This window comes from Cupressus sempervirens, chromosome 10 (genome assembly GCF_028749045.1).
Source record: "Cupressus sempervirens isolate cs-2001-9-10 chromosome 10, ASM2874904v1, whole genome shotgun sequence".
NCBI lineage: Eukaryota > Viridiplantae > Streptophyta > Pinopsida > Cupressales > Cupressaceae > Cupressus > Cupressus sempervirens.
This window is the reverse complement of record NC_143127.1, coordinates 819,897,936-820,186,293: the sequence shown is the minus strand read 5'-3', so window position 1 is coordinate 820,186,293 and position 288,358 is coordinate 819,897,936. Positions and strand designations below refer to the sequence as shown.

The window sequence follows — 288,358 nt, the reverse complement described above, 5'->3', positions numbered from 1 at the left end:
TGATGACATGAGAATGGAAGAAGGTGAAAATATTACTCAATATGTTGCTAGAATAAAAGAAGTTGTTAGTGCAATCAAAGGTGCAACTGGTAAAATAGATGATGATTTTGTGCTAAGTAAAGTCTTGAGAACACTATTGCCTATGTATGTCATTAGAGTGTCTATAATTCAAGAGTTAAGATGTATGCCAAGAAATGATCTAACCCTTGAATGTCTAGTAGGAAGATTCACTACTTTTGATTTATCTAATTTTGACAACTACATACCACAGAGTATTGAATCAGCCTTCAAAGAAAATTTGTTACTGAAGGATTCTGAGGAGGTAAAGCCCAAGGAAAAGAAAAGAAAGATGAAGTATGCATCTAGTGACAGTTGTATAGATGAGGAAGACATTGAACAATTGGAAGGATTATTGGCCAGAAGATTTCACAAAGGGAAAGGTAAATTCAAAGGTAAGTTGCCTATCTTTTGTTTTAATTGCAATGAAGTTGGTCATATTGTAGCAAGATGTACATAGAAGAAGAACTTTAGAGAAGGGAATGAGCACAAAAACATAAGAGGAGATGATGGAAGAGAATACAAAGATAAAAGAAAGAAGTCTTGCTACATTGCTGATGAGAATAACTCTAATGAAAATGATGATGAAGTGGTATATGTTGCAATAAAGGATGAATCAGATGAGGATGAGGCTATTACACTTATGACTTGTGTGAACAAGAATGACAAATGGATCATTGATAGTGGATGCTCACATCACATGATTGGAGATAAAAGTAAGTTCATTACTTTAACTTGTTATGATGGAAATAGTGTAAGATTTGGTAATGATGCACCATGCTTGATAAAAGGCAAAGGGTCTATCAAGCTCACTGACAAGATTTCAGGTGATAATGCTTATTATGTTGAAGGATTGAATTATAACTTGTTAAGTGTGTCACAATTAAATAATTTGGGGTGAAAAGTTGAGTTTGAAAACAAATCATCCAAGATATATGATACAAATGGAATCTTGATTGGAAAAGGTGATCAAACTAGGAGTAATCTGTTCTATTTGGATATAGAAGATGCTACTTGTCTTATTGCAAAATTTGATGATGTATGGCTTTGGCACAAGAGATTATGTCATCTTAACTTTGATAATCTGATTAGTATTAGCAGCATGAAAAGAGTTAGAGGTTTGCCTAAGTTGAAGAAACTAGAAAATATAATGTGCAAACAATGTCAACTAGGAAAGATCCCAAAGCTTATACCTCTAAAGAAAATCTTGAAATTGTTTATATTGACTTGTATGGACCTATTGAAGTGCAAAGCTATAAAGGAGACAAGTATAATGTTTCTTGTTGATGATTACTCTAGGATGATGATAGTCATATTTCTAAAACAAAAATTAGATGCTTTTCAAATGTTCAAATGGTACTTGGCAAGAGTTGAAAAAGAAACAGGTAAGAGCTTGAAATTCTTGAGATCAAATAAAGGAGGTGAATTCACTTCACATGAGTTTGAGATGTTCTACAATGACAAAAGAATCAAAACATAGACATCAACACCTAGGACCCTTCCACAAAATGGAATTGCTAAAACAAGAAACAAATCTATAATGGATTGTGCCATAACACTCATGATGGAGAAAAATGTTTCTTTGAAATACTGGAGAGAAGTTGTAAGTATTGTTGTATATACCTTGAACTGTGTGCAAGTAAAGAAAGGCACTCACTCAACACCTTTTGAACTATGGTATGGTCATCCACCTAATGTGAAATATTTTAAGATATTTGGAATAAAATGCTATATTCTTAATGATGTTAGGAGTGGAAAGTTTCATGCAAAAAGTGAAGGCATATTCCTTGGTTACTTCACAAGAAGTAAAGCTTATAAGTGTTTAATTACTAACACTAACAAAATTGTGGAAAGTGCAAATGTGAATTTTGATGAGTTTATAGAAGCACATGAAGCTAAACCTACAAAAGAAATAGAAGATTACAAGATATTTGTATACTATTATGAAGGAATGCCTACCGAGGAATATGCTACAAATCATGGAGCAAATCAGCTGCAAGTTTCAACAATTGTCGAGTCACATCTTGTGAATGCCAGGTTGCATTTAGATGTTGAGTTGAAGAATGAGGAGAATGCACAATCTAACTTTGAGATTAGTACACATGAAAGAATGTTGAAATACTTGACAGAGATGCACATAGTGATACTGAAGCTAAGAGACAAAATGTAGCCACAAGAACTGAGCCTAGACTATCCAAATATGTCAAAAGTCACCATCTTGCAAATCAAATCATTAGAGACAAAGATGCAAGGCCAATGACAAGAAATAATTTGAGAAGTGAATCATGTTTGTTAAGTATGAAGGGACCAAAGATGATGAGAGATGCATTGGAAGATGATTTTGGTACAAGGCTATGAATGAGGAAATTCAACAGATAGAAAAGAAAAAGACTTGAAACCTAGTTCCTAGACTAGAAGACAAGAATGTGATTGGCACAAAATGGGCATTTAGGAACAAGCTAGATGAGAATGGTGAAGTGACAAGAAATAAAGCAAGACTAGTTTACAAAGGGTATGCACAAGAAGAAGGAATTGACTATGGTGAAATATTTGCCCCTATTGCAAGAATGGAAGGAGTAAAAATTATGCTTGCTTATGCCGCATATAAAGGTTTCAAAGCTTATTAGAAGGATTTTAAGTCTACATTTTTGAATTAAATATTAGAAGAGGAGGTCTAAATAGAACAACCAGAAGGGTTTGTGGATAAAAATAATAACATGGTATATAGAATGCACAAATCCCTATATGGATTGTAACAAGCACCAAGAGCATGGTATGAGAGACTTCATACTTATCTTGTTAATATTGGATTTGAAAGGACAAATGATGACAACAATTTGTACATGAAGACAGATAAAGAAACTGGTATACTATTATCTAAAGATTTTGTTGATGACATAATATTTGGAGGACAAGATGCTCTGTGTAACAATTTTGCAAATCAGATGAAGCAAGAGTTTGAAATGTCAATGTTTGGTGAAATCAAATTCTTTGTGGGATTACAAGTCTATCAAATAAAGTATGTTGTATATATCACTCAGTCAAAATATGTCAAGGAGATATTGAAGATATTTGGACTTGAGGATTCAAAACCAGTAAGTACACCTATGGTAGCAACACTCAAGCTATCAAAAAATGATGATTTAGCTAAGGTCAGTCAAACATTATACAGATCCATGATTGGAAAATTTTAATATGTAGTACATAGTAGACTTGATATTGCATTAGCTTTGGGGATAGTTGCTAGATTCTCTACTAACCCTAGAGAGAATCACTTGATGGCAGTGAAAAGAATAATGAGATACTTGAAAGGAACAAAAGAGTATGGTTTATACTATAAGAAGAATGAAAATTTTGAACTCAAAGTCTGCATTGATGTTGACTAGGCTAGAAATATTGATGATAGAAAAAGCACTAGTGCAGGAGCATTTTTCTTAGGCAAAAGACTTGTTACATGGACAAGCAAGAAGCAGAGTTGTACTTCCCAATCCATTGCTAAAGCAGAGTATGTTGATGGTGCTATTAATTGCACAAACATTGTATGGATCAAATAGTTGCTAAAGGGAATGAAGGAAGAAATCATTGAACCAGTGACACCTTATTGTGATAATACAAGTATTATAAATATATCAAAGAATCATATCATACATACAAAGACAAAGCACATTGCAATAATCATTATGTAAGGGAATTGGTTGAAGACAAAGAGGTGAAGATGGAATATATCAACACAAAGGAGCAAATTGTTGATATCTTTACCAAAGCATTACCTAAGGATGTTTATGAGTATCTAAGAAGTAAATTAGGGGTGATACCCCTATCAAAGGCTATGCAAAAGATAGAGGGAGTACCCTATATCAAACAAATTGATATTCATTTCATACACATTGATGCAATGGATCTTACTTTAGGAAATTGCCTAAAGTAATCATAGAACTGAAAACTTGAAATCAGTCTCAAGTAAGGTGACAAAGGGAGAAAATTGAAGAGCCTATAAAAGCTTATATCTGCATATACAAAAGATGCCAAGTGTTGAGTATATGTTTTTGGCATTATTGTCAAAGAGGGAGAATGTATAGTAAACTAATCAAGTGCATACTAATCAAGAGGGAGATGATCAAAGTAGATAATCAAGGAAGAAAGAAGAGTTCATCATTAGAAGATCAAAAGACTAAAAGCAATAAAGAGGGAAAAAACAAAAGAAAGAGGGAGATATTCAGATATTCTACTGAATCCATGATAGAAGAGTATCAAATAAGGAGTTGCTAATAGAGGGAGAAGTATTATTCACAAGATTTCTTCTTAGCATTGCCTTATTGTTTTAACTTAGTTAGTTTATTATTTGTCTAATTGGTTGATCAATTTGGTTTGCCATCAATGCCAAAGAGGGAGATTGTTGATAAATGATTGAAAAGATCATTTGAATGAAATTTTATTGAAGATGTTCTTTCAATCATTTTTTTGTCACTGATGTCAAATCTGCTACATGTTGGTAAGACAATTTCTTATATGTTTCAAGTGCTATCACTTATTTGATTAATGGAGAGGATTTGATCAACAAGATGTAACAAAAGTACCTAGAGAAAAGGTTCAGTTATGATTAAATATTAAAGTGCAAGAATCAATTAAGAAAATGATAACATAATGTATTGATGATCTACTTGAGGTTACAAAATGATTGGCTACAATTAGAAAATTCAAGAGAATAAGGTTGGAAAAGTTCATTTTCTAAGCTTGACCAAGTTGATAGAAGGTGCCAAGCAAAGTTAGTGCAAGCTGAGTAAAAGTTAGTTGGAGCCGAGTGAAAGCAATTTCTAGTGGATGCTGAGTAAACTAGTGGATGTTGAGTAAGCTGGTAGCTATTGAGAAAGATAGTTGAAGTTGAGTGATCTTCAATTGATGTCGAGCACTAGTAAAAATCTAGTTGATGCTGAGTAATATAGTATTTGTTGAGCATCAGTAAATTGATAATGTCGAGCTACTGCATTATGAAAAAGATCAAAGATTTGCTAATTAAAAGCTGATAAGATTATTTTCTTGGAACTTTTGAATCAGAAGGAAGATAAGATTGATGAGCTAGAGGTGCAGAATCTTATGTAAACCATTTTGGAGGTGAATTCAAATGGATTCTAGGAGAAGTTTCTAGAGAAGACAAGATATGGGGTAGATACATTGTATCCTACCTATTCCATCAAAAACCCTAATTTTTGAGATGGATAATGAGCAAAAAAAAGAGTTCTAATTCCCTATATGTAGGCATGTGTGGTCATGAAGCAATGTTGGTTGGAGGTCAGAGAGTTTTTGGATGTGAAATTCTAACAAGGTGAAGGAAGAGGGTTTGCTTCATCAAGTGACCCAAGTGAAGAAGTATATAATGGTGAGCTAAGCAAGAAGGCTAGAGGAGGAAGAATGCTTGAAGGGTGAACAAGTTGTCAAAACTACAAATATTGGAAGCCAAGCAGAGGTGAGCACTAAATAGTGATCTATAATTTGCAAGTAAGGTTGTAAGTTGTATCAGATCAAAGCTCTACTATTACTTTCTAACAATTGTATCAAATTAGGGTAAATCCTTTGGAGAAAGGTTGACTTAATAGTCATTGAAAATCCTTTAACAAGGTGGCATTCCAAGTGAATGGCCTAAAGTCCTCTAACAAGGCTCACTTTTAATAGGGTGATTGAAATCCATTAACTGGGTCACATTTAATGGTGTGTGTTGTAACCTTTAACAGGGTTGGCCTTTAATAGGGCATCACTTTAGAAGAGTGAAAAGGGAGTAGCATGTTATTGGTGGTTTTTCCCAAATTGGGTTTCCACGTTAAATCATTGTGTCAAGTGTACTGATGGATGTGTTGTGTTTTATGCTTTATACTTCTGCAAGTTAATGTTACAGTAACATATCAATTTTGGTTAACACACAATGAATGCATGCATGGTTAAAATGTTTTATGGGTTCACTGAATTATGAAAAGTTTTATTTGTACATCTGGACCTTGAATAATTGATTCACCCCCCCTCTCAATTATTCTAAAAGTATTCCAACAATGCAAACCTTGATGCAAATGCTAAATTATTAGAGTGGTATGAAAAGTAATTTAAAAGCAAAGTGAATGAGAAAATATTAAGTGATATAACACTCACACAAGGTATGAATTGGAAACTATGGTAGAAAGTGTGAAGAAGGTACTTGAGAACATTTTCTCATTGTACACCAAATTGTGCAACCCCACACTCTTCACACAAGAAAAAAGGAGTCACCTTTTGAGCTTGAAAAGTCAAGTTAATTCATTAGGTGCAAAATTGCCTATGAATCTAGCTCAAAGTGAGAAACATTTTAGAACTTTATTACAAGCACAGAGTCAGTTAGCAGCATTATCTACATATGAAGCCAATATAAGGGCCAAATTGATTAGCATCCAAACCACTTTGACTCCTCACATGGAGATTTTACACAAGAAGTTAGGCTATGCAAAAACTCTTATGAAGAAAGACCCCAGTCTTTCTACATTAGATAGCCTAGTCCACCTTGTTGTCAAGCTGGCTATCCAAATTATGTCTTTGGATGTCACATGTGAAAATTGGGATGCAGCTCTTAAGATTATACTAAAAGTCCATAAATATTTCTTGGAAAAACACACTATCAGTGTATAGCCCATTGACATAAGTGTCAAAAAGGAGAAGAAAAGTGAGTTTATGAAGTAAGAGGAGAAAGTAAAAGAAAAGGGGGAGAAAGAGCAATTAAAGGAGCTAATCAAAGGAGGAGGAAGTTAAAAATAGAGTAAGAGAAAGCAAAGAACAACACAGACAGCATGAAATGAAAGAGTATTAGTTGAAGCATATCTACTCAATAGGAGTATAGAATTTTGAATACAAAATAAACATATCAACTTAGGGGGAGATATCAAATTTTGAGTTATCAAATTGTTGTTGCAAATTTTTGATATTTTAAATTTTGTATGCTTGTAAGAATAAGGCTATCAATGAATGACCAAGTGTTTTTGACACTCATGTTAAAGGGGGAGATTGTTGATCTTAGATTGGTTTTGACAAGTGTCTACACAATTAAGTCATTTACTTAGTTCATGCCAAACAAGTAGTACATGTCGAGCACAACATGTATAAGATAGAGCATGCCAAGTTCACAATGAGTGCCAAGCCACTCATCTGTCGAGTCACTCAAGTGCCAAGCAGATAGTGTATGCCAAGTGATACAAGATTCGATCAAGTAATACATGTTGAGTCATTTAGATGTCAAGTTATAGTATAGAAATTAGTATATGTCGAGCATCAGAGACTTTAGATGTTGAGTGACACAATTTTGACATAGGTGTTTGTAATGGCACAAACTACTATGTAAATCATTTTTGAGATGACTTAAAGATTGAATTATGATATTTTGGAGATAAGGACGAATCTTAATGCATTACATGCAGCCAATCAAATAAAGGAAAGGTTTAAGCAGAAAAATGGATGAATCACAGCCATTGATTCATACCTAACCCTAAGTCACCTAAGTCTTATTAAGGATGACAAACCCTAAACTTCATAGGTATGTGGAAGAAGTGAAGAGAGAAGTTTGCATGTGCAAATAGAGCATTCATGCTGGCTAAGGAATTGTGAAGTGAAATTGTATTATAGAATCAGTTAAAGGAGAACAAAGGAAAGATAATAGCACACAACAAAGAGACATTTTATCAATAAGGATCAAGAATACATCAGTTTAGATGTGATGTATCATCAAGCAACCAAGTGCTAACCATAGGATCAATGTTGATTCATTCTAGCAGGTGAATCATTTAAATCTCTTAATAGAGTAATCCTAACAGGTTGTATTGAAATCCTTTAACAAGATGCTTACTTAATTGTGAGTTAAAGTTCTTTAACAAGGCACACTTCTAATAGGGTGTTGAAATCCTTTAATAGGGTAAGACCTAACATTCTTTGTAAGCCTTTAACAGGAAAGACTTTTCACAGGATAGATCATGTTTCATGATCAAACATTGTAACCATCATTGGATACACTTTATTAAAAAAGTAGTGAAGATTTGTGGGTGTCATCCCGCCCCAGTTTTACCTTCTCATTGGAGGGTTTTTGGGTAATCATATCTGGTGCCATATATATATATATATGTGTGTGTGTGTGTGTGTGTGTGTGTGTGTGTGTGTGTGTGTGTGTGTGTGTGTGTGTGTGTGTGTGTGTGTGTGTGTGTGTGAATTCTTACTTGTTTACATGATTTAGATGTACATGCTTTACATGTTGTTTTAGTTTACTCATTGAATGTATGAGATAGATGTGTGGTGAATGTTTTATGGGTCAAAGTTTAAACTACTGATTCACCCCCACCCCCCCCCCCCCCTCCACCCCCCCAAAGAATTTTACCTTTCCTATTGTAATCCTAACACATTTTACCATGTACTTTTCCAAATGTTTTGGGCCTTTCACAAAGCTCTAATGTGAGCATGCATCAGAGATGAGTGTGGCCAAATTATAGTTTGAGGGGTTGTGTTTTGAGATTACTAAAGAAGCCTAGATATTGACCAATTTGCATAAATGTTGCTCAATTATTTGCATGATTTTATATATGAATCATGGAAGTACTATGTTGCAAGAAGGGAGTTTCTAAGTGGAAATTAGAGATTGGATGTCATTGTTTGTAAGCTAACAAAGATCAAAGATGAATGTGATGGATCTTATCACCAAGTCAATGGTGAAATTAGGTGAGAAGCAACAATTTTTTGTGTATGAACACCATAGGCATGAATGTTGCTTGCCAATAGGGTCATTTCTGGCCATCCACAAGATATCTTCATTCTTAAAACTTGTAGTGTCATTGCATGGGTATAGTGGTGAAGTTCCAACTAGACAAAAGGATGATTGTGCCCATTTCTAATGATGGAAGAATGTGGAGATCCCTATTTGGGAGCACATAGATAGGGTCGAGTGAGCCAAGTATGCAAAATGAGGGATTCTTTTAATCAAGCACGTACATTGTGGGTCTAAATATATTCAAACTAATTATCCCACATTCCCCATGCATTCATATTTTAAACTCTTTTTACACCAAATTATTCAAAAACCAAGTGTCAAAGTCACAAAGGCTTTTGACAATAATGAAGGCATGCTTGGTGGAACCTGTGCGTTGGCTAGTTTGGTGGATGTTAATGTTAATTTTGAATAGACATATGTGTGACAGGAAGATGACAAAGATGGTGACATGGAACCCAGTGACAAATAAGAAGGTGCCACATGGCATACAAAATGAGGTAGGATGAGCATGCAAACTTGATGCTTAGCAAAATGTCACTCTGTTGCCAGTGATGTGGAAAGTAGTGAGGTGGCTTATGAAAAAGTGACATGATGACATGTGGTGAGGTAGACCTGGTGACTAGATGCAAGTATATTTTGGCACATGGCAGCAAATCAACAGTCGTCGCTAAGTTGCACAAGGGAGGTGCTTGATCATGATCATTAATGAATGCAATAAAGTGACCCAATCTAGATCTAACATGTGTATTTGGGCCTTGTGTTGAGGTGGAATATCATCCAATGAATCAAAGAGCACCATGTGGCACTGAGGTGGTAGTCATCCAATTGGAGCAATGATATAACTGGTGATGAGGATAGAACGAGCCAATTAGGGAGTGCTACATGGTACTACTAGATAAGTCAACCAGGTTTGACCCCAAATTAGAGGAAAAGGTGAATTAAATAGTTTCAAAATTATTATTAAAATAATTCCCTAATGTTAAATGTATAAGGAAATGAAAAAAGTATAAGAATTACCAAAATGTGGCAGGGCCCACATGTGAAACAAATAAACCAATCAGGTTAAAAGAAGATTATTAAATTAAAAAAAGATTTTCAATGCACAATTTTGGAAATTTTAATTGAAAAGGGTCCCTATTATAAAGTTTAGACATTTTCATAAAATAAAATATTTTCAATTGCTAAAGGGTCTATTAGGCATCTAAGGTTTGCAACTTAAGAGAGACATATCTGGCATGGTTTTTATGCAAATATGGTACTATCATATATCATTGGAAAGCTCTCAAAGAATATATTTCCATTTTTTCATTAAATCAATTGTAGGTATCAATGGGTGAAAGTGATTCTTGGATTTCTCTTATAGGCTCTCTTTCCCAACTGTATTTTTTGTTTGGAAATTTAGATGCAGTTTGCAACCAAATGGTGAAATGGGTTGTCACCAAACTTGGAGAGGATGTTGTTACTGATATTATTTTTCTTCTCCAACTTTGGGTGGACCTTTTAGGTAGGTTTTTTATCATCAAATCTCATTATTTTCCAAAGAGAGGCTTTCATCATTTTGAAGAGATATTTTCAAAGTTTGTTGCAATAATGATGAAGATTTGATTCAGTTTTCAGTTGAGGAGAGATGAGAGAAGGTTTATTTCAATAGATGATAAAGAATCAAGAAAAAAAGTGGCAGCTTTAGATCAAATCCAACCCTTCTTGCTTCTGCTATATCTTTTTTTTTTCTCTTTCATTGTACCAGGGGGTTCCAACAACTTTAGCAAGTTCTCAACCTAGTTTTCCACCTATAGTCATATTTGTAGTCTATTTTGTGTTTCAATATTTTCATGCATCTTGAATGTAATTTGTTTCAAAGAAATGAATACAAGACATCGATGGAAATAGTTTCATTTTGATTCTTGTCTCCTATCTCTACATTTTGCAATCTTTTGTGATATGTGAACAAAGATCATGAGACTCAGTTGTAACTTGTTGCGGTTTTAGGTCCTTGTAAAACCTTTTTTTTGTGTTTTTTGATATATTACGGGTTTCCGGTCCTTGTAAAACCTGGTAGTACTTAATATTGACCTTTTTCTTTTGTTAAAGGATTTTAGGTCCCTTGAAAACCTATTTTTACCTTAATATAAAACTTGTTTAGGGTTGTATGCCATAATATGTTTTGATGTTGATTCAAAGAATCAAGTAAACACTTGATGTATTTTCATAAGGTTGTAGATTGCATGGAAGGATTATGATAAGTAGAAGGTTCATTATGAAGGTTGATGTCTCATCTACAAAGTGAATGGAAAGATCACAAATATCTTAATGTATGTTTTAGTTTGTGAAACACCCAATGGATAAGGCATTGATCTCAGGTTGGAGATTGTACACTTTTTTGTTTCATATTTGGGTTCTTGTTGAATTTAATCAAATTTCAAAATCTATTTCCTTCTCTATTTAGGAGCTAAAAGGATGACCCTCCCTTAGCTTGTCAATGCATAGGTTTTGTAATTATATAATGCATACCTTTGTTATTGCATGAGTAAAGATGAATTTGGGTTTTTAATCTACTTTGTCTAGATTCAAATATATATATATATATTAGCAATAGTCATATAGATGAATCTAATGTATACCCACCTAGGTCTTGCAGAGCCTGAAGTGTAGAAGGAGTATAACCTTATAGTTGGACCATGTTTTATTAAAAGTGCAGCCATAATAGGAGTTATCTTTTCTTGGATGTATTTTGTTTCAGCTTCCTGGTAGTTAAAATCATTGTCAAATTAGGAGCCAACAAAATGGCGACTCTACTAGGGAATATAATGGAATCTCTTAGTAGACAAACCTTGAGAATCCAAAAGGAGATTCAATATAGAAGAAAAAAGGGTATGAAGAAATAACTTAAAATAATAAGGTTATGATGTATTTTCCATTTCCTTGCTAAGAAATTATGTCCCCCAGTATTGCTTTATTCATTTACAGCAATAGCTTTGAGAGTTGGATTTAAATTGTATTGTTAAAACTAAATTTGTCATCAATCAATTCAGCTATGTGCAAACTGTTGTAAAATTCGGAGCCAATAATGATTAAATGTTTTTTCTCTTTTCCAAGTGTGTAAATCTTCAAAGGTGGTTGATTTTTGCAAGTCTCCCACATGTTGAAAGTTTGGTTCAAATTTGTCAAGTAGTAAATTGTGTTGTAAATCTTTTCTCACAAGTGTAAGTGGCAACTCTATATATCTACACTAGTTGCAAATTATTTTATGTTAAAGACTTCAAATACTTTTAGAATTTTTTTGGGAAAATTTGAAGCTTTTGTGAGTAGTTCTTGGCAAGAAAATAAAAGTTATAAAACCTAGATTGATAAGTTAAAGTTTTGTACGCATCTATTGTTTTTTTTTAAAGTTAAAATGTTATAAAGAAAATCACAATAGTGATTTCATTGTCATTTTCAAGGAGAAGTGGTTTTACAAATTTTTCATGTATGGTATGAAGGAGTTTCATGTCTACAATAGTGCCCAATTAGTAGATTAAGTTTTAGCATTAGCATTTAAGGTACTTTAATTTTCATGTGTTATCTTTTCATGGAAATTAAGTGGTAGAAAAGGTTGCCTCTATTTAGTGATTTCAGCACTAGGGGAAAGAGGCATAATTTTTTTAATGGATTCAGGTTTTAGATCTAAAAATGGTTTACCAAGTCATGAAAGTGTGTTTGAAGAATTTTATATGTTGAAAAGTGAACTCTGTGATTAGATCATTTCTTTTATAAGGTTGAGAGTTAGAAGTATTTAAAATAACAAACATTCATTTGTATGTGAATTTTAAGTTGGCTCTCTTTGAACTTCCCATTTGTTTGAGGCACAAGGAATCCTTATGACCTATTTTTTTTTAAAAACTTTTGTGCATGATTTCGTTAATTGGTTAATGTGTTTAATGTTAGAAAGGCACTCTTTGTGATGAGTATGAATCTGACAAGATTTCAAATCTAATCTCAAGTGAGGAAGAGGAACCAAGTCATGTTCATAGCTCTAAAGGAAAATGGGATATCATTGAGGATGATTCAATGTGTTTGACATCAACATACATGGTTTTAAATAAGAATAAAAGGGTGAACATAAATGCAAGTTGTGATGTAGAGGAGAATTTACATCAACATAAGGTCACTTGGAAAATTGGGAAAGGAGATCAAATAAGATTCTAGACTGACTCTTGGGGTGGCTATCCAAATATTAGTAAACTTATTGCCATTCATTCTACTAGATCTATCCTAGAATGTAGATTAGGGCCTTTCCTATACAACTACATAGATGAGAACAATGATTCCTCACTTGGATGGAAGTGGAAATCATTCTCTATCTTTCATATCCCCCTAGAAGAAGAATTAATTCTGATGAATATTTTAAAAGATAGAAATGTTACCTTTACAAGATTAAAATATATGCTTATTTGGGATGATTCCAAAAATGGGAAATACAACACCAAGGATGGTTACAACTATTTAACCAATCTAAAACACCACCCTAAGCTAGAACTTCCATACTCCTTGTGTTGGGGCCCCTTATGTTTACCAAAAGTCGGGGCCTTCTCATGGCTAGCCCTTCAAATAAGAATCTTGACTGGAGATAGAATTAGAAGGATTGGTTTTGAGGGTCCTCAGAGTTGTCTTCTATGAAATTCCTTTGATGAAGATGTGGAAAGTGTCCCAATTTCCTCTACTCATCTAAATTCTGGTAGTGACTCTATGGTAAATTAAACTTTAAGCAGGCTTTTCCTAATTTGATTATGGTCCTCATGCTTTCTTGGCCAAAATTACATTTGGAAAGCATCTTCCATTGTTTGTGGACTATTTCTCCTTCCATAATTCTCTAGGAATTATTCAAGGAATATAATAGAAGAGTCTTTAAAAATTATAGTAAGTCTTGGGAGCATCTTACCCTAAAAATAGAGGCTCTTATCATATAAACCCTCAACAATAAACTATTAAACCTTAATGGCACATCAAAATCCATGTTACTTTGGGATGACAAAATGAGAAATAAATGGCTAGGTCTAAAAACTACCTACTTTCTATGATAAATGTGGTGGGGAAAGTAAAATTAGGAGATCTTTTTTGTAGGTGGAATCAACCAACTAAATATTGGGTTAAATTGAACTTAGGTGGGGCCTCAAGAGGCAACCCAGGAATAGTTGGAATAGGATATTGTATTTGTAATCATGAAGGTGAACTTTTGGCCCAATGTATGAAACCTATAGGTAAGGCCACCAATAATGAATTTGAATTTAAGGCCCTCATTAAAGGGTTAGAGTTGTGCATTAAACTAAATTCAAATTTGTTAAAATTGAAGGGGATTCTACAATTCTAGTCAATGCATTTAGAAGTCAGTCTTTGTTGAATTGGAGATTAAATTTCCTTTTAACTAAGGCTTTAGATTTATCCAAAAATATCCAAAACTTAACCATTAATCACATCTATCGAGAGGGAAATGGAATGGCTAATAAACTTTCCAAATGAGGGAGTTGATGGAAAGGAGGAAACTATCCTTTAGTCGCATCCTTTCTCATCTTGAGCTAAGGCCCCAATTATTTTATTTTATTTTATTCTAACTTTTATTTGGATCATTTAGGAAGATGGCAGGTAATCCCTCTTCCTCCTAGACTTTTTTAATTCTAGTTGTTTTGGCATTCTTTTTCTTTTGGTGGTGTGCTTTTGTTATTACTTCCCCTAATGTATACCAATTTTATTATTTCTAGTCTTGTCTTATTTTGGTGATGTCACTTCCTAGATTTTAGACATGTGATTTGCTTTTAATTCTTGGAGTGAAATGTACTTTTCACTCAATTTTGGTCTGCTACCCAAAACATGAACCTTTAATGCATTAATGGTGACAAGATGGTATTCTTTACCATCCTTATTTATTTTGGGTGGTTGCTATTTTTTCATACATATCACCATGGACACTTTGATTAAGTTTTCATTCCCTTCTCAACTTATGGCTTTTGATAGGCCTATCAAAATTGAGAGAATTATGTAGATCATCAAAGTTAAGAATAACATTATATAGAGAGTCATCTTGCATTGTCTTGGGACTCAATACATAATCTGCCCTAATAGATTTTGGTCCAACCCAAACATTGTTTCCCTATTTATCATAGTGGCGTGTCACTTCTATGTTGATCATGACCTTATTACCAATCTTTTTTAGGAGTTATTCTATGATGTTCTACTGGGGAACCTAGATCCTATTCTTCAAAATATAAGAGATGAACTTACAACCCCATTGGTAGAGAACTATGATATGTTGTATGCAAGAAAGGAACCCATCATCACATACCCAATCATCTTCATAGAGAACCCAACTAGATTTGGGGCAGAGAGTGATATTTTCAAGAGAAATTTGTACTTTCTTATTCATTTTTTCTCTATCTTAAACTCTCTGGAAGAAGATTGGCTAGAATGATATTTTGGTGAAGAAGACATCTTGCAAGATAGGTCCCTTAGGACTTTTGTTGAAGATCTTCAAGAGGCCTTTAGGGTCAACTAGTGGCACTCTCTCTATTTCTTTCTTTGATCATCTTTATCTTGGGTATTTTTTTGATGGGTGTTTTATGGCCTCTAAGACTTTTACTATCATTTTTGTGTCCATCTCCCTTATGAACTTTTATAGTTTATAATTGTAACAGTCCTTCAATATTATCTCTTATCTTTTATAGCTAAGACTAGCTTTAGTCTCATTCTGCAAATTATTGCTTATATCATAGATTATAGTTGATGATGAATGTCTTCTCACTCTAGTTGGCTTGTGATTGCAATATTATTATTATTCTAGTTTAGTTCATTCTCAAATTATTTTCTCTTGTAGGAACTTTATCTTGCAATTCTTGGAATTTGTCTTGCATCTAACAAATTCTAGGTTATTAAGTTAATTGCATCTATTTCCAAGTTATGGTTTCTTAGTAATCGATTTCCCATAATGAGAAATTTTTTTTTAGATTCCATTTTCTTAGACAATAGGCTCAACTCTGATATCTTTAGTGGGGGTTTTCAGCCTATGGAAGTAAGTTTGATGGAATTTTTCAGCATATTTGATTTAGCCTCCATGTCATTTGTGAATTCAATGTGTGTTTTATTAAGGCTAGTATTCTAAGTTTAAATGAGCAAGATCTTACATTCTAATTGATTTCACCTATTATTACAAGTTTGTCTTATTCTAATTCCTCACTCAAAGGTGGGATGTCTTAATTAAAATTTTCATAAAAATGGGCTTGAAGGCCACCAAGACAATAAACAAGGGTGGTTGGAACTATATTTTTATGTGTTATTTCTCCTCTAATGAGATAGTTCTTTAAGTTAACACCAACATACTGTCAGAGATCTTTGATTCTTATTTTATCAAGAGGTACTATCTTATAATATTATAATTTTTTGCCAAGATAAGGCTATTGTGGTTTCCTTTCAATTTTGCATAGGATCTTTTGTAAGAAACTCCTTCTATTGCCCAGGCTCTATCTTCAGATCTTCTTCATGGCAGAAATTGGAGCTATCTATCTTAATGTAAATTGACTCATTAAGTGAACTCTGGGATTCTATTTTTCATTTTTGTAATATATTCCCTGAACTTTTGTAATTGAGGGAATGCCCTCTTAAAATAATGTAAAATAGATAATTCCCTCTTCAAGTCCCTCTTAGGGAATTTGTACTTTTTTGGGACTTCAATCTTGGGCTATACTGAGGGTTTTCTTAACCTAGTTCTTTTTCCCCCAGTGCCTACATTTGAATAGGGTTGTAAATATCTTTGATACTAATAAAAATGGGCACTTGCATCTTATATATATATATATATATATATATATATATATATATATATATATATATATATATATATATATATATATATATATATATCAAAGCATCATAATTAAACCATCTATTAGGTGAATCTTAAGAAAAATCACATAAAAAAAACATAAGCTAAAACTAACAAGAAACCAAAATCAAATAATGAAAGGAAGTGGTGCATCATGTAGATCCCAACTAGCAGGTGACTACAACTCCCTTCTTTAATCATATAAAACATATCAAACAAAAATACAAAATAGACATGGATGGCATACACATGCAAGTATGAGGTAACTTCCATAATTAATCACAAGTACAAATAACCTTAGATTCCAACATAAATAACTTATAACCCCGAGTATATAATAATCATCATTTAAAGATACATCATAAGACAACATCATCAAATCAATTGTATTTAAAGCATCATTAGATAATGCAATAAATGAATCAATTATAAAAAATCAATCTAGATATCTAATCAAGTCATTAAATAATGTCATATAAATGTAGATGAAATATCTTTGAAACTAACACATGCATGAAAATAGGCCTAAAAGAGTTTGCCAATCGGAAAAGAAAAGCAAACGGTAAGTGGACAGTACACGTTCAATGTGACTATGTGTTTGTGTGGTCTTAAGTTATTTATATATTGAGCATTTTCACTTGGTTTTTTCTTGTTTTTTGAATAGATACCAAGTACATTCACCCTGATTATAGGATCTAAGTGTGTACTCATATCCATAGAAGTGGGCACTAGGTAATAGTGATTTTGACCTCTCATACAGAGATAATGTCATCCCTATATGGACAATATATATAATTATTATATTATTAACTCTCTAATAAATTTTGGTACATCCATATGCATAATACATTATGTGATTGGACTAGTAAGTGTGTTTATGAATTTAGGGTTCTGCAGTGGTTGTGAAAATTATCAAAATTAAAATGTTGATTTAATTGTGTGTTGGGGCATTTTTAATTGTTTCTTTAATTCATTTAATTTAACATATAATTTTTCATAGTTGAATTCCAAATGCTTGACATTCTTTTATTTAACTAGAAAAATACCAATTAGTTTATTAAGTAGATAATATTCTAATTGTGGTTTATGAATCTTGCATGCTTATAAGCTTAATTTAACAAAACAATTATTGGTTTATATTTTGTCCTTTCTTCTAAATATTCTTGGGTATGGATTTACACATTTTATATCATGTTCCCAAATTTGCAGCCATATTCGATAACTCTATTATCATTGATGACCAAAATTGCTTGATTATATCCTAAATTCTTGGTTTGGACTTAGGCATTTTTCATGTTCAATCCTTAATAAAATTGATTATCAATCCAAGTAACCATGCTAATTAAATATTTTTTCATCAATGACAACACTTGAACACTCATACAAAACTTACTTTCCAACATATCATATGTTTCATGTACTTTGTTTAGCTTCCATATTATTCATTTATATTTACTAAAGAAATTGTAGTTACAATATGTGATCACGATCCTTAGTAATCATGTTTTTGTTGATACTTGTTGTCAAATATAAAGAATGGTAATAAATAATATGAATTTTGATCACACACCAAATTATATTTTATATAAGAAAGTCCTTTCAAAGTCTCACACTGAAATAAATTAGATTAGCACAACCCAAAATGGATGAAAGGATGCTAATACAAGATCTAAGTGAGAATTGGAAATTGGGGTTTACTTTCCCTTCAATGATAAATAATGTATGATATGATATGTGTAGTGCCCCACCTGGAGATCCTTGGAACAAGGATAAATATAAGTCAAGATTTAAAAAATAAAAATAAACAAGTATGAATACACATGACAACATCATATAGGTATCACAATGATCACAATGGAAGACTAAACAAACATCCAAACACCAACGGATCTCCAAACACCACTGCTGACCAAAATGATACCTCATAGAAGAACACAAATGATTTTGAATCCAAAACATTATGAAATCAAAATCCAATTCCAAGGGATTCAAGAACATCTTAGAAAGTAGTCAAAACACTTCTCAAAAAATTCCAGACAAACTAAGCAGTATCTGTTATCAGCCCAAACAGGTTTTCCCAAAGACCTAGGTGACACTTTAATGTAGCAGTCTGTAATACTTTCTAGTATCATACAACCTTCCTCAAGAGGTCATGTGATACTTTCAAGGTCTTAGCAACACTTCTCCAAAGGTCGTGCGATACTTTGCCAATATCATCCAATGGTCTCTCAAAGGGAGTGTGATACTTTCAAGTATCGTGCAATACTTTTCCTATGGATGTGCAATATTTTTCAATATCGCATGATTCTTCTTCTTTGGGCATGCAATACTTTACAAGCATCACCCAATACTGACACATTATCACTGAGGATAATCAAGAAACACTCCAAGGAAAAATAGAGGGATAAAAGAGAAGTTAAAACCTCCACACTGGGGACTACCAGATCTACAATTAAGGCATAAACACTCGAAACATAACAGCTGAAAGATGGAAACTGAATCTAACCATCTAGACATAGTAGTGAAGGAAAAGTATTGAAACAACATTGCCATGAGGTGAGACAACAAACTAAGTGCATGGTTCCTCCTAAACATAATAGCATCATGAGACCTCGAAGGTCCTAGCCATCCCCTACATGTAACATCCTAACTACCAACTAGATAGCTAGAGTTTTCTTATGAGGACGTCACTACTAAAGCGTAATAACATCATAAGAACAAGAAAATCTAACATACTAACCAATAAGCAATAAATACTCCAACTAAAAAAATAACATCATCTAATCATATGCTAAACATCACAATAAGGGAATGTGTCAAATAAACTAATATCATCTAAACATGCTATCGAAGCATTCCAATGAAAGCATAAATTGCCAGAAAGCATACTTTGGAACCCGAAGTATCAAGTGAAAACATCTAGCAATGGTCACACTAGAACAATCGACTGTCTTTGTACACTAGTCCTCAGCAATGGTGAAGGTAGCTACACCTCCCAACCACATGAAACTCGTAGGTCCATTCCCACTATGTTGATGGAGATAATGATCCAACCACAACACACATAAAATAGATGCTCATGGCTAACACTCATGCTAGATAGCAATGATGACTAAAACCAAATCATGAGACAATGCAAGTACAATAGATCTAGGTGAGACACTCAACGAGTTACTATGGAGGGATTGACATCACAGAGAGTCACTTGACATCAGAAAGCCTAAGCTTGGATGGTGTGGCTCAACTCCCCAATGGAAGGCTCTCACACTAAACATTTTATTATCTTAAGTTCTATTACCATCCAATATTTTATTTAGTTATCACTTGATTAAAACATCCTCTGCCAACCCTCCAGGCAATGGTCACCAAGCTGTGAGATAGAAGCCCCCTCTATATGCTACCCTACATGTGCTTGTATGTAGCGCACCACCATCATGAAGATCACATCACAAGGACTAAATGAGAACACAAGAAAAATATCACTCAACCGAAAACAAGCTCAAGAGAACAGATGTAGCATACATCCCAATGCAACATAAAAGTGCAACAATGATCTAGTTGCCATCCCAATAGATGATCCAGGTCCACAACCAATATCATGCCAACAAAACCCAAGAAAATTGGATGGCATGCAAATCAAGGTAAAATTTCCAAAATTGGAAAACTTTGAAAATAAAACCCATTTGGTCTTTGGGCACAAAAGCCACAAAAATCCAATAAAATTTTGGTTTGGAGTCTGTATGCAAAAACAAACAGCATATCGGTGCAAAACCCCAAACCCTCATCCTATAAACTGGGAAAACATTCATACCTAACCAAATGGGCAGAACCAACAAACATAAACAAAGGGGAACACTAGTTCTCAAACTCCTAATAAACAACTACCAGAAACATAACTAGAAACAGATTTGAAACATGAAAATGGAAGAGCCCTACCTAACAACAAAAGGGGCTAAAATAGGAAACAACATAATAAAATAAATAACCCATAGAAGCTACCAAAAATCACAACAAAGAAAGGTCTCCCCGAGCTAGATCCAATGAGACTGACCTTGTGAAGATCTGACACCCACGGCTCTCACAATGAAAAAAAACATAATCCTCCAAAAGAGGATTTTGGAAAGCTCTCAATTTCTCAATTTCCAAAAGTGAGAAACAAGGAATCAATTTCCTCTTTTAATACTTATTCACTTTTTGAGTGAATAATCGATTAGGGTAAATAACCAGTCAGTTAAACCTCAAATCAACCCAAACAAAAATAGGCTATTCCAAGTAATTGGAATTCATCTATGGAAAAGTTGCCAACAACTTTAAAAGCAATTAAATAAAGCTCGAAAGCCTTGAAACCAAAATCATAAAAGGCCTTAACAACTTCATGATAATACGAAACTCTATAATACATAGACATGTTCACTGGTCTAATCACATAATGTAAATGAGTTCAAATTTATCAAATCATTAGAAGATTTAATTTCATCATTTAAATAAGATACGTCAACCATACAAGGGTAACATTGGTAAACATGAAGAGTTGAATCACTAACTCCATGTGCCACTGCCAAGGACATAAATCCTACACACTAAAATACATGATCAAGTGTAATTGCATATAATAACATAGTCGAAGCAATAAATACATTAAATACCTAATTTAACCATTTATTCAATTATACTAAAATAATTTATTTACATCACATCAAGCACAATGAAGTAAATAACCAGAGCACTAAATCCAACCTATAAACAAATCAGAGATATGTCCAAATACCAGATAACCAGATATCATAATAAAACATATTGTCATCTCAAAATGGCATCAACATGAAAATATGATCAACTGCATAGCATAGTAGTATAGCATCTATGATACTGAAATCAAAGTATTCTGACCCTCAAGTCATCTCAAATGAAAAAATAAAAACATGAGTGACAAGTATCTCTCGAATCAAAATATAACAAGGTACAAACTACAAACACGAGAGGCACTACAATATGTAAATGTGTGAAAATAATTGATGCAAATGATAACTAACAAGTATTTTATTAGATAAAATCTATAAAATTAAGTTTAATGGGAAAATAGAAATGATGAAATTACTTTGATGAAAGAAGGGGCAAATGAATATTTAAATGTAGTTTTGACTGTGCCAAAGAACTCAAAGTCAAGCAAACTTTGGATCTAGGATTCTAATTTTGTAATTTATTTCTAAGAAAATATTAGTCCCAAAGGATGATGAAACCCTAGATGGCGTCTTCCCAAATATATGGATCTAAAATCCTATAACTTTTTCTTTTACATAGATAAGAAGGGGGGATGATTATGGAAATGGGTTTGTCATGGTCAAACCCTGACGAAGGCCCACACCACCCTTACACATTCATAACCAAAAACACAACAACATGGAGACAAAGAGAAGATAAAATGCTTCAAAAAGCATTTGTCAATTCTTGAAATTCATTACAATATTCTCCAAATGAGAGAACTTCAACTTCTTTTAATATAAGAGAGCTTGCACACTAAGAGCTTCCAACTAGCTTGCACACCAAGAGCTTCTACAAGAAGAGATCACACCTTGAGAGCTTCACTACAAGAGCTTACACTTGAAGAGCTTGATTATAAATGGTCATAAACCTTACTTGAATAGGCACTTACCATCAAAGGTATTACAAACACAACCAATGCGGGATGAAAGGTAAATACAACTACCTTAAAACAAATATTAAATTCTCACCCAAATACAATTAAGCACCACCATGTGGCCCAATTAGAAAATTACATTTCCTTTGTGGATCACAATAAATATTAAATGCATGATTTAAGGAACTTTCCACAAACTTCTAAGATGCCACCTACACACCTCAATAAATGGAATGATAACTATGTTTTTGTTTTTCTATTTATGCCACCTATGCACCTTGAAAATAGAAATTCCTCTTTTCTCTTTTTTTTCTATTTTTATTTTTTAAATATTTTTCCTCTAATTTTTGTCACTTTCTCTCTCCATTTTTTTATTATAAATTTTGATCACACCCCCTTTTTGACTTGCTGAAGGGTACTCCCCTTAATACCATAAACTCATAATAGAAACAAAGAAACAACAACAAATGAGAGAACAAAATATGGACTTCTTATTTGTGATGCAAATGCGGTATTATAAAATTCACAAGTATAATATGCTAACCCACATGGGTGCTTTCATTACAATAATCTGCAAGACAAGCTGCGAATTGTCAGCCAGAGTTGTCCTAGACAATGTTTGGGCTTTTCTTAAATAGAAAATTTTATGCCGCTCGAGAAGGTTCTAGAAAATGAAACTTAATACCTAGTCCCACAAACCAACAATACATATAGAGTCAGTCAAATACATCTTTGATAATTTTTTTAGATATTTCGGGTAGCCCAACTTTGAAATGTCATACCTCACAAACCATTGCTCTGATTGGCTATTATAACCACTTTTTAGAAATGCCAACTCTTAATCTATAGGTTCGTAACTGCGCTAGCACCCTTTTGTCAAGTTTTTGGACCCCATCCAAGCACACTAAGGCCTCCAATGATGAGCCTAAAGATTTTTCTACCTCTTCCTCTCTGATCTCTATTGTTCTAATCATGGAAACGATTGGAATTTTTTCTGCTATGGTTCTGACTACTACTTCTAGCCTTATCCTTGCTCTTTTGATCACCATTACGGCCACCATAAGATCATTCACTAGATCTTCCATCGTGGCCTCTTCCACTATTCGTGTTTTCAAGCTTCTTGTTCAATTTCTCCTCAACTCTTAGGACAAATTGGTATGCATCCTCAATACTATTCATTAAACCAGACTCAATTCATCCTAAACACTTGGCCTTAACCCATTAAGATAACGGGCAACTTTCTCCTTATCAACTTCTACATGGCAAGTTCTAATGAGAACTCAATAGAATTCTTTGATATACTCTTGAACATATTTTCTCGCTTGCTTCAACCCTTACATCTTCTTCAATAGATAAAGCTCATAATCCATGGGAATGAATTGTTGCTTTAGTTTAGATATCATCTAATCCCATCTAGTGATTTTGTCCTTTCCCTTTCTATTTTGCTCCAATTGAACCTCCTACCACCGAATCTTCACATGTCCCTTCAACTGTGCCTTCCCAAACTTGACCCTATCAGGATCAGCAATATCTTCATACTCAAAGTACTCCTCTAGTTCATTAATCAAATCGATCAGCTCCTCTGGGTTAAGATTTTATGAAAATGTGAGAACCTCAAACTTAGGTCTTTTTACAATCTTGGAGATGGCCCTAAAAAACCTCTCTTCCTTTGGGTTAAAAACTACCTTTGCTTCAGCATTTTATTCTACTTCGTCCTCATCCTCATTTTCATCTCTTATAGGAAGATTCATTCCTCTATGCATTTATCTTTGGAGGGCTCTAAAACCCTCAGTTGTAACACCTACAGCTCTTCTGCCATGCAATGCAGTATTATAGAATTCACAAGCACAATATGCTAACCCACATGGGTGCCTTCATTACAATAATTTGCAAGACAAGCTACGAACTATCACCCAAAGCTATCCTAGACAATGTTTGGGCCTTTCTTAAATAGGAAATTTTATGCCGCCCGGAAAGGTTCTAGACAATGAAACTTAATACCTAGGGTTGATAGACCTTAACAATACATATAGAGTCAACTAAATGCATCTTTGACAATTATTTTAGATATTTCATGTAGCCCAACTTTGAAAGGCCATAACTCATGAACCCTTTCTCTGATTGGCTATTATAACCACTTTTTGGAAATGCTAGCTCCTGATCTATAGGCTCAAAATGGCACTAGTGCCCTTTAATCAAGTTTTCAAACCTCATCCAGGCACTCTAAGGCTTCCAATGGTGAGCCTAAAGATCTTTCTGCAAATTTTTCTAATGAAAATTAGTAATAACTTCTTTGATACTTATGCTTGAGAAATGAGATTTTTATGGTAGGCTTACAACTCTAAAATGAACCTTCCTATAGAAAATGAGAACATTTCAAGCTCATATGAAAAACTTACTAAAAATATCATATTCCCATAAATAGTAACCAACCTGTCCACTAGTCATTATTAAAATAGAAAAGACTGAAATAAAAATATTTTTGGGTGATACAAGATTTCCCTTACACCTAGGATGATCCTACTTTAGATACACCTAAGGTAATTTAAGTATTCACCCCTGTTGACATATCGATCAAGTTTGTTATTAGTGGCACACACTTATTTAGATTATATATAGCTACGGAGCTCATTGTATAGTTTACAGTGTTTGCCATGTATTTTAGTTGTCATTAAATTCTACAGTTGCTACTAAGTCCTTTGGACAAATCTTAGTGGTTATCAAGTAGTCACAGTTACAGTGAAGATCAGTGGTGTAAACTGTGCATGTCAGTGTATGCTAAGTTTACCAGTGCAAGCCAAGCTATGTAGTGTTCACCGAGTTCAAAATGTATGTGATGCGAGTCCAATGTTAATCGAGCTTCTTAGTGTTAACCAAGTGACTCAGTTTATACCAAGCTTGAGGTGATAGTTTTTACTAAGTCTTGCCATGGTAAACAAGTGATTAAGTTTATATGACGAGTTTCATAATATGTACCGAGTCACCAATGCAGACCGAGTTCAAGACTACTTGGAATTGATCAGTATGGACTGAGCTTCTATGTCTACGTAGTGCATGATGATGTTGAGCATTGACAGTAGATGCCAAGTACCAAAACCTCACCAAGTCAGTCTTCAAAACTTGAATGTCTTCATGTGGGTTGACTTTGTAATATTTGTGTTAACTTGTATTGCGGTCGATTTTGTAATTTGTATAATTGGATTGATATATATGTAATGTATTGTATCATATCCAAAGTGTGTGTGTATGGTAAATATTTGAATGTGAATAAATTCAAAGAAAAGTAGAAGGAATAAATTACAAAGGCTACAACAATATAAGGAGCAGAAAAGACATATCTATCATAGCAAGGTGATTAATACATAAAGGAATCTCATTCAGCAAACCAAGTTGCAAATCATATATCATCTACTATTTCATCCTAATAGGTGGATTAGTCAAATCCTTTAACAAGGTAGACCTAACAGTCTTGCATAAATCTCTTTATTGAGTGCATACTTCATTGTAAGTTTGTAAATCCTTTCACAAGGTGGACCTAGCAGTCCTTATTGCTCCTAATAGGGCAGATCATTAGAAGTGATCAATATAAGCTTTAACAGGCTAACTTTATACTGTAGTACTAAAGTTTATAGGTATCATTCCCACCCCAATTTTACTTTCTATTTGGAAGTTTTTTGGGTCACCAAATCTTTGTATCACAGTGTTATGAATACTTTCATATTTTTAGTTTCTTATGTGCACAATTAGATCGGATTATATGTGATGGATTATATGCTAATTGGATTGTTGGATTAAGAGTTGAAATTGTTGAAGTTTTAAAAGTTACTGATTCACCCCTCCTCTCTCGGTAACTTAGCTTAGTCTTGAATATTTCCAACAATTGGTATCAAAGCTTTGTGGTTCTTAGAAGAAATTTTAAGAGCTTGAGCAAAGATCAAGGGTATGGAGATATTCAGACTTGACAAAGCTATTGATAATGAGAAGCCAGATTTGGAAATGGCCATTGCCCAACTCAAGAAAGCAAAGGAGTAGCTCTCTCAAACCCTAAAAAGAAGAAAAGAATTTGCAATTCAAATGAATGATCATCTCTACATTGAAGAAAGAATTGAAACCTTCATTCAAACAATTTAGATCAAGCCAATGAAGCAATCAAAGAACTCCTAGAAAAGAATGGATCCCTATAAGAAGAAGTAAGAAAACTAAGAAGAGAATAAGAAATTCAATTAGTAAGGTTATGTGAAGTCATGGAACAGAAAAACAAGATAAAAGAAGAGATAGATGGAAGGAACGATGAAATTCAAAACCAATCCCTTTAGCAAGTAGACCTTATTGATCAGCTCTCCAATGCAAATGAGGAAATCATGAGCCTAAGATTTGAAAATGAAAGAATGAGAAATGATCTAAATTCTAAAAGGTAAATCAATTAAAGAATTAGAAATGATTTAAAAATTGAAAGATAAATTAATGAAAGATTACATAATGATCTAAACTTTGAGAAGCAAATCAATGAAAGAATGATGAAATCTCAAGTAGACATGAATCAATTGAATGGGAAAAACCTCTATAGGAAAAAAGGAAAAGTAGGAATTGAATATATAGAAGAAGGAGAATCATCCAAGCAAGGAGCTCAAAAGAATCAAAGACCTACTTGCAATCATTGTGGTAAGATAGGTCATACATTAGACAAATACTGGAGTAGTGGAAAAGCAAAATTCAATGGAAAATGCTACAATTGCAATTAGCATGGTCATAAGGCTAATGAATGCAAAGAGAAACCAAGATTTGAAGGCAAATGTCACAAATGTAAGAAACATGGACACAAGTCATCAAAATGAAAAACCAAGGTATTGAATCCAGCAGAGCAAATTGTGAAAACATTATTTGGTTGGGACTACAACACCTGGTGCAGATGTCATTATTATGGAGAATTTTGACACATTGGAATAAATTGTGTAAAGCATCATTTGAGGAAAAGAGACACTACTAAAAGATGTTTCATTTGTATAGAACTTGGTCATCTTGCTAAGAACTACATGAATTCTCGTAGAATTAAAGATGAGAAAAAGGAAAAAGCTGATAACATCTAAAAATAGATGAGACAGCAATGGGTTCCTATGTCTACCAAAGATAAAAGTCCAAGTAATGATGATCAAGTCACTCAATAATTAGGTGACTCTATCATTTCTACTTGAATTCTCAAAGGAGAAACTAGAACTATGCTATCAAAGAAGACATCCAAAATAGTTCCAGATTGAAAGACCAAAATGATCCAAATTAGTATTTAGGATACAAAGGGATCACCAAGTACAAGTGTCTACTGAGTTATCTTCTTTACCAAGTGAGGTTGGGTCATAGACTCTACCAAGCAAAGTCGAGAGTAGAAAAGATGTTTATGGTTATCGAGTCATGAAGACTTTGTTGAGTGTTCAATGCAAGCGTAGTGGATGATAGTCTATCAACATGATGTCAGTCAATCTACCTTTTGTACTGAGCATTATGGTAAAAATTTAACAAAAATCATGAAATCAAAATCATTTCTTACCATGAAATTTTGAGTGCTATTGCAAAAGTGCGATCTTTAGAGCTTCCAAGTGATTTGAGAAAATTTCTAATGAAAATTTTTGAATTCCCTTAAACCCTATTGGGTGAAGATGACATCCAACATCAATGAGGTTGAGCAAGGATCCAACATGTTCATTCATGGAGTGGAATGGAAATCACCTACTTTCAAGCTTACTCTTGCAATCGCTGAAACCCTAGATTTGAGTAGAGTTCAATCTCAAATCCCTCCAAAGGTACTTCTAATCAATGATATTTGCACTCATTTCAAATGTGTTATTCAAGAAATTGGTACGTTGGAAATGGATGATGCCCTAGGCCAACTATGTGTAAATGGAGTTTTGAAACCCGAGCACCAACACCTAGAAACTGAAGGGTTAAGTCATATCCCTCATGTACCCAGAAAATTCCAAGTTAAATGGATTAGGTTTATCCTTAGCCAGGTGCATAATGGTCAGTTGTGGTTAGAACAACCAGTGTTGATCAAAAAGAAGATGATTCATCGAATCACTAGCCTCTCAATGCTAGCTAAGGCCAAAATGACAAAAACCCTAGGTCAAGAAGAGTTGGAAAAGAAAACCCTAGCAGAATGGGATGGCAAAGGAATGAAAATTAGTAGTGTTTCTAATATGGAATTGAAGTTTGGTATTTACATCATTGAACATAAGATATATAGCTCTAGTAGGTTGAACAGTGTGTCATGTGAAGCTATGGACTTGGCAGACAAGGTGGTAAAGAACAATTTGTCATTTGACCTTGTCGAGCTATTACTGAGATAGTCCAAAAAAAACATGGAAATCATAAGAACTTCAAAGAATAACCCATGTAATTTTGGTTCCCTATTAACTTGTCTATTCTTTTATGTTCAAAAATTCTTCCCTTCAAAAGGCACTATTATGTGGAGAAAAGATGTGCATGTGTTATATCAGATAAATGAGTTTATTGCTGAAATGGGTGAAAATTATAATAGTATTATGAATAATTATTTTGATGCATTCAAAGAGAAAATGAACAATAGGTTCCAAATCCCCAAGAAACTAATTGAAGATTACAAGGATGATGTATGTTTCATGGTGGATTGTGACAAAGTTTACATTCAGGCAGTTAAGCCTAGAATTGCATGGGTAAAACCTCTTGGTTATGAGGTCAATATTGATGAAACTAATGACATCATTGAAGCTCTTCTCAATGATCCAGTCGATCCCAGGGCTACATATTTTAGAACATATGATGAAGGAAAAGCTAGGGTTGAACTTGAAACAAAGTCCCTTGGGTGGTGAACAAAGGAAAGAAGAGGATTGCTAAATTGAAAACCAGATCTACCCTTTTGTTAACCAAGGAAAAAGGTGAAGATGAGGAAGCAAAAGATATGGAAGTAGACGATGGGGCAAAATCTGAGGAAGAAGAGCCATTAAGGAAGAAAGGCAAAGTGATTATCACCAAGCCCAAAAAGCCATCCACTATAGTTTTCACTAGGAGATCTTCAAGGAATAAATTTGACAAGGAAGGAGGAGACATTGTATTCAGAAAACCTTCACCCACCTTCCAAGATAGAGTAAAAGATCTAGAAGCAAGAGCTGTAATAACAATTTTTAAATCATTAAAATATGAAATCAAGATAGTAGAGGAGCAGAAGTAGATTGAAGACCTAGTGATGGATAAGATGGGAAAATGAAAATACTCACCAGAACAGCTTCCTTCTCAAATTCCTAATGATTTGTTGGAAAAGATAAATCCAAGATGGGATTTTTCCATGCGAATTGTTAAAGACATATATGGGAAAACCTTGAGGTAGCTATTACCAAGCATATCAAATGCTAAGGTAAAAGAGTCATTGAAGAAAAATGAAGAAAATTTGACTCTAAAGTTTAATACTTTTCTAGTTTTCATTAAGGACATTGAGCATGTTGTAAGGAATGCAATAATCACTTGGAAGAATATTTATCTATTACATAAATCAATTGATTTTCTAGTTGATGTTAAAGATGATGATGATGAAGAAGATAAGGAGAAAGATGAAGAAGAGAATATTGAAGAAGTAACTCATTTTTTTAATGAAGAAGATGAAGAGGATCAAGGACAAGAGCCTACCATGGAAGCTAAGCAAGATGATGAGGAGATTGATCCAGTTAAGATAGCTACAACCCTTCCTCACTCTCCAAGCAAACCGGTGAGAATATCAAGCATGGAGACAACCCCAACAAGTTTGATTATGACCACCAGTACCAATCCAATTGTGTAATCACTCTTTGCTCCTACTTAGCTTAGCACATCACTGATAGAAGTGACCTCCACTTCATCTACCAAGCTATAGACTCTTCCTTCATCAAGTGAGTTGACTGCTTTAATTTTGACTACTCCAATTTTGACTACTCCAATTTTGAGCACACCAATTTTGGATTCTTCAGGTATTTTTGTAAATATTCCTTCAATAAGCATAGTATCAGTTTTTATAGCTAGTCCTAGCATGTATAGTGATAGCTCCTTTTTCACTAATAGAAAACTCTACATTTTGTGTTGAAAATTTTGAATTATTTTGCTAAGGGTTATGATTATATTTTTTCCATTTATAATTAACCCTAACGAATTGCATAATTTCCATATTTTCCCTAACCCTAGGCCATATAAATGAGCAGGTTTTCATTTTCCTAAAAGTACATTGTTTCCTACGATGTTACGATGGAGGGTTAGAAAAATATCATAGGCAAGTGTGAAGGCCTTTTGCTATCTCAAGATTAACATTGTATCGTGTTATCGTATGTAGGGTTTTGATCTTTCTCGATCTTATGATGTCCTTTGTGTCATAAGATTGTATGGCATTATATTTTGTTCATTAGATTATTTTTCCAATGTTATGATAAAGGGTTCATCATGGCATCAGGAGCAAAGAGTAAGGGTGGTTACGATCCTATGATCAAGTGTTTATCGTCAGATCGTAAAGAAAAGAATGGAGATCTACAATTCTATAGTGCTTGTCGCATGATCAGAGGGTTCAATTTTAAGAGTTAAGATGCTACAAGGGTTGTCGTGTGATCATATAAAGGATCAAGGCATTGTTGTGATGGCATGACATTTTATTATCATAGGATCATAAGGGTTATAAAGGCAAACAGGTCATGAGTTATCACGATAGATGTCAATTTTCTAATTGGGCGGAGCTAGTGTACGTATGCCAAGTATGTTTCTTTTCAACATTTGTAGGACCAAAAGGTTTTAAGTTGGATAGTGGCTTGCAATCTTCGATCTTACAATAGGTCTTTCATCATGAGATCTCAGGGCTTTGAAAAAGGTTTTTTGATGTTACGACTAGGTTTTTTCGTAAGATCGCATAGAACGAATGATAAACCGTCGATGTTACGATGTAAAGGTTTCAAGATGACCATAACATCACAGAAGCCAACATGTTCTATTGTGATGTTATGAAGGGGGAAGCTTAACTACGACTGTATGATGGTAGGGCAAGAGAAAGTGACTTATGATGCTCCAAAACTATTTATCATGAGATCATAGAATAGGATGGGATCAACTGCCAATGTTGCGACCAAAAAGGGTGTCGTAAGATCACAAAGGGTCTTGCCACCTTTTTCGATGGGCTGATATGAACTTAAAGGGATGTCATAAGATCAGAGAACATTAATACATTATTGCGATGTTACAAAAGGTCTTTTCAGTCACCTTATTGTAATATCATAGAATCTAATCTTGACAAGAAACATAATGATGAGAAATAAATATGGGCTTCTCAACTAATCATATTTGAGTGTAGTACAAAAAGTGCATAGTTGGAAATTAATGGTGACACTCCATGAAGTTGACAGAGAGGATTGAGATCATTTTTCAAGCATGTTGAAATCAATGCAACATAGACGTTAATCTAAGCATATCAACTTATAAGATCTTCTTTTCTCATTATCACATTTCATCATTTACAAAGAGAAAATTTGAGTTTATCCTATGTTTTCTGTGCAGTCTGAATTGTTGTTTCCAAAGCTTGCAAGAGACTGAATATTTTCAATTTTGAGTAATTTAGTTGCAAATGTTAGAATCTGAAAAGATTGATAACCTAGAAAACTAGTGCAAAGAATAAATATCTAAACTATGAATGCAAATGATACAAAATCAAAATAACAACACAGAGTTAGTCTCCAAGAGAGTAATGCAAATGCTAGAAGCAAAATAGCATTAAGAGGATGCAAAAACAAGAGATGCAAATACAAGCCAGGTAGCATGCTTATATAGGCTAGGAAGAGGGAGGAGTAGCAACACCAACCAATGAGGAGCAACCATCTATTGGACTAAAGATAGAAAAGTATCTTCCCAAGATAGCTAATGGATGCTCACATGTAGGAAGGTGACACCTCACAACCATTCACCTAATAAGACATGCTTTATTAACCTAAGCGAGATTATTAAAAGTGTAGGAAAAACCTAGCAAAATAGGAAAAATAAAAAACTACACTAACACCCCCCCATAAGCGAAGCTTAGGTGGATGTAGAAATGGGTCCCGGCAAGTCAAGCCTGATGAGGTACCATGTACATAAGATTTCCCAAAAGAGAGAGAAAAGAGACCCCCAAAAAAAAAATCAGGACCCTAAGTGAGAGGAAGAGGCCCCTCCAAAAGATGAAGCATCCTACACCCCCAGCAAAGCTCACAAATGAAGGAATTTGCTCTCAGTGAAGGGTTCGGTGAAAATATCAGCAACTTGCTCAGAAGTCGAACAATAGCGAAGGTCAATGACATGACCATGGATGAGCTCTCGGATGTAGTGCATGTGGACCTCTATGTGTTTGGTTCGCTAATGATGAACCGAATTCTGTGAGATCTGAATGGTACTCTGGTTGTCACAAAATATGACTGATGGCCGTCTAATCTGGATACCAAACTTAGTGACAAGATGTTGAAGCCAAATGGCCTCAGTGGTGGCATTTACAGCCCCCTGATACTTAGCCTCAGTAGAAGATAGAGCAATAGTAGACTGCTTTTTGCTCAACCAACAAACAGGACCTGACCCAAGTGAGAAGCTATACCCTAAAGTAGACTTGCGATCCTTAGAATCACCTGCCTAATTTGAATCTACAAAATCGAAGTCCGTATGAGAAAGAACAAGACATTTGAAAACTGCGTTCAAATTTGCGACTATCAACAGAGAGGGGTACGGTTGTAGCTTTCCACACTCAATCTTGCAAAATATATAGATTGCATGCAAAATCTAAAAGATACCCAGATGGCTTTTCAAGGCTACAAACAAAACCCAAAAAGCATTTTTCTTGGTGATGTACAAAAGATGTTGCTATAGTGTAAGTAAGATGCCTTTAATAGTAAAAAATGGCTCAAAAAATCAAGAAATGACCCCAGCAACAAAAATATGACATGCAAATGTTGGATCAGCTTCCTAAGTCCATCAATGGCCTGCTGGAACCTACAATACTGATTGAAAACTTCAAATATGCAAGTTGGTTGTCAGATTTGAGATTGAAACCCCAAAGAAAAATATTTTTTGTCAAAACTTTTCTAATTCTCAAGATCATCCAAAGATGCAAGAGAAGAGCATACTTCATTTTTCAAAAAACTACAATAAAATTTATTAGCCCCCCCCCCCCCCCCCCCCCCTTGAATCTCTCAAATAAGGAAACTAAAATCTACTCTTGCACATAGAAAAGCTCTGATACCATGTTAGAATCTGAAAAGATTGAAAACCAAAAAAACTAGTGCAAAGAATAAATATCTAAACTATGAATGCAAATGATACAAAATCAAAATAGCAACACAAAGTTAGTCTCCAAGAGAGTAATGCAAATGCTAGAATCAAAATAGCATTAAGAGGATGCAAAAACAAGAGATGCAAATACAAGCTAGGTAGCATGCTTATATAGGCTATGAAGAGGGAGGAGGTGGCAACACCAACCAATGAGGAGCAACCATCTATCGGACTAAAGATAGCAAAGTATCTTCCCAAGATAGCTAATGGATGCTCACATGTAAAAAGGTGACACCTCACAACCATTCACCTAATAAGACATGCTTTATTAATCTAAGTGAGATTATTAAAAGTGTAGGAAAAACCTAGCAAAATAGGAAAAATAAAAAACTACACTATCAGCATATTCACTAAATGTTAGACCAAGAAGTGGAAGAAATCCAAGCCTCTGAAATGGCAGTCTTAGAGACCTCAACCTTGAGGGGAGTTAAAACCAAATAGAAGAAACCTATTAGATTTCTAGAAGAACAAATAAAGTTGTTCTTAGGATCTACTAATGCAAATTCAACAGATGATCATGCTTTCTTCGACTCATACACTAAGTGCAAGGATGCCAAGTGCCCCGATGTCACTGGTTCTGAGCTTTTCTATTTTTTCTATTGCAATAGGGAGAAAAAAGTCCTTGTTTGTAATCCATGGAAGAAGAACCTTGCCAAGATGATTTTCCTAGAGGTTTTTGTAGACGTGGACTTGATGAAGGCCCTATTCTAGTGTTACAACCCTGCCACCAAGTCTTTTCATAGAAAGGATGGGACTATTCTATGTACCCTAGACCAAGAATCTTTCATTGAAGCTTTTGGGTTAACTGGAGCAATGGGTCAGCCTATAGGTTTGAAGGACTTGCAGAGGATATTCAAGGAAAATCCTATTACTTTCATAGGAGCCTCATTACTGCAATATATTCTTGGTGATTTGAAAAAGGTGGGTGATTACCCAAAGAAGATGCCCCTGGAGAAATTCAAAAGTTATTTTTTCAAGACCATATATGGTGTCCACAAGGTTGTAGGAAAGGATGGGTTTGATGAGGTCTAGGGAGCAGAGTACATAATTGCTAGGGATGTACAAGATGCCTACCATGCCTATGAATATGACTATGTTAGTCATATATTAGATATAATGAGGGAGAACATTGCCAGAGCAAGGATTGGAGATATGAGAGAATTCACTTTCCCTTACTACTCTCTGCTAATGCATTTGATCCTCTACAAGAACGTCTCTGATTTTATTGATCAAACTTCTTATTTAAATGGAGATTTACTAGTGTAGTTGTGAACACAGGTATGGGATAGAACTTATCATTTTTCTAATTTAATGTCCTTTTTCAATAATTTTAGCGTTGTTATAATGAAAATGTTAGACCCAGGGTACTTTAGGGCCCCTAAAATTTTGAAATGTCTTTTGAGACCAACCCTACTGCCTAAAGGAAAAAGATTAGATCATAATTGGGGGGGCATTTTCTTGTTTCCTACCTTTTCTTTGATGAGAGTCTATGGTTGTCCCCAGCCACCCCATATTTTACCAAAGTTTATTCCTCTTAGATTAGGAATAATTGAATTTATTTGGCAATTTTTCATAGTTAATAGAGAGTATCTAGGCTCTAAGGTGCATAGGGGAACATTTTTGTGTAGATATTTTAAAATTGGTGATTTTACCATTGGCAAAGAGGCCCTAGATTCTATTCATTCTTTTCTACACCACTATAATTTATGCATAGGCCCATATAGAATGTATGACTCTGAGGGATGGATGAGGGCAACATTGAAAGAAATGAGAAACTGTGTATTGCCCAATTCCAAGGAACTACCCCATGAAGACATCATCCCAAACATAGTAGCAGAAGGGGAGGCAGCTAACAAGCTTGCAAAGCTTGATGATGTTCTGAGGGTAGAAAAGAAATTGAAGAGAATTGATCCCTAATTCCCAAGTTTTTACATGGATATCCCTTACCCCCAGAGAATTAGAAAGATGGTCATGGACCATGCAGAGATAATGGCCAAGATGCTAGAAGGTCTAATGGGGGATGAAGAAAGAGTGTGCCCTAATAGCTTGAAACCTGATGTAGCCCTTGAGGTGGAGGAGGAGGATGCACCCCAGGCATCTTGGATGGAAAAAAAGCACAAAAAGTAGAAAATTGTGTTGATCCCTCCCCAAGTTAGGCAAAGAAATTTGCAAATTTTGCCGAGGAGTAGTCAGTATTTTGCTAACATGAGACAAAATTACCTCCAAACCAGGGCCGATGTAGTAGAGAACACTTTGACAGACCTAGAGTTGGCAAGAGCAAGACTAGATGATGGGATCATCCAAGCTCAGCAATTCTTGGAGGATGATGAATTCATCAAATCCAATGAATTCAAGAGTTTTTTATATAAAACTAAACAGAGTGAGCTTGTCCTCAAGATGAAACCTAATGAATCAGATGAACAGAGGATGGAGTTAATTAAAAAATTGCAGGTCTATGATCTCTAAAGTGAAGTAATGACTTTAGAGGAGGTCAGGGATCTAGTCCAAAGAAGTGGTATGTTGCTAATGCCTAGTTGGGACTTGGAGCAAGCTTTCATGCTTGATCAAATCAAAAGAGAGGAAAATGACATCTCCTATGAGGCAATTAGTGCTGAGGGATTGAAGAGAGTGATTGGTTTCAACATTGATACCAAGTCCTTGGCAGTCTAGAGCATGGCCCCTACTTCTGAAAAACCTAAATTGATGGATGTGCAGAGCACAGAGCAGGGCAACATGATAATATGGACTCTACAGGGCACCTCTGGTACAGAGATCTCCAAGGCATTAAAACATTTTTCATTTATGAATGAAGCCAAGGTAGAGGAAATGGAGACAAGGTTGGCCCAATCCATACATTACTACATTGATGTCAGGAAGCTCTATGAAAATAAGCTCAGAAGTAGTCATGTATTCAAGGAAAGAATTGTTGAGCTTGAAGCTAAGGTTCAAGCACTTGAGGATGAAATTACATCCCTCAGAGAGTAGCTAGTACAGGTAGAAGAAAGAATGGCTCCAATTCAGGGAGAAGAAGGAAAAGGGACTTCAGTGCCAGTCAGGGATATTGCTTAGGCTTTGGTTCAAACTAAAGATACAGAGGAGAATGAGTCCTCACAGCCAAGGAGAATGAGCACTGACACTCAATCAGTTTAGCAGGGAGGAGATGTAAGGATATAGATCCTTAGAGGTGTGATGAGCCATAGGGTTGATGTCTTGAAGAACCTATCACAACAGGCTCATAATTCTTTTGTTGCTTTACAAAGTGTTGAGTAGTTTTGCAATGAGGCACTCTCATGGTTAACACCCACTTTTGGTCTATGGGGGCCCTACATTCAATTTTTGGATAGATTAATTGTGTTGATGGCTAAAAAGCCAAACTTGCCAAAACAAAATTTTCATTGTAAAGGAGAGCCTAAAGACAGTAAAAGAATTCAGTGGCTTCTTTACTGGTAAGTTGCAAGTTATACAGGGAAAATTGAAAGTTTTATCTGATGGAATAGAACCTCGTATACCATCTATACTCAGTGTTACTAATGTAGTAAGGGACTGGCAGGAGTGGTCAACTTCTTTTGATAAGATCTTGACCTGAGAGACTACAGTAGTAGTTTTTGAGGATACCTCTAATTCCCCTTTCCATACTTTGACTGATTCCCTTTTTAAAGTAGAGATAAATTTGAATAAATTTATTGTTCAATCCAAAGCAATTATGGATGCTAGGTGGACCAAGGCCATTCAAGATTTACAAGAGGTAAAGAATACTGACTGGCCCACCAAAAGAGAGATTTATGTCTGGGAAGCAATAGGTGAAATAAAGGCTTTAGGAGCAAGAGGTAGCTGAGATTTTTGCATACAAGGCAGATAAAGTACAAGGAGAAGAAAAGATCAAAGATTCAACATTAATTTTTTTCTACTTCCTCAACTACTTATCTTTTTTATCGATATTGGGGAGAATGATCTATGTATTTATTATGTACATCTTCCAAGAGTTTTTGTTTTCCATAAAAATTTTGACATGTGTCCTCTCATCTGTAGCTTGTTACAATCCTATTTATGGATTCCCAAGATGAGAAGTGGAGGTTTGTTGTCTATAGAATTTTCATATATGTCATATTATTATTTTGTAGTTCATCCAAAGTGTTGTGTAGTTACTTGAATGAGTTTTTTTATATGCATATTTGAATACAAAAGGAAAACATTCTAGAAAAATGGTTTTATCTGTGTGTTATATTCTGAGTTTTATCAGCAATATCAAAATTAAATAGAAGGATTTATCCTTAATTATCATTATCTTTGAAGTTTTGTCTCTTTTTCACATATCTTTAGCTTTGAGACTGAATAGATAAGTTTGTCTCTTCAGTTTAATGCAATTTAAATGGTTGTATATCTCTTATTGATTGCTACTGATTTAAAGAATCAAGTAATTGCTTTCTATAATTGATAAGGTTTAGGGTTTATGAAAAGGATGAGAATCAGAATGAAACTAAAAGTTTAATGTTGAGTCTCTTAATCACAAGTTGATTAAAAAGGTCTAAATTGCTAATCATTGACTCTATAGCCCAATGGATAAGGCACTGGCCCATCCCAAAGTTTGAAGGCATACTAGAACATTCATATAACTACAAGACATTTCCACAACAAACAATATAAATTTCCCTTTTTTATGTATTGAAGAACTCGAAGTGTAGGTCATGGCTTATTTGCTATTACTTTCTTTGGTTGAAATTAGCTAATACAATCAAGACGTTTTTCAGAAAATTATAGAAGAATATTGACCATTTTTGCTATAGGGGATAGTCTTGCATAGAAGAATATCTAGTTAATATGATAAATCCCTTAGGTTTGCCTGCCTTGGCTTAGCAAAGCCTAAAGTGAAGTGAGTCCTTATGACTCTGTTAATTGGCCCAAAACCATGATTTAGCCTTGTTGAATATAGGATTTGGCTCATCCTTAGGCTTGTCCCTACCTTTGTTTCCTAGTATCAGGTTCAAATCCACCTGATATGTTCTCTACAAGAAAGAACTCCAACATATACTATTATTTATATTCCAAGTACAAAAGCAATAAGTGTAAGGATAGTTGAGCCCAAGGTTCAACCGAGCACAAAATTTTTGAGTAAAGGAAAAGAGCTAGAGGAAGAAATTGATTTAGATGAGGAAATTGTAATCCCAAATTGGGACATTTCTAAGCTTACTTTAGACTAAATGTAGTTATTTGGTCAACTCTTCCAGAAGAAGGCTAAACAATAGAAACTAAGAGAGGAGAGAGATAAGGAATTTAAAATAATTAAAGATGCAAAGAACATTTTGGCAAAGGCCATAGGTATTGAGGTTGACTCTTCTCAGCCAATTTTGTATTAGCTAGCAAAGTAAGTATAGAAATTTAATGAAGACACTGAGGGATAAGATAAGTTAGTGCAAAAAAGTAGAAAAGAAGTTTGATAATAAAGTGCTAGAGCACATTGCTTAGCAGATAGCCATTTATCAAGTAGAACTTTCTACAATTTTGGGCAATTTAGAAGCATCTTGTACAAATGTGTCATCACTTTTTGGAAGGCTTTGTGATGTTTTTGAGTTTAGTAAAGAAATAAAGGACAATTTGTCCAAAATAGATGAAGATTTGAAAGCTAGTGCTCAGCAACTACAACTTGACCCTAGTTCAAGTTCTGCACATTTTCAATGGATAAGATTTTTCTCAGATATGCAAGCAGAACTACTTAGAGAACAAGCAAGGATTAGATCCACACACACACACACACACACACACACATATATATATAATATGATTCTTCTCATCATGGATGCACTATAGAAATGTATTGTACATTCAAAAACTCTCATCCATGACAATAACTTCTCCATTCTGGATCATATGATAGAATTATCAGCAGAAGTCCAAATTGCACTTCACACATGCAAGATCTTGCAAGACAATAGGGATAACACCTTGGCAATCATTCTCAAGGTACATTAAAATTTTTTATCTCATTTTGGTGTTACTATGTAAATAAATAGAATACATATTTGGCATTAATGTCAAAAAGGGGGAGAAAGATACATGTATGAGTTGATAAATCAATGAGGGAGTAAGATATGTATAGAAAGATATGTTGTATATAGCAAGAAGATATATAGTATACTGTATGAAAGAACCTTACCACGCATAGATATATCCCTTACAAAATCAATTTTGAAAAATCTCAAAAACAATATACTATATCGAGCTAGTATTACAAGGTGATGGATAAAAGTTATTCAAGAAACTTTTTGAATTTAGTTTTGGCTGATAAGTGTTTTTGTCACTAATGCCAAAGGGGAAGATTGTTGACATATCAGTCAATTTTGTTATTAATAACACACACTTATTCAGATTGTATATAGCTATTGAGCTCATTGTACAGTTTACAGTGTTTTCCATGTATTTCAGTTGTCACCGAGTTTTATAGTTGCTACCAAGTGCTTTGGAAAAATCTTAGTGGTTACCGAGTAGTCACAATTATAGTGAAGATCAGTAGTGTAAACTATGCATCTCAATGTACACTGAGTTTACCAGTGCAAGCTGATCTATGTAGTGTTCACCAAGTTTGCAGTGTATGTAATGTGAGTCCAGTATTAACTAAGCTTCTCAATGTTAACGAAGTGACTCGGTTTATACCGAGCTTGAGGTGATATTTTTTACCAAGTCTTGCAATGGTAAACAAGTGATTCAATTTATATAATGAGTTTTACAATATCTATCGAGTCACTAGTGCAGAGTGAGTTCAAGACTACTTGGAAGTGATTAGTATGGATCGAGCTTCTACATCTACCTAGTTCATGATAATGTTAAGCATTGACAGTGGATGTCAAGTATTAGAACCTCACTGAATCAATCTTCAGAACGCGAATGTCTTCATGTGGGCCGACTTTGTAATATTTGTGTTAACTTGTATTGTGGTCAACTTTGTAATTTGTATAATTGGATTGGTATATATGTAATGTATTGTATCATATCCAAAGTGTGTGTGTATGGTGAAGATGTGAATGTGAACAAAACCAGAAAAAAGTAGGAGCGAATTATAAAGGCTATAGTAGTATAAGGAGCAACAAAGACATATCTATCATAGCAAGGTGATAAATACATAAAGGAATCTCATTCAGCAAACCAAGTTGAAAATCAAAAATCATCTATTATTTCATTCTAATTGGTGGATTAGTTAAATCCTTTAACAAGGTAGACCAAAAAGTATTGTGTAAATCTCTTTACTAAGTGCATACTTCATTGTATGTTTGTAAATCCTTTCACAAGGTGGACCTAGCAGTCCTTATTGCTCCTAACAAGGCAGATCATCAAAAGTGATCAATGTAAGCTTTAACAGGCTAACTTTATACTGCAGTACTAAAAAAGTGGGTATCATCCCCACCCCAATTTTATTTTCTATTTGGAAGGATTCTGGGTAATCAAATATTTGTTTCACAATGTTGTGAATGCTTTCATATTTTTAGTTTCTTATGCATGCAATTAGATTAGATTATATGCTAATTGGATTGTTGGATTAAGAGTTGAAATTGTTGAAGTTTTAGAAGTTCTTGATTCACCCCTCCCCTCTCAGTAACTTAGCTTAGTCTTGAATATTTCCAACAACCCCATCATGTCTTAGGTGTTCAAAGGAAAACCAAGATGATTAACCTCCTTTGTTGCTAGCCATGATGAATCCTCAACTAGTCTTGCTTTCCATTTGACCAGATATTCCCCATAAGTTCTATTCCTAGTGCTTTTTCCAACACGACTGTCCAGTATCACCTCAATCTCCTTTGTAGTCAAACTAGCTACTGGAATACTCCACTATGCTTCTACAACTTCATCGTCATCACCTCCTTCAAAATACTCTATAAAATCTTAAATGTTAAATACTAGTAAAATATTCAATTCAGTAGGCAACTCCACTTCATACGCATTTCCAGAATCATGCCTTGTCACTATCTTGCATGGTCAAAATTTCTTCATCTTCAGCTTACTATATGTACCCACTGGAAATCACTCCTTTCTCAAATGAACCATGACTTCATCTCTAATCTAAAATTTTGTGTACCTTCTTTTCACATCTACCTTAGCCTTATACTATGTATTCATCTTTATGATGTGCTTCCTCACCTCCTCATGAATGTTCTTCAAATGTTCAACGAAATCTTAAGCTTTAGCACTACTTATCTTGCCTTTATCCAACTGCCTAAATTCAGAAGCATTTTTTGGAACTACTCCCATATACAATCTGGAATGGTGATTTACCAGTACTTCTATTGATATAATTATTATATGAAAAATCTTCCTATGGTAAAATCATATCCTATCCTTTTGGTTTATCTCCAACCAAGCATCTCAGCAAGTTTCCCAAACTGTGATCCACAACTTCTTTCTATCAATCAGCTTGCAGATGATGTGATGAACTAAACTTCAAATTTTTCTTTAACTTCTTCCATAATGTACACTAGAAATACCCAAAAAAATTGTATCTTTATCTGAAACTATAGTCTTTGGTAGATCATGCAGTCTCACCACTTCTCTAAAAAATAACTCTGCCACATGAACAACATCACTAGTCTTCTTGCAAGGAATAAAATGTGCCATCTTTGAAAACCTATCAACCACCACAAAAATAGAATCATGACCGCACTGTGTCATTGATAATCCAAAAAAAAATCCATGCTAACATTCTCTCATGGATTCTCTGGTATAGGTAATGGCTGATACAATCCTATATTCTACTTCACTCCTTTCGCCATCTGACATACTCTACAATTTTGTACAAACTTCTTCACATCTTGTTGCAACTATGGATAGTAATAATTCTTAGCAACCAAAGCTATGGTGTTATCTTTGTCAAAATGTCTAGCCAAGCCTCCACTGTGCTTCTCATTAATGAGATTCTCTCGCATTGAATTTTTGGGAATGGACAATTGGCTTCCTTTGAACAACATATTATCCTAGATGATAAAGTTCAACCACTTTGTCCTATCAAGTGTAACGAGTTTTGTACAAGCCTTCCATGCTTCACCAAAATCAAGATCATCTAGATACAAAGTATTGAGTTCCTTGAACCCAACCACCTCTATCTGCATTTCTATTAGTAAAAGTTGACTTCTACCAAGAGCATCTGCAACTCTGTTAGAATTCCCAATCTTTTGTTTCAAAACAAATGTATAACTCTACAAAAACTCAACCCACTTCAAATGCCTTTGGTTCAATTTTCCTTGACTATTCAAATATTGCAAAGCTTGATGATCAGTATACAAAACAAACTCCTATATATAAGTCAAACTTTAAATGAAATAGAGATCAAATAGGGAGAGTATTGTGAACAAGATAAATGTAAGCATTTTCCTTTCATGATAAACCTTCATGGATGGATTTTAGGGTCTAATAAACCCATCAAGATGTCGATATATTTAGATCTTGAAATAAATAAAGGATCAAGTATGCCTTAACAAATACATAGATCTATGATCACCAAACCTAGATGTACAATATTGATATGCTTGATAGTCTCAATGGAGGAGAGGAAAGAAGAGTTCATGTGTGCATCTTCTAAATTGATCAAGAATTCCTCAATTTGTCCATCATGGAAGATAAAATTGCATCAATGAGAGAATATTTTATTTTCTTGAATAGATATTAAAGAAGTGGATAGTTGGAGATCTTGAATTGTATGCTTGCCTTCAAATCTTGAATCCATGTCATAAATTACACAAATTGAGTGCTTACACTTGCTCTTAAAATAAAAAAATAGAATATACTTCAACATGAAATATCTTATGTCTTCTTGATATATTATTGATGTAGTACCAAGTGCCTGCTCATAGCATTACATTTGACAAAAAAAAACATAAAGAAAAAAATATAAAAGCAATGCATAAATTTTGAAATTCACATATTTTCCATTCACCATCCTCCTTTCTACATCATTCTATAGCATCTTAAATAACTAGAAACACCCTCAATTTGAAAAAATAGAAAACTACTATTTTGGCAGATTTTTACAAATCCTAAAATTTGTCATGTTTATAACCTTCAAAATTAACTCCTAGAAAGGTGAAAATAGAACTAGAATTTACTTAAACTACAACAACTAGACCTTCCAACTAATATTTGAATCTAAAAATGCTCATTTGACGTTATTACAAAACATAAATTCGAAAGAAGGCACAAAGATTACAAAAATAGAGTTTTGGGGGTCTAAATAGATTTTTTGGGACCCAAAAAATAATTTTTTATGGACACAGTGGAGCTAAGATGAATTTTCAAACCATAAAACTCCTCCTATCAAAATCATTGTAATAATTTGAGAGAAAACCCAGGTATGAGTCAAAAGTTATGACCCTCGGAAGTTGATGCATCAATTATGGATTTTATATGTGTGTTTAAATGAAATTCTTTGATTTCTTTTTATTCTCATTTTTTATTTTAATAATATAGGGGTTACCATAGTTAAAAATATAGGAGAAACACCCCTACATAGGCCATGAAGATCACCAAAGCATAGAGCTCTAGGAAAAGGCTAACTTTGATGACCTTGTCTAGGGAATTTTTTTTCAAAGCTTTATCAGGTTTAGGGGAGTATGATGATCTATGGAGGAATACAATTAAAGTTGTGGGAATAAGAAATAAAAGACATTTAGAACTCAAAAACACAAAAAATGGGGTCTAATAGGTCCTAGAGCCTCTAATCATGCGTACTAACTTTTTCATGACGGTAAAATTATCCTCCATTTTAACGGATCATGACATGGACTCATTGTCATGGTAAATTTGATCTATTTTATATGATAATCATACCAAGGTAAAGGATACAAATAGACATCAAGACCCCCTGTGATTTAATTCCTAATCAAATCCAAAACCAAGATAAGTGAGGAATTACTCAAAAGAGAGAGGAGGGATAGATACCCTAATAAGAGAATGTCTCATCATGAACCATGTAAGTGAGAAGCACTAAAAAATATGGTATTTAATAGTCTAACAAGCTATATCATGCTAGTTTACTCCATCAACAATGAACAATCCTTAAAGGAAAGTATATCCAATAAAGGACCTGGAAAAGGAATGATTAATCCTAAGGGAGGGTAAACTTCCTTGGGAATCAAAGAAGGACTAAGGTGTTAGAAATTAAATTCCACCAAGATAACTAAAAGGGGGAGGAAAGGAAAAATTAGTTATCAAATCAATATAAATTTTATCAACCTTATTACACCTTAAACATATGATCAATATAAATAGCAATCATAAGAAGATACACATATACAATAATATCATATATGTTAACTAGGGAAACCCTTGATCAGAGGGAAAACCCTGGTGGGGATGGTACCCACTAAATGATGTACTAATATATAAGTTCCTTGTAAGACTATTTAGGAACCAATGAAATGCATTTAGTGCATATCATCCCATGTTAGGAGACTTTTAATCCTTGTTAGAATATTCCAACCCTAAAAGGAGTTGTGGAAGGTAGATGGACCCACTGTCCAAACAATGTCAGGGACAAGACCACCGAACTCACGATCCAACTGGCCTCTATATTATTCCTTTCATAATAATGGAAATGCAACTGATCTTAGTAACTTAAACTCTTTCTCTATCCTCTTACTATGAAAATACTACACCAAATACTTCTCGAATCTCAATACTAGATCTCTAACTTTGCATCATAATGATACCTTTGATCACTTACTCATATTTACCATTATTCTTCTCTTAATGCATACACAATCACATACCAATTTTTCATCACAAGTGAACTAAATTTCCTTTATACCATGTTTTCAAAATAATGAGGCTTTCCCAATTAATTACAATAGGACCCCATTAAGATAATATAATTCATTACATCTTTTCACAATTACAAAATAATGTTAGCTCACAATATATACAACTTATGACACATGTGACCTCAAACTTCATGCATTCATTAACATCATCATTAATATTTCTTCTTTTAGTTTCTAATTGCACTCATCAAGATTCTATCCTTGTTAGGAGATATAATCCAAACACCAAAAACCACTTCTTGGGTACTTTGTCAACACACTGTCTTCCATAAATCATAAATAACTTTCATATGTCTTTGAATTCTTGCACACACACTTGTCAACATCATTAGGATGCATTGTAGAACATATGCTCAAGTTTTCTTGACATCAATGACAAACATAGTCATGAATGCAACACACAGCCATGCTAACTGTCTCTCCACTACTTAAAAAATACTAGAATAATCCTTCATAGGAATATCATTAGCACTTGTGCTAAGAATATCCCCCTTTAGCATTGATGGAAACATAGATGAAAAACCTCTAAGTTCTGAGAACACCAAATCTAACTCTATTGCTGTTGCTACTCTTATCTTTTCAAATCCTCTCATTAATCAAATCTAAAACTCTGAGGAACAAATTTTTCTTCCCTATCGATAAACTTTTCCTCTCCTATTGACATCAAATCTATCTTTTCTTCATAACTCTCCCCTAAACACAAGATATTCTCTCAAATGCATTCTCCCCCATTCACAATAGATATTTTTCATGCATTCTCTCTCCCATTGATATTAATGACAAAGTCATCATTATGTTAATCAGCTACTCCAAGTCTTCAACTAGCTCAAGTGTCCAAAGACATTATTCAATATCAACTACCAAGAGTCCTTCGTGACTCTACTCAATCATAGATACTCCCCCATAAAGGAAGCATCAACATTTAGTCTAGATAAACAATAGTTCTATGCATGAATGGACTAATGAAATCTTTGAATCATCTACTCTAAAGTAGGTAGGGGAATAACCCAAAGAATACCTCTCAAATACTCAAACATATCATTAGGAGAAGGCTTCATAAAAATATTTGTAATCTACTCATTTGTATTAGCATACTCTAATATGATTTCTTTCTCTCTTAGAACATGATACTTAATCGATATATACTTTGTATTAGAATGTAACACATGATTCCTAGACATACTTACTGTACTTGTGTTACCACAATATATGATAATAGGTTCTGAAAACTCTATCGCAATATCCTTTGACATCATTTTTATCAACATGATTTAACTATAGTTGTTTTTTTCTGCTACATACTCTACTTCTATTTTACTTTGTAAAATCCAAACTTGTTTCTTTCTTAGCCAAGAAACCAATCTTACTCCAAGGAAAAATGCTCCACCACTTGTACTCTTTATGTCATCCATACTACTTGTCCAGTCCACATCTGTATATGTACATAGAGTAAATCCATTTGATCTATCATACCACAACCCAAAATCAGGTGTAGCCTTCAAATATTTGAATATCTTTTGACTACTCCATAGTGTAATTCCTTAGGGTCTACTTAATATCTTGCTATAATACCAATTATATTTTTTATATATGGTCTTGTGTGAGTCAGATCTTGTAAATCTCTAATCATGGATCTATACTTCTTCTGCTCAACTGAAGGTGTCTCATCTTTGCTAGATAACTTGTGACCAGTTATTAGAGGTGTACCAATAGGCTTATAAATTTTCAAGCCAAATATATTCATCAAATCTTCAAATACTTAGTTTGTGATAATAAAATTCCATCATTGTTCTACACAATCTATAAACCCAAAAAATATTTCATCTCACCAATCATGTTCATCTCAAATCCATTCTTCATTTCATCAATGAATTTATCACTTTCTTCATCATTACCTCCAAATATTATATCATCCAAAAATATCAAAATAATCAACAAACCATTCTCAATTTATTTTAAATTTAAGTTACTATCTGTAGTACCTTTAGCAAATCCTAATTTTTCCAAACACCTATCCAACCTTGCATACCAAGTTCTAGGTGCATTTTTTAGTCCATACAATGTTTTCTTTGGTTTGCATACCATATCTCCTTCTTTTATCAAAGGAAATTGTTCAGGTTGCTAATGTAGACTTCTTATTCAATATCTCCATTCAAGAATGTTGACTTTGTTAGGATCTAATTGAAAAGATCATTATTGAAGAAGAGAGATTGTTTGCAAAGAGGGAGATTGTTGATAAAGAATGTTTTCAATCATTGTTTTTTCATTGATGTCAAACCTACTATTTTCTAGAATGACAATTGCTTATAAGATCCAAGTACTATCACTTAGTTGATTAATCAAGAGGATTTAATCAATAAGATGCAACAAAAGCACCTAAGGGAAAGGTTGAGTTATGGTTTTGTAATGAAGTACAAGGATCAGTTAAGACAATGATAAAATGATGTATTGATAATATACTTGAAGACACAAAGGTTGGCTACACTTAGAAACTCTGGAAGAATAAGTTGTAACAAAGCTGTCTACAAAGATTGACTAAGCTCATTAGTGGATGTCGAGAAAGCTAGTTCATGCCAAGAAAATTATCAGTAAGTGTCAAGAAAATGCATAATCTAGTGTGTACCAAGTGAAACTGAAGGAGCCGAGCAAATTCAAGTGTCGAGCAATTAATAGGTGTTGAGCATTAACAAAAACTTAGTTGTTGCCAAGTGAATCCATAGTAGGTGTCGAGCATTAGTAAAACATAGTAGGTGTCGAGTAACACAGTATGCATTGAGTATCAAAATTTTAATAGTGTTGAGCTGCTACATTATTTGAAAAGTCAAAGATTCGCCAAATCTAAGCTGACAAGTTTGTTACCTTGAATTTTGTGAACCTAATGGAGGATAAGGATGATGAGCTGATGGCACAGAATTTTAGATAAACCATTTTTGGGTGAATTTAGGAGGATTCTTCATGATGTTTCTAGAAGGAAAAAGATTATGGGTAGATTCATTGAATCTTACCTAATCCATTCGAACTGAAATTAAAAATGGAAAGATTAAGAGCGGCAAAAGTATTCTAGACTTCTATTTAAGGAGTTATAGGTCAAGAAGCAAGAGTTGTTGAGTTGCCAAGTTGAAGAGGTTGGTAAGATGTCAAGGTGAAGGCATCGAGAGAGAGGAAGAACAAAGTATAGAGACTCTACTTCAATAGGTGACCACAGAGGAGATTGCACTGATACATCAAACATGGAGACTCAAGGAGATGAAGCTTGAAAGGAGGACAAGCTGTTAGAGCTGCAAAAATTGAAAGCTAGGCAAAATTGTGAAGCTGAATTGAGATATGAAATCTACAAGTTATGTTGTGAGTTGTATCAAATTGAAAGCCCTTATTGTTACTCTCTAACAATTGTATCAACTAGGGTAAAATCCTATGGACATAGGTTGGTTTAGTAGCCATTTGTAAATCCTTTGATCGGGTGGTATTCCAAGTGAATGTTCTAAAGTCCTCCAACCAGACCCACTTCTAACAGGGAAGTTAAATCCTTTAACCAGGTCACATTTAACAATCTTTTGTAGCCTTTAACAAGGTAGGCCTTTCACAGGGCATCACTTCAGAAGAGTGGGAATTGAGTAGCATGTTACTGGTGGTTTTTCTTAAATTGGGTTTCTACATAAATCATTATGTTATGTGTTGATTCTTCATGTGTTATTCTTGCATGATTGATTTTATAGTAACTTGCTAAGTAGGAAAGTTTAAGCTTGGATGCATGATTAGTTAAATGGGCTCACTATATTTAGTGAAAAAAAATTATTAGGATATTTGAACCTTGAATAACTAATTCACCCCCCCTCTTAGTTATTCTAAAGTATTTCTAACAATTGGTATTAGAACCATCTGTTGATTTGGTTTAAAGGTACTAGAAGTAGGAAGATCAAAATGTCCAAGAGAAAAGTTTGATGAAGCTACACTTTGGATCAATAAGTAACCATGTAGAAACCTCAATTAAATTAGAAGATGTTGATCTGGTTGTACCCACTGTAGAAGATATGAAGAAAAAGAAGGAGCATAATCAGGCAATGCTAGAGATTGCCTCTACCCTCAACTATGATGAATTTGATGACATCAAGGGATGTGACTCTGCATTCAAGATGTGAAAAGCCTTGACTAATATTTATGGAGGAGATTAGAATGTTCAAAGAGCAAAAAGAGAAAGCCTCAAAGGAAAGTTTGATGACATGAAAATGGAGGAAGGTGAGAATAGTGCTCAATATGCCTCTAGAATGAAAGAAGTAGTAAGTGCAATAAGAAGTTTGGGTGGTCATTTAGATGATGAAACTGTTAATATAAAATTCTTAAGAACCTTGCTCCCCATCTATGCTATTAGAGTTTAGCCATACAAGAATTAAGATGTGTACTAGGAAACACACTAACTCTTGAAGGTATAGTGGGAAGACTCACTGCATTCAAGTTGTCCAATAGTGATAACTACAGACCTGAGAATCTTGAATCTACTTTCAAGGCCAAGCTATCAATGAAAGATACTAAGGAGGTGAAACCAAAGAAGAAGAATAAAAAGGTAAAGTATGCATCCAGTGACAATAGCACAGATGAAAAAGATGTGGAATAATTGGAAGCACTATTAGCCAGAAGATTTCACAGAAGCAAGGGTAAACTCAAAGGTAAGTTACCCATCATATTTTTTAATTACAATGAAGTAGGACATATTGATGCAAGATACACATAGAAAAAGAACTACAAAGAAGGCAACAAGAAAAAGAATAGAAGAGAAGATGATAGTAGAGATTACAAAGACAAAGGAAAAATATATTATATTGTTGAAGAAGAGGATTCTGATGAAAATGATGATGAGGTAGTCTTTGTAGCCATAAAGGATGAGTCAGATGAAGATGAGGCAATGACACTGGTAACCTGTGTGAACAAGAATAATAGATGGATCATAGACAGCAGATGCTCATATCACATGACAGGAGACAAAAGTAATTTTGTTACCTTTACTCAGTATGATGGAAATAGTGTTAGATTTGGAAATGATGCTCCATGTCTAATCAAAGGAAAAGGTTCTATTAAACTTATAGAGAAAATTTCATGTGATAATGCATACTATGTTGAAGGATTGAACTACAATTTGTTGAGTGTGTCATAGTTAGGCAATGTAGGATGCAAAGTAGAATTTGGAAATAAAACTGCCAAAATCTATGACACTGATGAAAATCTGATAGGAAATGGAGAATAAACTAGGAGTAATTTGTTTTACCTAGATATGAAAATTGCATCATGTTTTGTTGTTGGATTTGATGATGTGTGGCAATGGCACAAAAGGCTATGTCATGTCAACTTTGATAATCTAATTAGCATCAATAAAATGAAGAAAGTCAGAGGTCTACCAAATTTGAGGAAGCCTAACAACACAATTTGCAAATAGTATCAGCTAGGAAAGATGACCAAGTCAAGTTTCAAAAGTAAAACCTACACTTCCAAAGAAGTACTAGAGTGATTTATGTGGCCCAATAGAAGTGCAAAGCTACAAAGGAGACATGTATATAATGTTGTTTTTTGATGACTACTCTAGGATGATGATTGTCATGTTCTTAAAGCAAAAAGATGATGCATTTCAAATGTTTAAGTGGTATTTGGCCAGGCTTGAGAAGGAAACAGGAAAGAGTCTAAAGTGCCTAAGATCAGACAGAGGAGGAGAGTTCACATCAAAAGAGTTCGAGACATTTTACAATGGTAAAGGAATTAAGAGACAAACATCAACACCTAGAACTCCATCATGGAATGGCATTGTAGAGAGAAGGAATAGATCAATGATAGATTGTGCTAGAACATTAATGATGGAGAAAAATATTGCTCTAAAGTACTGGAGAGAAGTTGTAAGTACAACTGTCTACACCCTGAATCAAGTACAAGTCAAGAAAGGTACAAATGCAACACCTTTTAAATTATGGTATGGTCACTCACCCAATGTAAAACATTTCAAAGTATTTGGTTGTAGATGCTATATTCTTAAAGATACTAGAAAAGGAAAGTTTGATGCAAAGAGTAATGAAGGCATATTCCTTGGATACTCCACAAAAAGTAAAGCACATAAGTGTTTGAATACTAAAACTAACAAGATTGTGGAGAGTGCAAATGTAAATTTTGATGAGCATGCAGAAGTTCAAGCTGAGGAAACCAAGAAACTAGAAGAGTACAAATCCTTTGTATACTTCAAAGAGGGAATGTCTACTGAAGAAGAAGTTGCCAATCAAGTTAGGAATCAGCAACAAGTTTTAGTATTAGTTGAGTCAAAACCAATTAACACCGAGCTACATTCAGAAGCCGAGTTGTAGAATGAAGATAATGCACAGTCTAATTCTGAAATTAGTACACATGAAATAGATGATGAAATACTAGAAAGAGATGTGCATAGTGACTCTGAAGCTAAAAGAACAAACTTGGAAATGAGAAAAGAACCAAGATTATCCAAGTATGTGAGAAGACATCACCCTGCAAATCAAATCATTGGTGACAAGGAAGTTGGACCAATGAAAAAGAATAGACTAAAGAATGAATCATGTTTGCTAAGCAAGATTGAACCCAAAATAGTGAAAGATGCACCGCAAGATGATAATTGGGGCATAAAGCTATGGAAGTAGAGATTGAACAGATAGAGAAAAACAAAACCTGGACTTTAGTTCCAAGACTAGCTGATAAGAATGTGATTGGTACTAAGTGGTAATTTAAGAACAAGCTAGATGAGAATGGTGAGATCACAAGAAATAAGGCCAGACTAGTCTGCAAAGGTTATGCACAAGAAGAAGGACTAAACTATGGGGAAACATTCACCCCTATTGCAAGGATGGAAGGAGTAAGAACACTACTTTCATATGCTGCCTACAAAAGTTTTAAAGTCTACCAAATGGATGTAAAGTCTACTTTTTTGAATGGTATACTAGAAGAGGAAGTCTACATAGAACAACCAGAGAGATTTTTTTATGACAAAAACAAAGATATGGTTTGCAAACTGCATAAAGCACTCTATGGTTTGAAACAAGTGCCTAGAACATGGTATGAGAGACTTCATAAATATCTTGTAAAGATAGGATTTGAAAGAACACATGATAACAGCAACCTATATATTAAGGGAAAAAAAGGTAAAGACATTTTGATATATTTGAAATCTTTGTTGATGATATAATATTTGGAGGAAAAGATGCCCTATGTAAAGACTTTGTTGATCAAATAAAACATGAGTTTGAGATGTCAATGTTTGGAAAAATAAAATTCTTTGTTGGATTGCAAATACATCAATTGAAATATGGTATATTTGTGACCTAATCAAAATATATCAAGGAGATACTTCTAATAGGGTGGTTAAATCCTTTAACTAGGACACATTTAACAGTGTGTTTTAGCCTGTAATAGGGTAGGCCTTTCACAGGGCATCACTTCAGAAGAGTAAGAATTGAGTAGCATGTTATTGGTGATTTTTCCCAAATTGGGTTTCAACATAAATCACTGGGTTATGTGTTGATTCTTCATGTGTTATTCTTGCATGATTGATTTTATAGTAACTTGCTAAGTAGGAAATTTTAAGCTTGGATGCATGATTAGTTAAATGGGCTCCATATTTAGTGAAAAAGTTTTATTAGGACATTCGGACCTTAAATAACTAATTCGCCCCCCCTCTCAGTTATTCTAAAGTATTTCTAATAGAGTTCACATCCATCTGATACACTTTGAGCTTCTTATTTTCTACATAAGCCAAGAACATCCTTACTGCTTTAATTTTGGCTATAGGTGAAAATGTCTCTTCATAGTCTATACCTTCTTACTATGACTATCCTTTACATACCAATTTTTCTTTCTTTCTCACAACCTCACCTTGTTCATTCATCTTGTTTTTGCAAACCCACTTAATTCCTATAACATTCTTATCTTTAGGTCTAGGGAACATATCCCATGTCCCATTCTTCACAATCTAATAGTGTTCTTCATTCATTGCTTGAATCCAATGATCATCATTCCAAGCTTCATGTGCACTTGTTGGTTCAACTTGATAAATCAAACATAATTCTTCATGTATTTTGTTGCTTTTCATAACTCCTCTATCTTTTCTTCCAATAATTGGCTCATTGGGGTGATTCTTTATCAAATTCTTGTTTAGTATTGGTATCACTGACTCAATTCTTACGTCTTCTCTAGCTTCAAATTTTGGTTCCTCTATTTGTTCTACAACTTGAATGTCATTCTGCAAATCAATGTTAGTCTCATAGAAAGTCTCAACATTTTCTTAGATAGGCTTATGATTGGCTTCTTCATCATCAAAATTATAATCAAGCATTATTTCTTTAACTTCAAACTTCTCATCCACTTTTACATTTGTACTCTCAACAATAGTCTTAGTCCTTTGATTAAAACATTTATAACCTTTGCTTTTCAATGAATAACCAAGAAACATACCTTCATCGCTTCTTGCATCAAACTTACCAATTTCATCATCTTTCTTGATATAACATTTGCTTCCAAAAATTCTAAAATACTTTATTGATGGTGCATGTCCAAACTAAAATTCATAAGGTGTCTAATTTGTACCTTTTTTGATCTACACTCTATTCATTGTATACACTTCTATATTAACTGCTTCTCTCCAAAATGTTTTTGATACATCATTCTCAAACATCATAGCTCCTCTTTCTTTTCTAAGAGACATATTTCTTCTCACAGCTATACCATTCTACTCGGGAGTCTCAGTAGCTGATAGCTACCTCTTAATGTTACTCTCTTCATAAAAGGTGTTAAACTTGGATCTTAAACATTTAATCTTCAATCTAGACTCATTCTCAACTCTATTATTAAACAACTTAAACTTCTCAAATGCTTCAAACTTTTCTTTAAGGAACTCTACCCACAACATCCTATTATAGTCATCAACAATAATCATGAAGTATATATCACTGTAGAATCCTCATGTTATTATGGGACCACTCAGATCTATATGAATAATCTCCAATTTTTCTATTGTAGTGAACTTCTTGGTAGGAAAGAAACTTTTCCTTTTCTTAGCCATAACACATTCTTTGCATACAACATTAGTAGGCTTCACAAATTTTGGTAAATCTCTAATAGAAAATGTATTACTTTCTTTCACGATATTATTAAAATTTATATGACAAAACCTTCTATGCCACAACCAAATGTTATCAACTTTAGCAACGAAACATGTCATCTATATAGGGTTCAATTGAAAAACATTACATGTGGATCTTGTACCAATGTGAATCAACTTACCATTTTTGTCTTTAATAATGCATGCCATCTCTATGTACTATAAATCATACCCCTTATCAATCAACTATCCAACACTCAATAGGTTATGTTTTAATCCATCAACAAAGTAAACATCATATGTGTTAGTTTTCCGATCAAGAGTAATAGATCATATTCCCTTCATATGACAAGTCACATTGTTACCAACTCTAACAATTCCTCCATCATTGCTATTGAACTTAAAAAATTTATTCATATCACCTATCAAATGATGTGAACAACCATTGTTTATAATCCAATCATCTTTCTTCTCAACCTATAACACTAGGGATTTATCTTCTTTGACTTCCTTTTCAAGATTTTCTTCTTTTATAGCTACAAGTCCTAACTCGTCATCACTCTCACTTTGAACTCTCTCATCAAACTCATCATCATCATTTCCATATAAAAATTCTCTAGGACTTCTAGAGTTAAAAATTGCTTTTTTAATTCTTCACTCTTTTAGGACATTTAGAAGTATAATGACCAAATTCATTATAACTCCAACATTTAAAGATTTTATTACCATCTAGTTCTCTCCTCACAAAAAAGGCAATTCCTTCTTCAATAATTTTGTCTTCCTCAGATCTAGATCTACTACTACTAGCATGATATCCACTTGTGCTTTCACTCCATGATAAGGAAGGGTGAATAATTAATGAACTAAAAGAAATTTCCACTCAAGGAGAATCTCTAGACTGTTTCATGCTTACTTATGTTGCTTCCAATCTTCCAAGAAGACTCTCTCCAAAAATTCCTTAGTACATGGTATGACTTCCTCAATCATCTGTGTTGTCTACTTGAATAGTGGTGTCAAAGTTTTCAAGATCTTCCATATGATCTCATCTTCAACTTTCATTCCATTATAAGACTTGATTGCTACAAAAAATTTGGGTATTCTACCAATATAACTTCTTACATATCCATGTTCCATCATTTTAGCCTCTTGAAACAAACATATCCAATTTTTCAATCTAATTTTCTAAGCATGCTTATCAGCTTCATAAGTAGATTCCAAAGCTATCCAAATTTTATGAGATGTTGCTAAGGATTTTACCTAATTGTATTCATTTTTAGGAAGATTTGACCAAAGTGCTTCTCTAGCAAGCATGTTACACATGAAAAAATCTCTTTTAGCTTCACTACATCCTTTAATTTTGCTTTCTTTGAAAATGGCCTTCTCATTCTTTATCATCAGCCAATATTATGAACCCATGCATAATAGATGTGTCTTCATCCTCCCTTTTATCTGTCATAGTTAACTCCATCAAACTTAGGACTTTCTTTTATGAAATGACCCACCATTGATCTCCTTAAGCTGTATATTTTTTCCTTCAAAAACCTAATATTTTAATACCAATTGTTAGAAAGCAAAGTCCACCAAGATAACTAAGAGGGGGGTGAATCAGTTATCAAATCAATACAACTTTTATCAACCTTATTAAATGTTAAACACATGATCAATATAAACAACAACCATAAGAAGATACACATACATAATAACACCATATATGTTAACTAGGGAAACCCTTGATCAAAGGGAAATCCCTAGTGGGGATGTTACCCACAAAATGATGTACTAATATATAAATTCATTATAAGAGGATGAACTCTATTAGGATCTAATAAAATGCATTCAATACATATCAGTCCTTGCTAGGAGACTTTGAATTCCTATTTTAGAATAAGGTAAAAATAGGTTTTGAAGGGACTCTAAAACCATTTAACAGTAAAGAAAAAGATAAACCATAAAGTGCTACCAGGTTTTACAAGGACCCGAAACCTGCAGTTTAAACAGTAGCAAAATTAGGTTTTATAGGGACCTGGAACCACAAAAAAGGACCATAAATCAAACCTAGGTTTTACAAGGACTTGGAACCTAGTTTTAACAATAGACAAATACCAAATGAAAAAACCAAAATCAGTGACCAATAACCATGACTAGTTTTAATAACCAGGACCAATACTAAAAATAGAGACCAAAAACAAGAGACACTAGAGGCTGCTATTGCAACTCTTTTATCATTTTAACCATCTCTTTACCGATATTAGCAGCCAAACCACTAGTAGCCTCTGCTACCCTTTTCCTAGAGCTCTACCTAGTTCTTTTACTTGGTCCCCCTAGAGACATAATTTCTTCATTAGTATGCTTCCCTAAACTTGCAGCAGCAGCACAAATACTAGAAGTTACTTGCTCCATCTTATTACCACTTTCCTTGATTAGTAGACAAAGATTTTGTTCATAGTCCTTTAGTTTGTTTGGTATATTTCCCACCTGCACTTCCATCTGACTAATCTTAGCATGGTCCATATCCTGGTTCTATTGCACCTTTTCCATTTTCCTTTTGAGGATCATTAATTCATTATGCATCCATGAGTGAGCTTGCAGCGAGGTATCAACCTTAAGTTTTGCAGTATGTAGAAAAGAAAGCATAGTTTCCCTTTGAAGAGACACATTCTTCTCCTTCCCTATTTCTTCTCTTCTAGAGACTCATCCTTGTTTTTCCTTTCCTCTTCCCTCACATTAACATTAGAAGGGTCCTCCTTTGCCTTCTCCATTTCCCCTTTTCCATCCCTCACTCCCTTGGAATGCTCACTCTGATTTCCCTCTTCGCCAACATTACCTAACCCTAAATTTTTCTCACTACTCTCTTCCTCATCTTCCTTACCACTTTCACCCATGTTATCTGGGTAGCCTTCCAAGTTGGAACTAAAATCTCCCACATCCATGTTCTCCTCCTCCTCCAAATTTTTCTTCTCCTTATTTTCCAAGTTATCAAACTCAGTGATCTCTTCCACATTGTGTTGAGGAGTTTGTTGGGTTTCTTGTTTCAGACCCCTCCTTTTACCCTTGATATCCTCATCACCCTTGCTCTTCCTAGAGTAATTTTTGCTAACAGAGCCCTTCTTTTTATCAAAAGGAGGAGAAGACACAATGGCCATGTTTTTACAGTAACCCTCAATAAGAAAAATTAACCCTTCATGCAGAATAGGGCGCAACTCTTTTTCCCTATGAGCTTGCAAACTTTGGAGTAAAGAAAATCTCAAATAAAAAGAAAATGAGAGCCTATCTTTATGCCTAATGTGATTGAAGAACACAAAGTGAAATTTATGCACATGTTTAGCTCTACCATCTAAGATAAAATAGTCATGAATACATGAGAGCACATCTTGCCAAATGACCTTTATCTGACCCAGTTTATAAAAATCACCATTCTTCTCTAGGTTTTTCTCCTCTGCTTCCGTTTTGGAAAATTTCTTTAACACTACATTTGAAATACTCATTTCTTTGTTGAACTTAATGCCTTCCATTAGCAAACACGTCATCTCAGCTATGAATTCCTCAGTCAAATGCATAGTCGCACCATGCAGAGAAATCCTATCTTCAATCCAATTTTTGAAGAACATCGCAGTAACATGAGGTTTAAACCCATGAGGATGCTCCAAATAATTGGTCACATTACCCTTTTGCAGAATCTTCCATACAAAAGCTTTTTCCTTCCAAGCCTTGCAGTTTTGTGGCTCCTATTTTTGTGGCTCTCCACCCATTTCCAAAGATTGCAAATTGCTGCAATAAACCAATATCAAATGGAGATGGAGAACAGAAGAGTTAATCAAAAACCATGCATTCATTGAAAAAAATAATGCACACCTTAAAACTGATATGTGTGTAGCCAAGATTAAAATCACATAAATGTACTTCCTCGAGGAAAGAACACTGACATTCGTAACCCCACTCCCAAATATCATTAAATTGCTAATCTTAGCAAATCTTTCCCACCATTGCATGAGTTGCATCATAATTAATAAGGGCTTTGAGATCCACGTTTCTTCTTAACTCACCATTCCTCGTCATCTTATATCCCATTTGGATAGCATATTTGGCAATCCAATCTGCCACCGCATTACCTTCATAGAATGTGTGGGATATAATCATTTTTTCAAATTTATTCATTAAAGTTTTAATTTCCATAATACTTGCCTCAATTGACCAAGTAATAGAACTTTTATCATTAAGCATATTAGCAATGTTTAAAGAATCTCCTTCCATCTAGAAGTTTGGAAAACCAGTTTCAGCTACTAGTCTCATAGTATAAAGAGCAGTAGTAGCCTCTGCTTTGTAATTGTTAGAGTTACCTATGGGTATTGCAATGGCATCAATTATATTACTTGTATGATCTCTCAAAACACCTCCACAACCTACTCTGTCTGGATTTCCCTTAGCAACACCATCGAAGTTCCCTTTAAGCCATCCAATAGGAGGAGCCTTCCATCTAGTCATCAATCTTGGGTCATCTATTCTAAAATTAGAACCTTTGGGTAGCATCAGAGAGTCAATTTGAAAATCTTGATCACATCTTCTCTGAGACTTAAAATTTTCCTTTATTGCTCTAACAATATTTTGTCCAAGCACCCATCTTGGCATTTCTTTATTTCTAAAATTTTTGTTATTTCTTTCTTTCCAGATACCCCACCAGAGATGGGGAAGAGTAATTTTCCATAGAAATTCTACATCATAATCCTTAGAAGGACATCTCCAAATTTTAAAACAAAGTTCAACATTATTTTGATGAACCCAAGTTATGTTCCAGTAAATGAGAATAGTAGTCCAAACTTGTTGACTATAAGAACAGTTCAAAAAAAATGATCTCTATCTTCAAGATCCAACCCAATTAGGAGTAGTTCTAACCCTATTAGGATTTGTGAAAGGCATATCAACCCACTATCCAAATAGCATCAGGGGCAAGACCACTAAACTCATTGTCTAACTGGCCTATGTATTGTTCCTTTTAGAATAATAGAAATGCAACTGATCACTTCTTAGATTTCAATACCAGATCTCTAACTTTGCATCATAATGATCCCATTGTTTTCTTACTCACATTTACCAATCTTCTTCCCTTATCACATACACAATTGTTGAAAATAGATTGATACAAGTGTGACAATGTGTTTCAATCATTGTTTTATCATTGATGTCAAACCTACTACTTGTTGGTAAGATAATTGCTTAGATGATTTAAGTACTATCATTTGTTTGATTGATGAACAAGATTTGATCAAATGAGGTAACAATAGCACCTAGAGGAAAGGTTGAATTATGATGTGGAAAAGGAGTACAAAGATTAGTTAAGATGGTGATATTATAGTGCATTGATTATCTACTTAATGTTACAAAGGATAGATACACTAATTAAGTTCAGAAGAACAAGTAAAACAAATTGTATCTGCCAAGCTTAACAATTTGATAGTAGGTGCTGAGAAAAGTTAGTGTGAGCAGAGTAGAAAATTAGTTGGAGCCAAGAAAAGTCAAATTTCAGTGTCTGTTGAGTGATATAGTATTAGCTGAGTAAAGTTTAGTTGATGTCAAGCACCAGTAAACTTTAGTTCATGCTGAGTGATTTGATAGTGGATGTTGAGAAATGTAGTATGTGTCGAGCATCAAAAGCAAGTTAATGTCGAGTGATAACATTATGAGCAAGATCATGAATTTGATGAATCTAAGTTGAAAAGTTTGATTTCTTAGATTGTGTGAACCATGTGGAAGATAAGCTTAATGAGTTGGTGGCATATAATTTAAGATGAACTATTTTGAGGCAAATTCAAAGAGGATTGGAGGAGAGGTTTCTAGAAGGGAATAAAATGAAAAGCAAGGTAGATTCATTGAAACCTACCTAATCCTACCTAACCGTAAAATAGATGATAGAGGATGAATGAAAAAAGATCTAAATTTTCTACTTATAGATATGGTTGGTCAAAAGCAAAGGTTGTCATGTGTGAGAGCCTAAGGAAGACAAGGAGTCTAACGTATTGCTTCATTCAGTGACCAAAGAAAAGAGACTACTATTGGCAAGAAAAGCAAGAAGGCTTAAGGGTATGGATGCTTAAAGGGTGGACAAGCTATTAGAGCTGAACTATATAAAAGCCAAGCGAAATGGAGGACTGAAAAAAAGATTTGTAATCTACAAATTGGGTTGTAAGTTGTTATCAGATCAAGTCTTATTGTTACTTTCTAATCATTGTATCTATTTAGGGTAAATCCTTTGGATTAAGGTTGACCTAAAATTCATTTGTAAATCCTTTAACTGGATGACATTCTAATTGAATGATCTAAAGTCCTCTCTAAAAAGGCTCACTCCTAACAAGGTGATTGAAATCCTCTAACCAAGTCACATTTAATAGTGTGCATTGTAACCTTTAATAGGGTTGATCTTTCATAGGGCATCACTTCAAAAGAGTCAAAATGAGTAGCATTTTACTGCTGGTTTTTCCCAAATTGGGTTTCCACATAAAATCATTGTGTCAAATGTATTATTAAATTTTTTATGTTTCATGCTTACATTTTTGCAAAGTTGATTTGACACAGTAACCTACAAAGTTTAAGTGATTGTATGATCTAATGGATGCATGCATAATGAATATGTTTTATGGATATGGGTTCATTAAGCTATGAAAAGTTTTATTTGTACATCTAGATTGTGGATAATTGATTCACCCCCCATCTTAGTTATTCTAAAGAATTCCAATTATTGGTATCAGAGCAATCTACTTAAGAGGACTAGTTTGAAGGTACTAGAAGCAAAAGATCAAGATGTCAAAAAGAGAAGTACCCAAGCTTAATAGAGATAACTTTCCTACATGGAAAAGTTTGATGGAGCTACACCTAGGAGGTCTTGGAGATCATGCACAATCTACCATCATCACAAAGCATGTCAATCATGTTGAAGCCCTGACTATTGAAGATCTAAAAAACAAGAAAGAACACAACTAGGCAATGTTGGAGATTACCTCGACCTTAAGTTATGTTGATTTTGATGATATCAAAGGTTGTGATAGTGCAAATAAAATGTGGGATTCTCTTCACACTATTTATGGAGGAGACACAAATGTTCTAAGAGTCAAATCTAAAAGTCTTAGAGGTAAGTTTGATAATACAAGAATGCAAGAAGGTGAGAATGTTGCTCAATATTTCTGTAGGATAAAAGATGTTGTTAATGCAATAAGTTGAGCTATTACTAAGATAAATGATGAGACTATAATAAGAAATTTTTTGAGAACATTGCTTCCCATTTATGCTATTAGAGTTTCTACAACACAAGAACTGAGATGCATACCAAGTTCTAATCTGACTCTTGAAGGTCTAGTAGGTAGGATCACTTTTGAACTATCTAATTTTGATAATTTCAAATCTGACAATGTTGAATCTACTTTTAAAGCCAAGATGTCATTGAAGGAACCTAATGAGAAGAAGTAAAGGGTAAAATATGTTTCCAATGATAGTGATACAAATGAGGAAGATGTAGAACAATTTGAAACACTACTAGCAAGGAGATTTCATAGAGGTAAAGGAAAATTCAAAGGTAAGTTACCTATGATGTGTTTCAATTGCAATGAGGTTGGTCATATTATTGGAAGATGTTCAGAGAATAAAAATTACAAAGGTGGAGACAAGTACAAAAGTAGAAGAGATGAAGATAGTAAAGATTACAAAGACAAAGGCAAATATTCTTTCTACATTGCTGAAGAGAAAACTAAAGATGGATTAGATGATCATGATGATGAAGTGGTGGATGTTGCAATGAAGGATGATTTTGATGAGGATGAGGCAACTGTATTGGTGCCTTGTGTGAACAAGAATTACATATGGATCATTGACAGTGGGTGTTTACATCACATGATTGGAGATAAAAGTAAGTTCATTACCTTGAATTATTATGATAGAAATAGTGTAAGGATTGGTAATGATGCACCCTATCTGATAAAAGGAAAAGGTTATGTTAAACATACAGAAAAGATTTTATGTGACAATGCTTATTATGTTGAAGGAATTAACTATAATTTTTTGAGTGTGTCACAACTAAATAGTTTAGGTTGTAAGGTTGATTTTGAGAACAAGATTGCCAAGATATATGATACTAATGGAAAACTAATTGAAAAAGGTGATCAAACTAGAGGTAATCTATTCTACCTTGATATGGAGGATGCCAGTTGTTTAGTTATAGAATTTGACTATATGTGGCTATGGCACAAGAGGTTATGTCATCTTAATTTCAATAACTTGGTTAGTATCAATAACATGAGAAGAGTCAGAGGTTTTCTTAAGTTGAAGAAACTTGAGAATATAATTTGCAAACAATCTCACTGAGGCAAAACGAGAGAGCCAAGTTTTAAGAGTAAGACACATACATGTAAAGGAATATTAGAGATTATTCATACTAACTTGTATGGACAAATTGATGTGCAAAGATACAAAGGAGATAAGTACATTATGCTATTTGTTGATGATTATTCTAGAATGATGATAGTTATGTTTTTGAAATAGAAATCTGATGCTTTCCAAATGTTTAAGTGGTACTTACCAAGAGTTGAGAAGGAAACAAGTAAAAGTATAAAATGTTTGAGATCTAATAGAGGATGAGAATTAGATCAAATGTGTTTGAGATGTTTTGTAATGACAAAGGAATCAAAAGATGGACATCTAACCCTAGGACCCCTCCACAAAATGAAATTTCTAAAAGGAGGAATAGATCTATAATGGATTGTGCTAGGACATTCATGATAGAGAAAAATGTTGCTTTCAAATACTAGAGAGATGTTGTAAGTATAGTTGTCTATACCTTGAACTATGTCCACATCAAGAAAGGTACTCATTCAACACCTTTTGAACTATGGTATAAATACTCACCCAATCTAAAATATTTTAAGGTATTTGGAAGCAAGTGTTATATTCTCAAGGATTTTAGGAATGGTAAACTAAATGAAAAAAGTGAAGAAGGTATATTCCTTGGCTATTCTACAAGAAACAAAGCTTATAAGTGTTTAAATACTAACACTAACAAAGTTCTGGAAAGTGCAAATGTGAAATTTGATGAATATACAGAAGTACATGAGGCTGAACCTATGAAGGAACCAGAGGAATACAAATAATTTGTATATTTTATGAAGGTGTGTCTACTGATAAAAATGTTGTAAATCAAGTTACAAATCAACAACAAGTTTTAGTGACTGTTGAGTCACATACTATGAATGTCGAGTTGCATTCAGGAACCCAGCTACACTCAGGTGTCAAGTTATAGAATGAAGTTGAGGCACATCTTGATTCTAAGATTAGTGTACATGAAAGACATGTTAAACTACTTGATAGAGATGTACATAGTGATTTATAAGTTGAGAGACCAAATGAGGAAAATAGAGCAGAACCAAGATTGTCAAAGTATGTCAAGAGACATCACCCTACAATACAAATCATTGGAGATAAAGATGCAAGACCAATGAAAAGGAACAAGTTGAGAAATGATAAATGTTATCTTAGTATGCATGAACCTAAAAGAGTAAAAGATGATTTAGAAGATGTGGATTGGAGTAAATTCATGAAAGAAGAGATTGAAAAAATAGAGAAAAATAAGACATGGACTCTAGTTCCTAAACCAGAAGATAAAAATGTGATTGGCACCAAGTGGGTGTACAAAAATAGGTTACTTGAAAATGGTGAAGTCACAAGAAACGAGGCAAGATTAGTTTGTAAAGGATATGCACAAGAAGAAGGGATAGACTATGAAGAAACATTCACTCCTATTGCATGATTGGAAGGAGTAAGACCTTTGCTTGCTTACTCTGTATACAAAGGTTTCAAAGTTTATCAAATGGATGTTAAATCTACATTTGTGAATGATATATTGGAAGGGGACATTTATATAGAACAATCAAATGGATTTTTTGATGCTAACAACAAAAAAATGGTATGTAGACTACTCGAAGCTTTATATTGAAGCAAGCACCAAGAGCATGGTATGAAAATCTTCATAATTATCTTGTGAAGATTGGATTTGAGAGGACTGATGATAACAACAATCTATACTTGAAGATAAAGAAAGGAAAAGGTATTTTACTATTTGAAATTTTTGTTGATGATATCATATTTGGAGGTCAAGATACTTTATGTAAGGCTTTTGCAAATGAAATGAAGAAAGAATTTGAAATGTCTATGTTTGGGGAGATCAAGTTCTTTATGGGTTTGCAAGTATATCAAATGAAATATGGTATCTACATCACTTTGTCAAAATATGTAAAGGAGATACTAAAAACTTTTGGATTGGAAGATTCCAAGACAGTAAAGCCAAGTAGAAAATTAGTTGGAGCTAAGAAAAGTCAAATTTTAATTTATGCTGAGTCATACAGTATTAGCTGAGTAAAGTTTAGTTGATGTTGAGCACCACTAAACTTTAGTTTATACTAAGTGATTTCATACTAGATTATGAGAAATGTAATATGTTTTGAGCATCAGAAGCAAGTTAATGTTGAGTGACAAAATTATAAGCAAGATCATGAATTTGATGAATCTAAGTTGACAAGTTTGATTTCTTAGATTGTGTGAACTGTGTGGAAGATACGCTTGAAGAACTGGTGGCATAGAATTCAAGATGAATCTTTTTGAGGTGAATTCAAAGAGGATTGAAGGATAAGTTTCTAGAAAGGAATAAAATGAAAAGAAGGGTAGATTCATTGAAACCTTCCTCATCCTACCTAACCCTAAAATGGATGATAGAGGATGAATGACAAAAGATCTAAATTTTCCATTTATAGAGATGGTTGATCAGAAGCAAAGGTTTTCATATGCGAAAACCTAAGGAAGACAAGGAGTCTAAGGTATTGCTTCATTCAGTGACCAAAGAGAAGAGACTATTATTGGTAAGCAAAGAAAGAAGGCTTAAGGGTATGGATGCTTGAAGAGTGGACAAGCTATCAAAGCTAAAGTGTGTAAAAGCCAAGAAGAATGGAGGATTGAAATAGAGATTTGTAATCTACAACATGGATTATAAGTTGTTATTAGATCAAGTCTTACTATTACTTTCTAATCATTGTATTAGTCTATGATAAATCCTTTTGATTAAGGTTAACCTAACAGTCATTTGTAAATTCTCTAACCAGGTGAAATTCCAAGTGAATGATCTAAAGTCCTCTAACAAGGCTCACTCCTAATAGGGTGATTGAAATCCTCTAACCAGGTTGCATTTAACAGTGTGCATTGTAACCTTTAACAAGGTTGGCCTTTCACATGGCATCACTTCAGAAGTGTGAGAATGAGTAGCATGTCACTAGTGGTTTTTCCCAAATTAGGTTTTGATGTAAAATCATTATGTCAAATGTGTTATTAAATATGTTATGTTTCATGCTTACATTTTTGCAAAGTTGATTTGATAGTAATCTACAAAGTTTAACTGATTGTATGATCTAATGAATGCATGCATAATGAATATGCTTTATGGATATGGGTTCACTATGTTGTGAAAAGTTTTATTTATACATCTGGACCTTGGATAACTAATTCACCCTCCCTCCCCTCAGTTATTCTAAAGAATTCCAACAATAATCACATCCCATTTTTTCATCACAAGGAAAACATATTTCCTTTATACCATGTCCTCAAAATAATTCATTGAATTGGCCTTGAGGATTTCCTAATTAATTATATAGGACTACATTTAGATAATACAATTCATTACATCTTTTCACAATTACAATACACTATCAGCTCATAATAAATACAACTTCTCACACGTGCGACTTTGGACTTCCCACATTTGCTGACATCATCATCAGGTTTTCTTCTATCACTATCTCACTACTCTCATCAAGAATCTATCCATGTTAGAAGATACAATTTGAATACCATAAACTAGTTCTCAAGTACTTCATCTACACACTATCTTTTGTAAATCATAAATAACTTTAACATGTCTTTGACTTCTTGCATGTGCACTTGTCCACATCATCAAGACACATTGTAGAATATGTCCTCAACTTTTCTACACCTCATCATTAATACATGATCTATATGATCTTGTTCTTTGTCTTTTATTTTGACAATCTTCATAGTATGTTAACATTAATAAAACAACATAGTCATGAATGCTACAAAAAGTGATGCTAACCTATCTCTCCACTACTTTAGCAATTCTAGAATACGCCCCTATAGGAATATCATTAGCATTCATGCTAACATAAGGATCATGTAGCTAGCTAGTTAGAGGACCAAATATACATGGTCAATATAAGGACCAAATAAAAATGGAGATTACTCTAAGGATCAACTGCAAATATAGCATTGCATCAATGTTTGTGTATGCAAAATGTCAAGCATTAAGTGATGTATATGCCCCCTTGTTAAAGCTACTGCAAACACCTTAATGGGATAAATTTATTTAATGGAGCATATATGCATCCACATGGGATGTTTCTACTATGAAATGACCCCAACAAAGGGAAAATCAAGGTTTATGAGCATGTGAAAAAAACACAAAATAGATCTATCAACTCTAGATTCAATATGATCATAGGATAATATATGAGATATTATATCAAAATTAGCTATCAAATTCCTCTAAATGTGACCTGGTTAAAGGATTTCAATCACCCTATTAGGAGTGAGCCTTGTTAGAAGACTTTAGACCATTCCATTAGAATGTCACTCAGTTAAAGGATTTACATATGACTGTTAGGTCAACCTTAATCCAAAGGATTTACCCTAGACTGATACAATGATTATAAAGTAATAGTAAGGCTTGATCTGATAACAAATCACAACTCACTTGTAGATTACAGATCTCTATTTTAGTCCTCCATTCTGCTTGGCTTCATTCACTTCAGCTCTGATAGCTTGTTCACCCTTCAAGCATTCATCCTCTCAAGCCTTCTTGCTTTGCATGCCAATTGCAGACTCTATAGTTCAGCCACTATATGAAGCAACACCCTAGACTCCTTATCTTCCTTGGGTTCTCACTCATACCAACTATTTCTTAATGGCTTGTATCCCCTTGTAAAGAGAATTTAGATCTTTTTTAACTCAACCATAATCATCCATTCTAGGCTTAGGTAGGATTCATTGAATCTAACCATCTTTCTATTTTTCTCCCTATAGAAACTTCCTTCTCAAATCTCCTTGAATTCATCTCAAAATAATTTATCTTGAATTTTGTGCCACCAACTCATTAATCTTATCTTTTACACGGTTCACACAATCCAAGAATTTAACTTTTTCAGCTCACATTTAGTGAATCTTTGATCTTCTTCTTATTGCTAACACTTGGCAATAACTAACCTCTGATGCTCAACACACACTATGTTACTCGACATCTACTAATAGTTCACTTAACACATACTAAAGTTTACTATCACTCAACACTGTATACAAATTACTCGGCACATACTAAATTTTATCGATGCTCAGCACCAACTAAACTTTATTCGACATACATTGTATTTACACTTTTCTTGGCACCAACTTATTTTCTGCTTGTCTTGCACTAACATTGCTCAACACCAACAGTTCACTTGGTCAAGGCTAGCAGACATAATTTTCTTTCTATGTTCTTCCAGACATAGTTAGTGTATCCATTGACTTCATCTTTAAGTAGATAAACAATACAACATATCATCCATGTCTCACTTGGTCTTAGTACTTCTTTTCTATAACACATAACTCAACCTTTCCTCTAGATGCTCTTGTTATTATATTTGATCAAATCCTCTTCATCAATCAAATAACTAATATCATTTAGACCAAATTGTAAACACTCAAAAATGGTTTGTGCCTACTCTTTTATCACCTTTACATCCTAACTTGTCCCATTTTCACATTTCACTAACTTTGATATTTTGGCTAACCTGATCATCATTAAATCAAAATGCAAATCATCTCAGATTCAATTTAAAACCATTTCAATGTCATCATTTCATCATTGATCCTTTAGGTATTGTTACATCCTTCAGTGCCTTATCAATATTCATTAATTCATGTCATGTGTCCTTGGCATGTCATCATTCTATCATTTGATCACTTGGCATTGCCATGTCCCTCAATGCCTTGTCATCCTATCCCATCATCATCTTGCCATCAATTTATATCATTCATCTAGCATCATTTATCTCATAAATTTAATCATGTCCTTGGTTCAATCCAATATCATCACATTTGATCTACATTTTCATTATAATCCTTTAAAAGGGTTATTCCTTGTATTTATTTTATCATTTGGCCAATCATTTCCATTAATTTCTCTTGTAGGAATAAATAACCCATGCTTTATTCCTATGTCTTTAATCATTTAATCCATTTCATTTTATTAATTCATCTTTTTTTATTAATTATTCTCAATTAATTAATATTTATTAATTAATTGTTCCATTTCCATGAATTTTGGAAATTTTCTTTTTCCTAGGTTCTATTTTTCCATTTTGGAGTGATTTATGAGTTTTTAAATTCAAAATCCCAACTCTTACATTTTCCCACTAAAAGTGCTTCCACTTCCTCTTTTTTAAGCCTCCACTTTCCTTTTTTATTTTGTCATAAATTGTCATAATTTATGACAAATTTCTTTTTCTCTTTTGTCATAATTTGTCATAGTTCATGACATTTTCCTTTTTACTTTTTCATAATTGTCATAGTTCATGACAATTTTCCTCTTTTTCCTTTTGTCATATTTCTCATAGTTTATGGCAAATTTCCTTTTTTTAACTCTTCAATTTCTAATTGTGCATCCTTTTGTCATACTTCATGGAAAATTTCCTCTTTCAATTTGTAAAGTTTCATATTTTAGGAAATTTTCCTTTTTGTGCACTAAAATTGCTAATTTGCAATTTATGTTGTAATTTCTATTGCAAATTCTATAAATTGTGATCATTTGTCTCATTTTTGGTTAACTATCTTCTTTCAATTCTTCTCATCATCATATTATCATTTGTCATATTGCTTTCATTGTGTCAATATGGGAGCTACATCAACTCTTTTAGAGAAGCAAGAAAGGGCACAATTGTCAAATTGAGGGAGTTTTTTATTTTCCTTACTTTGTCTCAATTTCTTTTGTGTTAGGATTAGGATTTTTGTGCATGCTTTTAGAGTTTGATGGTTCTTCTTGCATGCATATTTCTGATATTTTTCCTCTCCTACACAAATAAGTAATCGTCTCACCAACAAGTAATTGGTTTGACATCATTGACAATATAATGATTGTTTCCAATTTCCACATATCAAAACAATCTTATTTTCAACATTATATCATTGTTATCATCAAGAGTATCTTCTTCATTCCAACTAATTGTAATATAATGTAGGATATGAAAAACATTTTCATGCTTGTTCATTTTAGTTTTGTTTAAATTCACTCCCTTAATTGGCTCAAGCATGGGTGGTGTATGATGTGAATCAATATTTTGAGAATTATGTTGATAAGATCTATCATTATGCTTTTGACTATAGTCATGTACAAGATTATTTCATTTGTCTTTGCTAGAAATTTGGTTTCGGATAGGAGAAATAAATATCAAATCCTTTTCTTCTTTAGAAAGAAGAATACAAGGAACCAAATTAGGTTGAGAGACTATTGGAGAGGAAGTTTCATAAGCTATAGGAGGTGGAATAAAATCATATATAAGAGGTGTAGATGGTGTAGGAATAAGTCCACATCCAGAGAAAGGATATGAAATATCCTCAAGTTTTATAATTTTACAAATATTTTGTAACTTATATGATTGGTATGAGAGAAAGAGATGGTCAAGATGATTGTATTTTTTTGGGGTATACAAGGTTAAAATAATTAAAGTTTAATTAAATTCCTAGGCACTAAATGTTCATATAGAGTGTTATACTCATATTTTCCTTTCCTGTTTTATGCATCCTAGTGTTGTCAAATTGAAGTCAAACTTGAACTATCATTACTCGATTCAAGTTCAAGTTCAAGTCAAAGCGGTCAAGAGGGCTTAAAATCTAAAACCTCTTTATATAGAGTCTTTGGGGATTAGTCTATCATTTTTCAAGTTGAACTTAAAGTTGAGATTGATAGTTTCAACTTCAAGTTCAACTTCGACTTCTCATTTTCTAACAAGTTTTACCTTGTTTTCTTTGCAAGGATTTTCTAAATATTTAGGTGCAGAGTTTTGGAAAGGCATACACCATGCCAAAATTAGATGTTGGAAGCATGATAATAGTGATAGATGGGAGGCACATATTAAAGTACAATTTATTATTAGAAGGAAAGCAATGGCCAGTTGACATCATTCAAGTGTGAGATTTTGTGTTGATTTGATAGAAGTAATTAACAGAAAAGACTAAAATGTCTTGTCAAATAAATCTTTGCACAGGCATAATAATGATTTCATATTGCCATTTACATTCATGATATTTCTCAAAACTTGCAACTTAAGTACTCATTTCCTACTTAATTTCTTAACTTACTATTTTGGACTCTAGACTGCCAAGCTGGTAAGGACTAAGCAGGAGTATATTAGCATTGCAAAATGATGAGTGCAAAGAAAATTTCCTTGTTTGTTTCCATTCCTCGTTTCTTTTTAAGAATTTAAAGCATTTTTTTTTATTGGGTCATTCTTCCTTTCCAAGCAAACATGACATTGTTTCACCTAAGCTCCCAAAACCTCAAAAATCTTGTTTTTTGAACTCCTTGCTGGAAATTCAAGATACATTCCTAGTAAATGTAAACCTAACTAAGTTGGTAGAAAGAACTAGAAATGCACAAAGTGGAACCATAGTTCAAAAGCTAGTGAGTAGTGAGTTGTTAGAAGTTTCAATTTTTTCATCCATCATGAAATGTCTTGAGTTAATAATAGAGTGTGTGAATCACTACGATCCTCAGATTAGGTGCATAAAGAAAGTTTTAGGAGAAGTGTTGGCAAGATTTGATAGGGTAACTATCATGTTAGCTCTAAAAATTCCCCACAAAGAGCCTTATGAGCCTTGGACTTTTGAAGAAGTAGAGCATCTGTATGGAAAGAGTAAGAAGGACTATGACTCTATGGTGGTGTAAAGTTGGTTCTTAAAACTAGTATCGGGAGGATCAAGGTTGCCCAAGCTACTAACTATTGAGCATTTTATCAAAGACAATTCTAATATAGTATTCCTCTTAAATAAAGTAAAAGGAAATGAGCATGCTTTCCACTAGTAGAACTTCATGTACCTCTTCATCCAAAAGATTGTAGGAGGCGAGAAATTTATTGATTGGGCTGACTTGATAGCAAAGGGGTTGCATAAAGGGCTTCTAGGTTTAACTAAATTCACCCTCTTTTTCATGTCATCTTTTTTTGTTTAAATTATAGTTGTTTCCAAAGAGTGGGAAGGCCTTCCTCATGAACCATGGATAGATGATATGATGATATATCAATACTATAGACACTTGCAGGCTAGAAAACCCTCTCAAGAATTTAGGAGGATCAATGATGTGTTATTAAGAGGGCTAGTATTTGAACTTTGGGGAAAAGAAAATCATAGACTTTTAGAGGAATCCATGCAAGCAATACAAAACTATGCTTGCTATTAAATCTAGTTTCCTAGACTTACCTATCTCACAGTTGGTACTTTTGACAGTGAACCCCTCAAGCTACCTTGTTATTGTTTAGACAATGTTGTTCTATTGGAGATATATAGGCAACTAATCATTGTTGAAAATTTGTATGAAAACATTAAGAAAATGTTTGCCATTCTTTTCCCTATAGAACTAGGTCATTACAAGTGCCCAAACCTCAAGCATGTTATGCTTGTAAAGACAGAGATGTCAAACTTCTATCTCAAAACTTATGTTTCTAGGAGAGGTTTAATTGATTATGAAATATTTTCTAAAGAGAATCTCAAAGTTACATCCACTTTCAAGCATATATCTCATTTAGAGGATTATTGGACCAACTGCTCTGATGAATTGGAGGTCAAAAAAAGGTTGTGGTCAAGAATGACCTTAGGTCAAGTGAAAACCTTCAAAATCAACCTAGACATTGTTTGAGTGAAAGATGATGAAGAAGAGGAGGTGGTAGACCCCTGGTATATTGAACAAATTTGAATGTTTTTCAATTCTTGAATTAGACTGGAGCAAGAGAGAAGAAGATGATATGCATTCTCGAACAATAGATGTGCTCAGAAGAATAAAGGAATGGTTCAAAAAGAAGAAAGACCAGGGAACTATAGTCAAATCATCAAAGGAGAGTTGAAAGACTAGAGAAAATAAATACCCTCAAAAGCTAATTGTTTCCTCTTACTGTGGTGTAAATTATTCTATTGCAGGTAAACATGAAGTTGAAGAAGTGATCATTTCCAAAGTTCAAGTTCAAATTCAACCTAAGGTGGAAGCTATCAGAAGAATGACTCATTCGAGCACTAGAAAGAAAAAGGATAGAAATAGCTCTAAAGGATGAAAATCCCTGATAGAGTTGGACTCTCCTGAAGCTGAACCTAAAAAAAAGAAAGTTCATGATAACAGTATTTCAAGCATGGAAAAAAGTTAGCAAATATTAGTTGGAGATGGGACTGTACCCATGGATTCCCTCACCCTAGCCAATACTTTCACTACACCTGACAAGAATCCCATAGCACTAAAGTTTGCTGGAGACCTCAGTTGTGAAGAAATGAAGCATAGTGTTGTTATCCTTGCCCATTGATAACCAAGTGAGAAAATGGCTAGATAAATATTCTAAATACAAGAAGGAAAAAACTTAATCCAAGCTCAATTCGATAAAGACATAGGGCATTGATTGGCCGAGATCACCAAACCACCTCAGCAAAAAGTTAAAGATAGCATAACTCCTCAAAATTACCAAGTATCAAACGTGGACCTTGTAAAAAGTAGCAGGGCAGTTGATATGAAGATATTCGAAGTCTCCAATAAGAAAATTGTAGACTGAGTTTGGAAGGATGCCAAGAACAAACATGATATGAAAGAAATAATGAAGAGTACGACTCAGTACAGTAATGTTATCCTACATCCAAATTTGATGTCACTCAAAAAAATTTCCATCATTAATGTTAAATCACTAATTAACCAATAGTTTTTAGACAATCTACAAAAGGAGAAAGGTAGTTACCAAAATATTCAAAGAATGGATTTAGTTGTCCAAGATGAGACAGTGAAGTAGATAAATCTCATGAACGAAGCCAAGAAGGAAACTGCCAACATGATTAGAAAGATAGAATCAAATGTTTATGTTCATGAAAAAGAAAAGGCTAACTATGTTAAAGAGGTTTCGTGGATGAACAAAGTGCAGGAATATGGTTGAAAAATTTCCCTTGTAGAATGATCGATGATAGGGTTAGATGACAAAATATTGTATCTAATCAAAGACTACATCGAATGGAGTAATGAAACTATCACACAAGGTATTTTGGAAATCAAATATCTGCTCAATGGCCTTGATGACATTGATGAAAGCATCTAGGATGACCTGAAATGGTTCCATAAACAATGGGCTAAAGAGGGAAAAGATCCAATTTATCCCACTAAAGAGATTGTCAAAGACATGAAAAAGAAGTTCCTGGAGGTGAAAGAAAAGAAGATGCCAACAAAGCAGAATTTCTCCAACATAGCTCAGATGGAAGCCATGTTGATAATTAATCAAAGACACCTGGAAATGCATGAAACAAATATTAGTGAGCTTCATAAGGAAAATGAGGTCTAGAAATAGAGGATTGTATATCTAAGTATGCCACATCAATCAGTTGTCTCATCTTTCACTACTGCATACAAGAGCTGGAAAAACTTGACACTGTTTTTGTAGATAAATATTAGGAGCCTACAACACCTAGAGCCATCTAGCTGGAAAAGATTTGCATTTTTTAGTTTCTTTACTTTATCATGCTTTGAACAATTAGCATAGTTAAGTAACTAAAAACTATTAACTCCTAGAGGGGTAATTTTGGACCATGGTTTATTGAGCCCTTAAAAGGATATATGTAATAACTAACAACTAGAAAGGGTCAACTCTTAGTAGATATGAGACAAAAATACTTTTGATTAGTATCTATGCTTTGAATTCTGAGTAAGATTTTGGTGATAAGGAATATGAAATTTTACTAGTTTTATGATTGGGGCATTTTCAGATAGATATTGTTGTCTATTCAAACTGTGATTTATTTTCTTATGGAAATGAATTACATGTGAAAGTGTTCTTCACTTATTGCAGATAAAATATTATTTTGAAATTGAAGAAAGTGAGGGAAGAAAGTGAAAGTTATAGTTAGATTTCATTTTTTAATAAATAATCATGTGGATGATTGTTGTTATTAAATTTGAATGGTTTTTTTAAATTGCACATTCTCTTCTTATTGATGAATTGATTGTTATAACCTTTTAAGTATTTTCTAGTAAAAATACTCATGGGAAGTTATTCCCTTATAAAGAGAAATTAACGAATATCTTTCAGCTTGGTAGCTACACCTAATAACATTGAAAATCAATATTAAGTAGAGACTCCAATATTATTTCGTGGCAACTCAAACAATTGGTGTTAATATGATATTTTCTCAGTGAAGTTTAACTCACTTATATTAGGGAAAAACTATTCACTGATAGTTTTTGGCAACTCTGTTGGGGAGAGAGGAAGAGTGATTGATCAATACTTTCCCTAAATTATCTAATGAATTATATGAAGTGGGAAAATGGTTCTTCCTAACCATAGCCAATTGCTTGTTCTATAGCCAAATCTAGGTTATCTAGATATGCAAGAAGACCTTATTTATGATCTTAATGTTGGTGCTTAGGTAAATAGGGTATGTAATTAGAAATACCTTTAGGTGCAAAAAATCCTAGAAAGAGAAGAAGAAATAGTTGAGAGAATTAGAGGGATTCTAGAGGCTCAATAAGAAGTAATTGTAAAGCAAGTTGCCTGCATAAATAATTGAAGCAACCAAGTTATAAATCCTTTTGGTCACCCAGGTAGAAAAAAGATACACCCAGACTAATAGATTCTCAGGGCTAGTGGATAAAGAGTTTGTAGACCTAGAGAAGATTGATTTTAAGCCTGACCTTTTTTTGAAAAGAAAGAAAAAAACCACTAGCAAACCATCCTCTCCTACTAAAGGTGCTATACAATCATCTTCTTTTCAATCCTTGCTCATTCCTAGAACCTTGATTCCTTCTACCATTAATATTCTCCCTCTTAATATTAGACTACCAAGAGTGGCACTCAACCAACCTAGGGGTGTTGTCATAGGTCCTTAAGACTAGTAGGTAATATGGGAAGATTGCCTAAAAGAGCACGAAAAGTTCTGCCTAGATTCAACGAGACAAAAAGAAGTCACCTGAAGAACATTTAAATTCTTTCAATACAACATGTGGCATATTGGCAGTTGCCACAAAAGATGTGACCATAAGGTTATTCATCCAGACCATGACTGACTCTGCAACTGATTGCTTTCATCATTTTCCCAATGCATCCATTACATCTTGGGATACCTTAAAGTTTCTTTTGAAGCCAGGTTCAAGTCAGTAGATGATGCTAATTCCTTGCTAATGCAACTAAGCCATATAAAAAAAGAGAAACATGTACCCATGCATGAATTTGTTGCAAGGTTCAATAAGTTTTTGCAACAAATTCCTAATGCTAGTAGACCTAATGAAGAAAACCAAAAAAGGTTATTTTTGAATGCAATGCCCCCAAATGTTCCTTTCCCATTAAAAACAGCTAAACTTGCAACACTTGGAGCTGCTCAGACACCTGCTATTGAACTAGAGGATGGTCTTATAATAATTGAAAAATGGAAGAAAGATGTACAAGTCCCAAACTCTCAAGCACCCTCTTCCTCTTCTCCAAATGATTCACCAACTCAAAAGATGGTGAATGAAATGATAGTTGTTATAAGACAACTACCAAAGGCCACAATTTAACCTTCCCTCCATTTAGCAAAGACTTTAAATTGAACCTCCTCCTAGAAAAGGCAACATGTGTTTTTTTCATCTCACCAAGGATCATGAAGGGGCAACATGTGCAGAAAATGTGTGACATGAGCGATTGAAAGCAGCAAAAGTAGCTGCAAAAAACATAATCCTTGAAGAGGACACTTCTGAAGGACCTGCTAACTTTCTAAGTTACTATCTTGAATATGAGGTTGATTCCAACAAAGGTGGTGACATTCTTGTAACTTTTGAAGAACCCTCATGTTCAATCTTAACTAGGCGAAAACAAGGAAAAATAATTGATTCCTAGCAAAAAGAAGTTGTAACATCCCGCAAGCAAAATATTCAAAACTAGGATAGGAGAAGGAAGTAAAGAACCACAAGCTCATGCTTCTCAAGTTAAAATCCTAAAAAGGTATGATCCTGATTCTCTTTTGGATATCGTTGATTTTTTTAAATCTTCTAGAATTCAAATTTCCCTTGCTTAATTTCTGAGGGTAAATCCTAAAGAACTTGATAAGCTAATAAACTATGTTCATGACCCTGCCTTAGAAGCATCTGCTAAACAAGTAAGAAATACATCTTCTTGGGAAGAGACCAAAACAAAACAACTAGAATTTCATGAAGAGAAAATTCAACATGAGAAGTTGAGTCCAAAGATATCTTTCAAAGAAAAACTTGAACCTTTTTATTTATCTCTATTTTTACATGGTTTCAAACTAAGAAATTATATTATAGATTCAAGAGCCTCAGATAATATAATGTTAGCAACCGTAGCTAAGGCCCTTGACCTTCCATTGACTAAAACATTTGGTAAATGGTACTCAATGGATTCCAAGCAAGTGCCACTAGTAGGCCAAATCAAAGATGCCCAATTTTCATTAGCAGCCTTCCTTGATAAAAGGATAAAGCTCACTATTTTGGTAGTTGATATTCCTACTAGATATGGCATGCTTCCTAGTAGAACCTTTTTTTAGGATTTAGGAGAAGAGGTTAAGATAGATTGGTCACAAGAATTTATACTCATAGGCAAGGAGAAACTAACTATTTTCCCATCTGATGACCCTAAATCCTAGAGCCTTTATCAAGAAACCAATTTTGCTAACTATTTGATTATGCCTGAAATTGAAGTTATAGAAATCAAGCCAAATAATAATGACACCCCTTGGGTCCTAGAATTTGATGGAAGTTTATGTTCAAGCAGACTAGCAGCAGGCACAATATTGATTTCCCCTTCATGATAGACTTTTCCTTCATCTTTCAAGCTTGTGCTTGAGAACAAAAATAATATGAAAAAGTATGAAGCTCTATTATTGGAATTGGAAGAGGCAAACAAGAAAGGTATAAAAATGCTTAAGGCAAGAGAAGATGTTGAATTCATAGTGAAGCAAGTTAAAAATTTATTTTTAGCCAAAATTGAAAGATTAAGGCATTACAGAAATCGGGTGTGGGATGAGTTAGATTGGTTCGGTGCCTTTTCTATCGAATCAATACTAAGAGAATTCAACACCCGGGCAAATACTTTGGTAGTTTCAACATTGTTATTATTTCCATGCCTAGAGATTGTGAGTGATAGATACACCATAGAGACTATACATCGGCCAAGTGTACCTAATAATAATAATTCATGGCAAGTGTTCTGGGATGATACTGATATCAATACTTTCTTGCAAAGTATAGATAACTTCACTACCAATTACTTTGAAGGATCATAAGAAGAATGGCATGAATTTTGTCCTAACATCACCAATGAGGAGTCAAAGGATATTTTACAACTCAAAGGAAAAGTTATACTAAAGGGATTGGTTGAACTTGAAAGGCTTTTCAAAAGACGAGATGGTTTTTCAACTTAAACTACAACTTCCAGAGATACTAAAAATGATGATTGTGAAAGGGTAGATATTGGTGATGAAAGTAGCCCAAAGATGGTGAACTTGGGAGCCTGTTGTGATGAAGGTGAGAAAGCACACTTCACTAAATTATTGAAGGAGTACAAGGATGTTTTTGCATCATCAAATGAGGATTTGAAAACTTTGAGAGGTGGGCAATTTAAACACCACATTCCTTTGAAACTAGATACTTCACCTTTTAGATAGAAATGAAAAACTTACAATCTAAAGGTGTCAGATGCTAGTTTTAGAGGAATTGACAAGATGCTTTAGGCTCATATCATCTTCCCAATATATCATTCCACTTGGGTGGTGAAAATTGTGCCCATGAGAAAAAGGAATAGGGAGATTAGGATTTGTGTGGACTTCAAGAACCTTAATCAGATGAGCTTGAAAGATAACATTTCCCTACACATGATGGATCAAATACTTCAGACTATCACAGGCTTAGAAATGATGTCTTTTCTTTATGGTTTCTCTAAATACAATCAGATAGGAGTTATTATAGAAGATCAACACAAGATGAAATTCACAACACCTTGAGGTACTTTTTCCTACAAAAGAATTCCCTCTATACTGATAAATATTGGTGTGACCTTTTAGCATGCGATAAATTTGACTTTCAGCCATCTCTTGAACAAAGCAATTACAATATATCTTGATGATATGATTGTCTTTTCCAAAAGGTGGAAGAAACATTTAAAAGAACTAAGAGAAGTGCGACAAAGATAGGGATTAGGATTTATCCAGAAAGAGTAAAGGCAATAAAACAATTATGTTGCCTAGTTAATTGCAACAACATCAGATCATTCTTTAGTTTGATAAAATTTCTCAAGAAATTTGTCCTTGATTTTACTAAGACAACAAAACCAAGGGATAAGATTTTAAGTGAGAATCAAACTTTTAAGTGGGATGACCTAACAATTAAGTCATTTGAAGCTATTAAGGAAGCCATTGCCAGAGCACCTATCCTCATCCATCCTAACTTTAAGTGAGATATTGTGATGTATTGCTATGTATCTTATTGGCCAAATTTTTCACCCAATCAAATATTTTTTAAATACATTGTGAAAAATCAGAGAAAATGTTTTCTTGTTGCTTAGGGTTTTCTAAAAATGTGTCATTCCTCATTAGAAATTATAGAAAATAGTCATGTTTCATGTTCTGACAATTGTCCATGAAATGATTTGCAAGTATGATAGGAATATATGAAAAATATTGCTTATATGTTGACCTCCCTAGGTTCCTTGGCTATTTTTCATGTCTTAATGTTGCCCCTCTATAATTTTCAAGTTATGATCTTGTGAACTTTCTCTGGTCACAACATCACCTCATTTTGAATATTAATTGTTTCAAGGTTGCAAGAGAGCAATTCAATGAAGTCACATGGTCGTGGCTTAATTTTGGCTCAAGGATTTTAAGTCATAGTAGTGTGAAAGGCAACAACAATCAACTTAAGTGGTTATCACATAGTCATAGGTTAGAAAATATTGAAGGGCTCTTAAGTCACAAATGCATGAACAGTAACCTTGTAGTTAAGGTTTGACTCATCACAACATCATAGAGAGTAAAGAATAACCTAAGGTCTAAGTAGAGAAACAACAAAGTGATCTGATCATATGTTTGTAAGGGATAATGGTTGAGTTAAAAGTTAAGTTGCAAGCTTGCAAGATGGAATTAGGGTAGTTAACATTCAAGGCCATCTTAGTGTCATAACTTGAGCATAGTGATTAAGAAAAGGGGTGGTGAAAGCTAAGGCTAAGCCTTTTTGCATGGTCACAGTTAGGGATAATGTTAAGGGATAAACCACTGCGAAGTCATGAAAGGCATCTAACAGTTAGAAGAAATGAATTAACAATTTTATTTGCAATTATGTGAGCAGGTATCTAGATAGTTGAAGATGAGGCCATCGAAGCTTCATAGACAGTTTGATAGTTAGTGAGTTTTGGGTTGCAAAGAGGTGACCAGGTTAAAATATTCAAGATACTCTTTAGTTGCACAGTTGTGACAGTCAAGTACTCATAAGCAAGATAAGCAACAAATTCACAAAGAGTTAAGGGTATGTCTTTTCATATGGTCACATCCAGTGATCAAGAAAAGGGATAAACTATGGTGAAGGCGCAATCATGGAAAATATGAGGAGTCACAACATCACAAGGGTGACCTTGTGGTTAAGGATAACTACTTCGATAGTACAAAGAGGGTCAATTAACCGCTAGTCGCATGGTCATTGCATCTAATGTGTAGTTAGAGAATACAGTTCTGATAGTGTAAAAGTAAGGAATCGCTTGGTCACAACACTTAACTCATGGTCAAGATAATTAAGTATGACGATGCGAAAGGTGGTTTATCATAGGGTCACTTGAGTTAAAATGTGGTCATAATTTAGGGCCACAAAGTCATGAGAGGTTAACATGTGGCAATAACCTAATGATGTAGATAATAGGTGGCAAAGCTGGCTAGTCGAAGGGTGGCACATGGCATGCTTTGGGAGGCCGGTCATAAGTTCAGAAGGGCTTGGTATGTAGATCTGTGATGCTATGATTTTTCATGAGGTTGAAGGTATTAAGAAGTAGAGATATAATCTTATATCCATTGGGGAGATAAGAAAACTAAGGTTGCAATGTATGCCTATTCATGAGATCGTAAGATAGAGATGGAGAAGCTTCAATGCTACGAGATGTTGTATAGTCAAGATGCAAAAAGGATGAAGTTGAGATGTTACATTAGATTGTAAGCTTGTGTCTTTGTAAGATTGTAAGGATACAAAGTGCTAAGGATGTAAAGGGTTATGATTTTATGAAGAGTAGACCAACATGAGATCATAAGGGCAAGTCGTGAGCTTTGCGAAGCTACAATGCAATGCTAGGCATAAGATCATAAGATAAACACTAGAGCCTTTGAAGCTACAATAAAGAAGGTGATCATGAGATCATAGAAGCCAATTTCCAGGCTTATGAGAATATGAGGGGTTTCAATATTAAAGTGGATCAATAGAGCTGAGAAAAGGTCATCACTAAACAACCAAGTGATTGAGATCAAATTTTTAGGTGGATTATGACAGTAAGGAAAGTCAGATAAAATCAAATTCATTGAACGACCATCAAGAAAGAAATCATTGTTTTGAAAGCAGTTACAGAATACCAAGGCTTTGCTGGCAAACCATAGTTAGGGATTTACATGATTAAGAATAATAGAAGAAAAATATGATTAAGTTGAAGATTCTTGTAATAAGTTCTTGTTGCCAACTTTGCAACTACTTCCCTAAAATTTTATTTGAATACAAAGAATGTTTGTAATGTAACAATATAAAAATATCTCTATATTTGTAGAATTTTGACATGTGTCCTCCCATCTGAAGCTTGTTGCAATCCTTCTCTATATAAGGATTTCTAGGATGTGGAGGTAGGGGTTCCAATTTTTGGATTTTTTCACTGCTCTGATATCACAAGGACAGTTCTAGTTTGGTTGAAATTTCTTTCATGACTGTGATACCACATGTTGGTTCTAATTTTTATGACTTTGATACTGCAAGGATGGTTCCAATTTTATTATTATGATACCACGATCCTTTAAAAAATTCTCTATTATGAACAACATTGTAATTTCTTTTGAGCATCTAGATAATGCAATCTTTTGTTGTGTATTTTTTGAGTTTCTGCATACATTTGATGTATTAGTTTCAAGGAAATGAATACAAAAATTTGTTGAAAGTTTCAATTTGAACCTTATCTCCTCTTTATGGGTTTGTAATTTTCTGTAATATATGTACAAGGTGCATATTGCCTAGTTACAGCTTGGGTTTGAAGTTGTATGTGATTGCGTATTTTGTTGTTGGGTCAAGGACTTGAGTAAATTGTCTGATATGCATTAACAAAATTCCAGGGATCATGGGAGGATTTGATAAGTATGAGTTTCATTTTGAAGATAAATGTTTGTTTGCAAGGTGAATGGATAGATCTGATATCTAGGTATATGAGTATATATTGGGTATCCTTATGTATGTTCTGACTTATTTAATGCCCAAGGGATAAGGGACTAATCAACTTGGAGATTGCATGTTTGTGTTTTTGATATCTAGGTTTTGTTGATAATCAACACATTAATCAAAGTCTTTTCCCTTTCATGTTGAAGAACTTAAAAGAGTTGCCCTCACTTAACTTGTCAAGTTCATAGGCCATGTTATTAGTTATTTCATGTCTATGTTGTTTGCATGAGTATTAGAAGAATTGGGGTCTTTATCTGCTTGTATATATTCAATTATATACTTTGAAAATGGTACCATGTAAAAGAATATGAGGTTCACCCACCTAGGTTTTGTAGAGCCTAAAGAAGAAGGATTATAGCCTTATAGTTGGCCCCAGTGTCTAAATGGGTATGTTGTATGATGTAAGTGTTCCAAGGGTTGCTTGCACTGCTCCTTAAGAGACCTAACTTGTCTCTTCTAGCAAACTATTCCCTAGATCCTTGATCAGGTTAGATGATTAACTAAAACCAATCCAAACTCCTCTCCAAGGGTTTGATCCCTTGTTCTTACCCTTAGAAGACTAGTGCTTTGTTTTAGTACTCTTCTCCACACTTCACTTAGAGGCTTCTAAATGCAACTTGCTCTCTAACTACATCCCTAATTGCAGGGTCATCTAACATCATGTGAACACTCTATTTTCTTCCATTTGTGGCCATTTGAAAAGACAGTTAGACCTCTTCCTTAATGATTTCAAGTTTTTGGCTCAAAAAGCTTAATTAGGCATAGTTCCAATTAGCCCTAGTAATCCATGAATTCCTTTTCTTGCAAAAAATCTCTAAACAACCTAACAAATAAACTCTAGATTCAAACACCCTTTTGGATTCCCTAAAATAGTTTTTAGGTTTTGAAACCCTATGTTTTCCATACAAGTGATTCCTATTATGTAGGTCAAATAGGTCTAAAAGGCCTATTTTCTAGGACTAGACCACAAACTTGTTTGGAAACTTGCCTAAATGGATTGTTAAGACCTCAATATCAAGGATATGTCAAGATATGACTATCCCCTTCCTAGAATTGTACTTGTTTCATATAATACTTCTATTCCCTACATAAAATTATTAATTCAACATTGTCAAACCCTTAACCAGACCTTCTTAACTTGACTAGGGCTTGACATTAAAAATAGCAATACTACTCCTCTGGACTCCTACCTCTATGTACAACATATAAAGATCCCCCACTTGAAGATTCAACCACTTATTTTGAGTTCCCATGGTTGAATCTCATGTGGGAACAATTTTCCCTAAATCTGCTTGACTAAGACCAACAGACTGTCCTAAACTAAAACAATTTACTAAACACACTAAATCTACTCTAGACCCTTAACTTATAAAATGGAAAAGTATTCTAATACACTTTAGAATACAATCCAATCATTGTATCAATACACCCAATAGCTTAAGGTAGCACTATTCACACAAAACTTGAAAAATTACAGTAACACAATCCAGTCTTTTATTCCACACACCAAAATTTACAATGTATCAATCTCTCTCTCCTTAGGTTAAAGTCTTGACTCACATATATGTTATCTCCATCATTCTAGGGCCTATTAGTTGAGCATAACTTCCCATAACTTAGGGAATCCAAAGTTGCCCATGTTGCATGCAACATTTGTAATAATTGTAAATGTTGTCATGACAACTTTTTAGCAACATTTGGCATCTTTGCACTTGTGCCTCTACCCTTGTTTCTAGGACCTCTAACCTCCATGTCTCAAGGATCCAAGGCTTTTTAAGGCCATAATAGCATCTCCACAACCATTAACAACACTAGCATCTAAGGCACCTTAAAGACTCAATCTCCCTAACTCCTAACATTATGAAATGTAAAAACAACTAACAAAGGCTATTAGTGTGACCTTAGTACTAATGACTAAATCACATAGCCAACATTGCAAGAGACATTCTAAGGTCTAAAAACAACTAACCTAATGCTCTTGACTTGGCTAGAGTCAAGTACAAGCCAACAATGGAGGTTTGTAGGTGTACTCCCACACCATGGTAGATGACAATTAGCTACCCCTAGATGTATTTGTTCCTATCACTAGGTTATTCAAAAACTGTTGATTTAGGAGCCAAAAAAATGGTGACTCTATTGGGGAATATTGAATCTAAAAGAGATTCAATACAATAGAAGAAGTTCATTAAACAAGTTGCAGCAGTAAGTTTTCTACTGTAATTTCTAATTTCTTACTCAAAATCATGCATCCCAGTGGTTCACTTATTTAGGACAATAGTACTTTGAGAGTTGAATGTAAATTGCATTATTACTAATTATTCATCTTCAATCAATTCAACTAGATAATGTTTCAAAGTGTTGTTGTACATTTAGAATCAAGAATGAAAAATAGTGTTTGTTCTCTTTTCTAAGTTTGTAAATCTCCAAAAGTAGTTTGATGATTTGCATTTTTCCTAAAAATAGAAAGTCTGGTTCAATTTTACCAAGTGAAAAAATATGTTTTATTTCTCACAAATGTGAGTGGTGACTCTACATCTTTGTACTAGTATCCTAGTTGATTTCATGTTAAAAAATTTGAAAGACTTTCAGCTTGTGTGGGCAAATCTGAAGCTTTTGATAGTGGTTCTTGGAAAAGAAGTTATTTTTTCTTGATAAAAGGTTTGAGTGTTGTGTGTATCTGCTATTTTAAGAAATTCAAATATTAAAAAGTGAATCATGGTAGTGATTTCTCTATCCTCATTCAAGGAGGTGACAACTCTACATGTTTTTGATGAATGGTGTGAAGTGTTAGAAATGCTTTAGAATAACTGAGAGGGGAGGTGAATCAATTATTCAAGGTCCAACATGTCCAATTCAAACTTTTTATCAAGTAAAGTGTGCCTATGTAACCATTCATTTATCCATGCTTTAACTTTCCTATTCAACAAGTTACTGTAAATCAACATGCAAGCATAACACATGAAAAGATCAACACATAACACGGTGATTTACGTGGAAACCCAATTTGGGAAAAACCACCAATAACATGCTACTCAATTCTCACTCTTCTAAAGGGATGCTCTATGAAAGGCCTACCCTGTTAAAGGCTACAACACACTATTAAATGTGACTCGGTTAAAGGATTTAACCACCCTGTTAGAAGTGGGCCTAGTTAGAGGACTTTAAAACATTCACTTGGAATGCCACCCTATTAAAGGATTTACAAATGGCTGTTAGGCCAACGTAAGTCCATAGGATTTTCTTTCTATCCTAACTGATACAATTGCTAAAGAGTAATAATTAGGGGTTTTCACCTGATTACAACATACAACTCAACTTGCAGATCTCAAATCACTTCTCAACTCATATCATTGCCTAGCTTTCAATCTCTGCAACTCCTGAAAGCATGCCCTCCTTTCAAGCTTAGTTTTCTTGAGTCTCCATGCTCACTGTACTAGTGCAATCATCTCTCTTTGACCACTTGTCAAAGTAGAGCCTCTAGGCTCTATTCTTCCTTCTCCTAGATGTCTTCTCCTTGACACCCTTCTAACCACTTCGTAATTTGGCACTCCAGCAACACTTGCTTCTTGGTCTATGACTTCTTAAATAAAAGTCTAGAATTCCTTTTCTTGATCGATTCTTCCCTCCTTTAATTTCAATTCACATCGATTAGGTAGGATACATTGAATCTAACCCATATTTTGTTTCTTCTAGAAACATCATGAAGATCCTCTTGAATTCGCTCAAAAATGGTTTACATAGAATTCTATGCCACCAACTTGTCATCCTTATCCTCCAATTGGTTCACAAAATTTAAGGTAGCAACTTTGTCGGCTCAGATTTGGCGAATCTTTGTCATTTAAAATAATGCAGTAGCTTAACCCTATTGAAATACTAGCACTCGGCACATATTGAGTTACTTGGCACCAACTACACTTTATTGATGCTCGGCACCTGAAGTTCACTCGGCACCAACCAAGATTTTATGATGCTCGGCACCTGTTACTTTGCTCGGCACTTGAACTTCACTCGACACCTAAAGATCACTTTGCACATGGTAGATTTTCCTTTTGCTTAGCTCCAAGTGAGAATTTGTTCTGCTTCAACTAGCTTGCTCGACCCTCACTAATGAACTTAGTTTAAGCTTTGCAGTCAACCTTGTTCTAACTTCTTCCTCCAATGTTTCTAAGTGTGACCAACCTCTATATCTTTGAGTATGTTATAAATACATCATTTAACCATTGTCTTAATTGATCTTTGCACTTCATTACAAAACCATAACTCAACCTTTCCCTTAGGTATTCTTGTTAAATCTTGTTGATAAAATCCTCTTCATCAATCAACTAAGTGATAATACTTGGATCTTATAAGCAATTGTCATTCCTACAAATAGAAGGTTTGACATCAATGACAAAACAATGATTAAAAACATTCTTTTAACAACAATCTTCCTCTTTGACAGTAAACCTTTTCAATTAGATTTCCAACAATCTACCTCTTTGGCATTGATGGAACACCAAACTGATCAACCATCAGACCAAACTATTCAACCAAGTTATCAACATTCTAATTAGGTTAGAATAGTAAGTCAAATGCCAAAAAGAAATTGTGTTACCATCAATTTTCACATCTCCCTCTTAGCTGTTGTATCCTTTTTCTTTTCCCTTTGTATGCATTGCTCATCTTTTGCTATTTCTATTTGTTTTGATCAGCTTCTTCATCTTCTCTCTCAACTATTGATCGAATGCTATTGATTAGTTATGTTATTTCTCCCTCAATATTTATTTAATTAGTTTCAATAGTTTCTCCCTCTTTCTTCATTCTTTATCTTGTCAACAATTGTTGATCAGTTTCTTGACATTTCTCCCTCTTTGACCACAATGCCAAAGACATATTATTTTAGCATCTTATCATGCAAATATAGCATTTGTAGGTTTATTCAATTTCTCCCTCTGTTACCTAGCTTGTGACTGATTTGGAACTTCATCACTTTAATTACTTTAGGCATGAGTCCTAAAGTAAATATCCTCTGCATCAATGTGTAATATTTCAACAATCAATTCCTCTAATGTAGGATAGTCTTTGCTTTCACCTCAAGTAGCCTTGGTTAGGGGTATCACCCCTAACTTACCTCTAAGATATTCAAAAGCATCTTTAGGTAGTGCTTTTGTGAAGATGTTAGCAACCTGTTCCTTTGAGCTAACATATTCCATCTTCACTTGTTTGTCTTGCATCAATTCTCTTACATAGTGATACTTGATTGCAATGTGCTTGGTTTTAGCATGCATTACAGGGTTCTTTGATATGTTTATAGCACTTGTATTATCACAATAAAGTATCACAGACTCATTTACATCTTCTTTCATACCTTGGAACAAATGTTTGATCCATACAATATTGGTACAATTGATAGTAGCTACAACATATTGAGCTTCTGAAGTGGACTATGAGGTACAACTTCGCTTTTTATTGGTCCATGTAATCAATATTTTTCCCAAGAAAAGTGCTCCTCCACTAGTGTTTTTTTTGTCATCAATATTACCTCCCCAATCTGCATTAGTGTAGGCTCTTAGCTCAAACTTTTCACTTCTCTTGTGGTACAAACCAAAGTCATCAATTCTTTTAGGTACCTCAATATTCTCTTTACTACCATCAAATGATTTTCTCTTGGATTTGTAGAAAATATTGCCACTATTCCAACAGCTAATGCAATGTCTGGCCTACTATGTACAACATATTGCAACTTTCCAATCATTGATCTATACATTGTCTAATTCACTTTAGCTGACTCATCATTCTTTGATAACTTATGTCCTATTGCCATTGGTGTGCTAATTGGTTTTGAGTCTTCCAATCCAAATGTTTTGAGTATCTCCTTGATGTATTTTGATTGGGTCACAAATATTCCATGCTTTAATTGATGTACTTTCAATCCAACAAAGGATTTGATTTCTCCAAACATTGACATTTTAAACTCATGTTTCATTTGATCAGCAAAGTCTTTGCATAGAACATCTTTTCCTCCAAATATTATATCATCAACAAAGATTTCAAATATCAAAATGTCTTTACCTTTTTCTACCTTGATGTACAAGTTGTTGTTGTCATATGTTCTCTCAAATCCAATCTTCACCAAATATTTGTGCAATATCTCATACCATGCTCTAGGTGCTTGCTTCAAACCATAAAGTGCCTTATGTAGTTTGCAAACCATATCCTTATTGTTGTCATTAACAAATCTCTTAGGTTGTTCTATGTAGACTTCTAGTATACCATTCAAAAAAGCAAACTTCACATCCATTTGGTAGAATTTGAATACTTTGTAGGTAGCATATGCAAGTAGTGTTCTTACTCCTTTCATTCTTGCAACAGGGACAAATGTTTCCCCATAATCCAGTCCTTCTTCTTGTGCATAGCCTTTGCAAACTAGTTTGGCTTTGTTTCTTGTTATCTCACCATTCTCATCAAGTTTGTTCCTAAACACCCATTTGGTACCAATTACATTCTTATCAGCTGGTCTAGGAACTAGGGTCCAGGTTTTGTTCTTCTCAATCTGATCTATCTCCTCTTCCATAGCTTTATACTAGTCATCATCTTGTAGTGCAACTTTTACTATTTTAGGCTCAACCTTGCTCAGTAGACATGATTCATTCCTTAGTCTATTCCTTGTCATTGGTCTTGCATCCTTGTCACCAATGATTTGATCTGCAGGGTGATGTCTTCTCACATGCTTAGCTAACCTTGGTTTTTTCCTTCTTTCCATGTTTGATCCTTCAGCTTCAGATTCATTTTGTTCTTCTTCTTCTAGTACTTCATCATCTCTTTCATGTACACTATTTTTAGAATCAGAATGTGCATTTCCTTCATTCTACAACTCAGCTTCTGAATGCAGCTCGACATTCACTAGCTATGACTCAGCTGATACTGAGATTTGTTGTTGATTTCTGTTTTGATTGGTAGTATTATCTTCAACAGTCATTCCTTCATAGAAGTATACAAAGGATCTATAATCATCTGATTGCTTGGACTCATCAACTTGGACTTTTGCATGCTCATCAAAATTCACATTTGCACTCTCCACAATCTTGTTAGTGTTAGTATTCAAAAACTTATATGCTTTGCTTCTAGTGGAGTATCCAAGGAATATGCTTTCATACCTCTTTGCATCAAACTTTCCATTTGTAGTATCTTTAAGAATATAGCATTTACAACCAAAGACTTTGAAATGTTTTACATTAGGTGAGTGACCATACCATAGTTCAAAAGGTGTTGCATTTGTACCTTTTTTGACTTGGACTCTATTCAGGGTATAAACAGTAGTACTTATAGGTTCTCTCCAATACTTTAGAGCAACATTTTTCTCCATTATCAAGGTTCTAGCACAACCTATTACTAATCTATTTCTTCTTTCAGCAATGCCATTTTGTGGTGGAGTTCTTGGTGCTAATGTTTGCCTTTTGATACCTTTGTCATTGCAGAATATCTCAAATTTCTTTGATGTAAACTCTCCTCCTCTTTTTGATCTTAGGCATTTCAGACTCTTTACTATTTTTTTCTCAACTCTGGCCAAATACCACTTGAACATTTGAAATGCATCAGATTTTTGCTTAAAGAACATAGCAATCATCATCCTAGAATAGTCATTTACAAATAGCATTATGTATCTATCTCCTAGGTAGCTTTGCACTTCTATTGGACCACATAAGTCTGTATGGACTAACTCTAGTACTGCTTTGGAAGTGTATGTTTTGCTTTTGAAACTAGATTTAGTAATCTTTCCTAGTTGACATTGTTTGCACATTTTATTTTCAGGCTTCTTCAGTTTAGGCAAACCTCTGACTTTCTTCTTTTTGCTGATGCTAATTAGATTGTCAAAGTTAACATGACACAATCTTTTATGCCATAACCACACATCATCAAGTCTACCAACAAAACAAGTTGCATCTTCCATATCTAGGTAAAAAAAGTTACTCCTAGTTTGTTCACCTTTTCCTATCAAGTTTCCATCAGTGTCATAGATCTTGGGAGTTTTGTTTCCAAATTCTATTTTGCAACCTACATTGCCTAACTCTGATACACTCAACAAATTGTAGTTCAATCCTTCAACATAGTATGCATTATCACATGAAATTTTCTCTGTAAGTTTAATTGAACCTTTCCATTTGATTTGACATGGAGCATCATTACCAAATCTAACACTATTTCCATCATATTGAGTATAGGTAATTAACTTACTTTTATCTCATGTCATGTGATGTGAGCACCCACTGTCTATGATCCACTTGTTATTCTTGTTCACATGGGTTACTAGTGTTGTAGCTTCATCTTCATTTGATTCATCCTTCATGGCTACATACACTACTTCATCATCATTCTCATCAAAATCTTCCTCAATAATGTAGCATCTTTTGCCTTTGTCCTTGTAAATCTATGATATCATCTTCTCTTTTGTTCTTGTACTTGTTTCCTTCTTTGTAGTTCTTCTTATGTGTACACCTTGCAGCAATATGACCTACTTGATTACAATTAAAGCAAATGATAGGGAGCTTACCTTTGCCTCTATGGAATCTCCTAGCCAATAGTGCTTCCAACTGTTCCATATCTTCCTAATCTATGTTTCTATCATTGGATGCATGTTTTCCTTTTTTGTCTCTTCTTGTTTGATGTCACCTCCTCAGTTTCCTTCAATGTCAACTTAGCCTTGAAAGAAAATTCAAGGTTCTCAGGTCTATAGTTGTCAAAGTTTGACAATTCAAATGCAGTAAGTCTTCCTACAATTCCTTCAAAGGTTAGTGTGTTTCCTTGTACACACCTTAGCTCTTGGATGGCTGAAACTCTAATAGCATAGATAGGGAGCAGGGTTCTCAAGTATTTGTTGTTGACAGTTTATTCTTCCAATTGACCACCTAGACTTCTTATTGCACTTACCACTTCTTTCATTCTGGATCCATATTGAGCAACATTTTCTCCTTCCTCCATTTTCATGTCATCAAACTTTCCTCTGAGGCTTTCTCTCTTTGCTCTTTGAACATTCTAATCTCCTCCCTAGATATTTGTTAGGGATTTCCACATCTTGAATGCAATGTCACATTCCTTAATATCATCAAATTCAACATAACTGAGTGCAGCGAGATTGTCTAATTGTGCTCCTTCCTTTTGTTCAAATCATCTGCAGTAAGAGGTCCAGCTGGGTCTACATGTTCTGTTCCAATTGAAATTTTTGCATAATCACCTATTGATCCAAGGTGCAATTTCATCAGACTCTGCCATGCAGCGAAGTTATCTCTATTGAGCTTAGGAACTTTTCTTTTGGACATCTTGATCTTCCTGCTTTCGGTACCTTGAAACTAAATTAGCAGATGGCTCTGATACCAATTGTTAGAGAAGCTTTAGAATAACTGAGAGGGGGGGTGAATTAGTTATTCAAGGTCCAACATGTCCAATTCAAACTTTTTAGCAAGTAAAGTATGCCCATATAACCATTCATTTATCCATGCTTTAACTTTCCTATTCAGCAAGTTACTGTAAATCAACATGCAAGCATAACACATGAAAAGATCAACACATGACATAGTGATTTACGTGGAAAACTAATTTGGGAAAAACCACTAGTAACATGCTACTCAATTCTCACTCTTCTAAAGTGATGCTATGTAAAAGGTCTACCTTGTTAAAGGCTACAACACACTGTTAAATGTGACCTGGTTAAAGGATTTAACCACCCTATTAGAAGTGGGCCTAGTTAGAGGATTTTAGAACATTCACTTGGAATGCCACCTTGTTAAAGGATTTACAAATGGTTGTTAGGCCAACCTAAGTCCATAGGATTTTCTTTCTATCCTAATTGATTCAATTACTAGAGAGTAACAATTAGGGGTTTTGACCTAATTACAACATACAACTGAACTTGCAGATCTCATATCGCTTCTTAACTCATATAATTGCCTGGCTTTCAGCCTCTGCAACTCCTGACAGCTTGCCCTCCTTTCAAGCTTAGTCTCCATGCTCACTATACCAATGCAATCATCTCTCTCTGACCACTTGTCGAAGCAGAGCCTCTATGCTCTGTTCTTCCTTCTCCTAGATGTCTTCTCCTTGACACCCTTCTAACCACTTCGTAATTTGGCACTCCAGTAGCACTTGTTTCTTGGTCTGTGACTTCTTAAATAGAACTTTGGAATTCATTTTCCCACTTGATTCTTCCCTCCTTTAATTTCAATTCGCATGGATTAGGTAGGATACATTGAACCTAACCCATATTTTGTTTCTTCTAGAAACATCATGAAGAATCCTCTTGAATTTGCTCAAAAATGGTTTACATAGAATTTTGTGCCACCGGCTCATCATCCTTATCCTCCAACTAGTTCACAAAATTCAAGGTAGCAACTTTGTCAGCTCAAATTTGGTGAATCTTTATCATTTGAAACAATGTAGTAGCTTGACACTATTAAAATACTAGTGCTCAGCACATACTAAGTTACTCAACACCAACTATGTTTTACTGATGCTCAGCACCTGAAGTTCACTCAACATTAACTAAGATTTTTTGATGCTTGACACCTGTTACTTTTCTCAGCACTTGAACTTCACTCGACACCTGAAGATCACTCGGCACGCGCTGCTAGATTTTCTTTTTTCTTAGCTCCAACTGAGAATTTGCTTGGCTTCAACTAGCTTTCTCGGCACCCACTAATGAACTTAGATTAAGCTTTGCAGTCAACCTTGTTCTAACTTCTTCCTCCAATGTTTCTAAATGTGACTAACCTCTGTATCTTTGAGTATGTTATTAATACATCATTTAACCATTGTCTTAACTGATCTTTGTACTTCATTACAAAACCATAACTCAACATTTCCCTTAGGTAATCTTGTTACATCTTGTTGATCAAATCCTCTTCATCAATCAAGTAAGTGATAACATTTGGATCTTATAAGCAATTGTCATTCCTACAAATAATAGGTTTGACATCAATGACAAAATAATGATTGAAAACATTCTTTTAACAACAATCTCCCTCTTTGACAGTAAACCTTTTCAATCAAATTTCCAACAGTGAAGAAGTTGAGCTTCACACCCATGCCAAGATCAGCAGATTGAGTTTGTAGACATCAACGTTAAAAGGTATTTTCCACTTTCATGAGATTTCTTTTCCAAGAAAGTAAGTTATACAAAAGTTTCTCCATCAAATGATGTTTTCAACACTAAGTAGGAAAGTTGTTTGATGCATCTCAACATACTTAATGAATGATAGATTCAACAAATGTATTTACATGTTGAAGTATGTAAGATATTGAATTGGTATAAGAGTTTTTAAATCTGCTACAAGTTATAAATTCTAAAAGTTATTTTGGTGAATAAGTTTTATGTTTGCAAGAAATGCAAAATTTCTTTTCACCTAGTATGTAGTCCATTTATAAAAATTATAGATCTATTTCTACCAAAAGGTACTAGCCATTACGTTTTGATGGCATTCATGTTTTCGCAAATACCTTGCCATATGACCTTAGAAAGCATTTTACCAAGTTTAGTGTGAGCCATTTGGATTCAACCAATCAACATATTCAGAATTTTAGAAATTTGATTGGTGATTTTGAGATTGCTCATGAAGATGTGCATATGAAGTTGTTTGTTCAAACTTTAGAAGGTGATGCTAGAGATTGGTTTTCCTTTTTGCCAACATGTTCTATTTCATCTTGGAGTGAGATGCATTCAGCCTTCATGGAGAAATTTGGGGAAGGAATAAGCATCTATGATCCTTTTGAGAAGTTCTTGAAGATCCAAATCAAGAATGATGAACTTATTCTTGATTTCAATATCATATTTGCAAGAGCCTTGAATGAGATTCCTGAGAAATGTAGACTAGATGATCAAGTGTGTTTAATATTTTATCTCGATGCATTTGATAAAAAGATGAGTTATCTATTGAGGGATAAAGAGCCCAAGACTTTGTATTAGGCATTCATGACAACAATCAAGATTGAAAACAATGAAAGTTATGGACTGACCAAGAGTCATTTCTCTAGAAATGTTTGCCTACAAGATGTAGTCAAGAAGAAAAATCAATGTCGAGTGTTCAAATTTAGATTAGCATGTAGGTTCTCCTATTGTTGTAAACAATCTTATTGAAAATTCAAAATTAAAAACATGTGAAGATATTTTTTCTTTGTTGCACAGAAGAGTCAATCCTATTCTTGTTGAACAAAATGCATATGTTTGTAGTATTACAACAGTAGATGATAAATTTGATTCACTTGATAAGTTATATATGCAAGAAGTAATTATATTCATTGCTTCTCCTACTGATGATTTTCCTTGTGTTGAGAATGTTATTAATAATGAAATTGAAAGACATTCATCTCAGTTTTATAAGGATGAAGAGGCTAAAAGTTATGTTTCAAGTGATGAGAACAAGGTTGTTGATCTGGTATGTCATAAAGAAGCATCATACAAAGAAGATGATGAGAGTGGACAATCAAGTCAAAGTGAGGGCAATGATAATACATGTTCATCTTCATATGAGTTTGATGCAAATTGGGAAGAAGAGAGAAATGTGAAAAGTGAGTGTTCTTGTTCAAGTAGAGGTATGGCTCTTTCTTCTAATTTTGAAAATGAAATTCCATCTCTGAAATGTATGAGTCAACATGTAGTTGAAGGCTTTGAAGAGGAATTGTCTACACAATATGAGGATAAGGAGATTATTTACAAATATGAATTACCTAGTTGTGTAGATAGATGTCATCAAGTTGCAAGTAGTTGTAATCATCGACATGCAAGTAATTCTAGGGTTACTGCATCAATACATATTGATAAAATAAGAGATGATTGATGGTCCATTCATATGAATCATCTTAGTGAAGACAATGTAAGTAATATTGATTTATATTCCACGTGCCTCATTGATGAAGTGGACATTGTGTCTTCATGTAATAATGATGATGATTATCATGTGTTGAAAGTGTTCATGACGATAATGTTGGAAATGGTTTCAAGTTTTTCACTAATATGTTGTATGGTGAAGAGTTTGATGTTGATCGACACATCACTTGTTATAACATTTACAAGGGAGCTTTACATGGAATTATCAACCCATTTTTTGAAGAGCACATGGAATGTTCAAATTTGGTTAATGTTGATCTTGATGGTGATACATTATCTTACTACTGTAACAAATCAAATTGTTCTTCTTCTAGGTGTAACAATGATTGTAATAATGATGTTGCATCTTACGATGTTGATAGTGAGGTGTTAGATGAAGTTGTTATTGAAGATCAACCTACACCTCACAAGGAATTTTATGATGAATGTTCTATTAAGATGGCCAATCCATTTTTTGATTGTGAAGAATCATTGGAGGACATTGGATTAGTTTTAGACATTGACATGGATAACATTTTTTAGTATAAATCTGATTACTCTTTTGAGTGCAAACCGGTTATACATGAAGATACACAGTTTCAAGGTATGACTGGTCTTTTCCCCCAAGTTGAATATGAAACTTTCATATTCAAAGTTGATAGCATGCATGATTCATCTGGTGAAGAGGAGTCTTAGTTGATCCACTCTTTTATAGTGAGCATTATGTTGAGGATGTTCCTAGTATGCACTATGAAAGTCAAGAAAGTTATTTTGTTTTGTCAACTGAGCTAATCAAGAATTTTGATGTGTTTGGTGAAATAACTGAGAATGATACTTACAGTTCACCTTAGGAATTTATAAATGAAAATCAATTAAATGATAGAGGTAAGAGGTTTTGAGAAGTTTTGGTGGCCCAAGGCCATCAACTTGTTTAGTTAGAGTTGATTTCTTGATTTCAATAAAGTTGTTCAGAGGAGAGTTTTGCTTTCAAGTGTGTGGTCTGCTTCTTCCAGAATTTCTGAATCCCTGCCATGCCCGCAAGGGACATACATCCCTAGACAGAGCCACTATTGGCCTAATTTTTCACCCAACCAATTTTTTTGAAATACCTTATGAAAAATCAGGAGAGAATATTTTCTTGTTGCTTAGAGCTTTTTGAAAATGTGTCATTCCTCATTAGAAACACTAGAAAATAGTCATGTTTCATGTTTTGATAATTGTCCATGAAATGATTTGCAAGTATGATAGGAATATATGAAAAATATTGCTTATATGTTAATATCCCTAGGTTCCTTGGTTATTTTTCATGTCTTAATGGCATGCCTCTATAATTTTCAAGTTGTGATCCTGTGAACTTTCTCTATTCACAATATCACCCCATTTTGAATACTAACTATTTCAAGGTTGCAAGGGAGTGATTTGATAAACTTGTATGGTTGTGGCTTAATTTTGGCTCAAGTATTTTAAGTCACAATAGTACAAAAGGCAGCAATAGTCAACTTAAGTAGTTATTGCACATATGCAGGTTAGAAAACATTGAAGGGCTCTTAAGTCATGAATGCGTGAACAATAACCATGCAGTTAAGGTTTGACTTATCATAATGTTACAAAGAGTAAAGACTAACCTGAGGTCTGAGTAGCAAAATGACAAAGTGCTCTAATCGTATGTTCGAAAGGGTTAATGGTTGAATTAAAAGTTAAGTTGCAAGCTTACGAGATAGAATCGAGACTATTAACATTCAAGGCTATTGTAGTGTTAGAACTCAGGCATAACAATTATGAAAAGGAGTGGTGAAGCCATGACAGCTAAGGATAAGCCTTTTTTCATGGTTGTAGTTAGGGATAATGTTAAGGGATAAATTGCTACAAATCCATGAAAGGCATATGACAGTCAAAAGAAATGCTCATCACACTATCACAGGGCTTTGAAATCTAGTGACAGTTTAAGTTGTGATTATGTGAGCAGGTATCTTGATAGTTAAAGATGAGGCCATTGTAGCTTCATAAGTAGTTTGACAATTAGTGATTTTTGGGCTACGAAGGGGTGACTAGGTTAAATATTCAAGATACTCTTTCGTTGCACAATCGTGACAATCAAGTTCTGATAAGTAATATAAGAAATGAAGCCATGAAGAGTTAAGAATAAGTCTTTTCACATGGTTATAGCCAGTGATGAATAAAAGGGATAAATTGTGGTAAAGGCATGATCATGGAAAATATGAGGAGTCACAATGTCACAATGGTGACCTCGTGGTTAAGACTAACTGCTTTGACAGTGCGAAGAGGTTGGTCACAACATCTAATGTGTAGTTAGTAAATACAATTTTGACAGTACAAAAGAAAGGAATTGTTTGGTCACAACATCTAATGTGTAGTTAGTAAATACAATTTTGACAGTACAATAGAAAGGAATTTCTTGGTCACAACACTTAACCCGTGGTCAAGATAATTAGGTGCAATAACATGAAAGGTGGTTTCTCACAAGGTCGCTTGAGTTAAAGTGAGGTCATAAGTTAGGGTCGTGAAGTTGCAAGATGCCAACATGTGGCAACAACCTGAGGATCCAGATGATAGGTGGTGGATTGATCAGTCAAAGGGTGCCACATGGCATGCTCTGAGAGGCCAGTCATAAGTTTGAAAGGGCTTGGTGTGCAAACCTATGATGCTACGATTGTTCATGAGGTCATAGGTGTTAAGAAGTAGAGATACAATCTTATGTCCATCAGAGAGTTAAGAAAAGTAAGGTTGTGATGTTACACCTGTTCATGAGATTGTAAGATAAAGATGGAGGAGCTTAGATGCTATGAGATGCCATATAGTTAAGATGCAAAAAGGATGAAGTTGAGATGTTGTGCTAGATTATAAGCTCATGTATTCATAAGATCGTAAGGATACAAAGTGCTAAGGATGTAAAGGGTTATGATTTTATGAAGACAAGACCAGCATTAGATCGTAAGGGCAAGTCATGATCTTTTCAAAGCTATGATGCAATGCTAGGCATAAGATTGTAAAGTAAAAGCTAGAGCCTATGAAGCTATGATAAAGAAGGTGATCATGAAATCATAGAAGCTAGTTTCCAGGCTTAGGAGAATACAAGGAGTTTCAATGTGAAAGTGGATCAATAGAATAGAGGACAGGTGAGCACCGAACAACCAAGTGATTTAGATTAGATTTTCAGGTGGAGTATGATAGTGAGGAAAATTAGATAAAATTAAATTCATTAAATGACCATCAAGAAAGAAATAATTGTTTTGAAAGCAGTTGCAAAATATCAAGGCTTTGCCAATAGAAAGTAGTTAGGGATGTACACGATTAAGGGCAGTAGAAGAAAAAAAAAATTAAGTTGAAGATTCCTATAATAAGTGCTTGTTGCCAACTTTTCAACTACTTCCCCAAAATTTTATCTAAATGCAAAGAATGTTTGTAATGTAATAGTATAGAAATATCCCTATATTTGTAGAATTTTGATAGGTTTCCTCCCATCTGAAGCTTGTTGAAATCCTTCTCTATATAAGGATTTCCAAGATGTGGAGGTAGGGGTTCTAGTTTTTGGATATTTTTAACTGCTATGATACCACAAGGATGGTTCCAGTTGGTTGAAATTTCTTTCACGACTGTGATACCACATGTTGGTTTCAATTTTTATGATTGCAATACTACAAGGATGGTTCCAGTTTATTATTGTGATACCACCATCATCATCATTTTTCTCTGTTATGAACAACATTGTAATTTCTTTTGAGCATCTAGATAATATAGTCATCTGTAGTGTATTTTCTAAGTTTCTACATACATTCGATGTATTGGTTTCAAGGAAACGAATACAAAACTTTGTTGAAAGTTTCAATATGAACCTTGTCTCCTCTTTATGGGTTTGTAATTTTCTATTATATATGCACAAGGTGTAGATTGTCCAATTGCAACTTGGCTTTGAAGTTGTATGCCATTGTGCATTTTGTTGTTGGGTCAAGGACTTAAGTAAATTGCTTGATATGCATTGACAAAATTGCAAGGATCATGGGAGGATTTGATAAGTGTGAGTTTCATTTTGAAGATAGATGTCTATTTGCAAGGTGAATAGATATATCTGATATCTAGGTATATGACTATATATTTGTTATCCTCATTTATGTTATGACTTACTTGATGCCCAATGATTAAGGGACTGATCCACTCGAAGATTACATGTTTTTGTTGTTCATACCTGGGTTTTTATGATAATAAACACATTAATCAAAGTATTTTACCTTTCATGTCTAAGAGATGAAAAGAGTTGCCCTCACTTAGCTTGTCAAGTTCATAGGCCATGTTATTAGTTATTTCATGTCTATGTTGTTTGCATGAGTATTAGAAGAATTGGGGTTTTTATTTGCTTTGTATAGATTCAATTATATTCTTTAAAACTGGTACCATATAAAAGAATCTGAGGTTCACCCACCTAGGTCTTGTAGAGCCTGAAGAAGAAGGAGTATAGCCTTATAGTTGGCCCCAGTGTCTGAATGGGTATGTTGTAGATGGAAATTAGTTGCCCCTAAATGCATTAATTCCTATCACTAGGTTATTCAACAAATGTTAATTCAGGAGACAACAAATCTAAACACACCATGTTTGGCATTCTTCTTTGGAAAAATGAGAAGAACGAAGAAATTCCAATGTCCTTCATGAGTGTTCCATTGAAGAATCATGAGTTGTGCTATTCTCCCACCGAAGAAAAAGCCTATGTTGTTGTTAAAGTTGTAAAACAATTTTGGTATTACATCCTTCATTCACACTTAGTGTTCTATGTCCCTAGTGTGGCAGGAAAATGTATTCTTAGACAACATGATGTAGTTGTGAACAACCTAGCAACATGGGTAGCTAAGTGTAGGATTTTGATCTTGATATCAAACCTACCAAATTGGTTTGAGATCAAGGGATTTGTAAGTTGATGGAAGAAAATAAAGAAGAAGAACTTTATCCTAACTTTTTGTTTGGAGGTCTGAAAGATGAATGGTTTTCAGATATATCATACTTTTTGACTTATGGACATTTCCCAGTGCATTTAAAAGGGAAGGACCAGAGAAGCCTACAACTTAGAGAAACCAAATTTATTATTGTTGATGATAATCCATCTATAAGAAAGGGTTGGATGGAATATTCCTTAGGTGTGTTGATATAGACGACAAAGTAAGAACAACAAGACTGTCCACATGATCAAAAACTAGGAAACAATTGTGTGAATATGAGATTGTTGATGAACCCAATATGTGTTTGCATCAGTCATTTAGGGTAATAAAAAATTGATGTCCACATTAGGAAACTTGTACACTCTAATAAAAATAATAAAAATCCAACTCATATTGAGAAATCCATGTACTATCTTCAACTAGTTTATTTTACCATTGAACTAAATATTCATGTAATCCTTTTCTTTGGTGCTCTTACAAGCTTTTTTTTGTCTAAGATCCTCTCATCTATTTGCTTCTTACGATAATTTGGTTTACTAGTTATTTAATTATTTGACTCATAATAGATCATTAATATTGAATATAGGTGAAATATCCATGTCATTAGGTAACTCAACCTCAAAAGTGTTACCATAGTCAAACTTCTTCAATATTCTACAAGGCCAAAACTTCCTCATTTTAATCTTGCTATAAGTTCCAAATAGAAATCTATTCTTCTTAAAATGAACCATCACTTCATCACCAAGTGTAAAATCCTAATGTCTCTGTCTCTTATCTGCATTATCCTTATACTTATGACTACTATGCTCCAAGTAATGTTTTGCTTCATGATGTAAATTCCTCGTGAAATCAATATATCATCCTAATTCAACAATCCTTCCTATTTCATGATCAAAATTTCTAAATTCAATAACTCCTCTAGGATGCATACATGTAAAAATCTCAAAGGTGTCTTCTTAGTAGTTCTATTTACGAAATTATTATATGAAAACTTTGCTTGTGCATAAACCATATCCTGATTTCCAAGTTTGTCTCAAACTAAGAATCTCAACAAGTTACCCAAGCTTATGTTCACAAATTCAATTTGTCCATTAGTTTGTGGATGAAATGTGGAACTAAATTTCAACTAAGTATTCAACCTCTTCCAAAATATTTGCTTCAAATAAATAGTAAACTTAGTATCTCTATCAGAAACAACGATCTTAGGAAATCCATGCAACCTCACAATCCCTATGAATAATAAATCTTCTATATGTACTACATCTAATATCTTTCTACATGGTATGGAATGAGCCTTTTTAGAAAATCTATCAACAACAACAAAGATAAAAGCATTCATATCACTCTAATTTTTAGGTTATCCAAGAACAAAATCCATATTGACGTCTTCCCAAGGCTTACTAGGAATAGGCAATAGTTTCTACAATCCCACATTATAATTTGTTCCTTTTGCAATTTGACAAATTTTGCATCCTATCACAAATTACTAAACATTCTTATATATTTGCAGCCAAAAGTGTCTTTCAAAGATCAAATGTACTATCTTATCAATTCCAAAGTGTCTTGAAAGTCCTCCACTATACTTTTCCTTTATTACATTTGTTGTGATGTGGAACCTAATCAGACTCATAGGTTTATTTAGTGTGATTTTCTCCCCATATTATTTCTATGGAGGTTTGGGGGTAGTGCCCCTATGCGGTTCTAGGGTAGCACCCCATGTGTGCTCCCTGTCATAGTACAGGGTGGGGTCGAGGGGCAATGCCCTCGTGGGGGTTTTCAGGGGCAGCGTGCCTGAACCCAAAAATGCCCTTATACTGTAAAAGGCGTTGAGTTTTATTTGTCCCATTGGACAACTTATTTTGTAAGTGACAAAACCTTATATAAAAAATACTTAGGGTTAGGGATTTCATAATGTAATGGTGATATTTTAGCTTCTTGCAGCAGAATTGAGCTATAAAGGGTTGTAGATTGTAATCACTGGATAATAATAATATTGGACTTGATGTTGGTGGATGTAGCCCAGGGATTGGGTGAACCATGTTAAATCTTGGTGTCTTGTGTTCTTTTTTATGTGATCTACTATTTTTTGGTATTGGTTATATTTGCTTGTAACTGTTATTTCTATCTGAGGTTAATCCTAACAATGTTACCCCTCATCGATCCTCTTGGTATACATAATTGAATTCCTTTGAACAACATGTCTTCCTTAATGAAATAACCAACTCACTTAATCTAGTTATCTACTACATGTGTCTTACAAGCTTTCCTAAGTTTTGAAAAGTTAATATCAGTCTAATACAAAGTCTTCAAATCATCAAAACTAAGTACCTCAACCTTCATCTCTGTTAACAAATTTTTTCTTCTACTCAATGCATTTGCAACAATGTTTGACTTCTCCATCCAATGTTTCAACACAAATGTGAAATTTTGCAAGTATTCAACCCACTTCATATGTCTCTGATTCAAATTATTCTGACTACCCAAGTATTTATTGTAATACTTTATGACTAGTATACAACACAAATTCTTGAGGCATCAATTAATGTATCTATTTATTCAATAAAATCTAGCATATAACTCTTGCTCATAAACTAAATATTTCATCTTAGCATTGTTCAACTTATCATTGTAAAAAGCAACATGTTTACCTTTATTTTTCAAAACAACTCCAATTGCATTCCCACTAACATCAGAGTCAACTTGAAAAACCTTAGTAAAACTAGGTAAAGCTAATATAGGCAACTCTACTACCTTTTCTTTCAAAGTCTCAAAGATTTTATCTGCTCTATGTGTCCATTTAAATTCCTTTTAATCACCTCTCATTGTCTTTGTTATCACGTTATAGACTAAATTGAAATTCTTCATGAAATTTCTATAGAAATTAGCTAATCCATGGAAAGATCTAACTTCACCAACATTCTCAGATGTAGACCAATCTAAAATGACTTATCTTCTCAAGATCCATCTTCAAACCATCAACAAAAATAACATAACCTAGATACACTATTCCTCTTTCATAAAAGAACATTTCTTCAAGTTAACAACTTCTCTTCCTTAAGCCTCTATAACATTCGTCTTTTATGCACCAAATGATCTTCTTTAGTCTTACTAAATATAAAAATATCATCAAGGTAAAAATTCACAAAATTACTCAGATTTATATAGAACTTCATTCATTAATCTCATGAAAGTTCTAAGTGCATTAGTTAAACAAGGAATAATGATCCACTCATAAAATTCATAATTTGTTTTAAAAGAATTCTTACATTCATCTCCTTCTTTGATTTTCATATAGTGATAGCCACTCTTCAAGTCAATCTTGGTGAAATATGTTGCTCCACTCAAACAATCTATAATGTCATCCATCCTAGGCAATGCAAATATATACTTCATATTAATTTTGTTTATAGCTATGAATTCAATTCACATTCTCCATTCTCCATTCTAGCATCTGGTGCCATAAATACCAATGTTGGTGGCTAGTAGTTGATTATTGTACTTTTTCTGTTTAATATTATCCTTCATTTTCCCATGGATCCCTTATTGAATTCACATACTTCCTTAATTGTTTATTTATAAGGAAAATAGGTTTTTTAGGGCCCCTGGAACCCTTTACATATCAAAAGAGATATTCAATAAAAGCCCATTACAGGAAAAACCATAACAAGAAAGGGATAGCAAACAAAAAGTCCAACGAAAAAAGCCATCAACAAAAGGACAACCATAAATAGAATAAATAATCCATATTCATAAGGAGATTCACAACCTCCTTCTCCGGTGTGTCCATCTTCCTAGAAACCTCTTTAAAATTAATGAGTACTCAAAGGCTTTCTTCTTCTTTTTGGCTCTAGTCCTTTTCCTTGAGTCTTCAATCTCAGCTCTAACACCACCTTCTTCTGCAATGATCATCAACTTTTTCCATTCTAGTGCCTTCTAGCTTGCTAATAAGTGCCTTTAGGATATGATAGCTTTGGTTAGCTATGCCCCACAAAGTAGCTTTGAGTGACATCCACTTTATTGATAAGATCCAAAAACTTTAGCTTCCAGACCATAAAAAGCAATGAGGTCCACATACTAGTTGGAATCAACCCCCCCAGTTGTCTTCTTACCTTCTAGCATACTCATTCTATCATTTATCTCAACAATCTGGTGGAACAACCATTTAATGGACTTAAAGTTGTCCATCATATTGTTCTTAGCATTGTTGAGAATATCAATGTTATCTTCCTTGCTAAAGTCACTCATGATTAACATCGTAGGGTCTATGAGCTTCTGAAGTTCCACCTTCCCTTTCAGGTCCTCATGAATTTGCAGGTTGATAGTTTCTTTGGCAATCCCAAGATGACCGTTATCCATGTTCATATTTTTCTAGGTAGTCACCCTCCCTTTAGTAGAGGCAGTAGCATACACTATTTGTTCTTTCATCAGATCTTCAACAAGATTGATAGGACTCTCATTCCCCTGTTGATCTCCCAGACCCAAATTGTTGATAGGGTTGTGTTCCCTATCCTCCATAGATCCAATAGTCTCCTCTTGAATGGGTTGCTTCTCCTTTTGTTTAGCGGTCATTCTTTTAATAACAACCTTTTCCTACCCTTCCATTTCCATCTCGTCTCCTTCCTCATCCTCATCCTCCATGGAGGACTCCCTCATTTTTTGCTTCAAGGACTTCTTGGGCTTCCATTTCTTCCTTTCCTCTTAACAAAGCTATTCTTACCATCAGTAAATCCTCCATATCTTCATCACTATCACTGAGCTTTTCATCAAACTCATTAGAGTTTCTTAGTGAAACTTTGGTAGACCCTTTTTGCCACTAGGCTTTAGAAGCTTTCCCTTTATAAGTTTTCTTCTTTCTCTTGCTAGTTTCAAAGTCCTCATCAAAGTCAAGGCCACCATTGTCCTCCTCATCTGAGGATTCTTCACAATCATCAGGATCATCTCCTTCAACCTCAACATGCTTGGTCTCAATGAACTTCCCCACATAATTGACTTTAATATCCTCAGAAATAAGGAGTATGAGGCCATCATGAAGTGGGGTATTGATGATGCTTTGATCTCTTACCCCATTGATGTTATTATTTAGCAAGGAGTACAAATAAAAAGGAATAGAAATCTTCACATTGTGCCTAAAGTAATTTAACAAGACACAATGATAAAAATAAATCCTAGAAAAATTGTCATCAAGGGTAATGTAGGAAACAACAGCCCTAAGGATAAACCTCTATAATTTCTTCAAGGAATGGGTTGAAAGTAAGTAATACCTTTTTTCTTAACCAATTTCTTCCTCTCCTTGGGTGTCTTCGGGAAGGTATCAACAACAAAGTCAGAGATCTTCCTATCTATGTAGAACTTCTTTCCAACTATTAGAATGCCAGTGACCTTGGATATATACTCCTTTTTGATAGAGAACTTCCTACCATTCATCGTCAAGTATCCCTCATTCCAATTCTGCAAGAACAATTGGGTTACTTGGGAATTTCCCCTGGGCAGTTTCTCCATAAAAGTAGCTATGCCTCCTTTGCCTAGCACTTCCCAAATACACATTCTCTTCCTCCATTTGTTACATCTAGGTGGCTCCCATCATCTTCTTTGGCTTTCCATTCTCTTCATAGAATTTGCAGAGCTAACTAAAATGCATGTGGTGAAGAGAAAAACAAAAAATAAGACCAAAAATACCCAAAATTCGTGTGAAATAACTACAAAGTGATGGCGAGTACCACTTCTAACTCTTCCACATGACCTTGTAATGAAAAACATATCCTTCTTAGTATAAATCACTATCTTTAATGATGAGCCCTCCATTAGATCATGATTGATTCTTGAGATGGGTGGATCGGGCAGGTTTTCTTTCCATTTTTTTAAACTATGACACATCACAACCATGTTGGCCATAGCATCAACAACTCCATTGGCTTCACAATAGGTATGGATAATAAAGTAGTCTTAAAAGAATTAAGAATGTAAATATTTTTCTTAATTATATTGTCTATGGTCCAAGAGGGAACATATTGGCCTTTAAGGCACTTGACAATGCTGAGTGAATCTCCCTCTAGTCAAAGTTTAGAAACACCCCTCTCTCTAGCCAATTTTGTGGTTTGATGGGCAACCATGGCTTCAACAACATGATTAGTCTAAACACCCAAGGGGAGTGCCACTCCTACCTAGCCATGGCCTAAAGAATCTCTAATCACTACCCCACACCCAACCAACCCAAGATTACCCTTAATTGCCTCATCAAAATTCACTTTGTCCCACCCAGTAGGGGTAAGGGTCCATCAATAGTTATCTCTTTCCTTGGTAGGATCAGTCCCTTTTTGCTTCTCTTGGAGAATCTCCTGCCAACCTGAGCATGACATCTTTCCCAATTTGGCATTTTCCATAATGGCACTCAACACCTTGGAGGACACCATTCCTAGGGGAGAGAGGAAATCTTGAAAGATCCTATTGTTACAAATGGTAATGTTTGACCCATTTTTTCTGACATTGATGGTACACGTTGGATGTCGTTGGAGATCTCAGTGACCAAGTAGTTGTCATGGAGTTTGTTCTTTATTTCCTTCTCATCATGTGTTTCAGTTGGTCGATAAATAAGGTTGTACATATATGTTGGGCCTTCTGTTTTCTTTCAAATTGTGTGCACTAGACTATGATGTGGACTTAGTGTGGGCGTGCATCTCTAAATTAAATCCTTTTATTTATTTTTTACCATTTTTCTTTTCCCATAATATATATAATCTAAGTTGTATGTAACTACTCTTATAGCATTGCTAATTTATGTTGAGAAAGAATTATGCTTTTCTCTGTATTCACTATATTATTGTTAAATAAAATAAATTGTTTTCAAGATTCGATTATGTGTGTTTCTTTACCAGCAATGTTTCAAATCATACTACATGATCCATCGTCAGGATTTGCTATATTTACTATCCTGCACTTTCTCATCTTGATGATGGATCATGAAGTATGATCCGAAACGTTGATGGTAAAAAAAACACACACAATCAAATCCAGAAAATAATTTATTTTATTTTACAAATGGATTGTGGAAATCTGATAATGTTAATTGTATTATTGTTACTGGCCCAAGTTCCCAATATCTTTAGTTAGATTCTCATGTTTGCAACAAAATGGTCATCTTAAGTATGTTCATGTTGCATATATGATAATAATGTGATGTTCACTAATATTTTCCCATTCTCATATTCTTGTTCTTTAAGCATTATCGATGCATGTCCTCTCTTTGCTTTAATGTATATCAATGCCCTTGTCTTTTTCCCCACATATGCTCACTATTTATTTCCAATTATTTTCCACCATCGCCATTCATTGTCTCCATTCAATAGTTAAAAAAATCCTCATATATTAGGCAAGATTTCTTACATTTGCAGTTGGCTTTAATACCATGTTAATTTTTTAGGATCATTGCAAATGTAATTTCACTGCCATGTTGGTATGTGTTTTCCAAATGACATCAACCTCTTATTTATATTGAAATTAACTCACAAAAAGACATGTCCCTTCATGGGACATGTCTATTCATTAATTAGATAATTAATAGTAACAAATTTAATCATATATAACAATAAACTTATATCTCAAATATAATGAACACAAATATATCAATTATATCTCATATATAATTATATATAGATTTATCCACAAAAGCTATCAAACATCAACATTATTCTTATAATTAGGACATTCAAAAGCTCTGTGACCTTCTTCTCCACATTTAAAACAAGTACCTTTAAACCAAGTTATGTGTTCCCTCTTATTGTCATTATTATTCCTAGAGTAACTAGTATAATTACCTCTAGAAAAGTTACCTCAATCTCTGTACAAACTTTCATTGTCCCATTTTGATTTTCCTTTGTCATGATATGTATTGTCTAACTGAGATCTGCTAATTTCACCATAAGATCTATCTCTACTCCTCTAAAATCTACTACCTCTTCCTCTGTGCCTTTTCCTGTGTCTTTGTCAAATTTTCTTCTGCCTTCCTTGTGAACTGATATGCTTCTTCCATACCATTCATCTTTACCAAACTAATCTCATCTTGCATAGAAATCTTCAAACCATTCAGTTACCTCACAACCTTTTCTACTTCACTATCAATATGTTTGGATCCGATATCTAACTTATAGAATTCTTCAATATAATCTTTCATAGTCATGTCCTTTTACTTTAATTTTGCATTTTCTTCAACAAAGTGGCTTGACAATCACCAATAATTGTTTTACCTTTTAAATTAGCAACCATCTTATCCCAAGCCTTGATCTTTTCTTTTCCTCTTCTCTATTTATCAGTTTGTAAATGTTCCCACCAAAGAGGTGCATGTCCCTTCAACTTTATAGTTTCTATCTTTACCCTCTTACCAGTTGATGTACTCATATACTTGAAATATTTTTCCATTTTAGAGACCCAATCCAACTGTTCATCATCGTGAAGCTTAGCATGGTAATCAAGAGGATTGAAATGTGGTTTGACATTTACTCTTGTCAAAGCTCTTAAGAATCTTTCATCACCCTGTTGCAAATTAGGAACTTGTTATGCTACTTCCTCAACTTCATTTTCACTTACATATTCATTATGTATTGTTCTTCTTGGGGTCATCTCAATAGATTCAATCCTAGCTGAAATTAATATCAACATATTTGTGATAGCAGAATTTGTATTTCCTCTTCCATGAACTATCTTGAGAATAATTCCAACAAAATCACAACCTCGTCAAATACTAGGTTACCATCCTATGACCAAATCCAATTAGGGTTCTACACAATCCTGACTTCTACAAGGAACAAAAATTCACTCTGATACCACTTGACACAAGGTAGGTAAGGAGGAATGTCCAAGCTAACCTGATAGAGTAAGCACATAGAAGAAAAACATGAGATAAATAAGAAATAACATTATTCAATTGATTTCATGCAGATCCAATGTAATTTGATTACAATATATCAAGCATAAGGTCTACTAGGTTGCAACCTTCTTATTGTAACTGAAACTAATATGTGAGCTTAAATGCTCAAGAATTTAACCTCTAGATATTCTCTTTTAACATTGCTACCTCTAGACATCAACTACATTACATTATATAGCCATCAGGACACACAAGTTGGTTGAATAATTAGAATTTCCAAAATCAGGAAACATGTTACAATAAATAGGTCCTATCCCAAAAGGGAAATAAATGACCATGAAAATAAGCATAAGAAGAGATGTGAGATTAGAGAAAGGTCCACACAAGATCCAAGAATCCACATGTAAATCCACAAAAGATCATGTACACGCACAAACTTTTCTTAAGTGAATTCCCATATGCTACATGAGGTGACAATGGAGAACACATCATGAGAAAGAATGAATGAGAATATGCCAATGATGAAACATTGGTATTTGTAATAAAAGGTGTGAGTTCCATGATAGCTACTCTCGAACAACCTATGCTCACAGATGAAACAAAGCAAGATCGATAAGACTGTTCACACAATCAACAAACAAGAAACATAAAAATAAGTAAATCTTTTTAGTTGATGAAAGATTGCCAATGAACCTAAGATACTCTTGCATCACTTGTTGAGATATGGAGATGGTTCCTCAATGAATTAAAAATTAAACTACTTACTTGGTAAGATAAATTCTTATTTTTGGTTGACAAGATCTAGGTTGTGAATCACATATTCTTAGCTTCAAATGTTTATCATGCATCATGCTAGACTCCATCTAATAAAGGACATGATGACCTTATTAACTTATCTAGTCTCATTTTATGGTCTAATTGGGGTGGCATGGATGGGCTCAAATGCACTTCTTGGCTATATTGCATTCAACTTAAAACTAAAGGAGGTTTGGGCCTATTGGATCCGAAAACCCAAGGATCTTGTTTAGCAACAAAGTGGCTAGTTCAAATAATTAATGGGGATTAACCATGAAAACTCTTTGTGTGCTTTCATGTCTTAGGCTTCTATGAAAAAAGTGGAAAACTATGACATGGGAAGAAAGCCTTTTGTTGGACACTTTTTTCCGAATTAGATTTTCCTTATGACAGTCTATTTGGAAGACATGTCAACATGTTTGATTTTTTGAATTGAAAGGATACTTCTCTTCAACATGGTTTTAGTTTTTGTCCCTCTTCTATTTGGTGGAACATGCTTATCCAATATTATGGACAACCTCTCGTTGTATCCTTTCGTAGACAGACCCTCTGTTTATTCAAGAGAGACATCAAACAATTTGGACAATCGTAGGATTTTAATTCCATGAACTAGGACAACTAGTCAAGCATTAAGAAAAAGTTTTCTTTGGACAATGAGCTCAAAGGGTTTATCATTTTTGTTAAATCTTTGGTATCTATTGATCTGTCTATTAAACTTTGCACTTCTTTAACATATAATTTCTCCAAGGATTGGTGTTGGTTGGCAAAACATCATTTTGGTTTCTTCCCATTAAAAAATAAATAAATTGAGTTTTTACTTGCATTTCTCCTAAAGCACATGCTTAGTAATAAATAGAATTGTTAATTTTAGGAGAGCACTTAGAGGAAAACTATTTGCTCAAACCTAGAGGTCTAAAGTTGAGACAAATGCCAATTTTCTTTCTTGAAAAATCCTTTACTTTAAACTCCTAGCTAGGAATAGATTTAAGTGCATGAAAATTCAACTAGTTAAATGTCTATTTTGTCAGCATAACGAAACTCCTAATCATATCTTTTGGGACTATACATGGGCCAAAAGGAAATGAATTATTGTCTTTGATATACTCCTACTATTGTTGATAATAAATTATGTTGGAAAGAGGCTATTTTAGGCTTGAATCTTCATAAGAACATCATTGTTGAGTCTAAGAGGCATATTATCTTATTTAACATCAAATAAGTATATTCATCTGGGAGGTGAAATTCTAAAGTTTTACTCACACATATTTTAGACTATTTTTTTGTGCTCTCACTTGTAGGAAGGTTCTGAAGACCATCTAAAGTCCTATAGACACTTGGATAGAATCAAGTTCCAAATGCTTCACCTTTATAGTTATTATACATTATGTTCAAAACAATTTCAACAAATGTTAAATTTAAGTTATAATCAAATATTTGTAAGTTCTTATTGAATTGTTCTATTTTAAATGCTTAGATTTTTTAGGTGTAAATTTTTATATTCAATTAGAACTCATGTTAAAGATTGCTTTCAAGCTATTATTATAATGTCAATCTTTATATTATGTTTCTAGAATGAATTTAGGTTTTTACCTCCATTTTATATTATTTCTTGAATTATTATTATTTATTATTTAATATTATTATTATTTCAATTATTAAAACAATATTCCTAGTCTCTTTTAGCTATGTTCCTAAATATGCTAGCTCAAATTCTCTTTAGATATGTTTCCTGAATATGGTAGCTCAGATTCTCACATTAAAAGCTGCCAGCTTGTATATTAAGCAATGCATAAAAACAATCTAATAATAGAATAGAACAGAAAAAGCAAAATGAACTAATAAAAAGCATGCGTATATGCCATGTGCCATAAAATAAGTGATGAGGACTATATACGCGTATCAGGTGCTTACTTTATGGAGAAATGATTATGTATTTCATCGACTGTTCACACTGAAACATTGGGACACATTTCACGTCTCAGTGAAATCGGGGCTCAGATCTCGGGAAAACATAACGCAAATCAATTTCTTTCGAGGTAATAAAAAAACAAAGAACAGATAAAAACTACTTATAATTTTGTAAATATCAAAGCAGAAAATAAGCCGTTGTGCGCAGAGAGGAGATCAATGGGCAGCAAAATAGAGAAATGCAGCGATGGCAGCGGTTCAAACAGCTCGGAGAGAGATGAGGAGCGCACACGTGTGACGCAGACGTCGCTAGTGCTGTGGCATGCGCGCCACAATGATGCTGCTGCTCTGAAGAAGCTGCTTGATCAGAACCCTGGTCTTGTTAGCGCTCAGGATTACGATGGCAGGTCTCCCCTGCATGTGGCTGCCCTCTATGGCTGCCGTGATGCTGTTCAATGTCTGCTCGCTCATGGCGCCAATGTTAATGCCCTCGATCGCTGGGAGAACTCTGTAATTTCTTTCTCCTTTTCATAATTTATGACGCTTAATTAGGTATATAACAACAATATCCTCAATTGCAACAATCTTTAATTGTTCTTTAACGTCTTAGATGGATATGTGATATAAAGAAACAGACTGGTATTGTGTCTCAGCTTATGTTTTCCACGAAATTGACTCTGTAAGTCAACTCTGGGTCGAATTTATTTCAGAAAAATTGTTGCTCTGGGAGAATTCAGTATGCCATTAGCCCGTTGATAGCTTGTGATACTTGCTTGAGTCCTTTAATTGGCTCTGTAACATGAATCTTTGATGGTAATGCCATTCAGTTAGGTATGTGATACGGATATAATAGATCCGCCTTTTGCGTTATATTATAATTTCTACAGAATTTAGTCTGAAAGCCAGCTCTAGATTGCATGTATTAGGGAATTGTTGTTGCCTTGGGAGAATCTGTTATGCCATTCATCCATTAGCTATTTATGATGTTTGATTAGGCACCAATATTGTTGATTATAACAGCTTTCAATGTAGCCAGTAACATGAAACTTTGTGATAATGTTATCTAGTTGGGTATGTGATATAGAGAAATAGAACAGCTTTGTGTATTAGATTATGTGATTTCCACGAATTCACTTTGTAAGCCTGTGCTGGATCCAACGTGTTCTCAGAAATGTTGTTACCTTGGGAGAATTCCGTATGCTTTTCAGCCACTGTTAATTTATGATTAATTAGGTATATGATACCAACATTCCTAATGCATCCGTAAAATGAATAATTCATGGAAATCTTATTTAGCTAGGTGTGATTATAGAGAAATAATCTGTCTTTTGTGTTAGGTTATGATTTCCAGAAATTCATTCTATAAGCCAACTCCGAGTCGAATCTATTTTGCAAATTTTATTGCCTTAAGAGAATTTAGTGTGCATATCTTCCATTGATATCTTATTCTGTTTTAATTAGTACACATTGTACATCTTAAATACTAGCCATGTTTAATCAGGTACAAAATATGGAGAAGTTGAATAATTATGTCCGTCAGATTACTTTACAAGAGAACGCTGGATCCAATTTCTTTTAGGCAGTGCTAGTGCCGAAGGATTCCTGTTATCCCTTATTAACAAAAACTTTGAGTAGTAATGATGTTTTATTAGGTATGTGATTTAGATGAATAGGTCAACATCATGCAGGAATATGCACTTGTTAATATGAATGACAATGCTATTTACTAGTGGATCATCAACTAGCTGTATTGAGCACTAATATCTACTACATGGCATTTTTTATGGTAGTAATTTGGTTGAATGTAATCAATATGGTTATAATTGGACAACATTGCTAAGATTTTTAGATGAAGGCCATGTTTAAATATACCCACAAAAATAAAGTTTAACTAAAGCACCTTGTGATGTACTCAATTTTAAAAATTTAATGGGCTACCTTGTTGTTGCAGGGGTGTTACTCTGAGTAATAGTATCAGAAGTTTGTTATACTACCATTACACCATAACCCTTTTAACATGGACCAATTTCTTATTAATTAACTAATTTTTATGATATGTCCAAAAATTAGATGTAGAGGAAAACATCAGGCAAATTTTCTATATAGACCATAGACATAGTAAAAATGCTATAATGTTGTCCTCCAAGTGTTAACCTATGACTATAATGCATGTGTTTTTCTTTTGAAATAGAAAGATTCATCACTCATTTTATACTTGAGTATTTTCTTTTTTTCAACCTGCTTCCAAATTGAAGTCAATTGGCTTGGATGAATTCATTGATTCCAATCTGCTTCCAAATTGAAGTTGACTGGCTTGGATTACAGCTCAATGCTGCTACACACTTTTTACAACCAGAAGGTTTGGTAACCTAATCATCCTATTGCCCGTTGTTACTGATTCCCTGAAAGTTTTTATGTCATCACATGGTCCTGTCTTCTATGTTTCAAACACAAGGAGAAACACTAAGACCAGTTCACAAATATGTGTGACTCATTTAGCATTTTTGTGTACAATCTGTTGAATCTTAATGTAGTCTTGTATTTAGGTTTCTATAATAAGTTAATAACAATAATCTATCTAATTCATCAAATCGTCTCAAATAATACTTTTTACCCTATCAGACATAGATCCTCTCTCACAAAACAATAGATTTGCCAATCATTTCAGACTATATTCTGATCTGCTGCCAAATTGAAGTCAATTGGCTTGGATTTGAGGTCATTGTCAGTAGTCACTTTGTGCTACTGGAATTTGAGGCCACCTAAGTGATCATATCCTCCATTGTATCTTATTTCCTAAAAGGTTTAAAACTTTTATGTCATCACAGGCTCCTGACCTCCAGGTTTCAGACACAAGGAGGTCCACACAGACTGATTGAGACATATGTGACAACTCATTTGGAATTGTGTGTACAATCTGTTGCATCTTGATGCTCAGTCTCTTTTATTTGATTTTTATAATGACAATAATTAATCTAAAGCCTTAAATTATCCCAAATAACAGCCTTTACCTGGTTGCTTATAGATATTCTTCACAAAACAATAAATCTAAATTCCATATAAAAACTAAAATGACTAATACTTCTTTGCTGATGTTACCGCCACAATTCTTGGCAATAATAGATTAATCACATATCATTGTTTTAAGCAAGCATTGTGATGGCTTTCCTAGGTATATCTTAAGCTAAGTTGCCAGTATGGGTACGGTAGTGGTTGCAGATATGTTTATGCCTGTATGCTGGCATGACAATTTGTTTGCCTTGGGTACTGGTACTGTATATATCATACAGTAAAATAAAAAATTTAAGAAATAAATAAAATTGTAAAACAGATACATTTGATAGTTTGATACTTGATCATTGATCAATGCCAAATGCCGAAATAGTAGTTATAAAGATATTAAATGCCTATCAATAGTTTAGAATTTCAATACTATATCACACTGTCATATAATTAATATACATCATCTACCCTTCAGAATGTCAAAATGAGAAAAGAGATAGTGAATAGAGTAAAATGAATTTTGTATTGGGTGCAACAATGCCTTTAGGGGTGATTTAGGGTTCTTTGGATGCAAAGAAAAGTAAAAAAAAATGTCTTTTTTTGGTTCCTTTTAGGGGCAATTTAGGGTATGCCTTCCCAGGTATGCACCCAGGGCCCTTGGGCAAAGCCGTATCCATACATATGTGTATTGGTGCAGGAGACCTTAGGGGTGTACCTCAGAACTTATGCTGTAATCCCCCTTTTGAGGATATTCCTTATTTTTACCTTAAGATAATTATCCTTACTCAAATGGTAATGTCTTTGCAACCAGTATGAATTGATTATGATAATTAGATCGATAAATATGACATCATTTGGACATCGATCATATCTTGAATTCTTTGGAAATACTTTCAAATCTGCCAAATCGGAGGTTCTTGACCTTAATTAAGTAGTAGAAATATTAATAGTTTTTTGTCCTTAACTTGCGAAGAGTACTCTAAGGCTATTCATTTTTTAAAATCTTAGTTCACCTTGGAGGGATTTTGGCTTCCTTGACTAAGATTTGGGTTTTCATTCAGATTTGATAAGAGAAACAAGGATTTCCATCCTTAATATTGGTGAACTTGGAAGGGTTTTGTTGATGCGAGTTTGATGGCTGCTTCAACATGCAAAATCCAATACTTAGTATTCCAGGATGAAACACCAAATTTCCAATTCTTTCTTGAACAAGGAAGCTCATATGCTAAACAATGTATATCGATTATGTGATCGAATGAGACAACCCCAAGGGTTCTGCTCATTGTATATTTTCACTCAGTTGTAATGATGTGATGTGCTGGTATCACAAAGGGACTTACATTATTCATTTAATGGACCTCAACTTTACAAATGGGAACTCTTCAGTTGCTTCTAATTAAACAAATTGCAAAAGACAAGCGTTTAGGAAACTATTTTATTCCTAGAATGCAAGAGAGTTTGGACGGGTTTGTGTTTTTACTAGTGTTTATGCTAGACTTCATTTTGCCACCGACTTCCACCAAGCTAGTGCAATCTCCTAAGTTAAATGTAAGACGTTCAAACTATTACCATTACATTAACACCATTAAAAGATGCATATCAATTTGCAAGCAATAATCGAAGTAAATTTCATTCAACTTTCACTTAACTTTGAGTTGACCATGCAAGACAGACTTGCAATCAGCCGCTAATGGTATGGATTAGGTGAGTTTCACAACGATAGATTCTTATTAACTTCCAATTGTCTACTCAACTACTTATACTCAACATAAAATGAAATCCCACTGAAGTGAGGAAATTTATAAATCATGCAATATTCCAAAATGGTACAAGTAATCCACATGAAAACCAACAATGAATAAGGAACAATTTGACAATATATTTTCAACAATCTCTCCGAGTCTCAGCTTACAAATGATAATGCTCTACCTTTTTGTGGGCCAATAAGAAAAATTACATTGCTTTATTAGCTAATGAAAAAATTAGTTAGGTAAAGACTTTATGTGGGCTCCACATGTACATTTGGCATGATTTGATTGAATGTGATTGGGCACATGCAATTGAAGCCTTTTGATTGGTTGAAGGTGAATAAGCGCCACCTCAACATTCTTATCTCATAGACTTGATCAATTCCTTGGCAATGAGAAAATATCTCTGGATACTCAATATTATCAAGCCTCCAATTGTGATGGCATAGTCCCAAATTGCTTTATCTTCATAAGTTTTCTCTATACTCTTTGAAATCTTCTCATACCTGAAACTTCTTGTGCTTGAAATCTTAACTTCTTGGTCTTCGCATCTTGAATGATGAGGTTCTTTATGTAGTTGAATTCCTCAATTGATTTTGGATCTGCAAAGGAAATTCAAGTTCTAATAATTTCCTCCTACTTGTAGCCTTGGCTTTTTGATTCCATCTTTATGTTGCCATTGAATTTGCATCTCCATCCTGATCTTCAACATCAAGCCACCCTCCTTTATTTCCTTCCATCAAGCACCTTGCAAAACAAGAAAAGAAACTTGTGTAAAGCTTGCAAAAATGATAAACAAAACAGATTTGAAGCATTTGTATGGTAAATTTATCTTGATATTGAAAATTTATACATTCAGTCTTTGTATTGATGCCCAACAATTCTCAGTTTCAACCTCTGATTGATTGCTTTGCTCTGATTTATCTCTATCATGATGTTACTTACAGCTATCATGAGACTCTACGAGATTGTTGTGGGTAGATTAAGGACTCCTGATGGTTTCTTAGTCTCAATCCATAGCACCATTGGGGTTAAACAAGGCTGTCCTCTTTCTCCCACTTTGTTTGTGTTGTATATTGATGAGCTTGAGGACTTCCTTTTGAAGTCTTAGCTCCCTGGTGATGGTTGCTACTTACACCAGGTGTTGATCTCCATTATTCTTTTTGCGGACAATGTGATTCTTCTCGCTTCTTCTCTAGAGAGTTTGCAGAGGCTTTTGGATGGTTTGGCTTCCTTTTGTGTTCAGAGACAACTAGTAGTTAATTTGGGTAAGACTCGGATTATGATCTTTAATTGCCTTAAGACTTCTCATCTTCACTTCTTTTTTCAAGGACAGGAGATTGAGATCACTTCTTCTTATATGTATTTGGGAGTCAAGTTTTTTGGGCCTCGTTTTAGTATGAGACCAGCTATATAGTCTAGAGTTACCAAGGGTATGGGTTCTCTTGCTATGCTTGAGAAACAGTGCTTCAGACACCATTTTTAGGATACTTCGTCCAAGTTATCCCTCTTGGACTCCCTTGTTCAACCAATTGTTCTTTATGGCTCAGTGGTTTGGGGGCCTTCTCTCCTTAGTTCTGATTGGGCCTCGATCAAGCGGGTTCAGGCATTGCTTCTACGACGCATCATCAAATGTCACAGATTCACTCCTCACAGTATCATTCATGCAGAGTTTGGTGCTCATCCCTTCAGTCTTGCCGCTATATTTGATTTTGTTTGGTTCCTTCGTCGTCTACGTGGTTTTGTAGGTTCAGTTAGTGAGTGTGACAGATATTCCTACTTTGCATATTGCTCCTCTATTGCTATTGCACGTTCTGATACTAGCTCTCGGGCTCGTTGTTGGTATGCATAGGCATCTTCTCTGTTAAGCTTGATTGGGATTGACATTGATCGTCTCCCTCCTTATCAGTTCCCTTTGAATGCCTCTGCTCATCTCCTCCCATCTAGACATGAATTAAATGAGCATGTCAGACTTGACATTTACAGATAGTATATTATTACTACTTGGACTAACCCTCATGGTGGCTTATGTTCGAGAATGGTGGCCTATGCGGAGAACTTTCTTGAGATTAGTAATGCAATTATTGTCCACCCTAGTTACCTTTCTTGACAATGGAGTCATGCCCTTCATATCTCTTTAGGTTCTTTTAGAGTTGGTTCTCATCGTCTTCGTGCTAAGATAGACCTTCATACTGATAGAGGAGAATAGATCTATAAGTTGTGTACTTTAGCCAAGGTCGAGACAGAGACTCACTTTATTTTTCGGTGCCCTATCTTTTATGAGATCAGAGGGAGATTTTATTGTTTGTTCTGGGACTGCTTCTCTCTTTCTGCATTCTTCAGTTATTGCGACCAATGGTGTTTTGTGCTCTATCTTTAGGAAGCCACTTTGCTCCGAGATAGTACTTTACAGTCTCTACTTCCTCACTGACTTTGCTCTGACCAGCCTATTACTGCCTTTTTTGCACCCTTAACTCCTTTATAGGGTGTGAAAAGACTTGCTGCTTCTTCTAGTTCTGCTTGTCACTCCAGATCCGTCAGATCTCACAGTGGTTACTTACGTCAGCGACACTTCTCCACGGGTTCACAGAGACAGTTCAGGGCTCATGTTCACCTATAGTCTTATCCTTCTGCGACTGATTTCTTTTTGCCAAGGAAAGACTCATAGTCTTCTTCTTGTCTTTTCTCTTCTTTTCTCTTGTTATTTCTTGTTTTTGTTCGCTTTTCTTGGACATTGTTTGGTGCTCCTGCTGTTGTCAACTCTCTAGTTGTAAACTGTAAGTCCCATAGACCTTTCGTGGTCTTTTGTTGGACGTTAATAATCTTATCTTATCTTATTTTCTGAGTTTTCTTTTAGCAATCTTTTGTAGTCTAAAATGACAATATTGGGTAAGTAACACAACATGGGGTGCAAGTTTGACTAGTAAAGTGCGAAATTCAGGAGAGTGTTGAGCAAAGCTGTCCAAGACAAGTGTGGATTCCACACTATGCTTGGACAACCTTGTCCAAAGATAGTGCACTCGGACAAGCTTTAAGCTTCACGTTCTTGAACATTTTCATCCTACTCACCTCCAAAGCTACTTTGTCGCAACGTGCCCTTTCGTTTTTTGTCCATGGCATTGAGGTGGTTTTGATGTCTACCTACACCCAGAAATTTGAGATTTGATGATGAACTTTTCTGATCAGTGACTTGTTTTTGTTCTTTTTAATGGAAAAGTTAATCTTTTTGTAAACTTGGGGATTGAATTGCACCAAACAAGGGGAAATTAAGCATGTTTGGACTCTTTTTAGGCTTTAAGTTGAAATGGGGAGTGAGTTGGACATGCTTGTCCATAAGGAGTGTGGATTCCACAGTCACCTTGAAAAGCCCTGTCCAATGACAGTGCTGATCCCACACTACTAATGGGCATGCTCTAAAGGCTTTATCACATTTTAATATTGATTTTTCCTTTCTCACCCCTTGTTTGTCGTTACCCACCACTTGCAAGCTTCTGCTTCCTTGACGGCAATAGTGAGCTCTTTTCCTCCCATCTTAGGAGGCTCCTTAACCTAGTGACTCTTCTGAGGCCTCCATGTTTGATTTACTTGCTGTTGCCATTTGGGAGTCTTCTCTCCTTTCCATCCCTCACCACTCTTTGCTCTCCCTTAGAACCAAACGCTGTAACACATGCCCTATGAACCAATGGTTCAATGTTGACTGCAAATCCTTCTATCACTTCGTGCGATCAACTTTTAAGGCCTATTCCCCCGTGTATGCTCACCTTTGTTCTTTTTACCTCTGTTTTCTTTGCTGTAAGAAACAATCCTTTGTCGTGTCTTAGTGTAAGTCCCTATGCTCCACGCTTATCCACAATCCCCAGCTCTTCTGGTGCACCATGTTCCCCCGCTGGCCCCCCCTTGCTCTCCACGCTTGACTTTCGCTCCCTATCCTCCCACACCGTTGCACTTTATGACATTCTTGGTCAGCCATCTAGCCACCCCATTCCGCCTCCTCATTGTTACTTGTTCACACCCTCCAACATTTATGAGGCCATTAGATCTATGAGATGCAATAGAGTAGCTGATGAGGAGGGGTTCCAGGCTGAACTTTTTGAGTTTGGTGCCTTTGTCCTTGGCTTATACCTCTCTATACTTTTCAATAGAGGGGTTTGTACTAGTTTCCCAGATCCTTGGTCAAAGCACTTAATTTATCCGATTCATAAGACTGGGCCTATCTCTGACCTTGGCAACTACATGATCGGGCATACATTTGCCAAACTTTATGCCATAGCCCTGAATGTTATGATATCCAGAGAGCTTGATAGGAGAGGTTGTAGAGCTAGACGACAACCTGGTTTTTGGGCTAACTACCAAACCATGGATCACATTTTGACATTGTTGGCTATTATTGAGGAGGCTAGACACTGATCGGTGAACGTATACTGCTGCTTTGTAGATATTCGCAAGGCTTTTGATTTTGTTCCTAGGGTGGCTCTATTCTAGAGGTTTCGTGAGATTGGGATTTTTGAGATGCTGTTAATTGCTATTATGAGACTGTATTAGATGGTGGTGGGTAGATTCAGGACTCTTGAGGGCTTTTCAGTTCCGATCCATAGCACCATTGGGGTGAAGCAGGGCTGCCCTCTCTCCCCAACTTTGTTTGGTATGTATATTGATGAGTTTGAGGACTTCCTTATGAACTTCTCACTTCTTGGTGATGGGTGTTACTTTCATTAGGTCTTGATCTCCATTCCCCTTTTTGCCGACGATGTGGTTCTTTTAGCTTCTTCTCTGGAGGGTCTACAGAGGCTCCTTGATGGTTTGGCTTCCTTTTGTGACTAGTGAAAATTTGTGGTCAATCTGGGTAAGACTCGTGTTATGGTCTTTAATTGCTTAAAGACCTCTCACCTTCACTTCTTCCAGGGACAGGAGATTGCAATTACTTCTTCGTATATGTACCTCGGAGTGAAGTTCTCTGGACCTCGTTTCAGTATGAGATCAACTATCCAGTCCAAAGTCAGTAAGGGCATGGGATCCTTTGCTATACTTGAGAGGCAGTGCTTCAGAGAAATTTCAGGATATTTCGTCCAAGTTGTTCCTCCTGGATTCTTTGGTATGATCAACTGTTCTTTACGGCTCTGTGGTTTGGGGCCTTCTCTTTTGGTCTTGGATTGGGCCTCGATCGAGGGCATTGTAACATCCAGTTTTTCTGGGTCTTAATTAACAACTAACATATTCAAAGAAATACAGTTATTACTTCATTTTCATAGGAAGACAGTTATATCAGTTATGTTCATGTGAATGAGATTAACGGTTACAATCAGTTAAGAAAAATTTCATAACTAATAATTGAAAACACCATCAATGAATTTACTATGAAAATTAAAATCTACATACCATGGAATTTCGAAACCGAAAACAATCTAGGAATGCTTCTGCAAACACCCAGGTTAGTCCATAAATAGCACTTAGGATCAAATGACGATTACCATTAAACACCACTATATCAATTAGGGCATCACATTCAGCTGTATCAATTAGGGCATCTATTATCATTGGATCATTTAGGGCATCACATACCACTGTGTTAATTAGGGCATCAATTATCATTGGATCATGTAGGGCATCAGATACCACTGTATCACTTGGGTTTTCAGATACCACTGTATCATTTAGGGCATCAGATACCACTGTATCGTTTAGGACATCAAATACCACTGTATCATTTGGAGCATTAGATGTCTCTGTTTCATTCCTTTTCTTCCTATTGCTAATTGTGGCAATAACATAAGATTAAAAGTTATGCTCATAATCATTATTCTTATAAATGAAAGATTGAAATCACAATCCTATAGATATATTTTATATTTAGTTGAAAGGTCAGTCAATCTAAAAGATTACCAATTACATTGACGAGAAAGGTTGCTTTCATCAAAGGAAATAACCGAATTCAACGATATAAATTAATCATATCTTCTATTTGTATAATTATCATAAAAGTAAAAATTCTTGTTACTAATAAATGTTTGAATGCTCAACTTATCTTTATCTGATGCACGTCTTGACATCTTGTGGAGAGGGGAAACATTGTCAGGGGCTTAACCACCCAACCTCAGACTTTAACTTATCCCCACACAATCTCTAATGAGAAAGACCCTCCTTAACTGGAATAGACATGGAACATCTTGTTAGCCACTAAGCATCTTGGTATCTAATCACACCACTCTACTTGACAACAGGGGAACAATAAACATGATCACACATGAGCTATTAAATGATTCCTTTTTAAAATGATATACATTGTTATGTCATATCTGATTCTGTTTCATGTTATTGCAGATTCCTTTCTCTCACCTCTTCATCCTTTTTCTTGGCTATACAGCCGGGTGAGTCTAGGTGTTTGAATCTTAGAGCAACCAACTCTTTCTATTGATCTTCAATTGATATAAGAATTTTACATGTTTCCAGCTTATCACATTCTGTGAATTCTGATAAGTGTAATAGAGTTGCAGAATAAATATCATTTGATTCTGACCTTCAACGACATAATAAAGATATGATATCATGTCATGGATACTTGGCTTTTATTCATCATAAACAACTCTATCTTAGAGATGGTCTAACTGATGATATTTAAACAAAATGATTTGCATCATGATACAAGACTGTATCTTATTGCTGTAGTAAATTGGATTGCAGTGATATGTGATAATAAAACATTATTGTAATGCTTGGAATATGATCACCACATAACCTGGTAAAAAAAACTGGAATAGAATGGTGTTTTGTTGGACGCTATCAATCAGCCCCACCCCGCAGAGGTATCCGAAGTAATTGGAAGATGTGTGCTAGAAGAAGAAGTCGGATGCAATAAAAAGAAATTGGAAAGTAACATGAATCTTGGTTAAACACTATCAACCGACACCTTCACGGAAAGAACTCCGAATGCAATCTAAGTGTGATTCCAATCACATATTCAGCAAGAGTATAGACGAAATGATAATCATTGTGGTAGAAAATATGCAGGAAAAGAACGAAGGGAAATCTGCAGAATGATATCTCGTGAGGAATGAGACTCTATGGTCTCTCACGACTTCCATAATATAAAGAGATAAAATGTCTCTTTGGCTTCCAAGAAGCCATAACATAAAAGAAGTGTCTTGGCTCTTGGACGCCAAATAAGTATGCCAAGTGTTCAATTGGTTTTGAATAAAGAATTGAATAAATAAGAAAAAGAATTTGAAAGGTTACAAGTCCAAAGAATAATATAAACATATTTATTTACTTGCACGTAAATATATTTTATTAAGATGGTACATATTAAATGTTTATCCAAGGTCATACCTTTTAAATATGTATATCTAAATACATGTTTCATCTTGGAAGATTTATTTTATCTTCTTGTACATGCATTTAAATGTATCTATTAAATAGATAAAAAATCTTGTATAAAAATAATATAATGATGTCACTTTTAATTTATATCTATGTGTACGTACATAAATATGTATATAATGATGTGGTGGAAAAGTCAACCAAAAGCCATTAAAGGTATGTACTTTAATTAAGTTAGAATCATTAATGTTTTTAATGTTTATCTAATAGCTCATGCGTGTCTAATGTGTGTATCCTGTTATGTAATCGCTAGGTCCTCGACCATGGTGATTCATGATTCATACCCATTTGCCTAGTAATGGTGATGCTCCTGTGCCCAATTCTTTTCTGACAATGCTTCCACCTCTTCGACATGCTCCCTACAAGGAAATTCTTTGTAGTTAAATCATATTATCATAACAAGTTATCAATCATATATAATCAAAACAACTAACTGTCTTTTCAAATGTACGAATCCGTGATAAATAATCAACTAGCATGTTATCTTCACTTGAAATTATAATGACTAATCATCTTACCATTTCGCAGGATTATAACAAATTTAACTGTCAGCTGACTTCATGTGAACCTCAACGGCTATATGAACATTTTAAATTGGGTCAAAAATTAGGATGTAACAGGCATGCAAACTCTACTTTTGCGACGTATTATTAGATGTCATAGGCTTACCCCTCATAGTATTATATTAGCTGAGTTTGGTGCTTATCCCTTCAGACTTGCAGTCATATTCAACTTGATTTGGTTCCTTCATCGCCTCCGTGGTTTTGTGTATTCGATTGGTGATCGATATAGATACTCCTACTTGGCCTACTGCTCCTCTGTTATGACTGTGAGCTCTGATACTAACACTAGAGCTTGCTGCTAGTATGCTCAGGCAATCTCTCTGTTGAGCTTGATTGGGATATATATTGACCGCCTCCCTCCATATCAATTCTCACTGGATGCCCCTGTTCACCTCCTCCCCTCTCGTCAGGAGTTGAATGGGCATGTCAGATTTGATATCTACAGATAGTACATTACCACTACCTGGAGTAATCCTCTTGGAGGTTTACGTTTGAGGAAAGCCTTCCATGCTGAGCACTTTTCGGAGATCCGTGATGGGGTTGTTCATCCTAGCTACCTCTCTCGATGTTGGTGTCATGCCCTACGTATCTCTCTGAGCTCATTCAAAGTTGGTTCTTGCCATCTTCGGGTCTAGACCGATCATCATATGGATAGAGAAGATTGGATTTGTCAGCTGTGTACTTTAGCGGAGGTCAAGACAGAGACTCATTTTATTTTCCGTTGCCCTATCTTTTATGAGATCAGAGGAAGATTTCATTGCCTATCCGGAGATTGCTTCTATCTTTCAGCATTCTTCATTTACATTGATCAACGATGTCTCGCACTTTAACTCCAGGAAGCCACCCTACTCCGTGATAGTACTTTGTAGTCTCTACTTCCTCACTATCATACCTCTGATCAGCTCATTAATGCCTTTTTCTCACCCTTGTCTCTGTCACAGGGTGTGAAAAGGCTGTCCATTACTATCGTTATTAGTCACTCCAGGTTTGTGAGACTCCACAGTAGTTTTTCCCGACAGTGACACTCCTCCAGTAGCTCTCAAAGAGAGCTTAGGGCTCAAGTTCACTTGCAGTTATATCCTTTTGTGACCGATTTCTTTATGCCAATGAAGGACCCCTAGTCCTTGCCTTGGCACTTCTCTTCTCTTCTTGTTTCTTGCTTGTTTTTCTCGGACACCGTTTGGTGCTCCTGCTTCTGTCAGCTATCTTGTTGTAAGTTCTTAGTCCCACAGACCCTTTTGTGGTCTTTTGTTGGACATTAATAATATTATCTTATCTTATCTTATCTAAATTTTGTATACGCCTTACCAAAAAATCCCTCCTTGTGATTTTTACTTAATTCATCACCAAATCTGACCGAAAACATCTCAAAATTCATGCTTCTCAATCTTAGATTTTCGCTATAAATGCCTCTTGCCTTCACCTTGCTTTTGTGTTTATTTTGTCTTTCTTTCCAAGTGAATGCCTCCATCCAACTTTACACAGCACTCAATGACAGAGACCTGAAATCAGACTTTTAATGGAAAAGTTGATCCTTTTGCAAACTTGGGGATTGAGTTGCACCAAACAAGGGGAATTTAAGTTTGCTTGGACTCTTTTTAGGTTTAAGCTGAAATGGGGAGTGAGCTGGACATGCTTGTCCATAAGCAGCTTGGATTCCACACTCACCTTGGACTGCCCTGTCCAATGGTAGTGCTGATTCCACCCTACTCATGGACAGACTCTCAAGGCTTTATCACATTTTAATAGTGATTTTCCCTTTATCAATTTTGTATTTGCCTTACCAAAAAATCCCTGCTTGCGATTTTTACTTCATTCATCACCAAATCTGACCAAAAACATCTCAAAATTTCATGCTTCTCAATCTTAGATTTTCGCTATAGATGCCTCTTGCCTTCACCTTATTTTTGTGTTTATTTTGTCTTTCTTTCCAAGTGAATGCCTCCATCCTACTTTCCACACCTCTCAATGACAGAGACTTGAAATCAGACTTTTATATTCCCTCAAGAATTGGATTTGTGCATTGTCAGATTCTCCACTTCCACATCAGATTTTTATTAAGTTTCACTCTTTCCTAAAACTTGACCAAGTGTGGATTTTTGGTCTGACCCTCAAGCAAGCATGATTTACACTCAAAGTTGCTCATTCTCATCTCATTGGCCTGGAGACTCTGAGATGGTGACTAAACAAAGGCTACCTGAAACAATTACTCTTTTGCCAAAGTGAAAATATGGGTCCCCATTTGCAATGGGGCAATGGTATGAAAAGGTCACAGCAGGTTTATGTCCTTCCCATTTGCAAGTTACCTTCTCAAATTCAGATTGCATGAGTGCTTGATTGACCTTTTCTATTTGATATTTCTTGATGGATTGACATTTGAATGCTTGAGTGGTGTTCTCTTTCCAAGAAATGATCTGCCCTTTGTATCTTGTTATTGAAGGAGTCACAACCCTTAAGAAAGAGGGCAATCCTTTAACTTTGATTTTTTTCTTGAGACTTCTGATTTGATTCTAATTGAATGCTTATAGGAATCACAAGTAGTCAAATTGTGATATTGCTACCAGGATTCAACTTTGTAGCTTTTTGTGTCAAACTCATTGACCCATGTTTCATGAGTAGTGATTCACATGAACCCATTTGATGAGAATGAATGGATCATTTATTACTCATTGCATTTGGGTGATGCTCAATGAGAATGAGTGCTAGGTGTTCCATTCATTATGTTTATGCTTCTAGGTGAGATTGTGTGTGAGTTTATCAATATCAATGTTTCAGATCGTACTCAATGATCCATCATCAGGATGAGAGAGCTAAGAATGTAGAGAAATGATGTGTTGCAGACCCAAGCTTAATAAAAAGAAAAGAGAGGGGGGCAAGGATAAGCAACACACAAATCAAGAGAAGAATTAAAAACAAAAAAATAGGACAAATGAAAAATGAGAAGAAAATAAGAGAAAAGAAAGGTAAAAAGAGAGGACAAAGCAAGTAGTCCTAAAACTATAAAATGAATAAAAATCACTATACATCAAACTTGAAGCAAAGTACATATTTATGTCCAAACATGTATATCCAAGATTTTGTGTGTGTGTGTGTAATTAATACAAAATGTCCAAGGGGTTTAGCTTAGTTGGTTGAAGCAATGAGTTCTCATTGTGGACACCCTTGTTCAAATCCCAAGAGGGACATCTTTGTGGAATTCTAAGTTGCGACTCTTGGTCTTCTATTGGTTGTATTCGTCTCATTGTAAGAAGTGGATTCTAAGCTGTGACTCTTGGTCTTCCAGTTGTTATTTCTAGTGTGATTGCAAAAGGAGCTTGAATAAGTTGTAATTGTTGCTCTTAAGGGGCACTCGATATGTAAACGATCTTAACATGAAATTAATACAAAATTATCAAAGAATGAAAGAGAATATGTCTAATAGTTAAGTGAAGCGAGCACCATTGAAAATTACGAGAGATTAATAAATAGATATATAGAATAGTGTATGAATTGCTATTATATATCAACATAATATATACATAATTATAAATGCAAATAAAAATTAGAGAACCTAGAAAAATAAACAAAAAATTTCCCTATTTATGCAAATATATAGCTATGTGCTAAATGAGCGATGGGTTCATGTGAACCCCTACTCATGAAACATGGGTCAATGAGTTTGACCCAAAAAACTGCATAGTTGAATCCTGATAGCAATATCACAATCACTGCCAATGGTACTCTTTAATTTAATACTAATTAACTTCCTTTATAGAATTGCTGCCACCTACATATTGATCACATAGGTTATAAGTTTGAGGGCTGTGATCCCTTTAATTGGTGGGGGAATGACTAAGCCTATGTTTATTGAGAGATCCCTTGTGAAGACAGCAAGCTACTGTGTGCCCTGAAGTCTATGTCTTCCTGAAAAACTTAACATAAAAAATATATTATTAATAGACACAGAAGCATAGTTTGTAGACTCGGACTCAAAGAGTTCTCAGCAAGCCCAAAATTTTCAACTCGGAAAAAAATCGGCATATACTCAACAAAAACGTGGGGAAAACTTGGCAACTCAGAAAGTACTACAATTTAAGATCTCTTAAAGAAACATATATTTTTTTGTATAATAGAATTATAAAATGTATTAAATTAGTAAGTGACATTTCAATAGAGAAAATGTATACTTTTATAGCACCAAAATGATGTAAAAAATGCATCTTATCCTATGTTTTCCCTGCATCAACATTTTCACCTACGTTTTTTAACATCTATAAATACGCGAGAGTTAAACTTGAGAGTACTCACCCATCAAAAAAACTTGAGAGTACTTGGAGAGTTTGCAATTGTGCACAAAAGTATCCAATTATGTCATCAAAAGGTAGATTTAGAGAGTCGTCCAACCATAGCAATATCTTTATAATTGGTTGAACCATAGTTGAAAAACTTGGTTTCGGCAATATCTAGGCTAGCTCAAAAAATTTGAAAAACTTGGAATTGCCAAAAACTCGGCAAAATAATTAGCAATAAATCAGCACTTTTATCGAACATTGAAAATATGTAATTTTTATAGATATTTATTAATAAATAATTATGAAGACTATAAATAAATATACTTGTTCTCTATAATGAATTTATAATTGATAAACACTATAAACTTATAAATTTTGTTAATAAACAATACATATGCATATTAACATTAAGAATAAATATATAGTATTATGATTTATTAGATATATAGTTATTAATTTATACTAATTTATAACTCTCTATGATGAATTTATTAATATACAATATTATTCTACTTTAGTATTAATATATAGTATTATAAATCTATATTATATAGTATTATAAATTTTCAAAACCAGTTCAAATAATTTAAAATTTGTATATTATAAACTTATCTATAAAAATATATATAGTGATGTTGATGTGTATATAGGAGTGTAATAATGGTGTGCATATGAGGAGATTTGACTACCATGTGTTGACTTTCCAAGGCATTCATTGGGGATAAAATTTGGCATACTTCCGACAAAATTTACATTAAATTTCTAAAAATGTTTTCTATAACCTGTTGAAGAGCAAAGCCATTATGTATCCTACAATCAGCACTCCATGTGATGGCATCTTTGAGGCATATTGTCAAAATAGTTCCTGTGTCTAAATCTGTGCTTCTATGTTTTCTCAGCAGCCTGAATCTGTGTGCCTTAATAGTCCTCAGTAATCACACCTTTCCTCAGCAGCCATTGCAGCCCTTTTGTTAGCCGTTGTAGACAAGAAAAATGAAAAAACTCTAAATATGTTTTAGAAAACTTTATTGTTTTTCAAGTTGACTTAATCAGCGGTTTTTTGACCCAAAAATCGTAAAAACTGTGATTTTTTCATCCTAAATGCGGTGCGATTTTTTCAAAATATTGTCGGCGATTATTATATCGCCTGGCAGTTTTGCTCACAATTTCTCGTGATATCAGCGATATATCTCAGTTTTTTTAAACTATGGGTTGAACCAAGGCATGCTAAAGATGATCAGGAAGGTTATCCAAAACCAAATTATCCTGCCAAAAGTGAAGAAGCTAGATGAATTTGATGACTTCCATGAAATTCATATAGAGTTAAACCAAACTCATCTTTCTACCATGCATTCAATTTGTTATAGTCTCTGATAGTCTCTGCTCTCTAGGGTGACATCTGACAGTTGCATGACAGCTTTAAATAATTTTAATGCACGTGAAGGTCCTAGTTTTTATGGAGAGCAAGATGGACAACTAATTATGACTACACAGTATCCACAAATCATCGGTGTTTATTTTGCAAACAAAGCTAATACTTTTGTTTAACTATTTACAAAAATCTGCTTCTATGGTATTGAATCTCCTTCCTGACTTATGTTCTTAGATTAGCACTGACTGAATGTACGTCTCAGCTCTTTAACTGTTAAAAAATTGCAATTTGTTGCTACCATCTTTGCAGAACAAGATAGTTTATTAATCTATGATTCTATAGATAAAGATAAGTTTGTGTAGGGTGAAATTCGTAACTTAAGATTTTAAATGTTTTGTACTTATGGCGTATAAAATCTAATATTTTGTAAATGTTATCATGCAAGCATTCTAGAAGTTTTGGTGTCTACTGGAGATTCTTTCCTTTTTTCTTGGTATGTTGAGAGTATGTGATGGATCAAGACTGACAATAGAATATTTTACCTTTTCTCTTTTCTGGAAACAGAGACAGAGAAATACTCTATTTTCAGGCGTCCTACCGGTTTTTGTACTTGTAGTAGGATATGAGAGGATTACCTGGTATGTTTTTAGGCACTACCTGGTGTGTTTTTAGGCTTTCATGATCAGAGATGCATACCTCTTTACCTCTGGGAAAAAGTCACTTTCAGATGTCAAGATTTATGGGGAATCCTGAGAATCAACAGATTATACCTCTTCTCAGTCAATTTTAGTAGGTGGAGATTTTAAAATGTCCTGATGTTACATTAGTAGGAGCAGGAGCTTGCTGATGTGTAATGCTGGCTTTGTCTGTGAGATTCATGGTAAGTCTACGTAAGGCTGTATCAAACAGGTTGCATATGAAATCACAATATTTTCTACTGTCTATCCACACATAAGGCATAAATGTAAGAGGACTCAACTGCAAAGTACATGCACAAGAGGAAGACCACAGTTTTTTTGATTCTAAATTCCAACAAGAGCCATGAGTTAGTTCAACTGAGCTATCCATGAACTAACAGGCCTTGAGTTAGCTGAAGAAGTTCAACTGAGTTATCCATGAACTAACAGGCCTTGAGTTAGCTTATCCAACAGCCCATGTCTTACCTGAATTTTATCCATCCAGTGGTCCATGAACTAAGTCAACTGAGACTTGTAGTTCAAGGATTTTAAAGTGCAATTATGATAGTTGAATTCATTATAAGCATTTAGCTGCAGTTTTCATTGGTCATCATTAAACACATTTCAGTACATACAGCAGTTCATTGTCAACTTACCTTTCGACCAAGAGAATTTCACACAGTGCAGCAGTATTAGTCAATACTGCAGTTTTTTGAGGTAAAACCATTATTCTGGTTAGTGCAGTTATAAATGAGGTCAGATGGAGGTCAATTGTTCAGTTAAAAGTCAATTGTGCTAAGGATATAGTCGATTCTAGAAATCTATTCTAACCTTGGATGGTTTAGTGGTCAAAAGAGAGAAATTGTGTTAATTAAGATTTCATGTGGCATCAGTGGGCCCAGTCACATAAATATCATGGTCAACTTAGCAATCAATGTTAGTAATGAAATCAAATTGTGTATATGAGGTTGTTGATGAATAACTTTCGATCAGATAAACTGGATGATATAACTTGATTTGCCATATATATATGCATACATGTACTTCTAATTATTCTTTTGTTCATCTTGAAATCTCACACACACACACACCACACATACACACACATATTGCAGATCATCATATAACACCCTCATATCTGTCATCTTATTTCAAGTATATCGACAAGCTGTTGTTTCTCCTTTCATGTTCATCTTATTGAGTGTTCAGGTAATGATCACATGATTGGATTCTATGTAAGCATTTCACAGATTTGATTATAGCTACCATCTTGTAGATCAGCGACCTTTATATGAGTTTACTTGGACAAATCATTAACAATCCTGATTGGTAATATTTGTGTTTGCTATCCTAATCGATGATTATGAGTGGTTATATATTGAGTGGACATGTCTCCTCCTTGAGGAGACACGTCCACTCAACACATGCCACCTTTTCAACTCATATTAATATCCAATGTTGATCAGGTAAAGAGGACATAGAAACAACAAATGTTCTGCCCTTCCAGAGTTCGACAATCAGATTTATTTGTTCAGTATTTTTAAATATTGAATCATATTTGCTTTGTATTAACAGATATCAAGACCTCTTGATTTTGATCATAATCTGCAATAAAGAAACAAAATCAATAAGCTTAGAATTCTGACATACGAAAGGTATATAATGGATCACTCTGAAATAAATTTTAATTTGCATTTACGGGGCTCATTAGACTTTCCTATTTCCCTTTTGTTATCTCAGTGTCTCTTATCTCAGGCTTTTTGTATGTTGATAAATGGGCTGTCGCTTGTCCCTTTCTGAAGGGAAAGGTTACTGGAGCTGTGAAAGGTTATTAAATAATTTAAAGCTTTTGTATGCAACTAATAAGGTTTTTACTCTAATTGTATTGGACTAGGACATTGTACATTCTAGTTACAGTATAACTAGGTTACATATGCTATTAGTAGATTCTAACTGACAAAATTCTTATTATTATTCGTATTTCTTTTGGATTTAAAATGTGCTACCCAAAATAAAATGTAACTCTGAACATATAACAAACTACTATCATATTCATTCTATGAAACTCATGAAAATAATTTTAGAAATTCGGAAATTTGAACTTAACAGCGCCTTTTATGATTTTGTCCAATTTCGGTACAGGAAAACAAAAACAATAACTGAAATTTTAATGTTTGAAAGTAAATCTTTGTTGACTGAACTTGGAAAAGCAACTTGTGAATACATTTACACTAAATTTTTACATTATATGTTTGCATTTGATATTTCACTTGAAATTTTTGGTTATCAAGCTGGTCTGGCTTTGAACTTATTTTCTGATAACTTGTAATCATTCTAACTAAGTGTTCTTGTCATTCGAGCAGCCACTTGCAGATGCAGAGGGCAACAATCATACTGATACAGTTGAACTTTTGAAATCGCATGGAGGCAAGTCATTGGTAAGCTTCAGTCTGATTTGGAGTCTGTTAGAATGTGACCAAACTTTATATCCTTATTTGTTGCATCCGATTTCCACCGTGTGTTTGTTTGTATATTTGTTTTTTAACATCTGCAGATAACTAGGTTTCATCAATACCTGCATTAGAAGGTGCAATTGCTTAGGAGTAAAGCCTAACAAACTAAATAGAGTTGTTTTAGACCAGCCGGTAAATACTGCTGCAAATTGTAGTATAGCATTGGACATGGTGTAATGGATTTTTATTTATGTACTACCTTATACTTTTTGTGCAAACCAGCTCATACGTGCCTCATCTGACAGATTTACATGCGTAAAAGCATTTTTAGAAAGTGAGAGATATGATATGTGTACAAGAACAATGCACATACAAATTTCAAAGGCTATTAGACCTTCATTTTGTAGGTTCCATCAGTACATGTTCAACCAAACTTCATATCCTTATTTGTTGTATCCCATTTCCACTGTGTGTTTGTTTGTAAAGAAATATTTTCAGATGTAATCAATACTTGCATTTAGAAGATGCAACTGCTTAGGAGTAAAGCCTAACAAACTAAATAGAGTTGTTTAGACCACCCAGTAAATATTGCTGCAATTGTAGTATATCACTGGGCATGGTGTATAGGATCTTCAATAATGTACTAAAATATACACTCTGTGCAAACCAGCATCTTGCATCATCTAACAGAATGTTTGTAAGAAATGAGAGCTACGATATACAGTACAAGAACAATGCACATACAAATTTCCAAGACTATTAGATCTTCATTTTGTAGGTGCCATCATTAGATTTACAATAGTATTGTGACTCAAATATGGCACCTTCATTTTGTAGGCACCATCATTTTGTGTGCTTACCATTGTCAAAGGTAATTTCTGTATTGGCTTCAATCCATTAATTTGGACGAAAGCAATTGTACCTTGCTTTAAGTCAGCATTGGTGTCCCATAAAAAGGCTAATATATATAACTTAATACTTGAAAAGTGTATCTATTATTCCAATCCAGGACATGATGTCTTGGCTAGTTGTTTGGAGCCTCTGCATTGTTTGGAGAAAGGTTCTCCAGTGTCTGTATTAGTACCTTATGTTGTTATTACCTCACGAATCAAGTGATGATAAGGTTTTTCTTCACAAAAATGATTCTCTTTTGCAAAAATAGTTACTTAATTGACTTGCAATGATGAACTTTGTAATTCCTGATTCATCTTGGAGATGAGTTTCTCTAACTCTTTTCGATTATCAAGTTCCTCATTCAAATTTTTATTTTCTTCTTTTTCAAGTTCTTGCAATTCCTCTTTAGCTTGATTATGAACAGTCGTAAAGATTCCATCCTATGTTTTCTCCAGATTCATTTGGCCATATTTCCAGGACTGGGAGCTTCTGCTATGGTTTGTTGCCCTATTGGATGTGTGACATTAAATGAACTAGGTCTGAATCTTGGCGAAGATGATCTTTGTTGTTGCTTCAAAATACAATGTTTCTGTTCTTCTAGATTTGCTAATCTTAATTCATTCTTTCTTCACGTTTCTGGACCTATATTCTTTTTTCTCCTGCATTTTCTCAAGACCACAGATTTCTCCGATAAATTGTCTAGAGACTGTTGACTAGAAGAACCTCCTCTGATCATTCTGCAAAAGGGTAACACTTCTGAATGTAATGTCCCCTTAAAGAGTAGAATTTTACATTAATAATAACTAAAATATAAGATTAAATAATTAAAAAAATATAATATTTATCATAATTATAAATATAGTGATCTAAATAAAAATTATTATTATTATGAAAGAATATAATAATATTAAATTAACAAGAATAAAAAATAAAAAATAAAAAATAAATTATTTCATTATTAGTATGATCTTTTGAGATAACTGGCCAAGGATAAATCATTTCTTATATTAGTCAATATGTGGAGATCATATAGGAATAGATAATGCCTAAATTGATTGGTTTGATAAAAGACAAAGTATAGAGTCCCAAAATCTTTAGAGTCACGATCATTGGGTCCAACGGGCATGCCCATTCGGCATAGACAACCTTTCTCTACTCCGGCAGGGAGGATACAAATGAAGGAGACACACAATCATTTCGGCATCTAATAAAAAAAACTAAAATTAATCCAAGTCAGACAAGCATGGATAAGGAAGCATGCACATCTGGAATCTATGGGGAGTATACGTGAATGCAGATGGAGACCAAGATCACTATCATAGACTTCTGTAAATGTTGCCAGATGCTGCAGTACCAGCATAATTGTGGAGGAGATAATACGAAACATATTCAATAAATAATCTGATTGAAACTTGTGAACAAGGAACTTGTCAGGAAGGACACATTCAGATTTCTTAGTGGCCCACGTCAGCAAAGGAGGTTGTTGGCATTGATCACAGTCTCCAAATACATATAAAAAAGGGAGCAACTTTCGGCAATGAACAATATATTAAAGAGACAATAAATAATGAAACATCAATGATGATCATTATGACTGACAAGGAAAAGTGAACTCATAACCAATCGGGAGGGATACCCCCAGATGTAATAACAGAATCAGAAGGAAGAGTTAATAAGTATTGCGTCTTCAAAATCACCTGATAGTTATCAGGCAGCAAGGGAAACATCGATAGGGTGGGGATATCTGCAGATAAATAGGACCCCATTTAAATGAAAATGACAATAATGAGAGAGAGCTGCATATCATAGGCAATACAAACTAGTCAGCTACAAACCGACAGATTTGGCCCCTTGTAAATTATATATAACAATTATGACAATCAGATATTGAAGGAAATTGTGATGTGAGTGATTGAAATACATTCCTTAGCCTATATCTGATATAGCCAAACAACATCAATTATATAAAAGTAATTAAAGTAATAGTTGTAGAATCAATATTAATCAATGATGAGTTGGAGCATTTATTTAATCAATTCCAGATTTGGCTATAAAAGGCATGTATATAAGGGGTCTGTGCATAGAGAATAGTTGGAGGGTGCCCTTATAAAGAGCAGAACTCTCTTTAAGATTGAGAATGGTTACTGCATCCTTTACGATAACTCCTTGGAATGGAACATTTAAGGTAGAATAGGTCTATTTTGATCTCATGGAAGGTATGATGGATTATAATCAGTTTAATTGATTGTGATAAACTTGTACAATGCACCGATATGGAAAGATTGTATAAATACAAGGAATATGTTGCCGAGGCAATATTATATAAATTCAGATCGTCCATTACTCAAGAGTTAAGACTCATTGTTTGACAGAGAAATTCTAATGATTTCAACTTGAGATAAATGGTATGCATATTAGATAAATGATTATTTCAGAGGAATAAAGCATCAAAATTTATTGAGGCTTATGATTATAGAGACCAATTTGGTCTTGGTAGAGGGCATCCATTAGTAGATGTCGAGTTCTCATCGGAGAATACATTCCTTAGCCTATATCTGATATAGCCATCACCAACATCAATTATATAAAAGTAATTAAAGTAATAGTTGTAGAATCAATATTAATTAATGATGAGTTGGAGCATTTATTTAATCAATTCCAGATTTGGCTATTAAAGGAATGTATATAAGGGGTCTGTGCATGCACAATTTTAGAGAATAGTTGGATGGTGCCCTTATAAAGAGCAGAACTCTTTTTAAGATTGAGAACGGTTACTGCATCCTTACAATAACTCCTTGGAATGGAACATTTAAGGTACAAAATAAATAATAGGTGTATTTTGATCTCGTGGAAGGTATGATGGATTATAATCAGTTTAATCGACTGAGGTAAACTTATAGATGCACCAATATGGAAAGATTGTATGCATATTAGATAAATGATTATTTCAGAGGAATAAAGTATTAAAATTAATTGAGGCTTATGATTATAGAGACCAAGTTGATCTTGGTAGAGGGCATCCATTAGCGGATGTCGAGTTCTCATCGGAGAGCTCACAGACTAGAGGGCATTCTTAATCGAATGTCAGGTTCAAATTGGAATCCCAGAGACAGATTTGTATGAAATCTCTTAGAGACCATATATATATGTTGTAGTGGTCATATTACAATAATCGATAAGACGTCTATTATTAGTTAATGGTTATCTTGTAAATATCTTTAGCTTTAGTTTGCTTTCGTTTTTTGCTTTCTCTGGAATAGAATGTTTCTATTCTTTACGATCGTTTCCTAAGGAAACATCGTCTCTTCCTTTTGTATAAATTGACCTTTCGGTCTCTGTTATTAATAAGCAAGTATTTACCAATTACCTTGTAATATGGTATCAGAGCTAAATACTTAAATTTTTTCGGAAAAATTTATAATTTCTTCTTGAAATTATTTGTTTAAATTTTTCCAAAATTATTTCAGCTAATTTCTCCAAAACCCACCTAGGGTTTTTCTGCTTGGAGAAATTCCCGAATTACGGGTCTGCAAATCGCGTGGAAATCGTGGCCATTTTTTGGAGACTCGCGTTTTTGGGGTGAAAATCTGCATGTTTCTGTATCAAATCTTCATGCTCTTAGCCGTCTCAGTCTGTCATCGTGCTTTGGGAAGCAGATTCGACCATTTTTAATCAAGAAATCTGAAGTTTTTTCAAGTTTTTTTCAGCTAGGGCCGCTTTTTTTCGAAACCCTAATTTTTGGGGTCGAAAAAAGATTTTGTTTTCAGATTCTTGGTGGGTTTTTCGAGAGCTCAACTGGGTTGTCCGTTTTTTTTGGGTGCCTTGATTTTTGTGCCTCGATTTTCGAGCCAGCAGATTCAGAAAATAATAGCAAATTCCTTCTGGGTTTTTCGAGCTCTCTTCTGGGTCGTTCTCTGATTCTTCTGGGTCTTCCGTATTTTTGCCTCGAAGAAAGTGCCTTCACAGATTTTCACAGATTTTCATTGAAAAACGTGCCATGGCATCTCTGACAAATATTCTGCTCGAGCATAATTCCAAATTCAATGGTCACAATTATGGAACCTGGAAGCAACGCATCATTGCAATCTTCGAATATCGATACACTGATCAACTTGTTTTGGGTGTTACGCAGCGTCCGACTTCTCCGGGTCCTGATCAAGATACATGGGATCTGAATAATCGAGAGGCAGTAATGCTTCTCAAACTATTCGTAGCTGATGACCAGCTTTCTCAGATTCCATCCGGCAAGACAGCGGCCGAAATCTGGACACATTTAAAAGGTCTTCATGAGACTTCCGACAAGAGCAGAGCCTTCTTTCTGAAAAACACTGTTTTCTATTGTCATGGATGAGCGCACCTCGCACCAGGCACACCTGAATCGGATTCAGGAAATCCGTGATCAGTTACTTGCCATCGGTCACAAGATGGAGGAAGAGGATATTGTGGTAATCACTCTTCGGAGTTTACCAAATTCCTATGAGCATTTTATCGAGACTCTCAACATCACATCTACTGGTGTTGATCTAAAGTTCACTGATCTCTGCACCTTGCTACTTCAGCAAGATCGGTGGAAACAACAGTTCGGTAGCAGCTCCAGTTCCACCTCCACTAAGCAAGCCTTTGTTGCGAAATCCTTTCAGAAGGATAAGGGCAAGTTTCAGCAACCATCTCAGCAGAAGTCTTCTGCTCCAGCATCCGATGATACCAAAAAGAAGAACATTCAATGCAACTATTGCCACAAGTATGGTCACATGAAGGTTGCATGTCGGAAACGCTTAGCTGCCCAATCTAAGCAATCAGGTTCGCAACTCAAAGCGAACAGTGCAGAGCACACTGAGCAGGCGGAATCTGCCTTTTACGCCTTCATGGCTAAAAGACCCGCAGATCATGTACAGTCATCTGCCTGGTACATTGATTCAGGTGCCTCTCGACATTTCACTCATCGTAGAGACTGGTTTACTGACTACCAGCCTTATTCAGATTCTGTTATCTTTGGTGGTGGAGAAGAGTACACGGTTGTTGGTAAAGGCAACATTCAAATTCAGTCTGTTGGGAGGAAGCTCATATTCCTTGATGTGTACTACGTTCCAGGGATGGAACTAAATCTACTCTCGGTCAGTCAGTTGCTGCGACATTCTCCACACTTGGCAGTCACCTTCAGTTCACATCAGTGCACCATCACTGATCGGGCGACTAAGTCTACTATTGCAGTTGGTCTTGAGGATCATGGTCTTTTCAGACTTACTGATTCTGGTGATTCTCAGGACTTAGCTATGGCTGCTCGGCGATCTTCCATCAGCACACTTTGGCATCAGCGATATGGGCACTTAAATGTGCATTATTTCTCACAACTTGCTCGGGATGAGCTTGTTCTTGGTTTGCCAGAGATTCAAACCCAACACCTTGGAGTTTGTGACGCATGTCAGGCTGGGAAGCAACATCGCACACCTTTCCCCAGTGGCGATTCTTGGCGAGCTTCTCAAGTACTTCAGCTTGTTCATGCTGATATCTGCGGCCCTATGGCCACTCCTTCTGTTCTTGGGTACAGGTATTTTCTGTTGTTTGTAGATGATTTCAGTAGAAAAATGTGGGTGTATTTCCTTAAAAAGAAATCCGATGCATTTATTGTATTTCAGAAGTTTAAACCCTTAGTTGAAAAAGAGTCTAGGAAATCTATTATTACTCTTAGATCAGACAATGGGGGGGAATTTTGTTCTAATGTTTTCTCCAGCTTCTTAGATACACATGGCATCCAACGCCAGTTCACCACACCCCACACGCCACAACAAAACAGTGTAGTTGAACGTCGGAACAGGACAATCACCGAGATGGCTCGTTCCATGCTCGAACATAGACATGTTCTGAAGCGTTTTTGGGCAGAAGCAGTTAACACTGCAGTTTATCTATTGAACCGGTCACCCACAGTGGCGGTCAAAGGTAAAACTCCGGAAGAGGCCTGGTCAGGTCGCAAGCCCAGAATCAGTCACCTGAAGGTTTTTGGCTCTCTTGCTTTTGTTTGGATCCTTGATGCTTCACGCACCAAGTTGGATGCCAAGAGTCAGAAACTGATGCTTGCTGGATATAGCAGTCTTCACAAAGCCTACCGCCTTATTGATGTTGAGACATCTCGTCTCATATACAGCCGCGATGTAGTCTTTGATGAGCAGCAAGGACCATTCATGCCTGTTTCTCCTGTTCCTGATCCAGCAGACTAGCCTATGCAGGTTCATGATTTGGGAGTTCGGCTTCCATTAGGTCCACCTGATGGGAGGGCTCCAGTAGCTCCTACAGCTTCAGTCCTGCTAGTGATACCTGTACAGCCACCTCCGGCTTCTCCTGCAGGATCACCTCGTTTTGAAGATGCTTCACCTGAGTTTGATCCAGATTCTTCTGATCAGGATCCTGTTGATCAAGCATCTCCTAGTACTACTGATGGTCATTCTCCTCTCCGGCCTAAGTGGGCTAAGACACTTGCTGATCTTCATGATGATGAGCTCATTGATGGGAGAACTACTCGGAAAAAGAGCAAAACTATAGATTCTGTTAACTTTGCTCTTATGGCCAACATTCACAGTGTGTTTGAACCTCAAACATATTCCGAGGCTAAAGGAATTCCAGAGTGGGAACAGGCCATGCAATCTGAACACCAGAGCCTGCTGAAGAACAACACTTGGGTCCTTTCTGATCTTCCCCCAGGGAAGAAACCCATTAGCTGCAAATGGGTCTACAAAATCAAATACAAATCAGATGGTACTTTGGATAAGTACAAAGCTCATTTAGTGGCAAAGGGCTTTTCTCAGCGTCAGGGCATTGATTATGAGGAGACCTTTGCTCCTACTGCAAAGATGAGCACCATCAGATTAGTCCTAGCCATGGCAGCACAGTTTGGCTGGAAGGTCCATCAGATGGACGTAAAGAGTTCTTTCCTGAATGGTGATCTCCATGAAGAGGTCTACATGACACAGCCTCCTGGTTTCAAGGTTGCTGGTAAAGACCATCAGGTTCTCAGATTGGTAAAAACTCTCTATGGTTTGAAGCAGGCCCCTCGGGCATGGTACATCAAGATTGATACGTACCTCAGTGATCAAGGCTTCAAGAGGAGTTCTTCAGACTCAAATCTGTACATCAAGACTATTGACAGTGACATCATCCTTCTGGTTATCTATGTGGATGATCTGATCATCACTGGCAGTTCGGCATCTTTTATTCAGGGAATCAAACAACACTTATGCCAGTCTTTTGATATGACTGACCTTGGGCTCATGCATTATTGCTTAGGTGTTGAAGTTTGGCAACAATCTTCTGGTATATTCATCTCTCAGTCCAAATATGCTAGAGCCTTGTTAGACAAATTCTGAATGCAGGATTGTAAACCTGCATCTACACCTATGGAGAAAGGTCTCAAGTTATCAGCCAAGTCTGATTCTCCTTCCGTTGATGATACTACGTATAGGCAACTAGTAGGCAACCTCATCTACCTATCTGCTACTAGGCCTGATATCAGCTTCGCAGTCAGCTATATTTCACGCTTTATGACAGCTTCTAAGGCTGATCATTGGATGGCAGCAAAGCGTGTGCTTCGTTATGTGAAGGGCACTTCTGATTATGGACTTCTGTATTCTCGGAGTTCTAATCCTAAACTCAGTGGGTTCACAGATTCAGATTGGGCAGGCTCTGTTGATGATAAAAAGTCAACATCTGGATATGTGTTCAGTTTGGGATCCGGTGCAGTCACATGGACCAGCAAGAAGCAGCAGGCAGTTTCTCTCTCTTCTACAGAGGCTGAATATAGAGGGACTGTTAAGGCAGGATGTGAAGCTGTTTGGCTTCGTCGGATGCTTGGGGATATGCAAATGTCACCAGCAGGACCGACTACTCTGTTTGTTGATAACGAAGGCGTTATCAAGTTAGCACGGAATCCAGTCTTCCATGAACGAACCAAGCATGTGGATGTTCATTGTCATTACATACGACAGCTGGTTGAAGACGGGACTATAGATCTGCAGTATGTTCCTACCTCAGATCAGACTGCAGACATTCTCACCAAGCCTCTTGGTCCTGATAAGTTTGTCAAATTCAGAGGACAGCTTGGTGTGTTAGATAGATTAACCATTAAGGGAGGGTATTACAATAATAGATAAGACGTCTATTATTAGTTAATGGTTATCTTGTAAATATCTTTAGCTTTAGTTTGCTTTCGTTTTTTGCTTTCTCTAGAATAGAATGTTTCTATTCTTTACGATCGTTTCCTAAGGAAACATCGTCTCTTCCTTTTGTATAAATTGACCTTTCGGTCTCTGTTATTAATAAGCAAGTATTTACCAATTACCTTGTAATAGGTCAAACATATGCATATGTTAGAGATAAGAGACTTGGTTAGAGGTGGGATGTCTACCAAGTAGTGTTATAAAATGTATAAGTAAGAGATCCCAAGAGGCCTTAGGAAGACCCACTTCATATGATGATTGCCTAGTTGAGAAGTAATTCTCACTAGAGGGTTAGGTGATTGAGGAGAGTTTCTTCCGAGGGATTAGGAAGGGTTGAAAATGGTAGTATTTAGATTAATGCTTAATTAGTTCAATATTTCTAACATGTTTTATATACATTTTCCTATATTGTACTAACGATATGTTGCAGGTTCCAGTATTCATTTCTTAATCCTGAAGAGGGGACATCACATTGAATCATTAGAGTCAAATTTAGAATGTGGTTGTTGCTGTTCTACTGTGTCTTCAAAGTGTTCAGACTTCAATTCTCCATCATCTGTTTCTGTGAGAACAATGTCCTCTGGATCTGATGGATATTTATTAATATAGAGAAAATCTTGTGGATTATCCAATTTCGCTTCCTTAACCATATGTGTTACCTTTATTTTTTGCTTTATGTTTGTCTGGGCACTTGTTTGCAAAATGGTCATGCTTACATATGTAACAAGTGGTTCCCATCTTGATTTTCCTTTGAATTTATATCTCTTATGAAAATATCCTTCCTGTTTGAAAATTTTCCCTTTCCGTGAGCACACTTAGTGCACTCTTTATATCTTTGCTTGTGTTTGTGAAAATCTTTGCCAAATCCAAAATTTGGAGTAATAGTTTTACACACAGTAGGGGAGATCAAAGGTTTAACCTTTTTCAATTCCTTTCATCGGCTAACATCATTAAAAACTTGTTCATTAATCTCAGTAAGAAAATTTATCAATTGAGGAATTTCCTTTAATGTCTAAAATATTTTAATCTGTCACTAAAATATATAGTGATTTATTAATAGAACGTATATAATACAAAATGTGTGTAGGAAAAAGAAACGTTAAATAGAAAATAAAAGTTGATATTATTATATTTCTGATATAAAATTTTAACATGATGAATACATAGTACATCCATAAATAGAGATAGATTCCCTATTCACATTTTCGGTTTTGGTGTTACATCCCAATTTTTGACCTAGTTTGAAATATAGACGTTATGAAGTCACTTGGTAGTTTAATTTGATATAATCTGGTGAAATGGTAAGATAGTTGGTCGGTATGATTTCAAGTGAAGATGACATGTCAGTTGATCGTTAATTTAGAATTCATGGAATTAAGATGAAAGGTTAATTGATACAATTATTTATAACTTATAATTTAATTACAGAGAGATTCCTTGCAGGGAGCATGTTGAAGGGGTGGAAGCATTGTCAGAAAAGAATTAGGCAGAGCATTACCATCACTGGTAGACGGATAGAGAACCTAGCGATTTGAAAACAAGACACACCCGTGGAATTGCATGAGTTATTTAACCAAATAATTTAAATAAAATAATTAAGTTAAAATATAAAACATCCCTCAAAGGATTGTAAATTATCTTTCATCATTATTATTTTGATAAAATTTATACTCATGCATTTAAACATAAAAATGATATAATAACACTATAATTTAATAATCGATTTCAATAATATTCAAAAACTATAATAATGATTGGGATTATAATGTTCGAATTTTAACAACATTTGAATTATTATTATTTTGAGTTATAATCTTTCAACCCTTTTTCATTTCTTTTTCCTTAAGTAATTGGAATTCGTATGGTTGCTTGTAACCGGTGGAAGCCAAATTAAACTCTTGTTTCTTGAGAAATGTCTTTAAGCGAACCAAAATTAGGCGTAAGTGGGGGGAATACAAATATAATCAAGCGCAAGTTGTGATAGGGGACGGATGACGCATTCTTGGTGTGTAACAGTTTTGACCCAGCTTTCCTTTATTTAATCTACTACGGTGCCATAGCCTGAGGACAATACGTCTTTGCTTCGGTTCATATTAGCAATCAGAAATTCATACGCCATTTTTCATTTGTCTCCATACGTAATTGAGTTCATATATCATTGCATCCAGAACACATGGGAAGGGGGATACACAGAGTTATTCATTTGAAAGATTAGAGTGATACGTCTTTGTTTCTTCAAGCAATTGTTTCCATGGAACCTGCGGGAGGTGTTAGAGCCTAGTGTTAGGCAATCAACCGTGGGGCAGTCAGCCACGTAAGGAAGTCTTGCTCAAATCAAATTGTAGTTTTTTTTTTTTTTCCTTCTTTCTTAATTCGATATGACTGAGCCGGAAATTCTTTTCTTAAGTTCAAATTCATGATAACCGATCAATATGAAATAGGTTATCTCTCCCTTGCTATAACATCATAAGATTTCCCACTCTCTCAAAAATTTTGCAACAAGAATGAAGTCGAATAACAATGTGGATTCAATAATATTTTCCTAACAGTTTTGTGTCAGGAGAGAGAGCAAAATAAAAACATAATCTTTTGAATAGACATCTGTAGTCTTTCTTTTGTAACTTTACTTTATCCTTCTTGAAAATATGTCACACCATCTGATAACAGGAAGGGAGCACCAAGGATATCACCAAGTCAAAGTCAGAATGAGTTGATGAAGGTGCGATAAAGATAAATGTTAATAGAGTTAATACTGTCATGGGATTAGAATTTCTGGACAAAATGGATTAAGACATAGATCCTTAACCATAGCTCTACAAGAATTCGTTATCATACTACTTGTATATTTTCCAAAAAAATCATATGAATGTCTTTGTTATTCAGAGAATGTAAAATTGTATTTAAATTCGGAAAACCACAGAACCTGTCCATCATAATATATTGCTTCCCTTATTCTGATTAAGAATGCTGTAGTTTCTTTTTATAGAAAAGTTAAATATAATTTGTTGGCATCAGAGAATCGCCGGCTCAAAGGCCTGATATAGGTGAAGAGGTGCAAAAATATCTACAATGATAAAAATGTTATAATAACAAGACAATTAAATAAAGCATTATCTCAAGCATGAATAATGTTGTCAAGAATAATAACATTATGAGATCTCTTAATAACATAATCATAGAATATGTAATGATGGTTGTATGTAATCTTCTTGAATAAAAGGAGCCGTCTGCTCTGAGAATTCCGAATACCTGGGACTCACCCAGTTGTGAAAGATGGGTGATGTGGTGTGAGAAAGGATTCATCAATAATATGAAGCAATATCATTTGTGACATTTCAATACTTACCATTTAAAATTAATTAATAGCTCATGCATATTCTTGTTACTGTGATCTCTTGTTGCCAAGACGTATGGTGTGTTTATACCTTGAAGCCCAGTGATTGGTAGGATGTTCCCTGACAATTCCGGGTAGGGAGGGCCTTTCTCGTTAGAGATTGTGTGGGGATATATATTGTGGTCCGAGGTTGGGTGGTAAAGCCCCTGGCAATGTTTCACCTCTCTCAAGATGTCAGATATGCGTTAGAAAGAGATAAGCCATGCACTCAATTGTTTATCAGAAACAGGTATTATCATTTTTGTTTATGAGAAGGTAAGATTTAATTGAAGTATTTCATTGTTATCCTCATTTTACTTCATATAAATGAATATTGAATATAAGTATTTATCTAATCTTGAGAATTTGTCACAGATAAGCAATCGAAGGAAAAGAATTCCGAGGCCCTAATTGATTGTGTGACAGATGGAACCTTAATTGGTATGGTGGTATTGGAAGCCCTAACTGAATCCGTGGTATCGGAAAACCCCAGTTGAATCCGTGGTTGCGAAAGCCCTAAATTGAATCCGTCGTCGCGAAAACCCTAGATAAAATCCGTTGTCGCGGAAGCCCTAAATTGAATCCGTGGTTGCGGAAGCCCTAAGTGGTAAAGCATTACCAGAAGCCCTAAATAAACCGATGGTAATTGATGCCCTAATTGGTAAGATGATATGTGATGCCCTAATTTAAGTTATATTGGTATTTAGTGGTATTCATCAATTGATTTTTGAGATAACAGTCGATTTGAGAAATTGTTAGAGTATTGGTGGACTAACTCAGGTGGTTGCAAAAGCATACTTAGATGATTTTTCAGTCTCAGTTTTCCAAGGTATGTGATTTCAATTCCTGAAGTTATTTCATTTAATGGTATTTCAAGTAAGTGGATAAGAAATTTTTGTTTAATTGATTTTAACGGTAAATTTTCTTCACATGAACATGAATGATGTAACTGCCTTGCTATGAAATCGAAGTTATAACTGTATTCTTTGAGTATGTTGAATGTTAAATTAGACCCTGAAAAATTGGATGTTACATTTGGGTTTTCATGGTTCTTGTATTTATTGGTGGCTATTCTGTTTGTACGTTTTTTTAATGTAATTGATAGGTTCATATCAAAGATCCATTGGGCATGACAAAAACTTTGTTATCTGAGCTATACGGAAAATTAGGACTATCATAGTATTTGTCAATAGTCCTTATGTAATATATCCTGGCCAAAAAGGCAAATAGCAACTGTGTGTTCTTTCAGACAGTGATCTGGTTTTATTATGCATGGTCATATTGAGAGGCTAATCATAAATTTCAAATATATAGAGGGCAATTAAGAAGCTTACATACTATTAGAATCGGTTTCTGAGGAAGTTGTTTAATATCGGGTTTAGATTGTGGAGTTTCCATTGGCGAATTTAGTGTGGAGGTGTACCTGCTCAAAAGTTGTTTCTTGAGATGCAAAAGCTGCCAAATGGGGACCTTTATAAACCTCTGGTTCGCAAGTGTCAAGATGGGTTGTCAACCAAAAGCAAATAATCGCGAACAAGGACTCATAATGATGGATACGATTCATATTTGTAGCTTACTAAACAAGCAAATTGGATTCTAGTGCATGGGGCTTGGAGTTTTCATTTAAGTGGAGTTGTTGATTTTTTAATGCAATTATATCTAGTTTTTTTTATTGTAAGGGAGTTCTAGGAGTATTGTGACAATAATGTTAGTACATTAATTTAGTGATTCTGTAACAGGCAGATAATGAGAGCTTTCTTTGAAAATATTTAAGATGTGTGGATTTGAAATATGTATCGGGAGGTTGTGAGAGTTTGACAAACTTAAAACAGAGACATGAGTGTGTCTTATTGTTGGATTATTCATTACACTTTTATAATGCAAGTATTGACTCATTCAATAAACAGGTATCATGTTCTATGTTTCCTTGTATGAATGTTGATTTGTTTTGTATCTCCTGAGAATGAGGCTTATTCGCCTCAATGAAATTGGAACCCATCATTATCTCTTAATCATGAAATATTAGAAGTTATCTATCAGGCAAATTGTGAGTCTTCCAGGTTTTTTCTCTTGACTTCATCTGGTAATGTGATTCTGAAGGGAAACCATGGTAGCCGATTTGAGGCCAGAACAGTTGCCCCTCCTCGTCCACACAGCTGTGATTGGGAAATTGATCCTTCGGAGCTGGACTTTTCAAAGAGTGCTATTATTGGAAAGGTTTGATTCACTTTGCCCATTGTATGCTTCAACGTTTTTATGTTGTTTGTATGGTCCACATTAAGTTGAGTTGTGTTTACTTAAGTGCCTTTTCTTACTACTGGTCTTACTTTGACAGTTGTGAAAATTTTCTTATTGTACTATTTATAAACAAATGCAGTTGCTTGCATTTATGAATGATATTTACTTTGTAATTTTATAGCTTTTGGAAGAAGTCATTGATAAAGTTCTAGTGATAATGGCACACTTAGTTTATGATTAAACAATTTTTAGCTGTGCTTAAGATTGATGCATTTTTATTTATTTATTCTCGAGAATGAGATGATAATTACTATTATAGTCAGAATTCTTGTTTAGAAAATTATGTTTTATTGGAAAAGAAATTATATGCAAACTCCTAATAATCACTATTACTATCAGAGTTGGACATCTTCTTCAGAAAGTCATGTTTAGAGGGAAAACCTATATGCAAACCTAGTGGTAGTGATACATTCTATATTTGCTTCTCTCTTCCCCATTTATTCAAAACCATTAAAATGAAAAAGCTGTACCAAATTGTAAGTGAACTGTACTATCAAAAGTGTAGGGTTTGATTTAAGTTGAAACAAGTACAGGAGCTAAGGATCATGTGCAAGCAAAATACCTATCACACAAAGAGACCTGTAAATATAATATGCTTTCTAACAACCTAGAATTCAGTTTTGCACAAATGACTTTGAGATTGGGTTTGGGATACATTACAATGAATCAATGGCTTGCTTTATAGAAATCAGTAGTGCTAAAAATATTAAAAAAGCTATCTGTTACTAAAAATTTAAAAAAGCAAACTAAAGCTAAGATATTTAAAATAGAGCCTAACTAAATTAGGCTGGCCTAGATTTAGGCACAACTATGTGAACTTAAGCTAGTGCATGAATGTGCCAACATGTGCTCAATTATGCGAATTTTCTTAATGCAACTAATATGCATGCTCTAACAAAAAGTGACAATTACAATGCTTAAGAGAATAAGTAACATTTTCATGCCATTTTAATTTTCTGTGAGAATATTTTTGCACAAAAGGTTTTAACTTTTAAGTATGCTATGTTGAACGGGTATTCATAACCATACTTCTGGGATGTGGATGCGTACTGGGTAATCATACACATACCATGTATTGTGTATTCATTTTTTACTCAGAGGAGAGCATCATAGCTAAGGATGTGATTAAATTTTTTGTAAGATCCATGATAGAGTTAATGTGGCTTAGACAAGTAGGATTTGGATCAATTATAATTTTTATACATTAATGATATTGCAATAATAACATACAATGTACGTAATTATAAAAGTCTATTGAGTTAATTGAGACTTTCCAAATAGGGCTCTTTTATTCTATGAATATAAAGCAGATAAAAAAGATCACATGGTAAGCTAATCAGAATATTAGGACATCTTGGTCCATTATAAGCAGTACAGAGTTACAATTATGGCATCAAGAGTTTAGATAAGATAAGATAAGGTAATATTATTAATGTCCACGAAAAACCAAAACGGTTTATGGGACTGAGCATACAAACAGAAGAGCTGGCCAAAGCAGAAGCACCAAACGGTGACAAAGAAGAAACAAAAGCAAGAGACAAAACAAGAAAGAAGACAAGGTAAGGATAAGGGTCCTTCCTTGCCACAAAGAAATCAGTAGTAGAGGAGTAAACTCGTGAACAATCCATAGTCTTAGAATGCCGTGAAGAACTGCTGTAGGACTGTCGCTGCCTGGAGAGACTGGTGTAGTGTCTGACTAATTTGGAATGAGAAGTAGTGGAAGGCCTTATCAAACCCTGTGGAGGAGACAAGGGAGAGAAAAAGGCGGTAATGAGCTGATTTGAAGTATGTCCCTGCGGTATAAAGGATTGCAGGGTAATCTCCGAAGATGGGTGGCCTCCTGAAGATAAAGTGCAAGACACCGCTGATCAATATAGTTGAAGAACATCGAAAGAGAAGAACAGTCTTTGAGAAGGCAATAAAATCTCCCTCTGATCTCATAGTAAAGAGGACATCTAAATATGAAGTGGATCTCAATCTCAACCTCCGCCAAAGTACACAACTGACAAATCCGATCGGCCCGATCCATATGGTGGTTAGTCCGAGCCCTGAGGCGATGAGAACTAACTCTAAATGAGCCTAGAGAAAACTATAAGGCATGATTCCAGCGCCAATAGAGATAAGTAGGGCAAACAATAATACCAACCTGAATCTCAAGAAAATGCTTAGCATAGAAAGCCATCCTAGGTCGCACTAGATAAATTATACAAAAACACTTAATATACTATAGGTCTAGAAATTAATAGACTATCCCCTATTAGTGGATGGGGGTCTGGCCTCCACCAGTACATTAAACACTCCTACATCTGAATTCTTAGTTTGCATCACATTGGGAACGATTCCTGGCTTGCTGTGATCAAAAGGGTGCTCATAGGCATACTCTGCAAATAGGAGAAATGGGTGCATACTCTTCTTTGCTAGTTGTTCAGAGTGAGTCCCAGTTCTGTTATGAGTTTCCAAGGACTGCCCTCTATGCTCTGATACTTCCCTGTTAGGTTCCAGTATCAGTAGCCCTCTAATTGCCATCTCTTTTCAGCTGCTGTATAAACTCGGCCAAGGTGATATCAAGTTTATCTTTTTCTTTGACAGTAGTATAGCCATATGCTACTTTGTAATATCCTTCCTATGGCTGTTACCAAAAAAATTATGGATTGGCTGCCCAAACAAATTGACTTAATGACTCCAAAGAAGCTTTGTGCTTTTGGCGACTCAAGAACATTATTTTTGCATTGACATATGTAATATCAATTACAACAATTGATAGGATATATTAATTGAAATGCAGAAACAATTGAAGGAACTCCTAACTCACTTAGGAAAACATCCTAACGTATAGACATAACTTGATAGAATAAATTTTGCGATTTGTGTATAGACCCGATTTCCTTGATAGGAGGGTGCCGCGGTTGGGAATCAGTCCACGTTGGCCGCTACGGGTTCAAGTCCACTGTCTATACCACCCTCGGAATGACCTTGGTTCCATTGGTTCCAAAATGCTACGCACTAGCTCCACCTGAGGACACTACCCATAGAAACACTATCCTGTAGATGTCTCAGTGCTGGAGTACGCGGAGCTCTCGGCCGCTGGGCAGGAGCCATGGAAATGTGACCACCAATCTCCACGCAGTATCTTTGTTGTCCAACTAGATTCTAGCAAGGAGATCCCTACTCTGCCCCCATTAATACTAATGTAATGCTTTAGATAAGACGTGGAAATTACCTCTATCTCGTGGGCCTTAGACTGATTATCTTCCAAGCTGCTGTCTTCAAACTACCACTCAATTTGCTGAGATCCGTACTTCTATGAACTTGTATCCAAGAACCTTTCTCTTGGCCGACTGTGCTCTTTCTTATTTGCCGTAATCTCAAGAAGGTTTCATGCTGACTGCAATGTGCTGCCTCTATTATCAGCCTGAGTAAGTAAGGTGAGATACTGAGGCTATGTCCAGTCTCTTGATTCTCCTTAAGGGGTTTTGTCCTTAAGAAAACTAGTCACATTTAAGCAACCAAGATTATCTTCAATAAATTGATATATTTCATGGTGTCAATCCCAAGGAAGCTCCTTGCTTTTATAACCTCAATATGAGCGAAAGTACAAACAACTAGGCAATGTGGGATAAATGCCATTTTCGTCTTTTAGTCACTTAAGTTACTTTTGTTATAAAATGACTTTAAGTCATAAAGTAACTAAATCCACTTTACAAAATAAAGTGACTTGACTATAGAAAAACTCCACAGCTTAAATATTTCCCCAATGAAATGAAATTAACTCCTGTGACTGGCTGGCATCCTCAAGATTAATGCCGTTAGCCTATCCGGATGGAAAGATAGACCAACAAGGTGCCAATAAGGCCTAGTGTGGAGAAGGGGACATTACATACTTCCGTCCTAAACACATCAACTTTTCCTTCCCTTAGCAGTTTGAGGAATTTGTCTTCCTCTAGCTTGAGAATGGTTATAAGTTTGTAACTTGCATAGCAATGTTAGAGTATATTAGTCTCCTTAGAGACTCAGTAAGATGTCTAGATTTCCCATTGAAAAGATCCATCATTTCTAAATTTCTGGATCATCCAAATCAACAAAGAAGAAAAAGTAGTCCAAAAGATATTACAAAATTTTAGAATATTTCTAGAGATCACATGCTCGAAATGGAAGTAACTCTTAAGAACCAAGCCAAATGATACTTCTTTGGCAAAGATGCAATAGGAAAAAACATGTTGAACAAATTCATAACAGCTATAGATGAACATATGTTAGGCTTACCATTGGGTTTCTTGAAAGGAAGCTTATGCAAAAGTAGACGCTAGAGGAAACAATTAATTTTAGGTTCAGCGGGTCTGTGCCAAAGGTTTATGGGATGTTTACTCCAGGTTTGACAATCCAGATTGAGGTTCCATTTGACTTTGAGATGTTCAAGAATATCCACTTTGTGGATGAGAAGGGAATATAAAGTTTTGACTTTGACTGGGTGTAAGGGAGAAGAGTTAGCCCAACCAAGGTGAGAGGAGCATTTAGCAGCACTACAACAAGACTTAGGGAGGTTAAGACAAGAGCATCCCTAAAGGAGAGCTAGGGGTTTGGACTCTTGGAGGAGCAAAAGAGGTTCCATCAAGTTGTCCCATCTCCATAGATTCTATTATTTTGATCAATCAGTCCACTACTGGATACGAAGTGCTTAATAGCCTTCTAAGTCTTCCAAATGGAATTGAACGCATTAGAACCTTCAACACTAACATCATTTTGGATGGTCTACAAATCATTCAAGAGTAACGCAATCCATGATCTTGCCTTAGAGGGGACTGCTCTCCTAATGTTATTTCTGATCAACACCTTCCAAAGTTTTTCAACTTGGGTAGCCTTGGCCACCCTTTTGGCAGCAAGAGCGATTCATTGTAGCATTAAATCCTTCAAACCCAAGCCCCCTAGCTCTTTACTCCTTGTGCACCATTCCCAGTTAAGAACTTGCCTCTTCATTACTCTTTTGCCATCAGACCATGAGTAATCTCCAATAATATTCTGGATGCAGTTAATCTTACCATAGTTGAAAAGCCAAGCAGAGGAATAATAAATGGAGTAAAGATGAAAGAATCTTTTGACACAGTTGCAGTCTACCTGTTAAAGAGAGATATTTGTTATTCCATTTACCCAACTTCTTTTCAATCTTTGATCCCACTGATTCCCACATTTAGTTTAAGGTAGGATTCACAGAAAACAGAATGCCAATGTATCTAACTACTTGGGGGTAGGGACTCCCCAAGAGATGGAAAACTTACTGCACCAATTTGGGGGTGCTTCCTTCCACCCCAAGAGGATGGATTTGGATAAGGAGACTTTGCTGCCTGATGCAGTACATAAGATATCAAGTTTCTTCATGAGGTTAAACATATTGTTCTTATTCAGCAAAAACAAAATAGCAGTATCATCAGCAAATTGTAAATTGGATAGCTTTGGTTTGTTAGGAAGATAAGTTCCAGACCTTAGGAGACATTGTGTGATCTCTGAGCAAATAATGCAATCTGTAAGCTACAATAACAAAAAGGGTTGGAGCAAGGAGGCACCCTTGTCTGACTGATCTAGTCAGTGCAAACTGCTTTGACCTATAGCCATTCACTTTAGCCGAGGCCAAAGCTCCATTCATCAGAATAGAGACCATGTGACAGAAAAAGGGAAGGAATCCAAGTGCATCAAGCAGCATCCCAATAAACTTCCACTATATCTTGTCATAAGCTTTGTCATAATCAATGAGAAGCATGCCCACTTGTTGGCCAGAAGACCTTGCCCACTCCAAGGTTTCCCAGCATATAAATATCTCCCTTTGACAATTCCAGTCTGAGAGGGGTTCACAATTTTAGGAAGAATAGTATTTATTCTAATGGCTACGATCTTAGCAAGGATCTTGTATGAAACATCAAGGAGGGTGATTGGTCTCTAGTTTTTAACAGAGTCTCGTCTCCATCTTTAGGAATAAGCTTGACGAGACCAACATTGATATCTGATCCAAGAGATCCTGTATGAAAGGCTTCCTCATACACTTCTAGGAGTTATTTTCCAATCCAAGAAATATTTTCTTTGTAAAACTTCACGGGCAACCCATTTGGTCTCGGGGCTTTGTCATTATTCATACTCAAGATGTATTTCTTAATCTCATCCGCAGTAAGAGGTTTATCAAGAGTGGTAGCATCCTCCACAGATACCTTCTTCTGAATGATTCCTCTGATCTTATCCTTGGCATTCTCCATGGATTGATCTTTCTCCTCCAAAGTGAAATGCTTTGTATAAAAATCTACAAAAGATTAAGGATGTCATCTTGAGCTTTGATCATTACTCCTTTACAGAGACAGAATCCTGTCTTTTGCTTTCTTGTTTTTCAGGATTTGAAAGAAGAATTTAGAGCCCCTATCTCCAAGGTTGATCCTATTGGCTTTGGCTCTGATCTTGACTCCTTGAATCTTATAATTCTGTGGCTTATGTAAGGCATTTCTGGTCTGAGCTAGGGAGTCAACAGCAACATTATCAGAAGGGTTTCTCTGTACATTTTCTTTAGCATGACACAAAGAGCTTACTCAGTCTACTTCTCTCCTTCTGGAGTCCTTAGCTCTCCTTTTACCTACTACCTCGAACATACTCCTCCAAGAAGAGACTTTCTGGGCCCATTTTTGGATGGCACTAGAATGGGAGACTATATTTGAACTAGTTGATAATGTTCACAACTGCTAGGCCCATTTTTGGATGGCACTAGAATGGGAGGCTATATTGGAATTGAACTAGCTGATAATGTTCACATCTGCTACTACTAGGATATCTTCATCTTTTAGTAGTGATAAGTTAAGAGAGAAGCCCTCCTTATTCAAAGAGGAATGATTGGGTTTATCAATGGGGTAGATGGTGTTAACTGCATGATAGTGATCATAGAGGGAAAAAGGAATGTCTTTAACACAGTCCCCATTGGGTTCTCTCACACAACTGAAGAAGTTTTTATTCAAATAAAATTTGTCTAGTCTGCAGTACATCCTCCTATCACCTCTCTGAAAATTAAATCACGTATACCAAATGCTCTTAGATTCCTCCTTCAGTCTGGCTAGTGGATCAAAGAGTCTAAGCTTATAGATCATCTTATTCCAAAAAAACTGTTCATTACCTTTCCATTCAAATTCCATACCACTAGTCTTGTCCTGTGCTCTCTCAATCATGTTAAAATCACCAGCTAGAGTCCACGGGATATCCTTCAGGTAAAATATCCATTTCCAAAGTTCAACTTTGTCTGCAAATTTTTTAGGGCATAGACTGAGCAAATTCGACATTCAACTCTATCATATTCAGAGAGGCCCAAATTGCTCTGTTATATGATGAAGATCCCCATTCATGGATAAATTTATTCGATTTTGGACCTATGAGCAAGGAAGTGCCTCCCTTTACTTTAGGATGCAATGTAGAAAGGGATCTGACATCTTTCCAGATACACTTAAGTGCAATATCTAATGTGAACCCAACAATATTTACTTCTTGCAGCAGGAGTATATCCACATCCTTAGACATTCTAAGAAGTCTTTTGATAATGTATTTTCTGTCAGGGGATTCTAATCCTCTGACATTCCAAGTAGTCCATTTCAGATAATGGTCTTTAAGTTCTCACTGTAGATAATATGGCATGAAGGAGCTGGCCTTGGATACATCAGTTGCTATGGAAGTGGTGCTTTTGTTCTCCAGAGGTAGGAGTAGTAGAGGCTGGAGTTCACAAGAATAGCATCTAGATTAGTTTCTTTTGGTTGCACTAAACATGAGGTGTACTACATGATCAATGAGAGCTGCTCACAACATTGAAAATCAATGTGGGCACTGGTTTTGTGGCGTTGGCATCATTTGTCCTTTTGCTTCTACTTGCCTTTGTCTAGAGCCAATGGTGCTGGGAGGCTACTTTAGCTAGGTACATGCCCTTGTCTACGGCTGATGGCGCTTTGGTTTTGTTGGAGGCTACTCTAGCTATTCTCCTTGATATTAAGGTGTTTGTGTCAACCACAGAGTATTTATTGTCTTGGGCAATGCTTGCTTTCTTTGAAATAATGTCATTGACGTCAAAGAACCACATTTCATTGTGGCAGCACTGAGTTTGTTTAAAGAGAAAAAAAATAAAAATTCAAATTAATATATTATTTTATATGCTGAGGGTCGACTTATGTTAGTATCATTTTCAGATTTATTTGCAAATAAAAAAAAGTCTCCTTAACGTCTGACCCCCCTTGGCTAGGTGCTTCTTCTAGGGAAAAAAGCGTTCTTGGCTGTGTTGAACCCTCTTGTCAGATGCACTCCCCTTGGGCAAAGAAAGTGTAAGTAATAAAAATTAATAAAATTATGCATGCTGGCGGATCTGTTTTGAGGAGTTGTGAGTCTTCTTAAATAGGTGCCTTGTGGGAGGTATAAATGAAGCATTTTTTGGAGATTAGAAAATGGGATATTGTTGAATATCCTTATTTTAATGAGCAGCTCTGCACTTTGTTGCAAATAGATTAATGAAGAAAGCATACATACTTGAGAGCATATTTATGATTAAAAATCAGGTGTTCTTGGAGGAGATTTAAGCAGATATTGTTTCATTTTTATGAGCACTTACCAAAGACTATATTGCAGACATGTGTGCAAAGATTTAATGCAGATTTATTGTTGACGTTGTTTGTAGTTATTGAAGGGCAGATTCTAGAAGAAGTCACAAATGAATTGTAATAACCCGTTTTGGAGGTCGGTGCCTCTCATCCAAGAGATTGGCGTCTCTTACTGAGTGAAGCTTACACACACACACACACACTTACATTGAGAGGGGTGAATTAGAATGGGAACCATCTTTCCACTTAATTTTTTTAGCAATTGTAAGCATGTTGTCTAAAAGTTTTACAAGTCACTGCAACCACAACTTGCAAAACTACGACTTTAGGCACTGTCTCATGAGATTTCTCTCCCCTCTCAGCAATAGGGGAGTTACTGTTTACCATATGGGGTAAACAGTTTATTAATGCATACAGACAATAGACAAGAACATGTAACACAGCAGTACTCCTTTTATTATTCGCATATATGCTGAAGAGATTACATAGTGCTTCCAATGATAATTACAACCATTTCGGATGGTGTACATATAACTACCCGAAGGGGTGACTCAACCCCGTCGGCCCTTTTGGATATAATTAATTCTATTCGTTGGCTACATAACAATTACTGACAACATGCTAATCTACCCGTCGGCTATTTTTTATAACTTTACCGACAATATCATCCCCCCAAAAAAGAAAACTCGTCTCCGAACGACAATGTAACAAAATAACAGATCAACAAGATGGGATACGTTAACTGACTAATTATAACAAGATAGATATGTTTCCGTCATACCACTTTCACATTCGTTCCGTGCCTGCATCAAACTGGTCTCCAAAATACGTTGCATCTGCAGCCTTTGCTAACACTACTGCCTTCAATTGGATGATCAACTCCTCTTGAGCTCTCTATGCATCCACCAAGATAGCCTCACGTCCAACACTTACTCCGACTGCCTCAAAACGTATCACCCCTCTCGAAAGGCTTGCTCCAGTGCTCTCTCTACCTCTGGTACATAGACACTCTATGCGTGTAGCAGCTCTCGGTCTCATCAACTGGTCAAACTTCCCACGACTGATAACTGCACTGATTGGGGGTCTAGGGGGCATCACCCCCAGTGGGGTCGAGGGGCAGCGCCCCCGTGGGGTCCTGGGGCAGAGCCCCAGGTGCGCTCCTTGTCGTGATATAGGGCGGGGTCGAGGGGTAGTGCCCCCGCCGCCAAGACCAAATTAACACTCTCAAACCCACACAAAACTCCATGGAACACACCTTTTTTGTGATTTTCCTCCGATCCCACACTCTTTTTGGCAACTGCTTATGTTTTACTACCTGTTTATGTCTTTCCCTTCCCTTAGGCATCATGCGTTATTCATTCTGAACATTTTTGATTTGTTGTCATTTTTTTTTTTGGGTCCTTCCTCTTTCTTTCTGCTGCACGGCTACAACATTTCCCTACTGAATGATATCTCCTCCTATGATTGTCTTAACCGTCCAGTAAAGTGGCTCCCTGCTTGGTGTACAAAAATGGCTCTTTCTTTATTTCATGCCGTGGCCATACGCTTCCTTGTTCTCCTTTTGCTTTCTTCTTAATGGCTTTACGGTACTCATTTGCTATCAGCTTGCTTTGGCCATACGACGTACAATATTGAATCTCATCTCCTGATTTCCTAACGTTTGTATGGTATTTGTGCTTGGTCTTCTTGAGTATACGAACTGGTTATATCCGTCTTGCATGTGCGGCCTTTAATTTTCCCTTTCTTTCCTTACCAGCGTACGATGTTTTATGAATGCCTCAGATGTTTTACTAATCTCCTTGAAACAAGCTGTACGGTGCCCAACATACCATATCAAATGGCCGTACGACGATTACACCCCTGCGCTACGTTTATTTGCTGTACGGTGGAATAAAAAGATGACTGTACAGTAGAATTAAAAAGAAGACCGTACGGTGCCAATTGTTGATTATGTTTTGCCGTACGGTCATGAAGTTGACTTAAAGAGGTAGTACGGTGACTGTACGGTGATCTGCAATTTTTTTCTTATGTTTTTTAGCTGAATTTTATTGCTTCTTGATATTCGCTGATGACGGAACAAGTCGCACATGATATATTTTTAACTTGGAACCGTTCACCGTTTCCGAAATTTCCTGCCCGTCCAATTTCCATAATTTTATTTCTCTGTTATCACCTACTTCCCGGATTTGGTATGGCTCGACCCATTTGACTTTAAACTTGCCCAGTTTGATTTCGTTCCGTCCACTATACTTCAACACCAGTTGTCCCAGTAGAAACTTGTTTAGTTTTAGGTGTTTATCATACCACGCTTTGTATTTGTTCTGTGTCACCTCCGTGGCCCCTTGTGCCTGCAATCGTTGCTCATCAAGTTTATTTAAGTTACACGATCTCTCCCTCAGGTTTTCCATATCGCCCGATTTGTTCTCGAAACTTGGTACCATGAATTTCATCGGCTGCCACTCCTTGCTGTCAATAATTGTATTCTTGATTTTAGAACCTTCACTCCGTACTATTGAAGCTTTTATTAAACCCTTCCTCTTTGTTTCCTGTGCAGACCGTACGATGTGTTTTCCTTGTTGTCGGCACCTTTCTAGTAAATTCATGGTGCGTTGTAACCTTTTCTTTCTGTGTGGTCTGTTCACTGTGTTCCGTACGGTGGAATCTTTCCTTTTTTTGGGCTCGTACTATATGTTTTTCCCTTCAGCTTTTGTTGTAACCGCCTTTCCTTCTTCCGCTTCTCTGTATTCCTTCGGACATTCATTTCCCTCTTCTTTCTCACCTTCATCGATCTTTAACATATTACAGCTTGGAAAGAGCTCATAATTCTCCATCTGCTAGTGGAAAAGGCCGTTCACCGAATCCAAATCATCGTCCGTCGATCCACCTTCCAATCATAGTACTCCTTCCTGATCTGGTTCCATTTGTTGGTTTTCTTCATCCTTTTCTTTGGAATCAGATGATATGGCTTCTTCGCTCACCATTTGTGTGTGTAAATCAATAATGAATTGTCATCCCCTGCTTTCCATTGATAGTGTATTCTTCTTCCAGTCATGCTTAACCCTTGCTTGTACAAGCCATCCCCGGCCCAAAATGGCATCATATCCTCTCCTCTTCAACGGGATGATGACGAAGTCGAGTAGGAACGATTGTGTTCCAATAGTGACTGGTTGTACCATCAGGATCTCGAGAGGTTTAATGCTGTGTTGGTTTGCTGTTAGCAATTGGAACGTAGGTGGCCACAATGTTGGCTGTCCCAACTTCTTCCAGGTATCTTCTGGTAGGACGTTTACCCCTGAACCTCCGTCTACAATTGTGTCTGAAAGGACCATTCCTAATATACCCATCTCTACGACTGTCGGATGCCGTTCGGATGTGAGGGCTAATAGCATTGGGTCCGCTGTACTTGCTCCACTATCCTTCTCCCTTGTGTCTGTTGTACTTGCTCTGCTTTCCTTCTCCCTTCTATTTTCTCTTGGTAATCTAGTAGTTGGAGCGATGTTTGTGAGTGTTGATCGAAGTTGAGGCATTGTGAGCAGCAGATCGTTTATTTTGACTGGTACTTCAGTTTGTAATAGCTGCTGTATGATGTTCAGTTTTGTGTAGTTCCTCGTTGAGGTATCGGTAGTGTCCTTCAATTGTGATTTCTTTGCCTGCATGGCTTTCTCAATTTCCGCCCGCGCTTCTTCCAATCTCTTCTTTTCTACTGTTAGGTCGGGGTACAGTTTTGCTTGTTTCTGTGTGATTGCCAGAACCTTCTCTTCGTCTATCCCAATGGTGATCAAATTCACTCCTGATTTTTGGCATTTGGCATCTTCATGATCTCCAGGACCACACCATCTGCATAACAACTTTGGTGTGTTTGCTGATGTACAGTTTCGTGCAAAGTGGCCCCACAAATTGCATGCTCGGCATTGAACCATCGGGCAACCGTTCACATCATACTGAATTCGACTGCGGCCCCCATTATTATTGTTGGTATTGTTATTGGTATTGTTGCTGGTATTGTTGTTTTGCCCTCTTTTATTATTTCTGTACCCACCCGGAGTAGCACCGTCATTGCTGGTGTTTCCGCTCCCTCCCGACGTGGAAGTCTCTTGTATTAGGAGCACTTGTTGATGCTCCCTTGTTTTCATATTAAAGGGGCACTCCTTTGTGGAATGTCCCATAATTTGGTAGATATATCAGAATTGGTTTTTTGGGCAAGATCCCTTGGTGTGACCTTCTGTCTTGCATTTTGTACACCATAGCTTGTTTCCCTTCGTCTCTTTTTGCATATTCTTAAATTCCTTCATCATTCTGATCATATCCTTCTGGAGAACTCGGACCTTCTTGCTGCCCTTTTCGTCACCATTGCTATCTTCTTCCGAAGACATGTCATTTGAGTCGGATGAGCTACTTTTCGTCTTCTTTTTCATTTTCTGTTCACTGTCTAAGTCCATCGCCCGATTGTATGCTTCGGTGTATGATGATGGCAGTACAATCTTCATTTTCTTCCTTAACTCTGGGTGTAGTCCTTCAATGAACCATCGCTTTTTTAGCCCATCTGTCGACTTATGTTCCATTTTATTTATTAATTCTTTTAGTTTTCTGGCATATACATGGACTGTTTCATTTTTCCCTTGCTTTGTGGTGTAGATTTCTACTACGATCTCATTGTCGTCTCGCAGCAATTGAAATTTGATGATAAACTCCTTTTTAACTCCCGCCCATGTAGTGAATTTTTGGGGGTCAATGTCGGTAAACCAATCAACTGCTACACCCCTTAGGGTTGCTGGAAATTGTCGGACCCATTCATCTGTGTCGGTTACGCCATTCGCTGTCCAAATTGTTTCGTATGTCTTACAGTGTTTGATTGGATCGGCCGTTCCATCACCATCAAACTTTGGCAATTTTTCCTTTGGTCCAGCCATTACTATTCGAGTTGAAAGTATTTGTTGTGTACCTGCACTGTTTTGCACACACACTCTATTCTGCGGACCCATGCTATTCTACACACCTGCGCTGTTTTTTACACCCGCACTGTTCTGCACACCCGCGTTGTTTTGTACACCCGTGTTGTTTTGGACAGTCGTCTTATTTCCAACAGCCGCGTTTCTTGGTGAAAAAGGGTTTTCCTCAAGTGAAGTCTGTTCCGGAAGTGTATTGCGGACGAAGAGTTCACTCCACACGCATGCTCCCTCGACACTTCGAGCCGTATGAGTTAATTCCCTTCCGTTTGGATTCTCTTCCCTCAGTGTATATAGGGTTAAGAAATTCCTCCCTTGTTTCTTCCACCAAGTTCAACCGTTGTCGAGTCTCTTCCAACAATTCCTCGGTGCTTTAGTGTTCGTCGGCAATCTACTGAAATCTCAGTCTGCGCTTGGCCTGTTGTGCCAAAATTAAAATTTCTTGTGCGGTGTGTACTTTATCTTTTTCCTTTAGCTTATTCTTATTTTTGTCAAGCTGATTCGGCATTAGTCTTCATTCCGCTGCCTTCGTTCCAAGTCCATGGGGCAACGGCGCCAAATGTTTACCGTATGGGGTAAACGGTTTATTAATGTATACAAACGATGGACAAGAACATGTAACACAATAGTACTCTTTTTATTATTCGCATATATGCCAAAGAGATTACAGAGTGCTTCCAATGATGATTACAACCATTTCGGATGGTGTACATATACCTACTCGAAGGGGTGACTCAACCCCGTCGGCCCATTCAGATATAATTAATTCTATTCCTCGGCTATATAACAATTACCGACAACATGTTAATCTACTTGTCGGCTATTTTATACAGTTACCCTTTTTACCGTCGGTGGCTTTAATTGGAACTTAAGTGAAATTACAAAAAGAGCAGTTCTCGTAATCAATTCCTCTTTTTTAAGGAATGATTTGCAAACAACTTCAACTCTCAAAGTTAACAAAACTTTTCTATTACTAGGATAATGTCGAGGGCTTGGGAGTTGACATAAGAGCAATGCCAAAGATACCAATCTACTTTATATTGGTGGAACAATTGCCGAAACCCAAAGTCTCCTACACCTAACCCGAATGAAGATTCAATAATCTAAACAAACAGTAAGACACAAAGTCTCTTACTAAATATTCACTAACTTTTAATAAAATAACTTATAACTGAAGCATAGAGTCATTTAATTAATTGATTGCAGCCACTATCAACTATAACAATCTGTCCTCTGCAGCACAAAGTCTTCAAAAGCTCAAGTTGAATGCTTAAGATATCATGAAAGAGAAACCACTAGGTGAATCAAAGATAGATTGATTTATGCAACATAAGAATACATGAAACAACCTCAAGCTTCACAACATAAAGTTTGGGAAAACTTTCCTTTTGATTCACTTCAGAAATTTTGTATCATGAAACGCAGTTTTCAATTTACAGGAAATTTCAGCATAGCCTCCTTGCATAAACAAAAGATAATATTTACAATGAAAATACTTCATGTATAGAAGAGGAGTGGACGAAAAGATGGAGAACGAAGATAAAACCCTTAACCATCTTTGAGTCCTACTTCAACTTGTTCAGTACTTGTAATCTGATTACATGCAGCTACTACATGTGAAAGTTCCGCTGCAGTTAAAACTTGTATTCATCTGACATCTAACCTGTCAACAAAAGTACACCTATCTATAAAGTAAAAAATGACCAAGTGTCTATGATACTTAGGAATTTGTCCTCAAAGAGCACCAATGAAGGTCTCAAAATTGTGAAGAGACTAGTATATTGCTGTGGGGTTTGGTGCACCTGTGTGTTGTGCAATGATTTTTTTTGAGAGCTATGCTTGCATCCTTAGAAACAACTTTTTTGTACTCTCCAATACTGCCCTGAAGATGGTTCAGTAGAACCTTATAGCTTGTTAATTTATCAACAGAGCTGAAATCAATGTTATCCACCCCAAGCTCTAGGCGAATTACTGTTGCAAACTCTGTCATAACAATGTCCTCTACAATCAGATCACCATCCTCAACTGCTATCTTGAAAATCAGCTCTTCAAAACTATTGCTGATCATGTGCTCTTGTTCTCCACACGTCCAGAGCCACTTGCACCTTTGTCAACAGTACCTTGATAACTCGTTGCTTGTTGATTATTAAATCTAAATACTCAAAGTACATATCTTGAGAGGAAATGAATTTGTACATGCACAATACTTCTAGATCAACATCTGGCACCTTCCTCCAAAATGCTTAAGTCCTCGTCCAACACCTTCAATTGCTGGTTGAATGATGTAAAGAGCTCGTTCAACTTGGTCATGGTTTCCCTGGTGTGCCTTAGTACTCTAAATGCATCTCTGATCACTTGCACGCCTTGTGACTCCAATTAGCTGCCCCATTCATCTATGGCCTTGGCCTTATGACCAAGATGCTTTGATACCTGATTGATCCTCTAGAAGAGAAAAAGAGATGGGATCAACTTGCTACAAGAGTTGTTCATCATTTTAATTGTCTTAATTAGGTGAGCATTTTCCTCTTTATGCTGATTTTTCTTCTCCTACAACTGATCATTCTTTTTGGAGAGTAATATCACATCATGTGCATCCTGTTAAAAACTGAGTCATGTCTACTTACCAAGTTCAATTTTTGTGAACTTGTAATCAGAAGTTTAAATTTCTTCTGATGGTTTATCAACTAGAGGCTCAACAACTTTAGCATACTTGAGTTCAGTCTGATCAGCTGTGATCCTAAGGATGGAGTCTTAGTTTGTATAGCCATTGGTGCTTGATTACCCTGTGAAGTTTCAGTCATGGAATGCTCAAATTGTGCCACAGAGGTATCGAGGAGTGTCACTGATAGATTGGTAAAAGAAGAAAATGCATCAAATACATTCTTTAAGCTGTCTAATTGATATCCTGAAGTGAATGCAGGAGTAGCAGAAGTAATGGGCATCATCAATGTGTCCACTAGAGGATCTATTGCGGGAGCATGCACTGTGGAAAAGGAATCCACATCCATATCAAGTGGAGGCATAGGATCCTCATGAGACACTAGAGCAGACTCTAGCAAATGTTTCTATGACAAGAGGTACCTCATAATTAGGCTCTTCCTACAACTCATCTTCACTGGCCACAATTTGGATTCTCTCTGGCTCTGTTGTGACAACTATCTTAGGTGCTTTGGCCATGGTCTTGCCCCCTTTGATAGTAAGCTTTGGAATTCCTTTTTTCTCTGAGGTGGAAGCACCACCCTTCCCTTTCCAACAATTTTTTTATTTTAGTCCGCTGAGGTGGAAGCACCATCCTTCCCTTTCCAACAATTTTTTTATTTTAGTCCACCTGGACCAGCAGAAGCGAAGTCTTTTCCTGGCTTGATTTTGATTCATCTTTAGCCTTTTCTTGTTTGCCATATGTTTTTATTGCCTAAGATAGGCTGAAATCTATTCTAGATAGATGTACTTTATTGACTAGGAAGGTGGCAGAATAGGCAAATTCTCAACAGGATGTTTACGATACTCAGGATCCAAGATATCATCATCATCCTCAACACTATCAAGAATTTGAGCCAGATTGAACTCCACAATTTGCTTTCGAGTCAGTCTGCAGTAGTCCGTCCTCGTGATCTCAACCTCAATACACATGTCGATCTAGATATCCTCAAGGTGATGAACGTGTACAAAGTTCCTCTTCATCTTATCATTCACGTCTTTATAATCGAAGTGGCTTCTAGACATGGACTTCTTCAGGTTGACCTCTTGAAAGTTCTACCTCCATGCACTTAGCCTTAGGAATGATACTAGTGGTGTATCCTCCAATCTGAGGTAGGTTTTGTGAATAAATCTCCACCCTAGGCTCGCGTAGAGTAGACTGGTATTCTTGGACACCATGAGCTGCCTTGCAAGTTCCATCAGGATGATCCTATGAGTGGGGCAGTGAGGAAGTGTACGACCCATCCCAGAAATACCCAACACTCAACTAGGTGAGATTAGAAAACTGAAGGAACAAGCAGCCATACTCATTCACTTTCTGCCAAGCTTCATTTGGCAGTGAGGAAGTATACGACACACCCCAGAAATAACCAACTCTCAACAAGGCGAGATTAGGAAACTGATGGAACAAGCAGCCTTGCTTTCTGCCAAGCTTCATGTGGAATATGCTTCTTTGAAATATCTACATTAGCACAAACTACAAGGGCAGCGTATAAGAAGCACAGTAGTATGGAATATCTACATTAGCACAAACTACAAACTGCTACAGGTATCGCATATTGGGAAAAGAGGAGAGTCAAATATAATTATTCTGCAGTAGCACAAAGACCTTGACTTATATTATAAAGGAAGGACCAAACCAGTATCTTCTGCAGTCATTGGAAGCAACGAAAGAGTCTTATTCCTTAATCAGCGTTAGAAGAGACAATTGCTTATAGCATTTTGTATACATGATCAGATGGAGGAGAGATTCCTTCAAATCCAGGGCTTACCTCAGTTGCTTCTTCCATGGGGGCACTTATAGCTGCCTGCTATTTAATGACAGTTTGCATATGTTCATATTTCAGAATTTAGAGATCAATAATCAGAGAAAAGCCTGGGAAAGAATCAGACATAGAGAAAGGTTGTTTAGATAGATATGTTGGAGAAGGAAAGGCCTTAGCTTGTGGAGCATAATGATGGTCCTATTAAATTTTACAGTGGTGGCTCTGTGGTTCGGGCATTTCAAATCTTTCTTCCTTACCAACAAGGAGAATTATGTGCACAGATTGTGTTTGACAACTAAGAAAGGTTGATATTCTGGACAAGAAATAAATAGCGAACTAATATCAGTCAGAAAAGTCATTACAAGTAGACATCATCCCTCTGAAGGAGCACAAATTGAGCTTTTCACTGACAGGCATAATATGAGATTGCGATTCATCATTCTATTACCCAGATGAATACAGCAACAATCTGCACATTGTGATAAAAGCATCATATCTTTTGTTATTTGCTATTAGAATTATAGAGAATTAAATGGTTATGTTTGCATGTAATATTATAATTTCTATCATATCAAAACCAAGAACTCTTCCTACTTTGTGGAATGAATCCCAAATAATGTGAAGTCTTCTTCCTATGAGGTTCCTCCTACGGGCCTTAAAATGACATCCATATTGATAGGAAAATCCACCTCAATCCAGGAGATGTTTAAGCACGTGAATGCCTGTATATATATAGTACCAAGATGTGCAAGATGTGATAGCTGGCAATGAAGGCAAGTATAACAATGAGGAAGAACAGGAAATGTAATCAATTCAAAATAAATGATCTTGAGATCGATCCCATCGGAAGGTATCATGGTATATATGATTTTCAGCTGGAGAAAGGGTTGTCTCCAAGGGTTTCGGGTGTCATTTAGATAAAATCTAAGATCTTGAATGGAGAAGTTTATATTGAAGATTAGAGAGGAGTATCTTGATTTCATGATGTTAACTTTCTCTGCATACGACATGGCAGGTTTGTGGATAGTAAGATGCTCTATGACATCTGCTTTAGGACACTCCAGCGTAAAACACAAAGCTTTATGGATTTGAATCAATGTGTAAATATTCTTGTAGGAAGTGATGAGTAACTTTGCGAGGATGATGTCGATGATGCCATACTCCGTGCCTTCTTAATGGCCTCCGACAGGGTGGTAGGATTGAATCCCTTTACCTAACCTTTCAGTGGTTCTGTTAGTTTGTCCATGAAGAGCACTACCTGTCTTCTTTTAGAAATGTTCGTGACCAAAACAGAGAGTTTTTGAAATTCCGCAATGTATTGGTCGACCGATCCAATTTGTCTCAGCTGTGCCAAATCTTTGAAATTGAGTTTCAGATCTTTACCATCAAATCAATTTATCAATCTCTCAGTAAATTCCACGAGTATTTATTTGATCATGCCCCAGTGTGATGGTGCCGTGATGCCACTATTCATGTGCAACTCCCTCCAAGTGCAACGCCACAAATTTAATTGCTTCTTCTTCTGGCATGAGATTTAGCTAGAAGTAAGTTTGGCCTTCATTACCCATGCTTGCACAGATATTGATCTGGATCCATCAAATGGAGACAAATTTACTTAACTTCCTTCTGAGATCATCATTAAAATATCCTCTGTTTCTGCCCCCCCGAATATCTCATTCTCAGATCTACATAATCTTTGTAGGATATATCTTCCTCAAAATTCACATTCTTCCAATCTTCCCTTAGTTGTTCTTGCATTTCTTCAAAGGTTGGTTGTTTCCCTCTATGTGGTGCCTCTGTTTGTGGGGGAAAAGACGGCATGGAAGGTCAAGAGCGTGCTGGATGAGGGTTTGTTTTACCCGACACCGAGTTCGTGTTGTGACCATTTTGTTCTTCGGATATTTTATTGTTTGCCAACTTCTTGAGAGTCTCTTCCATGAATCACTGAGTATCATTGATCTATGCCTAATTCGTGGCAAGTTCTCTCAGTAGTGCCACGAGTACAATAGCTGTGGGTTTCGGTTCGACAGCCATTCTATCAACGAAATGGGTTTATCTTCTCTTCCGGCTATAAACTCTCATTCACTGTCCACAAGCTGGTAGGATCGAAGCTCTCATACCACTGTAATGTTTCAACCCCAGAGAAAACAAAACTTCCACTATATCCTAATTCCGTTCTTGTCAAGTAGTTGGAGGATGTGGTATGAAGAGGGTATGATAACTAATATGGCTGTACACAGTAATGGTATTAGTCATACGATGCAACTGAGCTAGCCGTACAGTGTCTAGGATGAGGCCGTACAGGAGTAGAATGCTGGCCGTATGGTATCTGGGTGTACGGTGAGGTAGAGGTGTTGCTGAGGCCGTACGATGTTATGACTGTACGGTGCAAGTCAAGGAAGGCCGTACGGTCAATGATTGATGGCCGTACGTAGAGTTGGGAAGTTGTACAGTGATGGAAGAGGCCAAGTTGTCAATAGTGGTAGCTGTACGATAGCAGGAAGAGTTATGTTGTACAGTGATGTAATAGGTACGATGGTCGTACACCCGACTGACCGTATGGTAGCATAGGGAGACAATATCTATGGTGGAATAGGAATACAATGTAGTATAGGATGGAGACCAAGTTGATGGGTAGTGTACGGATGGAGGGGAAGTATCTAGTAATGCCACTATAAACTTCAAGATCACAATTTCATCAAATAGAACCAAACATTAATGGGAATTGAAACACAAACAACCTTCAATTAGTATTTGCCAAAAGATGGTGCTCCGATTTGCCAGATTTGAGCAAAGTGTTATAGGCAACGGAATAGGGTGAGGGTTGAATCCCACCAAAACCGGACAAAACCAAATAGGGAAGTGTTAGAAATGGAAAAAGAAATATGGAAATAAGCAAAAAACCAGGAAAGGATCTAAGTGAGTTAATGCATGAAAAGATATTACCATAAAATAGGAGAGAGAAGGCTTCAAGCTCCAACACCATGAGACAAGATATTTGGAAAGGGGAAAGCAAAGAAAACCCCTTGTGACATTATGAGTGAGGCATGAAAAGCCTAAGAAGGAAGAGAGAGAGAGAGAAAGAGAGCAATCGCTCATACAATAGTTGAGAAGAGGAAGAAACCTCATTGTGAAATGAGAGAAGAGGGTCATCTCTTAAATAGAGATGAGAGAGAGGAGTTAGAATGTAACTCCCATGTCTATGAATGCCACCATTCATAAGTGTGTGAGGCCAAGTGTGAGATTCCTCTTAAGGAGGAATAATATAAATTACAAATTACAATATATATTTGTCCTCACATATTCCACTAGATGACAAAATAAGATGTAGTGGAAAAAGGACAAAAAAGAAATATACTAGGATACCTTGGCTTATATCCTAATATGTTATAACAATAAATAAAGGAGGTCTAACCTTGGTTTATAAACACACCAAGGAAAGATTACAACTTCTAACACCCCCCTTTAATCTTTACTTGGGGTAATTACATCAAAGGGTATTAAACCCATATTTTTACAAAAAATCTGCAACTTAATCTTCAATATGAAGTAATTTGATTGCCTTCAAGCCATATGGTACATTTGTAGATCCAAGAGAAGTACATGAGCCCTTTGAATGTGATCAAGTGGAAGCATAGACACCATCTTCATATGTGGAAAATCGAGAAGGTTCCTTGATGGATCACCTGAAAAAAAACAAAAACAAGACAACTATCCACAAGTAGAATTACATTGAATGGAGAAGTTAGTAAAAAAATGAAGTTATAATAATTTAATCAAGGAGGAACTAAGAGAGATGAGAATAAATGAATGCGTTCACCAACATGCAATGGAGTTAACATGATATCTAAAATAAGTCATAAGCTCAAAATGATCATAATATGGGTCAAAATGACCAATCTTTATGCAATAACTCTCTCATGAAAGAAACATACCAATGTACAAATGACCATAGACAAGGCCAACTAATGAAACCTGCATCAACATTGCTTCAATCACATGGATATAGACAATCCACTAATGAGTCATCCCACTACAAGTGAATGGGTCGCAACTCCATCACCTACATGACTCATGATCTAGGCAATAAAGTATGCAAAACATTATCACATTGTATATTTATCAAAGAAATATAAGAGAGTTAATAATAAATAAGTAGAACATGTGCCTCAAGCACCAAATAATTCAAGTTACAATTTTTCCAAGAATTATTGCTGATGTGGACCAAAGGAAGGGTTTATGAGGAGTAACAACATATTGCCTTCAAATAAGAAATCCATCATGGACAAGCAACATCATTGCCACGAGGAAAGATCAACAACTTTCTCAACATCCTCACATTGAGGAACAAAGTGGAACAAATGGAGGGAAACTCCATTGAAGTAAGTGCACACCAATTATAGGTTGGAGGGATACTCCACGGGCCAGATAAGGCAACTACGAGTCAGTTTAAAACTGTCGGGTCCACCGTAGTTAACCTTGATAAATTGGCTCCCGATGCAACTTACAAAAAATATCTATATAATAAAAGAATGGTATTAAACCATGAAATGCTACTATGAGCATAAAGAGATGCTATAAAAGCATAAAATTGCAACCATGTGTAGATAGATCATTAGAACATAGTAAATTCAAATCATTAAATAATGAAGGCAATAGTGTAAGATACTCATAAACTTGAATAATTGAGATAAATAAGAAGTATAATAAGTGTAAATTATTAGATATCAGTTAAAATCTCCATGCAAGGTGAACATGAGTGTGGATATAAAGGATGGGCCCACCAATAAAGACAAGAATCCTCCTAAATTATTATAAATGAGGATATTTATTTCTCAAAAATATTATCCTTAAACTTCTCCATTTTTTACTTAAAACTACGTAAAGGAGTAAGAGAGATTTAAAGTAAAATATTGCACTTGTGTTTGAGCTGTCTGACAATGAATGATAAAATACTAGAAATAGGTTGACAAAAGGCAATGAAAAAAATAAATGATGCCTCTGTCAAGAGCTAAAAAAAGAGAAAGAATCTTGCATGAAAAGACAAGAAAATGTTAACTTTGGCGCCTCTCTTAGGCTTTTGAGCTAAAAAAAGAAAAAGAATCTTGCATGAAAAGACAAGAAAACGTTACTAAAAATAATAGATTTCAGGAATAGACTGACGAATCCAAATAAAATCATAGCTAGCCAAAAAAAAACCCCTGCCATAAGTTTACTGTTTCAAAAAAACTTGTAAAAAAAACGAAAGCAAGACCCGAATCCCGATGCGAAACATGCTGCCAAATATGGTTTTTCTGCAAAAATAAAAGTGAATGTTCTAGCCTGCGCTACACCTCGTCTGGAAGATTGAACGTACTGTGGTCGTCGTCTTTTACTATGGCTCGCAAATCTATTACGATAAGAAAAAAAAACCAGAGAATCCGGAGATATTTCAAAGTTTTTGTATGAAGAAGAATGTACTCCGCATTTACAGAGTAGAAATGTACGGAACAGAGAAAAATAGGTTGGTGTGAACATATCCTTTCACTCAGCAGAACAGAGCAGAGTAACAGTGACAATTCAGTGGATTCCACTCAAAAGTCTGTAAAGGAAAGTTCAAAGGCTTCTGAGAATCAGAAACAGGACTACATTCACGTCCGAGCTAGGCGGGGTCAGGCTATCGACAGCCATAGCTTAGCTGAAAGGGTCAGAAGAGAAAAGATCAGCGAAAGGATGAAATATTTGCAGGATTTGGTGCCTAGTTGTAATAAAGTTACAGGAAAAGCTGTTATGCTTGATGAAATCATTAACTATGTACAATCTCTGCAAAGACAAGTAGAGTTCCTATCAATGAAACTAGCAGTTGTTAATCCGAGGCTGGATCTAAACATTGACAACTTCTTTGCCAAAGAGATGATGGCTCCATGTGGAAGCTTTCCTTCTCTGGGAGGGATGTCTCCTGATTTGGTACCCTTTCTTCAGTTTCACCCAATGCAGCAGCAAGAGGCTTCACTGCAAGCAGGAGTTTGCTCTGGATTCGATATACCCACAATTGTAAGCTCAGTAGATACAACTTCACTCCATAGGACAAGCACTGGAGCTATTCCTGCAGAAATGTTTGGGGATACTAATTTCTAGGTACATGTATCCTCTGCTTGGGATACCGAGCTGCAAAACGTTTTTAATACTAGTTTAGTTCAAACGGCATTGGCTAAGAATTAGGAACAGTGAAAACACAAACAGTTTCCACTGAAAGAGGTATATTCAAAGAATTGAATATCCACCACATGGTTCCAGCGGTCAATGTTAGACCGGGATAAACTGTTCCACCAATGACCCAGAGGGTACCAGGTCCGGTCATCAAGCCAGTTCCAAAAGTCATAGACTCCATTTTTTTGAAAGGTACTGTTTAACTCTGTAATTGAAGTAAGGATCAAATTCATGAATGACACTTTCATACTTGATAACAGAGAATAGACAGATGGAAAAGGCTAGGATAGCAACCAAAATGAGGATTGTGAAAGATAGAACAGAGCCGAATGCATCTCTGGCTTTCGATGTCAAAATTGATGGTGCAGTTACAGAGGCCGTCATGATTGCTATCAACAATTTATTCACAAACTATACTCTGGTCTGATCCGTGCCATTAATATCGACAATCTACGTTTTCTCGCTTTCTATATTTTATGGATTAGACAAAACAAGAGTAAAAAAAATTGATATCTAGATAGAGAAACCTTTTGGCGGCAAGCCTGCCAAAGGGGGTTAGATGAAAACTAATATAAAATAAGAAGTAACCTGCACAAATTAGAGCAAACAGAAGTTAATCAGGTTTGGCGGTAAACCAGCCAAACCCAAAAAAAATCAATTTCTTCCATCTTAAAAAGATTAAAGAAGAAATTAGTGAAATCTCTCTCAAGAGTCTCCTTCGAATCGTACCTTCATGCAAACACTCAAAACAAAGATTAACTGGCTCTGATACCATGTTAGAAATGGAAAAAGAAATATGGAAATAAGCAAAAAACCAGGAAAGGATCTAAGTGAGTTAATGCATGAAAAGATATTACCATAAAATAGGAGAGAGAAGGCTTCAAGCTCCAACACCATGAGACAAGATATTTGGAAAGGGGAAAGCAAAGAAAACCCCTTGTGACATTATGAATGAGGCATGAAAAGCCTAAGAAGGAAGAGAGAGAGAGAGAGAAAGAGAGCAATCGCTCATACAATAATTGAGAAGAGGAAGAAACCTCATTGTGAAATGAGAGAAGAGGGTCATCTCTTAAATAGAGATGAGAGAGAGGAGTTAAAATGTAACTCCCATGTCTATGAATGCCACCATTCATAAGTGTGTGAGGCCAACTGTGAGATTCCTCTTAAGGAGGAATAATATAAATTACAAATTACAATATATATTTGTCCTCACATATTCCACTAGATGACAAAATAAGATGTAGTGGAAAAAGGACAAAAAAGAAATATACTAGGATACCTTGGCTTATATCCTAATATGTTATAACAATAAATAAAGGAGGTCTAACCTTGGTTTATAAACACACCAAGGAAAGATTACAACTTCTAACAGGAAGGTCTTTCACTTTTGAAATAGCCAACGATAGAGAACTCCAACAGGAATTCGCAGTACAAAGAAATAATCCAAAATGCATACCTAAAGACTACTTACAAGTCGTGCTTAAATACCTGTCGAAAAAACTTTTTGAGGGTGTACAAAGATAGTCGATGGTGACACAAACTACGAAAACAAAACAAAAGTGGGTCTGAGATATATTAAATCAATCGACCTATTAACAATAGTTTGATAAATGATTTATTTTATAACGAGAACATTATAGCTAACTAGCTATAGGGCATCCTTTCTTGCTATCACAACACCAGTGGAGTTGGAGCTGCATGCTCTCATTCTTTTCACCCTAGCTGATAGAGCGAATTGGATTCCAGCACAATCATATGGTCAATTTATGTGTTTGAGGTTAATAGGGTATACTTGTATAAACATCCATGATGGTTACGAATAATACTTAGTACTACGAATAAAACATTGATACATTCTTACTAGGGTATGTCCCTAACCATACTTATCAAGAGCATTAATACCAATTCTTGTACTTGAAACTAAGATTTTAGAGGTTAATTCATAGTCATAAAAGAGTTGTTACTGCACCCGCCTAGACTATTTGTTTGGAAACTTTGGTGGATTGCCACGCTCCTTTGTTCCTATGTACTTCTTTCCAAGAATTATTGGAGTACTTGTTGTCTTCCCCATTCTTTCTTTGTTTATGCTCTCTTCCTCCACACATTTCAAATTTCTTGCTAATAGTCAAGGAATTTGTCAAGTAGATCATACATGACTGGTGGTACCAAAAGTTTGTCTTATACTATGCTCTCGGGAACCTCTCTCTCTGGCTTCTCTTTGCATGTGCTGGTTATCTGAAACTTCCCGAACCATTACCAGATTGTGTCACCTGATCTTCTCTTGTTATTTCTTCTTCTTCTTCTTTGCTATTTGTTACTTGTATGTGTGGTAGGAAGGGTCTTCCCGTTACTCCATCCTGCCTAGTCTACCACCTCCAGGGTCGAGCTTAGGCAATGACACCAAAATGTAGAATGGATATTAATGCAATTTACAAAAAACAATGTAACCTTGATTCAATAGTACCAATAGAGAATTCATTACTCGTACTAGGAAAACTATAATGGCAAGGAAATATTATTACTTTATCGATACCAAAACATCACGAGTACATCATTCATAATTGAAAGTTCTTATATCATAGTCGGTTGGGAAAACCAACAGATGTATCCCCTTGCTTCCTAACTACCCGTCCCAATAAAGCTTGATTAATGCTTAATACAATATTACTTTATTATATACTACAAGTACTTGCTCTCCTACCTCGAAGTGTTGGAGCATTCGCTTTGCATCTGCATAGCTTTTATGCTGATCGTTAGCTTTTTGCTAACTTTTATTTGACCAATTTTGTTATAATAGTACAAAACTTTTGCAATTGAGTTTTGTGTTTCTCTGAGATAATTAACTAGTTAATTGGCCAAGATCAATTAAACGATTGTTCCCAATTCATATAATGAATCCTTTTACTAAAGGCTTTCATCAAGTCTTTTATGTTTTTTTGGTTTGTTAGCCTATACTTGATTTTTGAGGCCTTCAAAGTCCCTTTTGTGTTTTTTGAGTGTTTGTTTAGATTGCTTTAGACTTTTTGTTTTCTTCAATCCCTTGCTTTTGGTTCTCTCTTCGATTCAATATCTCTTGGGGCTTAATCAGAGTTATTAGTCAAAAGATATCGAGGTCTAAGTGCTTAAAAATTGGGTTTTCCAAGTCCAATTGCATATTTAAAATATTGGCCGTATATTCTAATGTTGAGTTGCACTTTATAGAAAACATAACTTAAAATGACTTTATGTTATGTTTTTAAGTTACTTTAGATTTATCACTTAAGTAATTAAAGTCGTTATAGTGCACGTTATGTTATAATTTGATGTTGAGTTGCTTTTTAATTTATCACTTAAGCGACTTCATGCACTTTATGTTATAATTTGATGTTGAGATTTACTTTAATGTTTTATATTAAAACATTTAAGTGAAGTATCACTTTTTGAACATATTTACACATAATATGTAAAATATATAGTGTAAATATGTATTTGACCCCTATAAGTGATATTTTTAAATAAACATGTGTTAAATAGAAAACTTAAGTGATGCAACTCCATTCCATTTTCTTTTTGAAATGATTTACATGTAATGGATCCAAGAGAACCCAATTTTGGCTTAGACATGCAAATGCATTGCATTTTTAAAACATGCCATCACTCCTAGAGATCTCGAATTTCCAAAGAGGTGGAGTTTTGATCAAAATACATGTAGATGCATGACACTCAAATGCATGAAAACGCAACATGCAATGGGCTCTTCTAAACCCGATTTTGATCTATGGATGAGCTTTCATGTCTTTGCCTTGCACACTTTAAAGTTGCATTTGAGGTTTCTAAACCTGACTTTTGGTCTTGCATCCAAAAATGTCACATGTAAATGCATCTAGAGAACCCGATTGTGGCTTCTAACTCAAAACATGCATTTGCATTGACCTTTTTACACGTGCATTTGGGCTAGGATAACCCATTTTTGCTCTGTAGGCAAACACATGGCATGTAATAGGGTCTAGAGAACCCGGTTTTGCTCCTTGAAGAAAAATGTTTGAACTTGTGCATTGCCAATGCATCTATTAAACATGCAAAAGCCTTCTCTAAACCCGTTTTTGGCTTATAATGTGAAAATGTGACATGCAAAAGCCTCTTACAAACCCAATTTACCTTGAAAGAATGTGTTTGCATCAAAAATGTCACATGCATTTGCTCTTGGAGAACCTGATTTTGGTTGCAACATGAGTTTTAGGCATTTGTCTTGCCCATTTTACACATGCGTTTGGGCTTTCCAAACCTGATTTTGGGCATGCCAAAGCGAAACGTACATGTAAAGAGCTCTTGTAAACTCGATTTTACTCTCCTAAAGTAGAAACGATGATCGTAAAGGACATTTAGGTCACGGTTTTTCCAACAGCTTGGAAGGAAAGAAACTCTTTAATGCATTTGCATCAAATACATGCACATGCAATACAAGTTGGAGACCACAATTTGCCAAGAGGAGACCTTTTCAAATATTGAAATCCTTCAACAAGTGCGATCTGCACTTAGGATTGCATTTGCAAGTTCATTGGCAACATCTTGCACATGTATTTGCATTGTCTAAACCTGGTTTGAAGTCAAGGTTTGAATCTTTCAAAAGATTTTGATCATTGCATGCAAACACACTTGGAGAACCCAATTTTGGAGAGAACAAGTTCATTCCAACTTCTTCGTCTACCAAATTTTGTTCATTGCTCTCCAAGTGTGAGGATTTGATTATGCTTGCATTTCCAGTTTATTTTGCTAATTTTCTGCATTCTTTGTCTCTTTATTAACCATTTGTTCAAATGCAGCCCTAATGTTTTGCATTAAGTTATTAAATAAGTTTGATTCCTTCATATTGTTGCAAATGCAAAAGCTCTTCAACTTCAAAAACGAAATTGCATGCAAAGTGAAGTTTTGGAGTTTGTCAAAGTTTAAGTCAAAGTAAGAGGTATGTTTTCAATTTTTTGTATATATTGTGTTGCTTGTTTTGGTTTGTTTTTGGAGAAAAGTTGGAGATTTGCCCCCAAGAATGCAAGGCTACTTCTAGTTATTAGATACGAATATGCTGACACAGATAAAGCCTTAACATATCACTGCTCCATCTGAGCCGTATTTGGATACTGTATACCAAAACTGGGATGCTAACACTTTTGATCCCATGTTTTTTTGAACTCCTATACTGATCATAAGTGGGATAGATGTCAGCTAGACCAAGGATTATGCCATGTCAAGAAGTGCCTAACCCTAGGCCTTAGATCAGAATTAGGTGACTTAGATATCTGTAGGTTGCTCTAACAAGTGTTCAACAATTATTACCATAGCAGTTAATCCAGCTCCTTTTTATGTTTACGTCAGCCAAAATGGGTTTTCCCCTTTCAGCACTATGAAATTGCAACAAACCTGTTACTGTGTAATAATCAATAAACATTATCAGTGCATCCACTCGTCTAATATTTTCTCATTTGAAAATTGATATGTATTGATCTCAAGTACACAAAGGGGTTTAGAGTGGGGTATTTTATTGCTGGTGCGAGCTCAAATACCACAAATGCCAACAAGGTTGAGGTTGATAATTAGATCTAGACTGTTTTCCCTCTGTTGAATTGAATACTGCTGCAGCCTCACAAACTCTTATATGCACTAATGTAAAGTGCCTACTACTGATTTCACTCACTTTTAATGGTTTTCCCTTAAGTATCATGTCAAACACTTGGCATGGGTTTGGTTTATCTGAAAGTAATTTGTTCATTCACTTCAATTTTGCAGTGTAGATATTGCAAACAATTCAGGAAAAGATCTTCAACCAATTGTAATAGAGAGTGTATGCAATACTCCAATATCAAATCTGAACTGTCTTAAGTTACTGATAAAAGATAGCAAAGTGCAGAAATAGATCTTTAGTATTTAACACTACAGCAACTGCATCACTGGATAAGCCAATGCAAGAAGTAAATACTTTATTTTTCTGACCTGTAAACAAATCAATCCATTCATTCATGAATACCACCAGGATAAATCTTCATATGGCAGCATATTTTAGGCAATTAGCCGAATGAAAGTTGAAATAGAATATCTCAGGTCCAAACAGTCTTTCCATGCCATTTATAATCAGCTGATAGCTTCAGATCTGTTGTGACAAACCCAGGAAGATTTTGGTCCTGCTTCCGTTATATTGTCACCATACCGAATGAAGAAAATGCACCTAGGTACATATGATGTACTCAATAGACAACTGCCAACCTTCAAGTGTCACAAGACTTATACACTGCCCTTTTGACTAGCAGCATTAAGTGTTTCATTTTCCGACAATTAGCTCACAAGGTAGCACCGAGTTCGTTACCTCATGCATAAAGATATACCAAATCAAAATTAATACGTGCAACCACAGAAGATCAATTTTCAAACTTCTCCAACTGCTAAAACAAATAACCACCTTAAACACACACACTAGTCAGAATAGATTGAATCACTAATGTAAGTATGGCTTCACCAATGTGAGATATCCCCAATAGATATTTACCCGTTTCTTGTTCAAAATAATATTCAGAACTTAATCATACGAAGTGGCATTATAAGCCAATAATATAAAACTGGTAGATTCTTATAAAATACCTTAAAACATGTTATTGCATTATACAACAGCAATACAATAACTATTATTCAAAAAGTCCAATCTTAAACACAGTTTTACAGTCAAATCGGAATACCAAGAAAAGAACCTGTAAGCACATGTGAGACACCTGAAGTGACATCTCCACGGACAATTGGGTTTGCGTCCACTGTCCATGACTCCATTGGCACGAGGGGCTACGTACTCACGTTGGCTGAATGCTGAAGCTTTCTGAATAACTCTCACAAGAGAGAAACTGAAATCTGAATCATAAACCAAGCATTCTTGAATGAATGAAATTCTCTCCTTTTTAATCCCCAAAGCTGTGACTCTTTGACTCCCTTCCTGTCTTTTCGTCTTATCCCTCCTTGTCACTTTTAGCCCCCCTTATAATATTAAATTGACCCTTTTTAATTTCAATTCATGCTCTCAAAGTCAATTTAATATTATATGAATGTCTTTAATCCTTCTAATGTCCCAAAAAGGGGACATTACACAATCTGCACATATTCTTTAGTTTCTGTTTTGCTCCCTTCAGAAGGCCACAGCTTCTTTATAAATATGATACATCAAGTTTTGTCATATTGTTCTCTGAAAATTAGATTTCTGATTTTGCCTCTTGTGCTGTATCTTTTCTGAACTAAAAATATTAATTGGCCCTATTTTCCTTAAAGATACTCTAAATGCTTCTAGAGTGCTGGCACTAAGGGAAAAGATCCCCTTTTGTCTTGTTCCACTTCATTTTCAAAGGCTTACAACTCCAAAGATAACTTTCTGAAACGGAAATATATCCACAGATTGTCATCAAGCTGAGGCACTTCTGACTTAAGCAAATAATTTCTTCAGCAAACCAATCATATGCTGAGGTTATTATTCTCTTTCGAGAAAAAACATTGAAAACTCCATCACTCATAACATTATGCAACCACCATAATAACATTGAGCATTATATCTGCAACTTCGTGAAATGTAACAAATAACTTCAAAATTCTGAAAGTATGCAAACTCATTCTTCCAGGTAATGCTTGCATCAAGAAACTTCAACAATCCTAGGCATAATCTTCAGACCACTGAAATTTATCTTTTGCAAAGATCTCATAAATTTCTTACCAAAAGTCCAAAACCATTGAAAATACAGATGCAAAATCTGAAGAGTGATTCTGCCAAGTTTTTAGCCTGGGCAGATCACGATGGTAACTAATATTGTTGAAGACGGATTTTGTCCTTAGGGAGGCTGAGGTTTTCTTCTCATCAGATATATATGAGAAATAATAAACTCAACGTGCTGCAAATCAGCTCCAAAAGCCCTTTTATTTTTATAAACTCCAAGCTCAACACCTTAATTAGAGTTCTGCAATCTTATAAATTTTACGTTCACCTTATGGTTCCCTAAGTTAGCTCCCACTTCTAAAGATAATTTTATTTAGTAATTTAAAATCTTATAAGTCCCCAAGAGCCAAAATGAAATTTTTAATTAAATTAAATAATGTAAAATAATATAAAAAATTTAACTTTAATAGTCTCCAAGATATCATCTGTCATGCCCACAATTCACATGACAAAACACAACCAATTTTTTTAAAAAAAATATACCTAAGAGTCCACATAAGGAACTATACATTGCTTACTAGGTTACTAAGGACTGAGAGTTCATCATGACAATCCGTTATACCATATGACGGCAACATACTTTGGATCCCTAATCGAGGAGATCCTAAAACAGGTTGGTGGATTGTTTGTTCCTAATTGGCATCATAGTTAGGCGACCATGCGATGATATAACATCCTAGTAATCACACTTACTATTAGCTCTTAATATTTATTTTTAATGTTTATATTTCCATAGCCCTTACCATATCCGAATGACATTTTGACCACTACTATGTAGTCTAGTCCGCGAATTCCAAGTTATCCATCATTAAATGTCAGCATGTTACTCGTAACCCATCAACCCCTGAACTTCATATATTATTAACATTAAGATCTTCATTTCCTTTCTAACCAAACAAAGGTTCCACCCTAAACTTGATATTTCAATTCCATGCCAAGGTACCAGATAGTAAATCACTATTATATCCTCATTTCTACATGCCATTGATTCCTTACCATAGCTAGCCAACCTCATACATCCTATACACTATACTATTTAAGTACAACTAATCATGCTACTATATGTATTAACTCTCTTATCTTAATTACTCTTCCAAACCTAAATGAAAATCAATCCTAATAATACCTACCTGTCGCTCTTCCATCAATGTATATCTATACAACTTAAATACTATCACCTAAAAATTTCCAAAAACCATTTTATTTTATTTTCCCAATTTCTAATTCCTAACACCAAATTTCTATTCCGTTATACTCTCCCATACAACAATTTATCTTCACCTCATCCTATTACATACTAATCACTTATGCACTTTTCCCTATTGCTAATTTTTCCTAAATTATTTAATCTACTAACTAAATTACCTATTCCCAAGTTTACCATTTTAAAACTTCTTTAGTTTATTTTCAAACACCAAGTTTTAGAATATCTAATATTAACTAATTTCCCCAACTTACTAAATTCTCTTCTCTAAAACAACCCCTTACTATTATCCACTACCTAACTCTAACCATATTAAATTTTCTTTTGAAACAACCCCATACTAAACTGTATTTTCTAACACTAACCTACAATGCCTAACAGCCTTTTTACCCCTTTTCCCTAAGTTCACGTGCCCCCATCTCTAATGCTCTCTTAACTCTCCTTGGCCAAAGACTAAGTCCACTCACGTGGACATCCTTTGTCTCCCATGTGTGCCTCAGGCTGCTTCCCAATGCCCATGCAAGGGGGACGTGACAGATACGAAGGGGAGGGAGGGTGGTGTGGTGGGGACCACCATGTCCAACACATGGGATGGAAGGGGGTCACGTGCCTTGGTAAGGCTGCCCCATTTTATGTTTTTTTTAAAATTCTTTTTTTTGTTGATTTGTTTCCCCTCAAGAAGTTGCCTTGGAGGGGGAATCGATGCATTAGGGTAGCAGGTAAGTTTGTTTTTTGTTTATGGTTTTATTTGTGTTAGTGATAAGGACATGTATGTCCTTTCATGAGGGTCACGTGACCTTTTCGATAAAGGCTTGTGAGAGAACTTTAATATTTATAATTTGCATTATTTTGGTTGATAATACATGTGGGTTGTAAATAGGTAGTTTTTACTTTGAATTATGAATTACATTTGTGGGGAATTGACATGAACTTTAACACAAGTAATTTTATATTTATTTATTTTTGAATAAGTGATGGACCTATGACTCAAAGATCACATGATTCTTATGGGCCCCCTTAGTCCTATTTATGCATAGGTCCTGCTAGACCTATTTATTTAATTTTTATTAATTGTTTTCTTAAACAAGATTCTATGGCATAATCCTTGATTATTTTATTGGACTGTAATTGGGAGGGTAATTATTTCCCACTTCCCATACAAAGTCCAGAGAGCTAAAATGCATGTACAGGCCTATTTTCATATGGAAGTTTCCATTCGATTTCCCTTATTGCAACTATGATGTTGAGCTTTTTGGAAGTGTAATAACTTGTCAACTTATATTTCCTTTAACATTTCAAGGTAGCTAACTAATTTAATGAAACCATTTTAAATCATTTGCATATAACATACTTAACTCAAGCATGGCAATGAAACAAGATCATTGAAACTAATGGATTCCTCTTTCCTATCAATCATGGAACTTAAATAATATTTCTCATTGAATTATGCGTAGTCAATGAAATGCATTTTCTTGAATTGGTCCTTGATTCAAATGAACAAAATGCAAGATTGCAAGTACATTTCTCAAGTATCAAAATAGATGACTATCTTTGAAATGAATTCCTTCCATACTCAAACTATGATACAATACTCTCTCCTTTTTCATTACATCTAAATGCATAACCTAGAGCTTTACAATGCAATCACATATGATCATGTTCCCAATTTCTTCATTCCTTTAATTGAATTATTCTTCACAACAATGTACATAAGTTGAAGATCTCATTTTTACAATACAATACACAAAAGACATAAATGAAGGGATTCAACTTTACAATGCAATATTCAGTAACATGAGGAAGGGTTTCCTCCTTTCAAATAGATTACACAATGACAGATCCCTTCCATGCTTCATCAATACATGGGGTGACACCACACTTCCTCCTTGGATCCAATGAACACAAATCTGCAAAAATGTTTACACAAGAATCATGGAGGTTCACCTCCCATCCTAGGCCTCTACGAGGCTACCCACCGAGCTAGGGGAAACAAGGCTCAAACGGGATACAATATACAATCTTGCAAATGCATCAACACCACAATGCAACACTTGAAGAATCCCTACCCAAGGTTTTCACAGTGGTTCACAAATGGAACCATGAACATAGGGTGAAGGTGGGATTTTCAAATAGGAGACTTGCCATATCAATCAATATTTGCAATAAGCAATTTCCATGCCCTTTCGGGGCTTTCAAAATCCTCCTCCTCTTCACAATAAATTCCCGAACATACTACCATCAACCATATCTTTCTTGGAGGCCATACTCCATAAACTTCCTTTCTCCACCATACATCCCTTATCACTCCCAAAGCAAGATATGAATGATTATGGCTACAATGGAGCCGATACTCCAAGGCTCTCAACTACATTGCCAAGCCCAACTGAGCCCTTCACCCTGGACTTCTCTTCCCTTCCCAAAGGGTGAGTAAAGTCCTCACACCCATAAACAACATACATAACAAAATGGAGAAAACAAAGAGAAAATCAAATGCAACAAACACATTTTCATCTCAACACAACAATATCACAATCCTCCCACAACATGAATTACCATTCCAACATTTACATGAATGCTAAATTATAATGAAAGTATCAAAGGAAGAAACTCCATGAGCAAGATGAACCAACCTTAGTCCAAGCAAAAAGGCAGTGAGAGTTGTTGAAGAGCTCCTTTTTCCCTTGGCTTCCAAAACCCTTAGTGTCTCTAAAGTTAGAGAGCGGGTAGACAACTCACTAATTTCCCCCAAGCCCTCTAAAAAGCCCTCTAACTTCCCACTAGCTAAAAATGGCCCTAACAAGAAGCCTCCCTTTTCTTGCATCCTTGCCCCCTTCTAAAATTGTAGCCTTGACCAAGTAGGAGGTGGTGGAAGAAAACTTGTGAACTCTCAAATTTCGAAATTCTTAGAAAGTGACTTGTTTGGAGGGTCTCCAAAGCCATCTAGGCCCACTAAAGGTTAAATTTAGACCCCTAACATGTTATAATATCACGTGAGTGACTTATTTTCACAAAATAGCACTTTGGGACCACATTTAGGCCCTATATAATCCTTATCAAGTTTGAATTCGAATTTCCACATGATGGTGACCCATCCTAACACTCTTCCAAGTGGGTTTACTTAAGTATAAAAATGAGGATTAGATTTAGGTTAATGACTTCATGCTCAAAACCTAAGTGACATGTCATCTACACATGGACAATTACAAGTGTCATGTAACATATTAAAACACACTACACATCACAATGACATGCCCCTAATTCTTCATGAATTTAAATTTATTACACACATGCAAGTCACATTTACGAAATAAACACATATCAACGAGGTTTTGAATCTTCTAAAGATTCACAAAATTTTAGATCTTGTTTCCCTGATTATATTCCATGGTTCAATTTCCTGCACACTGAACTCGGGCATTAGTAGTCCAATGAAAATCATATAAAAATACATGTATATATGTGCATGACAAATTAATATTGCATAATTCATGTTGACTAGCATATTCACTTATCACAATTAACTTTCCTTTCTGATCATTTTCATATGAAATATTTGAAATATTGAAATATCAAAATCTGCATATCAACATCAATCTCTACTTAACATAATCAAATTAACATTTTGAAAATCATCATAATCCATTTTCTATCATAGTGATGAAATACTGAATCTATAACTATTAAATCAATAAGTATGCAAATTAGGTTCTAATACATATCATAAGTGAACATCACCAAAAGTAAATGTCACAATTAGAGGAATAATATAAATCACTAGTACCTTTTTAATTCAATATAGTGGAATCCTAATATCTTGTACTTGCAATGCTCCTTTAAATTGATGTGCAAACCTTGAACTGAGGCTGTACGGTCAATCCAGTGCAGGAAGAAGACTTGTTCGGAGGGAAAATAGTGAGGTATGGTCAATGAATGAAGGCCGTACAATGTTGTTGATCTCCCAATGTTCTGTACGGTAAGCAAGAGAGGGGGAGCCATACGTTGGTATGGCCGTACGATGGCAAGACAGTCCGTACGGGTGTATGGTGGAGGTGGTTCGTACGGTGGATACACGGGATTGTGGACGCCGTACAAGAAGGCCGTACAGTGAGACAAGAGGGCTGTACGGTCAATGAATATCGCGCAAGAAGGGGGTGAGTACGAAATGAAACACGAAATTTGCAAACAATAGAGTGAAAGGTAAAATGCAAGGAAAAAACAGAACGTTTTGTGAAAAGACTTTATTCATTCAACACAAGAGAATTTGATAATAATAACTTCATCAATTTGCAAGATAATGGTGCTTTGATTTGCTAGATCCGAGTGGAGTGCTATAGGCAACAGAATAGGGTGAGGGTTGAATCCCATCGAAACCAAGATGACCAAATAGGGAAGATCTTTCACTTTTGAAACAACAGAGAATCCCAATTGGAATTCGCAGTACAAAGAAATAATCCAAATTGCATACCTAAAGACTACCTCTAAGCCGTGCTTAAATACCCGTCGGGGAAAACTTTTCGAGGGTGTACCAAGATAGTCGAGGGCGACACAAACTACGGAAACAAAAATAAGAATGGGTCCGAGATACATAAAATCAATTGGCCCGTTACAATAGTTTGATAAATGATTTATTTTATAACGAGAAAATTACAAAAATTACTAATACTATCTCATTATCATTATGAGATAACACATCATAAAGTGTATGACCTTAAAATCAATTATGTCAAGTGATCAATGATGCTTGCATACTCATGTCATCATAGTTCCAAAATCCATCATTGGATAAAACCATCACATTCTATAGGTCAATATAATCTATTCTCATGAAACATCAAGGTATAATTGACTCATTATATTTACATCATATTTAGTCCTAGCGTGTCGGCACTTATCCGATTCTAATAACAATTTCCTCTCATGAGGCTGAATGTAGAATCATCTTACTAAAGCATAAAACACTATAAAGTCCTCTACATAGTTCTAGGGCAAGTGTCATGACATCCTGAGCCTTAATTCAATAAGGTCTCAACATATCAACCTAATATAACTGAAACATATCATCTTACATCCCTATGTTTTCTTAGCTTTCTATTGTATCCATGACATTTAGGGTTTATAATAAGGCACTAGAGAAGGGGCCTTACATCATCAAATTTAACAATCACCAATTATCAATAAATAGTAACTCTGTTAATTGAACTGACTGGTGTGCACCTTATCTCAATGGATCTGTTCACATTTTACAAATTGGCAGCCACCATTCCAGATCACATCCTGTTTACAGCTTATTATCAAAACCTATTATACGGTTTAATTTAACTTGAAGTTTCTAGCAAGGCTTGTAATCTGCTTCTGCATGTGTAGTATGGCCACTAGTCTACAGTTAGTGATTTTACATTGTCATGGATAGTAGTTAGTGTTTAAACATGAAGTCTTTTTCCAATTGCTGATCACTATTTTCATCTATATGTGACCAAGCACAATTAGTTTATATGTGCAGATATTGATTCCTCTGAAACTTCCAGTCACATGTCATGTATTTCTTTGAGATGATTGAATTCTATGAGTGACTATTAAAGTGAAGTCTATGATTTCCATCAGATTGATTGCGTAGCATGACAGCAAGTATATGTTTTTGTATAGGTTGATTAACATGGCTTGGTTTTCTTGAGCTCTCTCATTAGTTTCAAAGTTCTAACCTAAGGGATGCCAATTTGAAGCAATGCGTGGTTAATTTGAAATTATTCCTTTAATCATGCAAATATGCAATATCTCATGTAGGGGCGCTGGCTAGATTCCTAACATGTCCTTAATCTTATGTTTTCCATGCTTAATTTTCATAATTTATTTAAATTTTAAAATGGTGCTGTTCTGAAGTTTATCTATTTGATATTTCATAAGTGAAATTACTTTAAGATATAGCCTTCTAATTAACTATGCCACTTTCAAATCTCTATGCAATTGCAATTTTAGTATTTTTTGTCTCAAAATTGCACATGTCTTTAGGGATCCTTCGGAGAGATTTTGCAAGCAAATTGGCGTGGTACACCTGTTGCAGTAAAGAGAATTTTGCCTTCTCTTTCGGATGATAAGTTGGTGATGTAAGTAGAATTTCATTATAGTTCAAATCGTTAATCCATGTCAGCTTAGTTCAAATCTTTTAACTTTTTGTTTACAAATCCTCTCAGCAATCTACCACTTGAGATTGATTGGTGAATCAATTAAAGCAATTTAATTGGACTGATAATCCATATTGTTAACATAGAAAATGATATGTTTTTAGAGGTGTCCTGACAGTGTAGGAATGTAGGTTCAGAAAATGTCTTCCATGCAGATCAACATCAGTACAGATTTCTAAATGTCTTCTTAAATTTGTTCTTACACATGGAGATGGACTTAGTCATTTTTTCCCTTATCATCTAACCATATGTTTTCTTTCTTTTGTTTGTTGTGTTCAATTACCTTGAGTATCCTAGGTCATTCTACTACTGTAGTTCTTTGTAAACTTGATTGTCCTTTAGTTCCTGCTGACCACCTTTGTTCAAGTGTGAACATTATTATGATTTCTTTGTTTCTTGGTAAAGACATTGCTGGTAGAGTGCTGCATATGTAAAAGGTACCTGGGTCAAAGCCTACAACGTGTTGGATTGCCTTGTATGTTTATACTCAAGTATTGAATCACCCTAATCGTGCTATTAGTCTAGAAAGAAATGAATTTGAATCTTGAAACTTTGAACTAGCTTTTTTTTGCTTAAGATGCACACTAATGTTGCATGCAACTTTGAAAAAGCATTCATTAATTCATAGTCAATTCACACAATGGTTGTCATTGATTGATATGGATCCTGGGGACAGTGCTCAAAACTTGAGAAACAACAACTTGTCTCAGGAATAACTCACTAAACCAATAGAGACATGTTTTTTAGTTTATCAGGGAAAAACAGGATAAAATATAAGGAACAAAAAAATCAGAGGGAAAAAAGAAGAAAATTAACTTTTTCTCAAAATATTTAAAGCCATTTTAATTGAAAATAGGGTGGGATTGTGAAAGCAAAGAAGTCCAAATGATGAAGTTTGCAACATGGATTTTGCTCATTAATTTTGAGATTAACTATGTTGTCCTGCATTTTGTCACCACAAAATGTTGGTAACAGCACAAAACTTTTTAAAGCTAGTTTCACGTTTCTCTAAGCTTGAATTTGATATTCAATTGTTTAATGTTGATCGATTGATCCATTTCAATTCGTATATTAAATTGTTTTACCTGAAGGCCTTCGTCAAGCCCTTTTTGTTTTGCTTTCTGTCGAGCCTTTGCTTGATTTTTGAAGCCTTCACAGTCCATTCTTTGCTTTTGAGTTTGCGTTTGCTTGTTTTTAGTCCTTTGGTTTTGCTCATGTCATGCCTTTCGATTTTTCCTTCGATTCGGTCTAACCTAGAGGTCAATCGGAGTTGCCAGTCAAGAGTTATGCCCGTTTTAGTGCCTCAAAAGTGGACATTTTAGGTGCAACAACACAAATTAAAAATATGTTGTTATATTTTCAATTTGACATTCACTTTTTGAAAAGTATAACATTATACCCACTTTTTGTTATGTTTTAAAGTTACTTTTACTTTAAATTTATAACTTAAAGTGACTATAGTGCACTTTATGCTATAATTTTAAGTTGAGTTAACTTTTTAATTTTTCACTTAAAGTAACTATATAACTATATAGTTTCATTTTAAATTTTTGGTTTTAAAAATCAAATATTTATTTAAATGTCACTTTAAAATGATGTTTATGTATTATTTTAATAATATGATAAATGAATATTGTTTGTGACCCATTTGGTGACATTTTTATAAATTTTAAGTGAATTACATGACTAAAAGGCTTCAAAAGTGGACTTTTTATATGCAATTGCATGTAAAAACTATGAAAAGTGGATTCTTTACATGCCATTGCATATAAAATTCACTTTGGAGGAATCTTTTCATGTCATTGCATCAAAAGCTCACAATAAGTGGACCTTTTTGATGCTATGACATGAAAAGTCAAGTTTTTATGCTTAAGCATCAAAAAGGTGAGATACACTTTAAAATGTGCAAGTGACCTCAAAAGGTCCGATTTTACCCATGAGCACATTTTAAAACATGCTATGCACTCCAAAAAGTGCGATTTCATTTGAAGGCATGTTTTAAAACATGTATGTGACCTCAAAAGGTCCGATTTTGGAGGAAGACATTTTAAAATGTGTTGTGTCCATTCAAAAGTCTAACTTTGAGAGAAGAACATGCACTTGCTCCCCAAGAATCCAATTTTGGCCATAACTCAAGATTTTCTTTATGGATTTGAACGAAATCTTTTTCATTCAAGGCGTTTTTGCTTGGTGATGAGTTTGCTTGCATCAAAGATGTCAAAGATGGATTTAACAAGCTGAAAATAGTTTTTGAAAGCCCAATCCTAGGGCACATTTTTGAAGAAAACTCTAAAAATCTTCATTTTTTGATCAACGTTTTTGCATGAAGATGAATTGATTTGCTCTTCTTGAGTGATTACATTGCATATTGATCAACATTTTGGTGTTTAAACACTAAAACGTTTTGTTTGAGATTCTTGGTGAAACACTTTTTTACCAAAAATGCCCCATGAATGCAAATCTTCAAAAATGTTGGGGCATGGAGACTTTTTAGGGCACGTTTTGGCATCTTGCAATAATTTATCCTTGTTTGCTGCTCTCTCTCATTCGAATTTGCAAGGTTGGAAAAGGTCTCATCATTTTTGAAGAATTTTTCAAACATTGGAGCATCTTTTTCCTTCTTATTTAGCACTTAATCTTCATGTAAGTGGACTTCTTCCTTCTTGCAATTTAATTCATGCTTATTTTGCTGATTTTATGCATGAAATTATTAGATGATTGCCATTTGTGAAGATCTTTGCCATGGAAAGTGCATTTTCCCTTTAAATATGAAGTTTTCATTCATTTTCATGTTTTTGGTTCTTTTCCAAGTCCAAATTTCGAGTTTGAGCTTTGAAGTGCATTGCATCTTGGCATGGTTGAGTTATTTTCCAAAGGTATGTTGTTTCTTTTGCATTTTGTGTTTTGTGCTTGCTTGCTGGTTATTCTCCACTTGAAGAAGTTACAAGTTTTTTCCCAAAAACTTGTTTTTGCTTCATTTCATGCGAAAGCATCGTCATCTTTCACATTCCATTTCCATGTCACGACACTTCATCTCTCACTCAACGAAATGCGATTATATGTTTTTCATCACATTCGCCATCTGCACATGCATCTAATCCCATTTTTCGCTTCCGTTTTCACCCATCTCACTTTTCTCTTCCATTCGCATGACACGATTACACGAAATGCCTTACATGTAGTTGCATTTGAAAGGTCCGATTTTGATTCAAAGTCACATTTTGGAAAGTCAAAAAAGATGTCACTTTTGCTTCCCGTGTACTTTGAGTTTTCTTTTTCCCTAAAAGTGACTATAAAACTCGTTATCTCACCTCCATTTTTCATTTCCATCTCTTCATACGCATTTGTGCTTACATGAGTAAATATATGTTTCTGCCTCATTCCATGCTTTATATCTTGACCTTCATTCGCACATACATGTAAAGTGTATCCTTCACTCGCATTTGCATCTTATTTCACCCTCCACCTCCCATTACATGTTGCATTTACATGTACTCATTTTTCATACGATAAAGCTTTGAAAACGTTAAGTCACTTTTGAAATCAGCAATTTTCATTTTTGCATGCATTCCCATGCGTTTCTATTTCACATATTTTCATTCTATTCCATTCCATTTCATTTTCCATTTTCACACTTTCATATCATTTCATTCCACTTTCCGTTCCATTGCATATGCATATGCTCTCTCTTTGAAGTTACTTTGACGGATTTGTGAAGTCTCCAATCCATTTTCGAATCTTCACTGCTGATCCAAAATTCACTTGTATGGAGGTTCCTTCTGATGATGTATTTATGTTTTGGGATTTTTGTGTTGCAGCAGAAACACAAGATATGTCCTCGCCATCCAAGTCCAAAGGCAAAATGAAATATCAATATGATAAAGAATTGACTCATGCAGCTCCTTCTTCAGTCACATCTGTTTTGGATAACGTATTAGACACAAAGATTGGTCATGTAGACGTGACTGATTTTCTACAAAGAATTGAAGCTCCGGCTAGTCATGAAATGAAACGCATTAGAAGTAACATTCATTTGGTGTCCACATTTCTTGTGGCGGCTATAGAACCTGACTTCGTTTATGTATGTGCATGACATTTTACTCCCAAGACGAAGACTATCAAAGATGTTGACAGCAAGGCTATCATTAGCCTTGATCCTGAGGTTATAGAACAAATCTTCAAGGTTCCGCATAAATCAGAATGTGCTGATTTGACTAAAGGATCATCATTAGCTTGTTGGAATGAGCAAAAGAGTAATTATTAGAAGTATGTCAACCTTTACTAGTTAGACAATAAAAGAACCAATTTCTCCAGATGGCCAAAGACTATTCATTGGTCGAATTTCAAACAAGAGTATAAGGATCTCATTATTCTTCTCAGTCGGATTTGTGGTCTTAAAGATTCTTTTGATTTTGAGTCGCGGATGTACAAATTCATGTTTCAAATTATGGAGAATAAAGAGCATATCTTTTGGGGAGAACTTATCAGTACTACACTTTGTCAATAGATAGGTAATGTGGGAACAACACTGCCTTTCTATATGAATTCTTATCTAGTCTACATCACTGCTGCCATGGGGTCTTTTTTTGATCTTTCTACAAAAGGAGATCGTCTTCAAGTTCCTATTTGGGACTACTATGACCAAATCACTTTGGCAAATAGTGAGTTCCACTACAAAAGAGTCCAAGATGCCTTCTTTGGACATTTTTGATGCTTTCTTGATAAGTAGTTGGTTATCAAAAGAGTAGCTGATGCAGCATGGGAGAAGGTGAACCAGTATGGCTGTATTTTTCTTTAGTTTCCTACTTTCACATACTTGAGAGTTGGGTATTTCAAGGGAGAGCCGTGCACCTTACCTAGGTATGCTACAGATTGAATCATCTTGATGGAGCTAGCTAGACAGCTCATGGACGTGTAGAGTGATCAGCATGCTTCACATAGGCTTGGATTTGGCATTACATCAGCTAAGCCTTTGGCTATTGGCAATTATTCAATTGTTTTTGTGCCTAAAACAAAGAATATGGAAGCAGAATTGCAGTTGATTACATTGAAAAAGTTCAAGGCTAGGTTTGATTTTGACTATTGAGAAATGAATTCTTAGATAAAAATAGCCTATACTCATGTTCATCGCATTGAGGACATTTGAATTGATATGAGAACAAAACTTGACAGATTAACCTTGTAGCAGATGATTGATCTTAACATGTTGGAAATCCCCTCAGATTTTCAAGTTGAAGATGATGGTGACATCGTTGATCCGGAATTTCATCAAGTCGGCTTTGATAAGAAGTGCCCTTTTCCTATTCAATGGCAACAAAAGGAAGGTACATCTATCATGGATAGGTTTCAATCCATCCTAGTAAACACTAACAAATGGTTGAAAAGTAAATGCCTTAAAGGAGTAAATCCTAAGATGGGCATGAATTGTGGAAGCTTTGGTCCTCTTGGTAGGAAATCACAATTGGAGATTACAAGGAAAGATGGTGCCTCATCTTCCAATGCCAAGGGTTCTCTCAAATTGAAATTGAAGGGTGGAAAAGGAAGTAAATCATCTCAAGTTCCTGAGCCAATTCAAGAATCAACAATAGAATCAAAAGAAGAATTGGAAACAGAATCTGATAAAGAAGATTCAGATGAAGAAGGGGAAATCATGATCACATCTCCTCCAAAGCCTGCACAAGCCTGTACGTCTTCAATACATGAAGAACCCTTTTTGCATGAGTTTAATGATGATGTGGATTCATTTTCCACTATTCTCACTCCTTCCATTCTAGTCTCGGAGATTAATACCATGACTCTTCCTATTTCCTCTGTTGCTCCTCGTGCTCCTACACATGAACAATATGATCACTTAGCAAATGTGTTTGAAGATTTTCTGACTCTTACTAGTGGTCAAGTTTCCCAACTTGATACATCTTTGACAGGATTTGAGCTCGTCATGATGAAGTCTTCTCAACATGTTCCTATGCCTTCAGCAGTACAAACTGAATCTTGCTCAGTCACTACGGATATACAATCTGAATCAATGCCAATGGTCTCCACTATGCCTGCTTCTGCGGATGAAAGTTTCAGCCTGCCTGCATGGTTGAGTAAAATAACAACAAAGAGAAGGAAAGTGGTTGTTCCTCCTAACAATCTTCCTGTTAAGAAGACTAAATCTAAATCTTTGAAAGTAAGATTGTTTCCAGAATTTTGGTTGATTTTGATAAAACCAAATTTGTTGAAGTTGCTGAGCCCTTGGTAGATAAACGTGTTGAAGAACTTACTCGTTTTGACTACAAGATTACTAAGGTTGAAGTTGGAAAGTAATCATGTTTGGGTTGCTTGCAAGATGCTCAGGATGCATTGACAAATGTATCAAAAAGTAATCATGAGCTTTGGGAAAAGAAGAATTGGCTAAAACAGATCTCTTGTTTGAATGTGGTTGTTTAGAAACAATCTTCTCAAAGTGTTGTTATGTCTCAAACATCTAAAGAAAGAAAACTGATTGAAGCTGCTAAGTCTTGGATATAAGAAATCATTTCTGAAGGAGTTCGAGCCATCACAGAGACATTTGCAATTCTTAGACGTGTCAAAGAGATGAATGAAATGGAACAAAACTTGATTTCTTCTTTGACTTAGGAAGCAGATAACCTGAAAGAAATCCTTGATGATTGGGATGAAATGATAAAATTTGGTCTGGATGCTATGGTCTCATGTGATATTCTTCCATCATGTGAGATGTTCTTCAGATTTCAAGGGCTCATTGGTTATAAGGAGGAGACATTGAGGAAGCTGATTACAAAGTTGCAGGTGGCCTTGGGAAATTGTCAAGTAGTTGAGACAAGTGTTACTTGTGATTTGGAACAGATGGGATGCCGTGTTATTGATGATTTTGGTAATTTTTTGGCAGCAGAGAGAGTGACTTCCGAATATACAATCAGGATCAATGCTGATGTAGATTTTAAAGATTTCGGTTCACACACGATGAACAAGTTTGTTTTGTATAAATCTTTGACAAAAAACTTGTTAGATACTACAACAACAAATTCCAAAGTTGTGCAATCAGCATATGAAAATGTAGTAAGAGTTGAAGCCATATCGAAGACGATGGAAATTGCTGATCTTCCCACAGTGCATGACATCATTGTCAAATTCAAGGCACTAAGAAACAATCTCTAAGATTGTTGTTTTGTTTTATGTTTGTAATTGTAGAAGATGCATTACATGAAGATGTGTAATTACATGTAATGCGAGTTACATGTATGTAAAAAGATGTAATGCGAGTTGCATGTAACCCTTTATTTTTTTGTAGTTAGACTAGATCAAAGTTGGTTGAGTTGCTCCCACTTTTTCCTCCATCTTTTTCTCAATTCTTGTGCCTATATAAAGGAGTGCCCCCCTATTGTAAAATCATCATTATCTTTATGCAAGAGAGCTCAGGAGAAATTGTGCTAGCAGAACTTTGTTTGTGTTAGCACCATTTTGAGAGAAAGTAAATACAAAGGAGCATTTGAGACTCAACTTTGATTAAGTGAGATTGTTATTTGTGTGAATTGTAAGCTTTGTCTATGATTCATCCAAGTTGTTTTTGATTCATATTATCTTGTGTTATTGGTAATTGTTCTCGTGAATTGAATAGAAAAGAGTTAAGAAGCAATTGAAGCCAGAGCTTTGACCAAGAGCAATTGTGAAAGTGTATAGCTAGAAGCGCTGTCTGTAGCTTATATTTTCTTCTTAAATTCGCAAAATAGCTAAGTATTCTTACTTTTAGGAGTCTTTGTGTAACATCCCGTTTTCTCAAGTCTAAATTAACATCTATCATACTCAAGAATACAGTTATTACTTCGTTTCATAGGAAGACAGTTATATCATTTAGGTTCATGTGAATAAGATTTACCACTAAAATCAATTAGACAAAATTTCTTATCTTTTAAACTTGAAATATCATCAAATGAAATTATTACAGAAATTGAAAACTACATACCTCGGAAAACTGAGATCGAATTCAAGCTAGGGATGCTTCTGCAACCACCTTGGTTAGTCCACAAATACACTATAACAATTTCACATGACAACTATCATCTAAAAACTGCTATCTTAAAATCAAATGATAATTATAATTAAATACTTATATTAATTCAAATTAGGGCATCACATACCACTGTATCAATTAGGGCATCATTTACCATCGGTTCATTTAGGGCTTCTAATACCGCTATCTCACTTAGGGCTTCCAATACCACAGATTCATTTTAGGGCTTCTGCGACTACGGATTCAATTTAAGACTTCTGCGACCACCGATTAAATTTAGGGCTTCCGCGACGACGGATTCAATTAGGGCTTTCGATACTATTGATTCAATTAGGGCTTCCAATACAACTGTATCATTTAAGGTTCCAGCTATCACACAATCAATTGGGTCTTCAAATTTCTTTTCCTTCCAATTACTTATCTGTGATAGTAACTCAAGATTAGAAATATACTTATATTCGATATTTATATAAATGAAAAGTAATTTGTGAATCTATCCCTTACATCTAGGTGTAAAATAACGGTAACGATGAAATAACTCAATTTAATCTTACCTCCTCATAACTAAAAGTGATAATACCTATTTTCGATAAACAATTGAATGCATAGCTTATCTTTGTCTCACTCATGTTCCACATCTTGAGAGAGGTGAAACATTGTCAGGGGCTTAATCACCCAACCTCAGACCACAACATATCCCCACACGATCTCTATCGAGAAAGGCCCTCCCTACTCGGAATTGGCAGGGGTCATCTTGCCAACTATTGGGCTTCCTGATAATTAACTTCACCATACGACTTGGCAACAAGAGATCACAATAATAGGAATGTGCATGAGCTGTTAATTCATATTAAATGATAAATATTAAAATATCATAACTGATACGGATTTTGATTATTATAGATTTCCTCTTAAAAGATCTCAACAATTTAACAACATTCCTAAATGAGTGAAACATGCATGAGCTAATGTTATTATTTATCATGTTTTATCTTATTCTGATGACAATCTTGATTTCTGCACCTCCTCACCTTTCCCGAGCCATCAAGCCAGTGACTCCCTGGTGCTGACAGATTAATTTACTGTGGTACTTCGCACCTTCTTCACCATACTCCGACATTTTGCCTGGTGAATTCCTTCGTGTTCACTTAATTAGCTATTTTTGTATGCAAATCAGGTTGTAAGGGTTCTAAACTGGAATGATACACTTTTGACTTGAATCATAAAGAATTCAGAGAAATTTATCTTCTCTCCTATAAAGAAAGACGACAAGCTTAAATCAGAACAAAGAGGGCATCAGTCTTATTATCTGTATTATGTTTTCCAATAGGTATGACAAATTAAGAGATATGATTCACTTGTTACTCGAAAGGATTATAGCTGGCTTTAATCATTGTCTTCCATTACTAATAATTTTAAAGGCAAATTGAAAAAGAAGTCATCTCTTCCTTGCATCAAAACTTTAAAGATTATTGTCTTATAATGACTTGCCACATATTTCTTACCATGGTCGATTGGTATTCATTTTGTACGTTTGCTGAAAATCTCTTGACAACATGGACAATTTCAACTCCTTTAAACAAATCAACTTCTTTGATATATCATTGTATGCTTTAACATGAATTCTTGAAGTCCCTTGATCAAAAATTGTTGCCTAATCTTAGTTATGTTTCACTTCTCTTTCCTGACCTGTCTATAAATGCCTTTATAATTTAATTGGCTTCAATCTCAGATTGTAGTCACTACAAATAACAACGTCATACTTGCAATGAAAGATGATTAACATGTACGTTTGCTACATGAGCGATTTACTTATGCATAATAATTATGATGGAATGGAAAACGGTTTCAATGAAATGCAATATAAACCTTACGTGACTCTGCTTGGTTACTAAGTAGCTTGGGTGTTTGGGGAGACCTCCAATCCGCAGCAAGTTTACTTAGCCGTATGCAAGTATACACCCGTTGTTACCTCTGTAATTATTTGTATGCTAGCTGAGGCGTTCGAATGTGAATGGCTTGAAAGCCGAGAGTGGGAAGAATGCCAAGAGTATGGAAGAATGTCGAGAGCAAGGATGGATGTCCATATATGTCCAAAGGTTTCATATAAATATATTAAATGTTCTTACGGCTTCCATCGGTTACAAGATAACCCCTACGAAAACCCAAGATGACCATTCGGATTCCAAATATTAAATTGACTAAGAAGAAAGAAAAGAATAAGTTGGAAAGAATTGGAAGATTAAAATTCGAAGATTATAATAATACAATTATTATAATCCGAACATTATTATAATGTACAACTATTAAATTATTAAATGATAATGGTGCCAAATCATTGTTATATTTAAATGAATATTTATAAACAATTATTAAAAATACTACGACAAAAGATAATCTAAAATCCTTTAAGATATGTTTGATATTTTGTCCCAATTATTTTAATTAAATTATTAAATAACTCATGCAAGTCTCGCAGATGTATTCTGGCTAGGTCCTTTACTCATTAGCCCAGTGATGGTGATGCCCTGCCTAATTCTTTTTTGACAATGCTTTCACCCCTTCGACATGCTTCCTACAAGGAAAATCTTCGTAATTAATTTATATATTATTTAATCATAAATAATCATAACAGTTAACCTTTTATCTTAATTCTATGAATTCGCGATTAACGATCAACTAACATGTCATCTTCACTTGAAATCATAACGACCAACTATCTTACCATTTTGCCAGATTATATCAAATTAAACTGCCAACTGACTTCATACGAACCTCAACGGCTATATTTCAAGCTAGGTAAAAAATTGGGATGTAACACTTTGTGCCCTAATTGTAAAGCTTTTCCATACAGAAATACAACCGACATAGAGCCAAACCGGTACATTTTCAGCTAGCCTTTGAGTTAGCGAAGGTTTATCGGTATCACTGTTTCCGGCTCTTGAGAGAAGTGTAGTTAGAGATTCACCCTGCCCATTACTTGCTCCATGAGTAAGTGGATTCTTTCTTGAAAGTTAAGAAGAAAAGATATTAGTAACACCTTTTTAACAAAATCGCTTGACGTCTTGCTTACCTTGAGTTGATCCAAGGAACAGTGAGAAGGGGGAGCCTACCCTTTAAGGTAGGAGAGACTTTGTCTCACACGCTATGGCTGGTCATCCTATTTTGCGATTGAATTTTTATCCAAAACTGTCGGTTGCAAAATATCCACCCAATAAACTACAATGCACATTGCATGGTACACTATTTAATAGTTCAACTTTGAAATCGGACCTCAAAATCAGTTACAAATTAGAAAAATAAATGTCAACCTGCAAAGTACATTTTAGAAGTAACACAAATGGGCAGAGCCAATAGAGGTGGCTGTTATAATGTATGATATTGTAATGGCTCCATTTCTAGTCTCCCTTTCATGGTGGTGAGTTTTGACTTTCTTGGTGAGCTTCAACCTTGTCAAAGTGGATGTTTCAAAATGAATTTCAGCCTTTGTTGAGTTCTCCAAGAATCTCAGAGAGTGTCTATTTGATAGTTTATTGTAAGTCATATAGTTGGCCCCAATTTTCATTATTCATCATAGATATCATTCCACTTTGGTCAAATTTCAGTTTTGATGCTTTTCAACAATTTCTGCAACTTAGGTGAGTGATTGGCTTTAATTTAATTATAACTAAAGTTGATTAATTTCTAAGCTACTGATTTGTGTGTGGATGCGGATGCGGGTACAAGAATCCAGTACATGGATACATTTTTTTTTATTGGGGGAGGGGTGGGTTGGGAGCTTTGGGGGACGTGTATGTATAAATTGTATCATCTCAAAAGTAAGTACTTAATTTTTGCTCATTTTGGGACCATTTTGTGCATACATTAGTGTGTTTGCTATGGTAGGACCTCATATTGCACTTAAATGCACACTCAAGGTTGGCTCTCTATCTTGGTTAAAATCGAGGTTGGCTCACTTCTATTAACGATTTCCCATTTTCTCGCTCCATTCTTTTTCACCTTCCCCAACTTCCCCTAGGTTTTTGAGCGTAATTAGGAGAAGTCATTTGGCTGACTTTTCCTTGAGTCTTTGAGCCTAGAGTTGTCTCGGGGCTTAATATCGGGGTTTCCCTTTGAGGTTGAGATTAATGGTCGGCTTGAATTTGATTTGAGCCCCAAAATGAATGGAAAAGGACATCTTCTCCTCTCGTTTGAGCTATCTACTCCTCTCATTTTGAGCTATCCACTATCATGCTATCAAATCTACATGCAAGCATCCATCCATTGTGCAAGTAAGTGTAAGCACATCATTGTGAAGGCATCCATTAGCAAGCATTGAAGCAATCAAACATTCAAGTGCAAGGAAGCTATTGAAATCTGTTTAAAATTTAAGTCTTCATTCCAACCATGCAATCAAGGTGTTTCCTTCCATTGATCTAGCTTCTTTCTCCCCATTAGAGGCTAAACAAAGGAATTTTCTGTCAAGGAAGGAGATCCACATTTATCCATCAAGCCTTCTTCTTCTCTCTCGTCCCCAATCAAACATTGTGGTGAATTAGAACATCTAATACATGAGGTTTTGTCTTACATGATTTCCTTTGGTTTATGCATTGAGTCAAAGCTATTGTATCAACATACTTGATCACATCTAAATAGATAATTGCATCTATAATGTATGATATACTTCATTGTTCAGATCTAGCCTCTACTACATGACAACACCCTTTCCATTTCATTTCAAGGTTGATACCTAAATAGGGGTTTGACTAAGGAAAACTCATCCCTTCAACATTATTCCCCTTCTTTCATGTGTGCAGGAACAAGTGATGGAGTTGTAAATTTGGATCTGAGATGTACAAGCACAACTTCAGGGCCTCGAAATTTTTAGTCAGAATTGGAGCTGTATGGCACAAATTGACCTATTGACTTGCCCTTGAAATTTCAATTTGTCCTTGCACTTTTTGGCCAAAAATTAGACAAGAGATAGTTATAGGTTCCACATTCCCAGGATTGGAGTTTCAACAGATTTTGACATTCTGGCGACAGTCAAACCTAGCTCCAAAGTGCCATTCCCCTTATTTCACTTACAAGGTGCACTTGTTCTTATTCTTTTTCCATTGCACTCTCACAGATCAGATTTTCTTTATCATATCATATACATCATACATTATACAATGATCAATGATTGATTCTACTATATTCGTAAGGTTTTTCATTCAATAGGGTCATTCTTATGTTTTTGTATTGCAATTTTTACTTTCTCTTCTATTGTGTCCATGCCATCATAGATATGCCCCAAACAAGGTGCTTTTGTATCAATCAATCAGAGCATAGTCATGATAGGCTTGATGAAATTCAATACATATAGCACATGAGCCAGCCAGCAATCATTCAAAAGCAATGTCTTAATCTTTTGGGCCCTCTTTGACTGTGAAGCCTTCCATAAACTCCATCGGCTGGAAATACCTATTTGGCTCAATGCCTCTTGCACCTTGATAAGTCGTCTCATAACAATAGTATAAGATGCAAATCAAGTCTTAACTACCTAAGTTAATGTAATGTCCCTACCGAAGTAGGATTTAATAATAAATAACTTAGAAAGAAAGGTTTTATTAGATAAATAATAATATTAAATAAAACTATATAATTGAAAATAAGTATATAAATAGATTAATAATAATAAATCAATTATTATACTAATATGATATATCAATATGGATAATATATCATAATATGATGTATTAGCTATATAATTAAAATAATAATATTATATGAGTAACAATATAACTAAAATTGCTATTGCCAATGAGTTAGAAATAAGATCTTTTGACAATATCCGTTTTGTAATAGCACTTACAATCATGACCATCATAGGTTGGCATTTATAGCAAAAAATTAAGTGTTTTGTGGGAGGAAGTTGCTTGTAATTTAGGGTTACTAGACAATTGTCCTTATTCCTTACTCTAACACCATGATCAAGGGAGAATTGCTAGGACACCCTATTTCAAGGCAAAGATTGCATCTTTGAAGGCCTAGGAAAAGTAGATCCGTCTTCTAGGAAGGATGGATGTGCCAAATATTGGTTCCAAATTTTGGATATCTGTGCCATAAGAAGAGAGTTGTGAGAAGATGGTATCGTAGTTGGAAGACTATTCTAAGTTAATTATGAGATAACTAGAGCCCTAGGAAGTCTTCCCACAAGGGGACTAAGACCTAATCACAAACTTTCCCATAAGGACAAGGAAAAGATAAATCTTTTCCCGAAAGATTATTTGGATGGATATACCAAGTAAAGGATATCCATAAGGCCCTAGGAGGAGATAATCACAATGAGATGGTAAAATAGCTCTAGGGTCGTTCTAGGATGGCCATACAACAACTAGATCCTTAGAAGCTCCTCCCTAAAGATTTTGGAACCTGATTACAAACTCTCCCTAAGGATTAGGATCATTCATCAAGGCTCATCATGGAACAAGGGAGAAAGAAAAGTACTACATTACATTAGGATAAGTTTCATCATTGAATTATTCTTAGTGTTTTAGAATGAATATTATGATCTTGTAATTTGATAAGTTTATAGATAGCGGTTCTAAGATTAAGTTGAAAATCCCATTTCAGGGTTGTCGGATTGGATATCAGAGTTACATAATGGGAGACCACTTACAACAAAGGTTGGCATTGCTTGAGGACAAGAAATTTCAGGGAGGATTGTAATGCCCCTACTGAAATATGATTTAATAATAAATAATTAATAATAAAGGAATTTTAATAATAGATAAATAATAATATAATATATATTGATATAGATAATATTTCATAATATATTATATTATTATACAATTAAAATAATAATTTTATATGAATAATAATACAATTATAATTAAATATAATATAAATAAGATCAACATATATATATATATGCACCAAAATGTGATTATATGTTATTAAATAAGCATGTATATAAATAAATCCAATATAAAAGCGACCAAGGGTTGCGACCTTGCACTACATTGTGTGGATGTATATTTGAAAGGAAAGAGATGATGGAAAAATAGGGGAAGCTATCACCAAACATGAGCATGTGTTCTTTTTCTTTTTCCTTGGAGTCCCCAAGACAGGGACTCACTCGGGATGGGGGGACAACGTTTGCATCCCCAACAATACATCCCCGCATCCCCTGTGGGGACAAGGGGACGAGAACGAGTCCTTTGACCACTCTAGGGGATGACTGGGTGTGCCCTATCCGACCAAAAAAAAAAGTTTGTTTAAAAAATTAAACATGTTTTAATATTCTATTGGGGATATTGAATATCATATCATGCTGCTCAATGTAATCATTTCTATGATGAGTTACTCATACTTTTGATATCTATGACTATTATTATATAATATTTATATAATACAAGTTAGAACTCTTTTGTTTGCTTATTTGAGTATTTAAAATTTTAATATTTACTGTTCAATGTTCCACTTTCATGTTCAATGTTCAAGACTCATGTATTTAAATTTTAGTAAATTAACATTTTGCATCTTTACGTCTTATATTGTTATACATATTTTCATTACTAGCATTTTAAGTACCACATGTATAGTATATAGTATATACACCCCCCTGCTCTTGTCCCCCACTGCCATCCCCAAATTGAGGCCTCTTTGTGCCCCCTACACCCCCGTCCCCTTGTCCCCTAGGGCGGTGTAACTATGCTTGGAACATAGAGTCAACTAAAGTAAGGCTCATTCAACCTGCCATTGGGATAGAGTCAACATTTTAACCATATACAAACATAGTAGCGAACAAAAGAATTACATATCAAAACAGCCACTCGATAGCCTGCAATGAATAGAAACAAACTCTCCAGTCAAGCGTTGGGTACATGAAGTCAATGAATACATACAAACAAACCAAGTCACAACAGTTGTATCCAGCTAGTATTGAAAATTTGAAACACAATAAAAATGCTACTTCTTCTTAGCCATGGGAGATCATAGTAGTCAAGGAAGTCTGGAACATTGCAGAAACAAAGATAATTCACTGCAATTAAAACACAAATCAATATCCATAGAAAAGAATCCAGTTGGGTCTCCTCAGGTCGGGCAATTGCCTTCTCAGATATTGGTTGGAAGCACGTAAGTTTAAGTCAAAATGGCAACATATGAATGCAAGGAAACATGATATGCATCAACATAACATTATGTCTTTGCAAGATTCTAGTTCATTGAATAGTACAACAACTATATTACTATGAAATGGTGTCAGTGCACAGACATTTCAAGTATTGGAAGAATGTATTGGAGACAAAAATGTTATTGGTCCTAGCCACACGTCAGTCCATTGTTACATATAATTAAAGCCACATATCAGAAGTAACAATCCAATCATTATATAATTCGATAAGCCCATTCTCCATATTACATCAGCCAAGGCTAGCCAGTGATTTAGAAATAAGATATTTTGGCAATGCCCATTCTGTAATAGCACTTACACTAACTACCATCATAAGTTGACATTTATAGAAGAAAACAGGTGTTTTGTAGGAGGAAGTTGCTTGTACTCTAGAGTGACTAGACAATTGTCCTTATTCCCTGACATAGTGAGGATTGGGTCATTACAATTAATAAAAACATGTGAATAGATATTAAGCAAATTTATATACGAATTGAAAATTGAACATGACATAAATTTTTATTAAAATTAAATAAATAAATTAAATCTAGTAATTACAACTTACCTTCAACAACTCCAATTTTAAGGAAGTTTTGGATATTGATAGTAACATTTGGTGATTTGTCACAAGCATTTGGATCTCCTCCCCCTCTTGGTATATTTGTTTCACCCACTCTATTTGAGTGTCAATTTGTTGCGTCATCAAGTTGAGCAAGTGTACGGTGCATGGTGTCCAAAAAATGTGGTCATATCGGTCCTCAATCAAAGCACATGCACTCCAATTATTTTAGTGTTTATGATTACATGGACCACATTCTCACTACCATCTCTATAGACTTAATGAGAATTTTGGAATGAATTGTACATCTTTCACTTTACCTTCACAATCAACTACCCTAAAAAACATTGCCCCTTTGGGGACAATGCAATAACAATAATCAATGGATGGTTTATAGCATCTTTCTGTCCATTGGAAACAATAGAAACACCCAAATTAATCCAAGAATCTCTAATTGGTTGAAGGGATTTCTCTAAATAAATCCTCTCTTTTTGCATTGTGGTGGCAAACACCTTTTTATATCCAGGACTTGTGTAACCAGCCTGTGCACTATTGATGGCTGCCACCATCTCCTTCCAATATGGAGATCTTACCAAGTTGAAAGGAAGATCGTTGGCATAGAGCCAACGCCCTATGGCTTGATCAACAATGTCTCTTGCCTCCAGCTAAATGCCATGTCCAATGGACCTTTCTTTTGCAGGTGGTAATTTCTACTTCTTCATCTTCCATATCTGATATACGCAAGAATTGATGTTTGGAGGCTGCAACTAATTCATTGGGCAACTTCATTTTTTTTCTTTCCAAATGGACCAACATAAGAAATTTGTTCTGATCTTTTAACCAATCTATCAACTTCTTGTTCGTTTACAAATCCTGCTATTTGTGCAAGAGACATCCCTTTCTTAGCTTTACCTTTGCACATTCCCATCCCTTTACCAATAGGACCCATAAAGTGAAATTCAACTCGAGAATATGAGCTATCAAATGGTTTACTATCACGTAAATTGCACTTCGAATGTATCACCCACCTCTCGCAACCTGTGAAATTCTTATGGTATGTCTTCATAAAGGAGATTCTACATCAATTTTGACTTTATCAGCTCCTCGCTCTCCTAGTGAACTTTCACTACTAGTTATTCTTGCATTCTGATTTCTTGCTATTATAAGAAATTAAATAAATTAAAATTAGAAAAAAAAAACTATTTAAGCATACAAGTGTAAAAAATGATACTAAATATCAAAACAAATAGCTATACTTGTTTCTTTATTTCTTTAAAAATTGGAAAAAAAATAAAGTTTTAAATCTCAAACTTACGAAAGTTCATCAAAATCTAAATTAACTCATTAAAAGACTCAAGAATAGATGCTTATATCTCCTTTGTAGATCTATCTGACAGCTCAGGAATGATCCTCTTCGGAAATAATCACCTGCCCTTCAAAATGCCAAAATTGAGATCAAGTGAGAAGGGACCAAAGTAGCAGATAAAATGATATGCTAAAACAATGAATGGCCTCTTATAGGGTCATTATAGGCTTTAGTGGGAAAAAATAAAATAAAAAAACTCAATGTAACACATGTTTTAAATGAAATATTTTAATTTTTAAAGGTTTTTGGCATTTTTTCCCCCGAGCATAATGCTTCTTGTGAGCATTAGCTTCTGCGTCCGCCTCTGCCTCTGCCTCTGCCTCTGCCTCTGCCTCTGCACTCGGTTTAAAGGGCACTTTAGTACAATAGATCATCTACCTGATTCCTGCATTCATAGAAAAAAAGTATAGTAGCTTGTCGGATGGATGCTTAATGTTAGGTTCTATTGTTGGATAACACAATTATTTTAATATTCAATTAAAGGGTCTTTTGGAGCCAAAAAGAGCATTTTCATCAACAATGAATTTTTAAATGTCTTCCAGAATATTCAATGGAAAAAAGTTTGTGTCATTTGGATTGTGCAGATTACTCTATTTCTTCTGGTAAAACTCTTGTTCTTTTGAGTTTGAAGTTGGTTCATTTGAGCCATCCTAAAGATGGAAATAATCTTGGAGAAGAATAATTATGGTGGTGAAAGATCCTCCTTGATTATTGTGGTGCGACTCATATAGAGTTACAGGTTGTGTGAAAAGGATATTTGTAGATAAATGTTTGTTTTGAAGTTATTTTATAGAATTTGCAAAAGTTCCATGGCAAAGACTTGGATGCCATGCTTTGGAAATCAAATCACATTTGTTTTGGGCAATTCAGTGCTTATTTGGTCCTGAGACTTGAAGTTGTTGGGCGTTGAACTCTTAAGGGTTTTTGTGGGGATTGCTAGCTACCTGTTTGGGGGCCATTACATGGGGGATAGACCTTGTTGATCACCATTCTTTTCATTGCTGAATTACTGTAAGTTAAGTCAAAGGCATTTTTCATATGCTAAATCAGTCGTTTGTGAATAATTTGGTAAGTCCTGGGTATTGCTGATCAAATCTGGGTGAAAAGGAGTTTTAATTTGAATGTCATTCCTATGAGTCATTTCTTTACATTTCTCCATTTTTGTTAATTTATGGCTGCCACACCTGGAATAACTGGGAGTCATGTTGGGATTGCATATGCTGGCTGCTTCTCTTAGGGCCATGTGAGATTTTGAGATCTCGCCAGATAATTCTGTGGCCTCTTTTGGAAACATTTTGGCTGGTAAGGGCTAATGATTTGGGTAAAAACAAGGTAAGGTGTTTCTGTAAGAGTTGTTTTGCTGTAGTTTAGCCATGTTAGAGACTAAAGAGACTACCATTATATTTCCTTGTTTTTGTAGGTGTTTGCTATTTGCACTAACTCTTGAGCCAAAATGATGTCAATTTGAATTTGGAAGCGGTCTATTGTAACATTTTGCAGTATACAGATTGGGGAGGTTTAACAGTCAGTTGAGAGCTTGCTGGAGCAAACATCTACTTCAATTTGTAGTAGCACACTTTTATTACAATTTACTACCCAGTTTGCTATTACAGATGTTAATTACAAGAGAATAATACATTTCAATTGTAATTTTTCATTTGAAGGGTGTTTCCAAAGCAACAGATGCCTGAAGTTTGTAACAGCAATGCATACTGTGATTAAGCAATGTATACTGTGATGCCTGAAGTTTTTCATCTACTCTAGATTGTGTAGAGCCTACTCAAAGCCTCTTCACCCACCTTGAAATCAGGGCAAAATTAGAATGCTGAATTGAGGGAATAAGCAATTGTGTGAGGGGGATTGTGAAGCTGGAGGTGTCATCATCTATCAGTGATTCGCCAAATAGGGTAGTCTTTATCCTTGACTCTTGTATAAATGAATCTAATTGCTTTCTTGGCCCTATCCATGCCCTCGTATATATATTTCATTGCACGCTTTTCCCCATTAATACTCAAACATTAACATAAATGTGAACAAAAATAGGCAAATGCATAAAAATATAATGTAGATTTACCACTACAATCTCTGCAGACAGTAACTAAAATTTTTTCTTATAAAAAATCCAAATAGCAACATCAACCTCTGCATTGGCCTTGGAATATGATGAGGAAATCCACTCCTTACAAACAATCAATTGCCTTAAGGCTCCCTTTGCTTGAAATGAGGATTGCAATGTGATAAAACTGGCTACAAATAGGCTTATTCTAGGACGAGCACACTCCTTCCCTATGAATTGCCTCATTAGGTTGAGGACCTACATATGATTGTACATGTAATTACAAATATTTTTCGTGTCTCCCTGTTTTTTAATTTGTGGAATCTTGCAAAGATCCTCCAATATGAGGTGAAAGCAGTGATTAGAACAAATGAAAGGAAGCTAAGGTGCAGACAACACTTTCTAGTACTGATCTAGTAGGGAGGATAATGCAAATTCTCCTTACATTCTATAACTATTATAGAATGAAAAACACTTACACGAGGAGATAATGAACATGCATAAAGATATACATTGTAACACAAGATATATTGTGGGGAAAACCCCACACTTAAAATTACAGAACCTTGCGTTCTAGTAAACTAATGGTTACAATACAATATAAATACTTAGCCTTTTCAACAAGAGTCTACAACATGCAATTGACAATCTGAATCAATTCTTACAACATAACACTTCATTTGCGAAACACAATATATCTTATACTCTCAAATTCTACCTCATATAGAGAAATGCAATTCAAGAGGTAGCTTCTAGGTGAAGTTACAAGATGGGATCGTGCAAAACATTTTGCAGTATTTTTCTGCCATCTAGAAACATGGAAAAAACATGTAAATCTTCAAATGATTTTCTATTCAAAACTTTTAAGTTGGGTACCCAAAACTTAACATCTTGAGGTATGACAAGTGTTCTTATGCGTTGTGAAGAAGGGAAAATTCACTATTTTGAGACCAATTAAAATTTCAAGGGATGAACTACCCCTTATGTATTAGAATATTATAATGTTTCTTTAATGGTCATCTTAGTTAGTCTTTAGTTTATTAAGTAGTTTTTATTTCCATCTTTATTTCATGATTGTTTTCTTATAGAAACATCATCTTTGTAAATCTATGTAAATAGCTTTTGTTTCCTCTGTTTAATACAACAACAACAACATCGATTTACCATAACATGGTATTAGAGCGGGTCGATGAGATTTCATAAAATTTGGTGAACTTTTTAAGAAAAATTCGAGCCTCTTTTGATCTGAAATTTTTCCCAGACAATTGTTTGACAATTTTTTGATATATGAGTGGGTGTCACCTTTAGCATGCTTATCACATAAACTTGATCCTCCCCTTGGTGATGGAAAAATATCATTTGATACTCAACCATTGTTAAGTCGTCAATTGTGATGGCCCATATTCACAAACTGCTTTATCTTCACAAATTTTCTTTGTCTCTTTGGAATCTTCTTATTTTCTATGATTTTGAACTTTCAGAATTGATGGTGGTATTTCATGTACTTGAATCTTGAACTTGGATTTCCAAAGGAAATTCAAGTTGATAATTTCCTCTTACTTGTAGCCCTAGTTCTTTGATTCCATCTTCATGTTCCCATTGGGCTTTGCATTTCCTCTTTGATTCTCAACTTCGAGCCATCTTCTTCTAGTCCTCTCCGGTGATGAATCCACGCCACTTCCTTTACTCAAAACACCTTGCAAAACAAGAAAACAAACTTTATGGTAAGCTTGCAAAAATGATAAATAAAATGGAGTTCAAGCACTCTTATGGCAAACTTATTTTAAAATTGATGCCTAACATTTCTCAAGATTAACCTGACCAATACTCTGATTTTCTTTCTTCTCCTTGGTTTTTCTCTTATTATGAGTTTTAGGGTAGAAGCTTAACTACAATCCAGAATGGTAATATTTATGAGGGGAAACAACCTGAAATGCCAATATATAATTGAAAGCAAAGGACAGAATTTCAGAATGTCATGGACATCAGTATCCAAGGGTAGTGCAGATTTCACACTATTTTTGTTTTTGTGTTGGTTTTTTAAATGTTACACAACATTTAGGGGACGGGGAATGACAGGATGGCAGGGGACGTGTTTCCATGTAACTTATTAGAGGGCCAAAAATAGGTGATGGGTCCCTGTGTAACATTGTTGTTTATCCATTCAAATTATACATAAACTTGGTTGTCTTTGTGCTGCTAAAGGCATTCCATGCCAATGGCTCATGTAGGAAGCACTATTGTAACACTATTTGTCATCTAGGATTCTTTTTTTTTTTGAATATATGCATTATATTTTGTAATGTCCCCTTTTTGGGACATGAGGAAATTTAAGGTCATATTCAAGAAATATTAAAATTGGCTTATGGGAGCTTAATGTTGATTTATAAAAGGTCAATTTAATATAATAAAGTGGGTTAAAAGGTGAAAAAGGAAGAAAATGACGTAAGATAGGAGAAAGAAACTGAAGGGTCTCAACCTTAAGCATTAAAAGAAGGAAGCTAGTTCATTTTCAGCATGCTTGGATATTGAGGTTGATTTTATATATCTCTTTGAGAAAAGTGGAAGCTTACAGCTTTCAATTTCAGAACTTGAGGATGGAACCCTTCAGACTTCTCAGGTGGATTGGACACACCCCAATTCATCTTAGATTCTTATATGGTGAATTCACAACAAAGTTCAAATCTGGAGTTATAGGTCCATTTTATAGTTTTCCAATATGACTGTTGGTACTGTTTTTAAGATTGGATGTTTTATCATGTTATTGTATTGCTAAAATTATATTGCAATAACAATTGCTGAGTATTTAAGATGAGCATTTGTTGGTCAATCTACTGGGTTTATTTACATAAGCTATCTGTTGTGTTCTGAAAATTGTTTGAGCAAAACTTTGGGAGAATATCCGGACTGGGATATTACAGTGGTATCAGAGCCAAAAATCCTGCCAGTGTTTGAGATTCTATCAATGACAAAATTATAGAGTTCTGCTATCAGAAGTAGTATTGACTAAAAAGATTGCACTCAAAATATTGGACAGATAAATAAATAAAGAGGTTTCTTTGGTATTGAAACAAAATCCTATATTCTGAATATTCTTATTGGGGGTCAGTTTATGGAGGAAATATATTATTTTCTTAGCATTAATTCTGAGTATTAAATTGGGCCCATGTTTGTTAGGAATGAGATAATATGTTATTCTGAATAGCTGGCCAAAGGTAATTGTCATTAAGGATTTCGTGAGCGACGTATAGTATATATATGGACCGTCACCTTGACTGGAACATATTAAGGTAAGCTTATTGACAGAAGCAACTTTCCTTAAGTTTGGGTTTAAATATTTCATCATTTAGCTAAGATCGTTATACTCTGTTGCTGTAAAGTTTTCTGGTGACGTTTTGATGTGGAAGTGTTAATTTATAACAGCTTCGACTATGTATTCTAAGTGAAGTGGGGAGAGACATCGAAGGTACCGAACAGGTGAGCTTAGATGTTCTAAGATAAACTCATTAGCAAGTATGAACTGCAATGTCACTGACATACCTGTGTAGGCTGAGAGGATCCCTGCTCCGTTAGTTGTTGATGCAACGATTAGAGTGGAGCTCATTCTAGTCTTCATATGCTCTCTTGGATGAAAAACAACATTACCTTGTTGAAAGAGTAGAGTCGGGTGGGGGGATCATATCGGGAAATCCCAAGAAGCATATTTTCTCTATCATTCTGTTTGATACTCCATCATTATACGCTTTCAACTGGCTGTGACTTGCTATTTAGTATCAAACCCATTTAGACTTGGCAGAATAATTCAGAGGATTGGCAAAGGATTGCAGAGAAGTTTGGACGAGAAATCTCTCACAATAGTTTGAGCTGTTTTGTCTTTATCAGGACCTTGAGATCTGATCAAATCGAACTGGAGTTTAGCACTGAACTTGTGGGCAGAGGATGTATTAAGTTGGCAGTTGAATATTAATTTCTAGCTGACTATAGGAGCCTATTTTATATGAACTGGAAAAATACATGGGTAGACAGGCAAATGAATTGAGAACATCATTAACATAAGGGTAAATAAATCATTGGTGAACACTGAAAATATTGCAGGAAGTTAAGTTCGCATGCAGTCTCTTCTTAGGAAGCATTATAAGCTCTTCTATTGGAAGAGTTATAGTTTTAACGTTTGATATACCTTCTATATTCTGTTCTATGTTACTGTATTTACAACTTGTATGGCAAAAAGAAGGTAAACCTAACTTTTTATAATTCTGAAGAAACTTGCTAGCAAATTGAATGAATGCATTTTGGAAAATGGTGCTTTGTTTGAGTTGGTTATAGTTGATAGCTAAACTGGACTACTGCATATGCAAAACTTCTTTATGTAGCTGATAACATTCTGGTGTTGAAGATCCCTGTTACTGTTGGCGATTTTATCACATCTATTCTAGGTGTTATTGTAAAAAACATTATTGTGTTACCATATTTTCAATGTTACACCAATATTGGGGTACGTCGGGACGGTGGGACATTAGAATGAGTTTCCGGAATTGGGGGGGAATGGGCCTCATTTTCGGGACAGTGGGGGATGGCCAAGGGACGTGGCAAGGGGGGGGACGGGGCAAGGAGGAGTGTTGTATAGTATACATATAGAACTTGAAATGCTTGTTATGAAATGATGTTTTGGTAGAACATATCAAACTAAAATACTGGAACATAGCCAAATTGCAACATGAACTACAACCATTGAACATTCAACATAGTAACATAGTACATACCCAATAGTAATATTCAAAAAACAAAGGTCAAATAGAAATCCAAGTTCACATACTCATGGCAGCATGGTTGCGGAATGGTGGAGGTAGGGGTACTTGGGTACGTGAGTGCCCGGTGTAGGGACGTCTTGGGGACGGGTACTCTGAGGTTTGGGAGGGGGGTGCGAGTCCCCGTTTAACACTGCAGTGATATTTTTACTCAGCCAGAGAGTTCATACAATGAAATTCCAATGGTTATGCCAACTGTTTGTCAAAATTATAGATGGTGTAAGTATTGCAAAACTTTTTGAGCACCAAACAATATTAATCAGCATGACTGATGCAAAGTACAACAGAATTGAAATGTTATCAGAAGCACTCTTTTCATCACTCTTGACAAACACATAAGCAACATATTAAAACTGGTGCAAAAATCCAGTCGTACAGACAGACAACGTCGAGTAGTGCATCATTTGAAGAAATTCAGGTTTTCTTAGAAATACGATGGAGAATTTGAAAATAAATATTTTCTCAAAAAAATTTAATGAGTCTTTTAATGGTGAACAACTCAGAGACTTACTAGAAGAAGAGGAGTCAGGGAATGAATTGTACATCACTGGATTGCAATTGGAGTCCATAAAGTCTCTGAATGGTCTTCCTTTTTAATTTAGAAGAGCTGGATTCATGTTTGACCAAGGTGGATCAGTCTAATTGGAGGCTCTTAAATTGGGCCCTGTGGCCTTCAATGATTGCCTTAGTTTAGTTCAGATTGATAGAGCATTTGAGTAAAAGCGTGAGACTATCAGTGACCTATTGTCTAAGTGAAATTATTTGAATTGCAACTATTGTTACTCATTACAATGATGGTATATTGAGGAAAGTCGTACAAATGATTGTGGACAGCCTCAGTGGACTATAGGATAACAAAAACCTTACCTTTGGTAAGAGGGCTAAAACATTGGAGATTATGGCAAAAACCAAAATTTTCATCATCATGTTGGATCTCGGTTGTGAAAAGATGATTTGATAATTGTTCTGATGTTTCTTAGGAGAATTTAGGATAGACCATCTAGAGATTTTGAGATCTTGCATAAAAACAATCATTTCATTAATATTAGAGAAGGATGATGAAATATGTAGACTACTACAATAAGATTTAATGGCTATGTGGAGAAGGGAGAATAGAATCTCACCCATAGCTTATGAGCTCATGGAGGAATTGATTGAACATAAGCTCGACAAGCTAAGGGCCCGTTTGTTGCAGGCATAGGAATGGAGAATTAGAATGGAAAATTAGAATGAGAATGGGAATAGGGAATGGCAATGGAAAAGAGCAATCCCATTCTTGCTTGGTTCGCTTGGTATTTGATTGAGAATATGTTACTCCCTTGTTTGTTTGTAGAAAATTGGAATTGGAATACAATTAAGTTTATACTTTAATATATTTTATTTATTTTTATATATATTATATTTAGTTATTATTTCAATTCAAAGTAACAAGAATCGGAATCGGATCGAAATCGGCAAGGCCGAATCAAATCGTGAATCGGCCATGAATCGGAATCGAATCGGCCATGAATCGGAAAATTAAAAAAACCCTTGAAATTTAGTGAGTAACTTATTTCATAAACCCTTTATCGCTGATTCGATTCACCGATTCACAAAAAATCGTTTGGCTTGAATCGAATTGCCGAATCGCGTGAATCGCCGTGATTCTTGGAACTATGTTTCAATTTATTGTAAAGAATTTTATTTTTTTAAATTCTATTTTATTTAATGAAATTAATAAGAAAATAATTTATTCCAACTTTTTTTAAATGAATGGATAAAAACAGAAAAATGTTATGCAAAATAATATTCTCTTGAAATTAGTCTTAAAAATTGCTCATCGTTTATATACAAAATCATAAAAGATTTATTCTCCATGATCATAATTAAAGCTCTTTAAGCAAAATGGTCATTTCATTACAGTTAAGTATATATTTTATTTATTTTAATATATTATTATATTTGGTTAATTATTTCAATTTATTGTAAAGAAAATGTTTTTTAATTCTATTTTATTTAATGAAATTAATAAGAAATTGATTTATTTCAACATTTTTTAAATGAATGCATATAAACATAAAAATGTTATACACAATAATATACTCGTGAAATTAGTAAAATTTGCTCATCGTTTATATACAAAATTAAAAGATTTAGTCTCTCTTTACAACAAAATGGTCATTTCATTACTAAAATTAGAATCACCATCACCAATAGTGTGTTTATAAAAACTAGAACAGAATTAAGTCTACGTTGAAACGGGATTTCGGCTTTCGCCATGGAACCAATCTCACTAGCAATTGTCTCCCGCACAATACACAACTTGCAATCCTTCCTTTCTTCTTCTGTAGATTTTGATGTGGTTGATGTAGATGAGTCGTCTTTGACCCACTCGAAGAAATTGCAGCCATTGTCCCCCTGCATTCCAAAACTACATCAGGGCTTGCCACAATAATAAAATAAAAAATATATATAAAAGATAAGTAACAACCTTTCTTTTATCTGGACAACAAAAGAACCTACGCCCAGGATTATCCTTTGTGCGTGACATCTTCATTGCTACAGGTCTAGCACCACATCGACACATTGGAAAAGTTGTCAAATCCATCGATCCTATATAAATAATGAACAAATATAATGAGAAATTACTACAAAGAACACCCCCTAAAACAAGATGCCTTGATAAAGTTAATAAAGCCTTACCATGCTACGATTGGCAGTAAGTACAACAAAAATGAGTGTACATGTAGAAGGCATGAATGGGGTTTTGTTGTTGGAATTTACCAAAAGTAGGCAAATTTACTTGGGACCATACAAGTTAGCCATGAGAAAAGACAGCTGCCAATATTTGCAATGTTCATGAAGGCAAGGTGAAATGCCGGATGCCACACCACTCTCTAATCATTTTTTTTTACATATATGTAATTAGGTCAGTCGAGAGTAAACAATTACAGAAAACACCATCATCCAGAAGAAAAGAAATCTGCAAATGTTGTCCAATATATTTTTATGAATTATATGGCTTCGTGTACAAGAAGTAGCTTTATCAAATATTTTAGTACCATTACACACATTACAAAGTCATACGTCAAATTCTAGCATCAAAATACGAGAATTAGAGTCTACTACAATTTTTTCTATGTACGACAGTACTTGAGTGTAATTTCTCACGAAGATTTACAAAAATCAAATCACAAATATAGACTAAAATTAAGCAAAATTATAAGTCAGATGTTAATGTGTAATTCTAGAATACAAGAATCAATGCATTCTGGCTTGAAATTGCATATAAAGTATAAGCAGTTCGATAGCTGTGGCTTCTTGTTTTGGCTTCTTTCTTAAAATCATCTTTGTATTAGGCTGAGCGAAAGCATATTCCTGATCAAAACATGATTACTGCAATGTAACCTCTCCATGTTTACCAAATATTGCTATTACAATCTTTCTGCTTGGAGATGTACATACAACAGAGTGCATATAGCAGTGCATATTATGTCCATACAGAAATGCATACAAGTTTCTACATTATATTATAAAAATGGATGGAATCAACTGACATATATATAGTTGTATGGAAGATGAGATTTGATTACTTGCTATCATTTGACAATGCCATAAAAATATGCCCTCATCAATTGCCTGAATTTGACATAAACAACAACCATTTGCATATCAAAAGCCGTTTAAAAGAGTTATTATGTACATACAGCAGAGTGCATATACCAGTGCATATTATGTGCGTACAACAGTGCATATTATGTGCCTACAGCAGTGCATATTATGTACATACAATAGTACATAGTATGTACATACAACAGTGCAACTATAAACACGTACAGACAGCTATTGCAAGTAAGCCATAAAATATAATTATGTTGGACAAAATGAAGGAAAACAACATGTATTGTTCATCAATTGCTTCAAAAAGATTGTAAGTTCATACATAGTCTTAAAAACGATTATCAGTTCATAAAGATTGTAATTTATCACAAAGATCCTTTGAACTTAAACCTAACGTACTCTTTCCTCTCCTTTGCAGACATCTCTACGAACCCCCAAGCTTTTGTTGGTTCAGAAGTAAAATAGTCATAGGCCACAATCAACGTTTCCTTACTAATTCCGGGCATGGCCTTTAGGGCAGCAAATGCAGTTGATATATCTTTCTTGATCTCTCTTTGATCAACATTTATATTATGACCCTTACTCATACCTTGATCTATGTTTTGGATGCTCTCACATATGACATCCAAACAAGAAGCCATGCTTGGCTTCTTTCTCTTCTGCCTCTTTCTTGTTGGCGTAGAAGGATTTTGTCTTACGGATGTAGTAGAATTGTTTGATTGGAGGAACTCTTCATCAAAATTAGGAGTATTCAAGCCTCCATCCATAGGTGCATTGAAGCCCCCCTCATCGTCAAGATCAACAGCCTCTTCAAAAATATGCGCATCTTCGGTCTCTACAGCTATTGCTGCTGCATTTCCTTCTGCTATGTTATTCCCAAAATGCTTGCTAACTCATTGAAGTAGAAGAACGGCTGCCTCTTGTACACTCGAGCATTTTTGAAGCAAGTTCTCTACATGATGAAAAAATGAAAGAATTAGATATCTTTTGTAACAATTGATTGAGAGATATTTTACTGACAAAAATATTACCTTCAACAACTCTTCCCATACACTATCCGCAACGTCCACACATTGAGTTGTCTCATTCCATGCGAAACCACTCATGTTTCACATCTTTTTCATGATTCTGAAACCTTGCTTCCACGTTTTCAATTTGTTTTTAAAGTTATCCTTTCCAAGATTCATATGCATATCTTAATTAAACTTCTTTTGTATTGCTGTCCAAGCTTCCTTTTTAAAGCCCCCGTCTCCTTTTCTTCCTAATTGAATCTGCTCAAAAAGTAAATCTAGCAATTTCCGTTCCATGTCTCTTGTCCACACCACTTTGACATTTATACCTAAAGTAGCAGCCAAACTAGCAATTGCGGTCACACATACCTCCTCATCCATTCTCGTTAAGAGATTGGTGAATGACATGTAGCTGCAAAACTTCCAAAAAAAGTCAACATCTAATATAAGTCCTAGCAACTATCCCTCAGCATAAAAGCATTTGTGTTTTTTCAATGTCATACAATGTGCATAACATCCAAGCATGTGTGTTTTTTCAACGTCATAACATCCATACCTACAACTACATTTCCCATGTCAGTGATTCTATTTTCTGGAACGTTTATACAAAATTCTAAGCCCCTCTTCCATTATCAAAGAAGCTGGATAATAAGAAGCAGCCAAAGATGGCAGCACATTTGGACTCTACAGAAACTGAGCTTTTTATGGATTATTCATGTTTTCCACGCCCATTCACTGTGAGGGAGATTTTAGAAGATATTCATATAGTATTATAAGAAAGGGATTAGGATGATAGGCATTATAAGTCTTGTCAGCAAGCCATTGTATTGTGATGATGTTCTTTGTGATGAATATCAACTCAACTAATGTAAATGGGTCCACAGATGTTTCCAGTTGCAATAGAGCAATGGCAAGGTAGTAAAGAAACCTAGGATCTAAAACAAGTGACAAAAATTTAAACAATAAAAATATTTCTCATACAGAAAACCTCTAGTTCATAAGCTTGAGTTTATACAATAGCTGAGGTATCAATGGTGCAGCTGCCTGCTTAGAGGTGTATGGTTGGCCATACAGTATTGGGAAAAAGCTGTAATCAGCTGGAAAAGATGTAGTTCTACTGAAAACTGCGCTGAAACACCAGTACATTATCCAAGGCATTCTGTCAATGGTGGCATTAGGCTGGAACATCAATTTACTGCCAACTTTTTTCCTCCGAAGGACAGTATAATAACATACAAATTTGCTGATGACAAGTTTGCAATATCAACCAATGTTGCTACATCTGCCATCTAAATAATGCTGACTTTAATTACATGGCTGGAGGTGTGGACTTTAGCAAAGATAGACTGAGAAACACATACTAAATGCCCAAATCTGATTGATATCCTTCTTGAAATGATGGAGCTTCACTGCTATTAGGCTAGTTACTTATGTTAACTAAATAATGTAAATAGCAGCTGGTGTGACTGATCTAATACTTGGAATGACTGAATTTCTCTCTCCAAACATGGTGCTCAGCCAGGGTTGACTAAAATAACTCAGATCCAACTCTATAAGATGCTAAAAAATTCACCAAAAAGACCAAAATCAATACTCGAATCTTCAAATATTATATGGCAACAAAATATTGAAATTTTTATTGCATACCTATTGCTGGAACCATAGTTAAAACCTTCAGTATCAGCAACAATGCTATAGCAGCAGCAGCTATGGTTTTTTTTAATCCTAGATTTCTACGTTAGTTTACACACTTAGTTTATTAGTGTCTTCTGTTGTACACTTGGTTTATTAGTGTCTTCTGTTCTTATTCTGTCATGATTCTTGGTTGAGGTTTGTAACTTGGAAGGAACAGCGAGTACAGAAAAAGAATAAAGAATCCCATTTTGTCATTTGGAACCCCTTGAAATTTTGTGTCTGGTATGAGTTTTGGGTTTTCTGCCTTGGTGAGGTGTTCCCTTTAACCATGTTGAGCACAAGCTGATCATTAACCAAGTTTATAAACATGAACTGGGCATACAAATTCACACCATAAAAGTTTTTCAGTCATTTTCTATCGGTCTACTCACAGCAGCTTAAGGAAAACTGATCAGCTAGTTCAGAAACCATGCAACAATGACATGTGATATAAAGAAACAATTACAAAAAAATTCCAAAGACTGACAAATATAGTGAAACTGTACACCTCAGTCATAATGTAAATGGGTTTTCCCAAATACAAATTCCTTAAAGAAACTGTGCCATGAATAGCATCAAAGAACTACCCATGATCAATTATAGCCCACAGTAGATTGTTACATAGGTTTATTGTTCATCAAATTACTTGAAAAGATGAAGATATAAGGAAAAAAGATTTGGTCAAAACATTGATTTCTGAACATTGTTCGAATAGGGCACCTGGTCTTTTTTTGTTTTAATACTGCTATAAATATCTTTTTGTTACTTTTATTGAACATCTTGTGAAATGAAGCTTTTTTCAAAAGGTACAGTTGAAGATACGCAAAGAGTTATCACTCTTCATTTAAATATTGCAGGTATGTTTACTTCAACTCAATTTTCTCTGAAATATGAGCAATTACAAAGGTGTTCAAATTGCAACTCTTGCATTGCTGGATGTGTTGATGACCTGGCATGTTAAAATAGAAGCCCCCAAATAGAGTATGGGCAATCTATATTACAATTGGTGATGTTGATGAGTCTCTTCTGACCCAACCTACTCTCTCAAGTCACCCAGCAAAGGACTTCCCCAATAATACCCAGAACAAAGAGGCCAGAATAAAAAAATGACAAAACAGATTTATTTGCCATTAACACACACATATAGTTATATCTTCGAATTAGTTTCGGTCAAATGCTTTTTTCAAATACAAAGTCTCTTTAAGTTGATTTAGATAAATTGACCTTTATTCAATGCATATTGTGTAACACCTCAATGTGTCCCTCTTGGCTTTACCGTGTAATGTACCAGACTGCAAAACTATAAAGGTGCATACAGTGAAGTTTCCATTGTAATCAGCAATCTCAAAATAAATGAGATCAATTGTAACAAATGTTCATAGAAAGTCATATTGTACCAGACATGTACCAAAGCCAAAAAACCATATTCATAGAAATACGAAGTATATATATATATATATTATAAATACGTTATAACTGTTATATAATGAGTTGTAAATAAATACGTCATTACTGCAAAGTGCAAATATATGTTCATGTTTTGCAATACAACTAAGTTCGAGAGTTGTAGTCTTCCCACATCCTTTGGGTTATTTCATCTCGGAAATTCCCCCAGTCATCTCTATCTCTTTGATTCATTCCATAAGTCTCTAGAATGGGCACATTTATCCCAGCATGATCATCATCCTCTTCAATATCCACTTCGGATGGAAGACCATCCTCCATGCTAATGAAGTTGTGTAGTATGCCACATGCCAAAACAATCCTTGATTGGGTAAATATATTGTAGGATGTTGCATGCTTTAGGATAGCAAAACGTTGCTTTAATATACCAAATGTTCGCTCAATCACATTCCTGAGAGAGGAGTGTCGGTGGTTAAATAACTCTTTGGGAGTGCTGATCGGGTTTGCTCTACAAAACTCTTTTAGGTGGTAACGTGTACTCCGATAAGGGGCAAGAAAACCTGGTACATTTGGATACCCAACATCAACTAAATAGAATCTGCCTACACAAATGGAAATAAAGTTATAATCAAAATAGAGCATACAAGTTTTGATTTAATATAATGATAATATTATAATATAAAATATGAATTAATATGTCAGGAGGAACCACCAGCAGATCTGCTTTGGACAAAGCTGAAGCAAGCACCCGCCTATCTGTAGCAGACCCTTCCCAACCAGCAAGAATATATTGAAACTTGTAGTCAAATGAACAGACACCCAAAACATTCTGGGACAAATTGCCTTTGCTATCACGATATTTTGCTTGGATGTCCACATCGATAGTAACAGGCATACGGATTCCATCCATTGCACCAATACAATCCTATAAAAAGAAATATTATTATCAAATATAAATTAATATTATTATTATTTCCAGCAAAGAAAGAAATGTCACTAGAGTATTTACCTTGAAATATGGATCAAAACGGTCCTTCCTAGCAATTTTTGGAGGAGTTGTTACAAGAGGGGGTAACAGATAATCGTTATGAAGTGCTAATATGGCCTTCAAGACCTTGTGGAAGTGTCGACTCACTGTCTCTCTTGAGTGACCAAAGTTATGGCCAATCTTTCGGTTCCTTAGATTATGGCCAAGGGTGTGGAGAAACATCACTAGTTGTTCTTCCAATGTTATGTTATCCATATCTTGGATGCTCCCTTTTTGTCTTTGAATTTTGGCCAAGCGAAAGAAGGTTACTCTACTCATGCGTATTTGGTCATGGCAATCTGTGTTAGTAGAATGGATAATACACTTATAAAAAGGACATGCAGCTCTTCTTCGCTTATTCCTATGTCTTCTAGCCTCTTGGGAGGATACTTCTATCAATACTGCAAGGCTGGCCAATAAAACAGCGAGTATGCGCATGACCTTGATCTTCCTAACTATGGCTTCCTAAGATCAAGGTCATGCGCATACTCGCTGTTTTATTGGCCAGCCTTGCAGTATTGATAGAAGTATCCTCCCGAGAGGCTAGAAGACATAGGACTTCTATATTTCAAGTAAGATCCATTGAATAGCCTACAATGAAAACAAGGTCACATGAATCTTACTATTGTTAAGAGTTATATAAACAAAATATAAATAATAATTACTTAAAACTACTGAGAGTACATCAATACATAGAAACTTTTCTTACCACATAAGATCTCCTAGAGAATATGGAAGAGGCAACTTCTAGCTTACATTGTATTAAAGAGAGTATATGGAGAAGATCAAAAGGGGGACAGCAATCACTAATCCAGTTTACAGAAGGTTTTGAGGGCACAACATGTGTTTCAATAGGACCCAACAGTTCTATATGTCAAATCTGCAAAAGAGCTGAAACGGAACACTAGTCATAAAGATAGTGACTTCTGAAGAAAACATTCCTATAGAAAAACACAATCTTCATCTACGTTGGAACCAGATAATGAAGAATATACACATACAATGAAAATGGTCAAACAAAGAGCTACACCATGTTCTGCAAGAAAAAAAGGACACTGCAGCTAAATGTGAGCAGAAAAAGTAACAATTGAGCAAAGAAGGATAGTACAGCTATAGCTGTGATAGTTGTTACCAATGTAAGTATGCGAAAAAATTGAGATGAGAGAAGACAGTTGTCCATCTCAGGGAGTGATGGTAGCTTTATATTATAGAAGATGAATATTATAGACAAATTTCATGCATTCATACAGACAAATATTATAAACAAATTTTGAGTAATTATGATCGTACTCACTGGATTAATCCATAGAGAATAGTTGCAGAGAATGACATGATGACTCTAAGAAATGATTAAGATCTTTATCTATAACGTCTCGCCCATAGTTTTCGAATATCGATCATAGAAAATTTGAACTTCGCACGTGAGGCTTTAACAAATTAATTATCTTAGTTGAAGAAGTTTGAGATGTATTTGATTGAAGGCTAATAATGGGACCTTCCCAATCCACCTTGTTTATCTTTCCTAATTTTCATTTTTTATCTTCTCTTGCACACGCGATCTTTCCTAGGTATGGCTCCTTGGACTTCTATATTTCGAGTAAGCAAGAAAGTGGCAAGAAACTCAAATGTGGTGGAAATAAATTTAAATGTGAAGAATACTTAATACAAAAGAAGCGGCCCAAAAACTTAGCATATCAAACCTTGAAAAATGAAGGCTTTTTCAAGTATGCAGAAATGCACCATTTATCGGGATTCAGGGATGGCTAACACAATAAAATATCATAAAAAACACAATAATCACAAGAGTGAGAACATATAGGAACAATTTAGAAACGCAACAATTAAGTAGAGATAGTTTTTTAATTGAAATAAGGAGTGGATTATGGATACCTCGTCAGAAGAGTTGTGAGAAGGATAATGTGAATCCGGTGCTGCAGTTGGACCCACCCACTACTGATGATATCCTGCCTTGATTGAGACAAAAAGAAGATGTAAGTCCTCCCTTTACATAAAAAACATTCTCAAACTCCACAAGAAGCTCGATTGCTTTCAGCCACTGCACAAAATATAAAAAGTTCTTCAAAACACACACAAATGAACCAAATATTAACATACATCAAAACAAGTAGATCAAATATGCAGAAGCACATAACATAAATCTAAAACCATTAACCTAAAACAAAAAGGGTACATTTCATAAGCATTTCTAATGTTATTTAATGATAAAAGGCAGCATTACAGACATGAAAAATAAGAATGAAAGCAGAAAATTAAATTCCTATGCGGACAAAATGTAGCTTTCGACAACCCAGATTGATGATGAGGATTAACTTCTGGATTAATCAGGGTCATTTTTAAACTTTTCATCTTGATGATAAATCACTGAGTGTGATTTGAGATGTGATGATGACCAAAAAAAATCATGCGCAATCTAATCCAGAAGTTAATCAAGGAAAAGTTTAAGCTTAGTACACCAAAATTTCATTTGAAATTCTTATACATATTCCCTACACATCTATATGTAACTAAATTTTCTACTGTATGTATTTGCACTACCAGCCTGACACCCAATGACCCCTGTGCAGAGATATCCCTTCACCCCCGTCATCCCTTAACCTATGTTCTTGGTCCCCCTTGTCCCCAGATCTCATCGCCACATCCCCCTATCAGGAAGTTTTGTGTAACTATTATAATAAGTGAGTTTTTCTTGTAGTTTTTGAAGTTTTTACAACATTTTCTAGTTGTGCCCTCTTACTTGCAGACAGTTGTGCCCTCTTACTTACAAACAGAATAAATACAAGAAAGGGGTATGAAGTTGTGGGAAGTAGACCCAATGCAAATTGATTTGGATTTTTCAGCTGCCACAAAATCTTCAACTTTTGTGGAGACAGATGCCTAAGACGCTTTTACTGCAAGTCTTAGAGGGGCTGATGTGGTTCTTCTAATCTACCTGCATCATCTAATGGCATTGATGATGCTGATGTCGGTCTTTGTAAAGACCCATATGATGTTAATTACTAAATATATAATTTTAATATGGAACTCTAAACCCATGAACAATGAATATCTAACATGACATTTTGAATTAAGTTTTGAAAACAAAATATTGAATTTGGAATTAGTATTATGTATTTCAAATTTATAACATGTGGTACTTTTGTCTCACATATGTGTGCTTTGTTGTATTCTGAATTAAATTACACCCAAACACACGAGTTTTTTCTGATTTTGCACAAATAAACTCAAACTCAAAAAGAAAATTGCCATACCAGGATACCATATACACATGCCTACATCTGTGCCCAATCTGGCAACTTACACATATCATTAAATCTGGAATAAATTATTTGTATTACTTATTGAAATAAATTTGAGCTTACTTGAGTTTAATTATTAATTTTCAAAAATCTCTCATCAAAACTAGGACAAACGTTGGGGCATTTATAGTTAGCTTATGCACTCATGTCCATTTCAGAGCAAAACTAATATGGGAATGGAACTATTGAATGAGGTTCAATGTTATATCTAAAGGCACTCTGTAGGAAAACTTCAACTAAAGTATCATGAGTAAAGAGCAAGTTAAGGAAAAGAGAAACAAACTGTGCTGGAAAATTCCAACAATAGCATCACAAGTAAAAGAGCAAGTTAAGGAGAAGAGAAAAAACAAAAGTAAACAATAAATCAACCTCAAATGATTTCAAACGAAATTGCTAAAGTAATTTATGTAGAAACTAGTTCTTAGAAAACCCTGAGCACAATTCTGGCATATCTTGTGTGTGGAGCTTATCCCGATTCTTATGTTCATCCATTTTACCCTGACAATGAGTTTAGATTCCGCAAAAAGACCTCTTTTAATCATGATTGTGATGCCTGTGGTGAAGATCTAAAAGGGTTTGTTTATGAAGCCACTACGGGTAATAAATTGAAACCATTGAGGTTTCATCCTCTCTGCATTGCGCTGCCTACAACTCTTAACTATGGCAGGCACAAAGAGCATCCTCCGAGGCTTATTGTGGAGACTGGGGGCACATTCAGTAGCAGGTGTAATGAGAACAAAGCTGGGTGGAGTTACAGGTGTGATGACATGGCATGCAGGCTTTGAGTGGACTTGGTTTGTGCGAAGGTGGATAATCATAGTCTCTCTGATCATGGTATTGCAAGCATAAACTGTAGCAGCTTCAAAAAAAAAAAACCCAAAACAAATACAAAAACCCAAACCCAAACTGGTTCTTTTGAACAGAAAAACCATGTGTAAACTATGAATTGCTGGGAGCTTTGCGAGCATACATAGAACCCACAAAAACTCATTTTTCTTTTACCCATCTTTTTTCCTCTGCCAGATTTTTAATTGCAGTGGTAAAAATATATTTTAGAAACATACAATGGGGTAGCGAAATGCAAGAACATACCTTTCAATAGCGAAATGCAGGAATATACCTTTCGATAGCGAAATGCAAGACCTCTGAAATTGATCTCTTGAAATGGTGGTGTGAAATGCAGGAGTGGGAGTTTTTCTACGGACCCGACGAAATATGCAATTCGCGATATGTTGGGAAAGTTAGATTGGCGGACCTGGCGGATTATAGATTTTGTCATAGTGAGATTGGGAATGGGATTGGCCCATTCCAATTACAAGTTTTTTTAAGAATGGATAAAAGCCCATTTTGGGCTAAAATAGGAATTCAAAATCCTATTCTCCAATCCCATTCCATGTAGCAAACAAAGAATTAGATACATATTCTAATTTTCTAATCCTATTCACATCCTATTCCACTAACCAAACGGGGCCTAAAGGAATGTATAATTGAAAATGAGCTAATGTTAGCAGATGTACAACTTGTAGCATCTATGAAGATAAGTAAGAATCAGATGAGAAGATAACAAATTTGTTTTACATGTCATGAGTCTTGGACACTTGATCATCATTGTGAAGTCAATAAAGAACTATTGCATCGAAACATTGTTAAGGACATAGACACATACAAGTGAAGACTCGATACGTGAAGCACAACTTGAAGCAAATACACTTAAATTGAAGCATTTAGAAAGCAAACAGAATGTTGACTTCCAACTAATTGTGGATGATAGTAGGAAAGTACCTAATGCTGCAAATGTGAGGTATTCTAAGCTCTTAATTGGTGATATACTGATCACTATTGACAAAACTAGTGAAGAGGAGAACTCCTTTGATGAATCCATATATAAACACGATGCTATTCCATTTTAACTTCATGAAGAGTGCATGACACTAGCTATAGAAGCATTTAATTGTGATGATGATATTGCCCCAGCCGTTGAAAACGAATAAGAAAATTTGATGTGTGACAATCCTTATTCCCTAGAAAAAATCGAACACAAACCTCTATAGCTGCAAGATTTGATGGACATGTTATTAGTTACAAAAGAAAAGCTTGCACCAGTGGTAACAGTAGCAGATGACTCTCACAAATTCATTTAAGAACTTATGTGGAAAACTCAAATTGATGAAAGGCAATAGGGTTTTTCATGCGGAGTCACTAGTTCGTAACTACAAACAATCAAAGAAGCATTCAAACAAATAAAATCAGATTACTTGCAGCTCTTTGTAGATAGGGAACTTGCTATAAAATATGGAGATGACAAGGAAAGGGAGATAGATGAACTTTGTCTTCAACTAAGTATGGCACATTATTCATTTTGCAAGGCTGAAAATCAAATTTCTGTTGAAGCCATTTACAAGGAAGATGATCTTAAATGCCAAGGAGATCATACAACTTGTTGAAGGAATCAACACCATTAGTAAAGATGAAAATGAGCATATCATTCTGACCTCTCCCTACTCAGATGAGACATATTATGCTAATGACGATCAAAAGGACCAGCAAGAAGTTACTATTTTTTACAATAGCAGCTGTGTGCCTTCACATTATCATAAGGGAGCAACATTTCCACATATGGATGAGGGTAAATCAAATGACACCAGTTCTGAAATCTCATTTGGCGATGATCATTTTGTTGAGCAGGGGAAGGTTTGACTGATCACATTTATGGGGAATCATAAATTCCAGAGTTGTCAGTAATGCATAATAGAAACTTCCACAATTCATTTAGAAATTTGGCACCACGTTCTTATGATATGGAAGCTATCTATTTATTGAGTGGTGATTTATCTTTATGTCCACTCCAGCTATTAGTAGCTTTCTTGCTTGGTCTACCATTCTAGTTTTAGATAATGCATATGAGATAGATTTCTTTCATATCTAGGAGAACCATGACACCTTCAACATTATACTTAACGCTAGCATAGCTTATAGCAGTGACATTTGGCAGTCTGTTGGGTTGATTCTCGTGCATATTGGAGGTGTGATTGGTATCTCTTGGGTCGATGACTCATTTCTATGGTTACTATGGAAAGATGGTAGGATGATACACACCTACTTCAACACCTAGGATCAGATGGGTAGACTAGTTTAGGATCCAGGGATTGACTGGATGAGTATTCTACCCTTGGTGGTTTATGGTGAGTTGCTACACAGCTTGGGGCCTAAAGCAATTGTAATTATAGTAGTGCAGCAGCTAGGTGTCGCATTGTTTTTCAAGGTGACTTGGGATCCAAGGATCTAGTTTATGGATGAGTTGCACTTGGACTCGTTGCTTCACAATATGAGATGATGTTATCTCAGTGGTCTCAAATTGGGTTGTAGAGCCACTACCAGATATATATGAAATTTGAGGATAATATTATAAACTGGGTTAAAAGGTGATGAAGGAGGAAAAAGACGAAAAGATAGGAGAAGGAAACCAAAGGGTCACAACCTTGAGCATTAAAAGGAGGCTAGTTCATTTTCAGCATGCTTGGATATTGAGATTGACTTAAGATTTCTCTTCGAGAGATGTGAAAACTTGCAGCTTTCAATTTTAGAACTTGAGAATGGGACCGGGACCCTTCAGGCTTCTTGTGTGGACTGGATGCAACCCGATTCATCTTGTGTGATGAATTCACAACAGAGTTCATGTCTCGAGTTATAGATGTATTTTATAGTTTTTCCAATCTGACTGTTGGCACTGTTTTAAAGATTGGATGTTTTATCATGTTAATGTATTGCCAAAATTATAGTGCAATGACAATTTCTGAGTAATTTATATGATCAGCATTCACTGTTTTATTTGCATGAGTTATCTGTTGTATTCTGGAAATTTTTTGAGCAAGTTTTTGGGAGAATATCCGGACTGGGATATTACATATTTTCTGGCTAGAAAGGCATTAACTTGTTTCTTCATAGAAACTTGCTTATATAGATAAACTCCAAAGTGATGATCATGTTAGAGGTGCAAGTTTTCAAGCATCTGAAATAGAAAATGCTTGGTAGGTATCCGTACAGTATCAAAGGCCTTGGGGAAATCTACGTATAGCACCATACTTTAATCTAATATTTCATCTACTTTATTTGTAAATTGATTGTAGAAATTTTTGAACTAGATGAAAATGAGAATTCGTATTCATGTATTATATAAGATATATTTAATAATATATCTTCCACTGGTCCATATAAGTTTTTTATATTTTAAGTGTATTTTTCATTTCAATTTGCCAGAATGTGAGTGATAAAATATGCAGATATACTACTGATGTAAAAGTCGGAAAGATTTAGCAGCAATTAGTGAATCCTATTGATGGGTTGGCAACAAATCCCTTGTAGTTTTAATCCATAACTTCTATGTTTTTTGTTGATTTCTGCGATATTGTAAATGTATTTTTTATTTCAATTTGCCAGAATGTGTCAGTGATGAAGTATGCAGATATATTACAATTGTCGATGTCAAAATGGTTTAGCAGCAATAATGAGTGAAAATCTTATTAAAGGGTTGGCAACAAAACCTTTGTATTCTTAATTCTTAACTTCTATGTTTATTTGTTGATTTCTGAGACAGTCGGGACTTCTGTGTTTGTTTTTATAGTGGAACTGTATTTTTCATTTCAATCTGCCAGAATGTGAGTGATAAAATATGCAAGTATACCACTAATGTAAAAGTCAAAATGATTTAGCAGAAATAAGTGAAAATCTTATGAAAAGGTTGGGAACAAATCCTTTGTATTATAATCCAGAACTGCTATGTTTGTTTGTTGATTTCTGAGACAGTCAGGACTTGTATGTTTTTTTAATATTGTGACTGTATATTTCATTTCAATGTGCAGAATGTGAGTGATAAAATATGCAGATATACTACTGATGTAAAAGTCAAAAATATTTAACGACAATAAGTGAAAAATCTTATTAAAGGGTTGGCAACAAATCCTTGGCATTCTAATCTATGTTTGTTTGTTGATTTCTGAGACAGTCAGGACTTCAGGCATGAGGTTGATTTGCTAGTGAAGCTACGGCATCCTAACATTGTCCAGTTTCTTGGTGCAGTCACAAAGAAGCCTCCTCTGATGTTGATCACTGAGTACCTTCGTGGGGTAGGGAGATCTTTTTAAAGTTGCTCTTTCTGTACATGTTTATCTGCTTAAAGTGTGTAATTGAGGTAGCATGTATAAAAGTATAGTCAAAGCATTTACACCAGAAGCAATTGTTGTATGAGCTTTGGTTTCCATTGGTCGCATATTTTACCAAGTTTGAATAAATTTTCTGTATTGTGCTCTGTAGGGGGATCTCCATCAATTTCTTAAGGACAAAGGTGCATTGAGTGCATCAACGGCAGTTAGCTTTGCTTTGGACATAGCAAGGTATTTGAGTTGGTTTCTATCATGCAACCTGAGTTGGTTTCTATCATGTAACCTAACTTTTAGAGCTTTACTTTTCTATCATATAGGAAGGTGATGGCACTTTACTTCGTATCTATCTCTTTTGATCAATGCAATCATTTCGTGTTCCAGTTGGTATGGAAATAAATTTGACCTTGATAGGTGGGTCATTGACCATTTTGTTAGAGTTTCTAAGCATATGTATGTTTCTGTTATTTTTCCTTTTCGCTGTCATTTTTCATGGACCACCTAGAACTGAAACCTAGGATCTCCTTTGACTGTGCTGGCAAGTGCAATTACTAAGTTGGTGACCCTTTATGGTTTCCATATTCTTTAAGGTGGTAAGGATCGACAATGAAGAAATGAGAATGCAAAAGAAATGAGGCAGCACACATTGTGTCTGGTCCCAATTATATATTCAATATATTAATGGAGTTTAGAAACCAGGAATGTGTATTCGAATGTTTGATTGAAATATTTATATAATATTATAATCAACCACCATTATAGCTATATAAAACTATAAAATAATTTAATTGTCCTCCCCTCCTCCCTCACCCCTTCCCCAGCCCACGACAGCCCCACCCAAGTTAGGCTTAGTCAATAGATTAGCAAACTACTCCTTAGATGTGCAGTAATCAAGAGAAATGTCTTCAAAATCAACTGGTTTCCAAATATAGTAATTACGAGTTTCAATATGCTCGGTAGGAGCAAGAAGCACTAGATTCTTTACTAACTTCAATTCATGCAGGTTATTATAAGGAAATGGAGCATATGACTGATGAGGGAGTAGAAGATTGGCCAATTTGATAATTTTCTTATATGGAAGATAAAGCCACAGTGTGGCAAAGCTTACTTTATTTGGAGACAATTCCGAAGTCAATGGGAAAGATGTACCCAATAGTTGACTACTGAGTATCCATTGATCCAACCCAATGAAAGTTTTTGTATCAAGTAAATCCAAGATTTGTTGCCCTTTGATTATCATACCAAGTCAAGAGTTCCTTTGACATATTAAAAATCTTGCTTTGCTATTGTCAAATGAGTGAGCTTTTGTTTATAAAAAATTGAGTAAATAATTTGACAAAAAAAAAAATCCAATATGAGAATGCTTGTGACTATTTGCAGAGAGATTCATCAATCAAGGACGAATCATCATTGATTGATAATTTTAACCTAAACTTCATAGATGCGGAAGAGGGGTTGCAATTTACCATTTTAAACTTCCCTTGTACTCTCGTGGCATATTTGATTTCAACCATGATTATGAAATGATCATGTAGCTAGAATCCAACACCTTGTCAATAATGTAGGAGGCCTATATTTGTCATGTCAAAAGCCACACAAATCAGATTCCACCGGTTGAAGAATATTGGGTACACTACAAGTAGGATCACATGGCCATCGCCATCGCTTTTGACATAGGGATTTAGATTAGAAAAAAATCATTTGAGTTTGGAATCTCGGAGATGTTGGTTATTTTTTGTATACTAGGCTTGTGGAGCTTGCTTAAGCCCATACATAAACTAGATCGACTTGTAGATTAGATGATCATGGCTAGGTACTTGAAACCATCAAGCTGCACCATTTAAGTTTCCTCATTGAAATTTCTATGTGCGATATGTTCATATGTTTGATACACCTAAAAAAATTGAGTTGTAGAGAAGAGCAACTAAGATGTGACCATCATAGGAGTGGGAGCAAACATTGAATTTTTACATCAATACTAATAAGCACAGATAATTTGTGGAATATTATACAATTGAATCCAAAAATTATTTGTGCCTAGTCTCATCATAGTTATCCCCTCTTGTTTGGAATATCCTTTTGCAACAAGACAAGCTTTTCACTTATTCAGATAACATTAGCTTTGCATTCTACCTTGTAAATTTATTTTCTTCCATGGGTTGTTTTTTGGGAGGCAATTCCAACAAGCCTCAGATTTGTTTTCTTATCAAGGCATCATACGCAACCTTCACGACAACTTCCCCTTTAGGTTACCCTGATACTTCCAAATGCTATTGTGGTTTAAACAATTTGTTTCCTTCTTCACTCAAGTCTCTCTTTTAATTGAGGATGTTCATTCTCATTCAAATCTTCTAAAGTTTTATTATAGTAGTTAGATCTTTGATTTTGAGGTATTACTCTAGAGATAGAGATGGAGATAAATAGAGATATTGGAGTAGAAGGAGATCCTTCATGGAATTTCACTTAATTGTGGGACATAATTGTCCTTGATTATAGTTAAATATATTAATGCAATTTGGTGAGCTTTCCCTAAATCAATAGATAAGCGCAACACTAATCTTAGTTGCACAACATGAATATCACTGTAGCATTTTCTTAAAACATCCACCATCCAAATTGCTCACCCTAGATTGGTTGTAATAACCTTTGCTGGTTATAACTTACACAATCAGCAAATTTCTTTTACAACTCCATAATTTGGCATTTTGTTGAACACTTGACAAACAAACTTAACACCACTATAGTGTACCTTATCTTTGTGTCTTGGAAAAACCTTGTATTTTGTATATGTTGAATAAATGACTCTTATCTGTGATTTTGAGATATATATGTGATGCTAAATAACAAAGATAGACATACTGTAATGTCCCCTTTTTCTGGGACATTATAGTTCTGTGTTGCCAGCTCTCTTCGCCTAGATATCAGGGGCGAAAAGGTTCTTTACGGGGTTCAGTTCGAGATTTGGCCTACACATTTCCAGTTTCGGACCCATCAGAGCAGTTTTGGCAGGTTGTCCAGATGCTTACTATTTTTAGTAAGTAATCAGAGCTCAGTATTTTCAGTACCTCAGTGTTGGGTTGGAAGTGCCTCGCCGAGAGCTTCTTAACGAGCTATTGCACATGCTTATCAGAGTTCATTTGGCCAGTTATTTTAATGTCCGATGGCTATATGGTTTACTGACTAAGTGACTATTAAACTTCATTTAGGGCCTGTTTGGTTGCTGGCATAGGAATTGATAATCAGATTTGAAAATAAGAATGGGAATGGTGATTGAGAATGGGATTTGAAAATCACAATTCTAATCTTGTTTGGTTCAGTTGGACTGAAATTGGAATAAGGGCAGAAGAAAAAGAAACGGATGAATGCGATCTAGGGCTGCCTTTGAGTTTGACTTACAGTGGGATTTGAGAATTACAGGAGATGTTATGTCCAATGACTGGAGAATTTGGGGATGTAAGTGTTGGCTGGAGATCTTTTTCCTTGACCAAATTGCCTCCTGTGATTTGGAAAGCTTTTGTCATTGTTTGGGTTTAGAAAGCCTTCCTCTGCTCTTTAGACAGTTCAACAAGGAGGGTTTGGGACTTACTCTCCCTCTCTCTCTACAGGAAACTACAGCCTTCCCGACACTCCAAACTTAGTCCTACAATCGTTACAATGAAGGATGAAGGATGTGCGCAGAAGAGGGCTCTGCTTTAGATCTTTTGTTCCACTTGTCATTGCATTGAAATATTGTCATACCATTGCTTTAAATCGTTGAAATATTGTCATCTAAAGCTGTGTTGAAATACCATCATCACATTGAAATACTGTCATTTAAATTGTTTCTGTGTTGAAATATTGTCATCGCATTGAACGATTTTATTATTCAATCGTTCCACCTCCATTATCAATATTTCGTCTCGTCTATGAAGAAAATGCACACGGATCTGAAAAAAGCATTCAGTTTGGAACAGTCAAACTGAGAATAGAAACAGTCTATTCCAATTACAGGTATTTTTAAGAATGGACAAATGCACATTTTGGATTAAAATTGGAATATGTATTCTTATTCTTATTCCGTGCACCAAATAGAGAATTACAAACAAATTCTAATTTTTAAATCCTATTCCCATTGAATTCCAGCAACCAAACGGGCCCTTAACTTGTCACTTTATTTAAAAAGGTACTATGTTCACTTAAGTGACGAAAGGACAAAAAGGTGCTTTATCCCACATTGCTTAAAAGAGCATGCATCACATTGGAAAAAATGATAAAGGTACAACAAGCTCCACATGAGAGGATATATGAAGATATAATATTTAAAACAAATATTAATCTGAGAGCTGAAATAGTTGTTGGTTATTTCTTCGAGGACACAAACCCTTGAAGAAACATTTGAAAGTTGGACGCAAATTTAGCCTTCTTACAGGTTTTATTTATATTTCCAATCTGACTGTTATTTTTGTATATAAGATTGGATTTTACTTGGATTGTTGCATGTTATTGTATTGCTGTTGTAAAATACAATAACGCATTTTGGGGAATTGTTGTGTTAATTTTTGGTTTATGTATGTACTTTTGAATATTGGAGGAATAAACAATCTTTCTGAGTTTTCTTGCATGCAAATCTGTTGATTAGAAATTGATTTAAATTTTGGAATTTATATTGGATATTGTTTTACTGTTCGGATTTAAATCTGCAAGTATATTTTATGGGTTTTTGGTAAAATATTCGGAAAGAGATACTACAGTGGTCTTAGAGCCAAGAATCCTGCCATCTTGTGGAAATACACGAGAATTTATGAACTAAATACTCTAAATTCTGGGTGCTTCAATGTGATTGGTTGAAAACCTTGAGGACGAAAACCCTCAAGTTTGATTTTTGGAATTGATTGGACGTCACCCCAATCTTTCCAATCTTGGAATTCAATATTGGCATAATTGGCAAGTGGTTTAAGGACTGTATTTGGGAAATTTCAGAGCCATGCGTACGGATTCTTTCAAACTGGTATGTGTTCGAATTTTTATTAAGTTTTGCATTTTGAGAGGAAGAAATAGAAGGACGCTGGTTTAGTATTGGGGAAAATCGAGAGTGCATATTTTAGAGGCAGGAATAGGGTTGGCAAGAGAGGTCGGTGAACTAAAAGAGAAACCCGACTGTGATTCACGAAATTTTGGAACACGTCGGCATACAGGCGGGTGACAAGCAAGGGCACGAAATTTATAACGCAAGTTGGCAAGAGGTCGGGGTCTGTAGTCGTCAGGGGAAGACACGCGATTAGAAGGGAGCACATTGTGTTCAAACGTCACCCAAACACACAGTCCACGGCGGGAGAAATTGATCATTCCACGCAGGGTGTTGAACTAATGTGAGGAGTTCGGGTTGAGCTTCCGCATGCCTGAGACGACTTATGACTTCGGGTTGGACGTGATTTTCCTTTGCAAATTCACTCAACTTCCAAGGTGGGCCGCACGGGATTGAGACTGGACCATTATCCTCCACCTTGAGCAGACATCACACGGCTCTTAGTCGGGTTTCAGCAGTGACCATATTGGGTGGAAGAAGCTCGACGGCATCAGACCTGAACATTGGCGGCAATTAATCCGGGTTTGTCATTTCTTGATTCTTACATTTGTTATCTTGAACTCCTGCACTAGTATTGCATTTTATTTGCATTTAAGATTGTCTGCTACTCGTCATTGTGAAGAATTTAATATTCTAATTGCAAAGTCTCAGACGGCATACATGAGTTTAAACATCTTGGATTAATAGTGGTTGCAGTCATCTGTTCCTAGTTAATGAAGTTGTGTGACAGTGGTATGTATATTTTGAACCAATTTATTTGTGGAGGTACTTGTCACTTGTGAACTCTTGACTAAACACCCAGGTACAAGTCTGAATTTGTGATCTGAACTGGTGTAGTTATTAAACTGGAAATTGGAGTGTATTCAGTTTGTTTAAGAGCTGTTTGACTAAATGCCTCTTGGCAATATATTCTTTCATATAACGAGCATTTGAATCATTTAACTCACGTTCAGAATATTACAGTGGTATAAGATATAACAGGGATTTGCGGAACCTAGTTAGCACTTGATCTAAATTTAAGTCCCAGGTTATTACTATGGTATCACATACTGTAGAAAATACAGCTCCAGAAATAACTAAGATTATATATTGCCTGCATATAAGAGCAGTACAGTGGTCTTCAACGGAATGGTGATTATCAAAAGACAATATAATCATTTTTCCAGAAATACGAGAGTCATTAGCACCTTCTTAAAAGAATCTGCAAACTGTTTGCTATATGGTCTCTCATTGTTTAAACAAGAGGTTATTCAGTTGTTTCAAAACTAACAGAAAAATCCAAAGTAGTTAAAATTTTTTATTACAGTGGCATCCAGATGGTCTGGGAACTGTTTGACAAAAGTCCCTCTCAGCTATCCATCCAACATTTCGATTATAAAATTTAAGTTCAGTGTGTTCAGATTTTGGGAAGATAGCACAGTTTCCATTCAAAACACTAAAGAAAAAGTGTCACAGATTGCTCAAAATTCGCATGCCATGGTTGGACAGCACACATTGGGCAGAACTTGTAGAGAATATTACAGTGGGTAGTCAGCTAAGAGACATGCTCAGATTTAAGTCCCACAGGTAGCTGAAACTAGTGGTTCCAGAAAGTTTTATACCCTCCACGGATTTTTGAGTTGGCGGACTGTTATTACAGGTTGGAGACAAAAAACCAGTGGACACGTAATCCTCAACATTTGAATCAGTTAGTTAATCATGTTTACTTCAAGTACCTAAAGGCAGTGGGACAAGAATATGGAGAAGCTTGAACAAAGTTTGAAAAGGTTGGATGAAAATCAGAAAAGGATGAATGAATTGATTTCAGACCCTACAAAACTAGACAAAGTGGCATGATGTATGGTTTCCATTGTTAAGAGGATTACATCACAGAATGAAGAGAAAGAGGAACAAGAGGTCTCTAGAATATCTAGAAGCCTCTATGATGAATTTCCAGCAGTTAGTGACCATCCTACAATTGACCTTATGGAGAGCAAAAATAAGACCTTAGAAAATGAATCAGGAAATTCATTTGATGACAATGAATCCCAAGATCATGATGTGGATGGACACGCAGTCACCTTGGAAGTGGAAGTGCGTGGAGATACCATTATATTAGCAGCTTCTACCTCACCAGTTGAGTCATCCTATGAGGTGCATAGCAATAGAACCCTAAATATTGAGGTGTGCCTAGATGATAGCATACATGATGCTGCTTATCATATGGTGAGTGACATTGATTTAGCCTCATATCACAGTGCAGATGACAAATCGGAAGATTTGTGTGGGAAGGTTTCGTCACAAGGGGATCATCATTTAGCAAGTCAATTGAAGGTTAATGACAGGATGGTTGCCACAACCGTTAAGCATTTTGATGTTGCTCATCAAATGTTGGCCACCTATGGTTGGGGTACTCCTTTGATAGATGAGCATGGTGATAGTGTTTTTTCTATTGTAGAGATACATGCACTGCGAGAAGCGATTGGAATGATGAAACAAATTACCTACAACTACTTGCAAATAGAGATTTTCTTCTTGAGTGGGATTGCATTTGTTATGTTGCATTGCAGGGAAACAAGGAGAAGGTTGCTAAGCTCACTCATGAGCTTGAGGTGACTATGTGCTCTTTGTAGAGTGCCCAGTTGGCCCTTCAAGAGTCACAATTATAGACTGAGAAGCTTATAGAAGAGTTGAGTTTGACACAGTCTCCACCAACTGCAAATATAGTACAATTACATACAGAGGCAATTGATAAAGATCTTATATCCATAGGTTGTAGTAGGGATGTGGTTACATTTATCACAGATATAGTTACAAAAGTTTCAGCTGGGATGAGTACCTTGGTGGAGGATAGTAGAAAACCACTAGTTGTATCGAGTTCTCCTGAGGTTAGTGTCGTGACAGTTGATACAAAACAATTTACTGGTAGCTCTTGTGTCACCATGGTGGATTCTCCTGAGAGTTGTGTGATAGTACACGACACTACTTCGTCATCCACACAGGGCATTTGCAGAGTGTCATCTGGTTGGGAGTATAGCTCTCATGTTGATTTGTTTCCATCTCTTGGAAGCAAATCTGTCACTTCATTCCAGGTAGCTGATTTTGGATGTCGACTTGTTGATTTTCAGAGTTAGAGGGATCAGCTGCTTGATTCAAGTGTTTTTAGTGATGAGCCATCGACAAAGGTTGGAGCATTTTACTGCGAATACACAATAAGGAGTGCTTATCATTTTTCTTTTGACTCACGCACGGAAGACTTGATGATGCATCGGTGTGGATTGGTTCCAGAATTATACCATCCTTTGTGGAATGGGTATTCACCATCTTCGGAAGATGGGATTAGCGACTGCAAGCTTATGACTTAGTTGTTTGTGGGAGATTACTTGCAAGGAAAGCTAGCAGTTATACATCACGTTGATATGTATCCAACATGGTTTGCTATTTCTGTCACAAAGTTTTTTTATAGGTACATGGTTACAAGATGACTATGGTTTCGGTTGGCATGATGGTTTGGTTACTTATCACATCCATGGGAGTTTAGCGAGAGCTGTAGAGAGATGTTGTTTTATAGACGCTCCTAGATGTTTTTATCTCTATATGGCAAATGGATTTGGGGTTCGGTTGTTTTGGGATCTAGATGATGACAGGTTTGACATGGTGTATTGGGTGATCGTGGATCTAGGTGTTAATAGTATCTTACATCGGGTGGATTCAGATTGGTCGGAGTTGTCGTTGTCATCGGTACAGATATTGCAGGAGTGGTACAATGGTACAGTGGTGCAAATATTATAGGAGCTAGTTAGTGGTATCTAAGACAACACACGAGTTCTCACTTGGGGTCCAGGGGTAGCATCCTTATGTATTGCCTTTCATCAGGAAGCTAGGAGGAGAGTTTGGGTGTTATCTTTTTGTGGTGGATATTGGTATATTGTCGAGCTCCCATCTTCACTTGATAGTAGAGACTCGCAAGGTCACTCATGGAGTGAGGCATTTATTTTGACTGAGAGTACTGGTACACAGGGCAACAACATATGGCAATTAGTGACCCTTAATGGTGAGCCTTGGGATCCTGGCATTTAGTTATTTGGCACATTGATTCCTACTATACTATTTCATCATTCTGAGTTTGGGAAGATGCATGTTGGGGTACATCGGCTGAGGAGTAGAACCTCATTTTCGAGGTGAGTATGGGATCCTGGCATTTGGTTTCTGCAGGTATGTGCGGATTGCTTGAGGGCAAGCAATCTTTGAGAAGGGAGGCTTTGTAATGTCCCCTCTTTTTGGGACATTATAATTCTGTGTTGCCAGCTCTCTTCGCCTAGATTTCGAGGGCGAAAAGGTTCTTTACGGGGTTTAGTTCGAGATTTGGCCTAGACATTTCCAGTTCTAGACCCATCAGAGCAGTTTTGGCAGGTTGTCCAAATGCTTACTATTTTTAGTAAGTAATTAGAGCTCAATATTTTTGGTACCTCAGTGCTGGGTTGGAAGCATCTCGTTGAGAGCTTTCCAATGAGCTATTACACATGCTTATCAGAGTTCATTTGGTCAGTTATTTTAATGCCCGATGGCTATATGGTTTATTGACTAAGTGACTGTTAAAGTTCATTTACCTTGTCACTTTATTCATAAAGGTACTATGTTCACTTAAGTGACTAAAGGACAAAAAGGTGCTTTATCCCACATTGCTTAAAAGAGCGTGCATCACATTGGGAAAAGTGATAAAGGTACAACAAGCTCCACATGAGAAGATATAATATTTAAAACAAATTTTAATCTGGGAGCTGGAAACAGTTGTTGGTTATTTCTTCGAGGATGCAAACCCTTGAAGAAGCATTTGAAGGTTGGATGCAAACCTAGCCATCTTACAGGTTTTATTTATATTTCCAATCTAACTGTTATTTCTGTGTATAAGATTGGATTACTTGGATTGTTGCATGTTATTGTATTGCTGTTGTATAATACAATAACGCATTTTGGGGAATTGTTGTGTTAATTCTTGGTTTATGTATGTACTTCTGAATATTGGAGGAATAAACAATCTTTCTAAGTTTTCTTGCATGCAAATCTGCTGATTAGAAATCGATTTAAATTCTGGAATTTATATTGGATATTGGTTTATTGTTCAGATTTAAATCTGCAAGTATATATTTCGGGTTTTTGGTAAAATATCCGGAAAGGGATAGTACACATACACTAGTGATGCTAAATGCTAAACAGTTTTCCTTTTTGCTATTAACCATGGGCTTAAACATTATCAGGAAATTACAATGATTATTAACAAAGAACCTGGTTAGACTCCTCCAAGAATTTGTCCAGGTACAGACTTTTCTAGTGGCTCTAAACCCGATCGCAGGGCCTCTACAATGGATTGCAGATCCTAAATGAACCCAAACACTGCCTGATTTTGCAGTCTGCAGCCTCCAGAATCCTTTCCAAAGTCTTCACAGGCCCAATTTATTTAACACTGGCCTCCAAATTCACAATGCAGGTCTGTAAATCATAAACGCAGGCCTCTAAATGGAATGCAGCCCTCTTAACATATGGTCGTGGGCCTCTAACTGGTAAACACAGGCCTTCCCAATGTGATAGTGGGTCTGCAGGGTCAAAGCAGCCTTCCAGAGATGCTAGTTGCTGCTCAAATTTGTAGAATATGATCGCTCAGTAGAGTGTAGTAAACAAACAGAAGAAATGCCTATATGGGAGGTATAATTCCCAACATATCATGTGCCAAATGCTGGCATCAGCAGTAGTTAAGGTGTTGCCCATTATCTACAGCAGGTCGAATCCAGAAGTGAGTAGTTCAAATGCCCACTCCCAAATGTACTGCTCAAACCAGTCATTCAACATCCATTTCTAATGAAGAGCTCCCTAGACACAGTAAAAATAACAGAAGGGAATAACTCCAGAATTTCAGACTACCAAAAGCTCAATCACCCTAAACTTCAGCTTCTCAGCAACAATAGTATCTCCCAGCCACAGAGAAACACAGTATATGAGACTCAGCAAATATTCAGAATAATTGTAATCACTATACCTCAGCAGTGATTCAAATACCTCTCAGCTACAAACCCTTTTACCTCAGCAAGGGAACACAATTCAAAAAACTCAGAAAAAGCCACAAAGGCAACAAAAGCAAATAAATTATCCTAGCGTGCTTTTGCCAATGAAATGAGCTTGTATTTATAACCTCCAAATTCCCTTTTGTGGCCAAAATGTAACTTCACTCAAGAAGCTTCACCACACAACATTAATTAGAAGCTTCCATTAGATTCTCTCACTTGACTTGGCTTAACTAATTAATAAATGACACTTTCCAATGATAACTCAACTCTCAACTTAAGTGAAATTATAAAGTTAAATTATAACTTTATAATAAGCCATTTAATAATTAATAATAATCTAGCAACTAAAAATATAATAACTCCCAAAAATACTCATTATTTGAATGTGCCGTCTAAAATAGGAGTCATACCTATTATTTCTCCATGTGATCAAATGCTCTTTTCAATATTAGAAAGGGTCCATTTCGATCAACACCAACTTACCACAAATAGTAAGTACACAAAACTAAGCCCAAATGAAGTTTGATCTGAGCCAAATGAAGACCAACCTATAGCTTACTGAGATGTGGAGAAGATAAGACCCTCCCAAGCCAAGCCACTGCCATAGAAGATCCTCTATCCACAATAATTAGCCTACGAGGATCACAATAATGGGCTAATCCCTGAAACTATGATGCCGACAAAATTGGGAACATTACATTGTTGAATGTTCAAACATATTGCTTCATCTCATATACACACCCTAAGATAACACATGAGATTGAGGATATTGGAATTATCTTGTAATTGTATTTAGATAGCTGTGTGCTAGTGTTTTGCCATGTTGAACCTTATGTGCTAGCATCATGCCAAGATGTAATGTCCCAATTATGGGATTGCCCTAATGTTTTTCCTAGAATCTCAAATCCCATTAAAATAGGATGTATAAGGTAGGTAGAAATAAACTTTACCAATTTAAATGCCTTATAACAAGATAAATCTTGATTTAGGTCTTGCAATAACCAAATTGACTATATTGTTAGTGTAATGTAGTTTGCCTATATGATTATGGATTCTCATGATAATTTTCTCATATGGATTATCCTTCACAAATAGTGCCTTTGTATGATGTAGCTATGCCCATTTCATTGTGGGACTCTTGCTTTTGTATGATGTAGCATGACCCATTCCATTACAAGCAGTATTCCCTTGCCCTTGTATGATGTTGCTCATGCCCATTCCATGAGAAGACTTAAGCCTTTGTATCATCTAGCATGGCCCATTCCACTACATGACTTATCAAGTTATCCCTTGCCTTTGTATGATGTAGCATGGTTGATTCCATTGCAGAAAATACCTATCTTGTGAGGTATTAATACTACTTTTCATTGTTGCCTTTGAAAATATTAATTCATATAGATTATCCTTCACAAATAATGCCTTTGTATGATGTTACTCATGCACATTCCACCACAGGCCTTATTTTGTTGCCTTTGTATGATGTAGTTCATGCCCATTTCATCATGGGACTCTTGCCTTTGTATGATGTAGCTCATGCCCATTCCACCACAAGACTTGTGCCTTTGTATCATGTAGCATGGTCCATTTCACTACATGACTTATCCCTTGCCTTTGTATGATGTAGCATGGTCAATTCCATTGCAGAAAATACCTATCTTGTGAGGTATTAATACTACTTTTGATTTTTGCCTTTGAGAATAATAATATTATTCTCCCAAATGATTTTCCCTTTTTTGATTTCTTCTTGAAACGAAACCTTCTCATCCTTAAAATTTCCTTTTGAGTGTAGGGAGTCATGCCCTTTTATTTGTTAATGCCCTTATGAAAGGGTCAGATTCTTTAGTTATAAAAATACGTCTATTTGACAACAACTATTTCCCCCTTTCACTCCTTATTTTATCTTCAACTACCTCTCGCTAATGAAATTTGTCTGGACTACTTTCAAATTGGCACATATCCAATTTAAAATCTGCATATCCTCTTCTTATTTACTTCCTTCTCAAGTCTTATTTCAGAACCCTCCTTATACTTGTAATTATCTCTGCTGTTTTGGACCAAAAAATATCGAACTAGGACTGACAAGAATTTCGTCAAACAGTTGTAATGTAACGAGTTCTTTGAGAAAAGTATTACTATATCATCACTTTACTATTTCATGAGGCTAACACTAAGGAATGAACATGCTAAACAATGATTCCAGTACTTCAACCAAATCAGAATTAGAAATTGATTGCAGAACTTAATACTAATATCTTATATTCAAGTCAATGAATCAATAAGCTTAAAGCTAGAGTCTGAGAATGCGGTTACAGTCTTTACAATATCGTCAGATATGCAATATAAACAATGCAGAGTGAGTAAAGATGAACAGACCCGAACATGGTGAATACCGTTAAGAACTTGAGTAGGCAGCAACCACCCAGTCCATCAATGCTTCCAGATACTTAACCTGTCTGCCACCTGTTGCTGGACTCTATGCAGTCGAGGGAACCCGACTCATACTGTAGGTGAAGATAATGCTGCTGTAGTTACTAAATGCCCAAGCTGTGTATTGCTCAGTGAATCCCCTCCGTGTGGTAACTTCTCAATAAGCTACCGTATTCTCCAAATACCAACTGCAATGCAAAGTCTCTGCTATAGTTACCTCCAGTGCCGCTTTTGTCATACTATTATACCTGACTTTCCATCCTATAGGACGGTGCTCACGTGCAAAATAATAACGTGGGAGTGACTCAATGCAGGTGGGTACTTGTCTAACTATTCCGTAATCTCCTCTGAATGGAAAGGTACGCTGCCATTGTGTAAAACGCAGATTGAGGAAATCACACTTATGCAAAACCTTACCAAAACTCTGACCTGGAAATGTTTGCTTCCTTGAATGCCGACCCACTTCAAACTGGTGTTCTATAGAAGCTAATGCCATTCACTGACCAGTCCTCTTCCTGTTTAATGCAGTAGTTCCAACTTCTTGCCTAAACTCCAAATCGAATTCCAAATCTGATAGTAAACTGTGCTGCACTAGGTTTGTGTATAGTTTCACACTTTCCCCAAGGGGTTTTGTCCTTAGGGAAATCCAGTCACATCTAAGCAACCTTGGGATTTATAAAATAACATGTATCCATTTGTGGTGTGAATCCCAATGTAAAAGCTTTCTTTTATAACCTCGAAGTGTGGGGAGAAACAAACCTCTTAGCAATGTGGGATAAAAGACTATTTCGTCTTTTAGTCACTTAAGTCATTTTGTCCTGAAGTGACTTTAAACAATAAAGTACTTTATACTTCAACTCAATAAAATAAAGTGACTTTTAGCCTTAGGATTTCGCATTTAAAAAACTCCTCAACAGAAACCAAAACTCTTGTGACTGGCTGGCATCCTAAATCACATGCCATTAGCCTATCTGGATGGAAAGATAGATCAACTAGGCGCCATTAATGCTAGTGCAGAGAAGGGGACATTACAATACTTCTGCGCTAAATCTGCACTAGATCTCGTCTACTTCTTTTTTCCCATTTCATTTTATCCTATATCTTCTCATCTGAGAGAGAGATCACACCTCTTCATGTATGCCTTAGAGTCACAACCTTACTAATTACAACCCCTTTGAAGAGCCATGGCACTTTATACTCATAAACCTTTTGAAGAGTCGCAACCTTCATAATTACAACCCTTCCAAAGAGTCACAGCTCTATTGAAGAGTGACAACCCATTTGAATAGTCACAGCCCTTCACCTTTTGAAAGTCACTTCCTTAATTTCCTCGCATTCCTTTCTTCTATTAATCCTTCTTTAATTCCTTGATCTCCTCTTCCTCTGTATATCCTTTCAAATGAGTTTATTTTGAGGGAATCACAACTCTTCATTACATATCTTTTGACCTTTAATTAAATTTAGTTAATTTATATTTCATTATATTAATTTGATAATTAATTTATATATATTTTAATTCTATTATTAATATCTCATTTCAGATAGGGGACATCACATAAAATGAACATTGTAGTACTTTAAACATTTGGCATCAGTGCACAATATTCAATAACCTTTTGAACCTTGGGCAAGCTAATTCATTGTTTTGTGTGCTATGACAAAAATCTCAATAGCTATATGTGCTCTTGTGATGATTCATGCAACCTCGTAATTGACTTAATGCTTTGAACATTGTTGAAAGATCCCACTTATGCAAGAGGGCATTTTTTTTTTATAGATTTACCAACATCAAAGTGTTTTCACATAAAATTGTGGACATCTCAGATTTCAATTTCAGAATTTATTTGAACAACAATATCGCCAGATTTTTCTTGGAAATGGAACCAGAAAATAAAACAATGTCTCAACCTTTTGATTTAGTGTGCATCTGGAATGAAATAGCGTACTTGTCCTTCAAGAAGAAAGACACTTGTCTCCTTATTGTAGCTGCCAGAATATTGATGGAAAACAATCACCACCAGATTTAGTTTCTGTTCTCAGATGTCCTGTTTATAGATGATTTGATAATCTTAGCGTTCCCGCTATTTGAAGGTTCTTTCACAGCAAAGGAAGCTTGAATGCTTCTTTCTAGACCAGTGTTCCAATACAGATGCTGACTAAGATACAGAAGAATTTATTGGAAACACTAACAGTAGTCCGTAGAAAACTTCTACAGAACACCTTATGGGAAAATGGCACCTGTACTAATAAATTTGTTCTTTGAATAGTACAACTTTAGTTGATATAGTGTTTTTGGCCGATTAAAATATTCTCTTTGACAAAAATGGAAGATTTCACACACGGAATTTGAGAAATGAATAAGCCCATTGAAGACCTAGATGAATGAATATTAAGCTTATATCAGCTTTATGTGTTATTTGATAAAGGTAATTTCTAGTAGCCCTTAATCTGAAGGGAGCTCCATAAAAAGCCTGTCAAAAATCTCCTTGAAAAATCTTACTGCTTCCTTGCATATTTCTGCCTTGTCCTATAACAAATTCCCTTCCTTGTCCTTAATGGAAAAAATCTTATTACAAGAATGCCTTACCTTCACAGACATGAAAAAACTTTGTATTCCTATCACCATCCTTCAACTAGACCTCTCTGGATTTTTGCCTCCAAAAAATCTCTTCCCTGGAAAGAATTTCTGCATACTACTTGGATAGAAAGTTTACCAATTTGAAGTCCTATTCAGTCATTCCATTTTCAAAATTCTAGAATTTAAATCCTCCACCTGGGACTCAATCCTGAATTTTTCAGTAAATATGTTCTTCTAAACTTCCCTGTTCCACACTTTTAACCTTTCCTTCAAAAATTGGAGCTTTTTAAAGAAACAAAGGCTGTCTTCCCTTTTCTAAATGGGGCAAAACACCACCATTGTTTTAATAATTCCGAAATATTTTCTCCCTACAACCACAACTTTAAATTTAAAGGCAGACCTGTCCGGGGTGGAATCCTCCTGTATCCTAAAAGAGATGGAAAAGTGATGTAATCCTGAAATTGAAAGGATCTTAGAGCAGTGTGCCTATGTGCTTAGTTCTCAATCTTCAAACAATAAAAACTTGTCCAACTTTTCAGTTATGTTGAGGAAACCTTCTCTCCTATTTATCCATGTGAAGTACCCATTATTGAACTCCACATTTACAAGTCCATTTCTTATTATGAAATCATTAAAATCCTTCCAACTCCTTCCAGCCCAGCCTTTGCCATTTCTCACTGGAGCTCGTAATAGTATTAAGTCCCCTCCTAATAAAAAGCGAGCATCTTCCTGTTTGAGTTGTTTGGCCCATAAATGTTAAGAAGGTAGAGAAAAGTTGGTTTGATTTTACCTCCACCCATTGTCAATTCGTAGCCTGAATAATTAGAGAGACCTCCACCACGTTCTCATCCCACATTATTCCTAGCCCTCCTGAAGCTCCATCTGAACCCTTGCATATTAGGTGCCATTTACCAAAATGACTTATGAAAGAATTAATGTCGTTTTTCATCATTACTTGTAATAGAAAAATTTCTAGTTTAGCCTCCTCAAGGTCTCTTGATCAGGCGAATTTTGTTAGGGGTATTGCACCCTCTAACATTCCATGATAGGGACCTCATTGCAGCCAGGGAAAAGCATAGCCTTTTCCTGATCTTAGCAATTTTGTTTGGTCTGCTGCACAACCATCCTGCTCTAATTTCATCCTATTGGTTTTTGGACCCCTCTTTTTCTCCCCCACCATTGGCTTAGTGATCATGGATGGAGTTTGAATAATCTCCCCTTGTCTTGGAATTGTAGGGGATTCTAATAATCCTAACTCGTCATCCTCCAAATCTTCCTCCAATTTATAAGGATTATCACCACTATCTCTTGCCTCCTCCCATTTATCTTCCAAGTTCCTGATTAGAGAGATCTTGATGTCCTTGAAAAGCTGGCTTGTCTCATGTACCTCTTGCCTTATGGGAGAGGGGAGATGAAAATCCCCCTGCCACAAGTGATTACTGTCATAGAGGTTGTTATCACAAGCTTCTCTTTGAATCAGGTCCTTCTCCAGCAGGGAAATCATTTGTTCAATAACAGGTACCAAGTCCCGCACAAAGCTTGAAGCCCCATTTTACTGAAAATCACTGACTGTAACTTCTTTCCCTTTCTCCAATTCATTCCTATTAACCTTGGTCTCCTAGGAGGTTTGTCTTGTATTCTTCTTGATTGGATCTGTGGCTCGAGCCATTTGGGCTCCTATTATCCTTGTTTCATCATTTTTACCTTCAAAATGAGTTTCCTTAATATAGGGTACCAAGCAACAATCGCTCTCGACTCTTGAACTTTCCATCCTTTCCTGATCAAACAATTTGTCGTTAATGCCCTTAACTAGTTTTCTGGTCTCATTGAATATAATTTTTCCTTATCTTGACAAAAGCTCCATTTTTCATCATCTTGCATTCTATTCTAGGAAATGTTGTTTTTCTTATTGCCTTTTGTAAGCTGAATAATCCTTTTATTTAAACAGTTTGATTCCAAGCTCTTACCTTTGCCTATGGATATAGGATCTTCCTGGTCCTCTCTGGGCCTCTCACCTTCCACCATTAATGGTTGCCTCCATTCCCTTTTTTCTGAACTCAAGAAAACATGGGTAAAAGCACAAACTTGTGTCACCTTTTATAAAGAAAAAGGATCTCAGAACATAAATTGTTCAACTTAAACGACATAAAAATGGTATATGTGCTTAGAAATTGAAGATGATGTAAATTGATGAAATGTGTGAAATTTGATGAATTTTATACCTATAACTTTAAAAAAAAAATGAAGTAAGAATTTATTCAGTTTTTAAAGTTATAGGTATAAAATATGTTATAGATAACATGTATAGCTAGGGAACAAAAAAAAATATTGGTTTTTGATGTATATTTTATTTTCTATGAGTACTCAAGTTCAATCTATCAGAAATCAATAGTTTTTACCTCCCGTCAAAACTTCCCTATCAAATCTATACCTTTAAAAAAAAACGTATTCTTGAAGATGACTATCTCCTCTAGAGATAAATATAAATTTTAATTTATTTTGATATGATTTACTAATTTTTTTATTTGAGTGAGCATCTTCTCAAATGTTAAAATAGCTACTTATAATATTTTGAAATTACAACATATTATAACTAATAAAAACACTATGAAATTTATATATTGATGATATTGACGCTGACATCTATAAAATGGTATTTTTAGTTTTTGAAAAAGTTGAATTTTGATAGAGAAATGAGATTTGACCAAAATAGGTTTAGAGATCCTAAAAGGTGACATAGAGCTATGATTTTACCCACATGTGTTGGCTTTTCATAACAATCTTGCCACCACACGTGAATCCTTGAGTAGATAGTGAAATCCACAGGGTCAAATGCTTCCTTGATTTTTATTACTTTACTTAATGATTTGCCTATTAGCCTTGGGTTTCCTTTTCCTGATATTCCTGGGGTAGATTGTGGAGTCTGAACCTACCAGAACCTCATCCACTTCCTCCTTGTCTTGATTGACTCTTTAACAAACAAACCTTTTCCATCTATAGTATATGCGCATTCTTCAAAATCCACTTCCTATCTTCCTTGGTATCCATTATCACTAGTAGGAACCCTTTCACAAGAGTTCTAATAGAGTTAAAACTACTCCAATTATCCTTAAACCATGTGATAATTTTAATCAGGGAAGGCCATGGGCCAAGCCATTTAACCACTAGGGCTTTCTCATTGAGGAAGGCCAAATATTCTAGCCATTGTTGATTGCTTAGTTGTATAGATGCTACCCGCGCAAGTCACACCCTGTTTGGTTTCCTTTGCCATTGGTTTCTGGTCCAAAATTGATATCGGTGTAGGTTGTGTTAGCCTCCAAAACTAATGCTCTATTTGCTTGAAACCAAATCTTGGTTGTTTATGTAAAGAGCCATCATTTTGCCAACGCATAGTGACCTCCCGGTTCCTTCCTTTCCTATTAAACCTATTTTTTTAACCCTTTCTTTTCAAAAAGTCCCAACCCATCGGTTGCTATTGCCATGGGACCATCATCCCTTGTCCTGCGGGAAGCCAAATTTTGTATGCCAAACCTGCAATTTTTCGAAATTGGCTTCTTTCCGCTTGAGCACCTTCCAACCATTGCACCATGTTGCTCTTCAACATCCTCATGTGCAACTTTCCAAAAAAATTATGTTTATTATTTTTAAACTATTGTTGTATATAATTATAAGTTCAAACCTCATACAATATAGTATGAATCACTTTATACTAGTCCCTAATGCCATGGTTAGGGGTAGTATTAGGTTTAAACTTTAGGTTATGATTTTGTTTAGGATTAGGGTTTAATGTGTGGGTTATGATAGGGTTAGGGTTAGGGTTGTCAATAAGGTTTAGAGTTGCAATAATGGTTAGGGTAAGAGGTTAATACTATTATGGTCAGGGTTACGATTTTGATTAGGATTAAGGTTAAAGTAATGATTGTGGTCACAATTAGGAATATGGTTTTATTTTATGACAAAAATTAGGGTTTTTATTATTGTTAGATTAGGATAATGGTTTAGGTTTATGTTATGATTAGGGTTAGGGTTGTGTTTAACTTTTGGGTTATGGTATTGTATGAAAAAAATACACCTACCTTTTTTCTCTAATTGACCTTCAATATCTCTTCGGCATACCCATTGCACCCTAAACGTGTGATTGCCAGTTTACTTAATTGAAATTGTGGTTCAAATTCTTTTCCAAAAGTTTTCAAAGCTTTTTTAATTTGTTTTTTGCTTCAGCAAAAATTGGGTTTTTTAGATCTTTTTGATCAGTTTTTTCTTTTGCAGTTTAACATGGGTTCTACATTTCTTGGATGTGTGTTGTGTGCAAGGCTTCTTTAGTATTGTGTGATAAAGTTTTCTATGATTGTTTTCATCAAAAAATTGTGGGTTTTGTTGTTGGTGCAAAGAAAAGTATTTTCTGTTCTTCTGAAGGATTTTTTCACTGCTACAGTACTGCATGGCAATGGTAGTGCGGGGTTTTGCATTTTTTTTTCCGAACAAATTGTAATTTATTTGATCTAAGAGGAGGTTTTGCTCGATTTTTTCTGAAAAAACTGTTGTTTTCTTTGTTGTGGGTTTGTTGGTTTATGATGATTTTTTGAAAATTGTGTGATTTTACAGTTTTGGATACAAAATAAGGGTGGATAATTACAGTTTTGGATACAAAATAAGGGTGGATAATTGTTTCACAAAATGGTGGGCTTATGTCTTTGACAGCATTGTAAAGATTTTTGATAAAATTGCGGTTTCTTGCAACAGTTTTTAAGTCATGCATAAGGTTTCTAGGGTGAATAGTGTTCCTAAAAATGTATTATAGTTTTTGCTTGATTTTTTTTTATGAGATTGTGGTTGATTTTCTAAAGCAACGACCTGGGGTATTTTGCCTAAATCATGGTTTTAGAGTTTATGTTGATTTTTATCATAAAAAATCACGCTTTGTTGAAAAGCTATTTTTTTATCTCATTTTCCGTGTCTCTAAATAGAGGGAGGGTCTCAATAACAGGCTCATGTCGCAGAGTGTTCAAAGAAGGATGAGTCAGCCTTCAATGATTTCGTAGCCAAATGAACAATAAATTACGCTAAGTCTTTTGCAGGGTAGTAAGCTGATGTAATGTACCCAACTCAAAGCAATACAATTGACAACAGTTGGTTGTCCTTTCCTTGGAAGAGGACGTAGAGCATCATTGGGCAAGAAACGAAGTCCTCAGCTTGTTCTAAATTCTAATTTTAAGTTGACTGCATGTCTTATGATACAACTTAAGTGAACTTAAGTTGTTTCCAAGTGAACTTAAGTTATTTTAAGTTAGGTACGTCTCTTTAGGCAACTTGAGTGACTTTATAAAACATATCACAAAAAGTTAAAGTGGGCCCCAACTTCAAAAAGTTTCATTGGTGCTAACTTTAGTATTTTATTTTGGAGAGTTGGATTGAAGGTGGAATATTAAGGGTGGAGATTGATTCATCTTTTTAGAAGGTGCTATGAAACATCCTAAGGGGCTCATTTAGAGTTCATTGTGTGATTAGGATTTTTTCTTATTGCTGTTGCAACTTGGCTCAAGGATTGAAACCCTTAAACATCCATGATTTCAGTGAGACACGAGGGCTCTCCCTAGTGAAAAGAGTGTGTTTCAGTGGAAGAACTTTGGTTTGTGAAATCCTAGCACATTGTTAGTTCTGGGATACAAGTATTGATCAGGTTTGGAGGCCAAATTGGGGACAATATCAGTGTTGGAGACTCAGATCTGGGGACATTCACTACTGCAGATGATCCATTTCTGAGTTTGTGAGAGACTACTGCAAGGAGCAACTAGAATAGATTGTTTGGCAGTTATTTTGGGAGTCTAATGCTTTCCATTTTGGACAGATAGGTTTCATCAAGTGCAGAAATAAATCTGAGGTATCTTTGTGCCTAAATCTGTTTATTTAAAAATTAGGGAAAATCAGATGTAAACCTTTCTGAAGATTCTGGGTTATTTTGTAATCATTTATGATCATAATAGCAATTAGAAATTTCTGTTTATGGTTTTATATTTGATCTAAAAACTGAGATATAATGAGAATCATTTGATGCAAAGTTCATTTCCAGATTTATGCCCTAGTTGTGAAAGTTCTTCTTAACAGACTTGTGCCCTAGTTTGCCTATTGTATTGTGTCCTTTTTAGTATCCCATTTGGAAATATTATAACTAAATGACCATTAAGGGAGACTATTATAATAGTATTGTGATATTTAGCTTATAATGGTCATTTAAGTAGTTCAGTTAGTAACATACTATTCTGAATGTTGGCTAGTTTTAGAAACTTCCATTTTTGTCTGTACTTGTTATTACTGTTGTGGAAAAATCTCCTGTAAACTTCTATATAAGGAGTATCCTTTCTTTTGTTTAATACTACATTAAATTATCATTTTATTTTAAACACCCACTAATGATTGCGTTCGTCTGTTCTGGCTTGTTGAGTTGTCTGGAACCTGGATAATCTGTTGGCGTGACTGGTATTTAATATATTATGGGGGTTACAAATCAGGTATAAAGTTATAAGAAGAATGCATATGGGAATTTAATCAATTTGTTTATATAAACTTATAAACAACTATTATTGTGTTTATAAACATATTAAATTATATTTAAGACTTTGTCTGCTAACAATGCTCTACCCTCAAGTCATGGTTTTACTTTTAATACTCGGGTTTTCTAGCTTTCTAGGGTTTATAGCATGTCATTTTGTGTCAAATAGCTTGAATTCCTCGGACCTCCCATGTGCATACTGGATGCAATACCAGTGAGCTACTGGCTCTTGTCGATGCTGGTCACTTTTCTAGTGTGGATTGTTTTTCTTCCATAGCATTGTAAAAAACAAAAAGTTATAAATTTCTTTCTTGTTCATTTAAAAAAAAAAAAGATTTTTCTGTTTCTTTTCTTGAGATAAAATAAGCACAAGTGGTCTATGTTTTGGAAAGATTGTTGAGTTATCCTATTCATGGCATTTGGGTCTTTATTTTTGAAAGTTCTCTAGGAATCCGAATAACCATTCAACACCAATTACTGTATTGTATCAGTAGAAATTCTTGCTATGAAAAGATTAATTTTTGATCTTCATTTGTTATTTGTAGGGGAATGGCCTACCTTCATAATGAGCCCAATGTCATCATTCATCGTGACTTAAAGCCAAGGTAAGCTTGTCAAGGAATTCTGATCAAATTGTGATGGAATAATACTGTGGCATAAGTGATCCTCAGTGATTTGAGCAATTGTATCTTGTGTATTCTTGTGACTGGTCAGATGAGGCATCTGCCTCAAGGATCAACTTGAGGGAAAATTGGTTTTTGTGAGGTCATTGTTTGCTTAGTAAATTGTACTTTTTTATGTTTCAGTTTCCCATATTTATTTGATGTGATTTTTTCATTGATTTTCAGAAACGTGCTACTGGTGAATCAAAATCATTTGAAGGTTGGAGATTTTGGCCTAAGCAAACTGATTAAGGTGAAACATGCTCAGGATATGTACAAATTGACTGGAGAAACTGGAAGCTGTGAGTTCGAAACCTGTCCTGAGATTATTTTCTTAAAAATTACATTGCATGCCTGAGCATGCATTACTCTCAGCTCTAAAGCTATATAATCGTTTGATTTTGTAGATATGTGAAGTTAAAAATGAGTATTGATTACAAAAGGCATTGTCTAATATTAGTTTTTGAAATGTAAATACAGACCGTTACATGGCCCCAGAAGTATTCAAGCATAGGAAATATGATGCAAAAGTTGATGTGTTCTCCTTTGCAATGATTCTTTATGAGGTACTGTAACTACAACTCTGGTTTTCTATCTTCTTTTGTATCGACTGCTTCATTCTTAAAAAGTGAAGTTCATCGGCTTAAGTTGAAACTCCAAGTGATCTGATGTTAGGTATCCTTTCTATATTTTTTATTTTCATCACTGTCAGTCTTTGATTTGCAGATGTTCGAAGGATGCCCACCTTTTACAAGCTATGATGCATATGAAGCCGCCAAGATAGTGTCCAAAGGGGACCGGCCACTCTTTCGGGCAAAAACTTACACTCCGGAGATAAAAACGTAAGAAATGTAGTTTTCATTTCATGATTATCAGTATCCCATAGTTTTCTAGTTTGTCTTTTCCGAACTGTTAGTTTGCCCCATAAGAGATATAATGAATAGGGTATTCGCATAGAAAAAAACTATTTTGATTTCCTTCGGCGCTTTTATAGGCTTTAGCCACCGAAGTTACGCATGTTAATAATTAATGAGTTATATTTCATGTCTTGGTTTCCACAAGGTTGATTGAGGAGTGCTGGAGTAGCAACGGCGACGACAGGCCTTCTTTTTTGAATATTCTTAACAGGCTTGAGAAAATCAAGGAAACATTATCTTCAGACCATCATTGGCCTTTCTTGCATCATAATTGAGTAGTTGTTTCTGTGTCCTTAAATGCTACGGTATGATATGATGGGCACAGAGCCGAGGTTCAAATTTATCGTTCAGCAATTGTGATCTCTTGGATTACAACATCCAAGGACTTCGGAATTCTAGCTATAAATTCTAACCTTGTAGTCTAATGTTTCGTACCCACGACACTCTTATCTGGTGTAACTTTGATTTATCATGAAAAAGAATGTTATTCCATCTTATTTAACAGGTCTTACCAGATGTCGTTAATTTGATTGCAGAAGACTTTGAGATAATCCAAAAGCTCGAGCTGCTGTAAACTAATGTCGATTCACATTTCTTTCACAAGTGCCATCATTTAGACATCGTTACAATAGTTTGATATGAATAATTTCTAAAAAATAAAAATGTTCATAGGTAGAGAAATCGCTAAAAGTTACAAAGATATGTAACCTGCGTGCGAATTGGATTGGCCTTGGGGTAATCTACATATTGATGCGTATTTTTTATAGTCCAATCTCGGCTATTACATTATATACATATTTATGTAGACCAAGAATTTAGAGTGAAGATCGAGGAATCGATACGATAACCGGAATGTTACGTGGGAAAACGGTAATGAAATGTATTTCCTCTAGAACTTGACTGTGAAAAACTTCACTTATATAGCTATAACATATTTTTAGGAGAGTAGTATATCATATCTCTAATTATTAAATTTTAAAATCTTCTAATCAAGGGCATAAAATCATTTACGGTGGTTGAAAATATTTTAAATTTTATTTGAAAAACTCTTAACTAGCCTATCTAAAAATTTAATTCATATTTTTTGGTAAAATAAGCTGAGAAGTACCTAATTTCAAAAGAATTAATATAAATTTAGTAAAATATTGTATTCAGATGAAGACGAAAATTTATGAATAAACTATTGTATTTTTTTATATATATATTATGTCTTGATATTAAAACTTTATAAAAAATGCATATTCTATTGAAAAATTAAATTTTAAAAAATCATAGCACTAAAATAAACAATGTAATATTTTATTTATATTTAGTCTTTTTCTATTTTGTTTTTTTGGCATGTAAATGAATGTCAAAAGTTTTTCAAAATGAAAAATGTTTAGATTGAAGATTGCTTAATTATTTTTTAATGATTAAAATAATTATTACTAATTATCTTTTTTATTAATTAATTTTAAAATCAAAATAAATAATAACATAAGATAAAATGACATCAAATGGAATGATTAAAATTAATTATATTAAAATTATAAAATATTATAATTGTAAAAATATATATTATTCTAATTAAAATAATATCTTTAAATGAATAAAATAGAAAAAATCTAAATGCAATAATAACATTTGACATTAAAAAAAAAAATTATACTAATATTTGGAAAAAATTAATTACTGAATTTAAAATTATTTTGTATATAAATAATAAAATAAATATTTCTCAATATTTAATTTTTTTAATTGAAAAACCTTTCATCTATTTAATTAATTTAAACAAACTTAAATGTAAGATTATTTTTAATATTAAAAAGTAAATAAATATTTTTTTAATATACAAATATTTTTCTCCATTTATTAATAAATAAAATAATCAATACAAAGTATCTTTCTTATTAAACAAAAATATCAAGATTAAAATAAACAATATTAAGATATCTAAACCTCTAGAATATTGAATAAAACAAATTTGTATTTGTTGAAAAAATATTTTTGTATTTTTATTTTGGTAATAAGCCTAAAAAAATATCATTTTTTAAATAATTAAAACAAGTAATATAAATTGTTTATTATTGCACACTTTTGTGCTTGCAATAATAATAAATTTTTTTTTTTTGGGCGAAACATTATACTTATATTAATAATAACTGGTTCAAAAAAGTTCTTGGAGAAAAGAACCAGAAAAAAAAAAACTCTGGTCATCGTCTGATACAAAAAAGGGATGCAGAAGAAGAAATACTGCATCAAGAGAGAGTATCTATCAACACTAATGAATCTTGTCCTATAGATTCCTAGATCAATAAATTAGTAATTACAAAGAGCCCAAAGCTCATATGAATACAATTCATTGATTGGTGCCAGAGACAAGACCCAGAGCCCAACCAAAAACTGTTACAGAGATTACCATTACTAATCTACATCCAAAACTTCAATTAAGACCATGATATTAGAAAGTCATCTGATGCAAGTGTAATGCAAGACTTTGACCTGCATATAATATCTTGAAAGAACAAGTGAGAGTCATAAAAGAAAAAAACACGTGAAATCAGAAAGAAGTCATGATTTACTATTAAATAAAATATAAGGACTTAGTCTTATTCTAAACATATTCTTTTGTCATAATATTTACCAAGTTGGGGAGATCAAGGAGATTAAGTGGGGAAAGTAAAGAGTTAATATAAACCCCGTCAATACCCAAATTAGCTAGACAATCAGCTAAATGATTGCCTTCTCTATAAATATGCATGATGTAACATTCATAGATTGAATCAAGAAGAGACCATACTTGATGTAATATATATTGTATGGACCAATTATATAGACGATGTTTAATACACACATTAATAATAATGGATGAATCCCCTTCAACATGTAACTTAGATATAGAAAGTGATTTTGCAAGTTCCAAACCAAAAAGCAAGGCCAAAGCTTCAGCTTTGTTATTAGTACACTGAGGGAGAGAAGATGATTTTGCTGCAACCACATGACCTTTAAAATCTTTAATGACTATGCTATAGCTAGAGTTGCTTGGATTTCCTCTAGAGGCCCCATCAAAATTGAGTTTATAAAAACCCTCACTTGGAGGAATCTACTTGGATTATGCTTGGATAAGAGGAATCTTGGATGGACATAATGGAGTAGGAAGATGAGGAAAAAGTAAACCCTTCCACCACTGAATAACATAGCCATTCCAAGGAGAAAAACATTTTTACCCTTATATTTACTTACTAAAGCATTAACAAGTTCAACAATTGATCTCTCTAATCCTTCCAAAAATTGAGGTATTGGAGATGACTTCTGTCTAAAAATTCTCTTGTTTCTTTCCCACCAAATTGCCCATACTATAGATGCAGGGATGCACTTCCAAAAACATGAAAACATTGATTTAGAGTATAAGATTGGCCATGCTTGGATGAATCCCATAGAGAATTAGGTATAGCATATGAAAATTAAGCTTATCAAGGACAAAATGCCAACAATCTTGGGCAAAAGGGCAGTTCAAGAGGTGATCCGTTGTTTCTAAAACTTGCAAATAGAGCACACAATTAAAGGGATAAAAAATGTTCAAATTGTGAAGACGATCACTAGTTAAAATTTGGTTCTTTAGTGCAAGCCATGCAAAGCATCCTACTTTTGGCAAAATTGATCTATTCCAGCAGAATTCAGAAGCATGATATGTGGCCCGATTATACTGGTTGTGTTGGAGAGCCAAGTATCCTAGTTTAATAGAGTATTTACCATCTTTAGCTGGAACCCAAAAGAGGCAGTTCGAATGATTAGACATAAAGACATTCCTTTCAGCTAGTACTTGTTTGAAAGAAGTAGCTAGATTGTGGGATATAGGAAGAGATGAGGGGTCTTGCCAAATGACTAGCCCTGTGAACCTATGAACAATTGAGACATGTAGAAAAGGATGTCCCCCAAGCTTGAATGACTATGATTGAAAAATCCTCCAGAGAATCAATAGTGGCAAGGGGGGGAGGGGTGGAACCCATTCCATGAATCAAACCAAAAATTGACAGTATCCCTGTTGTTCACTTGCCATGATATGATTGAAGTAATAACTTCTTGAAAAGCCATCTTGAAATCCCAAGTGACAAACCCCTTTAGCAGGTCTAGCATAGTAAGAACTTTGGAAGGTTCCAAGCTATCTAAATATTTCTCTTGCAAAAGGCGACCCCATTTGGCAGAGGATTTTTCATACATTTGCCAAACAAGTTTAGCACCAAAAGCCTATTCCTATTGGTAATGTTGGGATGTTCGACACTTCCTGTTCTATAAGAGGTTGACATGGCATGGATATAAATTAGCCATATTTTCTTCTGATCATTCATATTATCGGACCAAAGAAAGGTGCGGATTAAAGTTTTAATTTGAGAGTGATACCTTTGGGGGCTTGTAGAATGGAGAAGTAATAGTTAGGAATGGCCGAAACAGTTTTGATAAGCAAAATTCTACCTAAGAGGGATAACCAACAAACCTTCCAAGCACTAATTCTATTATTGATATGATCAATCACAAATTTCTAATAAGAGGGTTTGTTTAATCCCATAAAAAAGGGAACACCAAGATAAGTAGAAGGTAAATGATCATGGGTAAAACCAAGAAGACGGATTATTCTTTGAGAAACCAATTGGGATGTATTAAAAAGATAAATTTTAGATTTAGTTGCATTGATACATTGACCAGAAACTTGTGTATATAGGTAAATGGTTTTCTTCATACTCTATGCTTCTTGATATGTAGATGATCTAAAAAGTAATGTATCATCAACAAAAATAGAATGGGTTATGGACAAAGATGTACTTATAATATTGGTACCTTTCCACAACCCATTTTTATTAAAAGAGTTAATAAGTTTGCTGAGGGCCTTTGCCATAATGATAAACAAGAATGGAGAAAGAGGGTCACCTTGACAAACTCCATGGGAAGAGGCAAAGAAACCTACTAGTGCACCATTAATGAGAATAGAAAAATTTGCACTTAAAATGCAAACTTTAATCGATTTAAACCACATAGAAGCAAAACCAAACTGATGAAGGACTAGAAGAAGAAAAGACCAATTCAATTTATAGTAAGCCTTCATCATATCTAATTTGACAACGAAGGTTGAAATATTATGTTTTTTGATGGAATGAATGGTCTCATGGGCTTTTATAGCTCCCTCAGTTGTTTCTTGACTAGGAACAAAACCACCTTTTTTTTTTATATAATTTTTGAAATAATGGGCTTAAGTCGCAAATAAATAGCCTTTGTGATAATCTTATAGATAATCTTACATAAAGAAATAGGATGAAAATCAACTAAAGAATAGGGATGAGAGCAATATTGGTGGTATTAAAGTTCTTCAAAATGGAAACATTTTTCCTAGTTTCTTCAAGAGCCTCACGTAATTCAAAACAAATTACATCCCAACATTTTTGAATAAATAATGCAGTGAACCTATTAGGGCCTGGTGCCTTGTCAGCAGGCATAGAAAACACTACACCATGAATCTCAGAAAGAGTAAAAGGGGCCATAAGAATGAAATTGTCTTGTTACGTAATCAAAGAAGGAATGGAATCCAAGATCTCATCCACAAGGTGGGAAGAGGGGGGATCCTGCAATTGAGGGGAAAGAAGATTAGAGAAGAACCTTACACTCTCAATTTGAATGCCCTTCGCATCAGAAATCAAATTTCCTAGATGGTCATGAATTGTAAAGATTGTGTTATTAGCCTTCTTTTTTTGGTAGATGTATGAAAAAACTTGGCATTTTGGTCCCCTTGTTGAAGCCACAATTCTCTAGACTTTTGTCTCCAATACTCTTCTTCTCGCTTACATAATTCAGACCACTCCTCTTTCAAATTCTTCTATCTTGAATGCATATTAGCATTTAAACCATGGAGTAAAATATGTTCATTAATCTCAGCTAGTTTTTCTTCTACCACCTTTTTCTCCTCAAAAATATTTTTAAAAATATGTTTATTCCAAATCTTGATAAGCCATTTGACATACTGCATTTTCTTGTGAAACTGAAACATTTTGGTTCCTATCTCTAGTGGAGCATCCTTCCACCATATACTTTAAATACATATGTGAGCAATAAGGAAACATGGTTTAAATAAATATATTTGTACCTAACATATATAACTTTAATTGAATATGTTTTAATATCAATAGGAAAACATATTTTAAATGGATATTTTTAAATCTTAAGAAGATAACATGCTAGCATACTTGAACGAGTAGGATTTTGAAAATCATGGCAAAAAAAACTATTTCAAATCAAATAATATATTTTTAATATTAAAGTTAGTGATAATAATTTCTTAAAAAAATTATTGGAATGGTAGAAATACTAATAAAACTTTATAACTAACCAAAAATAAATGCATAAAAATGGATTATATAAAGATCAAATCAAATATAATACTTTTCTATTTGAAAAACATATAGAAAAATGGCAAACACCTACAGATTAGCAAAAGAAGCAGAGTAGCCATCGTATCAAAGAAATAAAAACCCTAGGTCAATTCACTTGACTAGGAGCAATTCACGAGCATACACTAAGGTCTAGACTAGACCACAATTTTCTTCGACTCTCCATGATTCGACAAAATCCAATTATGCAATCAAAATGACCAACAGATTCTCCATCTTGGAGAAATTCAAAGAAAATGAAAACCAAAGCCATCAGAGTCAACATAGTGCATGCTTGCAACAAAAGGCATTAAATGGGTAGATAACATATTCGACTAAGTTCAAGCACTCCAGGGATGAAATTTCTTCAAATCACTCAGGCTCATCAGGTAGTTTCAGACCCATGCATTCTTTACCATTGATAGCTTGGAAAACTAGTTTAGGGTTTTCAATTTGACCAAGTATGCCCGCCATAATTTTTGCGAGATTTCCCAAAACCAATAAGTTTAGATTTGCATTCATCTTTTGACCAGCATCACTCCAATAGGATAAAGATTAATGCTTCATCTGCTATCGCTTCCCTAAGCTCATATATTCCTCTACATTGTTGCGCTGCGACTGAGGTTACTCTTTCTTCAAAACCCAAGAAACATCATGGTCCCTAGTCTTCGTCAAAACCTGAAGAAAATGCTATTATTATTTCTAATAAGGAAGTTGAAGATACTTGGCTTGAATATCAAAAGTTAGGAATCTTCGCAATATGGAATGGCCCTAAGAAGGATTTTCCTCTTCTCTCTGACTAGCTGGAAGAATATTGCAATGAACAAGTAAGTATCTCTCACTTTTCTGTCATGTCCCCATTTTTGGTGACAGTTCGATTTAATTAATTTAATTAATCTGGTTGTCCAAGGACGACTAATTAATTATTTTAATTAAATAAATAATTATTAAAAGATAACTTTATATTTAATAAAGTGACTTGGATTATAAAAATATTTAATAAAGTCACTTGAGGGATAAGATCAAAAATTGTTCTAGAAGTCTCTGGAGAGGATGGAGAGAAAAGAATAAATAGGCACCCCGGGGCTCCATTCGAATCAGGCAGTTGATTATCTCTCTTTGATTTTTCAGATTGTGATTCAATCACAGGTGCATTGTGGAACCTAGGGTTTTTGCAATTGTCACAGTTGGCCATTGAGAACGATAACTCTCAATAGGTACGCAATTTTGAAGGTGTGAAATATCATCTGAATTATTGCAGATTGGAGGTGACATCTAGTCATTTCATCAGGGCGACTATTTGTGGCTTAGGGCCAAGTTTGGAAGATTGAGTTTTGAGGATCACTTTGAGTATTGAGATTCGAAGATATAATCTATTCACAAGGTTCACAGGATCAATGGCTTTATTGGACAGAATAGGGAAGAAGTTGCAGAGCATGTAAGAGCTTTGACATCCGGCAGGGCGACCTCCCTCATTATAACGCAATCAACATTAAGACCAGCGTGGTACCGCAAGTTTGAAGTTTGGCGGGTGATTGTATTATACCGAGCAGAGGTTAAGGTGGAACTCGAGCTGGAGTAGAATCACTCTGCCCAAAGACCACCCACATTCATCTTAGACTGCCGGAGGATAGCATAGCCAACACTTCAAGTGACCCGTATTGGCAAATCCACATGGCTTCATCACTCTGAGTGCTTGAAATTCTATGGCGATATCAAATAAATCTGGGCGCGAATCAGGGCACGAGATAAAACTTGGGCATTTGTATTGAAGATGAACTCCAGTCATCACATCAGCGCAGAGATATGGGCCTAAGGTCGGATCACTAGACGGAGACTGCCGCACTTGAAGTGTATATTAGGGTCGATCCATATTAATTATTGAAGACGCATTAATTTGGGACAAGACCGAAGGAGTAGCAGAAACAGTGATTGGAAACGGGTCGAAATATATATACAAGGTTTGTTTACTGATTTCTGTCTCAGTATTACCGCAAGCAGAGGGAATAGGTGGCAATTCATAAAATTGCAGAACAGTTTTCCTAAGGCCAGCCTCCTATATAGCAGTGCTTCCGCGGAGCAAGAAATAGGGGAACAAACTCGCAAGCCGTCGAACTAAGGATGAAGTCGTACCAGTTCAAAAATACTGGTTCAGCGCATTGTTTAATTCCGTAGTAGAAACTGAGCATTGCTTGGAGCCAATATCTACTAACTACTCAACAATAGTTTGGCGACTCTTGGTGATCCAGGTTCCGACTTCTTTGCACATTGATATTTGAAGAAACTATTGTGATTACTCTACTTGTTGTGTGCACATTGCAATAATAGCTATTTCTATTAAAGCCTATAAAAATCAAATGCTAATAACAGTAAATTTCTTTCCCAAATATTGTTGGTATCTTCTACACTAGTTCACCCGTTTACTTGGTAATTTGTTACAATCATTATATCTTCCCACATTAATAGTTGCATACTGAGTAATTAACAAATTGCCAAAGTCCGTTTGGACAACCCTTAGAGTAAGGGTCGCTACAGTAGTATCAGAGCTAGTCAGCTAACTATTTAACGGAATGTCAACCTTGCTTGCCAACTGTTTGACGAAATGTCAAACCCTTGAAGTTTTAAGATTTTGGTGCTTAAAGAGTCAATCATCCTGTCGGGGATAGCTCAGTGGTATCCGAGCTGAAGTATAAAGAGTTTTTTTTTGGTGCTGGAGTAAGCAATAACCTGTCAGGGTTATTTCAGTGGTATCAGAGCGGTTTTCTTGCCATCCTGTGGGGTGAGAACCGACTTACATGAGTGATCAGCACTCTACTTCAACCAAGATGTACAGGTACAACACAAAGTCTCCAAGGACACAATCTCAGACAAGTAATAGACACAGTATTTAGAGTCGGAATTGTGGAAAGGAGGACTATTCAGACATTCAGGATGAGCTCAGAAAAATCAGACATAACATGTTTGAACTGTTGGTTAAGCACCACAGTATGATTGACAGGCTGTCCGTCCCAGCTAAGGTGAATAAATCAACTGGATTTCGTTTTGGCAAATCTTCTCACAAAGCGTTGACTGATACAATGAGAGATGTTACTAGGAACCTTAATGAGGAGTTCGAGAAACAAGTGTGCAACCGGTCAGAGGTTTCAATTCGGTCACAGGAAGAAGTGGTGAAGGATATTACGCTGATGGATAGTAACTGTCAACTTGACACTCAAGTTGAGACAGTTGAATACGAGTTTCCCAAGGGTGATGTCTCAGGTACTCAGGGTAGTTTGGTTCTGACAAGCAATGACAGTGAAGTGAGTTCAGATGATGATGAAGATATCATTATGCATGATGATGAGATACCAAGCAAAGTTGAGCAAACAGTGAGTATCCATGATTTTGCTAAGAGAGAATACCAGGCTCAGTTAGATGCTTCGTCACATAAGGATGAAACTGGTAGTACTTCACAAGATTTGTCCAGCCAGCTGAAGGTGAGCAAAGATAGTGTTGTGACTTCTTTATCTCATCATGACAGGATGCGGGAGATGTTAGAAGAGTACATCCAGATGATTCAGTTACAAGGAAGACATAAGGGAGTTCAGGCAAAATCTTCTTGTTGTGACTTACATGTAATTGGTGAAGGAATGGGAAAGACGAAGTTGAGCTATTTACATCTTCTATCAGATCGTGACCATCTTCTTAGCCTTACCAAAGATTATTCAGATGCCTTGAGGAGGAAGGAGGAGGAAGTTGTCAAGCTTTCTTGCGAGCTTGAAGACACTCGAGCAACTTTGGCATTACTGGACTGGGAGAAACATGGGAATGAGCATGGCATGGAGTTAAGCTTAATTTCATCTGGCACGTCTGACACTCAACTTTCTACATTTGATGGGTCATATGTGGTTGCTGATAATGTTGCGCATTCATCTAGCATTCACATCCAGGATACACGGACAAGGCCAGACGGGTTCGTAGAGCCAGTTGGTCACATTACTCAGGTAAGGAGTTTGCTTGAGTTACCAGCTGCCCCTTGTTCATAGATATGGACTCGAGAATGTTTTAGCAGCATTTGGGATTTAGTTGACTGGAGAGCACTTTATGGTAGCCATGATTATTTGGATGCTATCATGGATTTGATCAACAGAGTATACGGTGTTGTTTTTCCTTGTGCCAGCAGAACATCCGATGTTGGTATTAGTTTTTATACACCGATATTAGGTTTGGTTCATATATGCAAACGACCATTCTTGCTAAAAGGTGTTGAAGATTTTTCATATTTGACAGGGTATATTGATGAGTCCCAGGATCGTTTCGGCATTGATAACATCCAGGAGGATGAAGTGGACAGTTTTGAAGATTCAACCTCCTTGACAGTTTCTTTAGGTACAGAAGAGCTTGACAGCAGAACTATAGATTTTGACACTCCAGATGAGGATATGAGTTTTGGAAAGGATTCGCAAGATATGGATGACAATATTCTAGAAACCAGTAACCTTGAAGATAATCCTTTAGACAATGTGACAGAGAAGGTTTGTGGAAGACAGTTCAGCCAGAGCCATCATGTGATTAGCCAATTGAAAGTTAGCGAGCAAGACATTACTATCGCTTGTGAGCACTTTGATACTGCTCGTCAGTTGTTGGCTGTTACTGGTTGGGGTTCTTCTATGACAGATGAGTCCAGCGGTGGTTACTTTTCTTTGGCAGAGATTCATGCCTTGCGTGAAGCTGTTCGAATTTTGAAGCAGGATTATTTACGATTGGTAGCCGATCGTGATCACTTGGTTGAGTGGGGAAGTACAGCCTATGAGGCACTCTTGGATCGTGAAGAGGAGGTGAGTGAGCTTTCCCAGGAGCTCATAGCAACTACTGAGGTTTTAGAGGACACACAGTGAGATCTACAAAAGTCGCAACTTCAGTTAAAGAAGGTGACCGTGGAGTTGGAGGATTTGCAATCAAAACCGGCCCCAGACCCAGTTCATTTGTCTATTGAGGTGGTTGGTGGTGAGTATACTCCTGCAGTCGTTACTGAGGAGCATGTTGTTGGGACTGACACACATGTTCAGGGTTTGGAAGAAGTTGGTCTTAATGAGTTTGGGATACCGGTAGAGTCAAGTTTCTAGATTGATTCTTCTCAGATAGTTGATAGTGTGGTACAGTTGAGTATGCCACCCTTACAGGAGGACCAGTTGTGGTGTAAAGGGGAGTATGTTAATGTTTCCTCATATAATTTTTAATGCACTGAACCGTTCATGGAGTATTTGCTGGATAGTGATGTGTTCATTTGGACTCGTATAAAGTGACAGAAGGTGTTCTCATCCAAGATACTAGTGTTATTTGCAGATTGGTTGAGAAGATTATAGGGGTCCTTGCTACTATGCTACCTCACAGGGATCTCGAGGAAGGATTTGTTGAGCAGAATGCACGGGATCCTATCCAGCCTACAGTCACTTGGAGTCAGAAAATGGAGCCATCTGTTGATTCCCAATTTAGTGATGATGAGCCAGCAGCAGAATGTGGAGGTTCTTACCGACATTATACGGTAGGGTACGCTCATCATTTTTCTTTTGACACAGAGATAGAAGATTTTATTTCACGCAGATGTAGATTGGTTCTAGTTTCTTACCATCCATTAGGGGATAGATTGGCACCATCTTTCAAAAATAAAATTGGTAGTAGCAAGTTACTCAGCCTGCAGCATCGACACACCCGGAGTAGTTTTTCAGAGATTGGATTTGATGGCAGTGATTCAGGCACCTATGGCTGTTGTCATATCTACAGTGCAGTTGGGTGCAGGTGTCATTTTGACAGGGGTTTGAATTTTGATGGAGTTGATGTTTCAGTTGGGTTGAGATCTATAGAAAGGTTTCTTCTATCGCCATCTACAGTTGGTTTATAGATGATTTCATCAGAGTTGTCAGTTGTTTGGATGTTGAGTACAGTTTCTCAGCTACTGGTATTGATGATTTCTCCACGGGAGTATGATGAGGATTGGGATGATATACGGATTTACATCTAGGATCCAGGCATATTGATTGGTTTATGGTTCAACCATTGCTTGGGGACAAGCAATTTCAGGAAGGGCGGACTGTCATGTCCCCATTTTTGGTGACAGTTCGATTTAATTAATTTAATTAATCTGGTTGTCCAAGGACAACTAATTAATTATTTTAATTAAATAAATAAATATTAAAAGATAACTTTATATTTAATAAAGTGACTTGGATTATAGAAATATTTAATAAAGTCACTTGAGGGATAAGATCAAAAATTGTTCTAGAAGTCTCTGGAGAGGATGGAGAGAAAAGAATAAATAGGCACCCCGGGGCTCCATTCGAATCAGGCAGTTGATTATCTCTCTTTGATTTTTCAGATTGCGATTCAATCACAGGTGCATTATGGAACCTAGGGTTTTCACAATTGTCACAGTTGGCCATTGAGAACGATAACTCTCAATAGGTACGCAATTTTGAAGGTGTGAAATATCATCTGAATTATTGCAGATTGGAGGTGACATCCAGTCATTTCATCAAGGTGACTATTTGTGGCTTAGGGCCAAGTTTGGAAGATTGAGTTTTGAGGATCACTTTGAGTATTGAGATTCGAAGATATAATCTATTCACAAGGTTCACAGGATCAATGGCTGTATTGGACAGAATAGGGAAGAAGTTGCAGAGCATGTAAGAGCTTTGACATCCGGCAGGGCGGCCTCCCTCATTATAACACAATCAACATTAAGACCAACGTGGTACCGCAAGTTTGAAGTTTGGCGGGTGATTGTATTATACCGGGCAGAGGTTAAGGTGGAACTCCAGCTGGAGTAGAATTACTCTGCCCAAAGACCACCCACATTCATCTTGGATTGCCGGAGGATAGCATAGCCAGCACTTCAAGTGACCCATATTGGCAAATCCAGACGGCTTCATCACTCTAAGTGCTTGAAATTCTGTGGCGATATCAAATAAATCTGGGTGCGAATCAGGGCACGAGATACAACTTGGGCATTTGTATTGAAGATGAACTCCAGTCATCACATCAGTGCAGAGATATGGGCCTAAGGTCGGATCACTAGACGGAGACTGCCGCACTTGAAGTGTATATTAGGGTCGATCCATATTAATTATTGAAGATGCATTAATTTGGGACAAGACCGAAGGAGTAGCAAAAACAGTGATTGGACACGGGTCGAAATATATATACAAGGTTTGTTTACTGATTTCTGTCTCAGTATTACCGCAAGCAGAGGGAATAGGTGGCGATTCATAAAATCGCAGAACAGTTTTCCTAAGGCCAGCCTCCTATATAGCAGTGCTTCCGTGGAGCAAGAAATAGGGGAACAAACTCGCAAGCCATCGAACTAAGGATGAAGTCGTACCAGTTCAAAAATACTGGTTCAGCGCATTGTTTAATTCCGTAGTAGAAACTGAGCATTGCTTGGAGCCAATATCTACTAACTACTCAGCAATAGTTTGGCGACTCTTGGTGATCCAGGTTCCGACTTCTTTGCACATTGATATTTGAAGAAACTATTGTGATTACTCTACTTGTTGTGTGCACATTGCAATAATTGCTATTTCTATTAAAGCCTATAAAAATCAAATGCTAATAACAGTAAATTTCTTTCCCAAATATTGTTGGTATCTTCTGCACTAGTTCACCCGTTTACTTGGTAATTTGTTACAATCATTATATCTTCCCACATTAATAGTTGCATACTGAGTAATTAACAAATTGCCAAAGTCCGTTTGGACAACCCTTAGAGTAAGGGTCGCTACAGTAGTATCAGAGCTAGTCAGCTAACTGTTTAACGAAATGTCAACCTTGCTTGCCAACTGTTTGACGAAATGTCAAACCCTTGAAGTTTTAAGATTTTGGTGCTTAAAGAGTCAATCATCCTGTCGGGGATAGCTCAGTGGTATCCGAGCTGAAGTATAAAGAGTTTTTCCTCTTCTCTCTGACTAGCTGGAAGAATATTGCAATGAACAAGTAAGTATCTCTCACTTTTCAGACAAAATTCTCTATCTACATTGTTTGGATGAATTTGTGAAAAATAATTTATTTTAGTGTCTGAGTGTTTCTTTAAAGGTCATGTTGTTAAATTTGTAGAATGGACCCCTGATTTTAGAGAAGAAGGTTTAGATTTTATGATACCAACTTGGTTTAATATTCAATCTTTACCTTTAGAGCTTCTCCAAATAGAGATACTTAGGTCTATAGGATCTGCTTTGGGAGAGTTAATAAGTATTGATTCCACCTTTCAATACTACAATAATGTGAAAATGCTTATCAAATCCAAGTTTAATTAGTCAACATAGATATAGAGGAAATTAATAACAAACAAAGCTACTTATGATCTTAAATTGAAATCTTGTGAAGGTAAAATAACAAAAATTATAAGGTTAGAAGACAATAATAAAATTAGATTCAAAACATTGCCTCTCACATCAGATTTCAACATAAAGTTCCCAATGATGAGAAGCAAGAATAAGAGAATGAGTCAATGAAATTTAGACTAGAACATTTCCACAATCTCTCATGAGAAATTTGAGTTCCATATAGAACCTTTTTGCATGGAAAGGACAGCTAGTGGAAGGACAGGTGACTCTCCAATAGACAAAGTTAAGCATAAATCAGTCATAGTGGCTGATCATAAGGAGAAACAAGAATTGACAAATGATGATAATTCTATTAGGAAACAGAGACCTAAAGGAAAGGAAAAAACATCAAAAAGTAGTATGGGATAGAATAAGATAGTAGAAGATCGCACAGTTAGGGAAACTAGTGGAGATAGAGAATCTTAACATCTGCAGGAACAATTGATATATAAAGAAAAGGAAAGGGAAAAATTCAACCCCACTATAGCCAAGCATAAGGATATAGAATCCCCACTTAATAATGTGCCTTGAGAGTTTAAGTTAAGTCCTAAAAGTGAAGGTGCCAAACATAGAGTGATTTCAACATTATAGCAAGCAGAGGCTGCATGGGACAATAAAGAGGGTAATATAGAGGAGATAGAGAATTCTTTGTTATTTGATTCAAATGCAAAAAATGAAGAGGAATATAAAATCTAAAAGGAAAAGAGCAAAATGGAACATAATCAGTTGCAGAAGCTAGATGACAAAGTAGTAACTCCGGTTACTAATAGCTTATACAAGTTTTGGCAAACTCCAGTAGCCTCAATAAACTCACCATTTACCCTAGTCAGCAACCAAAAGGATAAGGAAATGAATACAAAGAAAGTAGACAAGTCTCTAATAAAGGAATTTCATGATTTATTGAACAAGGATAGTATGTTGGACCTAACAATGGAGATTATGAGCATAACAAATCAGAAGAAGATAGTCTTAATCTTTTATCTGATGAATTAATTCAAGTTTTTAGCTTTGAGAACATTGATAAAAGCACTGATGCTTAGAAGGAGAATTTAATTCAGAGAATTCTCAAATTAGGAGGGAACAATTACACTTATGAAGATCTAAGAAGAGATCTATTAAACATTGAGAATGAGGATAATAACATGAGTCAATCTTAGATAAAAGAGCAAGGAATAGTTGCAGAATAGAAGGATAAAGGTATGAGTAATGACAACAAAGTAGGATCAGATACAGATTAAGGGAAGCATTTTGGCCTTATTAATTAGATATTAAGAGAACTTGATAATGAGGAAGCCAAAAAGAACTCTTATGATAAGATTACTACTGTTTAGAATGCAGAAATAAATTTAGACCAACTTGTGATTCATATGAACCAAGGTCTTAAATCACCTAGATGTGGCAAAGTGAAAGGTAAAAGAGGAAGAAGATCCTTAAAGGAGCTCAAGGAAGTAGATGGGCACAAAAGAGAACAACAAAAGATAGATCAGTTATTTAATAATGGGAAGGGGAAGTGCCTTCCCGAGGAGGCATGAAGATCACAACATGGAATGCTAGGGGTCTTAATGTTCCTAGTAGAAAAATGTTATTAAAACATAACCTTAAATCCTTTAAATTTGATATTATTTTAATTCAGGAAACTAAATTAAATAAGTTAGAAGGAATTAAATTAGATAAGATGTTAGGTCTCTAGATTTTGTCTTTCAAGAGTCAATAGGGGCTTTAGGGGGTTTACGAATCTTTTGGAACCTTAGGAAGGTTTCCATAGATATTTTAAACATCAGTAATAACTGGATTAGTGGTAGTGTCTAGAGTTTAAAATCAGATCTTAAGTTTATTCTCATTAATGTCTATGGTCAAATTAGCAGTCTCAGTAAAAAATCAGTTTGGGAAGATATTAGCTTATTTATGAATAATGTTAAGGGTAGTCTATTTTAATAGGTGGAGACTTTAATACAATTTTAAATATTAATGAAAAAGTAGGTGGAAGTCAACAAATATCACAAACATCCAAAGACTTCAAAGAATGGTGTGATTTGCATAACATGATTGATATTTCGATCAGTAATGGGATCTTCACATGGAATAATATAAAGATTTCGCTTACATTGCTGAAAAACTTGATAGATTCTTGATTAAAGGTGATATGAATGTTAACAATCTAAATTTTCAGTCTTCCATGTTGCCAATTGTTGGGTTTTATCATTTTTCGTTGAGATTTGAATTTTTAGAGCCACATAAACCTGCTAGGAACCCATTTAAATGTGAGAAAATGTGGTTTTTAGAGCCCAATTTTATCAATAATATTAAATAATGGTGGGCACAAGACAACTTTGTAGGCTCAAAGATGTTCATTTTTGTCGCCACAATGAAGATGCTTAAGGAACAAATTCTCAAATGGAATAAGGAACACTTCAATAACATCTTTAAAGAAAAATTAGATATAGAAAAGAAATAAAGGATTTAAATTCAAAAGTAATTAGGAAAGGTATGAACAATGATAGCTATTTGTTAGAAAATAAACTATTAGCAAGGCAAGAGGATATACTATCCAAAGAAGAAACTTTTTGGAGACAAAAATCAAGAGAGAGATGGTTAGATGAAGGGGATCGAAATATGAAATTCTTCCACAATTCCACTTTATATAAGAGATCAAAGAGTAAAATATCATGTATCAAAAATCACTTGGGCATCCTAACTAATAAACCAAGTGAAATTGCAGATACCTTCATAGAATACTTTCAAAATATTTTAAACAATTATGAAGGGTCTAATAGAACATCACAAGCTAATATTCTCAAAGTAATCCAAAAATCGTCACGACCTAAGACAATAGGGTTCTAAATAAAGCCATCACTATGGTAAAGGTTAGGATGATAGTCTTTAATATGAATTTGGATAAATCCCCTAGCCCAGATAGTTTTTAGGTCTTCTTTCTTCAATAATGTTGGGATATTATTGGTGTAGATCTTTGGAAAGTGATTGAAGCCTCAAGAAATGGGGGTGCTCTTTTATCGAAAACCAATCATTCCTTTCTCACTTTGATACCCAAAAAATTAGAACCTAAGATCCTAGGAGACTTCAGATTGATCACTCTTTGTAACACTGTTTACAAAGTTTTTTGTAAGGTTTTAGCAAATAGACTTAAGGGTATTCTTCAAAAGACAGTGTCGAAGGAACAAACAGAATTTGTCCTGGGTAGATCCATTCTTGATGGCATTATAACCATTCAAGAGACAATTCATTCTGCTTGTAAGAACAAAGAGGCATGCATGTTCATGAAACTAGACATTTAAAAAGCATACGAGATGGTTGATTGGCGGTTCCTATGTAAGGTTCTTGAAGCTTTCAAGTTTTCTCATCAATGGATCAACCTCATTTTCAAATTCATATCCACTCCCAAAATCTCAATCCTCATTAACGAAACGTTTGAAAGTTTCTTTGATATATCAAGAGGTATCAGACAGGGAGATCCATTATCTCCTTCACTTTACATCATCATGGAAGAGGCATTTGGGAGAGCAGTGGCTGTGGTTGATGCACATAAGAATTAAAAGATTTTAGGCATTACTGTTACTAGAAATATGCCCAACATTACTCATCAACAATATGTTGACGATACTATTTTTCCTGGCAAAAGTATAGTTGAAGAGGCTCTTGGCTTAAAAGCCATCATTAAAGCTTATACGGAAGCCTCAGGACATTAAGTAAATGAGTTCAAATCTAAGATTTATCTTATAAATATAAGAGCTGATATAGAATATCAAATATGCAAGATCATGGGATACAAAAAAGATTTATTCCCCTGTAAGTATTTGGGAATTGCCTTAGAGAAAGACTTGAAATATTGCATCTATCTTGTCTCCCTTTATCTAAGAAAAACCTCCTTAAATTTGAAACTAAACTTAGGAATTTTCTTTGGAAGGATTGTGAAGAAGAAAAAAAATTGGTGTTCATCAAATGGGAGAACATTTGTAAACATAAGGATTTGGGTGGGTTAAGGATCAAGAATTTACAATGGCAAAATGAAGCCTTAGGTGCCAAACTAATATGGTGTCTCTATAAGGAAAGAGAGCATAAATGGGCTAAGATTCTATATAATAAATATCTCGACGTGGATGATCCTCTATCGATTTTTAGGATGAAAAACCCTCCTAGAGGTTTTGAGAGTTGGAACTTTATGATAAAGTGTTGCCATTTGGTTTGTAAGTATTTAACTTGGGATGTAGGTAAGGGTGATGAGGCCTTATTTTGGGAAGATTTTTGGGATGGGCACCCTCCATTACATCATAGCTCTTTCCCTAAGGATCTCAAAGAAAAATTAATTAATCTATGGGGAAATAGAGTTTGTGACTACAAGGCAGTGGTTACTTTAGAAGGTGAATCTAAATGGATGTGGAAACCTTTGGATGGGATGGGTGTGGATGCTGATATGATTAGGCTTTATGAAAATTTATTAGCAGATAGGAGGATTAAGCAATTAGAAAGGAAATATGAACTTATGTGGGAAGCCTCAAATGATGGGAAGTATAGCATAAAAAATGGTTATAATGCACTATTAGATTCTAGAAAATGGGACAAAGTGGATATTCCACTAAAACTCTATTGGGATTCTGCATGCCTTCCAAAAGTAGGATTGTTTTTATGGCTGCCTTTCCAAAATAGAATCTTGAATACAGACAAGTTACGTAAAGTTGGTTTTCAAGGTCCATCTAGATGTGTATTATGTTAAAAAAATTGTGAAGACATTGATCATCTTTTATTTAACTGTCAATTTTCCCAAAGATGCTGGGAATGGTTTAGGCACATGTTAGGGTGGTCAACGCCTTTCCCAAAATATTTTTCTGAACTCCTCAAGGGATGGCCTACTAATTTGGCTAATGGCATTTATAATAAACTCTGGAACATTTGTCCTTCCATCCTAGCATGGGAAATATGGAAGGAAAGGAATTGACATATTTTCTATAACTTAGAATTGAAGCCTAAAGAGCTAATATTAAAAATAGAAGCTAGCATAGTTGAAACAACTAATTCACATCTTAGAAATGCCTGGAAAGAAGAAGGCTCCTTCTCTATTTGGAATGGGAAAATGAAAAAGAATTGGTCTAACTTGATTAATCCCCCTTTATTCTATGTGAAGAATAGTAAGGAGGCAAGAGAAAAATGTAGATGGTCACCTCCTTCAAAAGGATGGGCTAAACTCAACTTTGACGGTGCTGCTAGAGGTAACCTAGGTACAATAGGTATTGGTTGCATCATTAATGATGATACAAGTCATTGGGTAGCCAAAAAAACCATGTCTATCCAACTAACTTCCAACAATCTGGTAGAATTAGAGGCATTGGTTCAAGGACTACAGTTGTATCATAAGTTAAGTTTATCAAAAGTTATCATAGAAGGAGACTCGTAGATTATCTTAAATGCAATTAGAAAATGAGCTTCCCCTAATTGGGTCCTTAACTCTAAGCTAGAAGAAGTTCTTGTACTTCTTGATCAGTTTGTAGATAGTAGGATTTGTCATTTTTTTGGGAAGGTAATCAGAAGGCAGATTATTAGCAAATTTGGTGGTGGATGGGGTCAATTCTTTGATTATCCTACTGGTTTTAGCCTTTTATCTGTGACCTTATCACCATTCAAGAGTTAAGGCCCGCCCATGCTTAGATTAATATGGGTGACATCATTAGCTGTCGTCATGATAGAGTGTGCTTCTAGGACCTTCTTCTACCTTTGTCTTTTCTCAGGTGTTACCTTCCATCACTATCATTTGGTGATTTCTTACCCTAAAAATGGATTCGAACATCAACATTTATCATGCCTCCAAAAATTGAACAATGACATTTTGTAGTAATGTCAAACCCAAGAGATGGAACAAAATTCTTAATCTAGTGGATGACATGACTAGGATTGCTATAAGCAGAGCTATTGGTGAAGGGGTTTTTGATTACAAGTTTTCATGGAGGAAAAATAGTGATATAATTGGCTCTTTCATTGGCTGTATGACAAGAGAAAAGGTTGAGGCATGGGCCATTATTAGATTTTGTTGCAGCATCTTTGATCCAGTATGGAGGAAGGGTCTTGAGCAAGTAGTTAATAGCATAGATGAAAAAATTACAAATTCCTCTACTGGAGAAATCTATGAATCTTCCTTTGGGGTCCCCCGAATTAGAAACAACTTATCATCGTCCTTCATTGGTAATTCATGAAAACTATGCCTTTTACCGTGAATGGCCCAAGATGGAGGCAAGTATTCAATTTCTCCTTTGCTGGAGAGGAATTTTTGTGGAAGAAAGCAGAGCATGGTTAACCAATTACCTCAACTTGTTCAATGCATACATTCAACTTGGAGTGGTCTTCGACAATCTTGATGCCATAAACTTCTGCACTTTGAATTCAGAGAAAACCAACAAGGTTAAATTTGACTTTGAATTCCCTCTGAACTTCTATGTGGAGAATCCTAATGACATCCATGAAGTCATCATGGTGTTTTGGAAGTAAGGTGCTATCTCTGGTGTTCTTTTAGGAAATTTTGATCTGTTTTGAGAATGGGATAGATGAAACCATGTATTAGGAATTTGTCATATAGACCGCTATTTCTATGTTAGGTATTATGTAATGATCAGTATGTTTATGACATTTTATTGTATGGTAGTAGAAATTATGATCTCTAGACCCTTGATATAAGAGGCTTATAGATTTAGACGAATGGAGATATGGACTCATTCAAAATCTTCTAAATATCTTATGTTGATTACAAGAAGTTTGGTTTATCTTATTGTTCCTTTGAGTGATCTGGATTTGGATGCCCTCGGGGTTTATGGTTTTTTAGTTATTTTTAGAACATATCTTTTGATTTCTTGGGTTGGTATGCTCTAATTATGGGAGGATTTATAACTATATTAGATTATTAGGGATACTTAGAGTGGATGTCAACAATTTTCTTTTTATCTGGTTTTTAACACAGATATAGTACTCTATGCTTGAAAGATGGTTTGGTCTATATGTCCTTTTAATTTCTCAACTGAATGAGATAGATAAAGAGCGCTATTTGCATCATAGGCTGGTTCTTTGTTTCAATGCTCTGTATTAGAGCAAGTTATGATATTGCTATAACAAAGAATCAACATTGTGACTTCAAGTAATAAGTATAGAACTGATGTATGGTGTTTAGCAGTATTTCACCAAGTTTATCTAAATATGTTTGAGTTCATCTAGGGTGCTATCTGATTCAATTGGTAGTATTGCCTCTACCTATATTTAACATGATGGTATAATTGTTTAAGTATCAGATATAGATAATGGTGAGGGTTATAAATTTTATGCTTGGTTTCTGATGTATACTTGTAGATTTGTTATCATATGAAAGACTAGATCCTCAAATTTCATAGTATTCCTCTATTTGGGCTAACCCAAAGGCTGGTATGTAATAGTGTGGGGGCCTATTTTTTGATGCCCTAATTATCGAAAGTGAGAATGGGTGGTAGTAGACTGCCCCTATACTGCCTAGCATTCCTCTGAAATAGGATAGATTTTGATAATATGTAGATAGGTGGATTTGGCTTGATTGTTTCCTCCTTTTCAGTTAGTTCTTAATAGCTGAGTTGTAGCTAATGGTAATTCTACTTCAAGGTTGAGTATCAATTTGAATTTCCATTGGAGGCCCTCAAGGAAAATTTCTTCTCTACCTTACTGTTTTGTTTAGTGTAGGTTTATATGTTTAATATTTCTTGATAAGTTTAGGAGAGAATTTTAGACATCTCTTGATATAGTTTAGAGCTATGGTAATTAAGACGAGTTTAGTAATATAAATTTAGATATCAATAGTTCCTTAGTTTAAAGAATTTTGCAAGTTTTATGATTAACCAGTTTGATTGGCAAGATGGTTAGACAGGAAAGCTTGTACTTGGTAACTATGCAAGAACGTAAAGAATGTGATGGAATTTCTTGAAGAAATCTTGTAATGTTTCAAGGAGCTTTATGCTCAAATAATTTTGTGTAAATTTGATCTTTGTAATGTAATATATGAGACAAGAATAATTTGACTGGGATATGCCTCTTTTATGTTGTAATAATATGGGACCATGGTCCCGGGCTAGACTGGAGGTTTTCTTTCCCCGTTCTTTCCTACCAGTGCCCATTTGAATGGTGGAATGCTATTGTATGTATTTATTTATTTTATCAATAATCAATTATCATTGCCATTGGCCGCTTACTGATAAAAGAAGAAGAAGATCAAATCAAATAAACTAATCATCGCTGAAATAAAGAATGTTAAGAATGAATAAGATTAGTAAATTAATATGTAAACTTCATAAATATTTGATTCTTTATGATTGATTGATAGATGTTAATCTAATTCACTAATCCTTCATAGGAAATACATGCAAATACAATAACTTTGAAGATTCATAAGAGAAGATCATAAAAATTATTAGCAAACACTAATGTATTTAAGATATATTTATAACTTGAAAGATTGAAAGCATAATTATTAATTCTAAAAAGTATTATGTGTTCATGTTAAATGTATTTTAATTAAAGAGTCAATTACATAATTATGACTAGCAATTGTATGCTTTTGTGCTTGCAACGATAAGTTGATAGGTGCTCGATAATAAAATTATTCTTTAAATATAATCTTATGTAAACAAATTAGATTATTAATAATTTTTAATTTAAATAACATAATATTTATAAAAGTATTTTAAATAGATTAATTAATATTATTGATATAAATTCAATTTATCAAATATGAAAAAAAATCATTTAAAAATCTCCAACAAAAAATCTATTATGAAAAATTAATAAGCAAATATACAAAAATAATATGAAAAAATAACAATGTCTCTAACAAATATTCTATTGATTAAATAGATTATAGAAACTAAAAAGTAATATTTAAAGGAAAAACTAAATTAATATAAAAAATAAATTAAAATAATTCAAAAACTAAAACCTAAATATATTTAAAAAATCAAAAGTTACATAAATAGAGATTACAAGTAATTATTTTTAAATAAATAGGAAAAGAAAAACAATAGTTAAAAGTCAAGATTTAAAATATAATCTTATGTGAACAAATTAGATCATTAATAATTTCTAATTGAAGCAACATAATATTTACTAATTTTTAAAAAATAGATTAATAAATATTATTTATTAAATTTATTTTATCAAATATGAAATAAAACTAGTATAGATATCTTAAATAAATCTATATAAAGAAATGCCAATAGATATCCACTACAAAATAATTATAATTTAATTTACTACATCTAAAACTATTTGTATTTCCTTTATTTCCATTTATTTAGTTTTTTACTAACTTAAGTTTTTTATTTTGATATCTTAAAAAATGAATGATTTATATATCCAAAAATTATAATTTACACAAATATTTTATGTGGTATTTATTAAATAATTTTAAAAAGTATATTCTATTTATAATAAGATTTAAACTTTTGACATATAAATGGTTGTCAGATTTAACCAAGAAGAATAAAAGTTAACATTAACATGCTCACACCATCCCACTCCACCCATTTGCACAAAAAATAATAAGAGATACAAAAAAATAATATGAAAAAACAACTCTAACAAATATTCTATTGACTAAATAAATTATAGAAACTAAAAAATAATATTTAAAGAAAAACTAAACTACTATTTAAAAAAAATTAATTAATTTAAAAACTAAAACCTAAATCAATTTCAAAAATCAAAAGTTAAATAAATCCAAATCACAACATGAGCTAATGTGGAGATCACAAGTAATTATTTTTTAAATAAATGAGAAAATTAAAATAATAGTTAAAAGTGGAGATTTATAAAATATAATCTTATGGGAAAAAATTGGATTATTAATTATTTTTAAAATTAATAAGAGAAATATAAAAAAATAATATTGAAAAATAACAACTCTACTAAATAAATTACAGAAACTAAAAAAAAAATTAAAGAAAAAATTAAACTAATATAAAAATAAATTAAAATAATTTAAAAATAAAATATAAATCAATTTTAAAAATAAAAAATTAAATAAATATAGAAACATGAGCTAATGTGGAGATCACAAATAAGTATTTTAAAAAATAAATTAAAAATAAAATAAAAGTTAAAAGTGGAGATAACAACTAATACATATCAAAACAAAAGTTAAAATGAAGTGAAGATAAAAATCGACGGACAAGTAATTAATGAGAAAGATTTACAATTTTCTCGTCATATTGACAACTTTTCAGTCAAAAATTCAATTTCCAAGAAAAAATTTCCAACAAATAATCTATTGACTAAAAAGTAGAATAAATAATATAAGACTCTTAAACCTTTAAGATAATAAATAAAAAAGGCAAGAGCCTACAACGTATCGGTAAATTTGTGAGCCTCTCATTAGGGAGGTCTTGGATTTGAATCTTATTGAGATTAACATAATAATAATAATAAATCTTAACAATAATAATAAATGAGTAATAAATAATCTAGGCTTCAACCAATTACCTATCAAAAATAAAATTAATAAATAAAATAAATTTTAATTTTAATTTTTTAAAACTATGCATAAATCTTGTCATGTGTTGAACTTCTACTTATGAATATACGGTCAAAGTATTTTAAATAACCACCAATTTGAGAAGACTCACACACTGAAAGGTATTTGACATATTTGTATGAATGGAATTCAAATGGAACAACTACTACAAGAATTGATTATGATTTAATGGCTTTGTATGCAGAATGTTTCATTAGCATCTCAATGATTGATATCAAAAGTAGATTGTGATAGTCACTTGGCTTATTTGAGCTAATCTCAATAATAATTATTTTCTTGCAAATGTGAGCCTTGCAATTATGTGGAAAGATTTCGACAGTTGGTCATCAAAATGTTTCTCATGCCTTCTTGGGATGAAGGCAATTTCTGTGTCCATGATTGGATAGTAACATGTGGGAAGGTTTCACTCGATAGTTCTCAAAATATTAAATCATCAAGTAGGCAACTACAAAACATGAAAGGATGCTTAGAGTTATGCTCTAAATATTGTTTTTTGAACTCGATAGTTTGTCACTTCCAATCTTGAGGTTTCCTATGAACAAAGTAAAGAGTGTTGAAGCTTTAAAAGGAAAATCACTCTTGCCTCAATACAACCATGAAAAATGGCAAGGGTGACAAGAAAGCTTTGTTCTAGAGGCATCCTTCAATGTCACAATGAAGTACAATAGACTTGATGATCCTTGTACATAAGAAGCAAGATAGTGCATGGTGGTTTTCATTGAAATTTTCACTAGTTGAGAAGGTTGAGATACCTTTCCTTTTCTTGTTTCTTGAGTTATTGGGTCTATTTGCCATGATAAAAGTGTGTTGTAGAGTAACCTATCTATTAGGCAACTTTAGTTTTCACATCATGACTAGAGGAGCTAAGAAATCTCTTTGATTGAGGCAAATGATGCACACAATAGGAATTACCTGAGGAATATGTTCAATTTTACACAGTTTGACATATAGGTAGTTAATTTAAAACAAGTACAAACATTTCTATTAGCTATTCCCTTGCACCTCCTATGTCACAAGTGCTAGTTAAATAAGACTAATAATTGAAGATAGGCAAGAGTTTACAAAACAACGGTAAATTGTAAGCCTCTTATCTAGGAGGTCTTGGGTTCTCTACTCAAGTTCAAAAAATAATGATAAATTACAACAAATAAATAGTAATTAATCTTAGTTTCAATCTATTATCGATTAAAAAATACTAATAATTACAAATTATAAATAGTGTTAAGTATAATTAATTAGTAAATTAAAAATTATTATGTAGTTGCAAGTGTTGTAAATATGATTTCAATGGTAGATTGAGTAGTTAGATTATAAGAATAAATTTAATTTTAAATTATATTTTAACATTATATTATATATCATCCTATAATATAAATATTATATTTTAAAAAAGATTAAATAATTAATAATAATTATGCTACTTAATTCATAATTTAGGGATAATAATACATATATACAAATGTGTAATCTATTTATACTTGCTTGCTTTGTTTTTGTGATTGATTGAGATCATGTGGTTGTGCAGGTCTTTGGGTCTAAGTATGGAATTAATTTTTTGTTACATTTTGGATATGTTCTTGTTGTCTAGGTCTAAGGGTTAAGTGTTACAACTTGGTTATGGCGTTTTCTATAGCTTTTCTATATGTTCTTATCTCTATTTGGGAAAACACATGCCCTTGTTCTTTTTTTACATTGAATCCCAATATTTTTTATACTAGCAATATCAAGACAAGGGTATTGTCCTATAGTATAAAAAAATAGAAGGATTATAAGTAGATTACCATTAATAACACATTAATAGCAATAAAAAAAGTAGATAGACAACAACTTAAACTTAGCTCTATAAAGAACAACCTAGTTTCTACAAGAAAAAAAACTAGACAGCAGTATCAAAGTACTATGTATACTAGAAAAGTTATGATACGTAGCAAAAGTATTTGAATTTAGCCACACAAGGTTGTCTATCTAAAAGTTTTTCATATTAAAAATCCTAGCAAAATAAATATTTAAATTAAGGCTTATTAGTAGGCCAAATATAGTCCAAAAATCCATAGATTTACCAATAAGAATTAGGATCTCTTCTCATTAGGGGTCTTGATCGGTAACACTTTGGCCCATTCTTTACTCAAGAACTTAAATAATTCTTTGTAATCATCTTCCTTTACTAACCTCTCGCCATTCATCTTCTCATATAAAAAGAGGAGAGTGGTCGTTGAGTTGTGCATGATCTTGAGGGTGAAGTGGCTAACCTTTTACAGTCTTTTATCAATACCAACAACCTCCACTTTCAAATTCTATAGAGCCTCATTTATACTTGCAATGCCAACTATAAACTTGTGCAATAGGAGCCTTTAATACACTAGGAGCCACATTAATGGGAACCTCCATAACAATATTTTCGTAGGCCAAGGAAAGGGGGGATGTGATTTTCCTTCAACAATGGGCTCATGGATAGGGGTATCATTCTTCAAACTTCAAGTAACATGAGAGGAGGAACCAACATTATCAAAGTTTCCCTCCTCATTACTTCTAGAGTCCTTTAATTCCTTAGAGATCAGATCAACCATGCATTTATTTCCCTTTCCTCTAGGATGACTAACATTATTTGTTGAGGGTCAATGAGTACTAGTCTCTTTTGTGATCTCCACATTAGAATCCACCTAATAGGTGTTGAATCAACCTTTTTGGTTGGCTTATTCTCTAGGTTAGGGTTATCAAATATTTTCTTTGTTGGCATATCCTTAGATTGGGCAATAAGAGAAGTATCCTAATAACTTTGTAAGGCTTTAAGACAACGCTACCTGCTAGGCCCAAACATAGGTAAAATGTTGGCGTTATGTAGGGACAAGGAAACTAAGGCTAGGTAAGGAACAATATAGGTATGCTAGTCATAAATGGATCTCAAAGAGTAGACAACAAGGTGAAAATTATACAAGTGATATATCAAGTTGTCATGGATGATAGTATTATTTTTCCCATTACTTTTACTCTGAACAATCTCTTTAACATTGCTTCTGAAAGAATAAATTAGAGAGAAGGGAATGGAAATAAGGTCATGATTATGAGGAAAAATGGAAAATGGTAGAGTAAAACACTCCAAAGTAATAATATTTCATTATAATAGCACACACTTTTGTCTAGGTATCAGGAAGCTTTTGTGGTAGAAACCCCCACGACACCTAATCGATTGTTTAATGGGTTGAAAAAACTAGTTCAAACTAGCAACATCTGATGTACTATTGCTTCTTTCCCATTTTCTTCCCTCTATAGAAAAGATTGTTGCCTTCTAAGAACTATCTTCATTAACTTAAAATGAAATACCTCCCACAAGAACCCCACTCATACCAAGAAGAGATAAATTGATGAGACAAATTTATACCAAAGATGGTCATATTTTCCATAAACAAAATGATCTATCCATTCTTACAAACAAATCATACCACAATTTTATTTCTATAAACATCATCAATTTTGTTGGACAACACACATCTATAGGCAAGGTAGAAACCTCTCTTCATGAGATTATCTTATTCCTGAATTTCCCACATATCACAATCCACCAAAAGGAAATTTATTTTTTGGATTAGTGGGAAATTTTAAACATTCTTCTAGTAGGTTGGGTCACCTTGCTCTTTTATGAACATATTGTCAGCTGATTTAATAGTGAACAAACTCAACTAGGTTAGAGTTTGAATAACCTTGTTAGTTCTAGCAAACATTGGTATCCTCACACCTTCCTAGAGAGTTTGAAAGTCTTGAATTCTTGTTAACATATCACAACCATCCGTAATGAAGAGAGAAACGATCTTCCATTTTTCTTTGAGCCACAGATAGTGCACAATGTGCTCCCCAATTCTTTGCTTAAATATATTCTTCGAGGGGAAAAACTAATCATCCTTAAGTGAATTATCATCAATCTCGTTTTCTTCTCTGGAATCTCATGCTTCTTCCATTCCCATAGTTTCCATTTCAAAATATTTTTAAGGAGTCTTGCATTTGAGGATCTTCTTCTAGAGTTTAGATCCATGGGGCAAGTTCCAAGGGAATAGGGCTATATCAAAGCAATCTCTATTGAGATATTTTTTTTTTCATAATCTTACACTAGTATGTAACACCAACCACTAGGTTCAAATAAATTTTCATGAACAAATATTTATTTAGATTAGTAAGCTTATGAATTCCAAGCTCCCAAATTTAGGAAAACACATCGTAATCCAATTCACTAATGCCATTTATTTTTCCACTTTTAACACCCATCCAAAAAAAAGGATGGTGTTATTTTATCTACTTTATCAACCATAGAAGAAAAGATCTTCAAAAGAGAAAGGAATTACACAAGGATCACTTGGAGGGAGTCAACGAGGAGTTGACATTTGCCAGTGTTGCTAAACAAATTTCTTTTCTAGGTGACCAACTTTCTCTTGATTATTTGTAATACAAAATTCCATAAGTTTAGAGAAACTTCCTTGATCATGAGAGAGAGTCCTAATTAAGTGGTAGGGAGGTTGGTAGATTGATAACTGAGGATGTTAGGAATTTTATTTGAGATCAATTTTGGTGTTGAAGAAAAAAAGATCTACTTTTTTTGTAATTGATAAATTGGATTGAAGCACTAGCATAATTTCTAGGAAGATTTTTCCATTCCCTACCTCAACAGCTAAAGATTTACCTAATAAAAATGTATTGTCAATACATTTTTGTAATACCTATTGGAATAATTTAGAATAAGTGAGAGGGAGGTGGGGTGAATCAGTTATCCAAGGTCCAAATGTACAAATAAAACTTTTTATTTCTTACCAAGTATATGGGTATGCATTGATTAGATCATCCAATATCTCAAACCTTTGTATATTACTGTCTTAGGTCAAATGAACTTTGCAAAAAAGTAAACATAAGTTATCACAAATTCAATTAAACAATTTTGACAAAAAAATTTAACATGGATACCCTATTTGGGAAAAACCACTAGTAACATGCTACCAATTTTCACTCTTAAAGTGAGCTCTGTGAGGAGCCAACCCTATTAAAGGTTACAATACACACTATTAAATATGACCTCGATTAAAGGATTTCAATCACCCTATTAAGAGTGAGCCTTGTTAGAGGACTTTAGAACATTCCATTAGAATGTCACTTGGTTAAAGGATTTACTCATGACTGTTAGGTCAACCTTAATCCAAATGATTATTCTAGATTGATACAATTGCTAATAAGTAACAATAAGAATTGATCTTATACCAAAATAACTTACTTAAAATTTTTGGATCTCTCATTCAACTCTCTATTCTACTTGGCATTCATTCCCCTTCATCTCTGATTGCTTGTTCACCTTTCAAGCCTTCACCTCCTTAAACCTTCTCGCTTAGTATACCAACTGCAGGTTTATTCCTATGACCACCGTATGAAGCAACACTTCTAGACTTCTTCTCTATCTCTCTACCTTTTTCTTCTTAACCTTGTATCTCCTTAAATAGAGAATATTGATCTTTTGTTGCTTAGTCACAATAGTCCATCTTAGGATTAGGTTAGATTCACTGAATCTTCCTTTATTTTCATTATGTTCCCTTTAGAAACTTCTCTTAAAATCCTCATTAAACTCATCTCAAAATGGTTTATCTTGATTTATGTGCCACCAACTCATTAGGCTTATCATCAACATGATTCACATAATTCAAGAATAACAACTTATGTCAGCTCATATTCATCAAATCCTCATTCAAATTCTTTATGTTGTCACTCGATAATAACTAACTTTTGATGCTCGGTCACCACTAGGTTTCTCAACATAAACTAAATCTTACTTGATCAATACTGCCATTTTATAACACTCAACACATACTATTGGTTCAGTCATAACCATCTTTCTGCTTGGCTTGAAGTAAATGCTTGATTTACACTATTTGTTCAATTAGGCTTGGCAAAAACACTCTTATTGTATAGTCTTCTTGTCTTTGCTTTAGTATCCTTTCATTATAGCCTTACGTAGATAAAAAATACACTGTATCATCAAAGTATTATTTGGTCTTAGTGCTCCTTTTATACACCATATAACTTAACCTTTCTCTAGGCACTCTTGTTATCCTTTCTTTTCAAATCCTCTTCATCAATCAATCAAATGATATCATTATGACCAAAGTTAGAAATTTTCTTACCAAAAAGTAGCAAGTTTAACATCAGTGACAAAATAATGATTTTTTCTATGATATATTTCTATACTTCAACAATCTTCTTTTTCAACAATCTCCCTCTTTGACATTGATGGCAAAGCACTACCAACAACAATACCAATGAGAAACTTAATACCTTTTACTAAAATTTATTCCTCTACAATATCTATCCTTCCTTTATATATGTTATTGTTTTCTTTGTATTCTCGCTTCTTCTCTAGATATACTTTCTCTTCAAGATATTTAGTGTAAACTCTACCTCCTTTATAGATAAAACTCCCCCTCTTTGACAACAATGCCAAAGACTTGTCATCTATTCATACAGATATCAATAATTTAGGTTTTCTTGATAAGGTTCTTCTTTTGTCACCTTGCTTATGACTAAATCTTCTATTTTAGTTCCTTCTTTACTTTAGGTCGTTCCTAAAGTAAGATCCATTGCATCAAGTTGTAAAGTATGCCATTGAACTCAGTTGATGCAAGATACTACTATTATTTCTTTAAGTAGCTTGAGATAGGGGTATCACCCCTATCTTACCTATGAGATATTCATGTGCATCCTTAGGTAAAGCCTTTGCGAATATATCAGCTATCTATTACTTTGTATTCACATATTCCATTCTCATTTCTTTGTCTTGAAACAATTCTCTCAAGTAATGATACTTAATTGTAATGTGCTTTGTCTTTGTGTACATCACAAGATTCTTAGATATGTTTATATCACTTTTATTGTCATAGTAGATTACTACAGGTTCAATGATTTCTTCTTTTATTCCTTTTAGTAACTATTTAATCCATACCATATTTTTACAATTCATTGCAACAACCACATATTCAGCTTCATCAATAGATTGTGAAATACAATTTTGTTTCTTACTACTTTAGGAAACTAATCTTTTTCCTAAGAAAAATGCTCCACCACTTGTTCTTTTCCTGTCATCAATATTTCTAGCCCAATCAACTCTTGTATAGGCTCTCAAGTCAAAATTTTCATTCTTCTTGTAGTATAGACTATTGTCTTCTATCCCTTTTAAGTATCTCATAATTCTTTTAATAGCCATTAAGTGATTCTCCTTAGGATTTGTAGAAAATCTTGCAACAATCCCAACAACTAGTGTAATATTAGGTCTGTTGTGAACTACATATTACAACTTTCCAATCATAGACCTATATAATGTTTTATTTACCTTAGTAGAATCATTAGTTTTGGATAGTTTATGTCCTATTACCATGGGAGTACTAATTGGTTTTGAATCTTCCATACCAAAAGTCTTCAAGATTTCCTATACATACTTGGACCGAGTAATGTAAATACCATATTTCATTTGATATACTTGTAATCCAAAAAAGAACTTTATTTCTCCAAACATAGACATCTCAAATTCTTTCATCATTTCTTTTGCAAATGTCTTACATAATACATTTTTTCCTCCAAATATGAGATCATCAACACATATTTCAGCTAGTAAAATTCCTTTACCTCCTTCTATATTTAAGTATAGGTTGTTGTTGTCATTAGGCTTCTCAAAACCAATCTTCACAAGATAATTATGCAATCTTTCATACCATGCTTTGAGAGCTTGTTTTAAACCATATAAATATTTGTGCAATATACGAACCATGTTTTTATTTTTTGGATCAAAAAATCCTTCAGGTTGTTCAATGTAAATCTCCTCTTCCAATATACCATTCAGAAATGATAACTTAACATCCATTTGAAAAACTTCAAATCCTTTATAAGTAGAATAAGAAAGCATAGTTCTTACTCTTCCAATCTTGCAATTGGAGAAAATTTATCTCCATAATCAATTCCCTCTTCTTGTGCATAACCTTTGCAGACTAATCTTCCCTTAGTCCTTATTACTTCACCTTTCTCATCTAATTTTTTTATGTATACCTACTTTATTCCAATTGCATTCTTGTTCTATGGTCTTGGTACTAGTGTCCAAGTTTTGTTCTTTTCAATCTAATTAATTTCTTCACTCATAGCTTGAATCCAATCTTCATTCTCTAGTGCATCCTTCACTATTTTAGGTTCGTGTATGCTTAAAAAACATGTTTCATTTCTTAATCTATTCCTTGTCATTGGTCCATCCTCTTTTTTTCCAATGATTTGTTCAATAGGATGATGACTATTGACATATATTGATAATGGCTCTATTCTTCTTTATTCAACAATAGATTGTTCATGAAGTTCAACCTCAGGTTCACTATGTACTTTGTCAAGTAACTCGACATTCCTTTCCTATAAATTGATATTGACATAAAAATGTGTCTTAGCTCCTAAATGTAACTCGACATCCATTGTGTGTGATTCAAGAGTCACTGATTCTTGTTAATTAGTAGCTTGGTTCTTAGTATCTTCAATATTAATAGAAATGCCTTCATAGTAGTACATAAAGGTTTTGTAATTTTTAGGTTCCTTCTTTTGTTCATCTTCATGTATTTATGTATATTCATTAATTTTTATATTTTCACTTTCCATAACTTTATTAGTGTTCATATTTAAATACTTATTAGCTTTACTTCTTATGGAATATCCTAGGAATATACCTTCATCACTTTTTGTATCAAATTTTCTATTTTATTTGTCCTTTAGGATGTAACACTTGCTTCCAAATACCTTAAAATATTTGACATTGGGTGAGTATCCATACCATAATTCAAAAGGTGTGAAATTTGTACCTTTCTTGACTTGTACTCAGTTCAAGGTATAGACAACTTCTCTCCAGTATTTCAAAGCAACATTCTTCTCCATCATTAGTGTTCTTACAAAATCCATCATAGATTTGTTTCTCCTTTCAGCTATCCCATTTTGTGGAGGGGTCATCAGTGCAAAAGTTTGTCTTTCGATTCCTCTATCATTGCAAAAATTGTTGAATTCATTTGATGCAAAGTCTCCACCTCTTTTAGATCTCAAACACTTTAAGCTTTTACTAGTTTCCTTTTCAACTCTTTCCAAATACCACTTAAACATTTGATAAGCATCAAATTTCTCTCTCAAAAATATCACTGTCATCATTCTAGAGTAATCATCAACAAATAGAATAAAATTCTTGTCACCTTTGTAGCTTTGCACATTAATTGATCCACATAGATCAATATGAATTAATTGTAGAATTCCATTTGAAGTATGAGTCTTACTCTTAAAACTAGATTTTGTCATCTTGGGATGTAGGAGCATCTTGGGTGTAAGAGCAATCTTGCACCATCCAAAAATATTTTTATCTTTAGTCTTTTCTATTTTAATCAGGACTAGTAGATAGGGGGTTATTATTTTGGAAACTTAATATATTTAGTAAATTTTTCATATGAGATTACAATATCCTAATTTTAGAGGTAGATATTCATCTTAGATATATCAACCTACTAGTTGAGGCTCAGTGCCA

The 288,358-nt window shown here is 35.0% G+C and overlaps 2 protein-coding genes across 2 annotated transcripts; both read left to right on the top strand.

The window, feature by feature from the left end:
* Positions 1 to 111,661: 111,661 nt before the first annotated feature.
* Positions 111,662 to 254,004, top strand: VIK (VH1-interacting kinase). The gene is made up of 11 exons (XM_089807724.1): positions 111,662 to 112,118; positions 132,980 to 133,054; positions 147,644 to 147,760; positions 186,961 to 187,055; positions 229,114 to 229,234; positions 229,422 to 229,501; positions 252,474 to 252,533; positions 252,777 to 252,892; positions 253,071 to 253,156; positions 253,317 to 253,432; positions 253,653 to 254,004. Exons 1-11 carry the CDS (start codon positions 111,828 to 111,830, stop codon positions 253,780 to 253,782), a joined length of 1,287 nt encoding a protein of 428 aa, XP_089663850.1. The 5' UTR covers positions 111,662 to 111,827; the 3' UTR covers positions 253,783 to 254,004.
* Positions 166,618 to 173,144, top strand: LOC149536464 (transcription factor bHLH63-like). Its single transcript, XM_089803800.1, has one exon. The coding sequence runs from the start codon at positions 171,560 to 171,562 to the stop codon at positions 171,962 to 171,964; it is 405 nt and encodes a 134-aa protein (XP_089659926.1). The 5' UTR covers positions 166,618 to 171,559; the 3' UTR covers positions 171,965 to 173,144.
* Positions 254,005 to 288,358: the final 34,354 nt, after the last annotated feature.

Excerpts from the sequence above, each read along its gene's own strand:
- VIK (XM_089807724.1), top strand. The coding sequence starts at position 111,828 with ATGGGCAGCAAAATAGAGAAATGCAGCGATGGCAGCGGTTCAAACAGC. Across the intron at positions 147,761-186,960 it reads AGAGTGCTATTATTGGAAAG|GGATCCTTCGGAGAGATTTT; the intron begins GTTTGATTCACT and ends ACATGTCTTTAG. Across the intron at positions 229,502-252,473 it reads TTTGCTTTGGACATAGCAAG|GGGAATGGCCTACCTTCATA; the intron begins GTATTTGAGTTG and ends TGTTATTTGTAG.
- LOC149536464 (XM_089803800.1), top strand. The coding sequence starts at position 171,560 with ATGAAATATTTGCAGGATTTGGTGCCTAGTTGTAATAAAGTTACAGGA.